The sequence below is a fragment of the Mus caroli genome, unplaced genomic scaffold, assembly GCF_978045245.1.
Source record: "Mus caroli unplaced genomic scaffold, Mus_caroli_1 scaffold_1, whole genome shotgun sequence".
In the NCBI taxonomy this organism is placed as follows: Eukaryota; Metazoa; Chordata; class Mammalia; order Rodentia; family Muridae; genus Mus; species Mus caroli.
The window spans coordinates 52,088,876-52,325,680 of record NW_028227256.1 but is presented as its reverse complement, the minus strand read 5'-3'; the positions used below and the strand labels follow the sequence as shown (position 1 = coordinate 52,325,680).

Genomic DNA, 236,805 nt, shown 5'->3' with positions numbered 1-236,805 from the left:
GGTGGCAGGCAACCCTGCGCTCCCGCTACCCTTGTGCTGATCCAGCCGGATGACCCCTGTGGTCCTACTCCGGCCGGTTTCTGCTTCCCTAACTAATGCAGTCTCAGGTCCCGCGCAATTGGATTGGAGCAGAAGCTGTGCTCCACTCACCAGAAGTCTTAGGATCCTGTGGCGAGTGTTGTGGGTAGCTGGCGAGTGTCAGCAGACCCTGCGCCCCAGCTGCCCAGGTGCTTTTCTGACCGGAAGAGGGTTGTGGCCCTATGTAGGCCGGATTTCTCTCTCCCCAACCAGAGCAGTCTCAGGTCCCGCGTGATTGGACTGGAGCAGAAGCTGTGTTCCACTCACCAGCAGTCCCAAAATCCTGCGGCGGGGGTCGTGGGTAGCTGGCGGGTGTCAGGCAACCCTGCGCTCCTGCTACCCCTGCGCTGATCCGGCCGGATGATGCCTGTGGCCCTACTCAGGCCGGTTTCTGCTTCCCTAACTAATGCAGTCTCAGGTCCCGCGCAATTGGATTGGAGCAGAAGCTGTGTTCCACTCACCAGCAGTCCCAAAATCCTGCGGCGGGGGTCGTGGGTAGCTGGCGGGTGTCAGGCAACCCTGCGCTCCTGCTACCCCAGCGCTGATCCGGCCGGATGAGGCCTGTGGCCCTACTCAGGCCGGTTTCTGTCTCCTTGTCTTTTTTGATGACTTTGGGTTGGAAGTCGATTTTATTAAATATTAGGATGGCTACTCCAGCTTGTTTCTTCCTACCATTTGCTTGGAAAATTGTTTTCCAGCCTTTCAGTCTGAGGTAGTGTCTATCTTTTTCTCTGAGATGAGTTTCCTGTAAGCAGCAAAATGTTGGGTCCTGTTTGTGTAGCCAGTCTGTTAGTCTATGTCTTTTTATTGGGGAGTTGAGTCCATTGATATTAAGAGATATTAGGGAGAAGTAATTGTTGCTTCCTTTTATTTTTGTTATTAGAGTTGGCATTCTGTTCTTGTGGCAGTCTTCTTTTAGGTTTGTTGAGGGATTACCTTCTTGCTTTTTCTAGGAGGTGGTTTTCATCCTTGTATTGGTTTTTTTTTTTCTGTTATTATCCTTTGAAGGGCTGGATTCTTGGAAAGATTATGTGTGAATTTGGTTTTGTCATGGAATACTTTGGTTTCTCCATCTATGGTAATTGAGAGTTTAGCTGGGTATAGTAGCCGGGACTGGAATTTGTGTTCTCTTAGTTTCTGTATAACATCTGTCCAGGCCCTTCTGGCTTTCATAGTCTCCGGTGAAAAATCTGGTGTAATTCTGATAGGCTTGCCTTTATATGTTTCTTGACCTTTTTCCCTTGCTGCTTTTAGTATTCTATCTTTATTTAGTGCATTTGTTGTTCTGATTATTATGTGTCAGAAGGAATTTCTTTTCTGGTCCAGTCTATTTAGAGTTCAGTAGGCTTCTTGTATGTTCATGGGCATCTCTTTCTTTAGATTTGGGAAGTTTTCTTCTATAATTTTGTTGAAGATATTTGCCGGTTCTTTGAGTTGAAAATCTTCATTCTCATCTACTCCTATTATCTGTAGATTTGGTCTTCTCATTGTGTCCTGGATTTCCTGGATGTTTTGAGTTAGGATCTTTTTGGATTTTGTATTTTCTTTGATTGTTGTGCCAATGTTCTATATGGAATCTTCTGCACCTGAGATTCTCTCTTCCATCTCTTGTATTCTGTTGCTGATGCACGCATCTATGGTTCCAGATTTCTTTCCTAGGATTTCTATCTCCAGCGTTGCCTCAATTTGGGTTTTCTTTATTGTGTCTACTTCCCTTTTTAGGTCTTGGATGGTTTTATTCAATTCCATCACCTGTTTGGTCTGGTTTTCCTGCAATTCTTTAATGGATTTTTGTGCTTCCTCTTTAATGTCTTCTACCTCTTTAGCAGTGTTCTCCTGCAATTCTTTTTTTTTAATTTTTAATATTTTTATTACATATTTTCCTCAATTACATTTCCAATGCTATCCCAAAAGTCCCCCATAGCGCCCCCCACTTCCCTACCCACCCATTCCCATTCTTTTGGCCCTGGCATTCCCCTATATTGGGGCATATAACGTTTGCAAGTCCAATGGGCCTCTCTTTCCATTGATGGCCGACTAGGTCATCTTTCGATACATATGCAGCTAGAGACAAGAGCTCCGGGGTTCTGGTTAGTACATCATGTTGGTCCAACAATAGGGTTACAGATCCCTTTAGCTCCTTGGGTACTTTCTCTAGCTTCTCCATTGGGAGCCCTGTGATACATCCAATAGCTGACTGTGAACATCCACTCCTGTGTTTGCTAGGCCCCGGCATCGTCTCACAAGAGACAGCTATATTTGGGTCCTTTCAGCAAAATCTTGCTAGTGTATGCAATGGTGTCAGCGTTTAGAAGCTGATTATGGGATGGATCCCTGGATACGGCAGTCTCTAAATGGTCCATCCTTTCATCACAGCTCCGAACTTTGTCTCTGTAACTCCTTCCCTGGGTGTTTTGTTCCCAATTCTAAAAAGGTGCACAGTGTCCACACTTTGGTCTTCATTCTTCTTGAGTTTCATGCGTTTAGCAAATTGTATCTTATATCTTGGTTTTCCTAAGTTTTGGGCTAATATCCACTTATCAGTGAATACATATTGTGTGAGTTCTTTTGTGATTGTGTTACTTCACTCAAGATGATGCCCTCCAGGTCCATCCATTTGGCTAGGAATTTCATAAATTCATTCTTTTTAATGGCTGAGTAGTACTCCATTGTGTAAATGTACCATAATTTCTGTATCCATTCCTCTGTTGAGGGACATCTGGGTTCTTTCCAGCTTCTGGCTATTATAAATAGGGCTGCTATGAACATAGTGGAGCATGTGTCCTTTTTACCGGTTGTGACATCTTCTGGATATATTCCCAGGAGAGGTATTGCTGGATCCTCCGGTAGTACTATGTCCAATTTTCTGAGGAACCGCCAGACTGATTTCCAGAGTGGTTGTACAAGCTTGCAATCCCACCAACAATGGAGGAGTGTTCCTCTTTCTCCACATCCTCGCCAGCATCTGCTGTCACCTGAATTTTTGATCTTAGCCATTCTGACTGGTGTGAGGTGGAATCTCAGGGTTGTTTTGATTTGCATTTCCCTGATGATTAAGGATGTTGAACATTTTTTCAGGTGCTTCTCTGCCATTCGGTATTCCTCAGGTGAGAATTCTTTGTTCAGTTCTGAGCCCCATTTTTTAATGGGGTTATTTGACTTTCTGGAGTCCACCTTCTTGAGTTCTTTATATATATTGGATATTAGTCCCTTATCTGATTTAGGATAGGTGAAGATCCTTTCCCAATCTGTTGGTGGTTTTTTTGTCTTATTGATGGTGTCTTTAGTCTTGCAGAAGCTTTGTAGTTTCATGAGGTCCCACTTGTCAATTCTCGATCTTACAGCACAAGCGATTACTGTTCTATTCAGGTATTTGTCCCCTATGCCCATATCTTCAAGGCTTTTCCCCACTTTCTCCTCTATAAGTTTCAGTGTCTCTGGTTTTATGTGAAGTTCCTTGATCCACTTAGACTTGACCTTAGTACAAGGAGATAGGAATGGATCGATTCGTATTCTTCTACATGTTAACAACCAGTTGTGCCAGCACCATTTGTTGAAAATGCTGTCTTTCTTCCACTGGATGTTTTTAGCTCCCTTGTCGAAGATCAAGTGACTGTAGGTGTGTGGGTTCATTTCTGGGTCTTCAATTCTATTCCATTGGTCTATTTGTCTGTCACTATACCAGTACCATGCAGTTTTTATCACAATTGCTCTGTAGTAGAGCTTTAGGTCCGGCATGGTGATTCCACCAGAGGTTCTTTTATCCTTGAGAAGAGTTTTTGCTATCCTAGGTTTTTTGTTATTCCAGATGAATTTGCAGATTGCACTTTCTAATTCGTTGAAGAATTGAGTTGGAATTTTGATGGGGATTGCATTGAATCTGTAGATTGCTTTTGGCAAGATAGCCATTTTTACAATGTTGATCCTGCCAATCTATGAGCATGGGAGATCTTTCCATCTTCTGAGATCTTCTAGAATTTCTTTCTTCAGAGACTTGAAGTTTTTATTATACAGATCTTTCACTTCCTTAGTTAGAGTCACGCCAAGATATTTTATATTATTTGTGACTATTGAGAAGGGTGTTGTTTCCCTAATTTCTTTCTCAGCCTGTTTATTCTTTGTGTAGAGAAAGGCCATTGATTTGTTTGAGTTAATTTTATATCCAGCTACTTCACCGAAGCTGTTTATCAGGCTTAGGAGTTCTCTGGTGGAATTTTTAGGGTCACTTATATATACTATCATATCATCTGCAAAAAGTGATATTTTGACTTCATCTTTTCCAATTTGTATCCCTTTGATCTCCTTTTGTTGTCGAATTGCTCTGGCTAGGACTTCAAGTACAATGTTGAATAGGTATGGAGAAAGTGGACAGCCTTGTCTAGTCCCTGATTTAGAGGGATTGCTTCAAGCTTCTCACCATTTACTTTGATGTTGGCTACTGGTTTGCTGTAGATTGCTTTTATCATGTTTAGGTATGGGCCTTGAATTCCTGATCTTTCCAAGACTTTTATCATGAATGGGTGTTGGATCTTGTCAAATGCTTTTTCCGCATCTAACGAGATGACCATGTGGTTTTTGTCTTTGAGTTTGTTTATATACTGGATTACGTTGATGGATTTCCGTATATTGAACCATCCCTGCATCCCTGGGATGAAACCTACTTGGTCAGGATGGATGATTGTTTTGATGTGTTCTTGGATTCGGTTAGCAAGAACTTTATTGAGGATTTTTGCATCAATATTCATAAGGGATATTGGTCTGAAGTTTTCTATCTTTGTTGGGTCTTTTTGTGGTTTAGGTATCAGAGTAATTGTGGCTTCATAGAATGAGTTGGGTAGAGTACCTTCTGTTTCTATTTTGTGGAATAGTTTGTGAAGAACTGGGATTAGATCTTCTTTGAAGGTCTGATAGAACTCTGCACTAAACCCATCTGGTCCTGGGCTTTTTTTAGTTGGGAGACTATTAATGACTGCTTCTATTTCTTTGGGGGATATAGGGCTGTTTAGATCATTAACCTGATCTTGATTCAACTTTGGTACCTGGTATCTGTCTAGGAACTTCTCCATTTCATCCAGGTTCTCCAGTTTTGTTCAGTATAGCCTTTGGTAGAAGGATCTGATGGTGTTTTGGATGTCTTCAGGATCTGTTGTTATGTCTCCTTTTTCATTTCTGATTTTGTTAATTAGGATGCTTTCCCTGTGCCCTCTAGTGAGTCTGGCTAAGGGTTTATCTATCTTGTTGATTTTCTCAAAGAACCAGCTCCTTGATTGGTTGATTCTTTGAATAGTTTTCCTTGTTTCCACTTGGTTGATTTCGCCCCTGAGTTTGATTATTTCCTGCTGTCTACTCCTCTTGGGTGAATTTGCTTCCTTTTGTTCTAGTGCTTTTAGGTATGTTGTCAAGCTGCTAATGTGTGCTCTCTCTAGTTTCCTTTTGGAGGCACTCAGAGCTATGAGTTTTCCTCTTAGAAATGCTTTCATTGCGTCCCATAAGTTTGGGTATGTTGTGGCTTCATTTTCATTGAACTCTAAAAAGTCCTTAATTTTTTTCTTTATTCCTTCCTTGACCAAGGTATCATTGAGAAGAGTGTTGTTCAGTTTCCACGTGAAGGTTGGCTTTCTGTTATTTATTTTGTTATTGAAGATCAGCCTTAGTCCATGGTGATCTGATAGGATGCATGGGACAATTTCAATATTTTTGTATCTGTTGAGGCCTATTTTGTGACCAATTATGTAGTCAATTTTGGAGAAGGTACCATGAGGTGCTGAGAAGAAGGTATATCCTTTTGTTTTAGGATAGAATGTTCTGTAGATATCTGCCAGATCCATTTGATTCATAATTTCTCTTAGTTTCTCTGTGTCCCTGTTTAGTTTCTGTTTCCATGATCTGTCCATTGGTGAAAGTGGTGTGTTGAAGTCTCCCACTATTATTGTATGAGGTGCAATGTGTGCTTTGAGCTTTACTAAAGTTTCTTTAATGAATGTGGCTGCCTTTGTATTTGGAGCATAGATATTCAGGATTGATAGTTCCTCTTGGAGGATTTTACCTTTGATGAGTATGAAGTGTCCCTCCCTGTCTTTTTTAATGACTTTGGGTTGGAAGTCAATCTTATCAGATATTAGAATGGCTACTCCAGCTTGTTTCTTCATGCCATTTGCTTGGAAAATTGTTTTCCAGCCTTTCATTCTGAGGTAGTGTCTATCTTTTTCTCTGAGATGAGTTTCCTGTAAGCAGCAAAATGTTGGGTCTTGTTTGTGTAGCCAGTTTGTTAGTCTATGTCTTTTTATCAGGGTTTGAGTTCATTGATATTAAGAGATATTAAGGAAAAGTAATTGTTGTTTCCTGTTATTTTTGTTGTTAAAGTTGGCATTCTGTTCTTGTGGCTGTCTTCTTTTAGGTTTGTTGAGGGATTACCTTCTTGTTGTTTCTAGGGCGTGGTTCCTGTCCTTGTATTCGTTTTTTTCTGTTATTATCCTTTGAAGGGCTGGATTCGTGGAGAGATAATGTGTGAATTTGGTTTTGTCGTGGAATACTTTGGTTTCTCCATCTATGTTAATTGAGAGTTTGGCTGGGTATAGTAGCCTGGGCTGGAATTTGTGTTCTTTTAGTGTCTGTATAACATCCGTCCAGGATCTTCTGGCTCTCATAGTTACTGGTGAAAAATCTGGTGTAATTCTGATAGGCTTGCCTTTATATGTTGTTTGGCCTTTTTCTCTTACTGCTTTTAGTATTCTATCTTTATTTAGAGCATTTGTTGTTCTGATTATTTTGTGTCGGGAGGTATTTCTTTTCTGGTCCAGTCTATTTGGAGTTCTGTAGGCTTCTTGTATGTTCATGGGCATCTCTTTCTTTAGATTTGGGAAGTTTTCTTCTATAATTTTGTTGAAGATGTTTGCTGGTCCTTTGAGTTGAAAATCTTCATCTCATCCACTCCTATTATCCGTAGGTTTGGTCTTCTCATTGTGTCCTGTATTTCTTGGATGTTTTGAGTTAGGATCTTTTTGCATTTTACATTTTCCTTGATTGTTGTGCCGATGTTCTCTATGGAATCTTCTGTACCTGAGATTCTCTCTTCCATCTCTTGTATTCTGTTGCTGATGCTCGTATCTATGGTTCCAGATTTCTTTCCTAGGATTTCTATCTCCAGTGTTGCCTCATTTTGGGTTTTCTTTATTGTGTCTACTTCCCTTTTTAGGTCTAGTATGGTTTTGTTCATTTCCATCATCTGTTTGGATGTGTTTTCCTGTTTTTCATTAAGGACTTCTACCTGTTTGATTAGGTTATCCTGTTTTTCTTTAAGGATTTGAAACTCTTTAGCTGTGTTCTCCTGCAATTCTTTAAGGGATTTTTGTGCTTCCTCTTTAATGTCTTCTACCTGTTTACCAGTGTTCCTTTGTATTTCTTTAAGTGTGTTATTAAAGTCCTTCTTGAAGTCCTCTACCATCATCAGGAGATATTCTTTTAGATCCGGGTCTAGCTTTTCCGGTGTGTTGGGGTGCCCTGGACTGCGCGAAGTGGGAGTGCTGGGTTCTGATGATGGTGAGTGGTCTTGGTTTCTGTTAGTAAGATTATTACGTTTACCTTTCGCCATCTTGTAATCTCTGGGGTTAGTTGTTGTCGTTGTCACTGTTTAAAGATTGGAGCAGAAGCTGTGTTCCACTCACCAGCAGTCTCAAAATCCTGTGGCGGGGGTCGTGGGTAGCTGGCAGTACCCCGGTGCTGGTCCAGCCGGAAGAGGCCTGTGGTCCTACTCAGGCCGGTTTTCTGCTTCCCTAACTAATGCAGTCTCAGGTCCCGCGCGCAATTGGATTGGAGCAGAAACTGTGTTCCACTCTCCAGAAGTCTTAAGATCCTGTGGCGGGTGTTGTGGGTAGCTGGCGAGTGTCAGCCGACCCTGCGCCCTAGCTACCCTGGTGCTTTTCTGACCGGAAGAGGCTTGTGTCTCCTGCAATTCTTTAAGGGATTTTTGTGCTTCCTCTTTAATGTCTTCTACCTGTTTAGCAGTGTTCTCCTGTATTTCTTTAAGTGTGTTATTAAAGTCCTTCTTGATGTCCTCTACCATCATCAGTAGATATTCTTTTAGATCCGGGTCTAGCTTTTCCGGTGTGTTGGGGTGCCCTGGACTGGGCGAAGTGGGAGTGCTGGGTTCTGATGATGGTGAGTGGTCTTGGTTTCTGTTAGTAAGATTATTACATTTACCTTGCCATCTGGAGTTAGTTGTTATAGTTGTCTCTGTTTAGAGATTGGAGCAGACACTGTGTTCCACTCACCAGAAGTCTTAAGATCCTGTGGTGGGTGTCGTGGGTAGCTGGCAGGTGTCAGCCGACTCTGCACCCTAGCTACTCCGGTGCTGGTCGGGCTCAAAGGGGCTTGATGTGAATATGGTTTTGTCATGGAATACTTTGGTTTCTCCATCTGTGGTAATTGAGAGTTAGACTGGGTATAGTAGCCTGGGCTGGCATTTGTGTTCTCTTAGTGTCTGTATAACATCTGTCCAGGATCTTCTGGCTTTCATGGTCTCTGGTGAGAAGTCTGGAGTAATTCTATAGGCCTGCCTTTATATGTTACTTGACCTTTTTCCCTTACTGCTTTTAATATTCTTTGTTTAGTGCATTTGTTGTTCTGATTATTATGTGTCGGGAGGAATTTCTTTTCTGGTCCAGTCTGTTTGGAGTTCTGTAGGCCTCTTATATGTTCATGAGCATCTCTTTCTTTAGATATGAAAAGTTTTCTTCTATAATTTTGTTGAAAATATTTGCTGGCCCTTTAAGTTGAAAATCTTCATTCTCATCTACTCCTATTATCTATAGGTTTGGTGTTCTCATTTTGTCCTGGATTTCCTGGATGTTTTGAGTTAGGATCTTTTTGCATTTTGCATTTTCTTTGATTGTTGTGTCCATGTTCCCTGTGGAATCTTCTGCACCTGAGATTCTCTGTTGCTGATGCTCGTATCTATTGTTCCTGATTTCTTTCCTAGGGTTTCTATCTCCAGATTTATCTCCCTTTGGGTTTTCTTTATTGTTTCTATTTCCCTTTTTAGATCCTGGATGGTTTTGTTCAATTCTATGTCCTGTTTGGTATTGGTTTAATGCAACTCTCTAAGGCATTTTTTGTAGCCTCTTTAAAGGCTTCTAGCTGTTTACCTGTGTTTTCCTGTATTTCCTTCTTAAAGTCCTCCATCATCATCATGAGAAGTGACTTTAGATCCATGTCTTGCTTTTCTGGTGTGATGGTGTATCCAGGACTTGTTATGGTGGGAGAGTTTGGTTCTGATGATGCTAAGTAACCTTGTTTTCTGTTGCTTCTGTTCTTAATCTTGCCTCCTGCCATCTGATTATCTCAAGTATTTGCTGTCCTCAATATATCTGATTGGAGCCTGTCCTTCCTATAATCCCAGTTGATTCAGGACTCCTCAGAGTCCAGCTTTCTCTGTGATCCTTTGCTTGTGGGCTCCTGTCAACCTGAGATTCTGGGTGTGTCAGAGTTCTTGGCAGTCAAGTTCCTCCTAGACCCTGAAATACTGGTGTGACCAAGCTCCTTTTATCCTGGGATCCTGTTGTCAAAGATCCTGGGTGTGTTACAGTGCCTGGAAGTGGTGTCTCCTTTGAGGAGGGTGGAGCTGTCTGGTCAGTGGTCCTAAGATAGCGTAGAGAGTCCTCTAGGGACTGTGGGGATGTCCACCAACTCCGCGCACAAGGTGACCAGGTACTGGCACCAACTGGAAGGGATTTGTGTCCCTGGTCAGGCCGGTTTTCTGTTTTCCTAATGCTGTCTCAGGTCCTGCGCGATTGGATTGGAACAGAAGTTGTGTTCCACTCACCAGTGGTTCTAAGATCACATGGAGAGTCCTCTAGGGACCTTGGGGGTGTCTGTCGACTCCGCACCCAAGGTGACCCGATGCTGGCGCCGACCGGAAAGGTGTCATTCAACTCTTAAAGGGGTCAAGACCCACAGGTTGATCAATGCTGATCTAGACTTATGATAAGCAGAAAAATCAAATAAACTAATTTTTACAATGGATTTTACAGTAAATCTGATACTGCTCTTGTGTCAATCATTCCTATAATATCCTCTGCAAAAGTAAGTGTAAGGAGCCGCCTTCACATTCGCCATTACAGGATGGCGCTGATGGCACTGACACCCGTGTTCTAAGTAGTAAACAAGCAAGCTGCGCATGTGCCGGGGTAGCTTTCCATGCCATGTGCTCTGCCTTTCCCGTGACGACAACTCTGGCTGATGGGCTGCAGCCAATCAGGGAGTGACACGTCCGAGGCGGAGGACAGTCCTCCATAAAAGGGAGGGGGCTCCGCCATCTCTCTCTCTCTCTGGCTCCCTTCTCCACTGGCTCCTGATGGGGTAAGCAATAAAGCTTGTGCTGCAGAAGATTCCGGTTGCCCTGAGCGTGTTCTTACCAGGGGGACACAAAAGCGCGGGCAATAAATGGTGCCGGAACCCGCGAGCTACTACATCACGGAGAAGGAGCGGTTAATGAAGTGTTCCCGGAAACAGACTGTTGAGAAGGATCCGGTGTGGGTTCAGAACTCTACAGCTGGGGAACTGTGGTAATAAAGTGTTCCCGGAAACAGACTGTTGAGAAGGATCCGACGTAGATTCAGAACTCTTCAGCTGGGGAACGGATGCGCGTTCGTTACAGCTTTACAAGGTATGTCTGGTCTTGAACTTTCTCTAGTGTTAAAAGCCCTTTTATTTCTTTTCATATGTCAACAAGCAGTTAAGACAGGGTGGAGAATTCTGGACAAAATTCAAGACAGTCTATCAGAAGTAAAGCGGGGAGAGAGAGCAGGAAAAAAGAGAAAGCATGGCGTGCGAAATAAGTATACAGGCCTTTCCACGGGTCTTGAACCCAAGGAAAAGTTAATGTCAGGGAACAATACCTGGGGAGAGATTGGAAGGAAAGAGGAGAAAAAAGATGAGTTTAAGGAGCCAGTTCTTAATAGCTGTGAATCAGATGAAGAAATTAGCCCTTCTGAGGAAACAGACTTGGAGGAGGAAGCAGCTTGTTATGAGAGAGAAATGCGAGCTTATAGGTCAAGAAAAAAGCCAAAAGCGGCTGGCAAAGGCCAGCTTGCTGCTTGGCCTCAGGGCAGTCGGCTTCAGGGTCATAGTGCACCTCCGCCCTATGCGGAGCCCCCGCCCTGCGTAGTGCGTCAGCCCTGCGCAGAGAGGCAGTGCGCAGACTCGTTCATTCCAAGAGAGGAACAAAGGAAGATGCAACAGGCATTTCCGGTCTTTGAAGGAGCCGAGGGTGGGCGTGTTCACGCTCCGGTAGATTATACACAGATTAAAGAGCTTGCTGAATCGGTCCGTAAATATGGAACCAATGCTAATTTTACCTTGGTGCAGTTAGACAGGCTTGCTGGCATGGCACTAACTCCTGCCGACTGGCAAATGATTGCAAAAGCCGCTCTCCCCAATGCGGGCAAATATACGGAATGGAGAGCTCTATGGCAAGAGGCTGCACAAACGCAGGCCCGAGCAAACGCTGCTGCTTTGACTCCAGAGCAGAGAGATTGGACTTTTGACAGGTTCAAACCTTGGCAGCCACATCTAATGATTGGGCAGTTTTAGTTACCTCCTTTTCAGGACAAATAGATAACCATTATCCAAAACATCCAATTTTACAGTTTGCCCAAAATCAATCTGTTGTGTTTCCACAAATAACAGTAAGAAACCCACTTAAAAATGGGGTTGTGGTATATACTGATGGATCAAAAACTGGCATAGGTGCCTATGTGGCTAATGGTAAAGTAGTATCCAAACAATATAATGAAAATTCACCTCAAGTGGTAGAGTGTTTAGTGGTTTTAGAAGTTTTAAAAACCTTTTTAGAACCCCTTAATTTTTTAGAAGTGGCTGGAGTGATTAAGCCTTCCAGTAAAGTTGCCAATATTTTTCAGCAGATACAATTAGTTTTGTTATCTAGAAGATTTCCTGTTTATATTACTCATGTTAGAGCCCATTCAGGCCTACCTGGCCCCATGGCTCTGGGGAATGATCTGGCAGATAAAGCCACTAAAGTGGTGGCTGCTGCCCTAACATCCCCGATAAAGGCTGCAAGAAATTTTCATAACAATTTTCATGTGACGGCTGAAACATTACGCCGCCGTTTCTCCTTGACGAGAAAAGAAGCCCGTGACATTGTTACTCAATGTCAAAGCTGCTGTGAGTTCTTGCCAGTTCCTCATGTGGGAATTAACCCACGCGGTATTCGACCTCTACAGGTCTGGCAAATGGATGTTACACATGTTTCTTCCTTTGGAAAACTTCAATATCTCCATGTGTCCATTGACACATGCTCTGGCATCATGTTTGCCTCTCCTTTAACTGGAGAAAAGGCCTCACATGTGATTCAACATTGCCTTGAGGCATGGAGTGCTTGGGGGAAACCCAAACTACTTAAGAATGATAATGGACCAGCTTATACATCTCAAAAAGTCCAACAGTTCTGCCGTCAGATGGACGTAACCCACCTGACTGGACTTCCATACAACCCCCAAGGACAGGGTATTATTGAGCGGGCGCACCGCACCCTCAAATCCTATCTAATAAAACAGAAAGGGGGAGTCGAGGAGGCTCTACCCCGAGTACCAAGAGTGTCTGTGTCTACAGCACTCTTTACACTCAATTTTTTAAATCTTGATTCTCATGGCCATACCGCGGCTGAACGACATTGTTCAGAGCCAGATAGGCCCAAAGAGATGGTTAAATGGAAAGATGTTTTAAATAACAAATGGAAAGGCCCGGATCCTATTTTGATAAGATCCAGGGGAGCTGTTTGTGTTTTTCCACAGAATGAAGACAACCCATTTTGGATACCAGAAAGACTCACCCGAAAAATCCAGACTGACCAAGGGAATACTGATGTCCCTCGTCTTGGTGATGTCCAGTGCGACAACAACAAAGGGAAAGCAGCATTGGGAGATACAGAATTGGACGGCTAAATTTGAACAGACCCTTTGAAAATTGAGACTTGCCCCACACACTTGCACCTGTCCCTGACCTAAGGACTATCTTTTCTTTTTTTTTTTTTTAATTTTTATTTGTTTTTATTTTGTGGGAAAATAACCTTCTTAACCTAAGAACTTGATGTTTTTTTTTAATATTTTTATTACATATTTTCCTCAATTACATTTCCAATGCAATCCCAAAAGTCCCCCATAGCGCCCCCCACTTCCCTACCCACCCATTCCCATTCTTTTGGCCCTGGCATTCCCCTATATTGGGGCATATAAAGTTTGCAAGTCCAATGGGCCTCTCTTTCCATTGATGGCCGAGTAGGCCATCTTTCGATACATATGCAGCTAAATACAGGACACAATGAGAAGACCAAACCTACGGATAATAGGAGTGGATGAGAATGAAGATTTTCAACTCAAAGGACCAGAAAACATCTTCAACAAAATTATAGAAGAAAACTTCCCAAATCTAAAGAAAGAGATGCCCATGAACATACAAGAAGCCTACAGAACTCCAAATAGACTGGACCAGAAAAGAAATACCTCCCGACACATAATAATCAGAACAACAAATGCTCTAAATAAAGATAGAATACTAAAAGCAGTAAGAGAAAAAGGCCAAGTAACATATAAAGGCAAGCCTATCAGAATTACACCAGATTTTTCACCAGAGACTATGAAAGCCAGAAGATCCTGGACGGATGTTATACAGACACTAAAAGAACACAAATTCCAGCCCAGGCTACTATACCCAGCCAAACTCTCAATTAACATAGATGGAGAAACCAAAGTATTCCACGACAAAACCAAATTCACACATTATCTCTCCACGAATCCAGCCCTTCAAAGGATAATAACAGAAAAAAAACCAATACAAGGACAGGAACCACGCCCTAGAATCAACAAGAAGGTAATCCCTCAACAAACCTAAAAGAAGACAGCCGCAAGAACAAAATGCCAACTTTAACAACAATAATAACAGGAAACAACAATTACTTTTCCTTAATATCTCTTAATATCAATGGACTCAACTCCCCGATAAAAAGACATAGACTAACAAACTGGCTACACAAACAAGACCCAACATTTTGCTGCTTACAGGAAACTCATCTCAGAGAAAAGGATAGACACTACCTCAGAATGAAAGGCTGGAAAACAATTTTCCAAGCAAATGGCATGAAGAAACAAGCTGGAGTAGCCATTCTAATATCTGATAAGATTGACTTCCAACCCAAAGTCATTAAAAAAGACAGGGAGGGACACTTCATACTCATCAAAGGTAAAATCCTCCAAGAGGAACTATCAATCCTGAATATCTATGCTCCAAATACAAAGGCAGCCACATTCATTAAAGAAACTTTAGTAAAGCTCAAAGCACACATTGCACCTCATACAATAATAGTGGGAGACTTCAACACACCACTTTCACCAATGGACAGATCATGGAAACAGAAACTAAACAGGGACACAGTGAAACTAACAGAAATTATGAATCAAATGGATCTGGCAGATATCTACAGAACATTCTATCCTAAAACAAAAGGATATACCTTCTTCTCAGCACCTCATGGTACCTTCTCCAAAATTGACCACATAATTGGTCACAAAGCAGGCCTCAACAGATACAAAAATATTGAAATTGTCCCATGCATCCTATCAGATCACCATGGACTAAGGCTGATCTTCAATAACAAAATAAATAATAGAAAGCCAACCTTCACGTGGAAACTGAACAACACTCTTCTCAATGATACCTTGGTCAAGGAAGGAATAAAGAAAGAAATTAAGGACTTTTTAGAGTTCAATGAAAATGAAGCCACAACATACCCAAACTTATGGGACGCAATGAAAGCATTTCTAAGAGGAAAACTCATAGCTCTGAGTGCCTCCAAAAGGAAACTAGAGAGAGCACACATTAGCAGCTTGACAACACACCTAAAAGCACTAGAACAAAAGGAAGCAAATTCACCCAAGAGGAGTAGACGGCAGGAAATAATCAAACTCAGGGGTGAAATCAACCAAGTGGAAACAAGAAAAACTATCCAAAGAATCAACCAATCAAGGAGCTGGTTCTTTGAGAAAATCAACAAGATAGATAAACCCTTAGGCAGACTCACTAGAGGGCACAGGGAAAGCATCCTAATTAACAAAATCAGAAATGAAAAAGGAGACATAACAACAGATCCTGAAGACATCCAAAGGACTATCTTTTCAACATTTTCCTTCTTTAAAGAATGGGTGGAGGTGGAATTATTTGGAGCTGTTCTTTGCTGTGGATTAGTGTTGCTTCTCTGATTGGTCTGTAAGCTTAAGGCCCAAACTAGGAGAGACATGGTTATTTCCCAGGCGCTTGCAGCACTAGAACATGGTGCTTCCCCTGATATATGGTTATCTATGCTTAAGCAATAGGTCGCTGGCCACTCAGCTCTTGCACCCCACGAGGCTAGTCTCATTGCACGGGATAGAGTGAGTGTGCTTCAGCAGCCCGAGAGAGTTGCACGGCTAAGCACTGCAGTAGAAGGGCTCTGTGGCATATATGAGCCTATTCTAGGGAGACATGTCATCTTTCAAGAAGGTTGAGTGTCCAAGTGTCCTTCCCCCAGGAAAAACGACACGGGAGCGGACCAAGACCCCTTTGGGTGATGAGCCTGGGAGGAGGTTTTGTGTAAAGCCCCTATTTTACACACTGGGGATTTGACCTCTATCTCCACTCTCATTAATATGGGTGGCCTATTGCTCTTATATAAAAGAAAAGGGGGAGATGTAAGGAGCCGCCTTCACATTCGCCATTACAAGATGGCGCTGATGGCACTGACACCCGTGTTCTAAGTAGTAAACAAGCAAGCTGCGCATGTGCCGGGGTAGCTTTCCATGCCATGTGCTCTGCCTTTCCCGTGACGACAACTCTGGCTGATGGGCTGCAGCCAATCAGGGAGTGACACGTCCGAGGCCGAGGACAGTCCTCCATAAAAGGGAGGGGGCTCCGCCATCTCTCTCTCTCTCTGGCTCCCTTCTCCACTGGCTCCTGATGGGGTAAGCAATAAAGCTTGTGCTGCAGAAGATTCCGGTTGCCCTGAGCGTGTTCTTACCAGGGGGACACAAAAGCGCGGGCAATAAGTAAGTCCTATGTTCCCTGTAGAGGAAATCTGACTTGGCCCCTCTGCTTCTGTGAAACCTTGATCTCTCATCGATTCCATTCAAACACCCAATCATTGTAGGAAAATGAGGCACCTGATAATCTCCCAAAACAAAGTTAGCACAACTGGCAACACGAAATCTTAAAAAAAAAATAATAATAAGTAAATGGAAGCAGAGACATCTTTAAAATGTGTCCTTTTATGTGGTTTTTATTTCTGCACCTGGCACCTCTCATATTGCTATGCTGGGTGTGCACGTGCACACACCAAGGCAGGGTGGGGTGGTTGCCTGCTTAGCTCTTTCTCCCACGATCATAGAAATCTACAACCTCTTACTATCAAAACAAGAACCAGGCACTTTGATCATTAACCTATCTCAGTGCCATAACACAGAGGGTAGCTCACAAGAGATATGAAATGGTCACTTAGTTCTATAAATTCAGAAAACATCTAAAGGGATATTAAGACAAGGAGAGCATGAAGTAGACACTAGGAGTTAGACTATAGAGCTAGAAACCTTACGAGGCAGTAAGGGGAAAAAATGTCAGCAAGAGAAGATGTAACTTTAATTTTTTTTCAAACCTTATTTTTTATGATGGTTCTTAAATGCTATAACCTCCCTTTTAGCCCACTACCCACCAGCAGTACTGGGAAAGAAAGAATATGGGGGTGGTGGAGTGGACCTGTTTAGAAAGGTTCTTTGGAGCAACTACCATCTGTGTTGTCAGGAAATTTAGTTCACAGGTCAAGAGCAGCTCGATGATACACTCACAAACACTTCACAGAATCACCAGCAGTCCAGTTCAGTAGAGTAGGGATAGCAGACATGAGTCAGCAGCAGTGGCACTACCTAGCAGAGACAGCCAGGCCTCAGCCTCAGCTCAAGTCAACAGGAGGGACCAGGGAAGAACACCAGGAGAAGTTCTTGACTGTGCCTCACTCAGGGAAGCATAGATCAGTGAAGACTCAAGACCCACGAGGTTGCACAGCTAGCTCTGTAAGCAAGCCAAGCTCAGCCTCTGTCACTGTCCATCGGTCCTTTTTGTATCCTCCAAACATCACAGGTCCTCCATGTGCCTTACCTCAGCACTTTTTGTGCCTTAACACATGTGTCTGTCTCAGTTGGCATCACTCTACCAATCAGCCTGAGTCCACAGAAGCGGCAAGGACTGAAGCACACCACCACAAGTTTTTTGGTGGAGGACTCTATGGAGTCCTGACAAATGCAGCCCAGCTACACAATGTAAGGCAGACTGATGCATGCATTGTTAGCAAAGAATCCTTCATCGTGTGTTCTTTCACATGCTTGCTTTAGTGGAGTATCCTCTTTTCTGTGTTTGCTTCGGTGAAATGTTCCTTCACAAGTCTGCCTTAGCCTTTCACACCTGTGTCCACTTTAACGAGATGTTCCTTCACATGTTTGCCCAAGCAAAACACCTTTCAACATAACTGACTTTCCAAAAAACCCTTAAGTTTCCACTTCAGGAAGACTAGCAAGAAAGGCAGGTTTGGGTAAGTCCTGGAGTACAGCAAAAATGTGCTACAGTTTGGATACAGTTTGTCTTTCCAAAAGGTTTATGAGTTCAAATTTACTTCCATTGTAAGAGATTGTGGTGGTCTGAATAAGAGTGGCCTCATATAATCAAATACTTAGTCACCAGGGAATGGCACTAGTTGGGATTGGGAAGTGTGGCTTTGTTGGAGTCGGGGTGAAGGAAGCATGTCACTGGAGGCAGGCTTTGAGATTTCAAAAGCCAAAGCCAAGCCCAGTGGCTCTTCCTGATGCCTGAAGATCCAAATGTAGAACTCTCAGCTCTTTCTCAAGCACCATGTCTGCCTGCGTCTCATCACGCTTCCTTCCATAATGACAATGGACTTAAGCCTCTGAAACTGTAAGCCAGCCCCAATTAAATGTTTTCCTTTGTAAGAGTTTCTGTGATCATGGTGTCTCTTCACAGCAATAGAACAGTGACTGAGATAAGAACTAAGACAGTATAAACTAGATTCAAATAGTTTTAGAGGTTGGGTTTGGGAAGGTAATTGGAATTAGATAACCATCAGGGTGGATGACCATGATTGAATATAAGTAGTTTTATGAGTGAGATTAGAAGATAGACAGGCACAGAAATACACACACACACACACACACACACACACACACAGAGCCTCTTGCTGTGTAGTGTCCTGTACCACCTCAGGATTCCCCCTGAAAGGTTGTCATCACCAGATGCAACTTTTGACCTTGAACCTCCAAATTCGACTTCTATTCTTTACAAAGTTGCCCAATCTTTGTTATTCATTGGTAACAAAAAAGCAGACCAAGACACAAGAACTATGATCTGAACAGACTGGTAGAAAAAATATGAGTAGCATTGGGATCCTATGATAAACTGAATCAAAAGACATACTTAGGTTTGTAAGATGTCATTATTATACTTGGTGTATATATGTGCATGGGTGTACATATATGTATGTTCATATACTGTGGTGGCCAGAATCCAAATTCAGATGTTTTCCCCAATTGTTCCCTACCTTATTTTGAGACAAGGTCTCTTACTTTAGCTTGTCTTGTTAGCCAGCAAGCCCCAGGGACCCTCATGGGTCTGTGTCCCTATGACTGAGATTACAACGTGTGCCTGGCTTGTTATGTGGGTGCTGGGGATCCATGCGAAATCTTTGTGTTAGAAAGGCATGCTCTTCAGTTTGGTGAAGAGCTGGCCTTTCTAGTTCTCCTTAAAGAAGTAAAGAATAAACAATACCTCTGGTATTGAAGAGGTGAACATGTTTGCAAACCAAGGAACAGTGATCCGTTTTAGCAACCCTAAAGTTCAGACATCCCTGGCAGCAAACACCTTCACGATTACAGGCCATGCTGAGACAAAGCAGCTGACAGCGATGCTTCCCAGCATTCTAAACCAGCTGGGTGCAGACGGTCTGACTAGTTTAAGAGACCAAATGAAGCTCTGCCCAAACAACCCATGGATGAAAAAGCACCTCTTGCTCCTGGAGAGGAGGAGGAGGAGCAGGAGGAGGAGGAGCAGGAGGAGCAGGAGGAGGAGGAGCAGGAGGAGGAGGAGGAGCAGGAGGAGGAGGAGCAGGAGGAGGAGGAGCAGGAGGAGGAGGAGCAGGAGGAGGAGGAGCAGGAGCAGGAGGAGCAGGAGGAGGAGGAGCAGGAGGAGGAGGAGCAGGAGCAGGAGGAGCAGGAGGAGCAGGAGGAGGAAGAGGAGCAGGAGGAGCAGGAGGAGAAGGAGCAGAAGGAGGAGGAGCAGGAGCAGGAGGAGCAGGAGCAGGAGGAGCAGGAGGAGGAGGAGGAGCAGGAGGAGCAGGAGGAGCAGGAGGAGGAGCAGGAGGAGGAGGAGCAGGAGCAGGAGGAGCAGGAGCAGGAGGAGCAGGAAGAGGAGCAGGAGGAGGAAGAGGAGCAGGAGGAGCAGGAGGATCAGGAGGAGGAGGAGGAGGAGGGGGAGGAGGAAGTTCCAGATCTGGTGGAGAATTTTGATGAGACTTCTAAGAATGAGGCAAACTGAATCGAAGCAACTTCTGAAGAAGGCGACACCTGCAGGAGTTACAGGAGCTGCTATTTTTATATCATGACTACTTTTTTAAAATTTTTTTTGTTTATTATGGATCCGATAAAATCTCTAATATTTTTAAGCCCACCCCCCCGACACTGCTGCTCTTTTCAGTTTTCACTTATACCTAATTCATTCTTTGCAGCAATTTAAGCTGAAGAAGCCTGGGAATAAAGTTTGGAAAAGATTAATAAAATTCTTTGCCAAGAAAGAAAGAAAAAAGAAAGGCAAGCTCTTTACCAACAGAGCCATGCTTGAAGTCCCTGTACACTGTACTGTTCCATGTTATCTTTGTAAAAGCCATCTACTATCTAAACTGCTATCTAAATAGATATCTAAATCTCCTTTCTCTTTTGTTGAAATACAAGTGCCCTTTTCACATGAGCTGTTCTCTTCTAATTCAACAACCTGTTTCCCGCCACTGACTCTCAGAATCTGTTCTGACTTGAGAATGTGTTAGCCTTTCCTTGCTGTGTCAGAATATCTAAAATACAGACAGTGATAGACTTACTTTGACTCAGTTTCAGATATTTCAGTTGATGGTCACTTGGCCCAATCATTTTGAGCCTATCTATCAAACCATACGATGAAAAACATGCTTGGAAGAAAGTTCTTCATCTCATAGTATCAGGAAAGCAGTGAGAAGAGTGGGCAGGCTGCCAGGATCCACTTGTGGATTAATAATTATTTTATTATTAATTATTAATCCTTAATTATCTGGCTTCTCTCAATGAGGATCCTCTGCCTAAATTTTTCTTCACCTCCTGTACTGCCACCAGCTGGGGATCAAACTGCAATACACGAGCTTTGATGGACAGTCAAAATCCAAATCCTAACCAAAAATCTTTGTAAGTTTTAGCTCTGATTAGATTAACATCTTAATTCTGGTATCTTTGATATCTCTGATTTGCAAAGGTCCCAAGAATTAATTTGTAACTGATTTGTAAGGTATGAATAACAGAGTGTATTGTGCAAAAGAGCCAAATAGAATTAAGTCTTGAAAACTACATCTAACCCTTACTAACAATGTGACAAGAGTCACTTTACCTCTCTAAGGTTCAAATTCAACTGGAGAGAGTCAGTAAGACAGAGACAAAGCAACGGCTGGCAAGATGGTTCAGAGGGTAATGGTACTTGCCACCAAGTCAGACAACCTAAGATTGATCCTGGAAAAGGAGAACTCCCAGTAGTTGTCTTCTGTATACACACACACACTCACAATAAATGCAATTACTTTTAAATTTTTAAATGAGATTTAAATAGAAAACTGAGGTATGGTAGGCCCAGTCCTGTAATTAAATGCAGTAATCAAGGGCTGAAGCAGAATGACCATGAGTTAAGTCAGTGTTCAATGTGTAGTTCTAGGTAAGCTGAGCAACACTGTGAAACTCTGTCTGACAATAATAATAATAATAATAATAATAATAATAATAATAATAAAGGAATGTATTTAGCCCAGCATTGGGTACATAGAAAGGTCTGAGACCCTTCCCTCCCATTTCCTGCCAAGACAGCATTCCCAGTCTTAATTATGGCCATTCCTGGCCCTGTAGACCGTCAATGTATATTAACATTCCCACAGTGTTTTCACCACAGTTCACATATCTTTTGTTTGTATCTTATTTTAAGCATGTTTAAGTATAATTATCGTTTGTACAAATTGGTCTTTTCTCCCTTTCTAATTTATTTATTTTGATGATATGTTACCCAGACTGGTCTCAAACTGTGGGCTCAAGTGATCTTCCTGCCTCAGCCTCACAGGCAATTGGGAATACAGTCACACATCCCTGGCTTCTGCAACATTCAGATGTCTTGAGGACTTGTTGAGATTTGGTCTGTTGCTATGTACTGTAATACTAACTACCGGCTATGGTTGACTCAGGGAGAAGAGGTGCTTTATGGCCTTACTCTTTGATTTAAAACTACTGGTTGAATAAGGATGCTGGCAGCCTATGGATAGGAAGAAGAGAGGTAGGTAGGGTTTCAGTTCTTGGGCTTGGGGTTGGAGAAGGAACATGAGTATGAAGGAGAGAGAGAGAGATAAGACAGCATGAGGTATGTGAATCATGAAAACAAATCATGAGGGCTGGCCATTTGGAGTTAAGAGCTATCCAAATGAAACATGGCAAGCTATAACTTGGGATATTTGATAGGGAAGTGGATACTAATACCATAGAGGTTATTAGAAACTGCCCAGCTCTAGTATATAAGGTTTATCATAAATGTAAAGGGTTTGCACCTTTTATCTGGGAACTGAATGATCATAGTTGGAAAAGAGACCCCAATTGAGTTTAAATATTTTGGCAACAAGGACTAGTGTCTGAACTTTGCCTTCCAGCAGCACATCCCATTATGAGCATAAGAACTGTACTGTCTACTAAGCTGATCCAATATAATTTTGTGTGATTCAGCCAAGTATTATTTAAGTTCCTTTTGGATAAGAAGTAAAAGAGGAGCTGAACAGAGGAGTGCAGCTATCTTCCCTAACACAGTCACTGTTCCCTCATTTGTTCATTATGTCAGACCAAGTATTTCCTGTGACAAGTGGCCTTTTTAGAAGATGCTCCCTTCAAAAGTAACTATTCTAGTAGGAAAGAAAAAGACTTCAGAAGAAAAGAGATGAGTATTATAATCAAATCCTTAGTTACAATTCTATCCTTTGGGATAGAATGCCCAAAAATCAATTCTAGAATATGTACTTAAATCTGAATACACATCTGTGTAGTATTCCTTTTCCACAGAAACTCAAACCTGAGAAAATGAGTTTAAATTGTATGCAGAAATGTATGCCAACTGCTAGGATGCTTCTACAATTAACAAAAATTGTTTCCCGTCTTATTTTTGGTGAATAACTAAGCTTTTGGATATTTATTCTTGATAACTAACCTTTGGACATATTAACATTAATATTGTTGCTGCTTACTCTGAGGACAAGTTATGCAACTTTTTACAGTTGCTGATCTGATGGCTTAAAACCCTTAAAAGCCAGCCCATTGAGATGAAGAATCGGGATTGCAGAGCGCTAGGGTTAAAGCTACAGCTTTAGACTTTGACCCAAGTATTTAGCCACCTATTTACAGTAGAAATGACCACAAAGCACTGTACCTGAAACAAGATGTGTGCATGACGGATAGTTGCTTATAATAATGACAGTCCTTATTACATGAATTTATCTAACAGAAATTACATACTACTTAAGAGAGAAGGTAGGCTCTCAGGCACTTTTTAAAAAGTCCTTGCAAAGGAGTCTTTGAACGGAGTTCCCAAAGCTATGGGGCCAAGTCTAATGAAGCTGGTTCCTTTCCCTTAGGCTCTCTCCTACTTTTATTTTATTTGCTTGTTTGTTCTTTTATGGGAGAGTGGGGGTGGGAGGGAGGAAGGGAGGGAGACAAGGTCTCACTGTGTAGCCCTTAAACTATCCTTGAACTCGGTATATAGACCAAGCTGACCCTGAACTCAGAAATCCTCCTACTCTGCCTTCCAAGTGCTGAGATGAAATGCATTATTAGCCTGGAGCGCGGGGCAGCTAGCCTACCAGGGGCCTGAACTGCGCTGCCCCGCCCTCCCTGGCAGGGATGAGTGACAGCGACAGAGACAGCGACAGGTGCTGAGAGCAGAGGCGCCCGCTGCTTCTGCGTGTGGCGCCCGGAAGGGGGAGCAGAGTTTGCACGTGGAAACTTGTCTTCCTGTCTTCGAGCCAGCCTTCGGAAGTCCCCGGAGGCCACGCTCCGTAGTAGACCCTAGAGGTCGGCCCTCCAGGGCAGGGACAGCTCGCCGCTCTTGGCTTCCGCGGCTGGTTCGCCTCCGCTCACGGTACTCGCCGTCCGTCCGTCCAGCCGTCCGTCCTGCCGCCGCTGGCAGTCGCGGTGCGCGCCGTCCGTGCCGTGCCGCCGCCCGGCGCCCCTGGGACTTGCGCACAGCGCCGCCACCGCCGCCGCCTCCGCTGCGCAGCCCGCCTCCCCCGCCCCCACAGGGCAGCTCGCCCGGCTCGGAGACTGCGCCGCCGCTGCAGCCGCCGCCGCCGCCGCCAGGGGGAGCAAGTCCCCGACGGGAGACGCGCCGGCTCGCTTCCTGCGAACGCGCCTTCCAACTTGAGCTTCCCGCGAACTCCGGAGATTAGAAAGATGGAGACCGAGTCCCGGGCGGTGAGTGCTGAGGGCCGGCCGGCCTCTGCGCGGCCCGGCTTCGGACGGGCTGGAAAGGGTGGGCTTTGGAGTCGAAAGCCTTGCTGTGGGGCTGGGAAGGAACGCGCCGCCGGAGGGCAGCGGGCGGCCCCGCTGAGGAGAGCGGCCCCTCGGGCTGTGTGAGAAGGGGCGCTGGCCCTCGGTGGGGCGGACGGGCAGCTCGGGGGAAACGGCCATCGGCCAAACGTGCCTAGCGAGCGGCCGCCCTCAAGTGCTCCCGCCCGGACGGCGGCGCCCTCGACGGCTCGCCCTTTTCGGGACACGTTCTCGCCCCCCGCGGGCACGAGTTGCGCGGCCGTCGTCGACGCCCCGACCCGGGGCAAGGCCTGAGCCCGGGAAGGCCTGAGCTACGCGCGCCGCCCTGTCAGGCCTGGGCCGGGCCGGGGCCTAGGGGCTCCCTCCCGCCCCACCCCACCCCACCCCACCCCACCCCCCCAGTGAAGCCTGGTAACGTGCCGCGCCCCGCCCCGTGCCCGGCCGCCAGCCAATCAGCATGCGCCCACGCAAGGCCGCGGCCCCGCCTTGCACGAGGCGGCCAGCGCGTGGTAGGTGCCGTTGAGGGTTCCCGCCACCGCTGCTGGCGGGTTTGCCTGACAAAATTTCTCGCTGGCTGGCCTTCTTTTCCCTCCCGCACTTTGGTGGGGAGGGGGGAGACCCTCGTGTCGGTGTCCCGGTCCACGATGACCCGAGAGAACCCGAGGACGTTGTCAATCCGGCCGTTTGCCCCATCGCCTCAGCCTGCTGGCCTCCGAGGGGAAGGAGCACCGAGGCGGTGACTGCGACGGTTAGCCCACCTCTTCCTTTGTCTTTGCAAAGATGATCCATCTCGAGGTCGAGGTTAAGCCCCAGAGAAGGAGGCACTGGGGCCATGTTACCTTGGAAGAGTGTCTAAATAAACTCGTTGGTGGTCGAGCTTTACAGGGAAATAGAGGGTCCAGACTAAGGATCCTAGAGCAGCCAGCCTCCTAGCTCCTTGCTTTCAAATGGTTGACAGTGGGAGGTTCCCTCTCCTCAAATTCAGTGCTAACCTCGAAGGAACTTGATGTTACCTCTGACAGAGCCTTGTTGCCACTAACCATAAAATGTGTTCTAAAATGTTATTGATTGATACTTCGGTCCTTACCCAAATGTTGAACAAATACCAAGCAGGTCTCTCCTGAAACCTCATTCATACAGTCAACAGATAGATACGCGCTGAACACTTGCTATGCGATGTTTCTGTTTTGCATGTCGCAGTGAGTTTAAAAAAAAAAAAAAAGATAGTCAAGTTTCCTATCTTCATGAATATTACAGCATAGTAATATATTACAGGTAAATATGTGGTATCTTAGAAAATAAGAAAGAAAGCCATAACATCCACACCAGAGCCTTAAAAACAGGGACTGAAGTGATTTGGTTGTTTTAAAATAATTTTCTTTTTCTCAGTGTTTGAGGTCTCTTCACTTGGGACTGATTTCATCCACCTCTCACAGAAAAATGGAGTCTTCTTATTTAAACTTGAAAACAAACTAGTACTTCCATTGAACTACTTTGTTTTTACAGAATTTTGTGAAGACTTCATTATTTAACAAATTCTATACTAGAAATAAATGGACACTGATATTGATATGTTAAGCCTTCTAAATTAGAAGTATAAACATAATGGATATATACCAATTTGTTTTAGGTTTTTTTGTTGTTTTGTTTTTTACAAGACAGGGTTTCTCTATGTAGCCTTGGCTGTCTGGGAACTCATTCTATAGACCACAGACACATCTGTAATTGAGTTGTCTGTGAAGTCATTGGTACGAGGAAGAAAGTACACCATGGGGCCTCTCAGGTGTTAAGAACACAATTTATACAAAATGGGCTTGAGACTTTTAGAATTTCAGGTAGAAGGGCTTTACCTGAAATGCAGATTGTAAGGAAATGGGAATGTTTCTGTGGTTGTCTATATTATTACTTTAAAAGTAAGATTGGTAAAGGAGAACAGTTGCTCAGAATATCCAGGATATAGCAATGTTTGCTAGTTCTTGTATTTTGGACGGTGCTTTTGTTTTTATAGGTATTTAGACACGATTAAAGAATGCTTTTTTTTTTAATCTTGCTCCATTATAATTACAGTGACCTTGTCTAATGCTGATGTTCTGTTAACAAGAGAGCACCACTGCCTGACTGATACTGTCCAGGCCAACTTAACACCTGGACAAAATGGTTGAGACAGAGCTTCTCCAGACATCTGAGTCTTTTCTCTCCCTCTTTGACTTTATGAGTTTAGTATTCTTCCTTAACAAATAGCCTATATCATAATTAATGTAAGTATAGTTGAGTAGTACATTTAATAGTAAGCACTTCTGTAGAGTGAAGTACTTTGCTTCATTTTTATTTCTCCCCAAAGCTATAAGCGCTAAAGATTTTAAATTACAATCTTTGTAATTTTAGAATAAAGTCAAGTCTAATATGTGATATTTTGCCTAAATGACAGCTTTGATGATCCTATATTAAAACTTATACCCAGTGCTAAAAGCATAAAATGACTTTATTTTACAGCAATCAACAAATCACACACAAACAGATTCATTATCTCCATCCCCTAATCCTGTGTCACCTGTGCCTTTGAATAACCCAGCAAGTGGCCCAAGATACGGAACTGTGATCCCTAACCGCATCTTTGTAGGAGGAATTGACTTTAAGGTATCTATCTGTGGGTGTAACAAGGTGGGGAACAAAAGTGTTCTGCTTCTCTTTGCAGAAGAATACTTCATTTTTCAGCAAATATTTCCTTATACAACTATAAAATTACACTTGCACATTGGTTAATATACAAATGGTTAATATACAAAATGGGTTTCACATTGCATTGGTTTAAATACAAATAACACTTCATACTTCAGTTTTACTTTCCTATACAGCACTCCAATCAACTAGATAAATATTTCAATTTTTAAATGAAAACTTAATCTAAAGATTTTAGTCTTATAAAACTCTATCTTTTTCCCAACTTTTATTCTTGCATTCCTAACTAATGTCCTAGAATTCAATTTCTTACAAATAGCTTTCTTTGATAGGGTTTATTATCTGATAATTTAAAAAGCCCTGTGGTCCAAATAGAGAATCAGTTAAAAAAAAAAGTGTGCTTAATCAACTAATCAGCTATTTCACTCTTTCAGAAAAGCATATTTGAAATGATTCACAGTATTCCATACAGGGAAGGTATACAGGAATATTTTTAATCAAATATTCTTTTTTTTTTCATGAGTCTCTTTTTTTAAATATTTTCTTCATTTACATTTCAAATGCTATCCCCAGAACCCCCTATACCCTCTGCCCGCCCTGCTCCCCAACCCATCCACTCCTGCTTCCTGGCCCTGGTATTCCTTCCCCTGTACTGGGGCATATGATCTTCGCAAGACCAAGGGCCTCTCCTCCCATTGATGGCTGACTAGACCATCCTCTGCTACATATGCAGCTAGAGACACAGCTCTAGGGGGTACTGGTTAGTTCATATTGTTGTTCCACCTATAGGGTTGCAGACCCCTTTAGCTCCTTGGGTACTTTCTCTAGTTCCTGCTTAAGGGGCCCTGTGTTCCATCCAATAGATGACTGTGAGCATCCATTTCTGTATTTGCCAGGCACTGGCATAGACTCACAAGAGAGAGCTATGTCAGGGTCCTGTCAGCAAAATCTTTCTGGCATATGCAATAGTGTCTGAGTTTGGTGGTTGTATATGGGATGGATCCCTGGGTGGGGCAGTCTCTGGATGGTCCTTCTTTCTGTCTCAGCTCCAAACTTTGTCTCTGTAACTCCTTCCATGGGTATTTTATTCTCCATTCTAAGAAGGAACAAAGTATCCACACTTTAGTTCCTTCTTCTTGAGTTTCATGTGTTTTGCAAATTGCATCTTGGATATTCTAAGTTTCTGGGCTAATAATATCCACTTATCAGTGAGTGCATATCATGTGTGTTCTTTTGTGATTGGGTTACCTCACTCAGGATGATACCCTCCAGATCCATCCATTTGCCTAAGAATTTTATGAATTCATTGTTGTTAATTGCTGACTAGTACTCCATTGTGTAAATGTACCACATTTTTTGTATCCATTCTTCTGTTGAGGGGCATCTGGGTTCTTTCCAGGTTCTGGCTATTATAAATAAGGCTGCTATGAACATAGTGGAGCATGTGTCCTTATTACAAGTTGGAACATCTTCTGGGTATATGCCCAGGAGAAGAATTGCTGTATCTTCCGGTAGTACCATGTCCTATTTTCTGAGACTGATTTCCAGAGTGGTTGTACCAGCTTGCAATCCCACCGACAATGGAGGAGTGTTCCTCTTTCTCCACATCCTCCCCAGCATCTGCTGTCACCTGAATTTTTGATCTTAGCCATTCTGACTGGTGTGAGGTGGAATCTCAGGGTTGTTTTGATTTGCATTTCCCTGATGATTAAGGATGTTGAACATTTTTCCAGGTGCTTCTCAGCCATTTGGTATTCCTCAGTTGAGAATTCTTTGTTTGTTTAGCTCTGTCCCCCCACTTCTTTTAATAGGGTTATTTGTAGAAGAATGTGAATTGATCCATTCTTATCTCTTTGCACAAAGCTCAAGTCTAAGTGGATCAAGGAACTCCACATAAAACCAGAGACACTGAAACTTATAGAAGAGAAAGTGTGGGAAAGCCTTGAAGATATGGGCACAGGGGAAAGATTCCTGAACAGAACACCAATGGCTTGTGCTGTAAGATTAAGAATCGACAAATGGTACCTTGTAAAATTGCAAAGCTTCTCTAAGGGAAAAGACACAGTCAATAAGACAAAAAGGCCGCCAACAGATTGGGAAAGGATCTTTACCAATCTAAATCTGATTAGGGGACTATTTTCCAATATATATAAAGAACTCAAGAAGGTGGACTCCAGAAAATCAAATAACCCTATTAATCAAATACTCTTACATGAGCTGAAGGTATTACTTGATGATAGAGGTTTGCTTAGCTTATAGAAGTCCTAAGTTCCATCTTCACACACACACACACACTCATGCGCGCACGCGCGTGCATACCTTTCAAATTGATTTATAAAAGCATTTCTAAGTTTACATATTAGAAATTATAGGGAGAGATATATCTTTAATAAAATGTGCCATTATGTGTGATTTTTGACACAAATCTTCTTACCATATACTCTTACCATGATTTAGGTAAAATTACTTGTTTTTTACTTAAGAAAAATGTTATGCTTATTATATTTTTAAAGTAAATATTCAATAAATACAAACATTTTCACATAAGTCACTAAAGCACATCACACTAAAAACACAATTTGGATTTTATATGCCATCTTTTCTGCACACACATGGTATTAAGGTAACAGATGTCTTTCCCATGAGATATCTTTTTCAAAACCACAAAAATAATAGCTAGTGAGGAAATAATTCCCTAAAGTAGAAAACAGTGTGAGACTTTTTAAACCTCTTGTTCTTAGAAGCCTAGAAACTATCTCTTCAAGTCCAATAATCTTGACTTGCTCCTTACTCTACAAGGCTGAGTTAGTAATTCTTCTTCCAAAGAAGCGTTTGGATGAACTTGGTTTAGAGATCTAATAGCAGTTCTTATTCTATCACTGATTTCATTTTATACTTATTAGAAAAAAAGCAATTTACTTATTCTTAGCTGTAGTATTGGTCATTGTCCAATTTAGCAGGCTTAAGGTCACCATCCAAAATAACAGATAGTGTATTAAAGTTAGTGTGGTAGCAACGGAACTCAAAGTGAGTGGCTGTGCTCTAACACATCTCTTGGTTCTTTCTTATATAACCTTAAAGTTACACTTAGAAACAAACAGTTGCAACTCAACCCAAGAAATAAAATTCTAAAGAATTGACTGTAAATTCTCTGGGAATAGCTGTTATTGTCTTATCTATTTCAGCTATTATAACCATCTTGAACAGTGTATATTATTGTTGTATCATATTATCTGCAGTTAGCTAAAATGTATGTTGAGTACAAATAAAATATCTTGTAATTTGAAATAACAAGTCAGTCTGTAACTTGTTATGGAAAAAATCAAGTATTTGGAAAATATATCTTTTCCTAAGACCTCAGTCGTCCTAAAGACTATGTTGATTACTATAAAGTGACTGGATTAGGCCACTGTGGCCTAGTTTCACTGCTATAACTGCTATCCTCCCCAAATACTAGAGTCAGTAGAATACAGCCTAACTGGGTTTAATATATGTAATCCACCTTAGCATTCTTAAAGTTGCTGAAAGATAACTTTACCCAGTTAGCGTTCTTTGTAGTTTTGGACTAATTCGGTTTAAAATGTTTTGACTTAATATATAATCATTTAGCTACCTTCTACTACATAATCAAAATACATAGATTTTTTGTAACAGTGGTTTTTACCTACATTTTATAATGATAAGTACTTTTCCACTTGTTTTCTATTTTTTTATGTCTCCATAGTAAGCGTCAGAGTTGTTTCGCCTTTTATTGCTTTAACTATTTCTTAATGTTTTCTTTTTATGTCATTAGACAAACGAAAATGATTTAAGAAAATTTTTCTCCCAATATGGGTCTGTAAAAGAAGTGAAGATTGTTAATGACAGAGCTGGAGTGTCCAAAGGGTTAGTATCATTGCACATAATATAAAGAATAATGAGTTGTATTCTGTTGGCTTAGCTTTTATATGCTAATATATTTTGTCTTCATTTTTATAGTAGAGAATTTTATGCCCTATTTTTCTCATACATTCTCTCCTCCCCTCCCCATCTTTCTCTCTGTCTCTTTGTGTTATCCTTCTCCCCTCCCCCTCCTTTCTCGTGTGTGTGTGTGTGTGTGTGTGTGTGTGTGTGTGTGTGTGTGTGTGTGTTTTGGTGGGGTAAAGGGGGACTGTAATATTTGTTAGTCTAAAACTTTACCTTTGTACGGACCAAGGAGCCATTCAGGATAATATGACAAAAATGTTGAGTGGCAAATATATATCAGCTAAAGAAGCAAATGCTTTTAGAATTGTATTTTAGTTTCAACAATAAGAGAGTTTATTTGAAAATTGCTGACCCCAAAGAATATCTGGTGTGGTTCAGAATGTAGTTGAGGAGCAAATGAGAACTGCCATTCTAATGGGGATGATTACTTATCAAGTCAACAATTGGGACGACTTTGGGGTTTAGGACTAGGAAAGCCCTTGAATGCTTTAAGCAGGGCTTAATGGGCCATACTAGGAGGACTATGGAAGAAAGACAGTGGTACTAAGAGCAATGCAGATTTTAACTCCTGACTCAAGAGATTTCAGAGGAAAAGAATATTTGTAGGTTGCCTAGAGACCATTCTTGTGATATTTTGGCAAAGAAAGTGGTTGCTTTCTGCCCTTGTCCCAAAATTTGCCTGAGGCAAAATTGAAGTTTTATATTATTGGTGTTAACAGAGGAGACTTCAAGAGAGCCTAGTATTGACTCTGTTGTTCTGTTATTAGCAGTCTGTCTTATGCATACAATCTATAATGAAAAGGAACAAGCTGAGCAAGAAAAAATACAAAATGGACAGTTTGAGAAAAAAGAGAGTGCCAGGAAACGTAATACAACTAAGACCAGTTGCTCAAAGAGATAAAAATAGTGAGATAAGAAAAGTTTTAAAAATTTTTTAGAAAGTTAAATTGAATAAAGGGAGTGGTGACCTCAGAACAAGATCCCACCCAGTTAACCTGCCAACTTATAGAAAGGAAATAAAGAGAAGGTTAAGCAGCAAAGGAAACTATGGGCAACAAAATGCTGTAAATGTACTTGAATAAGAAGACTAAGTTCAGCCTCAGCAAGCAGCAAAGCTTTGGCAAGCTTCAGCCACGTGGTTCTGGCTTTAGAGTCAAAAATACATGAAAAAGGTTATAGAATCTTCCTCGGTGGCTAAGAAAAGCTGCTGACACCAAGCATGTGTCAGGGATGTCCCTACATGTAGGCCCAGATAGGACCTGCATGAAGCTGTGATGGTAAAACCTGTATTTCATTGGAGACTAAAGATATTGGAGGTGCCAGGGACATGAGACACCTGCTGAGGAATGTTGTAGATGCAATGTGGACCCAGCCCATGAGAGAAGTGTGTTGGAGTTGGAGAGAAGTTGAAAGGAGTTGGAGATCTAAAGAGTGCTTTGACATCAGACATGGACTTGCAGAATTTGGAGTTTACCCTGCTGGTTTTCAGTCTTCCTTGGTCCAGTATTCCTTACTGTGCTCCCTCTTCCCCTTCTAGAATGATAACGTATATTCTGAGCCATTGTATATTGGAAGTATGTGTTAGCCTTTTTGATTTTGATTTTATAGGGGATTACAGTTAAGAGATTGCCTTGAATATCAAAAGAGACTTTGAACTTTGGATTTTTAAATGGTGTTGAAACTGTGATAAGCTATGGGGAATTTTTTTATTAGATATTTTCTTCATTTACTTTCAAATGCTATCCCAAAAGTCCCCTATACCCTCCCCCTGCCCTGCTCCCCTACCCACTCACTCCCACTTCTTGGCCCTGGCGTTTCCCTGTACTGGGGCATATAAAGTTTGCAAGACCAAGGGGCCTCTCTTCCCAATGTTGGCCAACTAGGCCTTCTTCTGCTACATATACAGCTAGAGACATGAGCTCTGGGGGTACTGATTAGTCCATATTGTTGTTGCTATGGGGATTTTTGAAGTTGGACTAAATGCATTTTGCATTATAATATGGAAATGAGCCTATGGGGGCCAAGAAATGGAATGTGATGGTTTGAAAGACAAGGTTTCCCCAAGGCTCATATATCTGAATGTTTGGTCACCAGGGAGAGGTGTTTTTTGAAAATATTAGGAAGTATGGCTTTATTGGAGGAAGTGTGTCACTGGGAGTAGGCTTTGAGTGCTCAAAAGCCCAAGCCAAGCCCAGTGTCTCTCTCTTCCTGCTGCTGGGTATCAAGTTGTAGAAATCTTGCCTTCTTTCCAGCACCATGTCTACCTTTGTTCCTCCATGCTCCCACCATGATGACAGTTGACTAACCCTCTGAAATTGTAACCAAGTTACAATTAAATGCTTTCCTTTATAAGAGTTGCTATGTTCATACTGATTAAGGAAAGAATTCAAGAGAAAATGTTCTAAACACATGTGCACCAAACACCGATGCAAGAATTATCAGTGTACAAAGGTACAGACTAACCCTAACACAATAATAATGGGTCATTTCAATACTCTAGTCTCACTAATAAATCATTCTAACAGAAAATAGAGCAACATCTAAGTTAAATGACATCATAGATCAAATTGACCTTGAATCTACAGAACATTCCATTGCAGAATACACATTCTTCTGATTGGCTCATACAACTTTTCCTAAAATAGATCATGAAATAGGATGCAAAGCAAAGCTTATCAAATGAAAAACTGAATTTTTTTGTATTCTGAGCACAGTGAGATAAAGTTAGAAATAAACAGTTTAGAACATGGAGACGTTTTATAGAATGATGATTTGGATCATCAAAAATTTCGTAAATTTATAAATTTTGAGAATTAAAAATGTAAAAATCATAACATATGCAATGTTGGGGCCGGCCAGCAGCTTACATGTCCGAGTTCGAGCCTGGAAGGCATCTTGGAACTGAAAGAAAAGAGGGAGCCTAGGTGGGTTGAGAAATACTGGAACCAAGACAACTAGTCTGCTCAAGCAGGTAGCAGTATCTTAAAGAGGAACAGTAACTTTGGCTGAACAATAGAGTGATCTAGGGAGGAAGGCTCCACCCTAGATAATCTCCTTAGTGGCAGCAAGGTCAAGTTCTGGCTCAGCCTGCTTCAGACTTATGGGAGGCTATAATGCAAACCTATGAAATTGAATGAAATCATAAAGGGGAATTTGTAGAAAATAAGAGCATTTAGAATCAGATTTCAGGTAAATAGTAATATACCTTGTGGCTTTGGGAAAGAATAAGAACAAACCAAAAAAAAAAAAAAAAGTCAATAAAAGCAAAGAATCAAGATCAAGAAGACAAAAATTAATAAAATGGAAACGGGGGTAAAGAACCAACAGTGTTTTGGAAAGAAACAAGATCCATAAGCTCTTATCCAAACTAACAAGAAAAGAGAAGACCTAAATTGACAAAATTAGATCTAAATGGAAGAGATTGCAACAGATAATGAATTTCAGAAAATTTCAGTCATTTCAGCACATTTTTAAGACATACATTCCACTAAATTGGAAAAGTGAAATGATAAATTTGTAGACAACACAACAAAGATAATATTTTAAAAACTTAAGCCAGTGTGTAACAGTAACAGTAAGATACAGAAACAAACAGCAACAAGGAAACTAAGACTAAAGTGGTTTATAAGAGATGATGAGAATGGGGCTGGCGAGATGGCTCAGTTAGAGCACTTGCTGCTCTCCCAGAGCAGCTCCTACAACACAACCATCAGTAACTCTAGTTCCAATGGACCTCACACCCTCTTCTAGCCTACTTGGACACTAAGCACAGGAGTACACAGTCAAAGCTTCATGTGCATAAATTAAAGTAAAAAAGTAACCCAAAATGATAAAGCATCTCAATGATCTAAGACCTGAAACTAAAACCAACAAAACCATTTCAAGGTATTGGCATAACAGGCACTTTCTGACTAGGACTGTAGTCACTCAGGAAAAGCACTAACAATACCACCTGGCACTTCACCAAATCCAAAAGCTTCTGCACACAAAGGAAACAATCAAGTGAAGAGATAGCTTAGAAAATAAGAGAAGATCTTTGCTAACTATACATAAGACAGAACTGTTATCTACAATATACAAAAAATTTAAACTAAACAGCCAAAACAAAGCAATCCAGTCTGTAAATGAGCTAATGAAATGAGAAGATAATATTCAAAATCAAATTATAATTGTCCAACAAATGTATAGGAAAATATTTAACCTTGTGTCATCAGAAAAATAGAAATGAAAGCTTCATTGAGATTCTATCTTATGCCAGTCTGAAGGACAATCATTGATTGATGAAACAAATCCTGGCAATGATTCAGAAAGAAGGCAATCCTTATTTACTGTGAGTAGATAAAGAAAATGCAATTTATGTACACAGCCATAAAGAAGAATGAAGCCATGTTATTTGTCGGAAAATGAATGCAACTGGAGATATGTTAAGCAAATTAAGTCAGTCTTATGCAAATAGTATATGCTTTCTTTCATGCTGGAGCCCTAGACATTACAGATAAATAAGACTCTGGTATGAGCACAAAAATAAACACAAAGACCAAAGGAATAGAAGACCCAGAAATAAGCCCACACTGCCACATGATTTTCAACAAAGATCCCAAAAATCATACACTGGAAAAAAGATTCAGTGTAAAAATAGTATTTGGACAAACAGGGAAGAGAAATTTCTTTCTTTAAAAAGAAGTTACTTTGATGTCAGTGATATAGCCAGGTAGTAGAGCACTTGCTGAGAAGGTATGAAGACCTTTCTTCCCCAGCACAAAAGTAAGCAAACATTAAACAAGAAGGAATACTTGGTACAGTAATTATGAGTTATAAAATGATAATTATGATATTTAGCATTATTAACAGGAGTTTACTGTCTAAACAGCACTCATACTTGGTAGCTATGTTTTATTTCTTTTTCCTAGAATTTAGCTTTTGGGCATAATGTACATCATACATATATCTTTTTTTCTATTTTTAACCTTTGAAAACAGTCTCTCTATGTATCCCAGGCTGAGCGAGATCTCAGTTCTTTTTCCTATGCTTCCTAATTGCTGGGGTTATTTGTGTGTCAAAATTAAATACAAGAATTTTTTTTAATCTAGTTTGTATTTTTATTGCTGTTGCTTGGAAAATATACTAGTTGTCATAGTATTAGTTTATTGTAACAATAATTAAATATTAAATGCTGAATATGTGAAGATCTATACAAGTATTAGAAATTTTATATTGAAATATTTTATTGTTTTTTTTAATGAATCTTTTCTATTTATTTATTTTATTTTTACGAATACACTGTTGCTGTCTTCAGACACACCAGAAGAGGGCATCAGATCCCATTACAGATGGTTGTGAGCCACCATGTGGTTGCTGGGGATTGAACTCAGGACCTCTATAAGAGCAGTTAGTGCTCTTAACCGCTGAGCCATCTCTCCAGCCCCGAAATATTTTATTGTTGACTTTTTTCTACTTTGATTACTCTAAGGCAAAATTTGTGGTTTTTATAAGTTGTTTGTTTTGTTTTGTTTTGTTTTGTTTTTAAGGAAATTACAGGGCTAAAGATGTACTTGGTGGTAAGCACTTGCCTTGTATGTACAAGGCCTTGGTTTTTATCCACAACCTGGAGAAGGAGGAAAAAAAGAAGGAAATTAAAGATGATTGTTTTGGTCTGAAATCTGTCTTTTCCCAATCTTTAACCCAGAACATAAATCTCTCATGTGCTTACATCTCAGTGCTAAAACTGTTTGAAGGTTCCTGAGTTCTTTATTCCTTCAGTCCCCTTCACTTTGAAAAGCAAGGATGACAGGATTAATCTATGGTTCCCATGCTGGTACAGCATACAGAAAGACTTATTTTTTACAGTGGCCAATATTTTAGAAGTAAAAATGTTAATACAGGTTTAGGCATATAGTTCAGTAGTTTAAAAAAAAAAACTTGCATACCTTAGGTTCAATCCCCAGAACTGCAAAATAAAATTTAATCTGATGTTCTAAGAAAATGGTAATAATTTAATCCATTTATTTAGATATGGTTTCATCACTTTTGAAACTCAAGAAGATGCACAAAAAATCTTACAAGAGGTAAGATCTTTCATTGTATGTAATTTGTGGTTTGGAACATATTTCTGTGAAACTAATCCTTTATGGTAGTATAATGATATAGCACAAGTACAGCGATCCATTTATATACAGGTATGTGTGAATACATGCATATATATGTGTGTGTGTGTGTGTGTGTGTGTGTTTGTACATTTGTATATATCTTAAGATTGCCATTGACCTCAAATAAGCAGTCTGAAGTCATTCCAAGTCATCCAGAGACTGCCCCACTTGGGGATCCATCCCATAAACAACCACCAAACCCAGACACTATGGCAGATGTCAAGAGCTTGCTGACAGGAGCCTGATATAGCTGTCTCCTGAGAGGCTCAGTGCCTGACAAATACAGTAGTGGATGCTCACAGTCATCCACTAGATGGAGCACAGGGTCCCCAATGAAGGAGCTAGAGAAAGGACCCAAGGAGCTGAAGGGGTCTGCAGCCCCATAGGAGGAACATCAATATGAAATAAGCAGTACCTCCAGAGCTCCCTGGGACTAAACCACCAGTCAAAGAAAACACATAGTGGGATTTGTGGCTCTAGCTGCATATGTAGCAGAGGATGGCCTAGTAGGTCATCAATGGGAGGAGAGGCCCTAGGTCCTGTGAAGGTTCTATGCCCCAGAATAGGGGAATGCCAGGGCCAGGAATGGGAGTGGGTGGGTTGGGGAGCAGGGGGAGGGAATAGGGAATTTTCAGAGAAGAAACTAGGAAAGGGTTTATTTGAAATGCAAATTAAGAAAATATCTAATTATAAAAAGATATAGTGTGTTTTGCTTTATTTGCTTAAACTGGTAATTTAAGAATATATCTCTGTGATGCATAGCTTTTTAAAATTCCTTAGACACACTACAAATGTAGACTACTAGGATAAGATTACCTGAGATTATTTCTTTCCTTTGAAATACTTTTCATAACCCAAGAACTTTCATTAATAGAATGGATAGAGCCTGTAGTTTATTTTGATACCTTTTAACTTATAGCAAGTATAACATTTAACCTTTTTAAAAGAAAGTAATTTAATTATATATTATTAAGATCATACATAGTCAATTCTTATCCATAGTAGTTTTATATTCTGTAAAGTCACCATAAATACTGAATAAGGGAATACTGAACTTCTGGTGTTCCTAGTTGAAGAAGGACCAAAAGTTCCTCTAGTCACAATATCATTGCTACCAGTAAATCAACATATAACCTGGTTTTATGTGCTTATATTTAAAGAAATTATGTTAGCAATAATTTGTATTATCATAAAGACCTGAGAGAGAGTATTTAAAAGTGTTAAGATTATTTTAGCTCATGATTTCACAGGTTTCAGCTCATAGCTGGCTGATTCTGATGCTGTGGGTCTTGCGCAAGGCATAACATTCCTCATTAGTGAGTAGTCAGGAAGCAGAGAAAGGCTAAGGAAGAGACCCAACGATAAGCTGTAGTTCTCAAGAGCATATGTCTTATGACTTTTATTTCCTCCAACTAAGCGTTACCTTTAGATTTTCCACCATTTCCCAATAATGCTATCAAATTATTGACTCCAAAGTAATCTGTTAACTCAGATCCCTTTTCATCGGATCAACCCCTATGGTTGGATCTGTCAGTTGACTTTATTGGAAGAAAGGTGGACACTTCATATCCAAGCCATAATAGACATTATTTTTAATAATTGTTGAATCATTAACATTAGATTCATGGCCAATAGCACTATATCCATACTTGAATTATAAGCATGGCAACATGTTTTCTCCATAAAGCATTTGTCAACCTTCTTGTACTTAGGAATACTAGCTAATGCTTCAACACCTGGAAGCGATTTTATTTTTTTTAAAAAAGCATATAATGTGAAAAGAATATCTAAAGGAATATGATTAAAATATCATAGCTAGAGCAAGAATAAAATCAACTTTGATCTTACCTGACTACTTGTGTGTTGGACTACTCACATTTTCTGTTCATGTCTACTAGTAACCTTGAAATAACTACAAATAGTGGTTCAGAAATTGCAAATAAATTTTAGAGAATATATAAGTTACAAATACACAATCAGCAAGTAATGATGAATACTAAATACTACATCATCTGGATTCATAGATGTAGAACCAAGATGAAGATAGATTATTTGAACCTAGGAACCATCATTTTTTAGACTGGGGATGTAGCTCAATTTGTAGCATACTAATTTCCAATACCACTTGCCACAGGCAATGTGGCAAGTGCCTATAATCACAACACTTGAGAGATAGAGGGAAAAGGATCAGAAGTTCACAGTCATAAGATAACATATCCAGTTTGAAGCCATTCTGTGATCCATAAAACTATTTTTAAAAGAAGAAGAAAAAAAAAGTCATACAATGTCTGCCAATTTCATACTGGGTTTTGTCACTGATTTTTACAAATCATTGTGTCAAAATGACTGATTTTTTCCCTTTATTTTAGGCTGAAAAACTTAATTATAAGGATAAGAAACTCAACATTGGTCCAGCAATAAGAAAACAACAAGTAGGGATTCCTCGTATGTATTGAGAACTAATGGACTTTTGTAATATTTTGCATAGTCCTTTTATGAAATATTAGACTCCTATAGACCTTTTATTAAAATATCCTCTTTCTTTTATGTAATAAATTTATTTTGGCAAATGTGGTGCTTATATAAAACTTCTTACCAAAAATTAATATTCTTTAGTTTGAGGGTGTAGGGGAAATATACCTGAACAATATTAAGTATATTCTACTAACAAAATTTTAGAAGAAAAATCTTTTAATTAGCAAAGTACTGTGTATCATGATAGCATTTTCTTTTTGTTGAAAATTCATACAGTATATTCATATAGTATATTCACTTTTTACCCTCCCCACATCCTTCCCACCCACCCAACTCCATACCTCCTCTCTCTCTCTCTCTCTCTCTCTCCCCTCCCCCATGCACACACACGCACACACACACCAGGCAATTAAAAACAATTTTAAGACTTTTTTAAAAAGTGAAAAAGCACCAGACACACAGGAATAAAACTTACTAAAACAGTCAGAAACAATAATATATAAGCAAAAGACAGTATTTTTTAATGCCCCAACAAATTAATATGAGAACAAAAAGCATCTACAAAATACCATTGAGTTCATTTTGCATTGGCTATCTACTTCTGGGCATGAGGCCTACTCAGTGAAATGCCACTAGAGAAAACAAACTTTTCCTTTATAAGCAATTGTCAATTGCAAATAGCTTCTGGTTAGGGATGGAAACTCATGTCTACTTCCTCCCTTCAGCCTTTGTGTATGCTACTACTGTCTCTCTGGATTCATATGTAGGTCAGTCTTGTTGTATCTAACACTGTTTCCTTGGTGTCAGTCCATCCCACCTGTTTCTTTGAATCATATGCCTCCTCTTCCACATAGCTCCTTGAGCCCTGATGTCAGCAGAAGGGGTGTTGATGAAGACATCCCATTTAAGATGTTCCAAAAGTATTCCAAAGTTTGTCACTCTCTGTTCATCACCCAGTTGTGGGTCTCTGAATTATTATCCATCTCCTTCAGGAGGAATGGACACTTCTGATGATGACTGAGTGAGGAACTGAATCTAGGGGTATAGGAGAGTGTCATTAGGAATCATTTTATTGCTATGTTACATTACCAGAACAGTAGTAGCATTTGATTTTTCCCTAGGCCCATGTCCTATTTAGCCACTACCTCAGCAATGTCAGGCATAGGCTCCATCTTGTGGAGTGGCCCTTAAATATTGTCAGATAGTGGGTGATTACTCTCACAGCATTTGTGCCACTATTATACTAGTGTATCATGCAGACAGTTTACTCTTGTAGATGGCAGGATTTCTAGCTGGGTTAGCATAGAGTACCTTCCAGTACTACAAACACCAGTCAATACTGGTGAAGGTTCTGGTTAGGCACCAGCTCAATTTTTCCATGTTCAATAAAATATTTAAATATTGTATTCAGAACTAGGACCTTACCATCAATTTTCAAGAGCAACCAATCACCTTGGCAATAGCTTGGGTTGTTCGAAGGTCTCCATGGGGCTCCTTTGGCCAACAACTCAATTAGATGTAACCCATTTCTGGCCCTGTAGATTTTATTTGATGGCTAGAGATCTCTAGTTGGGACATCATCTCTCCATTTATCTGGTTACTCCATTTAGATTTCTTGTATAAATGTATTTTAAGAAGCTTCTATAGTAGTAGGTTTACATAGGACCCCTCAAATGACCATTAGTGTTGCTGTCCCCCTACATACTCTTTTCCTTACTACACTCTTCCCTATACCCTCTCTATTTAATCTTTCCATTTCAGTCTTTCCCCAGACCCCCACCCCTCTCTATAACTATATAGTCTATCTTTCTAGGAGGATCTTCCAAGCCCCCGATTCCCTGTACCTTACTCTAAACCTAAGGGTGATTATAGAGACTGTATCATACCTATTTAAAGTCGTAAAGCTACCCTCCATACACAAGAGAATACATACTATGTTTCTCTTTGGCAGTCTTGGTTGCCTTACTCAGGATGATTTTTTTTTAACCTGCAAATGTCATGATTTTTTTTTAACCTGCAAATCTCATGATTTATTTTAACATGTATAAATAACCCATTATGTTCTTGTAACCACATTTTCTTTATCCATTTATTGTTTGGTAGAAAACTAGGCTCTATCCAATTTTTGGCTATTATGAATATAGCAGCCATGAGCATGGATGAAGTAGTGTCTCTGTAGCAGGATGTAGGGTCCTTTGTGTATAGCGAACAGTAGTGTAATGGAATCATAAGATAGATCTATGCCCAACTTCCTTGGAACCCACCATTCTGATTTTCTATATAACTTTGCATTCCCACTAGCAACGAATGACTGTTCCCTTATCACATCCTCACAGCAGAGCTATCAGCTATTTATCTTAGCCATTCTAATAGGTGTAAAATGAAATCCCAAAGTAATTTTTATTTGCATTTCCCTTATGACTGAGGATGTTGAACATTTCTTTAAGTGTTTTTCAATCATTTGTGTTTTATCTTTTGAAAATTCTATTTAGTTCTGAACCCCATTTATTTATTTATTTATTTTAATTAGGTATTTTCTTCATTTACATTTCAAATGCTCTCCCCAAAGTCCCCCCAGGCCCTCCCCCCCCCACTCCCTTACCCACCCACTCCCACTTCTTGGCCCTGGCGTTCCCCCGTACTGAGGCATACAAAGTTTGCAAGACCAAGGGGCCTCTCTTCCCAATGATGGCCGACTGGGCCATCTTCTTCTACATATGCAGCTAGAGACACAAGCTCCGAGGGTACTGGTTAGTTCTTATTGTTGTTCCATCTATAGTGTTGCAGACCCCTTTAGCTCCTTGGGTACTTTCTCTAGCTCCTCCATTGGGGACCCTGTGATCCATCCAATAGATAACTGTGAGTATCCACTTTTGTGTTTGCCAAGCCCCGGCATAGCCTCATAAAAGACACCTATATCAGGGTCACATGCTCCACTATGTTCATAGCAGCCCTATTTATAATAGCCAGAAGCTGGAAAGAACCCAGATGCCCCTCAACAGAGGAATGGATACAGAAAATGTGGTACATTTACACAATGGAGTACTATTCAGCTATTTAAAAAATGAATTTATGAAATTCCTAGGCAAATGGATGGACCTGGAGGGTATCATCCTGAGTGAGGTAACCCAATCAAAAAAGAACTCACATGATATGTACTCACTTATAAGTGGATATTATCCCAGAAACTTAGAATACCCAAGATACAATTTGCAAAACACATGAAACTCAAGAAGAACAATGACCAAAGTGTGGACACTTTGCCCCTTCTTAGAATTGTGAACAAAACACCCATGGAAGGAGTTACAGAGACAAAGTTTGGAGCTGTGATGAAAGGATGGACCATCTAGAGCCTGCCATATCCAGGGATCCATCCCATAATCAGCCTCCAAACGCTGCCACCATTGCATACACCAGCAAAATTTTGCTGAACCCCTTTTTTTAATTGAATGTTTTCTTGGTATCCAGTTTTTTTTAGTTCTTTCTATATTTTAGATATCAACCCTCTATGTGATAACATTTTCAGATATAATGTTTACTTCTCTGAACCTTCTATTTCTCCCACATTTCTCTGCCATCTCCCCCATTTTACCCCAGTAGCATCTTAGCTGTTTTCATGTCATATGTTCCTGTTCCTCAGTTCTCAGCACCTCTTCTTCCCTTCTCACAGACCCCTTTCTGTTTATATGTCCCACATGCACACCCCCCCCATATCTAAACATTTAAAGCTGGAATAACTGTAAGAGAGGGGACAACCATTATTTGTCTTTCTGAATCTGGTTTATCTAATGTATAGCATTTTCCATATTTCATATATTTTCCTGAATTTTCCATAATTTCATTTTCTTTATAGCTGAATAAGATTCTTCTATGTATTTGTACCCACATTTCACTATCCATTCATCTGTTGATGGATATCTTGGCTGATTACTTTTCCTTGCTGTTGTAAGTAGAACAGCAATAAAAACCCAGCTATTTCACCTTGAAAAAAAATCACTTAAAATAGCTAAAGAAATTTAGAATTACCAAATTAAAAGGTTTGTGATCTCCTGAGAGGCTCTGTCAGATCCTGACCAATACAGATGCGGATTCTTGCAGCCAACCATTGGACTGAGCACAGGAATCCCAATGGGGGAGTTAGGTGTAGGACTGAAGGAGCTGAAGAGGCCTTACCTGGAATCAGTGGGAGGGGAGACCCTTGGTCCTGTGAAGGCTTGATGCCCCAGTATAGGGAAATGCTAGGGCAGTGAGGCAGGAGTATAGGAGGCATGGGGGAGAGCACCCTCATAGAAGCAGGGGGTAAGGGGGGATGGGATAGGGGGTTTGCAGAGGGGAAACTAGGAAAGGGGATAACATTTGAAATGTAAACACATAAAATATCCAATAAAAAATTAAAATAAAATAAAGGGTTTGTGATTATAAAATCATTTTAAATTAATCAAAGTAGAAGTATAGAAAGTAAAAATATAGAACTAATAACAAAAAACTAACTGCATGATATGTTTTTTAATCAAACAAATGTGTCCTAGTTATCAGAGGAAACAAAGCTTTGGTATTAGATAAATTATGTGTATGCCTTCCTCAGATTTCTATAATCCTTTGACTTTTTAAAAAAACTTTTTATATTAAGCACCTCTGTAGTTTTGCTTATTAAAGAAAATTTTCACATTTGTTGCTAATTTTATCTTTCCTTAACCATATCATATGTCTACTGGGATGATAAAATATTAATTTTGACCTTGACTCAGCATTTATTAACGTAGTTATTACAAAATGTATTATTGACTGAAAAGATATCTCAGTAAAGTGCTTGCCAAAAGAATGAGGACTTGAATCGGGTCCTTTATAATCCACGTAAAAACCAAGGCCTGGCAGTGTGTGCCTGGAATCTCAGAGCCATGGGGCTTGCTGGCAGGCCGTCTCACTGAATCAGTGAGCTCCATGGTGTTGAGAGACCATCCCTAAAATTCAGTAGAGAATGATTGGCTGCTCTTCCAGAGGAACTGTGTTCAACTACCAGCTCTCACAGGGCAGCTCACAACTGCCTGCGACTCTAGTTCTAGGGGCTCTGACGCCCTTGCACAGACACACATCAAGGCAAAAACACCAATCAGTGCTCAAAAAAATTAAAGTGTTTCAATTTTATAATTTATATTTCTAAAAATATAATTAATAATGATATAGTTAATAAGAATAATATGAATTGTTTCATTAGACTGCTATTAGAATCTGAATTGGAGCTGGGCGGTGATGGCACATGCCTTTAATCCCAGCACTTGGGAGGCAGAGGCAGGCGGATTTCTGAGTTGGAGGCCAGCCTGGTCTACAAAGTAGAACTGGACATCCAGGGCTACACAGAAAAACCCTGTCTCGAAAAACCAAAAAAAAAAAGAATCTGAATTGGAGAGCTTTTAATATTTACTTACCTTGATTTTTACTTAATCCTTATAATCTAATAAAAGTTCTGAGGTATTAATTTTAAAAATGTATTCTTCAAAGGTGTTGTAATACATCGAGTTTAAATATTCTACTTTTTACTGAACCCATGTTGAAACCTTAAAATAGTTTTCCAAAATGTGTTCAGAAATTACACGTTCATAAAATTAAATTAAACATTTCCGTCCTTATCCTTTATTATTTGCCTTAGGTTCTAGTCTCATGCCAGCGGCTGGAACAATGTATCTGACCACTTCAACTGGGTACCCTTACACTTACCATAATGGCGTTGCTTATTTTCATACTCCAGAAGTAACTTCTGTCCCACCATCTTGGCCTGTAAGTGATTCTCAGTTTAGAAGAGTTACTACCAAATATTTTTAAGATACTTTTATTCTTATGTATTTGATGAACTTTTTCACATTTACTTATTGTGTGTGTCACCACTGACTGTGGAGGGCAGAGTACAATTTGCAAGCATTGGTTCTCTCCGTCCACCATTGGGCCTGTGAACCTTTATCCACTAAGCCATCTCACAGGCCCTGACTCTGAAATATTTAAAACACAAGCAAATAAATATATCTATATCACTGCTATCCACATTTAACAAATGTTAATACTTTGCCATATTAATTGAAGTTATTTAAAAAGAAGAAATAAAATATGGCAAATCCATGTAAAATCTCCTAATTTCCATTCTTTTACCCTTCCTTCCTTCAGAATTTCTTCTTCCTTTGTATGTTCTTACTACAAATATATCTGCCAGTAAGCAATATAGGTAACCCCTTGGGTAGTCTTTAAACACTGTATAAATAATCTGTATTTTAACTAGGATATTATATCTTGAGAGTTAAACTATTGGTCCTTTAAATAATACTCTATGATACATAATCATTTTTATATTCCAATATTCATAGACATTTTTAACTTTTTCTACAGTCAAGGCTATATGGAATAGCCAGATCTTGTATGTAAGCTCTTTTAGGACAATGGTTTTCAAGGATTTTGCTTACATCCCTCTAGATTACTTATGGAAAGTTATGAATATATTCACTTATATTTAGATGTCACAGATATGTCATATATTTTAGATTTGCTATAAGTATATCTTTATAAATACTTTGTACCTGTATATTTGCCTTTATTTCAATAACTGAAAATATCCACTTAAAAGTTTAGTTAGTTGACTAAGTAAACAAAATTAGTTGCCTAATGAACTCAATGAAGCACTACTAGAATATTCTGACTTTATTGTTAAACTGAAATACATAAATTAATATGTACCCATATTAATGGGATCCACATATTAATTTGTTTGTTCATTGGATGAAATAAGGTACTATTTTACCTTTAATATTTGTTATACACATTCCTTTTGCTTTGTTTGTTCTTATTTTTTCATGACATTGACTTCTTTTTTTTTTACTTTTTTTAAATTTTTTTTCACAATTTTTTATTATGTATTTTCCTCAATTACATTTCCAATGCTATCCCAAAAGTACCCCATACTCCCCCCACCCACTTCCCTACCCACCCATTCCCATTCTTTTGGCCCTGGGATTCCCCTGTATTGGGGCATATAAAGTTTGCAAGTCCAATGGGCCTCTATTTCCAGTGATGGCCGACTAGGTAATCTTTCGATACATATGCAGCTAGAGACAAGAGCTCCGGGATACTGGTTAGTTCATCATGTTGTTCCCCCTATAGGAATGCATATCCCTTTAACTCCTTGGGTACTTTCTCTAGCTTCTCCATTGGGAGCCCTGGGATCCATCCAATAGCTGACGGTGAGCATCCACTTCTGTGTTTGCTAGGCCCCGGCATAGTCTCACAAGAGACAGCTATATCTGGGTCCTTTCAGCAAAATCTTGCTAGTGTATGCAATGGTGTCAGCATTTGGAAGTTTGGAAGCTGATTATGGGATGGATCCCTGGATATGGCAGTCTCTAGATGGTCCATCCTTTCATCACAGCTCCAAACTTTGTCTGTGTAACTCCTTCCATGGGTGTTTTGTTCCCAATTCTAAGAAGGGGCATAGTGTCCACACTTTGGTCTTCATTCTTCTTGAGTTTCATGCGCTTAGCAAATTGTATCTTATATCTTGGGTATCCTAAGTTTTGGGCTAATATCCACTTATCAGTGAATACATATTGTGTGAGTTCCTTTGTGATTGTGTTACCTCACTCAGGATGATGCCCTCCAGGTCCATCCATTTGCCTAGGAATTTCATAAATTCGTTCTTTTTAATAGCTGAGTAGTACTCCATTGTGTAAATGTACCATAATTTCTGTATCCATTCCTCTGTTGAGGGGCATCTGGGTTCTTTCCAGCTTCTGGCTATTATAAATAGGGCTGCTATGAACATAGTGGAGCATGTGTCCTTCTTACCGGTTGGGACATCTTCTGGATATATGCCCAGGAGAGGTATTGCTGGATCCTCCGGTAGTACTATGTCCAATTTTCTGAGGAACCGCCAGACTGATTTCCAGAGTGGTTGTACAAGCTTGCAATCCCACCAACAATGGAGGAGTGTTCCTCTTTCTCCACATCCTCGCCAGCATCTGCTGTCACCTGAATTTTTGATCTTAGCCATTCTGACTGGTGTGAGGTGGAATCTCAGGGTTGTTTTGATTTGCATTTCCCTGATGAATAAGGATGTTGAACATTTTTTCAGGTGCTTCTCTGCCATTCAGTATTCCTCAGGTGAGAATTCTTTGTTCAGTTCTGAGCCCCATTTTTTAATGGGGTTATTTGATTTTCTGGAGTCCACCTTCTTGAGTTCTTTATATATATTGGATATTAGTCCCTTATCTGATTTAGGATAGGTGAAGATCCTTTCCCAATCTGTTGGTGGTTTTTTTGTCTTATTGATGGTGTCTTTTGCCTTGCAGAAGCTCTGCAGTTTCATGAGGTCCCACTTGTCAATTCTCGATCTTACAGCACAAGCCATTGCTGTTCTATTCAAGAATTTTTCTCCTGTGCCCATATCTTCAAGGCTTTTCCCCACTTTCTCCTCTATAAGTTTCAGTGTCTCTGGTTTTATGTGAAGTTCCTTGATCCACTTAGATTTGACCTTAGTACAAGGAGGTAGGAATGGATCAATTCGCATTCTTCTACATGATAACAACCAGTTGTGCCAGCACCATTTGTTGAAAATGCTGTCTTTCTTCCACTGGATGGTTTTAGCTCCCTTGTCGAAGATCAAGTGACCTTAGGTGTGTGGCTTCATTTCTGGGTCTTCAATTCTATTCCATTTGTCTACTTGTCTGTCACTATACCAGTACCATGCAGTGACATTGACTTCTTTAATTGTTTATTTCATGCCTGGATTTTTTTTCACCCCAAAGCAAAGCATTACAGCAAGGTCTCTAGTGAGTAAGAGGCATGCCCTTTTAAGAAAAGAATGATGACACCCGCCACAGGATCTTAAGACTTCTGGTGAGTGGAACACAGCTTCTGCTCCAATCCAATTGCGCGCAGGAACTTAGACTGCATTAGTTAGGGAAGCAGAAACCGGCCTGAGTAGGGCCACAGGCCTCATCCGACCGGACCAGCACCGGGGTAGCCAGAGCGCAGGGTCGGCTGACACCCGCCAGCTACCCACGACCCCCGCCACAGGATTTTGAGACTGCTGGTGAGTGGAACACAGCTTCTGCTCCAGTCCAATCACGCGGGACCTGAGACTGCTCTGGTTGGGGAGGCAGAAACCCGGACTGAGTAGGGTCACAAGCCTCTTCCGGTCAGAAAAGCACCGGTGTAGCTAGGGCGCAGGGTCGGCTGACACTCGCCAGCTACCCACAACACCCGCCACAGGATCTTAAGACTTCTGGTGAGTGGAACACAGCTTCTGCTCCAAACCAATTGCGCGCAGGACCTGAGACTGCATTAGTTAGGGAAGCAGAAACCGGCCTGAGTAGGGCCACAGGCCTCATCCAGCCGGACCAGCACAGGGGTAGCTAGAGCGCAGGATCGGCTGACACCCGCCAGCTACCCACGACCCCCGCCACAGGATTTTGAGACTGCTGGTGAGTGGAACACAGCTTCTGCTCCAGTCCAATTGTGCGCGGGACCTCAGACTGCATTAGTTAGGGAAGCAGAAAACCGGCCTGAGTAGGACCACAGGCCTCTTCCAGCTGGACCAGCACCGGGGTACCGCCAGCTACCCATGACCCCCGCCACAGGATTTTGAGACTGCTGGTGAGTGGAACACAGCTTCTGCTCCAATCTTTAAACAGTGACAACGACAACAACTAACCCCAGAGATTACCAGATGGCGAAAGGTAAACGTAATAATCTTACTAACAGAAACCAAGACCACTCACCATCATCAGAACCAACCCAGCACTCCCACTTCACCCAGTGCAGGGCACCCCAACACACCGGAAAAGCTAGACACGGATCTAAAAGCATATCTCCTGATGATGGTAGAGGACTTCAAGAAGGAATTTAATAACACACTTAAAGAAATACAGGAGAACACTGCTAAACAGGTAGAAGACATTAAAGAGGAAGCACAAAAATCCCTTAAAGAATTGCAGGAGAACACTGCTAAAGAGTTACAAATCCTTAAAGAAAAACAGGATAACCTAATCAAACAGGTAGAAGTCCTTAATGAAAAACAGGAAAACACATCCAAACAGATGATGGAAATGAACAAAACCATACTAGACCTAAAAAGGGAAGTAGACACAATAAAGAAAACCCAAAATGAGGCAACACTGGAGATAGAAACCCTAGGAAAGAAATCTGGAACCATAGATACGAGCATCAGCAACAGAATACAAGAGATGGAAGAGAGAATCTCAGGTGCAGAAGATCCATAGAGAACATCGGCACAACAATCAAGGAAAATGTAAAATGCAAAAAGATCATAACTCAAAACATCCAAGAAATGCAGGACACAATGAGAAGACCAAACCTATGGATAATAGGAGTGGATGAGAATGAAGATTTTCAACTCAAAGGACCAGCAAACATCGTCAACAAAATTATAGAAGAAAACTTCCCAAATCTAAAGAAAGAGATGCCCATGAACATACAAGAAGCCTACAGAACTCCAAATAGATTGGACCAGAAAAGAAATACCTCCCGACACATAATAATCAGAACAACAAATGCTCTAAATAAAGATAGAATACTAAAAGCAGTAAGAGAAAAAGGCCAAGTAACATATAAAGGCAAGCCTATCAGAATTACACCAGATTTTTCACCAGAGACTATGAAAGCCAAAAGATCCTGGACGGATGTTATACAGACACTAAAAGAACACAAATTCCAGGCCAGGCTACTATACCCAGCCAAACTCTCAATTAACATAGATGGAGAAACCAAAGTATTCCACGACAAAACCAAATTCACACACTATCTCTCCACGAATCCAGCCCTTCAAAGGATAATAACAGAAAAAAACCAATACAAGGACAGGAACCACGCCCTAGAAACAACAAGAAGGTAATCCCTCAACAAACCTAAAAGAAGACAGCCACAAGAACAGAATGCCAACTTTAACAACAAAAATAACAGGAAACAACAATTACTTTTCCTTAATATCTCTTAATATCAATGGACTCAACTCACCGATAAAAAGACATAGACTAACAAACTGGCTACACAAACAAGACCCAACATTTTGCTGCTTACAGGAAACTCATCTCAGAGAAAAAGATAGACACTACCTCAGAATGAAAGGATGGAAAACAATTTTCCAAGCAAATGGTATGAAGAAACAAGCTGGAGTAGCCATTCTAATATCTGATAAGATTGACTTCCAACCCAAAGTCATTAAAAAAGACAGGGAGGGATACTTCATACTCATCAAAGGTAAAATCCTCCAAGAGGAACTATCAATCCTGAATATCTATGCTCCAAATACAAAGGCAGCCACATTCATTAAAGAAACTTTAGTAAATCTCAAAGCACACATTGCACCTCATACAATAATAGTGGGAGACTTCAACACACCACTTTCACCAATGGACATATCGTGGAAACAGAAACTAAACAGGGACACAGTGAAACTAACAGAAGTTATGAATCAAATGGATCTGGCAGATATCTACAGAACATTCTATCCTAAAACAAAAGGATATACCTTCTTCTCAGCACCTCATGGTACCTTCTCCAAAATTGACCACATAATTGGTCACAAAACAGGCCTCAACAGATACAAAAATATTGAAATTGTCCCATGCATCCTATCAGATCACCATGGACTAAGGCTGATCTTCAATAACAAAATAAATAATAGAAAGCCAACATTCACATGGAAACTGAACAACACTCTTCTCAATGATACCTTGGTCAAGGAAGGAATAAAGAAAGAAATTAAGGACTTTTTAGAGTTCAATGAAAATGAAGCCACAACATACCCAAACTTATGGGACACAATGAAAGCATTTCTAAGAGGAAAACTCATAGCTCTGAGTGCCTCCAAAAGGAAACTAGAGAGAGCACACATTAGCAGCTTGACAACATACCTAAAAGCACTAGAACAAAAGGAAGCAAATTCACCCAAGAGGAGTAGACAGCAGGAAATAATCAAACTCAGGGGCGAAATCAACCAACTGGAAACAAGAAGAACTATTCAAAGAATCAACCAATCAAGGAGCTGGTTCTTTGAGAAAATCAACAAGATAGATAAACCCTTAGCCAGACTCACTAGAGGGCACAGGGAAAGCATCTTAATTAACAAAATCAGAAATAAAAAAGGAGACATAAAAACAGATCCTGAAGAAATCCAAAACACCATCAGATCCTTCTACCAAAGGCTATACTCAACAAAACTGGAGAACCTGGATGAAATGGAGAAGTTCCTAGACAGATACCAGGTACCAAAGTTGAATCAAGATCAGGTTAATGATCTAAACAGCCCTATATCCCCCAAAGAAATAGAAGCAGTCATTAATAGTTTCCCAACCAAAAAAAGCCCAGGACCAGATGGGTTTAGTGCAGAGTTTTATCAGACCTTCAAAGAAGATCTAATCCCAGTTCTTCACAAACTATTCCACAAAATAGAAACAGAAGGTACTCTATCCAACTCATTCTATGAAGCCACAGTTACTCTGATACCTAAACCACAAAAAGACCCAACAAAGATAGAAAACTTCAGACCAATATCCCTTATGAATATTGATGCAAAAATCCTCAATAAAGTTCTTGCTAACCGAATCCAAGAACACATCAAAACAATCATCCATCCTGACCAAGTAGGTTTCATCCCAGGGATGCAGGGATGGTTCAATATACGGAAATCCATCAACGTAATCCAGTATATAAACAAACTCAAAGACAAAAACCACATGGTCATCTCGTTAGATGCGGAAAAAGCATTTGACAAGATCCAACACCCATTCATGATAAAAGTCTTGGAAAGATCAGGAATTCAAGGCCCATACCTAAACATGATAAAAGCAATCTACAGCAAACCAGTAGCCAACGTCAAAGTAAATGGTGAGAAGCTTGAAGCAATCCCTCTAAAATCAGGGACTAGACAAGGCTGTCCACTTTCTCCATACCTATTCAACATTGTACTTGAAGTCCTAGCCAGAGCAATTCGACAACAAAAGGAGATCAAAGGGATACAAATTGGAAAAGATGAAGTCAAAATATCACTTTTTGCAGATGATATGATAGTATATATAAGTGACCCTAAAAATTCCACCAGAGAACTCCTAAGCCTGATAAACAGCTTCGGTGAAGTAGCTGGATATAAAATTAACTCAAACAAATCAATGGCCTTTCTCTACACAAAGAATAAACAGGCTGAGAAAGAAATTAGGGAAACAACACCCTTCTCAATAGTCACAAATAATATAAAATATCTTGGCGTGACTCTAACTAAGGAAGTGAAAGATCTGTATAATAAAAACTTCAAGTCTCTGAAGAAAGAAATTATAGAAGATCTCAGAAGATGGAAAGATCTCCCATGCTCATGGATTGGCAGGATCAACATTGTAAAAATGGCTATCTTGCCAAAAGCAATCTACAGATTCAATGCAATCCCCATCAAAATTCCAAATCAATTCTTCAACGAATTAGAAAGTGCAATCTGCAAATTCATCTGGAATAACAAAAAACCTAGGATAGCAAAAACTCTTCTCAAGGATAAAAGAACCTCTGGTGGAATCACCATGCCGGACCTAAAGCTTTACTATAGAGCAATTGTGATAAAAACTGCATGGTACTGGTATAGTGACAGACAAATAGACCAATGGAATAGAATTGAAGACCCAGAAATGAACCCACACACCTACGGTCACTTGATCTTCAACAAGGGAGCTAAAAACATCCAGTGGAAGTAAGACAGCTTTTTCAACAAATGGTGCTGGCACAACTGGTTGTTAACATGTAGAAGAATGCGAATCGATCCATTCCTATCTCCTTGTACTAAGGTCAAGTCTAAGAGGATCAAAGAACTACACATAAAACCAGAGACACTGAAACTTATAGAGGAGAAAGTGGGGAAAAGCCTTGAAGATATGGGCACAGGGGAAAAATTCCTGAATAGAACAGCAATGGCTTGTGCTGTAAGATCAAGAATTGACAAGTGGGACCTCATGAAACTGCAAAGCTTCTGCAAGGCTAAAGACACCATCAATAAGACAAAAAAAACCACCAACAGATTGGGAAAGGATCTTCACCTATCCTAAATCAGATAAGGGAGTAATATCCAATATATATAAAGAACTCAAGAAGGTGGACTCCAGAAAGTCAAATAACCCCATTAAAAAATGGGGCTCAGAACTGAACAAAGAATTCTCACCTGAGGAATACCGAATGGCAGAGAAGCACCTGAAAAAATGTTCAACATCCTTAATCATCAGGGAAATGCAAATCAAAACAACCCTGAGATTCCACCTCACACCAGTCAGAATGGCTAAGATCAAAAATTCAGGTGACAGCAGATGCTGGCGAGGATGTGGAGAAAGAGGAACACTCCTCCATTGTTGGTGGGATTGCAAGCTTGTACAACCACTCTGGAAATCAGTCTGGCGGTTCCTCAGAAAATTGGACATAGTACTACCGGAGGATCCAGCAATACCTCTCCTGGGAATATATCCAGAAGATGTCCCAACCGGTAAAAAGGACACATGCTCCACTATGTTCATAGCAGCCCTATTTATAATAGCCAGAAGCTGGAAAGAACCCAGATGTCCCTCAACAGAGGAATGGATACAGAAATTATGGTACATTTACACAATGGAGTACTACTCAGCTATTAAAAAGAATGAATTTATGAAATTATTAGCCAAATGGATGGACCTGGAGGGCATCATCCTGAGTGAAGTAACACAATCACAAAGGAACTCACACAATATGTATTCACTGATAAGTGGATATTAGCCCAAAACTTAGGATACCCAAGATATAAGATACAATTTGCTAAACGCATGAAACTCAAGAAGAATGAAGACCAAAGTGTGGACACTGTGCCCCTTCTTAGAATTGGGAACAAAATACCCAGGGAAGGAGTTACAGAGACAAAGTTCGTAGCTGTGATGAAAGGATGGACCATTTAGAGACTGCTGTATCCAGGGATCCATCCCATAAGCAGCTTCTAAACGCTGACACCATTGCATACACTAGCAAGATTTTGCTGAAAGGACCCAAATATAGCTGTCTCTTGTGAGACTAGGCCGGGGGCTAGCAAACACAGGAGTGGATGTTCACAGTCAGCTATTGGATGTATCACAGGGCTCCCAATGGAGAAGCTAGAGAAAGTACCCAAGGAGCTAAAGGGAACTGCAACCCTATTGTTGGAACAACATGATGTACTAACCAGAACCCCGGAGCTCTTGTCTCTAGCTGCATATGTATCGAAAGATGGCCTAGCCAGCCATCACTGGAAAGAGAGGCCCATTGGACTTGCAAACTTTATATGCCCCAATATAGGGGAATGCTAGGTCCAAAAGAATGGAAATGGGTGGGTAGGGAAGTGGGGGCGCTATGGGGGACTTTTGGGATAGCATTGGAAATGTAATTGAGGAAAATATGTAATAAAAATATTAAAAATTTAAAAAAAAACTGGAAAAAAAGAAAAGAATGATATATTGTAGAAATTATTTAATCTCAATCGGGGAGTTCTAGCTGCCTTTGGTCTTCATTTTGTATGTTCTTATTACAAATCTATCTACCAGTTAGCAGCCCAGACAAAAGACACAAATCAAAATTTTTAAATTTAATTTTTTTTTTACTTATTCACTTTATATCCCACTTAATGCCACCCCTGTCACCCCCCTCCCACACTCCTTCCCCCATCCCCTTCTCCTCTGAGCAGGTGCACACACCCCACCCCCATATCCCCTACCCACCCAGGTACTTAGGTCTCTGTGAGGCTAGGCACTTCCTCTCCCACAGGCCAGACAAGGTAGCCCAGCTAGTAGAATATATCCCATGTACAGGCAGCAGCTTTTGAGATAGCCCCTTTTGCCGTTGTTCAGGGCCCACATGAAGGCCAAGCTTCACATCTGCTACATATGTGTAGGAAGGCCTAGGTCCAGCCTGTGTGTGTTCTTTGGTTGGTGGTTCAGATTCTAACCCCAAGAGTCCAGGTAGGTTGACTACTGGTCTTCTTGTGGAGTTCCTAACTCTTTCAGAGCCCACAATCCTTCCTCCTAGCTCCATCCACTGTTTGCTGTAGGTGTCTGTATCTGAGTCAGCTGCTGGGTGGTGCCTCAAACAGAACAACATGCCCCTGTCTGCAAGCATAACAGAGTATGATTAATGCTTGCCCATGAGATGAGTCTCAAGTTGGGCCTGTTATCGGTTGGCCATTTCTTCAGTCTCTGCTCATTTCCCCATGCCTGCATTACTTTTGTAGACAGAATTATTTTGGGTTGAAAGTTTTGTGGGTAGCTTGGTGTCTCTATTGTTCCACTGGGGTTTCTGTTTGGCTACAGGAGGCAGTATCTTCAGGTTCCATATCCCCAGTGTAGTGAGTCACAGCTAAGGTCATCTCCATTGACTCTTGGGAGCTTCCCTTATCCCAGGTCTCTGTCTTGTCCTGGAAATGCACCCCCCACACACACATCTCCTTACCCCTGTCAGTTCAGATTTCCATTCATTTTCATGGCCATTTAGCTATCCTTTCTGTCCTTCCCCTCACCTGATCCTGAATCCTCCTACTTCCGCCCCCATATCCCGTCCCTCCCAGTTCCCTTTCTCCATCTGCCTCTTATGACTATTTTATTCTCCCTTCTAAGTAAGACTCAAGCTTCCTTACTTAGGCCTTCCTTCCTGTTTAGCTTCTTTGGGTCTGTGGAGTGTAATATGGGAATCCATATTTTATGACTAATATCCACTTATAAGTGAGTGCATACTATGTATGTACTCAGGATGATATTATCAAGTTCCATCCATTTGCCTGCAAAATTAATACCTGAATAGTATTCTATTGTGTAGATGTACTACATTTTCTTTATCCATTCTTCAGTTGAAGGACATCTAGGTTGTTTCAGTTTCTGGCTATTATGAATAATACACAACTTTTATATGTATAATAAGCTTTTAAAGCATTAGACCTGGGCAGATACCTACCCTCTCTGTTATGTCTGCTTCCCTGTCAACAACCCCAAAATATGACCTACAGTGTTCTGCCTAGGTCACTCTTACTCTGACTGGCCCTCATGGCCAGTTCTCACAATCCCATACTCCATACTATCTTCTCCTCTCTCTTCTCTCTGTTTTCCCTCTTGGTCCTATCTTCATCCCCAAGCCCAGGAACCAAAACCTTGTCTACTTCTTTTCTGTACAGCTATAGGCTGTAGACATCTTTATTCAACCAATAGTTTTAAATTAAGGAGAAACGTTACATAGCATCACTTGGTATATGTGAGGATTTCCTTGTCCCTGGGGTCAGTCAGACCTTGGGGGCCAGTATTTAACATTACAATACATAGCAACAGACCAAACCTCAACAATGATAAGAGTTTTGTTAAGAATAATATATAATATAGATACATTCAGTCAAACAATGAAAATTTGTAGTCTTACCCATTAGTTATGCCCATATATTACTAGAAAATGTATTCCTCTTAGTACTTTGTTAGAAGATATACATAGATTCAGAGTCTTACATTGATTACACACACACACACACACACACACACACACACACACACATCTTGACTACATGTTGACTGGTAGCTTTCAAACAAAAAGAAAAATACTACTTTATGCTTTATTCAAGCTCTAAGTTTTCCATTGTGTGCCAGTTCTTAAAATGACTAGTCTTGGCTACATAGAGAGAAGCCCTGTCTCAAAAGAAAAAGACCAATCTTTTGAGTTAGAGGGATGACTCAGTGGGGTTAGAGTGTGTACCACTCTAGCAGAAGGACCCAAGCTTGATTCCCAGCATACCCATGTGCCAGGTTACAACCACATACAATTCCAACTCTAGGGATCCAACACCACTGGCCTCCATACCACTCACATGCATATACTCACAAATAAGTACACAAAAACACAGAATTTAAAAATAATAAAACAATCCTTTAAAAAATAATCAGTTTTTTACAACTTTGTCAGTTTTACAATATAGTAGTAGTATTGGTTTTCTATTGAGTTTATCTACTTACTGTTAAAACTAAACACAATTGAACTTATTTTTTAAACATTTTCAGAATTTATTTTTACTATGCTTTAAAATTATAGTACAGTTATTTCATTTCCTCCTTCCCTTTCTTTCCTCTAAACCTTGTCATATACCTCTCCTTGCTTTCTTTCAAATTCATGGCCTCTTTTTTCATTAATTATTGTTATATGCATTTGTATATGTATGTTCCTAAATACATAAATAAAATATGTTCAATTGTACAGTCTTACGTGTATGTCTATGTTTTCAAGGCTGACTATTTGGTATAAACAACAATTGGTGAGCTCTTCCCTGGGGAAGATTGATCTCTCCTGCTCCCAGCATTCTTCAGCTGCCCGTAGTTCTTTGTGTAAACTTCAGGCTTACAAGCTTGCTCTGTTCATGTTAACATGTCTTTCGGTATTATCCTTGTTCAAATCCTGTTTAGACAACCATGTTGGTGAGTCTTCATCAGTGTTTCTGAAATTTTTAGGAGACATAGTCTCACAGAAAACTTCCTATTTTTCTGGCTCTTTCCACTCTATTTTCTACAGTGATCCCTGATCCTTGGGTCAAGGAGTTGTCTTGTAAATATATGAGTTGGGGCTGGGCTCCACAACTGAATTTTGATTGGCTATGGTTTTCTGTAATGGTTTCTGTCCACTGTAAAAAAGATGTTTTCTTGATAAGGGGTGACAACTGCACAGATCTATGGGTGTTAGGAGAAATATTTAGTATTTAGTTATGAATTGTGCTGTTTAGTAACATGGTAGTTGAATTTTCTCTTCCAAGATTCATGACTTCACAGGCCCTAAATAGTTACTAAATTTCCAGTACTAGACATGACTTCCCTTTTTTTTTTTTTTTGGTAGAAGCTTTTTAGTTTATTTGTCCTCTCAGAAATCTGCACATCACAGCAAAACATCGAGTCACAAATCTACTCCTTTGGCTGTATCCAGTCTCCACTCACTTTTTGCCAGCACCAACATTGGCCTTCGCCGTGCCCCTGACCTTCTTCATTCTGTTCTTGCTTTCCTTTCCCTGTTTTCGGGAGGTCTTTTTCTTCTCATAAAGGCCATGTCTTGCGAGTCTGTGTTTAGGCTCACTCTTCTTTGCATAATCTAAAGAATCATAGATCATGCCAAAGCCAGTGTCTTGCCATCACCAAAGTGGGTTCTGAATCCAAATACAAAGATGATATCTGGTGTGGTTTTGTACATTTTGGCCAGCTTTTCCCGAATTTCTGTCTTTGGTACTGTTGCCTTCCCAGGATGAAGGACATCAATGACCATCTGTTTCCTCTGAAGCAGACGGTTGGTCATGAACTTTCTGGTCCGGATGGTTACTGTGTCATTCATGATGGCTACGGCGGTGGAGCTGGAGAGGAGGAAAAGCATGACTTCCCTCTTGTTGAGTATATCTTATGTCCAATTAGAAAGTTATGCCTGCCACTACTACACCTTTGAGTTTTTTATGCCATGCTGGCCATTGCTGTGGTTCAGAAGTGTCATATCTTGGTAGGACTCTGTTGTTTTCTTCCATTGAAAGCATGCATGGCAACTTCTGGTACCATGAAAGCTTTTACTCAGGAAGAAAGGTGGCTTTCGGGTCAGTTCCACCTCATGACTGTGTCTACAGTGTTTATTATCTATCTTCAGCAATAGGGACTTACCTCACACCTCTAGGGGACAGTCAAGGGCATTATCAATAGCCCAAATGTTCTCGGAGTTTCTTAGACAACCTTGACCAATAACTCAGAAGAGGGCTTTTCATGTCTGGTATTTGGGTTTCTGTTAGGTGGTCTTTGGCTCCTGAACATTATCAGCCCAAATGGGAATATATCATTGATACACATGCATCTGTGCATGTGTGTACTGCTTTACATGTGTTATATTTTTACGTACTTACGAGGATGATTTCTTAGAGCTTTTTCAGACATCCTTACTGTAATTTTACCCTTCTTCTGTATTTATTTTTCTCCCACATCCTTAATTCGAGGTCGTCCCCCCCCCCCATTTAACATTTTCCCCTTCAGATAACTTGTACCTGCTATTCTATGCTCTATTGTTACCGCTCACCTCCAGCAATCGACCCGGTTTACATTGCTGGCTTCTGCAGTTACTCTGGGCTATATACTAACATTGAAGATTTGAAGCTAGGAGCCTTAGATGAAGGAGAACATGCTAATTTTTTTTCTGGGTCTAGATTGTCTCACTCAACAGGATCCGTTTATAGTTCCATTTCTTTGCCTGCAATATTTATGGTTTTATTTCTTTACACCTAAATAATATTCCATAGTACTACATTTCATTATCAGTTTGTCTGGGAAAGGACAGTTAGGTTACTCCCACTTGCTAGTTGTTATGAATAGAGCAGCAATGAACATGTCTAAGTATCTATGAAGTATGGTGTTGAGTCCTTTGGACATATGACAATGAGTGGTATAGCTGAGTCATGTGGTAGATTTATGTTAGCTTTTTGAGAATTCTCCACACTGATTTCTATACTGGCTACACCATTTTGCAGTCAAACCAACAGTGAACGAGGATTCCCTGCTCCCCATATCCTCTCCAGAATTTGCTATAGGTCATTTTGTTGAACTTTACCATTCTGACTGGGGTAAGATAAAATCTCCCAAGTTGTTTTGATTTGCATTTCTGTATTTATTAGGGATGACGAACATTTTTTGAGATGTGTTTAGCTTGTTGTTGTTGTTGTTGTTCTTCTTCTTCTTCTTCTTCTTCTTCCTCCTCCTCTTCCTCTTCCTCCTCTCTTCCTCCTCCTCCTCCTTCCTCCTCCTCCTTCCTCTTCCTCCTGCTCTTCCTCCTCCTCCTCCTCTTCCTCCTCCTTCTTCTTCTAGCTCTCCATTCAAGTCCCAGGCTCATTTTTTAAGTGGATGACTTTGTTTGTTTCTTTCTTTGTTTGTTTGTTTGTTTGTTTGTTTGTTTTATATACATTGGTGTTTTCCTGAATATATGTCTATGTGAAAGTATCTGATCCCTTGAAACTTGTGTTATATACACTTGTAAGCTGCCATGTGGGAGCTAGAATTGAACTCAGATCCTCTGGAAGAACAGCCAGTATGCTTAACTCTTTCCAGCCCCTAATATATAATCTTGAAATCTGGAATGGTAGTCCCTCCCAGTGTCATTCTTTTTGCTGAGGAGAATTTTGGCTATCTGGAACTTTTAGGTTCCATGTGAATTTTAGGATAATTTTTTTCTATTTTTGTGAGAAATGAAATGTGAATTTTGATTTGGATTCCATTTACTCATAATGGATTTTGGTAAAATTGTTACTTTCACAATATTAATTTTGCAAATCCATAAGTTTGATATCTTTTAATTTTCTAGTGTCTTTATCTCTTTCTTCAGAGGTTTAAAGTTCTCATTGTAGAGTTTCTTTACTTCCTTGAATAGGTTTATTCCTATATACTTTTTCTTTAATAAGTCTTTTGTGAATGGGAATGTGTCTGTGATCTATTTTTTGTATGTTTATTGCTTCTATATATAAAAGCTGTTGATTTATACCAGTTGATTCTATATCTTGCCACATTGCAGAATTTGTTTATTTCTAGAAATTTTCCAGCAGAATTTTTGTGATTTCTTAAGGCACCCACAAACAAAGGTAGTTTCTCCAACTGGTGCTTACAGCACCATCTTGGAAGGAGCAAAAACAATGGCCAGCTTTATCACATTTCTGAATTTAGTGGCATTACCTCAATATTTTCTCTATGATGATTTTGGCTGTGGTTTTCTCATGTGTATATGGCTATATTAGCATCTTTCTACAAGCCTACGTCCAGTTAGACCCCGCACCATTTGTTGAAGGTGGTGTCTTTTTTCCAGGGTGTGTTTCTGGCTTATTTATCAAAAATGAGGTGTGGTTGTACAAGCTTGCAATCCCACCAACAATGGAGGAGTATTACTCTTTCTCCACATCCTCGCCAGCATCTGCTGTCACCTGAATTTTTGATCTTAGCCATTCTGACTGGTGTGAGGTGGAATCTCAGGGTTGTTTTGATTTGCATTTCCCTGGTGATTAAGGATGTTGAACATTTTTCCAGGTGCTTCTCAGCCATTTGGTATTCCTCAGATGAGAATTCTTTGATTAGCTCTGTACCACATTTTAAAAATAGGGCTATTTCGTTTTCTGGAGTCCAACTTCTTGAGTTACTCATATTTATTGGTTATAAGCCCCCTATCTGATTTAGGATGGGTAAAGATCTTTTCCCAATCTGTCGGTTGCTTTTTGCTCTTAATGACAATGTCTTTGCAATTTTATGAGGTACCATTTGTCAATTCTTGATCTTACAGCACAAGCCATTGCTGTTCTGTTCAGGAATTTTTCCGCTGTGCCCATATCTTTGAGACTCTTCTCCACTTTCTCCTCTATAAGTTTCAGTGTCTCTGATTTTATGTGGAGTTCCTTGATCCACTTAGACTTGAGCTTTGTGCAAAGAGATAAGAATGGATCAATTCACATTCTTCTACATGATAACTGCCAGTTAAACCAGCACCATTTGCTGAAAATACTGTCTTCTTTCCACTGGATGGTTTTAGCTCCCTTGTCAAAGATCAAGTGACTATAGGTGTGTGGGTTCGTTTCTGGGTCTTCAATTCTATTCCATCGATCTACCTGTCTGTCACTGTACCACTACCATGCAGTTTTTATCACAGTTGTTCTATAGTACAGCTTGAGGTTGGGGATTGTGATTCCACCAGAGGTTCTTTTATTGTTGAGAATAGTTTTTGCTATCCTAGGATTTTTGTTATTCCGGATGAATTTGCAAATTGCCCTTGCTAACTTTGTGAAGAATTGAGTTGGAATTTTGATGGGGGTTGCATTGAATCTGTAGATTGCTTTTGGCAAGATAGCCATTTTGACTATATTAATTCTGCCAATCCATGAGCATGGAAGATCTTTTCATCTTCTGAGATCTTCTTCGATTTCTTTCTTCGGAGACTTGAAATTCTTGTCATATAGATCTTTCACTTCCTTAGTTAGAATCACACCAAGGTATTTTATATTATTTGTGACTATTTTGAAAGGTGTTGTTTTCCTAATTTATTTCTCAGCCTGTTTATCCCTTGTGTAGAGAAAGGCCATTGATTTGTTTGAGTTAATTTTATACCCAGCTACTTCACTTAAGCTGTTTATCAGGTTTAGGATTTCTCTGGTGGAATTTTTAGGATCACTTATATATACTATCATATCATCTACAAATAGTGATATTTTGACTTCTTTCCAATTTGTATCCCCTTGACCTCCTTTTGTTGTCTAATTGCTCTGGCTAGGACTTTCAGTATCTAATGAGATGATTGGATTTTTATTCTTTCAGTTTCTTTATATGATGGATTACATTGACAGATTTTTGTACATTGAACCCTTCCTGCATCTCTGGAATAAAGACTACACGATAGTGATGGATTATGTGTCCTTGGATTCAGTTTGCAAGTATTTTATTGAAGCTTTTTGCTTTGTTGGTTGGTTGGTTGGCTGGCTGGGGGTTTGTGTGTGTGTGTGTGTTTGGTTGGTTGTTTTTTTGTTTGTTTGTTTGTTTTGCTTTTTAGCAATGTTCATGAGGGAAATGGTTCTGTAATTTTCTTTGCTGAGTCTTTCTGTGGTTTGGGTATCAGCGTGATTGTGGCTTCATAAAATGAATTAGGCAATGTTCCTTCTGTTACTTTTTTTGTGGAAAAGGCGTATTATTGGTATTAACTTTTTGAAAATCTATTAAAATTCTCCACTAAAACTATCTGTCCCTGAACTACTACTTCTTGTTGTTGTTGTTGTTGTTGTTGTTGCTACTTGTTGTTGTTGTTGTTGTTGTTGTTGTTGATGATGATGATGATGATGTTAGACTTTAATGACTGCTTCTATTTCCTTAGGGGTTGTAGATCTATTTAAATTGTTTGTCTGATCTTGATTTAACTTTGGTAAGTGAAATCTATCATGAACATTGTTTCTTTTAGATTTTATGGTTTTATGGAGTATAGGATTTTAAATTATGACATAATGATTCTTTGGATTTCCTCAGTGTCTGTTATGTCCCCCTTTTCATATCTGATTTTGTTAATTTGGATACTGTTTCTCTGCCTTTTAGTTAGTTTGGATTAGGGTTTGTCTACCTGGCTTATTTTCTTTTTTGTTATTTTATTTGTTTACATTTCAAATGTCCCCCTTCCCAGTCTCTCCTCCACAAACCCCCCCACTCTGTCCCCCTCCCCTGGTTTATTTTTTATTTACATTCCAGGTTTTACTACCTCCCCTCCCTGTCCCCCATCCACCCCCTGACTTCCACATCCCACACCTTCTCCCACCCCACCCCACCTGACCCCTAAACTCCACGGGGCCTCCAGTCTCTTCAGTGTAAGGTGCATCAACTCTGATTGAACACAGACCCAGAAGTCCTCTACTGTATGTGTGTTGGGGGCCTCATATTAGCTGGTGTATGCTGCCTGGTTGGTGGTCCAGTATTTGAGAGATCTTGGGGGCCCAGGTTAATTGAGTCTGCTGGTCCTCCTACAGGGTTGCCCTCCTCCTCAGCTTCTTTCAGCCTTCCCTAATTCATCCACAGGGGTCAGCAGCTTCCATCCATTGGTTGGGTGCAAATATCTGCAAATGACTCTTTCAGCTGCTTATTGAGTCTTCCGGAGTGTAGTCATGCTAGGTCCCTTTTTGTGAGTGCTCCATAGCCTCAATAATAGTGTCAGGCCTTGGAACCTCCCCATGAGCTTGATCCCACTTTGGGCCTGTCGCTGGATCTTCTTTTCCTCAGGCTCCTCTCCATTTCCATCCCTTTAGTTCTTTCAGACAGGAACAATTATGGGTCAGAGTTGTGACTGTGGGATGGCAACCCCATCCCTCACTTGATGTCCTGTCTTCCTGCTGGAGGCGTGCTCTATAAGTTCCCTCTCCCCACTGTCAGGCCATTTCATCTAAAGTTCCTCCCTTTGAGTCCTGGGAGTCTCTCACCTCCCAGGTCTCTGGTGCATTCTGGAGGGTTCCACCAACCTCCTACCTCCCAAGGTTGCCTGTTTCAATTCTTTCTGCTGGCCCTCAGGATTCAGTCCTTTTCCCTCACCCAATACCAGATCAGGTTCCCTTCTCCCTCCTCACCCTCTGCCCACTTTCCCTCCCAGGTCCCTCCCTTCATCCCCACTTATGATTGCTTTCTTCTCCCTCCCAAGTGGGACTGAGGCATCCTCACTTCGGCCCTTCAGCTTGTTGACCTCTTTGAGTTCTGTGGACTGTACCTTGGGTATTCTGAATTGGGGGAGGAGCTAATATCCCCGTATTAGTGACTACATACCATGCATGTCCTTTTGGGTCTGAGTTACCTCACTCAGGATGATATTTTCTAATTCCATCTATCCTGCAAAACTCAGGATGTCCTTGCTCTTAATAGCTGAGTAGTATCCCATTGTGTAAATGAACCACATTTTCTGTATCCATTCTTCTGTTGTGGGACATCTAGGTTGTTTCTAGCTTCTGGCTATCACAAATAAGGCTGCTATTAACATAGTGGAACACATGCTCCTGTGGCATGGTGTGGGGCATCTTTTGGGTATATTCCCAAGAGTGATATTGCTGGGTGTTCAGTTAGATCTATTTCTAATTTTCTGAGGAACCTCCAGATTGATTTCCAGAGTAGTTGTGCCAGTTTACAATCCTACCAGCAATGGAGGAATATTCCTCTTTCTCCACATACTCGCCAACATGTGTTGTCACCTGATGTTTTGAGCTTAGCCATTCTGATAGGTGTAATGTAGAATCTCAGGGTCATTTTGATTTGTTTTTCTCTGATCACCAAGGACTTTGAAGGATACTTTTTTAAAAATCATATTTCCTAGTGGGTTGTGACAGTTGGATAGTAATGCTTTTGATTTGGTATGTCTATATTGTGTTGTGGGAACTGGGACTGGGAAGTGGGCAGAAAGTAAAGACAGAGCCCATGAGTAAAGATCTAACATTATTGTTTATTACATAAGCTTATATATAGCTTTTTAGACAATTAGGGTATGTTTATTAGGCAAGAGCAAATCAGAATGCAACCTGTGTTGTTTAGCTAAATTTGACTTGCCTATCCATAAGCCTGTCCAAGAGACTGTAGGGGAGGGTCCAATCCCCTGTGGAGATTTCTGTGAGGACAGGAAGCAGCCACCACCCTTGCCTCCTGTCCTTTGTGTTGTCTCACCTATGTGCCAGGAGCCATGTCACATCATAAACTGTGTATAGTAGGTGAGAATTCTTCAAGGACTCACAGGAGCTTGTGGTGCCTCACTCTCTGTTTCACTTCTTCCTCCAAAGCCCCTACATGGTGTCATTAATCCTGGCAAACTTTCATGTATGATTCAATATACCTTTATTTCTTTCTGGGTTTTTTTTTCAGTATTTTTCCTCTTATTGTAGTGGCAGTGTCTACTAAATCTGCTACCTCAGCACTGCAGCAGACTCTGTCACATTCAACATGCTCAGTCCCCAACTCATCCCAACAAGAATCAGCTCTAAGCCATGATCTTTCCTGGATGGTGCCACCATTAACTTGGAAAAAACACTATGAACTAGAGTTACAAAATATTGACATTATTTCTACCTAGGGATAAATCATTTCCTTGTTGTAGAATATTATCCAGGGCATTTTAAAATAGTAAAAAGTGTCTATGCTTCCCCATAATTATGGCAGTCAAGCATGTCTGCTAACAGACCCAGATGTTCCTTATGAGGCAAAAATCACTCGTGGTTGAAAATTATTCTCCTATGTTCTCTATTCTGTTTGCTAAGAATTTTCTTCATGAAGGAATGACCATCCAGAGACTGCCCCACTTGGGGATCCATCCTATAAACAACCACCAAATCTAGACACTATGGCAGATGCCAACAAGAGCCTGCTGACAGGAGCCTGATATAGCTGTCTCCTCTGAGGCTCTGCCAGTGCCTGGAAAATACAGAAGTGGATGCTCACAATCATCCATTGGACGGAGCTCAAGGTCCCCAATGAAGGAGCTAGAGAAAGTACCCAAGGAGCTAAAGGGGTCTGAAGCCCCATAGGAGGAACATCAATATGAACTAACCAGTACCTCCAGACCTCCTTGGAACTAAACCACCAATCAAAGACGGTGGAACTTGTGGCTCTAGCTACGTATATAGCAGATGGCCTAGTTGGTCATCAATGGGAGGAGAGGCCCTAAGTCCTGTGAAGATTCTATACCCCAGTATAGGGGAATACCAGGATCTTCTATCCCGGGTTTCTCAGAGACCAGTCCGTGCAGGAGAGCGCGCGGGCCACAGAAGCAACAGAGCTTCTTGGACAGGGTCTCTTTGAGCCTTCATCCTCAGCCAGGAGGCAGAGCTGATCCTCAGACCTCTGTGCACCTTCCCCACTAGAGGAGAGTTGGCCTCCAGGGAGGGCTCTGACCCCGGGACTCAGGCCAGAGTTGGACTTCCAGGAATGCTGACAGAGGCTAACAGAATCACAGGAGGAACAAGATCCAGCCAGAGACAGCTAGAACATCTAACACTAGAGATTACCAGATGGTGAAAGGCAAATGTAAGAATCTTACTAACAGAAACCAAGACCACTCGGCATCATCAGAACCCAGTACTCCTGCCTCAGCAAGTCCTGGATACCCCAACACACCAAAAAAGCAGGATTCAGATTTAAAATCATATCTCATGATGCTGGTAGAAGATTTTAAGAAGGACATTAATAACTCATTTAAAGAAATACAGTAGAACACTGCTAAACAGGTAGAAGTCTTTAAAGAGGAAACAAAAATCCCTTCAAGAATTACAGGAACACATTACCAAACAGGTGATGGAATTGAACAAAACCATCCAAGATCTAAAAATGGAAGTAGAAACAATGAAGAAAACCCAAAGGGAGACAACTATAGAGATAGAAATCCTAGGAAAGAAATCAGGAATCATAGATGCGAGATATAAGAGATGGAAGAGAGAACAAAATATAAGAGATGGAAGAGAGAATCTCAGGTGCAGAAAATACCATAGAAAACATTGACACAACTATCAAAGAAAATGCGAAATGCAAAAAGATACTAACACAAAACATCCAGGAAATCCAGGACACAATGAGAAGACCAAACCTAAGGATAATAGGTATAGATGAGAATGAAGATTTTCACCTTAAAGGACCAGTAAATATCTTCAACAGAATTATAGAAGAAAACTTCCCCAACCTAAAGAAAGAGATGCCCATGAACATACAAGAAGCCTACAGAACTCCAAATAAACTGGACCAGAAAAGAAATTCCTCGCGTTGTGAAACTATGCTGAGGCCAAACAAACACAGAAGTGGATGCTCACAGTCAGCTATTGGATGGATCACAGGGCTCCCAATGGAGAAGCTAGAAAAAGTACCCAAGGAGTTAAAGGGATATGCAACCCTATAGGGGGAACAACATGATGAACTAACCAGTACCCCGGAGCTCTTGTCTCTAGCTGCATATGTATCGAAAGATGGCCTAGTCGGCCATCACTGGAAAGAGAGGCCCATTGGACTTGCAAACTTTATATGCCCCAATACAGGGGAATGCCAGGGCCAAAAGAATGGGAATGGGTGGGTAGGGAAGGGGGGGGTATGGGGGACTTTTGGGATAGCATTGGAAATGTAATTGAGGAAAATACGTAATAAAAATAAATAAATAAATAAATAAATAAATAAATAAATAAAAGAAATTCCTCCCGACACATACTAATCAGAACAACAAATGCACTAAAGAAAGAATATTAAAAGAATTAAGGGGAAAAGGTCAAGTAACATATAAAGGGGAATTTCAGGACCAGGAATGGGAGTTGGGAGGGTTGGGGACTTTCGGATAAAAGGGGAGGGGATAGGGGATTTTCGGAGGGGAAAGTAGGAAAGAGGGTAACATTTGAAATGTAAATAAAGAAAATATCCAATAAAAAATATTTTAAAAATAGAATTTTCTTCATGAAAGGCAATTTTTACATGCACTTTCTCTTTCTGCTCAGATGGTCATTTTTCCTCTTTTAGCCTATTAATAACAGAAAAATACACTATTGTTTTCTAACCTTGATCTGTGCTATAATTTTATTAGCATATCAAATCTGAATTGTGTAAAACTGTGATTTTTGACTTTGAGCATGTGAATATTAAACCAAAATAATGGTATACTACACCCCAAGTTAGAAATTAATTTTAATCACTATCAGCTTATTTTACCTATATTGAAATATAACTTGTTTTATTAATTATCTAGTCTTTGGTAATCCATTTGAAAGCTTACTCTGTCAATTTGAATAATCAAATAATACTTTGTTTTCTTCAAACACAGACATATCACAATTTTTAGATTAACTCATTTAAATATTAAATTACTAAGACAACATAATTTGACTGTGCTTCAATAACTGATATTTTACTTTACTTAAATGTATAATAGTGGAATAGAATGTTGGTTTTAAACATTAGGAAAATCAAATTTTGATTATTCATTTGATGCTAACCACATGACCTACTTCTGCTTTCTACAGTAGAAACAGGCCATGACCCTTAGTTCAGGTGCCATTTTTATCTATATATTCTCATAGACTATATTTTCATACTCTTCAGAGGTGGGAAGTTTCAAACTAAAGAAACTTTGCTTGTGGTTGTTTTAATTACAATGGAAATAAAGTCACATGGGAAAACTGGTGATTTTAAGAAGCAGATTAAAATAAAATTGGTAACAGTACTAACAAGAGGAAAAAAAACAGTAACCAAAAGTTAACTGAGCTTAGGTGATAAGTCACGATAAAAGTATTGTAATTTAAAGAGTTTTTCCTAAAGCAAATTTTGTTTTCTTCCACAGTCACGTTCCATATCTAGTTCTCCTGTGATGGTGGCTCAGCCAGTTTATCAACAGCCTGCATATCACTATCAGGTAGGCATTGAATTTATTAGAACCTCTGGGCTGAGGGACCTAGTGAAATGGCTCAGTACTCTTACTGCTCAAAGACATAACCATGTGGCTGTAACCCTGTAACCTGGTATTACAGGAACAGAGACAGCCAGATCCTTGAGCTCACTTGCTGGCCAGTCTAGCTATTAGAGATGCTCTCTCAAAAACAAAACAAAACAAAACAAAAACAACAAAAAACAAAAAGGAAGATGCCTCAACCCATAACCTCCACAAGTGAGCACATACATAACACACACAGTCTGTGCTGAGAAAGTAGCTCTAGAAAAGAGTGCTTGCTTTTAGCATGTAGGAGGAACAAGGTTTGATCCCCTAGTACAGTATTTTCAAAAGTCCAGTATTTTTAAATCCTTTTTAGGAAGATTTCATTTTTTTCTTTTATATGCAAAACTACTTTGGAAAATACAGTTAAAATCTTGAAAGAGGGTGAATTTTCTTCCTCTCATCAAATGTAATGAATTCAATTCTCATATGTTTAAAACTTATTCTAAAACTTCTTTAATAGGCTGGGATAGTGCTCAATGGTAGAATGCTTTCATCTATCATGCCCAGGGTTCCATTCCAGCACCACAAATACAAAAATCTTTACCAGTAATTCACAAAGCCATATACAGGCATTGGGTTTTGTATGTTGCTTTTAATTTGTGATTGTTACATTTAACCCAGTATACATTGAAATAAACAATGTATACTGTGATATACTGACTATTTTGTTGCCTCCTTTAGTTAACCAGCACTCATCTTCAATTCTATTTGGAGATTGGCAGTGAAAGAACTATGATATAATGTCAGATCATTTTCATTTTTTATTTTTATTAAGCTAATACAGTTTATTTTAAAATATATAACTCAGTATTGACATTTTTAAGTCATCAAAATAATTTATAATAGTTAAATGCCTCTTAAATATACATGATACGTTTTGAGCCTCTTAAATATACATGATATGTTCTGAGCTAAAAGTAATATGTACTCAACCAGTTTTTAAAATCTATTTGGAATATTAAACATGATAGAAGTGGAAGAAAATCTCTTATAAAGTCCTCTTTGAAAGGAAATTTTGACAAATTCCTGCTTAGACAGAAACTGTTCCATCTCCAAAAGAGAATACGCAGCATAACTGTGGCTTCATAGAATGGATTGGGTAGTGTTCCTTCTGTTTCTATTTTGTGGAATAGTTTTCAGAGTATTGGTATAACTTCTTCTTTGAAAATGTGATAGTATTCTGCACTAAACCCATCTATCTGGTCCTGGGATTTTTTTTTTTTTGGTTGGGGGACTTTTAATGAATGCTTCTATTTCCTTAAGGGTTATGGGACTGTTTAGATGGTTTATGTGATCCTGATTTAATTTTAGTACCCAGTATCTGTCTAGAAAACTGTCCATTTTAATCCAGGTTTTCCAGTTTTGTTGAGTATAGTATTTTGTAGTAGAATCTGATGATTTTTTTTGGATTTCCTCAGCTTCTGATGTTATGTCTCCCTTTTCATTTCTGATTTTGTTAATTTGGATACTGTCCTTGTGCCCTCTAGGTAGTTTTGGCTAAAGGTTTATCTAGCTTGTTGATTTTCTCAAAGAACCAGCTCTTGGTTTTGTTGATTTTTATATAGTTCTTTTTGTTTCTACTTCTTTGATTTCAGCCCTGAGTTTGATTATTTCCTGCCATCTACTTCTCTTGGTTGTGTTTGCTTCTTTTTGTTCTAGAGCTTTCAGATGTGCTGTCAAGCTGCTAGTGGAAGCTCACTCCAGTTACTTTATGGAGGCACTCAGAACTATTAGTTTTCCTCTTAGCACTGCTTTCATTGTGTCCCATAAATTTGGGTATGTTATGCCTTCATTTTCATTAAACTCTTAAAAGCCTTTAATTTCTTTCTTTATTTCTTCCTTGACCAAGTTATCATTGAGTAGGGAGTTGTTCAGCTTCCATGTATATTTGGGCTTTCTTTTAGTTTTCTTGCTATTAAAGACCACCCTTCCAAAAAATAAAAAAGAAGCCTGGCGTGGTGGCACATGCCTTTAATCCCAACACTCAGGAGGCAGAGGCAGGCGGATTTCTGAGTTCAAAGCCAGCCTGGTCTACAGAGTGAGTTCCAGGACAACCAGGGGTATACAGAGAAACCCTGTCTAGAATAAAAAGACCAGCCTTAGTCCGTGGTGATCTGATAGGATGCATGGGATTATTTCAGTCTCCTTGTATCTGTTGATGCCTGTTTTGTGGTCAGTTTTGGAGAAGGTACCATGAGGTACTGAGAAGAAGGTATATTCTTTTGTTTTAGGATGAAATGTTCTATAGATAGCTGTTAAATCCATTTGGTCCATTACTTCTGTTAGTTTCCATTTGTCTCTGTTTAGTTTCTATTTCCATGATCTGTCCATTGATGAGAGTGGATTGTTAAAGTGTGCCACTATTATTGTGTGGTGTGCAATGTATGCTTTGAGCTTTAGTAAAGTTTCTTTTATGAATGTGGTTGCCCTTACATTTGGAACATAGATGTTCAGAATTGAGAGTTCTTCTTGGTAGATTTTTCCTTTGACCAGTATGAAGTATCCTTCCTTATCCTTTTTTATAACATTTGGTTGAAAGTTGATTTATATTCGATATTAGCATGGCTACTCCCGCTTGTTTGTTGAGACCATTTGCTTGGAAAATTGTTTCCAGCCCTTTACTCTGAGGTAGTGGTTGCCTTTGACATTGAGGTGTGCTTCCTGTATGCAGCAAAATGCTGTAATACACTGTTTACTATCCAGTCTGTTACTCTATGCCTTTTAATTGGGGAATTAAGACCATTGATGTTAAGAGATATTAAGGAATAGTGATTGTTGTTTCATGTTATTTTTTTCTTTTTTATATATATTTTTTATTACATGTTTTCCTCAATTACATTTCCAATGCTATCCCAAAAGTCCCCCATACTCCCCCTCCTTCCCTACCCACCCATTCCCATTCTTTTAGCCCTTGCATTCCCCTGTATTGGGGCATATAAAGTTTGCAAGTCCAATGGGCCTCTCTTTCCAGTGATGGCCGACTAGGCCATCTTTCCATACATATGCAGCTAGAGACAAGAGCTCCGGGGTACTGGTTAGTTCATCATGTTGTTCCCCCTATAGGGTTGCATATCCCTTTAACTCCTTGGGTACTTTCTCTAGCTTCTCCATTGGGAGCCCTGTGATCCATCCAATAGCTGACTGTGAGCATCCACTTCTGTGTTTGCTAGGCCCCGGCATTGTCTCACAAGAGACAGCTATATCTGGGTCCTTTCAGCAAAATCTTGCTAGTGTATGCATTGGTGTCAGCGTTTGGAAGCTGATTATGGGATGGATCCCTGGATATGGCAGTCTCTAGATGGTCCATCCTTTCATTACAGCTCCAAACTTTGTCTGTGTAACTCCTTCCATGGGTGTTTTGGTCCCAATTCTAAGAAGGGGCATAGTGTCCACACTTTGGTCTTCATTCTTCTTGAGTTTCATGCGTTTAGCAAATTGTATCTTGTATCTTGGGTATCCTAAGTTTTGGGCTAATATCCACTTATCAGTGAATACATATTGTGTGAGTTCCTTTGTGATTATGTTACCTCACTCAAGATGATGCCCTCCAGGTCCATGCATTTGGCTAGGAATTTCATAAATTCATTCTTTTTAATAGCTGAGTAGTACTCCATTGTGTAAATGTACCATAATTTCTGTATCCATTCCTCTGTTGAGGGGCATCTGGGTTCTTTCCAGCTTCTGGCTATTATAAATAAAGCTGCTATGAACATAGTGGAGCATGTGTCCTTTTTACCGGTTAGGACATCTTCTGGATATATGCCCAGGAGAGGTATTGCTGGATCCTCCGGTAGTACTATGTCCAATTTTCTGAGGAACCGCCAGACTGATTTCCAGAGTGGTTGTACAAGCTTGCAATCCCACCAACAATGGAGGAGTGTTCCTCTTTCTCCACATCCTCGCCAGCATCTGCTGTCACCTGAATTTTTGATCTTAGCCATTCTGACTGGTGTGAGGTGGAATCTCAGGGTTGTTTTGATTTGCATTTCCCTGATGATTAAGGATGTTGAACATTTTTTCAGGTACTTCTCTGCCATTCGGTATTCCTCAGGTGAGAATTCTTTGTTCAGTTCTGAGCCCCATTTTTTAATGGGGTTATTTGATTTTCTGGAGTCCACCTTCTTGAGTTCTTTATATATATTGGATATGAGTCCCTTATCTGATTTAGGATAGGTAAAGATCCTTTCCCAATCTGTTGGTGGTTTTTTTGTCTTATTGATGGTATCTTTTGCCTTGCAGAAGCTTTGCAGTTTCATGAGGTCCCACTTGTCAATTCTCGATCTTACAACACAAGCCATTGCTGTTCTATTCAAGAATTTTTCCCCTGTGCCCATATCTTCAAGGCTTTTCCCCACTTTCTCCTCTATAAGTTTCAGTGTCTCTGGTTTTATGTGAAGTTCCTTGATCCACTTAGACTTGACCTTAGTACAAGGAGATAGGAATGTATCAATTCACATTCTTCTACATGATAACTACCAGTTGTGCCAGCACCATTTGTTGAAAATGCTGTCTTTCTTCCACTGGATGGTTTTAGCTCCCTTGTCGAAGATCAAGTGACCGTAGGTGTGTGGGTTCATTTCTGGGTCTTCAATTCTATTCCATTGGTCTACTTGTCTGTCACTATACCAGTACCACGCAGTTTTTATCACAATTGCTCTGTAGTAAAGCTTTAGGTCCGGCATGGTGATTCCACCAGAGGTTCTTTTATCCTTGAGAAGAGTTTTTGCTATCCTAGGTTTTTTGTTATTCCAGATGAATTTGCAGATTGCCCTTTCTAATTCGTTGAAGAATTGAGTTAGAATTTTGATGGGGATTGCATTGAATCTGTATTTTGCTTTTGACAAGATAGCCATTTTTTCAATGTTGATCCTGCCAATCCATGAGCATGGGAGATCTTTCCATCTTCTGAGATCTTCTATAATTTCTTTCTTCAGAGACTTGAAGTTTTTATTATACAGATCTTTCACTTCCTTAGTTAGAGTCATGCCAAGATATTTTATATTATTTGTGGCTATTGAGAAGGGTGTTGTTTCCCTGATTTCTTTCTCAGCCTGTTTATTCTTTGTGTAGAGAAAGGCCATTGATTTGTTTGAGTTAATTTTATATCCAGCTACTTCACCGAAGCTGTTTATCAGGTTTAGGACTTCTCTGGTGGAATTTTTAGGGTCACTTATATATACTATCATATCATCTGCAAAAGTGATATTTTGACTTCATCTTTTCCAATTTGTATCCCTTTGATCTCCTTTTGATGTCGAATTGCTCTGGCTAGGACTTCAAGTACGATGTTGAATAGGTATGGAGAAAGTGGACAGCCTTGTCTAGTCCCTGATTTTAGAGGGATTGCTTCAAGCTTCTCACCATTTACTTTGATGTTGGCTACTGGTTTGCTGTAGATTGTTTTTATCATGTTTAGGTATGGGCCTTGAATTCCTGATCTTTCCAAGACTTTTATCATGAATGGGTGTTGGATCTTGTCAAATGCTTTTTCCCCATCTAACGAGATGACCATGTGGTTTTTGTCTTTGAGTTTGTTTATATACTGGATTACGCTGATGGATTTCCGTATATTGAACCATCCCTGCATCCCTGGGATGAAACCTACTTGGTCAGGATGGATGATTGTTTTGATGTGTTCTTGGATTCGGTTAGCAAGAACTTTATTGAGGATTTTTGCATCAATATTCATAAGAGATATTGGTCTGAAGTTTTCTATCTTTGTTGGGTCTTTTTGTGGTTTAGGTATCAGAGTAATTGTGGCTTCATAGAATGAGTTAGGTAGAGTACCTTCTGTTTCTATTTTGTGGAATAGTTTGTGAAGAACTGGGATTAGATCTTCTTTGAAGGTCTGATAGAACTCTGCACTAAACCCATCTGGTCCTGGGCTTTTTTTGGTTGGGAAACTATTAATGACTGCTTCTATTTCTTTGGGGGATATAGGGCTGTTTAGATCATTAACCTGATCTTGATTCAACTTTGGTACCTGGTATCTGTCTAGGAACTTCTCCATTTCATCCAGGTTCTCAAGTTTTGTGGAGTATAGCTTTTTGTAGAAGGATCTGATGGTGTTTTGGATGTCTTCAGGATCTGTTGTTATGTCTCCTTTTTCATTTCTGATTTTGTTAATTAGAATGCTTTCCCTGTGCCCTCTAGTGAGTCTGGCTAAGGGTTTATCTATCTTGTTGATTTTCTCAAAGAACCAGCTCCTCGATTGGTTGATTCTTTGAATAGTTCTTCTTGTTTCCACTTGATTGATTTCGCCCCTGAGTTTGATTATTTCCTGCGGTCTACTCCTCTTGGGTGAATTTGCTTCCTTTTGTTCTAGTGCTTTTAGGTATGTTGTCAAGCTGCTAATGTGTGCTCTCTCTAGTTTCTTTTTGGAGGCACTCAGAGCTATGAGTTTTCCTCTTAGAAATGCTTTCATTGTGTCCCATAAGTTTGGGTATGTTGTGGCTTCATTTTCATTGAACTCTAAAAAGTCCTTAATTTCTTTCTTTATTCCTTCCTTGACCAAGGTATCATTGAGAAGAGTGTTGTTCAGTTTCCATGTGAATGTTGGCTTTCTATTATTTATTTTGTTATTGAAGATCAGCCTTAGTCCATGGTGATCTGATAGGATGCATGGGACAATTTCAATATTTTTGTATCTGTTGAGGCCTGTTTTGTGACCAATTATGTAGTCAATTTTGGAGAAGGTACCATGAGGTGCTGAGAAGAAGGTATATCCTTTTGTTTTAGGATAGAATGTTCTGTAGATATCTGCCAGATCCATTTGATTCATAACTTCTGTTAGTTTCACTGTGTCCCTGTTTAGTTTCTGTTTCCACGATCTGTCCATTGGTGAAAGTGGTGTGTTGAAGTCTCCCACTATTATTGTATGAGGTGCAATGTGTGTTTTGAGATTTATTAAAGTTTCTTTAATGAATGTGGCTGCCCTTGTATTTGGAGTATAGATATTCAGAATTGATATTTCCTCTTGGAGGATTTTACCTTTGATGAGTATGAAGTGCCCCTCCCTGTCTTTTTTGATGACTTTGGATTGGATGTCAGCTACTCCAGCTTGTTTCTTCATACCATTTGCTTGGAAAATTGTTTTCCAGCCTTTCATTCTGAGGTAGTGTCTATCTTTTTCTCTGAGATGAGTTTCCTGTAAGCAGCAAAATGTTGGGTCTTGTTTGTGTAGCCAGTTTGTTAGTCTATGTCTTTTTATTGGGGATTTGAGTCCATTGATATTAAGAGATATTAAGGAAAAGTAATTGTTGCTTCCTGTTATTTTTGTTGTTAAAGTTGGCATTCTGATCTTGTGGCTGTCTTCTTTTAGGTTTGTTGAGGGATTACCTTCTTGTTTTTTCTAGGGTCGGTTCCCGTCCTTGTATTGGTTTTTTTCTGTTATTATCCTTTGTAGGGCTGGATTCGTGGAGAGATAATGTGTGAATTTGGTTTTGTCGTGGAATACTTTGGTTTCTCCATCTATGTTAATTGAGAGTTTGGCTGGGTATAGTAGCCTGGGCTGGAATTTGTGTTCTTTTAGTGTCAGTATAACATCTGTCCAGGATCTTCTGGCTTTCATAGTCTCTGGTGAAAAATCTGGTGTAATTCTGATAAGCTTGCCTTTATATGTTACTTGGCCTTTTTCTCTTACTGCTTTCAGTATTCTATCTTTATTTAGTGCATTTGTTGTCCTGATTATTATGTGTCGGGAGGTATTTCTTTTCTGGTCCAGTCTATTTGGAGTTCTGTAGGCTTCTTGTATGTTCATGGGCATCTCTTTCTTTAGATTTGGGAAGTTTTCATCTATAATTTTGTTGAAGATTTTTGCTGGTCCTTTGAGTTGAAAATCTTCATTCTCATCCACTCCTATTATCCGTAGGTTTGGTCTTCTCATTGTGTCCTGGATTTCCTGGATGTTTTGAGTTAGGATCTTTTTGCATTTTACATTTTCTTTGATTGTTGTGCCGATGTTCTCTATGGAATCTTCTGCACCTGAGATTCTCTCTTCCATCTCTTGTATTCTGTTGCTGATGCTCGAATCTATGGTTCCAGATTTCTTTCCTAGGGTTTCTATCTCCAGTGTTGCCTCATTTTGGGTTTTCTTTATTGTGTCTACTTCCCTTTTTAGGTCTAGTATGGTTTTGTTCATTTCCATCATCTGTTTGGATGTGTTTTCCTGTTTTTCTTTAAGGACTTGTAACTCTTTAGCAATGTTCTCCTGTATTTCTTTAAGTGAGTTATTAAAGTCCTTCTTGATGTCCTCTACCATCATCATGAGATATGCTTTTAAATCCAGGTCTAGCTTTTCAGGTGTGTTGGGGTGCCCTGCACTGGGCGAAGTGGGAGTGCTGGGTTCTGATGATGGTGAGTGGTCTTGGTTTCTGTTAGTAAGATTCTTACGTTTACCTTTCGCCATCTGGTAATCTCTGGAGTCGTTATAGTTGTCTCTGTTTAGAGATTGTTCTTCTGGTGATTCTGATTCCCATCTATCAGCAGACCTGGGAGACAGGCTCTCTCCTCTGAGTTTCAGTGGTTAGAGCACTCTCTGCTGACCAGCTCTCCTCTTACAGGGAAGGTGCACAGATATCTGGTGTTTGGACCGCCTCCTGGCCGAAGAAGAAGGCCCAAAACAGGACCTTTCCCAGATGCTGTGTTGCTTTGGCAGGTCACAGAAGCTGTCAGCTTCTGTGGTGCATACTCTCACCTGTGCAGACTAAGTTCCTAAGTTCAGCGGAGTCCCAGATCCAAGATGGCGCTCCCTGCTCTTGAGGCAGAGGGCTCCCGTGCAGGGCGGGCCACTGTCCTCCGGCTGGGAGGGTGCCGGATGTCTGTGGCCCCAAAAGGGTGCTGCCTCAGCAGCTCTGTGGCTCCCGCCAGTCCCAGAAGCTGTCTGCCTCTGTGGTGCACACTCTCACCTGTGCAGACTAAGTTCCTAAGTTCAGCGGAGTCCCGGATCCAAGATGGCGCTCCCTGCTCTTCTCATGTTATTTTTATGATTGTGTGGCTATATTCTTTTGGGTTTCTTAAAAGATTACTTTCTTTTTCTTTTTTTAATTAATTAATTTTTGTATTTTTTACATTATTTTCATTAGATATTTTCTTTATTTATGTTACAAATGCTATCCCCAAAGCCCCCTATACCCTCCCCCGGCCTGCTCCCCAACTCCCCCACTCCTGCTCCTGGCCCTGGCATTCCCTGTACTGGGGCATATGATCTTCACAATACCAAGGGCCTCTCCTCCCATTGATGGCCAACTAGGCCATCCTTTGCTACATATGCAACTAGAGACACACTTCTGGAGGGTACTGGTTAGTTCATATCATTGTTCCTCTAATAGATGGCTGTGAGCATCCACTTCTGTATTTGGCAGGCATTGGCATAGACTCACAAGAGAGAGCTATATCAGGGTCCTGTCAACAAAATCTTTCTGGCATATGCAATAGTATCTGGGTTTGGTGGTTGTATAGGGGATGGATCCCAGGGTGGGGCAGTCTCTGGATGGCCTTTCCTTCTGTCTTAGGTCCGAACTTTTTCTCTGTAACTCCTTCCATGTGTATTTTGTTCCTCATTCTAAGAAGGAACAAAGTATCCACACTTTGGTCTTCCTTCTTCTTGAGTTTCATGTGTTTTGCAAATTGTATCTTGGGTAGTTTATGTTTCTGGGCTAATATCCACTTATCAGTGAGTACATATCATGTGTGTTCTTTTGTGATTGGGTTACCTCACTCAGATGATATCCTCCAGATACATCCATTTGCATAAGAATTTCATGAATTCATTGTTTTTAATTGCTGAGTAGTACTCCATTGTGTAAATGTACCACATTTTCTGTATCCACTCCTCTGTTGAGGAACATCTGGGTTCTTTCCAGCTTCTGGCTATTATAAATATGGCTGCTATGAACAGAGTGGAGCATGTGTCCTTATTACAAGTTGGAACATCTGGGTATATGCCCAGGAGAGGTATTGCTAAATATTCCAGTAGTATGTCCAGTTTTCTGAAGAACTGCCAGACTGATTTCCAGAGTGGTTGCTTGCAGTCCCACCAACAATGGAGGAGTGTCCCTCTTTCTCCACATCCTCGCCAGCACCTACTGTCACCTGAATTTTTGATCTTCGCCATTCTGACTGGTGTAAGGTGGAATCTCAGGGTTGTTTTGATTTGCATTTCCCTGATGATTAAGGATGTTGAACATTTTTTCAGGTTCTTCTCATCCATGCAGTATTCCTCAGGTGAGAATTCTTTGTTTAGGTCTGTACCCCATTTTAATAGGGTTATTTGATTTTCTGGACTCCATCTTCTTGAGTTCTTTATATATATTGGATATGAACCCCCTATCTGATTTAATATTGGTAAAGATCCTTTCCCAATCTGTTGGTGACCTTTTTGTCCTTCAAAGACCTAATTTCAGTTCTCCTCAAACTACTCCACCAAATAGAAACAGAAGGTACTCTACCCGATTCATTCTATGAAGCCAAAATTACTCTGATACCTAAACCACATAAAGACCCAACAAAGATAGAGAACTTCAGACCAATTTCCCTTATGAATATCGATGCAAAAATACTCAATAAAATTCTCACTAACCAAATCCAAGAACACATCATGATCAAGGAGGCTTCATCCAAGGGATGCAGGGATGGTTAATATATGGAAATCCATCAACGTAATTCACTATATAAACAAAATCAAAGACAAAAACCACGTGATCATCTCGTTAGATGCTGAGAAAGCATTTGACAAAATCCAACACCCATTCATGATAAAAGTCTTGCAAGATCAGGAATTCAAGGCCCATATCTAAACATAATAAAAGCAATATACACCAAACCAGTAGCCAACCCCAAACTAAATGGAGAGACTCTGGAATCAATCCCACTAAAATCAAGGACTAGACAAGGCTGCCCACTTTCTCCCTACCTATTCAATATAGTACTCGAAGTCCTAGCCAGAGCAATTAGACAACAAAAGAAGATCAAGGTGATACAAATTGGAAAGGAAGAAGTCAAAATATCACTATTTGTAGATGATATGATAGTATATATAAGTGATCCTAAAAATTCCACCAGAGAAGTCCTAAACCTGATAAACAGCTTCAATGAAGTAGCTGGATATAAAATTAACTCAAACAAATCAATGGCCTTTCTCTACACAAAGGATAAACAGGCTGAGAAAGAAATTAGGAAAACAACACTCTTCACAACAGTCACAAATAATATAAAATAACTTGGTGTGACTCTAACTAAGGAAGTGAAAGATCTGTATGATAAGAACTTTAAGTCTCTTAAGAAAGAAATCAAAGAAGATCTCAGAAGATGGAAAGATCTCCCATGCTCATGGATTGGCAGGATCAATATAGTATAAATGGCTATCTTGCCGAAAGCAATCTACAGATTCAATCCAATCCCCATCAAAATTCCAACTCAATTCTTCAACGAATTAGAAAGGGCAATTTGCAAATTCATCTGGAATAACAAAAAACCTAGGATAGCAAAAACTCTTCTCAAAGATAAAAAGAACCTCTGGTGGAATCACCATGCCTAACCTCAAGCTGTACTACAGAGCAATTGTGATTAAAGACTGCATGGCACTGGTACAGGGACAGACAGGTAGATCAATGGAATAGAACCGAAGACCCAGAAATGAACCCACACACCTATGGTCACTTGATCTTTGACAAGGGAGCTAAAACCATCCAGTAGAAAAAAGACACCATTTTCAACAAATGGTGTGGGCATAACTGGTGGTTATCATGTAGAAGAATGGGAATGGATCCATCCTTATCTCCTTGTACTAAGGTCAAGTCTAAGTGGATCAAGGAACTCCACATACAACCAGAGACACTGAAACTTATAGAGGAGAAAGTGGGGAAACGCCTCGAAGATACGGGCACAGGGGAAAAATTCCTGAAGAGAACACCAATGGCTTGTGCTGTAAGATCAAGAATTGACAAATGGGACCTCATAAAATTGCAAAGCTTCTGTAAGGCAAAAGACACTGTCAATAAGACAAATATTTATGTATTTTTTTACATGCAATACTCTATTCCCCCCTTCTTTCTCTTTTTTTAATTAATTCAATTATTGTTTTACATTCCATACCCTATACTCCCACCCACCCATCCTCCAACTACTCCACATTCCATACTTCTTCCCCACCCCCCTTCTCTACATAAATGTCCCCACCCCCAACCCCATCTAACATCCAATCTCTTAAGGGCTAGATTCATCATCCCTGAATGAACACAGACCCAGAAGTCCTCTGCTGTATGTGTGCTGGATGCTTCACATCAGCTGGTGTATGCTGCCTGTTTGGTGGTCCAGTGTCTGAAAGATCCCCGGAGTCCAGATTAATTGAGATTGCTGGTCCTCCCACATTGTCAGCCTCCTCCTCAGCCTCCTTCAGTCTCTCCATGATTCAACAACAGGGGTCAGCTGCCTCCATCCATTGGTTGGGTGTAAACATCTGCCTCTAACTCTTTCCGCTGCTTGCTGTGTCTTCTGTAGTGTCATCATGCTAGGTCCCTTTTTGTGAGCACTCCATAGCCTCAGTAATAGTGTCAGGCCTTGGGACCTGCCCTAGAGTTGAATTCCTCTTTGGGCCTGTCTCTGGACCTTCTTTTCCTCAGGCTCCTCTCCATTCCCATCCCTGTAATACTTTCAGAAAGGAACAATTATGAGTCAGAGTTGTGACTGTGGGATGCCACCCCCCTCCCTCATTTGGTGTAGTTTCCCTCCTTGTGTTGGAGTTTTCTATCTATTATCCTTTGTAGGGCTGGATTTGTGGAAAGATATTGTGTAAATTTGTTTTGTCATAGAATATCTTGGTTTCTCCATCTATGATAATTGAGAGTTTTGCTGGGTATAGTAGCCTGGCCTGGCATTTGTTTTCTCTTAGGGTCTGTATAACAACTGCTGAGGATCTTCTGGCTTTGATAGTCTCTGATGAGAAGTCTGGTGTAATTCTGATAGGTCTGCCTTTATATGTTACTTGGCCTTTTTCCCTTACTGCTTTTAATATTCTTTCTTTGTTTTGTGCATTTGATGTTTTGATTATTATGTGATGAGAGGAATTTCTTTTCTGGTCCAATCTATTTGGTGTTATGTAAGCTTCTTGTATGTACATGGGCATCTCTTTCTTTAGGGTAGGGAAGTTTTCTTCTATAATTTTGACCCTTTGAGCTAGGAATCTTCACTCTCTTCTATACCTATTGTCCTCAGGTTTGGTCTTCTCATCGTGTCCTAGATTTCCTGCATGTTTTGAGTTAGGAGCTTTTTGCATTTTGCATTTTGCATTTTCTGTTATGTGTTCACATTTGACTGTTGTGTCGATGTTTTCTTTGGTATTTTTTGCACCTGAGATTCTCTCTTCTTTTTCCTATATTCTGTTGGTGATGTTTGCATCTATGACTCCTGATCTCTTTCCTAGGTTTTCTAACTCCAGAGTTGTCTCCTTTTGTGATTCCCTTATTGTTTCTACTTCCATTTTTAGATCTTGGATGGCTTTGTTCAATTTCTTCACCTGTTTGGTTGTGTTTTCCTGAAATTCTTTAAGGGATTTCTGTGTTTCCTCTTTAAGGGCTTCTAGCTGTTTACCTGTGTTTTCCTGTATTTCTTTAAGGGAGTTATTTATGTCCTTCTTAAAGTCCTCTATCATCATCATAAGATGTCATTTTAAATCACACTCTTGCCTTTCTGGTGTGTTGGGGTATCCAGGACTTGCTGTGATGGGATAATTGGGTTCTGATGATGCCAAGTCACCTTGGTTTCTATTGATAAGGTTCTTATGCTTGCCTTTCACCATCTGGTTATCTGTGGTGTTAGTTGGTATTGCTGTCTCTGGCTGGAGCATGTCCCTCCTGTGAGCCTGTAAGCCTGTGTCAGCACTCCTGGGTGACCAGCTTTCTCCTGGCAGTGACCCGTGCACAGTGGGCTGTGGAACAGCCTCAGCTCCCAGGTGCAGATTGCAATCGGAAGCTGGGTTCTGTTCTATCACCCATATTGGGTAGTTCACCCCTACCTGTAACTCCAATTCCAGGAGATTCATTACTACCTTCTGACCTCCACAGTTAGTACCCATGTGTGTATACAAGCAAGCAGGTATATACATGTATCCACATTTTTAATGATCAATAAAATCAGAGATACAACAAACACTGAATGGATTCAAAGATTACAATTGCTGAATGAAATAAAGCTACCAATGAAGACTATAAAAGAAGAATTAAATGAAGCAAAGAGGGAAAATTAAATTAAAACTTTGAAAATCAAAGGTTCAATAATTCAAATGAAAACATACAGTAGATTGTTCAAGTGAAGATAAAATATCAGAACTTGAAGACAAGGTAGACAAAAAAATATGGACAGAATATACAGGACATTTCCAAAACCAGTGAAAGACCAAAAGTACAAACCATGGGCCATAGAAGAAGAAAGAAGGATAATTGCTATTCTTAATACAATACTTTTATTAATTCTTGAAATTTTTCATATACTGTATTTTAATTGTTATTTACCTCCTCTCCCTGACTCTTCTCATATCCAACCCCCAACCCACCTACTCCTACTGCCGCCTCTTTGTGTTCTCTCTGTGTGTCTCTGTCTGTCTCTGTCTCTCCCCCTTCCCCACTGAATCAAATTTGTGCTTTTCACTCATGGGTGTGGAACCATCCACTGACATGTGGTTGGCCTACTGGGAACCATACCCTGAAAGAAAAAAAGGTTGGCTGGCTCCCAGAAGCCATCAACTCTCTCAATAGCTCTTCAGTTGAGGATGGGAGTTCATGAGCTTCTCCCAGTTTCATGATGGAATGGTGACTGGCTTGGCCTTGTGGCAACCACAGCTGCTGTGAGTTCATAAGTGAAGTGGTCTTGTCATATCCAGGAGACACTATTTTGCTCCAGTCCTCCCTGACCTCTGGCTCTTAGAAGCTTTTACCTCTCTTCTGTAACAGTCCCTGAGCCTTGAAAGGAGATAGATACAGATGTTGCATTTGTGGCTGAGCATACTACTGAGACTTATTCTCTGAAGTTGGACCAGTTGTGAGTTTCTCTGTTAACCACTGTTCATTATGTGTGTGCACAGACACACAAATCTTTTCAGACCTGAACTAATATATATGTAGAAATAAAACCTTGGAAGGTAGTTTGATATGATGTCCATTTAGCAGAATTATAATTAGAGGTTCACCTGGAGGCTTGTGAGCTCCTCAACCATTTACTGTACCTCCAGATATACAGAAAGTGGGTGTGCTGATTCATTTTAGCTGTCAACATGACACAACCTAGAATTCCTTGAAAAGAGTCTTGATGGGGAAAGATCCAGACCATTGTGAGCCTCACTATTATCTTGGAAAGGGGATCCTGAATGGTGTAAAAGAGAAGCCTAGCTGAAAAGTGAATGAATGAAAACCTAATCACCAAGGTCAAGCTTAACAACTGAACTGTCATTTACACCTGCTGGGAGAAGGGAAAGAAGTTTTTTCCAATGGAATAATATTAGATATATATCAACCACATGTTCAGGAGTAGTTGGCTAACATAAAGTAGATTCCAAAGATTTTTTGTGGATTAGGAAAGGGAAGAGAATCTGGAAAGACTTGGGTGAGGAAAAGAATATGGTCAAAATATATTTAAAATTTTAAATTCTTTTAATAATAAAAATATAATTAAAAACTAAAAAATATTAGTTAGGTCAAATACAATATAAAAGGATTACAAAGATGGCTCAGTGGTTAAGAGCCTTAGTTTCTCTCTCAGAGGACCAAAGTTCATTGCCAGCACCCACATGACAGGTCACAACTGTCTGTAAATCCAGTCCCATAGGCTCCGATGTTGTCTTTTGACTTTTGTGAACACACACACACACGATGCATGATGCACAGATATACATAATAAATAAAATTTTTTAGTGGATAAAGCAGTGTATCTGAGATATACTGTATCCCATGAGCCATGCTGTATCCCAGTCATGGGATACTACTGCAAGCTTGCCATGCTTCTCCTCCTGATGGGCTTGGTGAAACCAGCTCAACATTGTCCCTCCTGGCCAAGAAGTAAGAGAAAGCAGTTGCTGTGCTTTCACCTTCTGTGCTTACTACTGGAGCTGACTCCCTGGTTCTGAATGCTCAGCCAAACACCATGGCTACTGTCATGACAAGTCTGAGTTGGTATCATAACCACTGTACCTCAATCAGCCACATTTAACTTCTGGAAAGCTCCTAGCATGGATGAACAATCTCTATACCTAGTATACCTTCATGTAGTAGAGAAATGCACAGTTCATGCTCTGAGATATTATTTCCTACCCCTAGAACAAGCTTGATCAATTTCACTTGTCACTCTGTGATTCATTCACCCCTTTGATGAATTGTTACTTACGTTTTAATGTCTTTCAGGAGCTCACAAGCAGTGAATTTTGCTTCTTGTTTGTGTTTTCTCACTAAGAACTATTTTGACACAGCTCTAGACATTTTTTCAGTGACTTAGACAGGTCCTATTTTCTATTTTCCTCATCCTTCCCTCCTGAATGCTTGAGCACTCTGTGAACCAGATTTATTTGCCAGTTCTGATCAGTCAGAGCCCTACTACTTCATGAAGATCATGTCCCAAATAGGGCTAAGCAATGTCACTAAAGTCCCATACTAGTCCCAAGGTACCTACTGAATTCATTTTTTTTCCTTAATACAAAACAAAAACAAAGTCCTATTGAGCCAAATGAACTGGTTTGTCAAGAAAAGTGTGAAAAGGGTAGGATGAGATCGAAGATGCTATTTCTTACTGAAAAAAGGCAGACAGACAAAGAGAGAGGAGGGAGGGACGGAGGGGGAGAAATAGAGGGGGGATTAATTGATTGATTGAGGGTGTTGTATGTAAGGCACATAGGATGTTCTATCAGACGGGCATAAGATCTAGTGAGGTAGGCCATGCTCAGACCCTGGGAATCTCAGAGATCTGAGATGGTAGGAGTGGAAGTTTAAGCTCTCAGCCTCTGATGCCTGATCTGGAACTTGTAACCACAACCACCAACTGAGAGGACCATGGGCAGTCAGTCACATAACGCAGCACCTGGAGTCCTTCCCCATGCAGACAGACCATCACCAACATCTCAAGCTCAACCAATGAGAAACATACCCCCCAACCCCATCCCACTCCCCAAGGTTCCTATAGCTCCTGTCCACGTGGAATAAGACACATGTTATTTCACCAAGGATACAGTGAGAGTGGCTTTCTCTCCCCCACCCCCACCAAAGCATTCATTGTTGATCTTGTACTTGCCTGGCTGCCCACAGAGACTCAAATTAGAGTGGTGACAGATGATACCTCCACTGCAGCTGTCATGGGATGCAAGACCCAGCTACCAGCTAGGCTGCCCAAACCTCTTTATTCCTCTTTCAAGAGCTATAAGACTCCCAGCATCCCCAGATAGACCTGTAGAACCTATCTATCTTAGGCTGTGCTTCACCCTCCTTGGTCTGGTATACAGAAACATCTGTCATACCAGAGGGACCTGGGTAGATGGCAGACTCTCTGTCCCGGACTTTGCCCTGCTGTTGTATTCATGGGCAAAATTTGATACCACAAAAAGAGAGAGAAAACACAAACACAGATTATAGATCTGTCCTTCCTGGGATCCAAAACTTGGAACTCCTGGGTAGAATCAGAGAGCAAGAAGGAAGAGAAGAAAGTAGAAGGAAGAGAAAGTATCCTTGTGATCCCAAGGGTATATTGGACCTTTCAGACAGAGAAAGGGAAAAATCCATGTTTCAGCATGAAGAAGGGCCTCAGTGGCTCAGTACTTTGTTCTATGATACTCAGTGAATACATCAGTAAAGTGAAAGAGAATCTCATAGCTTAGCTTGTGAGGTTGTGGGACAAGGGATTCTATGGGATCAATCTGGGTGCTATGGAAGTGGAGAAAGCTGAACAGCATTATCTATTCATACCTCCTAAAACAAATTTGTCACATGACAAATTCCCAATGAATTGGCTGATGAAACTTATTAGGGATACTTGGTTAATGTTGGCTGTGGTCTCTGTGAATATCATAAATGATAAAATATTGGAAGGACGGGAATTATGGAAGGAACTGGCCATGCCAGCAGTATTGAAATTGTGCAGAAAATGTCATTTACATGTTTCCTTACAGTCATAATTCCTCCCTCTGTTAGGCAAATTTTTTTCAGATATTCTTTCTTTTTTATTGGTTATTTTATTGACATTTCAAGTGTTATCCCCTTCCCAGTTTCCTCTCCACAAAGTTCCTATCCCCTCCCCTCTTTCCCTCCCCTGCTTCTATGAGGGTGTTCCCCCACCCACACCCACCCACTCCTGCCTTACCCCCTAGCATTCCCCTGCCCTGAGGCATCAAGCCTTCACAGGACCAAGGGGCCTCCTCTCCCATTGATAAGGCAAATTCTTACTACCACAGCTACTACTGCCTGCTTATTCCATTCCATACATGTTACACTGGGGGGTTGCAATAGGAACGCTACTTTATTAGCCATTTGGGAATAGCCACATATTTGTAGCAGACCCCATAGAATGCCACCTCAAACCACATGGAGGAATTTGGGAACCCTGAGATCCCCTTATGAATGACCTATTCTTGAGTGAGAGACCTTGGAACACTCAGCTCTAAATGGGATGTGTCCATCAAAAACCTCCCCTCAGAATTTAGGGAACCCCTCTGAAGAGGAGGCAGAGTGTAAGAGCCAGAGGGCATGGAGGACACCAAGAAAACAAGGCCCTCTAAATCAGCGTCAACAAAGCTCATATGATCTCAAAGACACTTAAGCACTATGCACGGGACCTCCATGAGTCTATAACACGCCCTCTGTGAATATTCACACTTCCAGTTCACTGTTTTGATGGGATTCCTGAGTTTGTAAACAAGTGGGTCTCTCACTCTTTTCTTTTTCCTTCTGTTGGTTTGTCATGTCCAACTTCAATATGATATTTTTTGTTTTATCCAATTATATTTTAAGTTGCTATATATTTTTAATTAATTAATTAATACCTAGCCACTAGAAGTAAGGTCAAAAATTAAACTGTCACTTATACCTGCCAGGAGTAACTCTAGGTATATCAAACATTTATGTTATATCAGGCTTCATGTTCAAGAATAGTTGACCAACATTTGATGAACTCCACAAGTTTTTTGTTTGTTTGTTTGTTTTTGTTTGGTGAGAAGATGCTTTTAGTTGGTTACAGATTGGTGATTTTTTTATTTTGGGGTGTGGTTTCATTTTGTTTTCTCAATTTGATAGGGGTTGTTGCATTGTTTTTCTTTGTTTTTTGAGAAAACTCAAAAGTTGGGAGAATGGGGGGGAAGATCTGGAAAAAGTTAGGGGAGGGGAAGAATATGATAAAGATATATTTAAATTTAAAAAGTATTTTAAGTAATAAAAAATATTAAAAAAAAAAAAGATTGATCTACTCTTAACTAAGTCTTATCACCAATTGGAGGGACTGTGGTACTGCAACTACAGCAAGGAGGCATACCATCCCATCCCACATGAGGAAAGATACCCATGTATCATTGCCCCTGCAGATGCCCCACCCTCAGATCAGTCACATGTCTTACCCATTGCAATGGCATGTAATTGCTTCTGTTCGATTCATCTTTATTTCTATCAGGTCCCTATTTAGGTACCAATCATGTTGTGTTACTTTTCTTGTGAAGAAATGGACAAACACCTGTTAACCCCGGGTCGGGTGCTAAGGACAAACCAAAGAAACCACCAAACCCGAGTCTGGCTTGGTGAGCCCATGAGTTTAACAGTTACTTATACAAGCATGAGTGAAGGATTACTAGCAGGAGCATGGGTGACTCAAAGGCAGCTGCATCACTAAGAAGTTCATCCCAAGATGGATGATAACACACAAAAGCTTCATTGCTACAGTTTCTTAAACAACTTGCAGGCAGCACCATCAGAAAGACTCCTCTTCTGGACCAATTTTTACTACTTCTGTGATCTTTCAGAGGAGACCTTGGATAATAACTTTCTGAGCTTCCTGATTCAGTAAGTTTTGTGAGCTTCCTAGCCTTATAAGTTTTGTTAGTGTCCTAAGTCATAAGGTCTTCCTTCTCCCACTAGGGGGGACTATTTCAATTCAGAGGGAACAACTACATAACGTTCATGAATCAGGAAAATTAATATTATTAAAATAGCTATTACCAAAAAGAGGATTTATATATTCAATGTAATTCTCATCAAATTTCCAGTGACATTTTTCACAGATCTAGAAAAGGAAATTCTAGGACCCATATGGAAATACAAAATACACCAAATAGTCAAAGCAATCCTGAGTAAGACGCGAAATGCAGGAGTCATCCAGTGCCTTACTTTATTTTATAAAACCATATTAACAGAAATAATATTATTCTGTCAGAAAAGCAACACACAGACCGACGGGATAGCCTGAGGAGGTCTAGAAATAAGCCCAAGAAGCTACTTTCACCTGAGTCTTGACATTGGAAAAACCTCTTTAATAAGTGGTGCAAAGGAAACTGAATATCCACACAGATGAAATGGATTAACTAAAAAGGGAATCAAGCAGGAGACAGATACTTAAAAAATATAAATGACCAAAAAAGCAAACAGTCTGGTAAATAAATGAGCAGTAGGAATAAACTAACACTTTTCAGGTGAAAAAAATACAAATATTCAGTAAATGCATGAAACAGAAGGTTCCGACATAGCCATCAGGAAAAATACAAATCAAAAGTACAATGAGATTCAGTTTCATCCCAGTCAGAAGAAGGTCTACTATCAAAAACCAACAACAATGCTGGAAATGATAAAGGAAAGGACTCCTTATTCGCTGCTGGTGAGGATGTATATTATCAGTGTAGCCACTATGGAAATTGGCATGGAACTTCTTCTAAAATTAAAACTACCTTATGATTCAGCTATGCCACACATACACATATATATATACACACACACATACTTACATATACATAATGGAGTTTTATTTCACCATAAAGAATGAAATTATGTCATTTGCAGGAAACTGGATGGAACAGAAGATCATCATGTTAATGAAATAATCCAGACCCACAAAAGTTAATGAAAGAAAACATGTATCTCATATACTTAGAAGAACTACTAAGTGTGTAGAACAAGGAAAAAGAATTGGTTGGGATAGACAGTATAGGGTGATGTGATAAAGTACTTTATATGCTGGTATGGAAGTATCATAATGAAACACCACATAAATATCACTTTAAAATACTGTAGGAGGAAAATCCTCATATCTTTATAGAATTAGACCAGAAAGGACATTCAGTGTCATCTTGCTCAAACAGAATTTTTTGTGGCTTTTTTTTGTTTTTTATTTAATTTTATTTGTAATTCATTTTTTACACTCCATATTCCATCCCCCACCCCTCCCCATCCACCCTCTGACTACTCCACATCCCACCCCTCCTCCCCACCCCACCCTGTTTCCACCGAGGATTCCCCCACCCCCCACCCCACCTGACCTCTAAACTCCCTGGGGCCTTCAGTCTCTTGAGGATTAGGTGCATCATCTCTGAATGAACACAGACCTCGAAGTCCTCTACTGTATGTGTGTTGGGGGCCTCATATCAGCTGGTGTATGCTGTTTGGTGGTCCAGTGTTTGAAAGATTCTCTGGGGTCCAGATTAATTAAGACTGCTGGTCGTCCTACAAAATCGCCCTTCTCCTCAGCTTCTTTCAGCCTTCCCTAATTCAACAACAGGGGTCAGCTGCTTCTGTCCATTGGTTGGGTGCAAATAACTGCATCTGACTCTTTCAGCTGCTTGCTGGGTCTTTCAGAGGGCAGTCGTGATAGAGCCCTTTTTGTGAGTGCTCCATAGCCTCAGTAATAGTGTCAGGCTATGGGACCTCCCCTTGAGCTGGATCTCACTTTAGGTCTATCGCTGGACCCTCTTTTCCTCAGGCTCCTCTCCATTTCCATCCCTGTAATTCTTTCAGAAAGAAACAATTATGGGTTAGAGTTGTGACTATGGGATGGCAACCCTTACTTGATGTCCTGTCTTTCTGCTGGAGGTGGGCTCTATAAGTTCCTCTCCCTACTGTCAGGCATTTCATCTAAGGTCCCTCCCTATGAGTCCTGGAAGTCTCTCACCTCCCAGGTCTCTGGTGCATTCTAGGGGGTCCCCCAACCTTCTATTTCCTGAGGTTGCCTGTTTTAATTCTTTATGCTGGCCCTCAGGGCTTCAGTCCCTTTCCCTCACTCAATACCAGATCTGGTTCCCCTCTAACCCCCATTGCCTCCCCACCCCATCCACTTTCCCTCCCAGGTCCCTCCCTCCCCACTTGTGATTGCTTTCTTCTCTCTCCCAAGTGGGACTGAGGTGTTCCCTTGGGCACTTCAGCTTGTTGAGCCTTTTGAATTCTGTGGACTGTATCTTGTGTATTCTGTATGTTTTTTTTTTCATTCTTTTTCTGGCTAATATCCACTTATTAATGAATACATACCATGCATGTCCTTTTGGGTCTGAGTTGCAAAGCCCTGTGTTGAATCACCAGTATTGCACACTTAAAAAAATAATAATAAAATAACGTTTTCATATATTCTTGATAAAATTCCCATATCAAATATATAATTTGTAGATATTTTCTCATATTTTGCGAGTTAAATTTCACTTCCTTGATGGTATTCTTTATAGCTTTCAAGTTTTAAGGAGTTTTAATGAGGTTCTATTTTTCAACTTTTGTTAGTATTTTTTTTCCTTTGTTAGTTGTATTTGAAAGCATAACTTTTAGAAAGGCCACCCAGAGACTTTCCCATCTGGGGATTCATCCCATATATAGTTACCAAACCCAGACGCTATTGTGGATGCCAAGAAGTGCATGCTGACAGGAGCCTGATATAGCTGTCTCCTGAGAGGCTTTGCCAAAGCCTTACAAATAGAGGCAGATGTTAGTAATCAACCATTGGACTGAGCATGGGGGAGTCCCTAACAGAGGAGTTAGAGAAAGGACTGAAGGAGTTAAAGGGGTTTGCAACCCCACAGGAAGCACAACAATATCAACCAACCAGACCTCTCAGAGCTCCCTGGGACTAAGCCATCAACGGAGTACACGTGGCTCCAGCTGCATATGTAGCAGAGGATGGCCTTGTCATGCATCAGTGGGAGAAGAGGCCCTGATCCTATGAAGGCACGATAGATGCCCCAGTGTAGGGGAGTCGAGGGCCGGGAGGTAGAAGTGCGTGGGTGGGTGGGTGGAGGAACACCCTCATAGAAGCAGGGGGAGGGGAGGATGTGATAGGGTGTGACCAGGAGGAAGGGAAACCAGGAAAGGAGATAACATTTGAAATGTAAGTAAAATATCCAATAAAAAAAAAAAGCATAACTTTTAAAGCATTGCCTAACTCAAAACCACAGAGATTTCCACCCTCATAGTCTAATTCTTGTAAGAATTGTACTACTTTAGCTTTGGTGTTTAGGGCTGCAATCCATTTTGAGTTGACTTTTGTGTGTGCCTTGAAAGTGCAACTTCATTCTTTTGTTTGGAAATGTTCTTTTTAACCTTGTTTGTAACTTATGTGAATATTGGTTGTTTTTCATTTTAGGCCCCAGCACAGTGTTTACCAGGGCAGTGGCAGTGGGGCGTTCCCCAGGTAAATATCAACCTCCAGTATCAATTTTTAAAACTTTGTTTTCACTGTATTTGTATTAAGAATCCCTGAAAACTAAAGTCAGTATAACTAGGTTCACAGCTTTCCTCCCTAACTACTACATTTTCATCTCATTTGTAAAATGGATGCAGTAATGTTATAACCTTCTAAGTTTTCTTCTGTGTTTTTTGGAAAGATGAAATGAGACCATATTTGTGGAATACATTTTATAAAGGATCACAACGTAAACATGAAAGAATTGTACTGTTGTTATTATTGGAAATGTTGGTATTTTCTAGCATAACTTCAGGATTTTCTTAGCTTATCTCATGCTCCTAAGTAAGAACCATTTAAGTATATGAAATGCTTGGATTTTAATATTAAATTATTAAATTTTATTATGATTATATATTTTATAAGTATATTTTATGTTGTATATGATTATATATTGTATATCATTTAAATTTTCATAAAATTATAATAATTAGAATAAATTGATAAGATTAAGTTATTAAATTAAAATATTTAAAACTGTCTTAACATTTTAGAATTTGCAAATATTTACATAACTATTACTGGTTGAACAATCCTAATATGAAATCCAAAATATTATAAAATCTGAAATTATTGTTTTCCAAAATTTTCTTAAAAATAGTATTCCACCAAATATTTAGTGGCATTTTCTTACACTATGTGAAGTCACAAAGTTGAAAGTAGATACTTACCACCAATTAAGTATGATAGGTCTTATTACTACAATTTGTAATGATGGTATTTGTATACCTACAACTATTGTTCCTGTTTAAGTATGAGGTTCTAAAGCACTATAAACATTCACTACTTACTATTAATAATATCTATAATAATAATTATACCTTTAGTAATATCCATACAACTGAAATGTATGACAGCTCAAATTTTCTAATCTGTTTCTAAGACAAGTTCTATACTATCCCTGAAAAATAATTGTAGGAAAATATGCAACAGATATTTTTCATTTTAGGGTAAGTCATTATTGCATATTTGAATAACAGTGATCATTTTGTGTTTTAGTCCCCTGCTTCTTCTGCTCCGTTCCTATATCTGCAACCTTCTGAGGTTATTTATCAACCAGTAGAAATTGCACAAGATGGTGGCTGTGTTCCTCCTCCACTGTCTCTGATGGAAACTTCCGTTCCAGAGGTACATGTTTATCTTTCTCGTTGTTTTTCATTTGTTCAGTGTCAGGAGTTGAACCCGGGGCACTGTAGATTCTAGAAAAAACACACTGCAACTGAGCTGCATTCCCAGCTTTGTGGTAAAGTGATTGGTTTATAACTACCTTGAATTAACATTAGTCCTTTTTAATTTGTTGAAGTTCATCATTAAAACTGCTGTGTTTTCTCAATTTATTCGTATCTACCATTTTTAGTCTAAGAGCTTCATCCTAGAGCTTTTCAGTAATGACTTGTGAATCACCTTCCAAGTTTCTTTCAAAGTTTTAATGTACCACATATTTGCATTTCTTGTTTTCTTATCAGTCTGTACTGTTGCTAATGAGTTTATCAGTTAAGAGCATATAATCTTTAAACCAATGTAAAATTTAAAAATCTCTGTATACAATATAAATTATTAACTATAAATTACAAATACTGTCTTCAGTGTCTTTAAGTTATATCCTTGGTGTGTCACTAATAGTGTCATCCATGTGCAAGAACTGTGCAGATGAGACGGTATGTTGTAAATCAGCATCTTGCTGAGTGCATTGCTCTTTTTCTCTTTCTCGTACTAAAGCTTATAACATTTTATTCTGGAAGAGTAATCTCCACACTTAGACCTTAGTGTTTTTACTCTTCATACTTTCACTAGAGTTTCTCCATCTTTGTCTCATCCTCCATTTACTTTTTTGTGTTTCCTATTTTCCAGATTTAGTGAAATGTAATTGAGTAGAAAATTGTAGTATAAATATTTATGAACTACATGATATTTTGTAATTGTATATATTCTAAGCTAATTACCACAGTCAATGTAGTTCATCTCTTCATTGGGTTATTTAGTTTTTTCTTTGTAATGAAAATATTTACAATCTCTCAGCAATTTTCAACTTTATAACCCATTCTTTTTTTTTTTTTTTTTTTTTTTTTTTTTTGGTTTTTCAAGACAGGGTTTCTCTGTATAGCCCTGGCTGTCCTGGAACTCACTTTGTAGACCAGGCTGGCCTCGAACTCAGAAATCCGCCTGCCTCTGCCTCCCGAGTGCTGGGATTAAAGGCGTGTGCCACCATGCCCGGCTTAACCCATTCTTATTACCCACAGTCACCATGCTGTACAGTGGCTCTCCAGAAAACATCTAGCCTATCAGTCTGTCACTCTACTGTTTGACCAGCACCTTCTCATCTTTCTCCCCACCCATGAAAACCACTTTCTTAATCTCTGCTTCTGTGAGTTTGATTTTTCAGATCCCACATAGAAGCATTGTAAAGCATTTATCTTCCTGTGCCTGGCTTATTTTGTGGTATAATGTCCTCCAGGTTTATCTATGATGTCACAGCTGTGACATCAGAGTTTCCTTCTTTTTTTAAGACTATATGTTATTCTGTTATTCATACCCTACATTCTCTTCACCCATTGATGAACACTAAATATCACTGCTATTATGTAAGATAAGAATACAGGTTTTTTGTTTTGTTCTTCTGGTAATGGGAAACCAATCCAAGCTTTGTATACTGTTGAGCAAGTACTTGACCACTAAGCTACATTGCCCACTTCTTTGTTATTGTGAGTAGTGCTGCAGTGTGCTTCAGAGTGCAGATAGATCTGTAACAACTTGTTTCCTTTGCCTGTGAGTGTGTGTGTGTGTGTGATACATACATATGTAGATATGTTGTATGTATGTATGTATGTGTGTATGTATATCTAGAAGCACAGATTGCTGAATCATATAATAGTATTTTTTAGAAACCTACATACTGTTTTTGCATAGTAACTACCCTAATTTTCATTCACTCTATATTGTCAAAGGGTTCTCTTTTGTCCATATCCTTGCTGGTGATCATTTTAGTTCCAGTTCAATCTCAAGTTCTTATCCTAGGTTCTCCATATTGAGATGTAACAATCAGTACTTATTCTAACCTTCGCCCTGGTTCACCTCTGGCAGTGTTACTCAGCTAAAACTCTACATAGTAGACAGAAAAAGTAATATAGACATTTCTCCTTGAGATTCCCCTCCCTTATTGTTAAGCATTATAAAATAAGATCTTTTATTTTTACCTTGAATGAACCTACAAGCCTCTAAGAATCTGAGTAGATCTTTTCATTGACATCTAGGAAAATCAATCTTGGTGAGTAAAAGCCTCAGAATCCTCCCTTATGTTTGTCCAAATTGTACAGCATGGGTACACATTGTAAATAGTTTGTGATTTGAAACCCATAAATATGTTCTAATTTAATTGGTGGTGAAATTTCAGAACTTAGTCTTTTGATGTTTTCTTGCGTTCTGATTTGCATAAAGGTGAGAGTAAAGTAAGAATGCTTTTACATCAGATATTCACCAAAATCTACTTTGGGCTTTAACCCATAATCTTAATTCCTGGTATGAGGTACTCATCACCAGTGTGTAGTCACTCCTTATTTAATCTAATAAGATTTTTTTCTAAAAAATATTGTTGTGACTATGTAGCTTATACTTAATAACATCAGTATTTTATTTTGGTGGTGTTTCGAGCAGACTATTATACTGTTATTAATTTATAATTTAATAAATAAGATGGAATGGCCTATAAGTTAAGTGGGTTTTTGCACAATTAAAACCTGCAGGGCTTTTGTTGTGAATGTTATGGACAAGTTTCCTGAAAAAGAAAACAAGCGTGTGAATGCATTCAGTCATGTACCTCAGTGACCGTTTCAAACGTCTACCATGCTTGTATTACTGCAGACTCCCCATTTCACTCTTACACTACATCTTTGCTTTCCCTTTCATAAAAATTGAAACCAGTTCATAGAAACCAATTTAGCCTCCAACTCCCAACAAAAACTTAAAGAGGTCCTAATCCAGCCTTACGTTTTTTTATATTTCTATGGTAACTTAGTCTTGTCCAAGGTTGTTTCTACCTATTGTGCTCTGAAAACCTTCACTTTATTCCTCTCAGGGATCTCAACATATTCTGTGATTTATTTTTCCATCTCCGTTGGTCCAGAGCTTCACCACTTTGCTGTGATTCTTAAGGGAATTATTTAACCTCAGCAGTCTTGTTCTCAAAGTGACCTTACTTACAAAAGTGAAAGCATCAAGAAACCATATTGCAGTATTAAAAGATTAGAACTGATTGATACAAAGTCCTTTAATATCTGTAGCACCTTTGAGAAGTAATTATGATGATCTTTTTTACTCATTCCTTCACAGATCCCTTAATTCTCTTCTATCTTTCAAAACCAAGACTCTTGAAAACATAAGCTATATTCAATATTTGTGATGTTCAGGATGATCTCATTCCACACCTGCTGAAGTCTGTTTCATTGTCTTTCTGCCTAAGCTGCCTTTGAGAAGGACCTTAATGACAACCTAACTTCTAAATACTTTCCTTCCTTACTTAACCCTTCAGGAAGAATGTCCATATTCATGTCTGTTTAAGACCTGTGTTTGCACACACAATACTGCCCTCTTCTGGAATTCCTTTACCAGCTTTTATTTTCCTTTGTAAGCTGTTCCCCATAATTTCATGTTTGGTTCTTCAATCTTTTCATCTTACATATTCAGTCTGATGTTATCCTATCCATAACTGTAATACCAACATCATGATTGCTGTTTTGTACTGCAGTATCCTAGATAATAGTCACTAGCTACATGTAGCAATTGAGCATTTGAGATGGGAAAAGAACAAATTAAGATGTCTTATATGTAAGTGGAAATATATATGAAATCAGGTTTTGAAGACAGGGTATTAAAATGTTTCAATTCAATAATTTAATAATATTTTAGATAGTTTAAATCTATTGTTTTAAATATAAACTTGTTTCACCTCTTTGTCTGTTGATGGATAACTAGGCTAGTTATATCTCCTTCCTATTATGAATAAACCAACAATAAACATGGGTATGCAAGTATTCCTGTGTAGGTTATAGAATCACTTAGATATATGTTCAGGATTGGTATAGCTGGGTCTTATAGTAATTCTTTTTTAATTTTTTGAAAAGACTTTATATTTATTTCCATGGTGACAGTACCAGTTTACACTACCACAAACAGAATAAATGGTTCCTCTTTCTCCACATCCTTGCCAGCATTTATTATCATTTAAATATACTTTTAAATTATCTGCCCTCTGTTTATTGCTCTCCAGGCTAATTTTCCCCCTTTAGCATATAAGGTTCTTTCCAGCTTCCCAAATAACTTACATAGGTCTCCCACAGAAGTGTTTACTTACTTACCTCCATTTTAATCCCACCATCCCTCACTGTGTTCCCAGTTCTTTTAAATCAAACATCAGTGCCTCTAGGAAATTTTTCATTGCCATCCTCACCAACGTTCTTAGGTATAATTGAGTGTTCGTTTTTTTCCTCATGCATCATACACATGACTCAAAGGACATGATGATTTAGAGTAATTCTGTTTCTTTATCAGACTATAACTTCATTAAACATAGTGAATGAGGTTTTGTATGTGGTAGAAAACATAAGTATTTTAATAAATGAAAGTAACACTTCTTTTTTCTCTCCCCTCCTATTTCCTCACTGCCTCTTTTGTAACAGCCTTATTCTGACCATGGAGTTCAAGCAGCATATCACCAGGTTTATGCTTCAAGTGCCATTGCTATGCCTGCACCTATGATGCAGCCTGAGCCAATTAAAGTAAGGAGTTTATTTTGACTTTTTTCTGGTTTTCTTCCATTATGACCTGGACACATTTTATCCCATCTATGATCAAAAGTAAAAAAATTAGTTAATAATTTTATATGGAGGAAATAAATTCTAAATTAACAATAATTTCTATTAACTAATTTTGAAATATTATAAATCCCCCATGGTTAAAATGTTTTATTGTGATATAGAGATACATAAACTTAAGTTTACCATTTTAACTATTTTAAGTGTCTTTAATTTTATTCAAAACACTGTAAAAATTATTGCCAGCATTCCCAACCTTTTCCATCACCTCAAATACAAATTCTGTTCTCATGATACAATAAATCCTTCTTCCCTTTTGGTCTCTTTCTTCAGTCCCTGGTAACCCTTAATCTACTTTTTATGTCTGATTTTTCTATTCTAGGTATAGTACATAGGATTATCTGTGTCAATAATACATAGTATTTGTAATGAGATGAAACAGGTAGTCATCTCCACTTTATGCTTCTTAAGAATGTATTTGTGTTGGTTAAATCAGATTCTGGTCAAAGACTACTATATCACTCAAGTACATCTAAGCTAATTAGATCCATGTGTACAGATAGTCCCTATATTTTGGTCATCTGTGGTGAAGCAGGACATTCTCTTCCTTTGTTCTGAGTTTCTTAGAGAGGCTCAGGATCATCATGTTGGAAAAATGGACTTCATCATAGTAAAGGATTGCAGATTGGTTAACTGTTTTGTTGGTGATATGAATTTTTGTCTATTTTAGTTTAGTGGAATAAGGATGTATACTCTGGTAAAATGAAGGAGAATAGCTCTTTTGTACTCATAGTTATGACTCTGATCCATCATATGTGTTAAACTCTATTCCCTCATGGCCGGCCCCATAACTACTCACTGCTATGACTACTCATTGCATCCCTTCATTTCCTTCAGTATTGGACCTTAGATAAGAAATAAAACCCCAAGTTTAATTTTACATTAAAATCTAAAATGTTAATAAGCCTCATTATGGAGGCTTCATTTTCAGTATTGTTAGAAATGTCTTCAAAAACAGACTTCCACTGATATTGGCAGTATCATCTATTTCTAGTATATCTGTACATGATGGATTGGATATATATGTCAAGAAAGAAGGGAGGAATAGATAGCTTAAATAATAATACAAATAGGAAATATAGTGCCAAGTGGTAATAAGAATTGTTCATTTAACCAGGGCCAAGAAGTGGGAGTAGGTGGGTAGGGGAGTGGGAGGAGAGGGTATGGGGGACTTTTGGGATAGCATTTGAAATGTAAATGAAGAAAATTCTTAATTAAAAAAAATCCAAAGAATTGTTCATTTAAAGTTTGATTTTTCTACTTAACTATATGCACATGTCTAAGTTGTCTTAGATCTCTAAGTAGGTAACATCAGAAATTGTACTTAGAAATTCACCTTTCTCTTTAATTTAGTGATATAGGAATTGCACTTTTGTTGAACTTGGAAAAAATTAATGAATTTTCGAAGTCAAACCTGGAATGCAGGACTATTATATAAGAAGTTTTATACTTCTTTTTGTGTTTCAATACAAGGTAGAGTTTCCTATGTGTTTTATTGAGGGAAGTGGGTGCAGCTGCATGGGCCAAGATGGCGCCCTGACCCATTGCCAGGCCCTGTGAACCCTGCATTGCCCCCTTTTTGTTTTATTAGTAGCTCTGGGATCAACATCTGTCTTAGGTTGTCCCCATCTGTGCCTCATCCTTAACCATCATGGGAGTGACAAACTCACTTTCGCCATCCTGTCTTAGGTTAATATGTGCATGTGAGGGTCTTACCTGTCATTGATTACTAATCCAGCATGTTGCGCCAACATTGGGGGGATGCTCCTCCTTCCAAGGCTGCCATAGCCTGCTCTAAGGCTCGTTTATCAGCCCTGTGCCGCCTTTGCATATGTGCCATCCACCAAAGCATTTCTCCACACACCAACAGTCAGCAGGAACGCCCAAAAGGCCATCCTTCCCCAATTTTTTAAGAATCCTACAGTTCCCTGGATGATCTCCAGCCTTTGCTTTGCAGTTGCAATCTCCACACGGGTGTTATTCACGGCAACAATCGATGCTTGCAATTCCTTCATCTTTGTGTCGAGATCATGACTCCAATTTCTTAGCAGCATCGCACCAATTGCACGCAACAGATTTGCAGCTCTGGAAAAATTCTGATACTGAACAGAGGTTACACACATTCCTGCCATATGAGTAATGCAGGAAGCAAATACTAACTGCTCCAAAATATTCATCTGTTCTTGCAACCAATCCACTCTTTGGTTAACCATAAGGATACCAGCTTTCAAATTTGTCACCTTAGACAAGCTGGCCCCAAGGTCTCCAGTGCCTGATAGCCTCTTCCAAGCTCTAAGAGCACAGTTATTAATCTGCTCATAAACCTGTATAGGATAACCTGTTTGATTGTTGGCAAAATTCCCTTGCCCCATTAACATGTCGATATTCCAGGCTGCATTGGGGAGTCCAGCAGCAGCATTAGCCACAGCCTGCTCAAAGGCATGCTCAATATAAGCAGCCTTCCATGTTAAATAACCTCCTCCCGAAAGAAAGGCCTTGCAGAGGTTCTGCCAATCAAAAGGCATCATACAGTACCACTGTAGGGACTCAACCTGAGTTACAGTAAAGGCAGCCTGGACCCCATAAGTTGAAACTAACTCCTTCAATCTTTGTACAACCTTCCAATCCAGGGGTTCATGATACCATTGCCCCTGTTGGTCCTGAAATACTGGAAAGGCCCCCACAATGGTGGGCACATTTTTTCAGACTTTTGCATGAAGACTACGCTTTCCCCTTTTGTCTCCCTCATCTTTATGGGGGGAGGAGAAGGCAACAGAGGGGCTGATGGTTCAGGTGGCCTACAGCGCCTCAAACTCCAGCGGGACATCTGACTACAGACATCACTGTCCCTATCAGTCCCCTCGCTGTCACTAGTAGACCCTTCAGAGCTAGATTCCTTCTTCTCTTTCTTATCTTTGGTTTGTTGTCTAAGCTGTTTAGGTTTTCAGCGGCTAGCCTGAGAAGCAATCTCCTTAGCCTCCTCAAGCACCGCTACTCCTTCCTCTATTTCAGCACTGTGCTCTCCACTGGTGTACCTCAAGCACGCCCTGATCAAGTTCCAGATGGCTAACATTTTTATTTTCATTTTAGTCGCAGTTGAACCCGTGTTGCTGAAATTCCCTTCGTCTCTATTCCTGAGAACCTTAGTGCTCCATCCCCTTTTTTCCGGGGAACCTTCCCTTCGTCTCTATATATGAAATCCTTAATGCTTCCTCCCTTTTTTCCTAGGAACCTTCCCTTTGTCTCTATATCTGAGATCCTTAGTGCTCTGTACCCTTTTTTCCAGGGAACCTATCAGGCCTATGCTTTCTTTAGTGCTGAAATTCCCTTCTTCTCTATTCCTGAGAACCTTAGTGCTTCGTCCTTTTTTTCCCCAGGAAGCTGACAAGCCTGTGCTCTCTTTAATTCCCTTTGTCTCTATCCTGAGAACCTTAATGCTTCATCCCTTTTTTTCCAGGAACCTGACATTACTTACCGCTGCTTAACAAAATTTCCTTACCGCTGCTTACTAAAATTTTCTTACCGCTGCTTACTAAAATTTTCTTAGGTCTGTACTTTCTTTACTTACCGTTTTACCGTTGCCAACCAACTCGATGAGTTCCCCATACAGACCACCACATGCCGCAGTCCTTTCTTCCCGTGGAAACAAGAATGACATGGACACCAAGGCGGGTTCATGCAGCAGCTTCTTTACTTGTGGCCTTTTCTCTTACAGCTCTCTTCCCCAGCAGCTTCTTCTTCCTCCTCTTGCAGCAAGTGCTCTTCTCCTATCCTCGCAGCGACTGACCTCATCTCACTCCACCCCACCTCATCCAATCAGAAATCACACTTGCTCCAGGCATGAGCTCAGGTCAGTCACAAATAGGCTGACAGATCCAGATCACGAGGAATACGCATGCAGTTTCACTGCCATGTTCGGGCAAGGCAGTAAACATGTGGGGTTCATGGGGCCTGGCAATGGGCCAGGGCACCGTCTTGGCCCATACGGCTACACCCGCTTCCCGAATTTTATACCCAAAATTTGTTGGTGGTGCCAGACATTGATCCCAAAGCCTCATACATCTTGGCAAGTACTCTACCACCAAGGTACTATAATCAAAAATTTTAATGTAGAGTGCCCTATGCATTATATAATTAATTATTCTTTGGTAAATTAGTGAATCTCAGTTTAAAAAAAAAAAAAAAACTGTGTCTGTCTCTGGGACAGAAACACTGGTACTACTTCCATAGTTGTGTAGAACACCATAGCAGTGCTTCGCTTTACAGGTTTTACTGCAGAGATTATCCACTTTTGTTTGTACTATATATATATTATAAACACAGAAATCTTAAATGCAAGTGTTGTGTTATTAGAAACCTCTTTTTTTTCTGTGTAAAGTTTTCATTTGGTTTGGTTTGGTTTGGTTTTTTAGAAACCTTTTTTCTAAGACATATTAAACCAACTTGAAAATATTAATGGGCACTTGAAATATCAGCTATTTTCTTCCTATGTAAATTTTTCCTGGTTCTAAAAGCACTAGTGTCTTTTTTAGAGTTTGAATCTTTTGATTCTTTTGTTTTCATAAGTATGAGTCACTCTTACAACTGTTGAGAAGACTGGTGTTCAAGTTTCATTTCTGTTGTTACAATAAAATACCTTGAGCAAAAAATAGTTTAGGGAAGAAATAGTTCATTTAACATATACAATTTCATGGGTTGGAAGGATGGCTCAGTGGTTAAGAGCACTGACTGATCTTCCAGATGTCCTGAGTTCAATTACCAGCAAACACATGGTGGCTCACAACCATCTGTCATGGGATCCTATGCCCTCTTCTGATGCGTTTGAGGACAGCTACAGTGTACTCATACTCATAAAATAAATAATTCATTTTAAAAACATACAATTTCAAGTTACAGTCCATTATTTTGAGGAAGACAATGCAGGAACAGCTAGTTACATGACACAGTCAAAAGCAAAGAGATAATAAGCATGTCCTTCCTTACTTGTTTCTTTGTGCTCAGCAAACTTTCTTCACTCTTGTGCAATTAAAGGATAAGCCCCTAAAGTGTGTCACCCACAATGGATTGGGTCTTCCAACATCAATATACAATCAAAGCACTCTCTCACAAATATACCCACAGTCCAGCCTGGTGTATATAATTCCCAAGCAATTCTAGGTAGTATCAAAGTGACACTTAAAACTAACCAGCACAATGATCAGTGGTTACTGGGCTAATGTTATTGCTATTGCTATGATAAAATACCCTGACAGAGGAAATTTGAAGAGAAATTGGCTTACAGTTCAAGTTATGGCCCATCATTTCAGGGAAGTCAGTTCAGGAACTCAAGCAGCTTTTCACACCACATCCACTGTGAGGAACAAGTAAAGAATAAATGCATCCTTGCATTCGATTTGCTTAGTACTCCTGACAAGGGAATGGTGCTATCCATAGTAGGCTAGGTAAGTTAACAACCAAGACATCTCCTCAAACATGCCCAAAGACCCACCTGATATAGGCAATCCATGATTGAGAATCCCTTCTCAGGTGATTTTGGGATATTTCAAGTTGACATGTAAAATCATCACAGGTACTAAGTCATACTTGGCATTAAAAGTTCTGGTGTACTGTTTCACACTTGGTAACTATCAGTCATAGTAATTAGGTTTTTTGTAAGCTAGAAGAAAACTTTGGATGCTTTCACCACTGAAAAAATGAAAATGTGAGCTAGAGAGATAGAATAGGGGGTTAAAAGCATGTACCGCCCTTGCAGAGGAACCAGTTTTGGTGACCAGTACCCACATTGGGTAGTTAATTAACTCTTTGGAAAAACAGTATAATTCAAAAGTAAATTAGAATAGGATTTGAAGTGCCACAAAGGTTTCCTTCCATGTTGGAATAGCCACACACCTTAAAAAATGCTGTTTCTACAGAAATATACTACTACTGGGTTCCTCAGCACTTTTTATTTCAATACCATTATTCTTATTAATCAACTTAGAGGCTAAAGTTGACTTATATCCAGCTAGTCCTAAGCATAAAGTGAAACAAAGAAAAAATGTTATGCTATAGGAAACAAAAGACTGAGAGAAAACCTGTGATTTGTAGCTTCTAAAACAAGAGATTTTAAAATTGTTTGTGCTCTCCATAGGTCAAACAATGTTCCTTCAATTCTGTACAATATTTTTTAAAGATTTATTTCTTTATTTAATATGAGTACACTGTAGCTGTTTTCAGATACACCAGAAGAGGGCATTCGATCACATTACAGATGGTTGTGAACTACCATATAGTTGCTGGGAATTGAGCTCAGAACCTATGGAAAAGCAGTCATGCTCTTAACCGCTGAGCCATCTCTCCTGCCTGTCTATAACATATTTTTACTCATTGAACTATACGATAGTAACCATGTAGTTAAACACTAGAAATATAGATTCCATTATGTAAAACTTCCTTGTTTATGAAAATCTAAGACAGTAAAGAGAATCATAGCCTTAAGGAAACAGTGTATTTAAATGGTCAACTGAAAGTAAACAGAAATGTTTGGTTCAAATAGAAAATTATTTACATGTAATACAGTAAAAGCAACAATACATAGATGCTTCTCATCTTACAAAGTTGTATTTATCCCAAAAAAAAATCATAAGATAAAAATATCAGAGATAGAGTGGTCACTTGCTGCTCTTGCAGAAGACCTGAGTTTGATTCTCATTGCCCACTATAGATAGTAGTTCATAACCATCTATAGGTCCAGTCCTAGGGGATTTGATACTTTTTTCTAACCTCTATGGATACCAGGAACACATGTGGTGCCCATATATACATGCAGACAGAACACTAATATGCATAAATAAAAATAAATATTTTTAAAGAGAAAAAGAAAAATCACATATAGCACAAAAATGTATTTAGTATGCCTCAAATATCACATCTCAGAGCTTAGGAACTCAATACACTGCAGAATATCAGTTATGCCTTTATGGTTGCATGGCTTACAGGAAGTTGTGCCCAACATTAAGGATATCATGATACGTATTCTGAGTCCTGGAAAAAAATCAACTTTTAAAGCTAGAACTATAATTTTCATTTAATGGGTATTATCTTTGCTCCATCTTAAGTCAACAAATCAAACCACTATAACCTAGATTCTATCAGTATATGCAATCTCTATCAGATCCTCTAAAATACCTAGGAAAATAAACTTTTAATTAAGTTCATAATATACTTGCTGCTGTTTTAAAAATGTGAACTTTCTCATTTTGTTGTCTTTGCTCTTCCATACATGTTGAAATTGAATCTAAAATGGCCTCCAAAGAGCCAATCAAAACATTACATCACTTTTTATACCTTGAAATATTAATGGTGGGCTAGAGAGATGGCTCAGTGGCTAAGAGCACTGACTGTTCTTCCCGAGGTCCTCAGTTCAATTCCCAGCAACTACATGGTGGCTCACAACCATCTGTAATGGGATCCGATGCTCTCTTCTGGTGTGTCTGAAAACCACTACAGTGTACTCAACATAAAATATATAAATTAAAATTTTACAAAAGAAATATTAATGGTGATAGATTTTTTTTAAAGGTCCATATATTGTCTTCAATATCTTTGTAACAAGAAGGAGTACTATATTGATTCTTGGTGGTGTCACTGATCCAATTATATTTGATCTCTGGGTTCAAGGAAAATAGGTACTAAGGTTCTACATTAAGGGCTATTTTTAAGATTTATTTTACATGTATGAGTGTTTTATCTGCATGTATGTATGTGCACCACCTATGTACCTGGTGCCTCAAAAATCAGAAGAGGCATTGGATCCCCTGGATCAGATGGTTGTGAACCACCATGTAGGTGCTAGGGATTGAATTCAGGTTTTTTTCAAGAGCAACGAGTGTTTTAAATCACTGAGCAAACTCTACAGCCTTGTACACTGAGTCTTATAGTGGTCCAAAGACATATACAAACCTCAAGAGTCTACAAATAAAAATACATTATAGCTTACTGTATTAGTCAGGGTTCTCTAGAGTCACAGAACTTATGGATAGTGTCTATATAGTAAAGGAATTTATTGATGACTTCCAGTCTGCAGCCCAATTCCCAACAATGGTTCAGTCGTAGCTTGAATGGAAGTCCAAGGATCTAGCAGTTACTCAGTCTCACACAGCAAGCAGGCAAAGGAGCAAGAGCAAGACTCCCTTCTTCCAATGTCCTTATATTGTCTCCAGCAGAAGGTGTAGCCCAGATTAAAGGTGTGTTCCACCACACCTTTAATCCCAGATGACCTTGAACTCAGAGATTTAATCTTCTGGAATCCATAGCCACTATGCCTCAATATCTCCATACCAAGATTCAGATCAGAAACTTCTATCTCCAAGCCTCCAGATAAGGGTCACTGGTGAGCCTTCCAATTCTGGATTGTAGTTCATTCCAAATATAGTCAAGTTGACAACCAGGAATGGCCACTACACTTACTTTGTTTCCCTTCTGATCTATCTATGTTAATCAGACTTTTCATGTGAGAAGGAATCAACAAAGACTCAAAGACTTTACAATTTTGGCTTGATACTGATTTCAGGGGGTTCTGTCCATAATCTTTGGTTCCTCTGATTCTAGACCAATGATGAAATAAGTGATGTCCATGGAGGACAGGAACTGGGGGACAAAACAAGATATAGCCCACAAAGACGCGTAGTCCCATTGACATAGTTCTTCTATCTAGACCTCACCTCCTGAAGTTTTCAGAGCCTACTGAAATAATGCTACTAGCTGAAAACCAAATCTTCTCTACTGAGCCTGTGTGGGTAGCTCAACAGTCTCCTGATAGTCAAGGCAGGTTCTGTGGATGTTGCTCAGTCAGTAGTGCTTGCCTAGCTTGTGATAGGTTTTTATCACAGCAATGAATTCCACTCCTCTGGCACCAATTTTCTTCTGTGTCATACGTTTTGCCACTGAGGGGGAAAATATGTAATATAAACAACTTAAGGGAGAAAGGACACATTTTGGCCCTGGTTTCAGAATATTCAGTCTGGCTCTGTTGATTCTGCCCAGTCTGTTCATCTCATGGTAGATGAGAAACAGAAAAAGAGAAAGGTATCCCTGTGACAAAATATAGCCCCAAAGATCCCTAATAGCCTACTTTTTCACCTAGGCCACATCTCATAAATTTTGCAGAACCTCCCAAAATAGTGTCAAAAGCTGGAAACCAGTCTTCAATAGTAAGCCTAAGAAGGATAGCTCATATTCAAACTATAACATAATCTTAGCTATTTCTTCTTTTGTATTTAAATAGTGTGAGAATAATTTTGATAGCTTCAGTGGTCTGCTGAAAGAGATCATGGCATGAATTCATTAAAATAGTTAAGAACACTCTCGTTGCTAGATATGGTCGCACACATCTCTAATCTTAGCACGTGAGAAGTCAGGCCTGGAGGATCACAAGTTGATCCTTACTAAACAAATGAACTTCTGTACTATCCTGTCACTTTATTTACTTATGGCAAATTTATCTAAGAAAGAATGTCTTTAAATATATCATCCTAATTCTCTTTTTTCTTGTTGCTTGTGGTTGTTGTTGTTGTTGTTATTGTTGTTCATAGTGCTGGGGACCAAAACAAAGGTCTTTAGCTTGCTAGACAGCATTTGGCTACTTTGCTACAGCCTCAGCCTCTCTGACTTCTGAATTCTAATTTAGTACTTTGGTCTTTCATTCAACACCAGTCAGGTTATTCAAACTAGATAAACAATGATACAACTGGTGATAAAACAAATTAACACCAAATATGAAAAATATAATTTACCACATTACATAAGTGCAGAGTTCTACAACAAACATGCTTAAAAATGTAGATTTCTGTATAAAACAGAAATAATCTTATGATTAAAATGTCAAATCTTGTATCAGGTATGATGACAGCTGGCTTGATGTCCCAAAACTCAAGAAACTGAGACAGAAGGATTGTAGGCTCAAAACTAACCCAAGTTTCTTAATTAGACAGTCTCAAAAAAAAGTCCTTAGTAGTCTTAAAAATTATTTTTAAAATAATGAAATCCTGTTACTTGTAACATGTATAGAATGTAGAAATAGTTACATTAGGTAAAATAACACAGGAACAAAAGCATAAGTAGTGCAAGATTTCATCTTACAGTCTAAGAGAGTTGATCCCACAGAAGTTGCAATGTACCATGGTACCATGCCTAGGGAAAGTAGGAGAAGGAAGAATGTAGAAATGTTGCTTAATGGCTGCTGAGTTACAGTTAAACAAGAGCAAGAAGACTGAGACCTAGCAAGAAGGAGTGAGTATCAACTGAGGAATACCGAATGGATGAGAAGCACCTGAAAAAATGTTCAACATCCTTAATCATCAGGGAAATGCAAATTAAAACAACCCTGAGATTCCACCTCACACCAGTCAGAATGGCTAAGATCAAAAATTCAGGTGACAGCAGATGCTGGCGAGGATGTGGAGAAAGAGGAACACTCCTCCATTGCTGGTGGGATGGCAAACTCGTACAACCAACTCTGGAAGTCAGCCTGGAGGTTCCTCAGAAAATTGGACATATTACTATGGGGGGATCCTGCAATACCTCTCCTGGGCATATACCCAGAAGAAGTTCCAACTGGTAATAAGAATACATGCTCCACTATGTTCATAGCAGCCTTATTTATAATAGCCAGAAGCTGGAAAGAACCCAGACGTCCCTCAACAGAAGAATGGATACAGAAAATGTGGTACATTTACACAATGGAGTACTACTCAGCTATTAAATAAAAACAATGAAATTCTTGGACAAATGGATGTATCTGGATGATATCATCCTGAGTGAGGTAACCCAATCACAAAAGAAGTCATTAGATATGCAACCACTGATAAGTGGATATTAGCCAAGAATCGTAGAACACCCAAGATACAATTTGCAAAACACAAGAAAATCAAGAAGAGGGAGGACCAACATGTGGCTACTTCATTCCTCCTTACAAGAGGGAACAAAATACCCATGAAAGGAGTTACAGAGACAAAGTTTGGAGCTAAGACTAAAGGATGGACTATCCAGAGAGTACCCCACCCGGAGATCCATCCCATAATCAGCCACCAAACCCAGATACTATTGCATATGCCAGCAAGATTTTGCTGAAGGGACCCTGGTCTAGTTGTCTCATATGAGGCTATGCCGATGTCTGGCAAATACAGAAGTGGATGCTCACAGTCATCTATAAGATGGAACACAGGGCCCCAGTGGAGGAGCTAGAGAACGTATCCAAGGAGCTGAAGAGGTCTCCAACCCTATAGGTGGAACAACAATATGAACTAACCAGTACCCCCAGAGCTCGTGTCTCTAGCTGCATATGTAGGAGAAGATGGCCTAGTCGGCCATCACTGGGAAGAGAGGCCCCTTGGTATTACAAACTTTATATGCCCCAGTACAGGGGAACGCCAGGGCCAAGAAGTGGGAGTGGGTGGTTAGGGAAGCAGGGCGAGGCGAGGGTATAGGGAACTTTCGGATAGCATTTGAAATGTATATAAGGAAAATATCAAAGAAAGAAAGAGAGAGAGAGAGAAAGAAAAGGAGAAAAAAGAAAGAAAAGAAAGAAAAGAGGAGTGAGTATGCATAACAGTAATGTACTATGATTTCAAAGACTAAAAGTAAATATTTTATGTTTTTACCCTAAAGAAATATTAAATCTTAGAGAAGATAAATATGCTTATCCTAACTTAAACCTAACACAATTACATTTCAATTACATTGAAAATCATAAGAGATTACTCCATTAATATATACAACTTTTGTTTTCCATGCATTGGTTAAAAATAAATTTTAAACTTACTTTAAAATTATTCTTTTAAAAGATTTAGATCTTTGACCTTTCTACAATAAGTCATAAAATATAAGCTGAACTAACAAAGAAAGCACTCGAGAAATGATCTTACATGTCTAAGCATATTTCTAGTTACTTCTGTTCTTTTTAATCTTGAAACACTATTAGTAATAGCTTTTTCTTTCCTCAGAGTTTCTAGTAAACTGTAATTTCTGACTTTGACTTTAACCAAGGGAAATACAACATTTTTATTACCAGTAATTATTCCCTCAACACATAGTTGCCTTAGTTCAAGCTTCTCTACCAAATGTACTGTAAGCTGAACTGCTTACACAGTATATGTTCATTTCTCAGTTTTGGAGGCTGGGAAATCAAGGTACCTGCAGATGCAGGTGTCTGTCTTCTCACTGTACCCCTACACAGTGGTTCTCAACCTTCCTAATGCTGTGACCCCTTAATAAAGTTCTTCATGTTGTGGTGACCCCCAGCTATAAAATTATTTCATTGCTACTTAACTATAATATTGCTACTGTTATGAGTCATAATAAAAATATCTGATATGTGACTGCCAAAGAGGTTGTGACCCACAGATTGAGAGCCACTGCTTATAAGAATAAAAAGAATAGAGAGAATGAAGCATGTTCCCTTTTATTTGGCATTTATGTATTTATTGTATATGCATAAACATGTGTGACTTCATACATGCTTAGATTCCAAGAGTGAGATCATGCAGTACTTACATTTTTGTATCTAGGTTATTTTCCTTAACATGATGATTTCCAGGTTCCACATATATTGATGGTAACGGGATTTTATTATTATAAAAATTAATGCCTCCAGGAATATGTTTTAAGACAGCATCTAATTATGTAGCTCAAGTTAGTCTTGAGCCTGTAATCCCCCCACACATTTTTATTATCTTTATCTACTTTGTATTGGCACACTAAATATTCTTATTCCTAGCTAACTATAAATCAGTACCCATTGGTCAATATTTATCTACCCTTCCTTCTCCTACTTCTTAGTATTCAATTTCTGTGTATTCAATTGTCTTAGTATTCAATTTCTGTGAAAGAAACACCCTAACCAAGGTATCTTATAGAAGAAGACATTTCATTGGAGGGCTTGCTTAGAGTTTTAAAGGGTTAATCCCCTCATTATCACTGAGGGGAGCATGATAGCAAGAAGGCAGGCAGGCGGTTGGAATAATACCTGAGAGCTTATGTCCTGATCCACAGACATCAGGTAGACTAGAGAGAGAGCAAGATGGATCGGGGCCTGGTGTGGGCTTTGAAACCCCAAAGCCCACCCACAGTGACACACCTACTAAAATAAGGCCACACCTTCTAATCCTTCTCAAACAGTTCCATTAACTGTAGACCAAATATTCAAATATATGAGCCTACAGGAGCCATTCTCATTCAAACCAGCCATTCTCCCAAGTCTGGTAACCTCTATTCTGCTTGCAACTTTCATGGGATGTGACCTATCGAACATGCTTGGGTGACCTTTGGACCAATTCATTTTCAGGTTAATTGATCCTCTTCAAACAGAATATGAAATATAGTATGGCCAGGCTGTGGTGGCGCATGCCTTTAATCTCAGAACTTGGGAGCCAGAGGCAGGCGGATTTCTGAATTTGAGACCAGGAGACCAGCCTGGTCTACAGAGTGAATTCCAGGACAGCCAGGGCTACACAAAGAAACCCTGTCTCAAAAAACCAAATATAGATAGATAGATAGATAGATAGATAGATAGATAGATAGATAGATAGATAGATTTCTTTTTGTAATTTTGAGTAATTTCTATTTCTTTCCAATCTGTTTTTAGTTTAACCTAGATTATTTGATCAAACACCTATAGGCTATTCTAATACTGGATTTGCCATAAGTTCTTACTAGCCAAAATAGCTGTCTGAGGTGGAAGACCACTAAAAAGGTAATCAGAATGAGTTATTAATTGGGTGCAACTTTCAGTAATCATACTGAGTAAGTTGGGCAAGTTTCTCTCATTCTCTCATTTATATTTCCTAAATTTTATGTAGATACATACAATCATATTTATATATATGATATAAAATAAAAATAAAACTGTTTAAACAGATAGGACTAACATCAGGGTACAGGAATGAGAATACAAAAGAAGTGGAGGCTATAAATGGGAATATGTTCAACATAAAATATAAACATGTGCAAAACTTAAAAAGAAATTCTTATTAATTACTGTGTGAAGTTATGTACTAGTTGACATGAGAGTCTATTTTTTAAGTACCTTTAAAGGGAAATCTAACATATAGCACATCTAATTTTTATATCAAAATTATGTTTCCATTCATGGTTTAAGCATTTTTTTTCTGCAGTCTATTATTCTTCCTAATTGGACATATCATTTCTCATTTTTTTTCTTACTATCCCTTAAACTCAGACCACTTGGATGGGCACCCTACCTTTCATAGCATAAGATTCAATTTATGAAACCATACTCCCTTACAGATTATTTTTCTAAACTTTTCTTTATATAACATCTTCCTCCACTGTGAGGATGAGAGTAAGCAGTGGAATTTTATACCATATTACATACTCTGCTAATATTGTAATTTTACCAGCTTTGGGAAAGCATAGGGATGAAAGATGGGGATTATTTTTCATTCCAAATGAATTAGTATTTCTTAGTATGATCTATTCAAAACACAATGGATGCTCCCATACATAAGATATTTATTCCTAGACACCAGTAAATGCCTCAAACCTCAGATAGTACCTAATGCTATATATACACACAAGCATTAATCTGATTACACAGCTAATATATAACTCAATCGTTTGGGAGACTCTGCAGCATGGATATGATGAACAGTATGGTAGTTCACATGCAGAACATGTTGGATTGAGACAACATAAGCAGTTTTAAAAAGATAAATTATTTCTGGACTTTTCCCATATTAATGGTTTTGGGGCCACTATAAACTACATGTAATATAAACCTTGGAAAGGGAAGCTTCAAATAAGGTAGAAACCTCAGTATGCTTCTGCATTGGTTACTTGTCTCATTGCTGCAACAAAACAGACAAAACTCTAAGAAAGAAGGGATTTATTTTGGTGCACAATTTGAAGTCACAGTTCGTCATGGCAGAGATTTCATGGAGACAGGAGCCTTGTGAGCTTGAAGCAGCCAGCCATGCTGCATTCACCGTCAGGATGGAGAGAGATTCGTGATGGTGCTCAACTTTCTTTCTCTGTTTTATTCATTCTGCGACTTCTACCTCTAGAATGGTGCCACCCAAACTGAGGGTGAGTCTTTCTATCTTCTGTTAATCTAATCTAGATTATCACAGACAACCATATCTTAGAGGCTTATCTTCTTGATGATCCTAAATCCTGTGAAATTGACAATATAAGCATAACATATTTATCACTTATCAACTTGACAGCTGTCTTTGTTGTTGGGTGTTTTATTGTCAACTTGAGACAAACTAGTGTTATCTGAGAAGAACGCACAATGGAGAAAATGACCCAGCTTGTAGAACATTTTCTTAATTAGTGATTGGTGTGGAGGATCTATCCCATTGTAGGTGGTCCTCTGAGTTGCATTAGAAAGTGGTTTTGTAAAGTGCCTTGTGTTAGATAAGAAAGTGGTCTTTGGTTATATTTTTAAACAGCAAGCTAAGCAAGCCATGAGGAGCAATTCAGTAAAAGTGTCCCTCTATGTCTCTGCATCAGTTCCTGCATCCAAGTTCTTGCCTTAATGTAATGTGACCTGTGAGTTATAAGATGAAATAAACCCTTTCTACCCCAATTTGCTTTTGGTCATGGTGTTTTATCACATAAATACAAACTAAGACAATAGCCAAGCACAGACTTAAGCCATAATCTTCTACTCATCCACATAGACTAATGGCCATCTCATAATACAAAATGTATTGACTCCAACTTTGTCCTTATTAGTTCCAAAACTGTTTAAAAGTTAAGTTCAGAGTCTCTTCTGAGACTCAGGAAATCTCATGGTTCTAAAACATATAAAGGGAACAATGGGAACATGGCAAGGGAAAGATTAAACCAAAGCAAAGTCAAATATATATATATACCTAGAAAACCCCAAATCCTTTAGTTCCATGTCCATCATCTGGAGCTCATGGTGAAATAGTATGGACACCAAAGTATGCCAATAGCTCTACCCCTCCAGCTCAGCTGGCTGCTGCACACATAAATATGCACTTGGACTGGCTCAATTTTTGTCTACTGCTTTCTTTGATAGACATCCATGGTCTCCAGCACTTTATAGTCTACATCACAACTTGGACCAAGTTTACCAAGCTCCACAAAGTATCCCCTCAGAGTCTTTGTAAGAACTGTGACCCTGACACATAGTGCCTGACCTCATTGGCACTAAAGATCTGTGGAACAAGACCCTGTACTCCCCTTCCCCCTGAATGAAACATCATTCATGTCTGCAAAACCAAGGCCTCAAAGATAATGTCAAGTCCTACTGCCGCATCAGGTTGGAACCCAGCCCCCTTGGATCACAACTGTAGCAATTTCTATATGCCTTGATGGCTAAGTCTGCAAAATCACTTTCTTTATTTTACTGGGGGAAGTGTTTAGCAGTGATCTCCTCCTGCAGCAGTCTCAGTTCAGATTATCTCCTCTCATAAATTTGCACTTTCATAAGTAGGAACATTTGATGGAGTCTTGTTTTCAGTTCTCCCTTCCTGTTATCCTACTGAAGAATAATGTTTCTTTTTTAACAATTACAGATGCTTTGCTATCCGTATTCTACAAGTCCATATTTTTTAATTTGCTCACACAACTTTTCTTGCTAAAGTTCACTTTTTGAATCTTTTTACTCTCTTACTATAGATATGAATAAGAGCATTGAAAGGTAATCATGCCACAAAATGAATGATGCCCTGCCTTGAAATTTCCTCCACCAAAGATATTAGTCTATTATTTTTTTTTAATTCAGCCTTACATAAGTTCCCAAGATACAGGCAGAAGGCAGCTAGATTCTCTACCAGAATATAAAATGAATGGCTTAAATGAAGTTCCTGGTTGGGTCTTTGTTTCCCTCTGAAACTTTATAAGCATCCATTCTGATGGCATTATGATGATCTTCCAAACCTCCACCATAATTGTCTGTTGTGCTGCAACAAGTAACTGACAAATGGTACTTAAGGATTTATTTTTTTTAAGTGTTCATTTATTTCCATAGATTTAGGGAATTTTCTCATAATACAGTTACTAAGTTTCTGCGCCTTTAGTTTTGTCATGGGTCCTTCTACCCCATGGATTCTTAGCTTTTGATCCTTGATCATTTACTATAGCTATTAAAAGTCGTAGTCATTCTCCTCTTTAATTTTTTGTATTTATGTCTGAATATTGTATTTCTTCAAACAAGTCCAGCTGGTAGTATTTCTTCTGTTTGGTATAATCTGTTGGTGATATTTTTCGTTGTGGTTTTCATTTTTAATATTTCTGTTTATTTCACTTTCTTTCCTTAACTATGTTACTGTCTTCTTCTCTAGATCCTGAGTTGATTTCCTTACTTCAGTCTCCTGCTTGCTTATATCCTCTTTTAAGTCATTGATCAGTTTTACAAGTAAACATTTGAATTCTGTCATTTTTTTCCTAGTTCAGTATCTTTGGATCTGGTAATTAAAGAGTTTCAACTTTTTGGAATCATGTTGTATTTTTTATTTCTTTTGTTTCTGTGTTGAGGTTTGTGCAGCTAATAATAGATACACATCTTCTGATTTTATTTGGGAGTCTTTTTAGTAAGCAGTCCTTACTTGGAAGTTCAACCCCAATACCACCAAGAAAGGGGAAAATGAACTAACACACTAGGAAACACCATGTCCCCAAATAACTAAATTACTTTAAAATGGTTAAAGCCAGCAGGGCAGTTAACATAGAATACTAGAAGCCTCTTCCCTGCGCCTGGGTGATAAAGGTCAGTGAAAATGGTTCACAGTGAGCCTTGCAAAGGTGGTATTGTCAGCTTTGGCCCAAAAGCTTCTTTGTGCTATAAAAAGAACTTAATGCAGAGACTCATAAGTGATCAGAATGCTCAGCCCTAAATGGGACATCTATATCAATGTGCCAGTGCTCAGGAGCCTCACAGAAGAGGAGGACAGAAAGAGTATGGATGAAGAGGGTTGCTGTGAAATGCCATCTTCTGGACATGAAGTGGTCATTGCACTCATGAGCTCGCTGCACTTAGGCCTACCTGCGTAAGCTCAAGCCAAAATGGTCAGTCAATAGTCTAACTGGCAGTGCTAATTAATTAGACTCAGTGCATTATCAAAAGCGGGGGATGCAAAGGTAGGAGATCAACCTATTTGGGAGCATCAGAAGGATTGGAGGGAGATCTTAGATATGAGCAGGGTACATTATATTATATGGATTAAATAGCCAAAGAATAAATAAAAGATGTTCTTTTTTAAAAAGACAGAGAGAGTTGTTTGTTTGTTTGTTTGTTTGTTTTTTGAGACAGGGTTTCTCTGTATAGCCTTGGCTGACCTGGAACTCACTCTGTAGACCAGGCTGGCCTCGAACTCGGAAATCCACCTGCCTCTGCCTCCCAAGTGCTGGGATTAAAGGCGTGCGCCACCATGCCTGGCTGAGAGAGCTTTTTAATAATTCGTTTTATGTGCATTGATGTTTTGCCTGCCTGTATGTGTGGTGTGTGTGGGTGTGGGTGTCAGATGGTGGAGTTACAGACAGTTGTGAGCTGCCATGTGGGTGCTGGGAATTAAATCCAGGTCTTCTGGAAAAACATTCAGTGTTCCTAACCACTGAGCAATCTCTCCAGCACCAGACAGAAAAACTTTTTACGAATCATGAAAGTAAAATAATTAAAACCAACTATCTACCAATGATCAAAGAAAATAAAATGGCAAAAATACAGTTAGATGTTTAAAGTTATGTAAGGTAAAAGTAGAAACAGTAACTGAGGGCTTGGTGGATAAGGAAAAAAATAGTGAGAATCTCGGTGGGTAAAAGCATTTGAGTTTGATCCTAAGACTCCACACCTCCAAGAAGGAGGGAACTCACATGAAGTTGTACTCTAACCTCTAAACATAGGCTGTAGCATACGCATCCTTTCATTCATACACACAATCATGTACACACACAAATAATACATAATTTATAATTTAAACTTTTTAAAAATAAATAGTAACTGAGTGAATAATGGAAATAGGGAAAGAGGAAAAAGAAAGGCTAAAGGATCAGAAGACAAAAGAATGTTAGGAAGAAGAGAAGAGAGCAAGATGGAAAAATACTGGTCACACAATAAAGAAACCTGTGTAAGCATAGGAAATGGGCTGAGCTGCCTTTTTTTAAAGTGCTTAAATATAACTCAGCTATACCACTCGTGTGAATTTACCCAAAAGGTTCACATGTCTCAGAGGTATTTGTACTCTAGTGCATAGTCAGTACTGTTCCCAGGAGCTAAGTTATGGAACCAACCTAAAATAATGAGTGGAGAAAATGTATACATATGTACATGTGCAGGCACACACACAATGAAAATTTTCAGCCATAGTGGACAGTTGATGGAACTGGAGATAATCATGGTAAGCTGATTAAGCCAGTTTCAGAAAATATCATATATTTGCTCTTATTTGTGGTTTCTAGATTTTATAGACACATAAGTTCATCTATGTATATAAGGTGTGAAAATGTCTGAAACAGGAACCAATCAGTAATAAAAATGTGGGCTTGCTCAATGTGCACTAAATACTCTTGTGTGGGAATGTCTTCATGTAACACAGTACCATGTACAATGGATATACACAATGTAAAAATCAATATTTCACTCAGAGGAATCAAATGACAGTATGCCCACATTAAAACCAAATTATGTATTAGGTACAGAGGGCATAATGGTGAACTGTGCTTCACAGTATACTTAAGGAGTCATGAAACCGTTCTACTTTATTTTAAAACTGGAAGTAAAAGGAGAGAACTAGAAGTCAAACCTACAAGTAAAAAGGACATTTAGGTCAAATAAAAGGATTCAATATATAGTGTTTTTAAAATAATAATAGAGGATATAGAACAAAAGAAAATTTAAAAAGCAATAAAATAATATTAGGAAAAACAATATACTGGAGCAGCTTTTTTTCCGGAAGTTCTCTGATATTGGATTCTGCCAGCTGAAAGAGTTTTAGTCATTTAAGGTTGGGGGTTCTTCTGTTTGTCCTGTCCGGGCTGGTGTTGTGCCTAAAGTGTTTGAGGGGCCATTGCTGAGCAGTGTTGCAAGTCACTAACCTTTGCCTGCCAGGACTCACTATGACCACCTTTAACTTCTCAGGCTGGGACTGGGTAGGTTCAGTCACTGCAAAGACTGGCTGGTGTGTGATAGCGTGGCTAAGCCTAGGCACGATGTTTCTCTGGAGTGGGGTGGAGAGGTAAATGAAGCACTAAGGTGTATTCCTGGAGGGCCTTTCCGCAGCTTCTCATCCTTGTCAGTGGTGAACACCCTGTGGACAGAGAAGATTGCTTGTAGCGGCCACAGGCCTGGGCTTTGGAATCCTCAGACCAGAAGTAAACATGTTCAAGGCTTGCCTCAGTTCTAGCCGCCTACTGGCTCGAGGATATCAGTTTCTGTTGTGGTTATCTTGAAAGATAACAAGATTGTCAGGGCTACAGACAAGAAAGCCTTCATGGCCACTGCCAAGCCAAGAGGCCAACCAGCAGCCATTTCTCACACATGAGCTGTGGCAAATTGACTCTAGGCTTTCTGAAAAATTGTTCCTTCTTCTCTGGCCTCCAAGGAAGCTTTATCTTAAAGAGCAAATGGTTTCTTCTCAAGATAGTGCCTCTTCTGGGACATGAAGAAACAACAGCTCTCCACCACTACTGACTAGTTTTATAGGAATTACTGCCCCACCAGAATCCCCTACTGGATTTGAGGCTTTCAAGAACTGTGGCTCATCTTATGGATAACTCTGCTCATCTGCACTCACCAAGGCACCAGGGTTAGCTTTTAGATGATGCTTCTGTGCCCCTGCCACAAATACATTTGCTGTTTTCCTTTTGTTCCCTCAGAGTTTCTGTATTTCAAGACATTTGCCTGTCCTTTTGTGGTCTCTAATATTCTCTCTCCCTGTGGAATGGTCTATTGTGTGCTATCCTGAGACTTCTCATTTGCCATATTAAAAAAAGGCAGCTTCTGGTCCACCATCATCCCCTGGAAGTCCGTCATTTATATCTTAATTATGGTTTAATATGATGCTGATGCTTTCATTCTCTTCCTGCTTAATCCTAAAACATTACCACATGGATGGTGGCCACAGCTTCCTCAAACTGAAAATCCTGAATAGAAAATTCCTAATCCTTTCTATTTCAGAATCATCATCATTTACATGTTAACTTGCCCATCATATTCTCAAAGATCAAAATAATGGTTTTCTGATCCCTTAATGCCATATAGTCTACTTTATATATTAGGCCCATTTTTTATGCCTCTGTAACTTACTAAGAATAAAAAAATCATTTCTCTCTCCACTGCACCAAAATCATTTTTTGTCAAAGCTCAATTGTTGTATAGTTGGGTTACTATCTATTTCTTCAATATTTCTCTACCTTCAGTTTCCATGCTCTTAATTCTGTATAAAATTAAATGTAATTTATTTAGATTTTTGTGTCACTGTGGGTTTTTGCAGTGCTTAAGGTTGAACCTAGAGCCTCATAAAAGTTAGGTGTGTTCTCAAGCCCCTAGACGTTTTTAGCTAAGTATGGTTTGCATGCCTGTAATCTCAGTCACTAGGGACACTGAGGTTAGAGCAAATTCAAGCCTATTTGGACTATATAATAAGACTCAATCTAAACATAATTGGTAAATTAATTAATTAAAATAATATATTCCCTTTTGTCACTTTCATTAACTTTTACCAACATTCTTACCAAAGTCTTTACTTTTAACTAATTTTTAGCTTTCCAATGTTTGCTATCCAAAATTATATGTATTAAGGATATAAAATAAAGCTATGTAGTACTGCTTCCTGTTTTCTCTAGATACACTGAGTCTTTAACCAAGAAATCTGATATACATCAAACCCCTTAGAGATTTATAACATATAGATGGTACAGCCAATAAGCTCTAAGTAAATTAGGTGTGACTAGAAGTATTTTATCACAATAGATAGCACTCATCTAACAAATACTTATCACCTTACACTGATGTCACAGTGCATAATACTAAGTAACAATGAGCAATATTGAATGAGCTGGTAATACCCATCTATAAAGTTTGGTTTTAGAAAAACAGATAAGTTTTAAATTAAATCAAATTAAAATTATATTTCCTCAGTTGCATCTAGCCACTTTTCAAGTGCTAAATAAATCGTGCATAACTAATAGCTACTGTGTCTTACTGTGTAGATATAGAGCGTTTCCATTAACAAAGAAAATTTTATGGGACAGTGCTGCTGTAGAAATTGCAACCTCTGGGAAATGTTCAGCCTTGGTTTCCAAAACAAGGAGTTAGCCAAGGCCCATGGTGCTAACAAGGTAGTTGCAGCTAGGTTGTTTCTAGTGGCCTAACTAGTCATTTTTGTTATTTGTTAGCTTAGAAAGACATTATTGTTGTATTAATTCTGGTCTTAGTAGAATTCATCTCATTTGTGATGGCTCCCAAAATTGCAGTCAATAGCCTACTGAGACAGAAGTCATTTAAAGACTTTCCTGGGCTGGGTGTCCAAGCAGGCACCCTATTAATAATGTTAACAGCACAGCAACAAAAATCCCAGTACAACATGGGTACATGGAAGTCCTTTGATTTTTACTGATAATTACCTATATGCCTATCCTATCAGTGCCAACTCAAACATTGCTTTTTGATTTTGTTGTTAATCTTCTAGATAGCCTTCTGCCAGACACTCATACACTTTTTTTAAAAATACATTTTTATATCCACCTAATAGAAGTTACTATTGTAGCATCACGTGTAATCATGCTGACCTACACCATGACACTAGACAAGAGAGTGTACAATGTAGACTGTAAGTTCTTGGAAAGCAAGAGCTGGATTCTGAATGTCTGCTAATAGCTAGCTTCTCACGCCTAGCAAACTGATTTCATGAGTACCGCATTCTGCAAGTCTTTAGTAACTGTTGGTTATGTTCTGCACTCATCTATTCTTACTCTTTCTTCACTTCAGTCTTCCTGATCTGTATTTTCTCTTTACTTAACAGACAGTGTGGAGCATTCATTATTAAGACAATTGGGCAGCTCTAGTCCAGCTCAACTGATTTCTTGTCCATTGATCCTTGTGTGACCAAGATCCAGCTTCAAGGAACCGGCTAGAAGCTGCCCGTTGTGAAACTTAGGGTTAGTTAATACCTCACCATACTTATTTATTCCATAATAAGCTGTCTGAATTTGGCATTTGCTTTTACTGATGTTTTACAAGTTTTAATTAGGTAGATGTGACATTTGGCTTTATATTTGTTAGTTTAATTGAAGTAACACTTCCTAGATGTTTTATCCATTACATAAATAATAACTATAGCAGTAATAGTGAGGTGTCTTTCATTTTCTCTACTTGGTGTTACTTCTTTTAATCTCAAAAGTTTTAGAAATTTTGTTTTCTATCTTTGATATTTAAACAGTTTGGATAAGAGTCATGTCTAATAGAATTTTAATTCTCCCATAACTTATAGAATGTACTAGCCTTAATGGTTTCATTTTGTCAATTTGCTTTGCTGTATTATCACTTACTATGCTTTGTTGAATTTTTTTTGTTACTGCTACTCATTTAGTGTTATTTCTGCATGGTTTTCTGAATTTAAATAGTATTTAATACCTTGTGCTAACATCTTCCAAATATTAGAAATACTACCATGATCAGTATTCTTTTTTTTCAGCTTATTAATTGAACTATATGAATTTTTTCTAATATTTCAGATAAAAGTGTAACCTCATACATCATCTATTTGATATCAAAGTTTATATAATGTTGATCCACCTCATAGAATTTTTATAAAAGAAGGGCTCACTTCTGACATTATAATATACTTTTCCAGTGTATTAGTTCTCTTAAAATGCTCTCTTCCTTTTCTCACTTTTACCAATCTATACAATTACATATGATTAATTTAGTAAGACAATTATTTTCATTAAATGCAAAATTATTTCTTATATCAAAGGAAAACTGTAGATTCTAGTTACAGGGCCAACTCACATTATAAACTTAGAAAATGGTAGAAGAGATTAATTGTTCAAAAGATGGAGGACAAGTCATATGTTTCTAATCAGGAAAATTTCTGTAGTAGGACAAGAAATACCTCTTTTTATATTTATTAGAAGTTCTTTCACTGGCTTGTTAACTTTAGAACAGAAAGAGAAAGGTCCAAATATCAACATTACCCTAATAATTCTCCCTCTCCTCACCTGTCCGAGCCCCACATGCATTCCATGCTCAGCAGCAGCAGTAAAAACAGAACTAAACCCCAGATATTTTCCCATGAGTCAAATAAGCTTTTTTCTTCTGAAACCATAATAAGTATGTTTGTCAGTCAAATGGTTTCCTGAGAATGATAGGACCCCATTTATATATACTGGCATATGAATATCTCATGCACTAATTATTCTCAGTTTTAAAATGTAATAGACTAGTAAGTCCCATAATGAAACGTCAAAAGAAGATTTTTGTTCTGTAATTTAGAAAAATTATTAACCAGTGATGTTAGAAATCTTTTTAACAGCACTATCCTTGAGAACAAAAAAGGTTACTGTTTGGTTTTTAAAGTGTTAAACATGATGCTAAACAAATCCTGGACTGTTAATAAAAATTAATGATGTATTATATTGAACAAAGAATTCTGATAATAATTAATACCTAGTGTGTTTCTTTACAGTTATATATACATTATATGCATACATATAAATATAAATATATATTATGTGTGTGCTCATATACATCATATATACACACATGCAATTCATACATGTATACAGTCTTGAAGTTAGCTTTATTTTGAGAAATTAATAAAAACTTTGGATTTACTGACAATTGAGTTATGGGTGGAATCATTTGTCTTTCTTCTTGGCTTAGCTTGGTAAGCCAAATATACTGCCTCTAAAAACAGAGTGAAAGGACAAAAATCCTCCTTATGTATTATAAGTGAATCCCACTCATTTATTTCTATGTTTAGTATACCTTCAATCAATTTTAAAGAAAGTTTTTACTTATTTAGTGCCCATTTTGAAAAACCAATCTGAAGAACACATCTGAAATTCACTGTGCTAAGATGAAATTGAAAATATAAAATCAGTGGATACAGTCAACATGAATTTGCAACTTGTTATGCCAAAATATCAGATACATTTAAGATAGAAAGGAATATTCAGAATTTAAAACTTTAACTTCATCTTGATTAGGTGATTTCTTCAGACTGGAATAAAGTCACACACAAAAATTCTTTGCATATTTCCCAAAAATCATACTTGGGTAAGGTTAAAATTCAGAATCAAAGGCCTGGAAAGAGCAATCAGGAAGTAGCCAATTCAACTCACCACACTTCAGGGTTACATTGGTACTTCTAGACCTATACTTTTGACTAAAATTTATTCTGGACTTTCCCTAGACATAAGGCAAAGGAAGTCTGGAAAGAGCCTCAGTTAGGAGAGTGCTTGTCATGAAATCAGAAGGACCTGAGTTCAATTCCCAAAACAGTGTAAAAAGGCTAGGCATTATAACTCACACCTGTAATCTCAGTGCTGGAAAGGAAGACTCCCTGGGGTCACTGGCAGTCAGTACAGCCTAACCATCAATTAACAAGTCATGCTAGAAATCCTATCTCAAAAGACAAGATAAATGCCACCTGAGTTTACCCTCCACACACAGATGCATGCACCCACACTCATGTGCAATGACTGCACACTGACACACATACAATATAGACCACATACCAGAGGCAAGATGAAAGACTTTGCCTGAAGGATGGATATCAGTGATGTTTATATTGCTGGCATAGTAGTATATTCCTTTCATCTCAGCACTCAGGAGGTAGAGAAAGGTGAATCTCTGAGTTCAAGGCCAGCCTGGTCTATATTGAGAGTTTCAGGCCAGCCAGAGCTACATGAGACCCTATCTCAAAAATAAAACCAAATTAATGATGATGGTAATGATGATGATGGTGGTGGTGGTGGTGGTGGTGATGATGATGATGGTTCTGTCTCTTTCGCTTCTGTATTTTCATCAATGTACATACATTCTTAAAGGTATGCTTTCTGCTTTCGTCTTTCCATGATAAACACTATTTTCTGATTACCATCTACAGTAGCTGCTACTTGTGGTACCTGCAACAATTTTTTGACTCTGCTTGTATGTACTGGACAAATTTTCTACCCTATACATTCTACTTATTTCTCTCAACTATCAAGTGCTACTCAAGCTCACTTACTTTATATTGCCAATTTTTACATTTTGTTTCTGTCCAACATAATTTTGTTTTTTACTGGTCTCATGGTTGTTTGTCTGGGTTCTGCAAATATGAAACAGTAGATGTAAATTTCCACATAATGAAATAAGAGATTATGGTTTCTAGTTTTATTATTTTTAGACATTCTGATTAACAAAGCATAAAATAATATAATGCCAAACTTGACTATTGTTATCTAAAAATGCATTGTAATAGACTGTATAATTAAACATTTTATGTAAGACATCATTCACTAATGAGTGGCTACATATTACATATTTCTTTTTAAAACATGTAATTTGGGGGCTGGCAAGATGGCTCAGTGGTTAAGAGCACCGACTGCTCTTCTGAAGGTCCTGAGTTCAAATCCCAGCAACCACATGGTGGCTCACAACCATCCATAACGAAATCTGATGCCCTCTTCTGGAGTGTCTGAAGACAGCTACAGTGTACTTTCATATAATAAATAAATAAGTCTAAAAAAAAAAAAAAAAACATGTAATTTGGAAACTTCCCATCTATTTATTGGTCATTTACTCAAAATAATGTACTTCTTCATAAGCAGAAGGCACAATTTCATTATTTAACAATATATGACAATGATTTTCTTAAGATAGTGTCTTAACCATAGTTTGCATTTCTATCAAAATGTATACCTATAGAAGTCATTGTCATTTGGTATTTGTGATGCTCAGTTTTGATTGTCAGCATAACAGGATCCAGAGTCACTGAAGACACGAATCTGTGGGTGTGTCTGTGTTACCTTGGTTAACTGAGATTTTCTCCATCTCCATCCATGCTGGGATGTCAACTAGTGTTGTCATTGTTCAGATCTTTTTCAAGCAACTATATTGTTGAGATGCCGTGGATACAGCTTCCCTGAAAACCTTTAAAACACAATCTTAGAGTAGTGTTATGGTAGATATTTAATCTCACATTGGGGTTTCTACCCCACCTTTGATCATTTAGTTCCCAGATAAAAGACACACAAACTTTATATTTATAATAGGCCTTAATTAGCACTACAGCTAAGCAGATATCTATTCTCTGAGCTATAGCTATTTCCCTGAATTATAACTTGCCCTGTTCCATCTGGGCAGTTCTTAAATCCAATTGACCAGCCCTCATGGACGTATTTTCATTACTCACCTTACCCATGCTGTCTTCTCTTCATACACTCTCTCTCCCCTTCTTTGTGGTCTCTGACTCCAAACCTACATCTCTCTTCTGCCCAGCTACTGGCTGTAAGCCTCTTATTTCACCAACCAGGGATACATTGTCGGGCAAAGTTATTATAGCATCACTTGTGTAAGGGCAGATTCTCTTATCCCTGGGAGCAGCCAGGCTGGTATTTAGCATTACAATACATAGCAATAGACCAAACCTTAACAGAGTAGGCTTCTTGGTTCTCTGACTTTTAATATATTTCTGCACCCTCTTCTCCAATGTTCTCTGAGCCTTAGGGATAGGAGTTATGTTGTAGATGTACCAGATAGAGTCAGGCACCTCGAAGTCACTTATTCTCTGTGGTCTGAACAGTTGTATATTGCTATAGTAATCTTCACTTCAGCCACTGCAAAAAGCAGCTTCTTTGATGAGGGATGAGAGCTCCACCTATCTGTGGGTATACATAATTAGAATACAGGTAGAAATTATACTGGTTTAGGAAAGTTTCAGTAGTAGATCATCCTTTTACTGTTCAGATCTCAGAATGAAGAGATTCCCTTGAGTCCCTAAAATACTTTGCACTTCTTCTAAATAGTGTTATGACTGTTAAAAACTGTGGAGACTTTAACTGGATGCATTTTTCATTATGAGGTGGCCCTAAGCCTATGCAGACAATCAGTGGATGTCAAGTTTACAAGGGGTAGACCTGTGAATATTGTCAGCTCGATAGCTCTAGAGTCCCTGGAAACAAGCCTCTCAGGGTGTCCAGGAGGGACTTTCTATATTAGAAGTCAGCTGAGGTGAGAAAACTCTGATGTGCACAGCAGCACAGTCTATAGACTTGTCTTCTGGAAGGAAGGAAGGGAGGAAAAGAATGCAGCAGCATTCATCTCTTGGCTCCGTGGTTGAAGGCACACGGTAACCACCTGCTTCACGGTCCTGTCACCATGTCTTCCCCACCATGACAGCAGTACCTTGTAACTGTGAACAAAAATAAACTCCTCCTGCTTTTGTCAGGTATTTTGTCAGAGCACCAAAACAACAGAAACAAAAAATAACCCAGTATTTCTTATAAAGGCAAGTGGTCAAAGACATTTCTTTAAGTAATTCTTTTTGTCCTTTTTTTATTCATTTATTTATAAACTTTACATCCTAACCACACTTTCCTCTCCCTCCTCTTCTTCCTCCCAGTCCTTCTCCCCCACCTCCACCTCTTCCTCACATCCAATACTTTTACTCACTTTCTCTTAAGAAAAGGGAAGGCGACATAGGGCCACAAGCCTCTTCCGGTCAGAAAAGCACCGGGGCAGCTAGGGCGCAGGGTCGGCTGACACTCGCCAGCTACCCACAACACCTGCCACAGGATCTTAAGACTTCTGGTGAGTGGAACACAGCTTCTGCTCCAATCCAATTGTGCGCGGGACCTGAGACTGCATTAGTTAGGGAAGCAGAAACCGGCCTGAGTAGGGCCACAGGCCTCATCCGGCCGGATCAGCACAGGGGTAGCTTGAGCGCAGGGTCGCCTGACACCCGCCAGCTACCCACGACCCCCGCCACGGGATTTTGAGACTGCTGGTGAGTGGAACACAGCTTCTGCTCCAGTCCAATCACGCGGGACCTGAGACTGCTTTGGTTGGCGAGGCAGAAATCCAGCCTACTTAGGGCCACAAGCCTCTTCCGGTCAGAAAAGCACCGGGGTAGCTAGGGCGCAGGGTCGGCTGACACTCGCCAGCTACCCACAACACCCGCCACAGGATCTTAAGACTTCTGGTGAGTGGAACACAGCTTCTGCTCCAATCCAATTGCACGCGGGACCAGAGACTGCATTAGTTGGGGAAGCAGAAAACCGGCCTGAGTAGGACCACAGGCCTCTTCCGGCTGGACCAGCACCGGGGTACCGCCAGCTACCCACGACCCCCGCCGAAGGATTTTGAGACTGCTGGTGAGTGGAACACAGCTTCTGCTCCAATCTTTAAACAGTGACAACGATAACAACTAACCCCAGAGATTACCAGATGGTGAAAGGTAAACGTAATAATCTTACTAACAGAAACCAAGACCACTCACCATCATCAGAACACAGCACCCCCACTTCGCCCAGTCCAGGGCACCCCAACACACCGGAAAAGCTAGACACGGATCTAAAAGCATATCTCATGATGATGGTAGAGGACATCAAGAAGGACTTTAATAACTCACTTAAAAAATTACAGGAGAACATGGCTAAAGAGTTACAAGTCCTTAAAGAAAAACAGGATAACACAATCAAACAGGTAGAAGTCCTTAAAGAAAAACAAGATAACACAATCAAACAGGTAGAAGTCCTTAAAGAAAAACAGGAAAACACATCCAAACAGATGATGGAAATGAACAAAACCATACTAGACCTAAAAAGGGAAGTAGACACAATGAAGAAAACCCAAAATGAGGCAACACTGGAGATAGAAACCCTAGGAAAGAAATCTGGAACCATAGATACGAGCATCAGCAACAGAATACAAGAGATGGAAGAGAGAATCTCAGGTGCAGAAGATTCCATAGAGAACATCGGCACAACAATCAAGGAAAATGTAAAATGCAAAAAGATCCTAACTCAAAACATCCAAGAAATACAGGACACAATGAGAAGACCAAACCTACGGATAATAGGAGTGGATGAGAATGAAGATTTTCAACTCAAAGGACCAGCAAACATCTTCAACAAAATTATAGATGAAAACTTCCCAAATCTAAAGAAAGAGATGCCCATGAACATACAAGAAGCCTACAGAACTCCAAATAGACTGGACCAGAAAAGAAATACCTCCCGACACATAATAATCAGAACAACAAATGCTCTAAATAAAGATAGAATACTAAAAGCAGTAAGAGAAAAAGGCCAAGTAACATATAAAGGCAAGCCTATCAGAATTACACCAGATTTTTCACCAGAGACTATGAAAGCCAGAAGATCCTGGACGGATGTTATACAGACACTAAAAGAACACAAATTCCAGCCCAGGCTACTATACCCAGCCAAACTCTCAATTAACATAGATGGAGAAACCAAAGTATTCCACGACAAAACCAAATTCACACATTATCTCTCCACGAATCCAGCCCTTCAAAGGATAATAACAGAAAAAAACCAATACAAGGACGGGAACCACGCCCTAGAAACAACAAGAAGGTAATCCCTCAACAAACCTAAAAGAAGACAGCCACAAGAACAGAATGCCAACTTTAACAACAAAAATAACAGGAAACAACAATTACTTTTCCTTAATATCTCTTAATATCAATGGACTCAACTCCCCGATAAAAAGACATAGACTAACAAACTGGCTACACAAACAAGACCCAACATTTTGCTGCTTACAGGAAACTCATCTCAGAGAAAAAGATAGACACTACCTCAGAATGAAAGGCTGGAAAACAATTTTCCAAGCAAATGGTATGAAGAAACAAGCTGGAGGTGCCATTCTAATATCTGATAAGATTGACTTCCAACCCAAAGTCATTAAAAAAGACAGGGAGGGACACTTCATACTCATCAAAGGTAAAATCCTCCAAGAGGAAATATCAATCCTGAATATCTATGCTCCAAATACAAAGGCAGCCACATTCATTAAAGAAACTTTAGTAAATCTCAAAGCACACATTGCACCTCATACAATAATAGTGGGAGACTTCAACACACCACTTTCACCAATGGACAGATCATGGAAACAGAAACTAAACAGGGACACAGAGAAACTAAGAGAAATTATGAATCAAATGGATCTGGCAGATATCTACAGAACATTCTATCCTAAAACAAAAGGATATACCTTCTTCTCAGCACCTCATGGCACCTTCTCCAAAATTGACCACATAATTGGTCACAAAACAGGCCTCAACAGATACAAAAATATTGAAATTGTCCCATGCATCCTATCAGATCACCATGGACTAAAGCTGATCTTCAATAACAAAATAAATAATAGAAAGCCAACCTTCACGTGGAAACTGAACAACACTCTTCTCAATGATACCTTGGTCAAGGAAGGAATAAAGAAAGAAATTAAGGACTTTTTAGAGTTCAATGAAAATGAAGCCACAACATACCCAAACTTATGGGACGCAATGAAAGCATTTCTAAGAGGAAAACTCATAGCTCTGAGTGCCTCCAAAAGGAAACTAGAGAGAGCACACATTAGCAGCTTGACAACACACCTAAAAGCACTAGAACAAAGGGAAGCAAATTCACCAAAGAGGAGTAGACGGCAGGAAATAATCAAACTCAGGGGTGAAATCAACCAAGTGGAAACAAGAAAAACTATTCAAAGAATCAACCAATCAAGGAGCTGGTTCTTTGAGAAAATCAACAAGATAGATAAACCCTTAGCCAGACTCACTAGAGGGCACAGGGAAAGCATCCTAATTAACAAAATCAGAAATGAAAAAGGAGACATAACAACAGATCCTGAAGACATCCAAAACACCATCAGATCCTTCTACCAAAGGCTATACTCAACAAAACTGGAGAACCTGGATGAAATGGAGAAGTTCCTAGACAGATACCAGGTACCAAAGTTGAATCAAGATCAGGTTAATGATCTAAACAGCCCTATATCCCCCAAAGAAATAGAAGCAGTCATTAATAGTCTCCCAACTAAAAAAAGCCCAGGACCAGATGGGTTTAGTGCAGAGTTCTATCAGACCTTCAAAGAAGATCTAATCCCAGTTCTTCACAAACTATTCCACAAAATAGAAACAGAAGGTACTCTACCCAACTCATTCTATGAAGCCACAATTACTCTGATACCTAAACCACAAAAAGACCCAACAAAGATAGAAAACTTCAGACCAATATCCCTTATGAATATTGATGCAAAAATCCTCAATAAAGTTCTTGCTAACCGAATCCAAGAACACATCAAAACAATCATCCATCCTGACCAAGTAGGCTTCATCCCAGGGATGCAGGGATGGTTCAATATACGGAAATCCATCAACGTAATCCAGTATATAAACAAACTCAAAGACAAAAACCACATGGTCATCTCGTTAGATGCGGAAAAAGCATTTGACAAGATCCAACACCCATTCATGATAAAAGTCTTGGAAAGATCAGGAATTCAAGGCCCATACCTAAACATGATAAAAGCAATCTACAGCAAACCAGTAGCCAACATCAAAGTAAATGGTGAGAAGCTTGAAGCAATCCCTCTAAAATCAGGGACTAGACAAGGCTGTCCACTTTCTCCATACCTATTCAACATTGTACTTGAAGTCCTAGCCAGAGCAATTCGACAACAAAAGGAGATCAAAGGGATACAAATTGGAAAAGATGAAGTCAAAATATCACTTTTTGCAGATGATATGATAGTATATATAAGTGACCCTAAAAATTCCACCAGAGAACTCCTAAGCCTGATAAACAGCTTCGGTGAAGTAGCTGGATATAAAATTAACTCAAACAAATCAATGGCCTTTCTCTACACAAAGAATAAACAGGCTGAGAAAGAAATCAGGGAAACAACACCCTTCTCAATAGTCACAAATAATATAAAATATCTTGGCGTGACTCTAACTAAGGAAGTGAAAGATCTGTATAATAAAAACTTCAAGTCTCTGAAGAAAGAAATTATAGAAGATCTCAGAAGATGGAAAGATCTCCCATGCTCATGGATTGGCAGGATCAACATTGTAAAAATGGCTATCTTGTCAAAAGCAAAATACAGATTCAATGCAATCCCCATCAAAATTCTAACTCAATTCTTCAACGAATTAGAAAGGGCAATCTGCAAATTCATCTGGAATAACAAAAAACCTAGGATAGCAAAAACTCTTCTCAAGGATAAAAGAACCTCTGGTGGAATCACCATGCCGGACCTAAAGCTCTACTACAGAGCAATTGTGATAAAAACTGCATGGTACTGGTATAGTGACAGACAAATAGACCAATGGAATAGAATTAAAGACCCAGAAATGAACCCACACACCTACGGTCACTTGATCTTCGACAAGGGAGCTAAAAACATCCAGTGGAAGAAAGACAGCATTTTCAACAAATGGTGCTGGCACAACTGGTTGTTAACATGTAGAAGAATGCGAATCGATCCATTCCTATCTCCTTGTACTAAGGTCAAGTCTAAGTGGATCAAGGAACTTCACATAAAACCAGAGACACTGAAACTTATAGAGGAGAAAGTGGGGAAAAGCCTTGAAGATATGGGCACAGGGGAAAAATTCCTGAATAGAACAGTAATGGCTTGTGCTGTAAGATTGAGAATTGACAAGTGGGACCTCATGAGACTACAAAGCTTCTGCAAGGCTAAAGACACCATCAATAAGACAAAAAAACCACCAACAGATTGGGAAAGGATCTTCACCTATCCTAAATCAGATAAGGGACTAATATCCAATATATATAAAGAACTCAAGAAGGTGGACTCCAGAAAGTCAAATAACCCCATTAAAAAATGGGGCTCAGAACTGAACAAAGAATTCTCACCTGAGGAATACCGAATGGCAGAGAAACACCTGAAAAAAATGTTCAACATCCTTAATCATCAGGGAAATGCAAATCAAAACAACCCTGAGATTCCACCTCACACCAGTCAGAATGGCTAAGATCAAAAATTCAGGTGACAGCAGATGCTGGCGAGGTTGTGGAGAAAGAGGAACACTCCTCCATTGTTGGTGGGATTGCAAGCTTGTACAACCACTCTGGAAATCAGTCTGGCGGTTCCTCAGAAAATTGGACATAGTACTACCGGAGGATCCAGCAATACCTCTCCTGGGCATATATCCAGAAGATGTCCCAACCGGTAAAAAGGACACATGCTCCACTATGTTCATAGCAGCCCTATTTATAATAGCCAGAAGCTGGAAAGAACCCAGATGTCCCTCAACAGAGGAATGGATACAGAAATTATGGTACATTTACACAATGGAGTACTACTCAGCTATTACAAAGAATGAATTTATGAAATTCCTAGCCAAATGGATGGACCTGGAGGGCATCATCTTGAGTGAAGTAACACAATCACAAAAGAACTCACACAATATGTATTCACTGATAAGTGGATATTAGCCCAAAACTTAGGATACCCAAGATATAAGATACAATTTGCTAAACGCATGAAACTCAAGAAGAATGAAGACCAAAGTGTGGACGCTGTGCACCTTCTTAGAATTGGGAACAAAACACCCAGGGAAGGAGTTACAGAGACAAAGTTCGTAGCTGTGATGAAAGGATGGACCATTTAGAGACTGCCGTATCCAGGGATCCATCCCATAATCAGCTTCTAAACGCTGACACCATTGCATACACTAGCAAGATTTTGCTGAAAGGACCCAAATATAGCTGTCTCTTGTGAGACGATGCCGGGGCCTAGCAAACACAGGAGTGGATGTTCACAGTCAGCTATTGGATGTATCACAGGGCTCCCAATGGAGAAGCTAGAGAAAGTACCCAAGGAGCTAAAGGGATCTGCAACCCTATTGTTGGAAAAACATGATGTACTAACCAGAACCCCGGAGCTCTTGTCTCTAGCTGCATATGTATCGAAAGATGGCCTAGTCGGCCATCAATGGAAAGAGAGGCCCATTGGACTTGCAAACTTTATATGCCCCAATATAGGGGAATGCCAGGGCCAAAAGAATGGGAATGGGTGGGTAGGGAAGTGGGGGGCGCTATGGGGGACTTTTGGGATAGCATTGGAAATGTAATTGAGGAAAATATGTAATAAAAATATTAAAAATCAAAAAAAAAAAAGAAAAGGGACGGCTGTAGCCAGGTTTTTGGCTTTTTATGAGTTTCTAGTTTACCACCCTTAGTCCATCCTTCGAAGTGCCTTACACTAGGTAGGAGTGAAAGAAGGCTAGACGGTAAAAGGGTGTCACTACCATTAGACTGCTTCCTGCTGATTAGAGGCATCAAGTTCCTTGGGGCAAGTTTGATCTTCACCATTAAGTTATCTAACTTCTTTTTTCATGTCCCTTTGGCACGATCACTTGACAAACAGCAACCAGCAGCCACTCGCAGGGCTCTAGTCTTTTCATACCTTCTCAAGAGTCCCCAGACTTCCAAATGTCAAACACTTGAAGAAACTATCTGCAGCTGTCAGAATCATATCCCTGCTAGAGTAAGAGGCAAATCAGTCAGCTGCTGTGGATAATCTAAAGCAGCCCCATATCTCACACCTGCTATTAAAACAAAAACATATTCCTATTACCTTTCTGTGTTTTTTTAAAGAAACCAAAATTATCACTACAGCAGGCCTCCCATGGGTATCGTCCAGCCTTGCCATATCAAGTTGTAGTAAGACAAGGTGCATCTTCTCCTATTGAGGATTACAAAGGCAGCCCAGTTAGGGGAAAGAGATCCAAAGGCAGGCATTGTAGTCTGAGACAGCACCTGCTCCTGCTATTAAGAGTCCCACATGAAGACCAAGCTACACAACTGTTGTGTAGCTTGCCTAATATGTGCAGAGGGCCTAAGTCGGTCCCATGCAAGCTCCCTGGTAGGCAGTTCAGTCTCTGTGAGCCCTTATGGGCCCAGATTAGTTGATTATGTAGGTTTTCTTATGGTGTCCTTAACCTTAAAGTTTAGGGACCTAAAATCCTTCCTCCTCCTCCTCCTCCACAGGATTCCTCGAGCTCCACCTAATGTTTGGCTGTGAACCTCTGCATCTGTTTTCACCGGTTGCTAGGTGAATGACGATTACACTAGGCTCCTGTCTGCAAGTGTAGTAGAATATCATTAATAGTGTCAGGCTTGCTCTCATAGCATGATTCTCAAGCTGGACCAGTCTTTGGTTGGCCATTCCCTCAATTTCTGCTCCATCTTACCCCTGCACATCTCTGGAATTCTTCCATTGGTCCACATACCCCATTACTAGGAGCTTTAGCTAGGTCACTCTCAGAGACTTCTGAGAGTTTCCATTGCCCTAAGTTTGTAGCTCATTCCAGACATCCCTCACCCCCCATTCCAGCTGTCTCTCCCAGTTCTCTCTCCCTCCATCTTCCCATAACCTGATTCCTCCTGTTCCCATCTCTACCCCTACCCGTACTTAGTCCCCTTCCCCTGTCGGTTTTATTGCCCTTCTCAGTAACAAGATAACAGAAAATATATATTAATTAGAACTATCATGATATTCGTAATATAATATTATTAACAAGCAATGTGCTTTAAAGATTCTATAACCAATTCTAAGTTTAGACAAAATACAAGGCTAGAGATATTCTCATTTTTGACAGGTGGGTTTTGGAGGTTTATTTCATACATTAACCTGTTCCTTTGTTGAAAGCATCAAACTGAAAATCACCTCATAGATTTTGAAGATCAGAATTTTGTGCATATATTTCTAACTGAAGGAAAGTGGCCAAAATATGATTTGTAATATACAAAATTGTAATTCCTTGTTAATATTTAGTTCTTTCTACATCAAATATTCAACTAAGATGTTACTATGTAACTAAAGTTACTATATTTCTGTCTTTGTTGATGGAGAAGTTAAGATAGGGTCTCAAGTAGCTTAGTCCAGTCAAAACCTTGCTGTTTAGCTGGAAATGACTCTGAACTCTTGATCAGTCTGCCTCCACCTCTAGAATCTTGGATTATGGGCACGTACCACCACCCCTGGCTTTTTATCTCAATGACTTTGTAAAAATAACAGTGTAGAATGCAGTCCCTCCTGTCCTCATCTGCGGTGCTGCCAGGCATCTTGGTTGGCACTAGTGTGCATGTAAGTAGTTCCATTTTCTGAGCATGCCACTATATGAAAAAGGTAGAAATGCTAAAGAGAATACAATATGTTTTGTTTTTTGACAAGACTTTGAAAGTTAAAACTTGTTTTAGAGAAAATAAATATAAAAGAGAAATGGTTTAGAGTTGCGTGGGTTGGGGAGGACCTGGAAGAGTTGGGGTTGGGAGTAGTGATCAGAATATATTGTAATAAAATGTTTTCAATCTAAAAAGATACCTTAGCCCTTAAAATAGCAATAACAATACGTAACTCAGAATATAATAGCTCTAACACCATACAACCCATTTAATGTATCCATTACTTTATAAATATTACTTTTTAAATTATGTCTTGTCTGCTTGCTTGTATTGGGTAGACCCATGACCAAGAATTCAATTTCCTTTATTGTCTTCTAAATTATTGGAGGAAACATCCCCAAATTTTTCCTATAGAACATTTTCTCTTTTTTTTCATCTTTTATTAGCTATTTTCTTCATTTACATTTCAAATGTTATCCCAACAGTCCCCTATACCCTCCCCCCACCCTGCTCCCCAACCCACCCACTCCCACTTCCTGGCCCTGGCATTCCCCTGTACTGGGGCATATGATCTTCGCAAGACCAAGGGCCTCTCCTCTCATTGATGGCCAACTAGGCCATCCTCTGCTACATATGCAACTAGAGACATAGTTCTGTGGGGTACTAGTTAGTTCATATTGTTGTTTCTCCTATAGGGTTACTGACCCCTTTAGCTCCTTGGTTACTTTCTCTAGCTCCTTCTTTAGGGGCCCTGTGTTCCATCCAATAGCTGACTGTGAGCATCCACTTCTGTATTTGCTAGGCCCTGGCATAGCCTCACAAGAGACAGCTATATCTGGGTCCTTTCAGCAAAATCTTGCTAGTGTATGCAATGGTGTCAGCGTTTGGAAGCTAATTATGGGATGGATCCCCGGGTATGGCAGTCTCTAGATGGTCCATCCTTTTGTCTCAGCTCCAAACTTTGTCTCTGTAACTCCTTCCATGGGTATTTTGTTCCCAATTCTAAGAAGGAATGAAGTATCCACATTTTGGTCTTCCTTCTTCTTGAGTTTCATGTGTTTTGCAAATTGTATCTTGGGTAGTCTAAGTTTCTGGTCTAATATCCACTTATCAGTGAGTGCATATCTTGTGTGTAGAACATTTTCATATGCACTTTCCAGTTGTTTTTTTGTTGTTGTTGTTGTTGTTAAAATTCATTTAAACCAAATACCTTTATATACTGTAGGTGAATGTAACTGAGAGTATAGTGTTTAATATTTTCTGTTATTTACAAGTAGTTTGCTCTGTTTTGTATAAAATAGAGTTGCAATTAAAGTCTGTCTAAATAGGGTCTTATGTGTCATGCTAACTGCTTGCTCAGAAATAACATCATACTTAGGAACTGTCAAGTTTTATTATGATTATTAATCTTTGAACTATCGTTGTATGAACTCAGAATTGCAAATCCTTATTTCCTCTTGAGAGTTATTGTACCTTCACTGATGAGCAGATGTGACTTGATTTTCATTATCTTCATAGAAACCAAGGCCCTGGGTTAAAGAGATGGCTCAGCAGTTAAAGGCACTTGTTACACTTACAGAGGAGCCAGCATTGTTCCCAGCATTATATTAGGCAGCTCACAACTGTTAAGTCTAGTTCCAGGAAAGCTGACCTTGTCTTCTGCTTTGTGGACACTGCATGCACATGGTGCATATAAAGACAAGCAAGAACAAATATATACATATATATGTGATGGTTTGAGGAAAATGGCGCCCATAGGCTCATAGAGAGTGACACTATTACTGTTAGGAGGTGTGGCCTTGCTGGAACAGGGTTAGCCTTGTTGAAGGAACTCTTCTTCATGCTGCCTGAGGATTCAGATGTGAACTCTAAGCTACTTCTCCAGCACCATGTCTAGCTGAATGTCACCATGCTCCTTGCCATGATGATAATGGACTAAACCTCTGAACTTTAAGCCAGCCCCAATTACATGTTTTTCTGTATAAGAGTTGCCGTGGTGATGGTATCTCTTCATAGCAATAAAAACACTAAGATAGAAGTTGGTACCAGGCATTGAGGTATTGCTGTGATAGACCTCACCATGCTCATAGAGAATTCATAGAGAGTTTATTTGGAAGAATGTGGACTTTGGGACTTTTAGATTAGAAAAGGAATTGAATGCTTAAAGTGGGCCTCAATGGATCATACTAGTAAAAACATTGAAGACAGTGGTACTGGGGGTTATTTGAACTGTGGGGACTTAGCTGGAGTAGGTTTCAGAGAAGAATATTATTGGTATGTGGCCTAGAGACTGTTCTTGTGATACTTTGCTGAAGAATGTGGTTGCTTTCTGCCCTTATCCAAAAAGTCTGCCTGAGGTTAAATTGAAGAATCATGGATTAACAGCTTTGGCAGAAGAGATTTCAAAACAGCCTAGTGTTGACTATGTTCTGTGGAGATTAGTGCCAATCTTATGCAGATTTATAATGAAAAGGAGCAAACTGAGGAAGAAAAATACAAAATGTACTGTTTGAGGAGTGAAGGCACACCAAGATGTATACACAGGCTGAGGAAAGCCTAAGGCTAAGTGGAATAAAAGAACTGGTGACCCCAGAGCCAAGTCCTACCCAGCTAAGCTTCTACCTTGTAAAAGAAATTAAGTGACCGTGGAAAGAAAGAAATGCTTAGGGCCATTTTGGTGTAGACACCTTTACTCCCAGAACTCAGGAGGCAGGCAGATCTCTGAGTTCCAGGACAGCCTGATCTACAGAGTAAGTTCCAGGACAGTCAATCTTAGACAGCAAATGAAACCACTTAAAACAGTTAGTGAAAATGTATTTGAATGAGGTGCCATGTTCCAGCTCCAGCAAACAGCAGAATTCAGCACCTTTAGCAATGAGGTTCTGGATTTAGCAACAAGGATACAAGAAAGGAGTTATAGAATCTTCCTCTGAGAGTAAGGTGAGCAACTGAGGCCAGATGTGTGTCACAGGTGTCTCTTCATGGAGATCCAGAGAGGCCATTACATGAAATTGTGAATGTGAAGCCATTGTGAAGGAGTTCATTGAAAATAGCCACAACAGGGAGTGGACCCAGCCCATGAGAGAAGTGTGTTGCAATCAACAAAGTTGAAAGGAGTTGGAGATCTAAAGAGTGCTTTGACATCAGACATGGACTTGCAGAATTTGGAGTTTACCCTGCTGGTTTTCAGTCTTCCTTGGTCCAGTATTCCTTACTGTGCTCCCTCTTCCCCTTCTAGAATGATAATGTATATTCTGTGCCATTATAGCTTTCCTATTTTGATTTTACAAGGGATTACAGTTAAAAGATTGCCTCAAAAGAGACTTTGAACTTTAGACTTTTAAACATTGTGTGTTGAAATTTTAATAGGCTATGTGTGGACTTTGAAGTTGGACTGAATGCATTTTTTTCATTATGATGTAGCAATAAGCCTATGGGGGCTGGGGGGCAGGGAGTGGATTGTGGTGGTTCAAATGGGAAAACTTCTGTATTAGTCAGAGTTCTCTAGAGTCACTGAACTTATGGGTAGTCTCTACATACTAAAGGAATTTATTGATGACTTACAGTCTGTAGTCCAACTCCCCAACAATGGTCAGCAGCAGCTGTGAATGGAAGTCCAAGGATCTAGAGTTGCTCAGTCCCACAAGGCAAGCAGGCAAAAAAGAGGATCAGGTGTGGGAGGAGACAGAGGAGTTGTACAGAGGGTCAGGAAATTGAACAGAGGGTTATAGCAATTGGGGATGGGTAACGGGGGTAGCCAACAGAAAGTCCCAGACACCAGGAAAGCAAGAGGCTCCCAAGACCCAACAAAGGGGAGAGAGAACCTGTAGAAAACATATGGAGAGGTTAGGCACGGCCCCCAGTTGAGGGATGGGGCCACCCATCCTTCTCAAAATTTTTAATTCAGAATTGCTCCTGACTAAAGGAAATACAGGGACAAAGAGTGGAGCAGAGATGGAAGGAAAGGCCATCCAGAGACTGCCTCACCTGGGGTTCCATCCCACATGCAGACACCAAACCCAGTCACTATTGCTGATGTCAAGAGGTGCTTGCTGATGGGAGCCTGATACAGCTGTCTCCTGAGAGGTTCTGCCAGTGCCTGACAAATACAGAGGCAGATGCTTGCAGCCAACCATCAGACTGAGCATGGGGGCCCCAATGGAAGAGTCAAGGGAAAGACTGAAAGAGCTGAAGGGGTTTGCAACTCCATAGGAAGAACAATAATATCAACCAATCCAGACCCCAGAGCTCCCAGGGACTAAACAACCACCAACCAAAGGATACACATGGAAGGACCCATGGCTACAGCTGCATATGTAGCAGAGGATGGCCTTGTCTGGCATCAGTGAGAGGAGAGGCCCTTGGTCCTGTGAAGGCTTGATGCCTGTACTGGCTAGTTTTGTGTCAACTTGGCACAGGCTGGAGTTATCACAGAGAAAGGAGCTTCAGTTGGGGAAATGCCTCCATGAGATCCAGCCATAAGGCATTTTCTCAATTAGTGATCAAGGTGGGAGGTACCCTTGTGGGTGGTGCCATCTCTGGGCTGGTAGTCTTGGTTCTATAAGAGAGCAGGCTGAGCAAGCCAGGGGAAGCAAGCCAGTAAAGAACATCCCTCCATGGCTTCTGCATCAGTTCCTGCTTTCTGACCTGCTTGAGTTCCAGTCCTGACTTCTTTGGTGATGAACAGCAGTATGGAAGTGTAAGCTGAATAAACCCTTTCCTCCCCAGCTTGCTTCTTGGTCATGATGTTTTGTCCAGAAATAGAAACCCTGACTAAGACAATGCCCCAGCATAGGGGAATGCTAGGGAGTGGGTGGGTGGATGGGGGAGCACCCTCATAGAAGCAAGGGGGGCAGTGAGATAGAGGATTTGCAGAGGGGAAACCAGGAAGGGGAATAACATTTGAAATGTAAATAAATAAAATAACCAATACAATTTTTTTTTAAAAAAATGGAAAGAAAATGGCCCTCATAGGCTCAAAGAGACTGGCACTATTAGGAGGTGTGGCCTTGTAGGAATAGGGTTGGCCTTGTTGGTGGAAGTATGTCACCGGGGGTAGTCTTTGAGGTTTCAGAAGCCTAAACCAAGCCCAGTGTCACTCTTTTTTCCTGCTGCCTGAAGATCCAGATGTAGAACTCTAAGCTACCTCTCCAGCACCATGTCTAGCTGCATGCCACCATGCTTCCTGCTATGATAATAATGGACTAAACCTCTGAACTGTAAGCCAACCCCAATTAAGTGTTTGCCTTTATAAGAATTGGTGTGGTCATGATGTATCATCACAGCAATAAAAACCATAAGACAGCATATATAAATAAAAATAATTTATTTTATTTTGTGTAAATGGGTGTTTTGCCTGCAAATATGTTTATATACCACATGCTTGTACTTGTAGAGGCCAAAAAAGGACATTGCATTCCCTGGAACTGTAGTTGCAGACTGTTGAGTGCTGCCATGTTGGTGCTGGGAATTGAACATGGGTCCTCTGCAAGAACAGTCTATGCCGTTAACTGCTGAGCTATCTCTCTAGCCTCAAAAGGAAGTAAATTTTAAAAACAGAAAAAAAGCAGAGGCCTTTTAGCCTCCAGACAAGATCTTGTCAAGGCTTGCTTCTCCCGTCCTTGTGGTAGTCAGCATAGTTCACTCATCCTTATTAACAAAGCTTTGGTTTGGGTTTTGGTGTACTGGGGATTTTGTTTAGATTTTTGTTTTTGAAACAATTTCTTGTAGCTTAGGTTGGCCCCAAACATAGCTAGGATTGACATTGAACTTCTGATCCTCCTGTCTCTACCTTCTGTGCCACACTCAGTTTCATGTGATGCTGGAGATGGAACCCAAAGTCTCATGCACTCTAGACACTCTACCACCTGAACTACATCCACAGACTTCCAGGTGTTGAGTGTATATGCTAATCATAAAAATGATTCAGAAGACAGGAACATGAAAGGGAGAAGCAAAAAGTAACTAAAATATTCTACGTTTTTATTTTTCATATTTATAAACTTAAATCATCTTTCAAAAACTTTATCCATGAGTTTTATATGTGCAGATTCAATCAACTTTAGATAAAAAATGTTTAATTGCATTTATATTGAACATGAACTTTTTCTTGATATTCCGTAAATAATACCATATTATTATTTATATATTATTCACATTTAACTAAGTAATCTAGAATTGGCTCAATTATATGGTATGTGTGCAAATTACATGCAAATCCTGTACCTTTTATATAAGGGACTTGATTAGTAACCAGTTGATGTTTTTCTAGGGCTCTAAAACCAGTCCTTTATGAATTCTGAGGGAGGCCTAGAAATGTAACATTAGACTCAAAAGCTGTCATCTGAAAGCAGGTTGAACTCCTTAGACTTTTCTCTGACTTAATTCATTATTTACATTCTAACAATTGATACAGTGTTGCTTCAACTGACAACATGTCTAGATGAAAGCCCTTTTCCCTGCTATAAACCTGAAATTACAGAATCATTTCATTTATGAAGTCAAATGAATCTTAGAAATCCTAGTGTCTTTTACTATGCATGAAGAAACATTGAAACAGTCTTATGTTACCCGAGTTGGTTTTGTTTTTAGAGAGTATTCCTACACAACCAGGAGTAACAAGAAGGCCCACCAGGCAGAGCTTTGTTTTGTTTATTGAAAATAGATTTTTTTTCATACAATATATTCAGATTATGGTTTCCCTCCCCTAATTCCTTCCAGATTTCCCTCTTCACCCACCCAATTCCACATCCTTCCTTGCTCTTTCTTATTAGAAAACAGACATCTAAAATAAATTAATAATGATGATGATGATGATATAAAAATCAATCAAATTTGAACAGGACAAAACAAACAGAAAAACAAAGAATCAAAGAAAAAGCACAAGAAACAGATATAGACAAAGAGACACACACACTGACAAACACAGAAGTCCCATAAAAACAGAAATCAGAAGTCATAGTATGTAGCAATTTATTAAAAACTCCTGCCATGAGGTTTCTACCCATCTTAGACCATTTATGTTCCTAAATGAAAGACACCCATAGCCTTTATATTTTATTATACCTTAAGCAACACAATAGCTGGAAACTGCCTACCCTCCATGCTGTTAGAATCTACTTTCCCAAGTTATTACTTACTATGTTTTATTTGGGCTTCTCTTAGCTCCTCCAGCCAGGCAACCCTCTGGGCCATGTTCTCTTGGTCCAGAAGCCATGATGACTCTTCCAGCTTCTCTATCCCATGACCACTCTGCCTCTCTCCCCTCTTAAATAAAACCTAAATGCTGCCTATCTCTCTTCTCCCCAACCATTAGCTGCTGGCATCTTTATTTACCAATCAGAATTAACTGGGGGCAGGTAGGTTCCCAGAAGGTACAAGCAGACTCCAGATCTTGGGGGCCAACACTTAGCATTACAATAAACTGCAAAAGAAAAAAGTTCAACAATAAATATTAGCAAAAACCCTGTGAGGTCTGAGGGGGAAAGTTTAAAAACAGACAAGCAGTTTGAGATAAAAATCCTTCCAAAAATACTTTTGTTCATGTTTCCTTAGCCATCATCTCTTGGCAGTGTCAGTGATGGGTTCCATCTCATGGATGGGTCTTAAATTCAACCAGATACTGAGTGGCTAGTACCACTAGCATAGTTTGCATGCAGCTCAAGCATTGTAGGTGAGATACTTTGTAATTGGGTTGGTATTTATCTTTCTCCTTTGGTAGTGTTCACAGTGCCTTCCAGTACCCTGAACACTAGTCAGTAGGGGTGAAGGCTCTAGGTAGGCCCCAGCTTGAGTTCTCCATGTTCACTGAGTTGTGTAGGTGTTGTCTTCAACAGTAGAGTCTTAACATCAGTTTGTGGAGAGTACCCAATAGCCTTGGCAATAGCCTGAGTTTTGTGGGAGCTCCCAGAGAGCATCTTTGGCCCAAAACTTGATTAGATATAACCCAGTCCCGGAACTGGAGTTTTTATTTGACAAGAAAAGATGTCCAGTTGGACCTCTTTACTTCCCCCAGTATTTGACAATTTCATTTAGATCATCTTCATACATGTATATATTTTAGAAAGCTTTTTTAATGAATTAGGTTCCCATATAACCCCTCAAATGGCCATGAAGTTTAGCTATCCCTCCCCATATTTCCTCTCTCACTCCCCTCTTCCCTTCTCCTTATTCCATCCTCCCATTGCAGTGCCCACATCCATCCATAACTGCTTCTCTATTAACCCCTTTCCAGGGTCATCCAGTTCTCCCCACAGCCCCTACTCTATACTTAAGCCCTGTGATATTCTGGAGTATAGCCTATTTATCTAAGACTTAACAGCTAATATCCACACATAGGCAAATATATACTATACTAGTCTTTTGAGGTCTGGGTTACTTCTCTCGGTGATTTTTCCTAGCTACATTCATTTACCTATGAATTTCATTATTTCACTTTTTGTTACGTTTTTTTTGAAACAGGGTTTCTCTGTGCAGCCCTGGATGTCCTGGAACTCACTTTGTAGACCAGTGGTTAGACTCAGATCTTCCTGCCTCTGCCTCCCAAGTTCTAGGATTAAAAGCGTGTGCTACCATGCCCAACTTATTTCACTTTTTAATGACTGAGTAATGTTCCATGGTGCAACCATACATTTTCCTTAGATCACTGACGTAGGAAGTTTACAGTTTCTGGCTATTATGAAGAGAGCAGTAATGAATGAATGTGATTGAGGAAATATCTCTGTAGTATGATGTAGTGTCCTTTGAGTATATGACCAAGTAGTATAGCCAGATCTTGAAATGAACTGAGTCCCATCTTACTAAGAAATTGCCACATTGATTTCCATGGTGTCTGTGCAAGTTTGCACCCCCACCAGCTATGGATGAGTGTTCTCATCTATAGATGGGCATCCTCAGCAGCAACAGCTGTCATTTGTTTTATTGATCTTGCCAACAGAGGTTTTATTCCTAAAGCAAAGAGGACCTTTGCCTCACTCTGAGTGGTCAAAGTTTGGCCTCACATTCTTATACAATTGGCTAACTAAAAGCAGCACATTTGATAAGCAAAATGCAACTCTTTTTAAAACTAATTTTTGTTATATATTATACAATATTTATTAATTTTATTATTTTATGTCTATGAGTATCTTGCCTGCATGTAGTCATGTGCACCATTTGTATGGTTGGTGCCAGCAGAAATCAGAAGAGGGCATCAGACTCCACTCAGACTAGAGTTACAGCTATTTGTGAGTTGCCATGTGGGTGCTGGGAATTGAACTCTGGTCCTCTGGAGGAGCAGCCAGTACTCTTGACAGCTGAGCCAGCTCTCCAGCCCTAAACATTTTTTGTTATTGTACTTTGGTTTTAGTTTTTTTGAGATAAGCCCTATCTATCCTAGAACTTACATGTAGATCAAGCTGGTCTTAAACTCATGGAGATTTGCCTGCCTCTGCCTCTGCCTCCTGAGATCTGGAATGAAAGGTGTGCCACCACCCCATCCAGCCCAGAGTGCAACGTTTGAAAACAGGATGCAACCTTAAGCACATGCTTTGATCTTAAGAAAATGATGATGGGGATGATAAAAATTTATAAATTCCTTTGTTTTACAGTTTTATTGAAAATTTCATTTATACATATAATGTGTTTTGATTAAATCCATACCCATTCCATCCCATCCAGTTTGTACCCTCTCCTAACCACCATTTTTATTCCAATTTCATATGCTGTTTTTTTAAACCCACTGAGTACACTTAGTGCTGCCTATTATGTGCATGTGTGTAGGACCATCTACTGGAACACAGATAAGCCTCTCAGGAGCCATATCCCTGAAGAAAACTTACTCTCCCTCCTACGCTTGCCATAAGGTGCTAACAGAGTCTCAGTGGGCTTGGGGTGACTTGATCTTGTCAAGGTCTCATGCGTGCAGTCACAGCCACTGTGAGTTCCCATGTGACGTGATCCTAAGCAGCAAACACAGTGTCAGTGCAGACACTTACTGCCTCTTACACTTGCTACCTTCTGCCACCTCTGTCTAAGGGACAGGGCGTGGTACACATATCCTATTAAAAACTGAGACCTTTACAGTCTTTTATTCTCTGTACAATAACCCATTGTGGGTCTCTATTAATCTCCATCCACTGCAAAAAGAATTTTCTCTGATGAAGGTTGAGAGATGCACTACTCTACAGATATAAGGATAACTTAGGAAGACAGTTTAATACTGTGTCCACTTGCCAGAATAATAGGATTATGATCTCCCCCAGGACCTGTGACACAGTCACAAGTTTATGGTCCAGTTAACAGTACTATACATGAGGAGTTTTGTGGTGTGGGGTATGTGTGTGTGTTTACATAAACACATGAGCAAGTGCACACTACAGTACACATGTGATAGTCAGAGGACAACTTGAAGGAATCAGTTCTCTCCTATCAAGTTGGTCCCAGGGATTCAACTCAAAATCATTCGCAGAACACCTTTCTCATCGAGCCATCTCTCCAACCTAAGTTACCAGTCTTAAAATCTTGGTAATGAGCTATGAAGATAGTACAGCAGTTAAAACCGTGTGAAGACTGGAGTTCAGATATGGATTTGACTGAGAGGTCTCAATGAGTGAGGTTTCAGGGGAGAGATTAAGGATGATTCCCAAGATCAACCTGAGGTCTGCTAGCATGTATTTGCACACATGTGTACCCACCCATCCACATACATACACAACATACACATGAAAATTGAAAGACAAAAAAATCCTGGTAATGTAACATGTGTTCACTAAATTTGCTGGACCATTACTATATACTTCTACTTTATTTTTTTTTAAGATTTATTATTATAAGTAAATACACTGTAGTTGTCTTCAGACACACCAGAAGGGGGCGTCAGATCTCATTACGGGTGGTTATGAGCCACCATGTGGTTGCTGGGATTTGAACTCAGGACCTTCAAAAGAGCAGTCAATGCTCTTACCCGCTTAACCATCTCACCAGCCCATACTTCTACTTTAAAAGTTCATAATACTCCATGTAAATAATTATTAACTTCATTAATGGCATACTGTAAAATCATGCTAGTTTATCACTTCAAGACAAGAAGAGGACCTCACATTTATAGCGACCCTTAAATTTATAAACACTTCATACAAATTATCCCATTTTGTCCACTCAATACTTTTGTGAGAGTTTCCTGTAAAAGAATTGAAGCTTATTCGGCTTCAGACAGTCACTCAGTATGGCATTACTAGGTGATAGAAATCCTAATTACTAAGACGTAATCACAATGAGGAGATTGATCATCTTTGGAAAATAGGGCAGAGTCAAAGGAACAATCCAGAAAGAACATAATACTTTGAGACATTCCATCCAAGAATTATGAACCATCTTTCCAGGACAGCCAGGACTATACAGAGAAACCCTGTCTCAAAAAAAAAAAAAAAATCTTTCATTTAGTAAGTAAAATCAGTCTATTCTAATTTCCTAAGGATATGGGAATCTAATCAAAAAATATTTAAATTCTAAAACAGAAGGTAAGTCATAAGAAACCCAAATCTATTGCCACATGCTTTTATCAAGCAGCCTACGAATACAACACAGTTTCGGTTACTCTAGAGCTTTCTACACTACTCACTCAAGGTAATACTGTTCAAGTTAGCATTCTGGAAAATATAAGAAACACATGGTAAGAAGCAAGAGTGTCTAGGGTATCCCAGAAAACATTTAGCCTTCAGACAACAAAAGATAGCTCTAGCCTATGCCGTCCACTCTTGGGAACATAACACATCTCAAAATGCTTCTGAAGCAAAATCCACCACCAAAACATCTGTTCCTTCTTCCTCTCTATTTATGCTATTAGCTACAATGTAGGCATTCATCAGTCTTTGTGTATAGATTTCCCTCCATTTAGTCTTGTTATCTTAGCTCTACCATTGAACTACATCCCCAGCTCTGCTAGTTGGGGAACCGTTACTCAAGCATAGTTTTGTTATATCCTGGTGATGGGTACTAGACTCAAAAGATTAGATATAATTAGATCTCATTCTTTTTCAATTTTTTATTATCTTTGTGTACTTGTGCATGCGTGTAGGTTATGTGCATGTGAGTGCAAGTACCTGCAGAGGCCAAAGGTGCCAGACCTCCTGCGGCTGGAGATGCAGGCAGTTGTGGGCCACCTAACATGGGTGCTAGGAATCAAAGCCATATCCACTAGAAGAGCAGTACGTGCTTCTAACCACTCACCTATCTCTACAGCCCCAAATTTGATCTAATTCTAAGATAACAGGCATTATCATAACTGTCTTATGGTCTCCTTAAATCAAAAATTTATAAAAAAAAATAAAGTCACTGGAGTACATTGTCTTATAATACTCATTTTGGTAAGCTTTCTTTAGCTTATGATTATTACAATGCTTTGTAACATTCTTTTTAAGTTGGGAGACTATTTTGTAAAATCACAAAGTTTCTTAAAGTGCTATTAATAAATTATAATTGCACAATTAAAGCATGTTTAATTCTGTAAGCATCCAGATCTGTTATTACACTTTAAAACTAACGCATGAACTTTCTCCTGGCAGTTCATTGTTCTAGCAGTAGCATGCTATTTCTTTCCTGGTAGACAGGCTCCAAGTTCTAGTGGATCAGAAGAGTGTCCTATGTGCCCATAGCATAAGACTTGAAACTAAACATAGTAAAATTTCCCTTTAGGGAAGTTTTGGTTTTTAATCTTAGAAATTTTATCTATTTCCTTAAATTGTACTTTATAGTCAGATGCAGTTGATTTAATTTAGGTGCCACTTCAAATGTTTTATTCAGTGTGGCACAGCCACTACCTCCTTGTTGGCTTTATTTAATTACAATATTGAACTCAATTCACTTAAAGTAGGGAGAACAATTGATAAGATTTCTAGGCAACAGGATTTGCCTCCCCTAGATGCTCTAAAGCATTTAGCATGAAAGATTTCTTAGTAAAATGTCCTATTTTCAGTGTCTTAAGCAAGAGAATATCTTTACCAATCTTTTTATTTTGCAGTAGATTAAAAGTCACTTGTTGGATTAAAACTTAGTCACTAAATGATTTGCCTAGCATAAGACAAAATGTTTATTAACATTAAGTAGTATATTAATAATCTGATTTCTCTCTTGATAGTACTTTCTTATTCATAAGATCTAATTCTAATCGTACATGTCATAAGCACATACTTTTTAAAACAAAATTAAATTTAAGCAAAGTTTTAGGGATGGCCTAATGTAAGTATAATGTAATTTAGAAATCTCACTGACTATGGCGATTCTCAGGTGCGTTATTTGTGACTTGTTTACAGCTATAGGACGCCTCCCTCCCTGTCTAGTAGCAGATCACAAAGATAGCCTACTCCTCAGGCATTTCCTGAAGAACACTTTACTCAGAATCCAGACCCTGCGCTGGGGACATATGTAGCTCAGTGGTTGACCAGACTTGACTAGCACACACAGGCTTAGGTTAGATCCCCAAGAATGTCTTTTAAAAAAAAAAGTCCAGACCCAGTCAGTCTTGTTTTTTAAATCTTTCCCGTAAGTAATTATAACATTTGAAGTGCGTGAAAACCCTAATTTTCTTTACATCTCTTACTAGGAACCAAGGTTACATTCTGTGAGAAGAAGCTTTTCTCAGCCTTCATCTGTGGGTTTGAAACCTCGATATTCTCGAAGCCCACACTTTCATCCTAGAAAAGATTTCAGAGCAGAGGATTCAGTTTCCACTCCACCTTCCTGTACTGACTTTGTTAAGTAGACTCTTGGAGAAGTGTTTTGTCTAGAAATAGAAAATAACTAGGCCCCTGTGTGGTCTAGTAACAAATGGGTTGGGGATATGCTTAAGGTTAAATGTTTTTGCTTTTTTTTTTTTTTTTTGAGAGAGAATTTCTGAAATCTTAGTAGCCAGAACATTGAAGATGCAGAGTTAAATCATGGTTTCCTTTATTAACTCCAACATTTAAGTACTACTGAGCTATAAGCCATAACAAAGAAGACAAGAATTGTCTCTGTAAGGCAACAGCTCTTACAGACCATCATCTGGCTGTCTAACCAGCATGATCATCACACATAACCACTTACAAACATCTTTGATGCTTAAATTTTCAGTTTTATTCCAGAAGGTTCATATTTTAGACAAATCTATAGCATATATAAGAAATACTTACCAGCAGACCATTTTTTGTGTATGGTGTAATTTAAGCAAACACCACCTTGTAAGGGGACGATGTATATATTCTAGTTTCCATATTATTCTGGTTTCACTACATTTGTGTTTGTGTGTATTTTACCTATATTAAGTGGTTTTAATAAAAACATTTCACACTCTTACATTACAAATTTTTACAAACATTGATATAGAACAATATTTGTGTTATAAAAAATTCATAAAACTGTCACATTAATAACCACTTATTGTATATGGTTACTGTGGCCAAAGTGAAACTATCCTTAAATGTCCTTAAAGATTATCTATTTGTGGGCCCTTTCCTGTCATTTATACATGTAGTAGAATTGCTCATAGGGCATAGCATCTTAGGGATTATAATTCATAGTTACATCATGTCAGATTTGATACTGTCAGTATTTGTATCTTTCATTCATTCGGTTCTTTGTAAAGCTTATAGGCTTTTAAAACATTACAATTTTTCCATAACACAGTTTTATTTTTAAATGCAAAGAAGCTATGATTGCCTGCTGTTATGGAATGAGAGAAGTTTCTAAAAATTAAAAAATATGCCACAATAATTAGAATTTTAACATTAAAAAATTACTATTTTTAAGTCAATGCCTTCTGTTTACCAAATGTTGTGACTTCTGTAAAAAAAAAAAAAAATGTACTCCTTTGACAGAAGCTTGGTTAGTAAAAACAATAAGGCTATGTAAATCAGCAATGTTTCAATTGACTACATGGAAGTTTATTTTAGACTTTAATGAAATTTGATAGTACAATACTTCTAGAAAATACTAGAACTTCAGTATGTTAACTTTACATCTACTCCCAAGAATACTATTAGTACAATTAACACTGTCTTATACGTCTCCTGGGAAAAGAGTAGAAATTATAAATTTTAAATGTTCTTATCAGAAAAGCAATTCCCAAATAACTTGAATTATTTTTTTATTCTGTCTCATAAAGGATGATGACTATACTCATGGATGTACATATATATTTGGGGTATGTGATCTTAATATTTTGGGGCTAAAATGCATGTCTGTGAATAAGATATAATAGTATTGTGTATTAGATAGTATCTTCATACATCCTAAGGCCATTCCATCTATTTAAAAGTATTTTCTTTTGCTAGAGTTACTTTAAAAGTAACATGCTATATGTAATCTCTTACCAGAGCCCTGGCCAAAATATCATGAAACTATATTTGATGTTCAGCTTACCTGTTTTCAGTGTACATTTTAGTCCCATATTTATTATTCAGGCTTATTCAATGAATAACAGGCATTTCTAAAACCTTTATAAATTCCAAGAGTCTGAGAGTAATTGTATTTTGCATTTAAAGAAAAACTTATAGTTTTTGCTACCCAATTTAGTTCAGGCAATTATGCTGTCTCCTAAAATATACTGTACTTCCACATTTTCATTCAATTCTGTAAAGATTATATATTACTATATTTCTCTCTATAGACTGTAAAGCATTAAGTGGAGATAACATGAAAGTATACTAAGGTAATCCCTCAAAAGACACTACTCTGCTGAAGTTGTGATGCCTTGCTTTTATTTTTACAAATGTAACAAAAGTAATTTTAACAACTATAAGACATCAGTGTCTAAGCTTTCAGTTTCTAAAGTCTTTTCATAAGCCATCTTCTACAACCTCATCCTTGGTTTCAGACAGTTCTGAAACAACCACTAGCAGTATCTAAAGGAATGTCTAGTCAGCCTAAAAATTACTGCTGAAATACATCCTCTTTCCTTGGCACTTTAGAGATAGAAAAATAACTTTAAAGTATCCGTTAACAATTTGAGATTAGACTTAATACAGTGTGTTTCTTGCTAATCAATATTAGGATCTGTGTTTTCAGCACCAAGATAAACACAGCTACAGAGTATATACCCATAACATTCTTTACAACATATAAAAGTATGCGGACAGATTTTTAAAAGATACTAGTAAACATAAATTTTTCTGCCCTTTGTAAAAAGCTAAGTGCTGACTAGTATAGTAGTGGTAGTATTCTTCTCAGACTATTGCAAACTGTGAAAACTGCTTTTAATTAAAATAACATTTACTATCCTGATGTTTAAAAAAATGAAAATAAACTCAGCAAAAATCCCATATTTACAAGGGCTTATGTGTTTAAGCCCATGCCCTGGCTACATATATAATCTTTACAGAATTTGTTTTAAATTGTTGAGCTCAGACATACACACAAAGTTACCAATGATGGTTTCTGATAATTTGATCTAACCTGACTAGCCCCCTTTTTATTACTTGGTTTTTAAGGAGCAAGTTTTCACTGACTCCTGTCTCTCCATTGGAAATCACAGTGGTTTCCTACTACATTTACACTGGACTACAGCTATACATTTATACAGTCTGTTCATGTCAGAGTTAATATTATTTCCATGAATTACCAAAAAAAAAAAAGTATGTTCTCTTAGGTTAGAAAACTAATTTATGACATCAGTTACATCCAAAAATATTTTACTCAAAATTTGGTGTGAATTAGTTATATTATAGAGGCTGATCTTATGTGGACAATAGCTTAACTAAAAAAAATTTAAAAATAGTTCCCTTAAGCACTAAGCAACCATTTTTTATATTTTATACTAGGTTAAAACAATGTCACAATGAATGTTAAAAATGTTTCCTTTGCATCCAAATAAAAATCCTTAAAGTGGCATGAAAATCCAACCAACCATCTTTCACGCAACTAACTATATACATTTTCAGTAACTAACCTAAGAACTTTCAAATTTCGTCTACAATATCAAAGTAAGCTTATTTTAATTAGATGCCAATAATGAGTTAAAAATAAACAACGGTATAGATCAATGGTAGAATGCTTGCCTAACATGCACAAGACCCTGGTTCAATCTACAGCATTTTTTTTTAAAAAGCCATTCACAATGAAACTAGAATACAACTTAATACTAAAAACATCTGCTTTTATATACAACATAGGAAGTTTCTGTAAAATTCGTTTTATAGGAATTTAAATATAAATGCCAATGTATTGATTCTAGTTTACTAAGATTGAAAGTTTGTATGTTATGAATGCTTTCACAGTTCTTCTAGCAACTGGCATATGAAGGCGTTCTGTCAGCAGGCCATTCATGACCTACTGTGCATTTTTTGAAGAACCTACTGTGCATTTTTTGAAGAACCTAACAGCATCCCTTGCTAACCAAGATCTGTCTACATTCAAATAAGACCCTAAAGAACTTCCTTTAAGCCCAAAATTAAAATGTAGATTTCCTGGCCTTCCTAGTTAACAAGGATTTTTAAACATTTGATTTCTTAAAATACATTTTACTTAAAAGCTGAGACCTATATAAAGATGGTCTCATCCCATTTCCTTGAAGTGAAACTCAAATCTAACAAAACAGCTATAAATACTCAGTATTTCTTTTTTGCAGTTCACAATAGGTAGTAGTTTAAAGAGATGAGAATGTATTGACTATGCTATGAAATAAAAATTTATCAAGAATTATCCAGTACGTGGCATTTCGATAATGGGTAATAACCATAACTAAAGGACCTGGTTTCTGCAATCTTTTTAGGAAAGATGTCATAAGAATAGATGTCATAGAATTTAAACTGTTAGTAAGTAATAAGTTTTATTAATATGTTCATTTGTATTAAACTGTATGTATGAAATAAAGTTTCACTGTTTGTGGCCTCTAGTAAATTCTCTAGCTTTGTTACTATAATAGTTAATTAAAATAAACTTGACTATTGACTAAAGATAAATATATAAAGTTTTGAGGAAATGTCATTTCAAAGATGCTTATTATTACCCTTATGAATTTATGACAAGATACTTTTCATCTTTAGCAGATTCTTAAACTCCTTCCATGTGACTCCCTTTTCAGCCAAGACATTTTTATATGACTCTAAGATATACATGAATAGTATATGCATGCCAAACATTTACACGATAAATCATACATTTAGTTTACAGCAATCCTTTTGTACACATATAATCTTACCATTTATTAAATAAAGCCTAAACCAAATATGTGTATGAAAATGAATGTGCTTATTGCTCTTTAAATAATTAACTGAACCAGTGAGATGGCTCTCCAGGCATAGGTGCTTTCTGTGTGAGTCTAGGAACCTGAGTTCAATCCCAGCACCGTGTAAAAGCAGAAGGAGAGAAGCGGCTTCACAGTTTCCCTCTGACTTTGTCTCCATGTGTGCCAGGACATAGATCAGATGCACACACCAGCAGTAAAAATACTCCACACCTGTACGAGTTAAATCTTGGCTAAATAGTTAACACCTGAAGATTTAAAGCATCTTCAACATGTTTCAGATTACAAAATCAATTTTTATTTTATAATCACCAGTGCTGAGAATGCTGCTTCATAGAAATACATGATACAAAATGGCAGTAGAAGGTTGAGGATTGTTTCAGAAGGTGTTGGAAATTCTAATCTAATCCCAAACTGCGGTTCATTTCACTTTTTTAAAAATCAAACTGAAACTCAAACAACAACTCAAACAATCAATCAGCAACTCAAGCAACAAGTTTTATTCTTAATTTTTATATGTTGTTTTACTTTTCTATTGCTCTAATAAGACACCATGACCGAGGCAACTTATGAAAGAAAGTATTTGATTGGGCTTATTAGTCCATCAGTATTGGTACATGCCTTTAATTCCAGCCCTCGGGAGACAAACCGGTGAACCTCTGTGAGTTCAAGGCCAGGCTGATCTAAATAATGAATACCAAGACAGCCAAGGCTACAAAGTGAGACCATTGAGGATGTCGAGGGAGGGACCTAATTTAAAAAAATAAAAATAAGAAATTTGTTGTTTCAACTAAATTAATTAATTAAGATCATGCTATTCCAATCTGTAACTTGGCCATAATCAAGTCTTTGAAAGTCATGTTCGTGTTCAGTATCTCAGTGATTCTCAACTGACAAAGACTGCAATCTACTCATGTGAGACGGCTGTTCCATTTCCCCACACTGTACTGAGAAGGTGGCACCTTCTAGTTCCAGGCTTCCTAGTGCTTCCCCCCAGTTACCCACTCGAGGCTTTCATGCCTCTGCAGAACTAAACATCCTTAATAACTCAGGGCAGAACTCATTTGGAGCTTCAATTTTCTACTTGCAGTTGGCAAACTTTCCTGAAATATCCTCACATCTTACAATATCCTAGATATCTAAATCCATAATATCTGCTGTAAACTGTTCAGTTTACTAGAGATGAAATGTGTATCCTATTGCCTGTTAAGTTTGACGACAATCCAGGTGGCTAAGCCTTCCAATAGCAACTTGTACACAGAGCAGCAAAGGGTTCCCAGATATCAAACCCACAGTGTAGTCCTGTCCTTCATCATGAAACTTATAACACAATCCTAAACAGTGCTTCAGTGTGGTCAGCTCTTTCCTGTAAGATTGTTCCTTGAATTCAAAGGCATAATTTTGGGTAGCCCAAAACTACAAAGAAGTTATGAAAAAGAAACAAATTTCACCTTAACATTGGTTAATCTCTTCCCTTCTGTTTAAAATAGTTATCGGCAGTTTAAGCTGGGGCTAGACCCACACACAATATAGAAGTTTAAAATGTGAGTAAACAATCTTATGTGATTGTCACTGTTCTAGCTCTTAAATATTAACCAAATCACTATGTTCCTTGGTCGAAGCTCACCACTCCTGGGGCTAAGGAGATGACTCGATAAGTGCGTACTTATTTACCCATGCTTACCCTTCGAGCTTGACAGCCCACGTTCTGATCCCCAGATCCTAGATGAAAGTGGTACAAATATCTAGAATGCCAGCAGGCTCTGAAGGAAGCAGTGGCTGGAAACAGGAGAGTCTCCAGAATATGTGAAGGCCGGCTAACCTGGCTTACTCAGTAGTCAAGAGACTTTGACTCAAACGAGGTACAAAGGTAAGGACACATACCTCACCCTACCCACCTTCTGACCTACACACGTCTGCACCCATGAATACAAACACACCCATCCATTCCTCCACTCCCCACCCGACTCTAGCTCTCGCTCTCATTCTTATACACACACAAACACACACACAAATATTTAAACTTTAAAACAAAATTTTAAGTTCCCCAGTCCCATCCAAAGCTCCAGCAGAGAGGACTGGATCAGCTGTGCATACTCAAAGTTTTAGGGGAGAATTGAAGGCTTTCTTCTATAATTTCTACTCTTGGGTACCCTAGTCTGACTTTAGTTCCTTCCCTACCCACAAACTGGTAAAACTTTGCTGCAAAAACATGTTCTGTCTCCAAATACTTGGGTAAAAGACAAGGTAAGAACTCACCAAAGTTTATAACACCCAGAGCTACCACAAGAAATGTCAAACGATGAAACTGCAGACGAAGCTGAACCACAGACGATGGGAAATTGCCATGAGAAGGCAATTATAAATTGTCATAAAACATCAGTGTTCACTAGCCACATCTTATCTAAGAGCCTTCCTCAATAACTCAAGCTAACACCAATGCGGTACATTGCCACTCTATACTGGGTAGATAGAGGCAGAGCAGCCAGCTCCGGGAAGCCATCCCTGCTATAATAATCTTCATCATCTCACTACTTCTGCTTCATGAGTCATCCTTTTGTGAAGCCTACAAGATGATCAACTAACGGCCATGCCAATATCAGAACTTCTAAGGCTAAAGAACTCTATTGAAATTACAGTTAAAACCTTCACCAAAACAAAACCCATCAAACAAGCTTGTGCTCTAGGGCCCAACTTCCAGCCAATAGACTTGACACTCTGGTATCAGCTTCATGGTCTATTAGCCTGTTTGCACTTATTAAAGCTCATAGGAGCTCTAGAAAAGTACCTATTTATAAAACGACTGAGGTTTTAAGTGCAAAGTCTGTCTACTTGCTGCTTTTACAGCCACAGGTTTTTTCCAATTTGTAAAGTGCCTAATCAGTTTTATGTAGAATATACCTCTCAGTACATACACAGTAAAACCATTTAACATGAACGTTACCTACTGCTTCTTACATGACTTTGTAGACAGAGGACAGGCATCGGAAGGCATACTGAGGACTGAACCCGGGTCCCTCCATGCTCGGTAAGTGCCCACCACTAAGCTCTTGGTCCATCCCATTCTCATAGCTTCCTAATGTGAAGCCCTTAAAAACCCGATCTGTGCTGTGCTATCACTTCCTGTAATACTACCTCCAAAAGAATCACAAAGGTATAGGGGTGGGGGAGACCTCATAGCAAAAGGTTCTAAAAGATGCCACATAAAGTACTAACATCTCTAGAATAGGGAATCTTACAAACCTCCACATTAAGCACACACACACACACACACACACACCCATTCCTCACCTTGGAAGCGCAATCCCTCCAGGTAAATGTAACTCTCTGCTTGGCAATTCTGAACTGCTGTGTCAAACCAAACACAAATGCCAAAAGACTATTTGTCTGACCTTCTTGCCTATTACAGAAATCTGTCTAACCTTATCACCACAGAAAGAGGATCCAATTTACCACACTCCTCCACTCTGAATGCCCTGGCTACTAGAATTAAGTGATCTCTTTTCTGGTCTCCCATCTCCTCATGTCTAATAGCAGCTAGTTAAATGCCTTTCACAGATAACAAGCTGCAAAAAATCCAACAGCAAGCAAATCTCCACAGGGACATGAGGCTCACCTATGGAAGACACTACGTCCATGACACAAACTAAAACACTGCAGTAAAAGCTCACCAAAGGAGAGGTTAAAATCTCACTGCTTTTCCAGATGTCTGACTTTCTGAGACACACCACCTTGCATCACTACACAGTCCCAAGACTGCCCTATACCTCAGTAGTTTACCCTACTAGTCTCAGCAGGCAAGTAGAGAATGCCACATTGAGACCTGAGATGATCTAAGGCACAAAATGATATAAGGAGTCCAAAGGAAAGCTTGTGGAAATGGTCCTTCACCTTACCATACTGTGCTCCCTAGCAACCTACAATCTATCACTTTGGTAATTAGTAGAAACTAGAGATGAATAGTGGCACTTTAGAGTAAGCCTGGAGGAACTTCCAGCACAATTGTTTACTCCATAGTGAGCTCTTTTTCCTTAATACCATACTTAAAATGTATGTTCCAAAGCAAGCTCATTTTAAAATGTGGCCTAGCTGTCCTGTTAATTTGAAACATAAGGCTGACTAATCAGTGCACTAATTGTTACTGTAACATCTTCTCTGGAGCCTTGGAGAGAGCCCTGAATCCCAGACAGTTCTGAACACTGACATTTTCTCCCTTCAACATTACTGTCAATAAGTGTAACCAAACAGATGTAAAGAAGGTACTTACAACCACACTTTAATAAGTTAAAAGGCAGGCCTGGTGGCATACCCTGTAATCCCAACACCTGAAAAGTGGAAGCAAGAGACTGATGATAACAAATTACATAGTGAAAGCTTGTCTCAAAGAGAAGTAATCAACAAAAACTATTTTGACATAAATTTACTAACTACAATATTTTATATTTCCCATACTATGTATCCTGATTGACCAAAAATAATCATGAGGTAAATTATGTATGTGGATAAGAAATAATATAAAGAATACAACCCTTTTGAGGGCTTTATAGATGAACATGTAACTGTTACTATTATCTGTAATACAGTGTACCTCAAGAGCTTTTTAGTTTTTTCATATAAACAAACCTGTCATATTTACTTATATCCTATTGTACATGTCACTTTAATAGTTTTAAAATTAGAATTCTAGTGTCCTTGTGTTGTAAAAATATCAGTTTCCAAAGTTATCCTTTAAGAACAGTACAATTCCAAAATTCTGTGAATTACACAGCTGAAAATAATTCTTCTGAAAGGACACTCTCAAGGAGCTCAATGTGTGCGAGCAGAGCCATCTGCTGGATCGAGTGTAGTATTACAAAGCACAACTGCTGGGCTGACATGGGCAAAAGTCTAGGACACTGGTTCCTAAAGTTCAGGGTACAAAAAAAAAAACTCTTTAACAGGAGACTCTGTTTAACAAAGTAGGGCTGACCTGTAAAAACAGGGCAGGGACTTCCAACCCTAGTTTTAGTTGAAGAAGGGGCTGTGTTAAATTAGCCTGGGGAGCAGAAGCCCTGCCCCTGGGTTGGGAGAAGGTGCAATGAGAAGGAAGTGTCTGCATCTTGGTCCTGCCCTCAACCATCCTTCTCTTGGAGACACTGGTGAACAAGAACAGTGGTTAATGGCACTGAGAAATGAAAAGAACTGGGTTAGGGACCTGAATCGTTCTGTTCATAAGGACATAGTTTATGTGCTCATTTGATACATACTCTTTAAACATGACTTTACTTAAAACCGCAAAAAGAATACATTTGATCTTTTACTACCGGTCAGTAAGAGCTGAGTTCCTAGGTCCTGTGGGCTTTCACTAGCCGAGTCCTGGATTGGTCCAGTCTAGGAAACAAAAGCCCAGTGTCAGGTCCCAACTTTCTCCCCTCAAAGGGGCATGGGTGTCCATAGAATCGAGGTAGGAAGTAGAGTTCTCCAAGGCCTCTCTCTGTGGTAGAGACTCCCAGTCTTGACAGCAGTTTATCTGCTAAGTTTGGAGTAACAGGCTGAAGCAAAGTTCCACACACTCGCAAGCACTCCAAGGCTACGTGAAGCACAGTACCCAGCCAGGGAGCATCCTCAGGGCTCTCCCAGTTCAATTTCCATGGTGCGTGCCTTTGGACGAAACCATTGGTTTGCCGAACACAGCTGGATACCGCCTCCAGAGCCTTATAGATCTGAAAGTCATTATAATAGCCCGCTACCAGTTTGGGTAAAGTGGCCACTGCAGTTACAAGCGCATAGTCTTCTGCCTGCACACGAACTGACGGCCCCGTTAACCCTGGCTCACTGGGAAAACAAGCAGCACAGAAAGATGGGTAGGTTCCAGAAGGATTTATTCTGTAGGCAGTGCACCGGTTTAAAAGCCCTCCTAAGGCATCTGCCAGCTCGGAGTCCAGCAATTTAACCACCTTTTCATCATAGTAATCGCAGTCCCAATTGGGAACGCCCTGCCGAAGGAGAAAGTAGCGAAAGCCATCCACAGTATAGCGATCAAGGCAAGTCCTGGGATCCACCACGTTGCCCAAGCTTTTGGACATTTTTTGGCCACTCACCGTCCAGTGCGAGTGGACATAGATGCGATGTGGTGGCCTCAATCCTGCCCCTAGGAGAAGGGCAGGCCAATAAATAGCATGAAATTTGAGAATGTCCTTACCTATGATATGAGAGGTGGCTGGCCACCAAGACTTGAAATCTGCATCTGGGTAGCCAACTACAGTGAGGTAGTTGACCAGGGCATCCAGCCACACGTAGATGGTCTGCGAGTCGTCCCCGGGAACTGGTATGCCCCAGTGCAGATGGCTACTCCTTCGAGAAACGGACAGGTCAGGCAGCTCCTCCTCCAGCCACTGAAGAACTGCCTGGTGGAACGGTTCCGGTGTGATTGCCTGAGGATTGTTTCCAAGCCACTGCTGGAGTGGTTCTCGGAACTGAGAAAGCTTGAAAATGTAATTTTCTTCCTTCGTCCAGGAGACAGGATGCCCGCTCTCGAGGGACACAGGACACGGATCCCCGGACGGACCCACCTGCCGAGTAACCTTGGCCTCGGGCAAGAAGCACTCATCCGAGGCACAATACCACCCTTCATAGATCCCTTTGTAAAGCAGACCCCGGGCCTCCAGCACACCCCAGAAGTGCTGCACCGCTACACGGTGCCGAGCCTCCGTGGTGCGGATGAAGTCCGTGGAGGAGATGTCAGCCTCCCGGAAAAGCTGCAAGAACTGGGCAGACACTCGATCGCACAGCTCGATCGGGGCCAAGCCGGCGGTGGCTGCCGCCTGCTGGATCTTCAGGCCGTGCTCATCCGTGCCGGTGGAAAACCGCGTGGACGCAGAGCCAGGAACTCGTAGACGACGGTAGCGGCACAGGGCGTCGGCCAGCAGCGCCGAGTACAGGTGCCCGATGTGCGGCGCGGCGTTCACGTAGAAGATAGGTGTGGTGAAGTAGGCCCGCGCTTCCCCGGCGTCGCCACTAGCGCTCGGCGAGCACGAACTGTAGCGGCGACAGCCGCGGCCGGCCCGGGTGCGCGTCAACACCCAGCGAGCACACTGCCGCAGCATGGTGACAGCCGGCCCCAGCACTGGCCGTGTTCCGGAGCACGGGAAAGGGCGCGTGCGCAGCTGGACGGTACCGCCGCTTCCGGCGCGGAAGCCAATGAACGGCGAGCGGTGACTCCTGCGGCCCCGCCTACAACTCCCCCGCCTCCACGGGTTTCCTGCAGCGCGCAGGGGCGGGTGGCCCGCGGGAGTTTTTGAGTAGTCGGCTAGTGGGTTCCCTGTCAGGGCAGTTGGGGAAAGAAGAGCGTATCCCGTGTGTTGTGCAGTTTTACTCTTTGAGATCTGTTCTGGATCTGAACTGAACTCATCGGTTCTGGACTGAACTTGTTGGCAAGATTTTTATATTGAGGTATTTTCCAAACTCATTAATTGTCACATAGCAAGGCACAAATCCGGCCTCTTGGTATCCTCTAGTCAACATTAGAAAAACCATTTAAGGTTTATCTCAGAATCTAAATAAATCTGAAAGAAAGGAAAATAATTTCACAAAGCGCTTTAAGGAAAGGTAAGCACTGGCAGAAAAGGAAATAACGTGTCTGAACGTGTTGCTGAGCCTTAAGGATTGATTTGAGAACCCATCCAGGGACTGGAGTGCGGAGTCACGGGTGTGCAGATAAGGAAACGTTAACTTTCAGCTTTATTGTACAAAACCAGTCACAACATTCTCCTCTAATAGTCTTGAAATTCTTCCAAGACTGAGCTTTGAGAATGAAATCCTAATTTTTAGCAGGAGAGAATTTAAAAATCCCAAATTTTTATTATTAATCCTTGGCTCACTGCATATTTTCTCATCCACAACTGGCCTCCCCACCCCCATTTAATTTAAACAGTGTATGTATGCACATACTAAAATGAGATTGGAACACCTATAAACCCTCACCCAACCTAAGTACTGTGAGTGACTCTCAAAGAATGGTCCCCAAAGCAGCATGAGACACACCAGGAACTTAGTTAGACATACATATTCTGAGGCCCGTTCCCTACCTGCTGAGGCAGAAACTGGGATCTCAGACCAGCAATCTAAGCTTTACTGAGCTCCCCAATGGACTGTGGTGCACATCAGTGTTTAAGTTAGAGATGAGCTGCAGTTTAGATCTGTGCGCTATTCTCCCCTCTCTTCCAAGAGTAATAGTGCCCTGAGGGGTTTTTTGTTTTTTGGTTTTGGTTGTTTTGTTTTGTTGTTGTTGTTGGTTTTGGTTTTTTTGTTTGTTTGTTTGTTTTTGTTTTGTTTTGTTTTGTTTTTTGAGACAGGGTTTCTCTGTATAGCCCTGGCTGTCCTGGAACTCACTTTGTAGACCAGGTTGGCCTTGAACTCAGAAATCCGCCTGCCTCTGCCTCCCAGGTGCTGGGATTAAAGGCATGCGCCATCCACTGTGTTGCCTACTTGAACCAGGTACACCTGGGAGGCAGGCTGGGGCTGAAAAAGACTTAGACAGATAGACAGACAGACAGACAGACGAGAGAGAGAGAGAGAGAGAGAGAGAGAGAGAGAGAGAGAGAGAGAGAGAGAGAGAGAGAGAGAGAGAGAGAGAGAGAATGATAATGGAGCCAAGACAAAGGTCCTGATCAAGGCCCGCAAGTTTATTAAATAGACCGTGCTTATAAGGGGGAAGGCCCATCGCCCCCACCCCCTACCCCCCACCCCCTTGCCAGGCTTCTATATGTATTGTTGCCTACTTGTTAGCACTAGTCTGCCGGCTCCACACTTGGTGCCTGGAGCCATTTCGTCAGCACTCGGTGGCCAGGCTGGCCGCTTATTCAGGAAATTCTCAGGAAAACAGGTTCAGCTTCTCAGCAGGTAGAAGAAGAGCAGGGCAGTTGTCACTTCAAAAGAAGCCAGTTGTAAGAAGCCAGCTAAGTCGGAAAGCTGCACCACAGGTGGCAGACTAGTCGGTACCAACCCGCTTCAGGCTGGGGGAGCCTACACCACTGCACGGCCTGCCCTGAGTTTTTACTTACAGGTTCACATTCCTGTATAGCACCAGTGCATTTGAGTAACATTGCTTATATTTAATTACCATTTTAAAAGACAGCAGGGCACGTAGTCTCTCTTACCTTTCTAATTCAACATTTCCTTCCTAAGATTCAACCATATTGTTCATTCCTTTTGACGTCTGCATGGTGTGTAAAGACATGTGGTGAGTTGGATGTGCTTTCTGGGATGATTTAGAAGATAGACTGATGGCGTTCTCTACAGGAACTACAGAAGGTGAAACAAACGTCCAAGGCGTAGTCAGTCTGTGTGTTCTAGTTGGTCTGCAAATGTGCAAAAGGTAAGTAGAAAGTAGATAAAACTAAAAGTTGGGGGTTGTCTGCTCACTAGCATTCATGGTCCTGGAAGGTACCCTGCACTGACTAGAGGATAAAGCTAAACACCAAGCCAGTTACAAACCTTTCCTTATGCAATGATGACCTCTCTGCATGATATGCTGGTACAACAATGCCACACAAGATGTGGAGTAACCAACCACTATCTGGTTGGATTTAGGGACCACTCCATGAAATAAAGCCAGTACCTGACACTTCTCAGTTGGCCAAGAACCTGAGACTAGACAGGCATGGACCCAGGGGCAAACCAAACACTACTGTTCTGCTAAAAGAACAATAACAATAAAATGACGCCTAACAACATTCTGCTGTATGCATAGATCAGTGTCTCACTGAGCCGGCATCAGAAAACTGTCCTCCTACAGATGAGAGCTTGTATAGATAGCCATGAGTGAACAGTGTGCAGAGAATGAGAGGCTGTGGAACACTCAGTCCTAAATGGGACATCTTCATCAAACCTCAGGGCTCAGGAAACGACGCTGAAGAGAAAGAAAGAAAAAGATGGTGAGAGGCAGTGGAGATGAGAGACACCAAGAAAACAGCACCTTCCAGACAGGATCAATGCATGTATGAACTCACGGAGACAGAGGCAGCTAACACGGGGCTCTACAAGTAGGGGCCTGATGGGTCCCAGTGCTGAGAGGGGGACATGGTCACAAGTTTACATCCCTAACCCAGAAGCTACCTCCAGTTGGCAACTACTTGCAAATGAAAACTTGTTTTCTCAGTGGAGTCTTACTAGGATATGAACCTCACTTAGGGCAGGCAGGCCCCATGCTCAGCAAGAGTTGGCTGACACAAAACTAACTCAGTACCTGTGGAGATGGTGTGTCTCATAACACTTTGTGTGCTCCGTTTTTACCTTTTGCTTATCTAGTAGTTTCCAACTTTGTGATTTTTATGATGTGTGTGTTTTTATAGTATGTGTGTCCTCTGTTTTTGTTTTCTGTTTCCTTTGTTTTATTCCAGTTTGTTTATTGGTATGTTTGTTGTCTAAAAACGAAGAAGGTGGAACTGGATGGGTGGGAGGCAGTCAGGATGTGGGAGGACTTTAAGAGGGGAAACTTGGAATGTACTTTATGAAAAGTTTATTTCCAATTTTAAAAAGAAGGAAAAAGAGCCGGGCGTGATGGCGCATGCCTTTAATCCCAGCACTCGGGAGGCAGAGGCAGGCAGATTTTTGAGTTCAAGGCCAGCCTGGTCTACAAAGTGAGTTCCAGGACAGCCAGGGCTATACAGAGAAACCCTGTCTCGAAAAACCAAAAAAAAAAAAAAAGAAGGAAAAAATTGAAAAAGGGTAGAGTTGTATAAAGCAAACGCAACTGGCAAATCAGGTTCTCCTTCAGGTCTACAGTTTCCGTTGCCAGCAAGTCAAGGCTTCCGCAGACAAGCGTGCGCTTTGTCCTGGCTTGTTTTCTGTGGCTATAATAAGCTTCATGGCAAACAACAACTTGGGAAGGAAAGAGTGTATTGTAGTTTACTTTCTATCTATCATGAAAGGAACTCAAAGCAGGAACCTGGAGGCAAGAACCGAGGCAGAATCCAAGGAGGAACCCACTGCTTGATCCTGTGACTTGCTCAGTTTGCTTCCTTATATAACGCAGGGCCACCTGATCAGGGTGACACTGCCCACAATGACCTGGGCCTCCCACAGCAATCACTAATTCAGAAAATGGCCGCAGACTTGCCTACAGACAACCGATGGAGGCATTTTCTGAATTGGCTTTCCCTCTTCCTAGATGACTCTAGCTTGTATCAAGTTGACAAAAAAACCAAGCAGAACACCTTTTTCTCCCATCTTATAAATAAAATGTTGAGAGCCCACTAGGGCTCTGCTTCTCTCCTTCCCCGTGTAACAGAACTCCCTGAAGTAAACAGCTGCTCATAGATGCAACTGGTTCAAGTTTGGGGCAATTTCAAACAGAATTGATATTTACATTCTCAGATGTCTCTCTTGGTACCTACATGCAAATGTTTCTCTAAGTCTATACCTAGGAATGAAATTGCTGGAACATTAAAAAAAAATGTTGAATGTTCAGCTTCACAGGATAATGCCAAGTTTCTTCCAACATAGTTAAAAAAATTCACACTCCTATATGCACTCTTATACATTTCCTTGGAAAAAAATCAGTACTTAGTGTCATATGTTTTCATTCTGGCCAGTCAAGTGGATACAAAGTTATATTACTGATGTTCACAACATCCAAAAAGTGAGATATGAAATGTTCTGCATCCATACAGTGCTTTCTCCACAAGGTTAGCTCTTCCAGCCCAAATCCTCAGGCCTGACTTGCTCAGTTTCTTTCTTCAGTGCTTTAAAGTTTTTACTGTAGAGCTCTATATACTTGATTCAATATAATTCAAGGTAAAATGTTGAAGCTGCAGGGCAGATTTCTGAGTTCGAGGCCAGCCTGGTCTACAGAGTGAGTTCCAGGACAGCCAGAGCTACAGAGAAACCCTGTCTTGAAAAACCAAAAAAAAAAAAAAAAAAAGTTGAAGCTGTTGTAAATCTATTTTCCTGGTTGCTTTCTCTGTCTTTGACATTGGCATAAAAGGCATGTACTGATTTTTTTTTATGTGTTGACTTTGTACCCAGCCACTTTGCTGAAAGTGTTTATCCATTCTAAAAGTTTTCTGATGCAGTCTTGTATTTTCTTGAGACAGGGTTTCTCTGTGTAGACCAGGCTGTCCTCAAACTCACAGAGATCCATCTGCCTCTGCCTCCTGAGTGCTGGGATTAAAGGCATATGCCACCATTGCTGGGCTAAAGTATTCCTTTGGGATCTCTTTGGTATTGAGTCACATCCAATCTGTAAGTAAGGATGCCTTGACTTCTTCCTTTCATATTTGCATCCTTTTTAACTTTTTGCTCTCACTCTCAGTTCAACAGCACTCAGGAGGCAGAGACAAGAAGATATCTTTGTTCAAGGCCAGCCTGGTCTACAAAGTGAATTCCAGGACAGACAAGGGATACACACACACACACACACACACACACACCTTGTCTCAAAAAAACAAAAAAAAAACAAATTAAACAAACAAAAACCCCCATATTGTTGAGTTGTCATAGGTTCAGCTTCCCTGTCACATCTAGAAGACACAATCTTGCAGCAGACATCCTGGTCCTCTGCCCCTCTGGGAGGTTGCCTGGGAGGGATTATATTGTAGATGTTATCATTTGGTGCCAGGCACCTGATGGTCAGTTGTTGTCCACATTTTGACTAGTTGTGGCTTTTTATAATGGTCTTTGTCTGATGCACAGTTTTCTTTGATGAGAGGTTAGAGCTACATTTCTGTGTGGTTATAAGGATAAGGATTTAGGAAGAAGTTAGCAATTACACTGGGTTAGGAAAGCCAGGGATAGGCTTCCTTCTTGAGACCACGCCCTCTCCAGCCACTGGTCATTTGCTATGTTTATAATAAGAGACTTGAATTCCTTCCTTTTGAGTGGGCCTTAAGTCCAAGGATTGTCCACTTACAAATAAATCACTTAAAAAGTAATAAACTATTTGTCCATGTATGAAGGAGAATATACATATTTTAGAAATAATTCAAGGGTGGGAGAATAATCCTTACAGAACTTTTCACAGTGGAAACTTAAAATAAGCAAATGTTTCTTCCCTAGTGTTGTTGTGGGAATGCAGTGAAGTGCCAGGATAAATATAACAGAATCCTCAGAGGTTGGTGTCAAGACTCCCAGACACCCAAATCCAAGGGTGTCCAGCCCTTATATAAAATGATGCAGTACTTGAATATCACGCACAACCATCCCCACTGCATCAAATCATCTCTAAGCTGTACACTAACATGTAAATTTAGAAGGTAGTAGGTACGTGCCTTGTGCTTGGCAGGCTGCTGTGTCCAGGAACAATAACAACAATGTCTGCACGTGCTCAGGGGCAGCTTTCCAAACATATCTTCGATATGCATTTGTTTGACTATCCAGATGTGAACCCTACATATCGGTAGCAATAATTGTGAAGACAGGAACACATGCCACATTAATAATGAAAATGATTTTAAAATATTGTTAAAAGTCAAACAAAATTCTGTTCTTTTGCAGTTGTAGAGAGAAATGGCCTAAGTGTTATTCAGTTATGACCTTAAGAAACTACAGTTCCTCTTGCTATAGGAGAAGTGCTTGTGAGTAGTGATGCCTTTAATCCCAGAACTCTGGATCTCTGAGTTCAAAGACAATGTATAAAACCTACTGTAGATAGTGAGTTCCAGGCCAGCCAAGGCAGTAATGTGCTTCTCTTGTAAGCATGATGATCTGTGTTCAATCTTCACAAGCAACATTTTAAATAAAGAAAGAAATAAAGAAAGAAAGAAAGCAAACTGAGCATGGTACAATCCCAGGGAGGGGGAGGGAGGGGGATGGAGACATGTGACTGCCTCAGGCTTATGTGACTGCCTCAGGCTTGTTTGCCTGCTAGCCTAGGCTACTTGGAGAGCTCCAACCAAAGAGAGACAGTCTTAAAAAATAGGGAGATGCTGTGTGGTGATGGCACACACCTTTGATGCCAGCACTTGGGAGACAAAGGCTGAAGGATCTTGGTGAGACAAAGCCAGCCTAGTTTACAGAGACAACCAGGGCTACATAGAGAAACCCTGTCTCCAAAAAAAAGAAAGAAAACTCCTAAGATATAACACCTGGAATTACCCTCTAGCCACACACACACACAAGTAATTAGAGTATGTGCACACACAATAATAATTATAATACATAATAATGCCTAATAATACATAATATATAACTACATGCATAATAATGAGAAAGAGCTGCATCCAGTCAGCATCAGCATCAGTCGAAATCAGTAGCCTTCTTTCTAGCTCCCTTCCATGTACTTAAAGCATCTTCCTCAGGCTGTACTAGTGATATATCCAATATGAAGATGGATGTCCTTTGACTTCATTTGGCTATTTGATTTCCTTTTACCCTCTGCAAAATAAGACCTAAGCATCCAAAGCCCTTAGCTTAGCTCTTTCCTCATTCCCAGGTTAGCTTCTTTTTTTTTTTTTTTTTGCTTTGCTTTGCTTTGCTTTGCTTTGCTTTGCTTTCGCATTTTATGTCCTAGCAGTCAGTTGCTTAGTGTTGCTCATTTGTGCCGTCCTGTCTCACAAGTCTGGCTTTAGTTCTGTGCTCCTCTTCTCCAGTCACATGCTCCCACCTCTCTGTGTCAGTCTCACTCACCCTCGAAACCATCCAGGATATCGTCCCATATGTTCCTGTTGAGTCATCTTTTGTATCCAGTGCTTTTTAAGTACCTGGCAATGGCAGGCACTTGATAAAGGTAGTGGATACTTAATAAACAACTCTCCAATACCGTAATTGGTGCCAGTGACCAGCAGAGACTCCATTGCTACTGTATAACAGCACAACAGTCCATTCTACAAAAAAGGACATGGAATATGGCGATCAGTAATCTTTGTAAATGGTCAGATGAGTCACTCTTTCTGTCTACTGATTCATCTAATTTACCCAGAATTCCCTTCCACTGACTATGCCCATCCTTTAACATGGAGACCATGGAATGGTCTCCTATACAAAATGCTTTTGAGAAGTAAAATACTTAAAGAAGTACGGAGCAAAAGATGACAGTGATCTACAGACTAAATAACCCACATGCTCCTTCCAGGATTTTCATGTGCACAATTTAATGGACTGAAATTTTTCTTCACCACTGGCATTCTCCAGGTTCTCAAAGGAGATCAGGATTTATTTTGTAAATAGTTGAAGTGGTGCCGAAATCACTTCCTTCCTATCCTGATGGCCAGCTCTGTCTCATAGGAGCATTGCTCTCTGCAGGCAGGGGGCTAGGGCAGAAGACCAGGTTCTCTTTAAAACCATCCTGTGGCGGATGTCCCACTAGGGACATTTTAAGAGGAAAAGAAATTGGTACTCAAAGAAGTCAAGTTAATCTACCCAAGAGCATCTCTGTGGTAAGCAGGAGGAGACTGCACTCACAAGCAGTCTGCTTCCAGGCCTCCCTCTGAGTGGCTGGAGCACACATCCTATCATGCACAGACCAACAATAAATGTGCATTGCAGTGGCTCCACGTAAATCATCCTTGACCTCAGCATGCAGCAAATTACCATTTACATTACAAACAAGATTAAATGAGTCAACTTATCTACATTTGACATTTTTTTTTAAACTAAAGCCATTTTGAGACCCATAGCACTGTGGTCAGGCAGTACTAAGTCCTCTAATAGGGGTGTTTTAAATCAAGGGCACTGGGCTGGTGAGCTGCCTAACCCAAGGACACTGGCTGCTTTGAGGTGTGGTTCCAGCACTCCAACAAGGGAGTTTATAGCCACTTGTTGCCCCAGGTCCAAAGGGTCTGACGCCCCTCCTCTGGGGGAGGATCCCTGCACCACACACAAGCACACACATAAATAAAATAACAAACCAAGAATGCTGGAGGGAACTAATTCCTCTGTAACTGTCTCTTCTTTGCAATTACATAGGATGTTTTTCCTTTTAACTGTTTTTTTTTTCTTTTTTCATTAGTGCATGATAACTGAACAAAAGAAAAATTAAAATCATAGTGACATTTCTATACATCTATTCAATGTACATTGACCACATTCACTCTTTCTTCCCCAAGTATTTATGAGATAGCTTACGTTTTTTGTGCTTTTTTTATACTTGGTGGTTTTAATCAGCACATCTTTCCAGAAAAACAAAAAAACAAAAACAAAAAACAAAAAAAACCCCCGCTGTGTGGAAAGAAGTTTTCCCCTAGGACTGAGAACTTTCTAGGTCTCTCTCTCTCTCTCTCTCTCTCTCTCTCTCTCTCTCTCTCCCTCCCTCCCTCCCTCCCTCCCTCTCCCTCCCTCCCTCCCTCTCCCTCCCTCCCTCTCCCTCTCCCTCCCCCTCCCCCTCCCCCTCCCCCTCCCCCTCCCCCTCCCCCTCCCCCTCCCCCTCCCCCTCCCCCTCCCCCTCTCCCTCCCCCTCTCCCTCTCCCTTTCCTCTCCCACTCTGTTGTTTCCTCAGAAAGCTCACTTCCTTTCTGGAATTGATATTGTTTCCAACCACGTTAAGAAGCAATCAATCTCTCTCTCTCTCTCTCTCTCTCTCTCTCTCTCTCTCTCTCTCTCTCTCTCTCTCTCCCCCCTCTCCCTCTGTCCTTTCCTCTCTTCTTCCTTTCCTCCCTCCCTTTCCTCTCCCCCTCCCTTCTGCTTCCTCGGTAGAAGCCGGGAAGCACAGGACTGACCAGAAGAAACAGAAAGAACCTCATCACTTTGACTGACTTTATCTTCTATCCGTAGATATCACACCAGAGTTGCACTTTTGTCTTTAATTCCGTTTCTGGACACTTCTTTTCCATTCAGCCAACTGGGTGAGACAAAGCCCGTCGGAGCCCTGAGCCGCAGAACTCTGGTAGGGGGCTGGCTGGCTGTAAATTGACGTGGCATGGAAATTCTCCACTAAGTTGCAGCAGCTTACGAGCTCCTCAAAGATCGAGCCCAGCCTCCCGGAGCTGGAGCTAAGGCTCAGTAACAGTAACGTTAAAGAAGAATGGATAAAAGTCCCCAGCTCCTCGCCTTGGACCCGCCGCTTTCTCTCTGGCTATCTGTCATTTCGCTGAAAACCAAATCAAAGCAGTTAAGTCTGTAACTTTGTTTTCGCAGCTTAAACGACAGAATTGACTGCGCTTGCTCCTCCGGCTCTCCCCTGCAATCTTAACTCCTTGCAGACTTTGCCATGGGGTGCGGACTTAGGAAGCTGGAAGACCCTGATGAAAGCAGCCCTGGAAAAATATTTTCTACCCTGAAGAGACCGCAAGTGGAAACAAAGACAGAATTTGCTTATGAATACGCACTGCTGGACTTTACTTTACAAGGTACTCCTTATTTCTATTGTAGTTAGTATCTGTCTCCAAAATAAGAGAAGACCTACGTTTCTGAAGGGTGGACCTGTGGAGTCTTAAGCTCTTTTCCGGAATGAAATTGGTCCATCTAACAATGACGCTTTGTTTCTTAATTATATTTGGGAAGATTTTGGGTTGTATTTTGTTTTGTGTGCTTTTTTTTTTAACATGGCTTATATATACTATACAAAATTAAGAAAACTACTTGGAAATGTTCCTTTTATTTTTAAAGCAAATGGGACAAATGTTTGATTTCTAGGCCAAATTGCTGGAGCCTTAATGACATCTTGTGTTTTGAAAAGATTTGAAAGGCAGGGACTGTGGGCTATGGGCAGTGCTACTTGTATGCAGTTGTGGAAAACTCCGCCAAGGAAATTCTGAGGTGGCCAGTGTGCTGAATTGTGTGCTGCTCATGTGATAGGTTTGACCAAACTAAAGGTTGAAAGAAATTAGTTGTTTTTGTTTTTGTTTTTGTTTTAATGGGGGAAAGTAGCCTACAGAAGGCACTCCCTCGGCTGGGTGCTCCGTCCCTAACAGAGAAACTCTGTTCCAAAAAGTTGAAAACACAAACAAACAAGCCCAGATGGCAGCTCCGGGAAGGGAAGGGGCTGAGGTGCCTCCTCTTGACCCAAGTTTGCCTCCCTCCTCTCTGGAAACCCTGAATACTGCTTCAGAGTCCCTGAGACACAGGGCATAACAGGGTTTTAAACAAACTGCGTCTGTAATTATGATGTGCTAAAAAAGAACGAAATGAAATTTAGAGAAATTTGCTTGCTGAGTTTTCCAAATACTAGTATTAAGTTCCTATTTTAATTATTTGATTCTACAGTCCATTAGTTCATTGAAAACTGCACTGCACGTACAACTAGATGCTTTTACTCTCTACCACCACTGCAGCCTTCCCCCTGAAAACAGTGCATCTTTGTGCACGAAGCAAGAGCAGCCCATTTTTCTTTGTTAAAAATTGAGCTGGCCAGCAAGCAAAATTGAGAGACACAGAAGATCTGTACCTGTGCTTCGAACATATTCACTTTTTTTGATCAAAGAATCCAAGTAAGGACAAGGCTGCCAAAAGAAGAAAAGTTAATATTCTCAATGTTCTTCTTTGTTGTGTGAATTTAAAGTGGATTGAGTTAATGCTGATGGAGAAGTAGCCAAAAAGTCATGAATTTTTATATGCCGTTTTAAAAAGTCATTCGAGAAAAATCCTTGAGACAGGGAACTTCTACCGTGTGGTTCTCGTCCTTATCAATACAGACTGGATTGGGCGGAAACGCCCAGGGTGGGAAAGCATGCCTTTCTTGCGTATCCCCGAAGCTGTAGTCTAGAACCGTTGTCATGTGCACCTTAGGATCCTGATGCACAGCTCACCTTAGGGCTATCGAGCTTTAAGAAGCTAACATTTTTTCTGATTCATGCCATTTCAAAACATTAGCACCTCCAACAAATGTCTATATATGCGATTACCTTTGAATCAAGAAGATACACAGCTTTTACTCAACAGTCATTTTGGCTTTATCAGAAACCTTTTTCTCCATGAAAGGAGCATAATTTCCACCTTCCACTCTAGATGTTGCTGCGAAAGGGTAATTTCACCGTAAAGCACAGGCATGGGTTTGATGTGCGCGTGCGCACACTAAGGCAGGCGCATGTCTTTAGGTAGCATCTGCTTCCTATTTGGTACAGGCGCCTGGTCTCCGGGGCCCATCTCTTCCTAGTTCTCCCACATGTTCTTGTTTGGGGTTTTTGTTCAACCATTTGTTTTGGTCTTGCCTTTGCGTTTGCTTCAGAAGCCAGGACTCTGTGTACCAGCCTAACCCCGCCCCCTCTTCCAGGCATAGTTAGCCTGCCTCTTTCCTCCAGTCTTTGACAGCCACCTGCCTGCCACTCCAGTGTCTATGATAGTGCGTCTGGGTGGGCTAACACATGCCAGCCTTCTGCTTGGCACTGGCCAACCCTTCCTGGGATTGCTGGGAAGAGAACTGAACGGTGGCTGCTCCTAGCTGCCAGACCACCACACAGTGAGAAACCTTGGCGGAAACAAAATGGCCTGGTGACAGCTGTGTGTATTCCTCAGTTTTGTTTTTGTTTGTTTGTTTCCCAAACAGTAGCCCTGGGACACAGAATAAGGTTTAAGGAGGGAGAGCCTTCCAAGTCCCTGTGTTGTGTTACAGTTTGTCTTGAACAAGTTGTTTCTCACTCAGTTAGTTCTACCTTTCTCCCTTCCCCAATCATTGCATCGCAAATTCTGTTGTACTAACTTTCCATGGTAGTGTATGTGTCTTAGTCAGGGTTTTACTGCTGTGAACAGACACCATGACCAAGGCAAGTCTTACAAAGGACAACGTTTAATTGGGGCTGGCTTACAGGTTCAGAGGTTCAGTCTATTATCATCAAGGCAGGGACATGGCAGCATCTAGGCAGACATGGTGCAGGAGGAACTGAGAATTCTACATCTTCATCCAAAGGCAGACAGTAGAAGACTGACTTCCAGGCAGCTAGGATGAGGGTCTTAAAACCCACACCCACAGTGACATACCTATTCCAACAGGGCCACACCTTCAAATAGTGCCACTACCTGGGTGGAGCATATTCAAAGCACCACAGCATCTACTATAGCTGAATGAAATATAGTTTTCATTCACTGCTCAATGGTTCAGAGCGGCCCCTCTGTTACGGGTACATGCTCTCGTTACTACCCTCTTTCCACCCTCTCACCAAATATCCAGTCAGATGCAGGGGAGTGCTCAGTCAGCAAATGCTTGCTGTCCAAGCATAAGGACCAGAGGAGTCTCATATAAAACCTAGGTGTGTCGAGTGACCCCTGCTCCAGGGAGGTAGGCAGGCAGATGTCTGGAGAGTGCCAGTCAGCCTCGCCAGTCTGAGTGCCAGACTGCCTGAAGCCTGCCTGTCTCAAAAAGTAAGGTACAAAGTGATCATGGGCAATGACCAGTGTCAACCTCTGCCCTCCACATGATGTACACACATGAACACATACACTCGTGCACACGCATGCATGCATGTACACACATATATGCACACACCTGATCCAACAAGAATACAAAGAACTTAAACTCCCCCATTTCTTCTCTCCTCTCCATTCTCATTACCACTCTCCAGAGCCATTCATTTCCTCTCTGCTTTCCCTGCCCTCTATCTGCAGTGGCTTCTTTGTTGTTGTTTGTTTGTGTTTAGTTTGGGTTTTTTGTTTTGTCATTTGGGGGGGGGTGTCTTCCAGTCATTCTTTACATCTCATCAAGAAGTCCAGTGATTCTCAGCCTTCCTAATGCTGAGACCCTTTAATATACTTCCTTATGCTGTGACCATAAAATCATTTTTGTTGCTACTTCCTAACTGTAATTTTGCTACTGTTGTGAATTATAATGTAAATATCTGATATGCAGGATATCTGATATGTGACCTCCCCAAAGGGGTTACAACCCACAGTTTGAGAACCAGTGTTCTTGGCGTGGGTCATGAGTCCTTTTAAGCTGCTGTGCAGATCCCTTAACTGCAAACAGGGATTCTAACAATACCTACATCAGACAGCTGCTTTAGATATTAAAGGAAATGACAGAAGATTACCCACAGGGGAGTGTTCACTAAAGCTAGCTGCTGCTCTCCCTCCTGTGAGAACAAGGCTCTATCTCCATTCCGAGGCTGGGACGGACCTCATCCCTTCCTTTAAACTCAGTTCTTACTCCTCTTTGTATTCCTAGCTAGAACTGGTAATCTGAGGGGCAACTGAAATAAAGTATTCAAAAGAGGGAGTATGTGGCCAGCCAAAGTGTGCTGGCCTGATCCGGGGCACAGCCGTAAAGAGAATAACTCAAATAACACAAATGAGCCAAGAGCACAGGTTTAATACAGAAGGAGTCAGTTATGTAAAGTATTAGAGAACATTCAAGAAGAATAGGAATGTCGCTGTGTGAGAATGTACTGAAAGTCAACAAGAGTTAATATATGGTCAGAAATAGAGGGGTTTTTTTAAATAAAAAAATCAAGTCATGATAGTGTATGCCTATAATCCCAGGTCTTAGGAGTCTAAGACAGGAAGATTGTAAGTCTGAGGCCAGCCCGAGCTACACAGCAAGACCTGTCAGAAATAAAGAAGGGGGGGGGGAGGAGCTAGAGGTGAAGGGAAAGAAAAGTCATGTTGCATTTTGTGTAACTGTATCGATCTAATAAACTCCAGGACATGCGCCCCTTGCCATCAGAGAGATTTTACATGTTACAGTGCTGCTGGGCCCGGGGAGGGCGGGGAGAACTAGTTGTAATGAAATTGACTGGATCCTCTTCAGCATTGATATAATCTCTATTCTTTCTTTTACTAAACTATATAAGTTTAAAACTATATATTTTAAACATTTCCATTATGTTTGAAATGGTGACACAGTCCACCTGAGAAATATAACAAACCTCACAAACACAGACTATTGTGGAAAAGAATTCCATTCTGAGTCTGGAGAGGAAGGGATCTCTAATAATAGCAGGCAGCTGGCCCACTTTTAAAACTGTCAAGAACTGGAAGTGTGCCTAGTTGGTAGTGTGTGCCTAGTATGAATGAGGTTTGGGTTCAGTTCTCTGCACTGGATAAAACAAAGGGTGAAGAAGACACGGGCCTGTAAGTCCAGCACTGTGCAAGTGGAGGCAGAAGGATCGGTCAGCATGCGGGTCAAAGCTGTTGTCTGCACAGCAAGTTCGAGGCCAGCCTATGCTACATGAGGCCCTGACTAAAAAAACAAACCAAGAAAACAGACAATGCCACTCTTAGTCCATCTGTGTACACTCTACAACTGCCCGGTTCTGTGTATGTGAACAGACCAACACTGCAAGAGCTCCTGTAGCAGGGTCTGGGCAGGAAACAGTAGTCACAGCATCCTTGCACATTGTGCCTGCCCTGTGTGATACAGCCTGGGACTGCAGAGGCTCTGCCGTGGACCTGAGTGGGCAGGTCCAGGAAGGCTCTTCAGAAGTGCCACTGCATCCCAGATGTAAAGGATGAGTGAGACTCAGTAAGGCCTCTGTCCTGAAAGCTTCAACCACCACTACAAGACAATAAGGAAAAGACAGCTCAATAAAGGAATAGACGGGCTGGTGAGATGGCTCAGTGGGTAAGAGCACCCGACTGCTCTTCCGAAGGTTCGGAGTTCAAATCCCAGCAACCACATGGTGGTTCACAACCATCCATAACGAGATCTGACTCCCTCTTCTGGAGTGTCTGAAGACAGCTACAATGTACTTACATATAATAAATAAATAAATCTTTAAAAAAATAAATAAAAAAATAAAGGAATAGACAAGAATCTAACAGACAAATCAGAAATCCAAGTGAAAGACATGTGAAACTGCATCCCAACCATAGGTGATCAAGAACATGCGTATTACAACCACTACTACAAAACACCCAAAGGAGATAAAATTTTGAAAGGTTGCTAATATCAGATGTCAGTATAGTGTTATAATCATTTGAAAAACAGTTGACATTTTCTACTTATAACTGAAGATATGCCCAGTGCCGACATACAGCATGTGGTGCACAAGGATGTCCAAGTCAAGCAATTGGGAATTCCCAAGCCACAGGCATGAGTGACCTTAGACTACAGATATCCACTAACAGAGGGCAGGGAGCCTGGGGGAATAAAGGGAGTGGGAGAAAACCAGCGTCCCACCAGAGTCCCGGTGCTCTGGGAGGCTGGATGCGTCAGACTGCTGCGTGCTTTCCACACGGCCCCGGGTGGGTGTCTGGCTGTGGGAAGCCATGGAATCCCAGCTTTCGGGGGGATGGGGGTGGGGGTGGACAAGGGGCAGTCTTAGGTACCAGGTTCTTGGCCTCGAGCATCCCAGACACCTGCTGGACACCATGGAAGAGCTGAGAACAGAATAGGGTCCCCCTCGGTCAGCTCTGGGGACGGAGGGTGGAGAGGGCAGGGGGGAGAGGGAGGCGCTGGGTGGTTCCCGCACAGGCGAGAGGTCCTTGGTCCAGTCCATGGCTAGAGCATAGGAAGGCCTTCTGGTGGGAGGTTAGACATGGCTCCTTAGGTCACAGCGGACCATGATGGTTTTAGAGCTTTATTTTAGAAAGGCAGGGGGAAAGAGAGAAGGTAGAAAGAGGGAGAGAGGAGGGCTAGAGAGGAAGAAAGGTGAGGGCTTAAAGAGATCAAGGAGGGGCCAAGCAGCCCTCTTATAATGGGCTGGGCTAACTTGCATACCAGGCTATAGTCAGGTAACTGTGAGGGTGGAGTCTAGCCAGAATGCCAGGAGTTTGGGACATTGTCTGCATGACTTATAGTCACAGAATCATGGAGTTGGGGGCTCTGTGGTGTCAGGCACCTGTCTCTGGGAACATGGCTCAGTGTTCTGTCCCTTGTAGAGTTTTCTACTGGGTCGCCGGAGCAAGCCTCATTCAAGCACCCCCACACACTAATGGTTTCTGTAAAGGACCAAACTATAACATGGTAGCCTCTCTGAGCCATGTGGCCTCAATCACACCTGACCAAATCTGCACACCATGCTAGAGCAGCCAAAAAGGGGTACACAGCTAAACTCCACGGCGGTCCTTTGCTGACTGCTCTTACAGTGCAATGAGAGCACAACTCAAACTGCTCACAGGCAAGTCCGACACTGTGTGGTGTAGAGTGAGATACCTAGTAACCACCGTATGATCCCATTTCATACAGCTCAAGACATCCATCAGTTGACCTGCCCAGGGGCGGGCTGCTCCTTTAGCACATAGTCTCTGCTTGACACTGGATTGTAGAACACTGGGCTGTGTTCCTGGTCTGCAGCACTAAGGGAAGAGCAAGGAGTAATTACTGGACAATCAAGGCTCAGTATGGTGGAAGGATGGAACCCAAAATTGGAAAGGATGGAAAGGGAGGTCTCAGAAGAGCAGGCCACTTTCTCGCTTTTTCATTAAATAATCGTTGCCTGGGGGTTGGTAGTTTTAAGTATGTTCTGTGCTTGTTTCCTGTATATGTTATACCCACAATCCAGAGAACAGTTGAAAGAGTGGATGGGAATATGGACGGAGATAAAGCAAACAAGGCAGAAAGTCAGGGTGACTGAAGGTGAGAAGCAGAAGGAATTCTGTGGCCTGGAGAGAAGCTTTCATCCGTGAAAGAGAAAGCAGACAAAGGCAGGTCACAAGATTCCCAAAGTGCCATGAGTCTACTGTCATGTGTCCAGTGCCAAGCAAGTTACAAGCCTCTAATTCTAGCACTCGGGAGCCTGGTGCAGAATAACTGGCCCCATGTTCAAGGCCAGCCTGGACTCCAAAGACCCTGCCTCAAAATACAAGTAGAAAGAAAAGAAAAAGAAAAACTGCCATTATGTTACTTCACTTAACAACATGAGTGGCTTCTGCGGTGGCTAGCTTCACTAATAAACAACAGTTGAAATGCTATTTACATTGTATTCTGTCTCTCGATTTCTTAAAACTTATAATCCTCTTAACAGCCACATACTAAGATACTCAGCAGTCTATCATAGTCTAAACCAGTGATTCTCAACTTGTGGGTCTTGACCCTTTCACAGAGGTCACATAGCAGATATCCTGGGTAACAGACATTTGCATTACTATTCACAACAGTAGTAAAATTGCAAGTATAATGTAGCAACGAAAATAATTTTATGGTCACCACCACCCCACGCCCACCCTGAGCATGCGAGACTGTATTAAATGACTGAAGGATCAGAAAGATTGAGAACCATGGTTTGGCTGATCTCATGTCTGGATTCACAAATGTTCAACAACTGTGGTTCAAACAATAACGTTTTCCTTCCTATGGCACTGGAGTGTCCCAGTTTCCACCTCATCCTGCCTGGGTTCCAGCTCAGCCTCAGAAATTACTAACAATAAGTCAGTGTCCTAATCTCTCTCCTTGAGTTGCCCTATCAGGCAATAATATCCACCATGCAGGGTTTGCTGGAATCAAGAACTGGACCTGGCCTGTTCACATAGGACTTGGCACTTGTAGGAATTAACTCTGTTCTACAGTTGCTGGGGGAAACATACAGGTTGCCAGGCCGTTACCCCCTTTAAACTATGGCAAAGTTGCTTGCTGGAGTTTGCACATTTTGTTTTTACTTAAGATAACAATTTTAAGATGCATTCCATAAATTCAAGCCAGTCCTCAGAGGTAAGTTGGCAGAAATGAAATATGTAGTTCTCATAGCATTATGTCATCAGGGCCGAACTTTGAGTGTTTAACAATTGCTTGACTTTATGGTGGAGTATGGCTTTGTATCTTTTTTAGTAATTGGGTTTGTTTGTTTGTTTTTTAAGGCCTCATGCTATAAGCCAGCCTAGCTTGAAACTCATTTATGTAACACGGGCAGCTTCAGAACTTGTGGTCATCTTCCTGTGTCAGCCTCCCACGTGTAGATGACAAGCATGAGGCACCATGTCCACTGACTGGCATTTAAAGGGTCACTCTTTGGAACTTTTTACCAAAGGAGTAAGAAAAGCATCACAGATACTTCGTTTTTGGAGCTTTGAGAAGAGACAATGTAGTTCAACCCTCAACATGTTTTAATTGTAGCAATAAAAGTTCCCTTGGTATTTGTATAATTTTCAAAACAATTTCAGACTGCTTCATAACAATAGCCCTGTAAGATACAGCAAGGCTTTTACAGATCATGTAACATTAATTTACCAGAAGCCAGCCACACCCACAAGGCCATAAACACCATGTGTTCCTTCTTCCCAACACCTTGTGCAGCACTCAGGCAAGCAAGAAAGCATATAGCTGCCGCTCACTGCCTGTGCCGGCAATCGACCAGAAGCCACCACCTCCTCCCCCTTAATCTTCTGTGTCTACAGCTCTGATATTACTTTCCTACATAAGGACATCAAATCAAAGGCTTGTCCTCAAAGGCTGGGCCTGTCATAGATTTGTGATTACTCCACTCTGAGTGCAGTTGAAAAGTCCTTGCTCAGTGTGTCCTGCTTTGCCCGCCTCACAGTGAGAACAATTAGGTTTGGATACCTAAAAGTCATCAACACCAACTCTGTTGAAAAGATTCAGGTGGAGGGACGACATGAAAAGAAGTTCTCCACAAAACTTTTGAATTTGAGATGGAGATTGACAACAAGACCCCTGGTCTACACACACATGCACACACACACACAGACACACATACATACACATATACACATGCATATACACACCAACATCCACATATGCATGTGTACACACACATGCATGTACATAGACACCTAAAAGTGACTCCTACCAAGCCATCCAGAGAAGCAAGGCCAGCTCAGTAGTCTTTGGATGGAAGTCACACTATTGCTCTTCACCAAATCCTGTCCTAGTTTGTCATCCTGTTGATATAGTAAACACCATGATTAAAAACAACCTCGAGCCGGGCGTGGTGGCGCACGCCTTTAATCCCAGCACTCGGGAGGCAGAGGCAGGCAGATTTCTGAGTTCGAGGCCAGCCTGGTCTACAAAGTGAGTTCCAGGACAGCCAGGGCTACACAGAGAAACCCTGTCTCGAAAAACCAAAAAAAAAAAAAAAAACAACCTCGAAAGAAGTGGGTTTATTTCATCTTATTCTTGCAGTCATGACCCATCATTGAGGGAAGTCGCAGCAGATACCCTTAGGGAGTGTCTTAGTTAGGATTTTACTGCTGTGAACAAACACCATGACCAAGGCAACTCTTATAAAAACAACATTTAATTGGGGCTGGCTTACGGGTTCAGAGGTTCAGTCCATTATCATCAAGGTTGGAGCATGGCATTGTCCAGGTAGGAAGGTGCGGGAGGAGCTGAGAGTTCTGTCTTCATCTGAAGGCTGCTAGCAGAATATTGGTTTCTAGGCAGCTAGGATGAGGGTCTTAAAGCCCACAGTGGCACACCTATTCCAACAAGGCCACACCTTCTAATAGTGCTCCTCCCTGAGCTGAACATATACAAACCATCACAGGGAGTTCCCATTGAACAGCTGTACTGGCTAGTTTTGTGTCAACTTGGCACAGCTGGAGTTATCACAGAGAAAGGAGCTTCAGTTGAGGAAATGCCTCCATGAGATCCAACTGTAAGGCATTTTCTCAATTAGTGATCAAGGGGGAAAGGCCCCTTGTGGGTGGGACCATCTCTGGGCTGGTAGTCTTGGGTTCTATAAGAGATCAGGCTGAGCAAGCCAGGGGAGGCAAGCCAGTAAAGAACATCCCTCCGTGGCTTCTGCATCAGCTCCTGCTTCCTGACCTGTTTGAGTTCCAGTCCTGACTTCCTTTGGTGATGAACAGCAGCATGGAAGTGTAAGCCAAATAAACCCTTTCCTCCCCAACTTGCTTCTTGGTCATGATGTTTGTGCAGGAATAGAAACCCTGACTAAGACAACAGCCCAGAGAAGCTTATAAACAAGTAACTGTAACACAGCAGTGTACACAGCAGAGGAAGGAATAAGTAACATGGGGTTGGGGACAAAGAAGGCTTATTGTGGTGAAACAGAGTGACAGACAGGTTCAGAACTCCAAACTGTCCCATGTCAAAGTAAAAGTGAAGTGCTCAAGAGGGAGGCTGGCAGGAGGCCTGGAGATTCTGCAGGTCACGCTAACTTCTCTGCTTCCTGCCGCATTGCCATGGGAGCCATTACCTGGCCATAGTTTTCTTTAAAATGACCTACAATTGTCACCTAGTTCTAAAGATAAGTTCCCATTACATTTCATTCTCTGGTCCTAAGAATTTGTTCCACCTTGTTGTTCCTCAGCAGCTTTCTTTAAAAAAAAAAAAAAAAAGTCAGGGTTTGTAGACCAAATGTTTAAAACAAGAGTGAAGCCAGATGGGTCAGGAAGTCTGCCACACAGACAGACAGACAGACAGACAGACAGGGCTGGGTGTGTACGCGGAGACCAGGTGCTTCTTCAGAGGTCAGGACTGACCTCTTTGTTCTCGTGTCTATTCATCATGATGAAGAAAACATTTTAGATGGTAGGATATTAGTTGACATCCAAGAGGGAATAAAACGGAAGGAAATGGATCCGCATGACTCTCTGTGGGAATGCCTCGTTTTCGTTTGAGAAGCTGGGGTGGAACTGTTCCGTCACGTGAGTGTTAGTGTGAGGGCGCGGAGACTTCCTCTGACCCTTCTTCCTCATCTGCGTCTTAACCTTCTTCCTGTGCGCAGGCAATCAGCAACAGTTCTGCGCTGGACCCCACTAGCCCGCGAAAAGCCAGCCCAGCCCTTACTTGCAATGAATTTCATGTTTTCTTACTAATCAGCGCCAGGTCTCTTTCTGGATAATTATCCTTATTGTCCTCCATAAAATGAGAAGTATTAAAACAGAGACTGGAGCTATTTAAATGAATACCTCTAGAACTGTGGAGACAGGCTCTCCAGCTGCGTACTGGCTTTGTTTGCTTTTAATCCTCTAGTCAACACAAGTACGTTCTTAGAGAGTTTTTTTTTGGGGGGGGGGTAGGAGGGGGGTGGAGATTTCAATTACATGGCAGGGTTTTTTTTAGTTTATTTGTTTTGTTTTGGGTTTTTTAGGTTTTTGGTTTTGGGGGTTTTTTTTGTTGTTGTTTTGTTTTGTTTTGTTTTTTGAGACAGGGTTTCTCTGTGTAGCCCTGGCTGTCCTGGAACTCACTCTGTAGACCAGGCTGACCTCGAACTCAGAAATCCGCCTGCCTCTGCCTCCCAAGTGCTGGGATTAAAGGCGTGCACCACCACCTACCTGGCCTACGTGGCAGTTTTGCTTTTAAATTTCATCTATGTCTAGTTCTGTTCTTTTCTTTAATGATTCCTGTCTAAGAAATAAAATTTCTCCCCTTTTTAGGTTTTAAACTTATAGAGACTGTATCTTTAAGAAATCATGCATCTCTTCCAGGCATCTCTTCCTTTAATCCCAGAACTTGGGAGGCAGAGGCAGTCAGATCTCTGTGAGTTCAAGGCCAGCCTGGTTTACAGAGCAAGTTCCTGAACATCCAGAGCTACAAAGAGAAACCCTGTCTCAAAAAAACAAAAAAAAAAGAATACTAATGCTACTAAAAATAATAAAAAGAAAGCATGCATCTCATCCTAGTCCTAAAAACTATTGGCTCTTTAAGTTATCATTTTGATGTACATCACTGGTATCTTCTAAAGGCGATATAGTCACTTAGATAAAACCCTTCAGAGTAAAGGAGCATGTGAGGCCGTCTGGTTCTGGACATATTGGCAACATTGTGTATCTATCAGCTGGATCAATCACCTTTGCTATTGTCTAAAACAGGGTTAGTCTACAGTCATACTATCCTGAACACATTTAATCTCACTTGAAATAGGAAATATAGAACACATGTTAGTGTGTCTTACTCAAAATTAAGCCATGTGGCTGTCTCTCCTATTCACTAATATTATCACATACTGATAGAAATAAGGTAGAATTCAATATTACCAATGTGAAATTTTCTCTTCATTCTTGGTATCTCAGCTTCAACAAATCCAGACGTCATCAAGATAAATTCAGTCCTGGATATAGTTGCCAAAGTGGAAGACTATTATCTTAAGGGCTATGTTGTTGGGGCCATTCACCCAGTTATACAACCTGTGGGGCAGCGGAAGCACCTTCCAGCAAGTCACCTGTACAGGGCGGTGCTGTCCCGGCTGAAGCTAAGGTAAGCAGAGCGCTTGAGAAAAGTCGCCTCAGAGACAGTTAAGAATGATGACTTTCTTTAATCTTTTTTTTTTAAGATTTATTTATTTATTATATGTAAGTACACTGTAGCTATCTTCAGACACCCAAAAGAGGGCATCAGATCACATTACAGATGGTTGTGAGCCACCACGTGGTTGCTGGGATTTGAACTCAGGACCTTCAGAAGAGCAGTCAGTGCTCTTAACAGCTGAGATTCTTGGAATTGAAGCTATGCTTTCTTTAACAAGCAAAACGGGGTCTTAAGGACCCGTTGAGTACATAGTTCAGTGGCACAGCACATGTGCAAGGCTCTACATTAGCTCCACAAGAAAACTGCTGTCTTAGTTACTGTTCTAACTTAGTTGTTGTGAAGAGACATCATGACCAAGGCAACTCTTTAAAAAAGAAACCATTTAATCAGGGAGTTGCTTACAGTTATCACGTCGTGGAGCACATACAGTGGTGGGGCTGGGGCTGGAGCTGCAGGCGGAAGGAAGGCAGAAGAAGAAACACTGCCTAGGTTTTGAAACTTTAAAGCCCTCTGGCAGTGACACACCTACTCCAACAAACCCACACCTCCTAAGCCTTCCTAGTTGATCAACTAAGCATGCAAATGTGTTAGCCTAGGAGGGCCATGGCATTCCAACCAGCACAGCTGCTTTGAGTCTCTGCAATGAAGAATGAAAATGGCCATAATGTTGCCTCAAATTAATATATTAAAGAGTTTTGCACAATTCTTCATCTTTATAAAAACCGTCTTAGGGACTTCTGGCTGGGAGAGGTACAGTGAATACAGCCTTGCAAGCTTTGAGGTTGAGTTCAATCCCAGAACACATAAAGGGTGGAAGGAGCCAGCCCCACAGAGCTGTCCTCAGACCCAACACTGTGTAGCATGTGCCCTACACACACACACACACACACACACACACACACACACACACACACTCATACAGACACACAATAAAGTGATACAATTTTTATCTCAAAATTGTGTTTCCTCTTCACAGTGGTGTGTGAACAGCAATCTTACTACGTAAAGGCTAAAGAAAATCATAAGAGGGAAAAGGGTGAGAGAACAGGAAAATGGGAAAAGGAGGGAAGAAGAGCGAGCAGGTCTTTACATTTTCCGATGGTGGACTAGGGGTGTATCAGTCAATCGAGTGCTTGCCTAGCATGTGGGAAGCATTGGGCTCATTTTCTGGTACCACAGAAACCAGATATAGGCTCACACGCCTGTCATCCCAGCATTCAGGAGGGTCAAAAGATAGAGTCATTCTCTACTACATATTAAGTTTGAAACCTGTCTGAGACACTTAAGTTATCTAAGTATTTAAAAAAAAAAAAAAAAAAAAAAGCTGGGTGATGTTGGTGTATGCCTTCGTCCCAGCACTCAGGAGGCAGAGGGAGGCAAGCAAATCTCTGAGTGTCCAGACCAGCCTGCTCTACAGAGCAAGTACCACAACAGCCAGGGCTACAAGGAAAGAGCCTGTTCTAGGGCCGGTGGTTTGGGGGGTGGAGCAGAAGTTTTGAAGGTTTTGTTGTTCACTGCTAAAGATCAAATCCAAGATCTCGCACATTCTTGGCAGGTACTCTACCACTGAGTCATGTCCCCAGCCCCTTCAGTCTGGCTTATTAGAAGCAGTAACTACCTATGCATACACACACACTCACACTCATACACACTCATTCACACACACAATTCACACACACATGCACAGGCACACAAGAGTGTGTATGGACTTCAGCCTTTACTAGAATATAAATGTTTCCATTCCAAACATTATTAAGCACTTTTATTTTTACACTTTTGACATTTTTATGCTGTAGTAATGCTATGTCCTGATTACAAATTCCATCAACTGTGTATAAATGTCCTTTCCTGCTTTTGGTATTATATAGGCTCAGCAGTGGCTACAACTTGGCAAAAGTTAGAGCTCAGTAAAGACAAAGAGGGAGAGACAGACGTGTTGATCTGCATTTAAATAGGATTGTCAGGCTCCTGTGCTTACTTGTCCTCCTGCCCAACAGCAGTCTCCTTAAATTAGGAATTTAAATCCCTGGAAGCTTAAATTAAGGAAATGTAAGGTAACAGAAATCTGTGTGTCTGCAGCACTCTGAGATAAGCATCAAGAATGAAGGAACAACGTGATAGTCTTGACCTTCCTTTGGAGCCGCTCAAGGCTTTCCTATGGACATAGCTGGAAAGCAGCAGCTTGCCTCTGACCATGCCTGTTCTCCTTGCAGCCCCAAGCATTCTGCAGCGGGCGGACAAAGGCGTGCAAGACTTGTGATGGAGGAGTGTCCACTAACTTGTGAGGCACAAGCAAACGATGCTGCAAAGGAACTCATGAACAAGGTATTGCGCCGAAGGAACTGAGAGTGCCTTCCTGGGGCAGCTAAGAAACAGTTTCCTTTCTTACCTGAAAACCACGGGGAAGCCAGCCATGGTGGCACAGGCCTGTAATCCTGGGGCTGTGCAAGGGGAGGGGCGATGAGTGCAAGGCTATCAGCTACAACACGAGTTCAAAGCCAGCCTGGGCTACATCATGAGCTCCAGGCAGTCTGGGCTACAGAGGAGGATTCAGAAGATTAAGAAACCAATATTCCACGGAATTCAAAATGTTGAGCCTGTGAGCCATTACTAAACTGCATTAGCCAGGACCCTATGGAGGAAGAGCATGAGAGTGAGTGCATTGAAGGGCTTGTCGGGTTGGTTTATGTAGCAGTCTAAGGAGGAGAGCAGTGGCCCCCTTCACACTGGGGCTGTCTTATACCCAGTAGCAGCTCCTTTCAGAGACCGGATGCCTAACCAGTCTCAGCTGGATGCTGAAGGCCTGGAAGATTCTGGAAAACCACTAGTCTTCAGTCCCTTTTTGAAGGCTGAAGAAGCTGGGCTTTAATGTCAGACAAAACTAGCAGCAGCAATTTGCTGCCAGCATGGTGGACTGAAGCAGCACAGGAGGGCAAGAGGGCAGAAGGCCAATAAAAAAAAAAAAAAAAAAAAAAAAAAGCTTTGTGTCTTTGTGTCTTCTGCTTCCTTTAGCCAGGCTGCCACCAGAAGCACCGCCCACCTTTAGGGTGGGTCTTCTCACTTGCGTTAAGCAGTGAGAAGGAAAAGGCTTCACAGGTGCGCCATCAACTTGGCTGTTAATCGGTTCCAGATCCTGTCAAACTGACAGAATAGACAGGATCATAACCAAGCGCCAGGAGAGCAGACCAGAGGGAGCAAAAGGAAGTTGGGCTGCACAGAAGTTTAATGTAGCAGCGGGGTATGGCAAGCATGCGTGTCTTTTAGTCACTGCTTAGGGGAGCAGGCAGTTGGTCTGTGGAAAGTAGATTCCAAAAGTTTCAGATGAAATAAAAAGATTTTCTTTTTTTTAAATATGGAAAAAAATATATGAAAAAAAACAAAAAAGTAGACACATTCAGTTGTGAATGGAGGTGTTAGCAAAAAAAACCAAACAAAACCCAAATTATGTTTATTTTTTTAAGAAAAAATAACTTAAAAAGAGATAGAGGGAAAATTACAATAATGTATACTTTGAAAGCTGCATACATAAAAAAATTGAACACTAAATGTAGATTGACCAAACCAAGGAAAACCTATATATGTCCATAAATATTCTAAATTGATAGAATTTTTTGTTGAAAGTTTTTAGTCACATTGGCATTCTTATAAGTCCTTTTGTTGTTGTCGTCGTCGTCGTCGTCTTTGGTTTTGTGGGGTTTTCGTTTGTTTTGTTTTTTAAAACAGTTTCACTATGTAACCTTAGCTGTTGTGGTTCTCACCCCTCCTAATGCTGCAGTTCCTTAATACAGTCCCTCATGTTACGATGCCCCCAACCAGAAAATTATTTTCATTGCTACTTCAAAACTGTAATTTTGCTACTGCTATGAATCATATTATAAATATTTTTAGAGATAGAGGTGTGCCAAAGGAGATGCACAGGTTGATTTTTTTAGACCAAACCAGCCTTGAACTCACAGGGATCAGCCTAGCAGTGCCTCTGAGTGCTGGAATTAAATCAGAGAGCAGCACACCCAGGTGGCCTTTATTTAATTTAAATATATAGTGTCAAGGACCCACTCTGCTTTTTTTCAGGTAAAGATTGTGAGGCTGGAGTGAGGCATGCAGACTCACATCTGCCGGCCTTTGAGCACTTAGGATGCTGAGGGCAGGGGGACCCTGGCTTCCAGAGCAGCCCGAGTTACAAAGAGAAAAAGGAAAGGTGGAGTCTGTTTCTGTTGCTCCCTTCAGGCGGTGACCCCACCTGTGGAGGATCACCTGTGGACTGTGACTCACACTAACAGCTGTTAACCACGTCTCTTCCAGGTTAGGTACAAGGTTACCATTCAGTTGAGGGAAGGAAAAGCCCAGGCTTTACAGAGTACACAAGCTGCTCTCTGCCACTATTCTGGTTTTTATTTGTTATTTTTCCTTTCTGGGAATAAATCCACTCCAGACAGTTTCTTTTGAAAACAAAAATGTAGCTACTAAGTGAGTCTTGATAGAGAACCATCAGGGTGCTTGTTTTGAATCTTAACTTCCTGGACACGGTTGAAGACCTACTGAAACAGGAAAGCCTGCTGTTGCAGCCCCTAGAGTAGTGGGGTTCTTCTCTAAGAGAAAAGCTTCAGGAAGCATGCATGTGAGATAGCCCATCATTGCCCCGGGCATGCACAAGAGCAATTGGTAAATGCCAAAGATTATTTTTGAACAGCCACTTTGTGTGACGACTTGATTGTTGAACAGCTAAACAGTTAAAGTCAAGCTTTAACAACATATTAATGTCTCCCCTATTTTTAGTCTGTGTCCTTGTCTGTGGTACTGAGGGCTGAACATGCACGCCTCCTGCATGCTGGCACTCTACTCTGGGCTAGATCCCACCCCTGACCATTCTGTTTAATATTCAGTTTGCATTTTTTTTTCAGGATTTTAAAGCACCCCATTAAAAAATATCAGTCCTCCAAGGCAGGCAAGACAGACCAAGATGTAAGGTGTGGCTCCCAAAGCTGATGACTAGAGTTCAATCTGTGGAACTCAGGGGTTAGTAAAAGAGAATTAACTCCTACAAGCTGTCCCTTGAACAGTACATGTGCATCACACCATGACACATACATGTGCACATGGGCATGCACAAGCACACAGAGATGGATGAATGGATGGATGATGGATGGATGGATGGATGAATAGATAGATGTAATTAAAATTATCCATCCTCCAAGTAAAAATGGAAAAGACATCAATATATTTGTTCACAGACTTCCAGGGAAAAACGAAGCATATGTCAGAGTAAGAAAGAAAGGTTTATTTGAATGTCTCCACTGAAACCAATACCTGGAGAGGACACTGACAAGAAATGTACCCTTCCTGCTTCCAGAACACCAAGCCCTCTCTTACCTCCCTCTTTTCTCCCAGTACACCTGGGAGAGGGAAACTGTGGTTACATCTAACTACCCACACAGTGTGAGCTCTCGGAATGTAACTCTTAGAGGACTGAGGCCAGGGTGGCATAGTCGGGGCGCTGGCTCCTGGCAACCTCCACTTCCGAGCTGGCTCCCAGAAGCTCCTTCAACTGCGTTGCTCTGCAGTTTGTTCAGTTCTCCCTGCCTTTGAAAACCCCATTTAATTCGGTCTGGGTTTCCATATAAGTCCGGGGTAACACTTCAAACTTTTAGTTTAGATGTCCACATCAGTGACCATGAAAAACCAACACTGCTGAGTCAGACACGGCAGTGCACGCCTCTCATCCCAGCGCTAGGGAGTTCGAGGCCAGCCTGGGGTACTGAGGGAGTTCCAGGATAGCCAGGGCTACACAGAGAAACCCTGTCCCCAAAACAAACAAAAACAAAGGCTTCTTCATTTTTGCTTATTTAATGAGTATTTACAAAGGGAGGGAAGAAGACACGGCCTTTGTCCTGGGGAGTACTGCCAGCTGAACACAGGAGAAGAATGATGCCATCCTTAGGTCCTGGGCATTGTGAGCTTAAAGGAATTGAGATGATAATATCACAGGCATGAGGATGGAGATCACTATTACTAAGGTCCCACACTGTTTCACCGCTCCGGTGCTCCCTGCTTCAGAGACTGCTGACTGACTGTCAGGATGCATCTAACTCTGTATTAGGCCAGGGCAGACTAGAAAGCTTCATTACAGATGCGATGAACTGGACTCATGCTTCGTGTGTGCATAGTTATAAGAACTGATCTTCTAACGTCTTTCAGAATCAACATCCAATAGTGCTGTTTGCTTTTTGCTTTTCAGTTAATGCCTTCTTTAATAGTGAGCTTATATTTGTTTCAGTTATTTTGGGAGTACTCTGGAATAGTCTTTAATTTTGCTCCAACTGGAAAGATCATTGTTAATAGCCTCCAAAACCCATGCTATAAAATTACTAGGTCTTGCCAAATGTGGCAGAATTTCAGGGGAAAATACAGTCCTGTTTTTATCATTTTTAAGCCAGATCAGTTCTGTTTGACAAGTCCTGCTGACACTGAGACCCGGGTTCTCAGGCGGCCTCTAGGTGTGCCTCGGTTACTAGTCGGTTTATTGTCTTCTAATGGCCTCCTCCCTCGGAGACTAAAGCTTAGTTGGCTGGGTCATACATGGGCTTACCTCCGTCCTGCCATCTCTTTAAACCCCAGATTAATGCCGCTGCTAAAAGAGGGATGAAGTTTGTTGGGCTGGTCTCCCAATGCCACTTGCCATCTATGCACTGTAATGGAGCCAGCCACGATGGAGTTGCAGAGTCGGGGCTACATATGAGACAAGGTTCACAAGACAACTGCAAAGGCTGGAACGAAGGAGCCCTTGGTGGACACTTGTCGGAAAGTGGAGTGGAGGAGGAGCCTCAACATGAAAGTGGACAGCATCAGACAGAGAGGAACAGCAGCCCCAGCTATGCTAACCCAAAACGGGGAGAAGGTAACTGCGAGAGGGCGAGGGAGGAGAATGCATGCTTACATCCCCAACTACACAGTTATTTTAAAGAACTACAGGACAAAGTTAGTGTCAGAGGATCATAAGGACAGTGAACTGATCTAAACTTGTCTGTTGTTAAGTTAATATAGCCAGAAGTAGGGCAGGCCAATGTTTCAGGCATTGGGTCTCCCAGTGGCCCAGCCAGCCGGTCGCCTTCGCCCTCTTCTCCAATGAAAGCAGTGACCAATGAAAGCAGTGACATGACCAAGGAAGCAGCTTGGTAAACAGCCTGTGGGAATTTCAGGGCAGGCCTTTCCCCCTTGGAAACCAAGGGACTCGCTTTGATCCTCATTAGAATCTATGACAAAGGGACATGACAATGAGCCAGTTAGTGTAACAATAGTGCCCACAGCCAGGAATAACTGCAGACAATAGTCTTGTTCTTCTCGGCCAAGTCTCAAGTTTTCCCAAGTAATTGAGTATTTTGCTCTTTTATTTTTGACTGTGTAAAAGTTTCCTGACATCTTTGCAGGATTTTTTTTTTTTTAATCAACATCAAAAAAAAAAAAAAAAAAACCTAAAGACTGTGTAAACTGTAAGTTACCATGAGCTCTGGAGACAAACGCCTCAATTTCTTTCTATAAAGGAGACAGTTGCAGAGCCTCTCTCACGGGTTGTACAAAGGGAAACAGCCCACCCAGTGCCTGGCACAAACTCCAGCAAGTTGACAGATGTTCCCAACCTTTGATCAGCATTGGCCCAGTGTGCAGTAGAGTCTGGGCTTTCTGGTTCTGAGACACGTTCGGTTCCCATGCATCCATTTGAGCACCATCTTCTAGAGAAAGATCAGGAGATGAATTTGCAGCAGTATACTGTTCTCTTTGGCTTCTCTTTGACTTTTGATTGTTTGTTTGTTGTTATTGTTGCTGTTAAGCTGAGGACCAAACCCAGGGCCTTGTGCTTGAAAGGCAAGTACTCTACCACTGAGCTAAATCCTCAATCCCCGTTAAAGCATTCTTTTTTTTTTTTTTTTTTTTTTTTTGGTTTTTCGAGACAGGGTTTCTCTGTGTAGCCCTGGCTGTCCTGGCACTCACTTTGTAGACCAGGCTGGCCTCGAACTCAGAAATCCGCCTGCCTCTGCCTCCCGAGTGCTGGGATTAAAGGCGTGCGCCACCACGCCCGGCTTAAAGCATTCTTTTAAATGGTAAAATATTTATACAGTAAATAACTGTACACCTAAAAACTAAAAGCTTTCTTGAGAACAATAAATACCAAGTTCATCCTAGCAGTTATTTTTAGAGTTTGGAATTGGAGACTATATACTGCTAAATGCTACACAGTAGGCTCCACACTGTGTTCATTGTCTTATTTCTGTGAAGAAATAGTCCAAGGCCAGTGTATTGTAATGCTAACATTTGATTAAACTGTGTTGGGGTGGGGAGGGCATAGAGATGGCGTAGGCAGTAAAGCACTTGTCCCACAAACACCAAGTCTCGAGTTTGGTGTCCATTTACCCATCAAAGTCAGATCAGAAGGGCATGCTTACACCCTCAGTGCTGGACAGACGGACACGACGGCCACATCAGAAGCTCTGAGTCAGTTAGAGACCCTAACTCAAAACCGAAGGTACGGAAGAGCTGAAGCGGCTGCAGCGTTAACCTCTGGCCTCTGCATGTGTAGTTGCACCCAGACACAGGACACACACAAGCATGCACACAGAGAGACACACATGTTTTCAATTGAGCGTGGCTATTTTTATGATTGTCTATATTCATTTGTATGTTTGTAATGGCTAAGGAAGAACAGTGTTTAAGAATTTCAAACAGTAAGGTTATGTTTGTTCTTCCCTTTTCCCTGACCGCCTAGCCCCAGATGGTAAGCTGTACATGGTCTTCAATGCTTTTGAGGAGGATGCAGCCAGCTGGGCCTATCAGGAAGGTGTTCTGTCCATGAAAGTGACGCGGAAGGGAGCTGTCATCAGCGCGCTGGATGCCAACTGGCTAGAACTAACGACATTTTACTATAAGCAAGGCTTCTCTTTAATTGACTCTTTTGTGTGCTGGGAGACACCTAAAGGTGAGTTTTACATTAGTAATATATTTATATGTAAATAATCTGGATTTGGATCAACACTGCTGAAAATATTTTTCCTTTCAAGTTCTATCACTGTAAGGATGTGGTATAATTCTTTTTTAAAAAAATATATTCTTATCATTGCATAACTTTAATTGAAAAGCTTTGTCCAGTGAGATGGCTCAGCAGGTGAAGGAAGTTACAGCTCAGCCTCGAGACCCAGGCCCCACGATAGAAGGACAAACCCAGTGTCCCAAGTAGAGCTCAGACCCCAACATGGATACAAGGCACACACATGACATGCCTGTGCCCCCATGTTCATGCAGCAGACACACAGAGACAAAATGCGTTTGGTTTGGTTTGGCTTGGTTTGGTTTTCTGAGACAGGGTTTCTCTGTGTAGCCCTGGCCTCCTGGAACTCACTTTGTAGACCAGGCTGTCCTCAAACTCACAGAGATCCTCCTGCTTCTGTCTCCCACTGCCTGGCTAATTTTTTAAAAATTTTAAGAAAAGCTTTTCTATTGCTGGATGGTGGTGGCTAGCCAGTTATAATAGTGAGATCCTGTCTTTTAAAACATTAGTAAGGGGGCTGGAGAGATGGCTCAGCGGTTAAGAGCACTGACTGCTCTTCCAGAGGTCCTGAGTTCAATTCTCTACAACCACATGGTGGCTCACAACCACCCGTAATGAAATCTGACTCCCTCCTCTGGTGCATCTGAAGACAGCTACAGTATACATATAATACATATAATAAATAAATAAATAAATCTTTAAAAAAAATTAGTTGTTGCGGCCGACCAGCAGCTCGCAACAAACGGTTTAACTGAGATGGCAACTGGGGCTGCTAGAGAGGAACTAGACGGGGCAGAAGAAAGAACGGAGCCAAGTCAAAATTACTCTGATCAAAGCTCAATTTTACTTGTTCTGACACTCAGTTATGAAGGAAGGGGGAGGAGACCCGATTCCCGCCAAATAATCTCGGGGTTAGTAAAACAAGCCTGGTGTGGTGGTGCACAGCTTTAATCCCAGCACTCCACAGGCAAAGACAGGAGGACCTCTGAGTTCCAGGCCAGTCTGTTCTACAGAGCTAGTTCCAGGACAGCCAGGACTACACAGAGACGCATTGTCACAGGAAAGAGAGAGACAGAGACAGAGCGCTTTAACATCCTTAAGAACAACCCTGAGCAGGCTTAGAATTGTAATGTTGTAATGTAATGTTTGCTATTGCATAGGAACCATTAAGAATCGGCACACAATGGGGGGATCGGCCAGCAGAAATTCCCAGGTACAGTGTACTACAACAGCCCAGTCAGGAAGCTTGGGGTGGCATCCTCTAGTTAGTATACATATTTGGTGTATTCGCCCAATAGTTAGTGAATTTCTAGCTCTCTATAATTTGTGTGGAGAATAATTCAGACATATAGGCCCATTCTTTTGTTTGTCTTTCTCTGTAGTTAAAGTGTGGTACAAACCAGTCTTATCTATCCCAAAAACAAAGAGTTCCCCAAAATGACTTTAACAAAGATTAGTGTTCAAAGAAATGAAAAACAAATAGTGGGCAACCTGGGGAGAACGCACCCCAGGCCGGGATGGCTGCGACCTTACACTCAGTGAGACTGGAGCAAAGGCTGAAGGAGAAATCAGGCCCAGTGTCATGAGACCACTCTGCTCTTAAACCAGCCTTCTGATGCCTTCCCTGGTGGCAACAGATGGCGGGATGGAACCTAGTATGTCCAGGAGTCATGTTCTACAAGATCCTTTTAACTAAAGCCAATGCTAAAAGCCACGCCCGAGGAGAGGCACAGCGCCGCGCCCTGCAGAGACGCCGGGCACACAGCAGGTGCTCAATAAATACTCTCCGTGTTTTCTGATTACTGGAAGTTTGAGTGGGCAGACAGAGGCTGTTTCCTAGTGGGGGCTGGGGGAAGGAGTGTGAAACTCACTTTCTGCAGCTTCGAGACATTAGTGAGAACATTGGTGTGGCACCGAGGCTCCAAGGCAGCTTATTTTCTGGTGACTCGTCCTTCTTGGCATGCATTATGTGTCACACTTTCAGTGCGGATCATCTTTTTGGAGACTGGTTTTGACCCCTCACGCTGTTTCTCTCCCTCTCTTCTTCTCCATCTTCTCTTTGCAGTGGCTAAGTTGGAGACATTCCAACTTTCGGTTAGTGACAAACTGCCTAAGGGAAAGCAAAAATATTCTTTTCAGTCTCTCTCAGGCATTCCTGCCTCGGGCCTGGCCTGATAAAAATAAAATTAGCTACAGCAGCTGCTTAGCCAGAAACCGTCTGGGGCTTTAGTTCTTAGAGCCCCAGGGCGGCGCTCCCACTTTGTGCAGCTGGAATGTCTTTTCAGACATTCTTCCACGCCATCTTTGCCAAGCCTCTACTCACCCCCCTCAGCCTGCGGTCTGGACACTGGTGTGTGTGTCATTAGGACTTTCCGAGGACACTGCAGAGGGGAGGCTGACCAGTGTCCCAGTCTGTGAGAAGGCAGTGTGAAGAAGGAGGTCGGAATTGTTTTGAATGGTTGATGCCTGCCATCCCGGGCACACCAGGAAACAATGCAGATTTGCTCCGTCTTGCTTCTGCCATCATCACAAATATTGTCAGAAATCAGACGACTATGGAGAAATGGAAGTACAAAACTCAACACTGCCCAGAAGCTTAAAATACATTGGCTCACAAATCACACAGGAGAAAATGCTTTACAAGCAGTGGTGGAGGGGAAGGGATACACTGAAAAGTCACCTACCTCGCTGGGCATGTCAGAGCTGATACTACCACTGTCAGATCCGCCCCTGCAGTGGCCTTCCACACACACTCAGCCTTTTCTGTTGTGAATGCTCCCCCGGAGAATCATGATCAGATATAGTCTGCCTCTTCTTTATGTGCCACTTCTTAGGGCTCCCCTTTGATTGTGTGTGGATTCTCTTCCTTTCAAGATACTTAAAGAAGTACAGACGGTTGATAAAGTCAAAAGGTATCTATCTTTGTTTATGCTCAAAATCTATGTATGTGCTTAGGTGTGTTATCATGTTTGCAATATCATGTTTCAAGCAGGCTGTGGACGTAACAAAATATGCACACACACACACACATTCAAAAGTAAGAAAAATATTCAGTGTATCCCCAACAGAATACTGTGACAGGAGAACCAGGGAAGAGTCTACAGGAAAGATGACTGGAGACTATTGAGATAGCTCAAAGGTCAAGGTGCTCGCCTCCACCTGACCACCTGAGTTCAGTTATCCAGGGCCCACATGACAGAAGGAGAAAACTGACTCCTACAAATTACCCCCAGAATCCACACATGTGGAACATGCACACACCCACATATATATGCACACACACATATAACACACATACAGGAAGGTAATAACCAAGTGCAACTAAGAGGCCATAGGGATCTATAGAGGGCAGGCATGTAAGAGCCAGGATAGACTGTTCAAGGCAGAGCACGGAGCTAGTGAGGAGGACCTGGAAGGTCTGAGTGCCTGGAGCAGGGCATGTAGGGAAAGGTGGCTCTAGACAAGGTGAGAGGTGGGCAGGGTCCTGTTTGTCAGGAAAGCTGTGGCAGGAGCTGGCATGTGTGCTTTCCATGCTCTATGCTGATGCTATTCTATAATGCATGGAATAACTCGTTATTACCTACACAAGCAATCCTGTGTGAAAACTGATACATGCAGCCACTAAATAATGTGCCCACATTTGCACAACTAGGAAACAGAATGGCTAGCAAGGTGCTGTTAAATAATAATAAACCATTTTTCCTTTTCTAGTTCTTCCCCCCAGAATGACAACTCTGAGACTAAATATTGGCTATTAAATGCCTAGACCATAAGCTTTGGCTCATTCCCTAACTACCTGGTAACTTCTTTAACCCATGTAAACTATTCTGTGTCTGTCACTTGGTTAGTTACCTCTCCTTCAGTCCTGGCCCTCTCATCTCCTCAGTGTGTCCCTTAGCATCGCTCTGAGTTCATCTCCTTAGCCATCTCCTCTCTCATCTCCCTCAGCTCTCCCCAGTCTCTTTTTTATCTCTTATTATTTCCCAGAATCCTCTCTCTTCCTGCCAGTGTCCCACCTTCTAATTCCTGCCTCAGCTCATTGGCCAATAGCTTGTTTATTGCTAGGTGATTGTTATAAGAGATTCTCTCTACAAGGTAGAATGTATGCTCACTTTTCATTAATTAATTAACTAATCAATCCAATTCACTAGTTAATTTTGTGGAAGTGTGTGGTGTGTGCTTGCCACTGTACACATGTGGCAGTCAAAGGACAGCACGAGAGACGCTGATCAGTTCTCTCCTTCCACAATGTGAGTTTTAGGGATTAAAATCAGATCCCAGGCTTGTCTGCTAGTCTCCCTAAACAGAGTATGTGATCTTAACCATCATGCAGAATAGTTATTTCAGTTCCTTAGTTGGAGATTTTAATAAGGAGTCATTGATCTGACTTGCATTTTTAAAGGACCTCTCTGGCTAGCCCCATTTTGGGACATGGACCATAAATGGCAAGGGTAGAGAGGCTGATGTTTAGTTACTTTCTGTTGCGATGACAAAACACCATAATCAAGGAAACTCATTTAAAAAAAAAAACTATTTTTACCAGGTGGTGGTGACAGTAGTGCACACACCTTAATCTCAGCACTCAGGAGGCGGGGGCATGTAGATCTCAGCACTCAGGAGGCGGGGCATGTAGATCTCAGCACTCAGGAGGCGGGGCATGTAGATCTCAGCACTCAGGAGGCGGGGCATGTAGATCTCAGCACTCAGGAGGCGGGGCATGTAGATCTCAGCACTCAGGAGGCAAAGCTACTTCCAAGACAACCAGGGCTTCACAAAGAAATCTTTTTTTTTTTTTTTTTTTAAGATTTATTTATTATTATATCTAAGTACACTGTAGCTGTCTTCAGATGCACCAGAAGAGGGCATCAGGTCTCATTACGGATGGTTGTGGGCCACCATGTGGTTGCTGGGATTTGAACTTCGGACCTTCGGAAGAGCAGTCGGTGCTCTTAACCACTGAGCCATCTCTCCAGCCCCCCCCTTTTTTTTTTTAAGATTTATTTATTATAATATCTAAGTACACTGTAGCTGTCTTCAGATGCACCAGAAGAGGGCGTCAGATCTCATTATGGTGAGCCACCATGTGGTTGCTGGGATTTGAACTCAGGACCTTCGGAAGAGCAGTCGGTGCTCTCAACCACTGAGCCATCTCTCCAGCCCACAAAGAAATCTTATATGGGAAAACAAAACAAACAAACAAAAAACAAAACATTTACATTAAAGAAACCTATGCTTGCTAAGACTTTCCTACACAGAAGTAGGGAACAAATGCATTTGGCTAGTGTTAGTATCCAGGAAAAGAGGTGGGTGGGGAGGGAGGAGGGGAACGGAGAGGGGCTAGGAGAGGGGGAGAGGGAGAGAAAGAACAGTGTGTCACGCCAGAGCTTCTGATCATGTGCAGCACCATGAATTTTGACACACTTGAAACCTGGTCATCCTGCCTCCATCCATGCCCACCCCCACCCCCATAGTGGGCATGGGCTCATTGGCTGGGAAGCTCTGGGGTTTGCCATATGAAGGGCCAACGCTGCAAGCCCAGCAGTGGGGGGGAGGGGGGACGAATGTCTGCAGTGACTCCTCCCCCATTATCTGGAGGTAATTACCCATTTATCACAGTCCCACAGCCTTCCCTGCAGCTCTTCCTTGCTACTCCCAGAGCTGTGGCCCTAGTGTGAGCACTGAGAGAGCCACCTGGAGTCTTATTCTATAGCCCAGATTAGCCTTGAACTCAGCAAAGTCCTTCCTCCTTAGCCACACAGGCTTTAGCTACCCCCCACAGCCAGATTGTTTGTAGTCTTTTGTATCTGGCTTCCTTTGTACAACATAGTTTCTTTGAAATTCACTAACAATATTACATTACAATGAGCCTCCTGTCATCTCTGTGTTGTTTGGGTTGTACTTGCTTTCTTTTAAACCCCAGGGTTTAGAAATGGGTCAGTGGGGTGGTTCCCTGAGTTAAGGTGATCCCAGCCATGCCTGACGGCTGGGATCCACACAAGGCAAGAGAACTGGCTTCCCGGAGTTGTCTTATAACCTCCACAACACACACACTGGTAGGTAGATAGATGGGTAGATAGGTAGATGGATAGATAAATAGATACATGTAATTTTTTTAAATGTAAAGCTTATATTTATGCTAGGTAGCACATGCCTTTCATCCCAGAGACAGAGCTCTGCTTCTGAGCCAGCATAGGTTAGGACGCTCCAGGTTACTTTGTCTCCAAAGAAAGGAAAGTTACAAGCACTTACCTTCCAGCATTGACGTCAGGAAAAGCGGTTTTCACACGGTTTTCACACTGTAACGTTCCGAAGGAAACAGAGGGGCAGGCTGGAACTATGTAATTACTGCAGTGTAAAGTTAGTTTCAAGTCCACATCCCCATTCTTAAAAAAGTCTTGAAATAAGCAGCTCTATTTCTCAGCTCTAATTAACTAGTGTCTGTGGTGCTCTGGTGGGACCCAGTCAAAGATAATGGACAGATAATACAAATAGAAACCAGCTCCAACTGTAAATTATACTTTACTGGGTTTCTATGAACTATTTTTATTTTTTAAAGGTTTATTTATTTATTTTATGTATGTGAGTACACTGTAGCTGTACAGATAGATGGTTGTGAGCCTTTATGTGGTTGTTGGGAATTGAATTTTTAGGACCTCTGCTTGCTCCGGTCGGCCCCACTTGCTCAGTCCCTGCTCGCTCCAGCCCAAAGATTTATTTATTATTATACATAAATACACTGTAGCTGTCATCAGATCTCATTACAGGTGGTTGTAAGCCACCATGTGGTTGCTGGGATTTGAACTCAGGACCTTTAGAAGAACAGTCAGTGCTCTTACACGCTGAACCATCTCACCAGCCCCAAACTATCTTTTTTTTTTTTTTAAGTGCATTCTGTGCTGCATTCTGCCCTAAATGGAAGTTTAAAAAAAAAAAAAAAAAGAAGCAAGCTAGGTGCCAGGTGGCACAAACCTTTAATCTCAGTACTTGGGAGGCAAAGGCAAGTAGACCTTTGAATTCCAGTCCACCCTGGTCCACAGAGTGAGTTCCAGGACAGCGAGGGCTACACAGAGAAACCCTGTCTCAAAAAAAAAAAAAATCTACTCCCTCCAAAATAAAGCAAAAATCAATTTGCTTTCAAATTTCAGCCTCTTAAAAAAATTAAAACTATGACACTAAAATTAGTTTTTTCTGTACCTTTAAACTTAAAATATCATCTGAAAACTGTCAGCCTTTATTATTCAGAAAACTATTAAACAGGAATTTTCTTAGTACAACAAATTATTTTTAATGGAGGTGGTGACAATAAAATAAAAATTATTGTGATGGTAAAGTAGATGATTAGATAAATAAATTCTTGTTTGATAAATTAGAAAATATGTTCCTTAATAAAATATAAACATAAGGTGGAGATGATACTTGGAGCACATTAAGCAATATTCATCACCCAGCCAGGGTGGACAGGCTGAGGATGATGTAAGTTAATTGGAATATTTGGGGAAGATGGGAGACGGCTTGTTTGGTTGGTTTGGTTGGTTTGGTTTGGTTTGGTTTGGTTTTTTCAAGTTGCAACAAAACGATTCTGTTTCCTATGACCGTCAGGGAAACTTGGATGCGACAAGTGCTACATAAAACCCACAGTGTTTACCTAACACAGGACCATGAGAAAAATGCCTTCTATTGCAAAATAAGAGGCAAAAGATTTTCCATTAAATCCTTTAGTTAAGGCCAGGTGGCTATTGTCAACTATTCAAGAAAAATGCAGAGGGGACTTCCCTTAAAACTTCCTTCCCAGCAGGAGTTCTGGGACAATGATTTCTGTTAGCCGCTTCCTGTCGCTGTTGTGGGGACTTGGGAATTGTTCAGTGTTTATAGCATGTGTGTTACATGTGTGCACTTGCCCAGGCATGTGTATGTGGAGACTAGAGGTCAACGTCCAGTTATCTTTCTCTGTCACTCTCCACCTTATTTTGGGGAGCAGAGCCTCTCCCTGAACCTGGAGATTGTCATTTTGTCTAGGCTGTCAAGGTCAGCCGAATTTATTTATCTAATCATCTGCCTGTCGCTGCCTCCTGAGGGCTCTGCTTTTATGTGGTGTTGGCCTTAGTTCCCTGCCTATGCTTGCACGGCAGGCAGGCGCTGTACCCTCTGAGTCATCTCCTACCCTGAGCTTAGAGTTTTTAAAACTCTGCTTTTAATATTATACCTGCAAGTTCAAGAATGGACATTTTTCATGTTCCTACTGGTTTGTATGAGACACAGCAGAAGCCAACCTTCTGTCTCAAGGTGAAGGTCATCCCAGACGATTCTTGAATAGACATTCCATCCTTGCTCACATTATCTAGCTTTGTTTCTGCTGTGGTCGTTCCATGTGTGTGTTTAATTTTAGTGCAGTGAACTGTAAACCTGTCTTTACCTATGGAGAAAAGGCAAATCTTAAAACAGAAGGGCTCAACCAAAGCACTGTTGGCTAAGTGAGTCTTCTCTATAGAGATTTTTATGTACGTGTCTGTGTCTGTGCGTGTGCACACATGCCCACTCATGTCTGTATATGTGCAAGTCCACATGGAATCCAAACGAGGGAACAGGATTCCCTGAAGCTCAAGCTACGGGCAATTGTGAGCTACCCAGTGTGGGTTCTGGGAACCGACTCCATCCTCTGGAAGCAGCAAGCACACTTAACTGCTAAGCCATCTCTCCAGCCCATCTTAATGTTTCAGAATAGCATTTCATGTGTCCTAGGCTGGCCTGCAACGTGGTGTATGGCTGAGGATGACTTCAAGCTCCATAGCCTCCCGTCTCGGCTTCATAAATCCTGGGATTACAGGTGTGAGCCGCTTTGCTCAGCTTCTGTCACTGATGCTGGGACACACATCATGTTACCTGGGGCAACACACATGAGGAACGGCTTCCAGTCGACAAGATTTTCTTCCAGCTTGCCACCACGACCCTTAGAAGCAGCTGTAAAGTACATATGACTCCTCTGAATGTATCCTTTCCCCACAGGGGACCAGTTACCTAAATCTTTGGAAGGCTTTTTTATCTACGAAGAAGAAGGATCTGGAGTCCCAGGTTCTAACAGGAGAGGAAACGACGCCATTGTGGTGGAGCAGTGGACAGTCATTGAGGTGAGCTGCAGATTCCAACAGTCTGCTTTCCTTTTGTGTGTGAGTTGATGGAAGCCCCTTGTCTTAGTCAGGGTTTCTATTCCTGCACAAACATCATGACCAAGAAGCAAGTTGGGGAGGAAAGGGTTTATTCAGCTTACACTTCCATACTGCTGTTCATCACCAAAGGAAGTCAGGACTGGAACTCAAGCAGGTCAGGAAGCAAGAGCTGATGCAGAAGCCATGGAGGGATGTTCCTTACTGGCTTGCTTCCCCTGGCTTGCTCAGCCTGCTCTCTTATAGAACCAAGATTACCAGCCCAGAGATGGTCCCACCCACAAGGGGCCTTTCCCCCTTGATCACTAATTGAGAAAATGCCTTACAGTTGTATCTCATGGAGGCATTTCCTCAGCTGAAGCTCCTTTCTCTGTGATAACTCAGCTGTGTCAAGTTGACACAAACGAGCCAGTGCAGCCCTCATGGCCAAGTCCACGCACATGCTCAGACACAGATGGCCCACTCTCCCAGAATCCTCAGCGGAGAACCGACAGACTAAGTAACTGTCTGCACCTAGACAAAAGCAGGTCCCCAGTCTGAGACTCGTCCAGCCTTTCACCTCTGAGCAACCAGGATGATGGGCTTGGTTTCAACCTTATGAATTGTTTTGTTTTGTTTTAAGTAAAAACATCAAAGGTTTTTCTCTTACATACCAGGCCAGATGTGTACACACAGCACTGTCATAATCAGGGGTGTCACTGTGGCTGGAGTTGTGCATTTACAAATTCAGATGTCATCAACTACTGCCCTTGAAGTAGACAAATCCCTTTGGATACCTCTGTTGAGTGTACAGGGTCCTTACAGAGAACATCTTTCAAGGAAACATTTTGACTTTCTGGCCTTACAAAGACCATAAAGGACAGAAGTCATTTTCAGAGAAATTGTAAAGCCCACCGAGAGAGCTGGGGAAGGTGGGTGGTGAGTAAAGCTTCGAAAGAAAACCTTGTACAGTGCAGCGGAGCAAGAAGAGCAGCCAAATGGCCAGCCTGGCAGCTTCCCTCCCGCCCCCAGCCTCCCATCCCAGGCCCAAGGCCACTGCTGAACCTACTTAGTAAGCCTCATGGATCTCACGCCCTAGGGAGCTTTTAAAATGCAGATCCCCAGCTCCGTGCACTGGAGAATCTGAGAACTGTGGCTTTCCCAGGACCAAAGAAAGGCCAATGGCCACTGTCCACTCACTTGGTTTTAAGAAGGCAACAGTTGCAGAAGGTGACATTCTGGGGGCCACATGGGCGCCATGACACTGTTCCACTGGACACAGGACCCCCCCCCCCACACACACACACACTACCACATTCATCAGCCCCTCATCCTCGCTACTGTGTGGCCAGCTGTCTTTGCTATTAGACTGTAAGCTCTTTTGCTTATTCACACAGGGCTGTGAAATTAAAACAGATTACGGCCCCCTGCTGCACACCCTGGCAGAGTTTGGATGGCTTCTGACAAGTGTGTTGCCTACCCCGATATTGAGACATGACAGGTAATGCCCGAGCATCCCCTCCTGCACAGCTCTTTCTACAACCTGCTCATTCGTGAGTAAATTAACCAAGGCTGACTTAAGCCTACGAGAAATGCTTCCAGTATGGTTTTATGGGATTTGGAGGTCAGCAGATCCAGAGGGTGGGTCCCTGTCATTGGTGTTGTCCCAAGTGCCTCCAATACACAGACATTTGAGAAATCTGCAGGGGCTTCTGAAAAACAAGAGTTCTCTGTCTGAGCCCTGGGTCTGTATACCCCAGTCGACACACCCCTCCTCAACAACCTGTGTGTCTGTGCCTTCAAATTGTTTTCTGGTTGTTCTGCTTGTGTTTGAGTCAAGGTCTCTCTCTCTCTCTCTCTGTAGCCCTGGCTATCCTGGAACTTACTTTGTAGAGCAGGCTGGCCTTGAACTCACAGCTATCCACCTGCCTCTGTGTCCTGAGTGCTGGGATTAAAAGTGTCTGCCACGACCATGTCCATTTTCTCCATCTCTTGGATGTTCTCCTAGGTGCATCTGGCCTGATACAGCTAGGCACAGACCTTCTGAAGTGTGGAAATCCTGAGCCTCTCCTTCCTCTTCCCCTAAGGAAAAGTATACTCATTCCTTGCCATTCATTTGGGGATCCCAGCTGGGCTCACTTCTAAGTATTTCCCACAGTGCTCTGAATGAATGGGCAGGACATCTGGCAGCCAGCCCACTTCTGCTGAGCTCCAGTGGTATTTCCTGTATCCGGTCAGGACCAGTTTAGGAATGACGTGACTAAGCCTAAGGCTGGAACTAAAATATATTGTGACGGATCCTATGGGCACTATGGAACCATGGAAGTGTTCCTCCTACTGTCTGAGGACTTATCTTTATATGCTATCAGAATGGCAAGGGGCTCATGGCTCACTAAATATGCATTGGGATGGCCCAGTGGCTATGAGTCCTGCTACTCTTCCAGAGGACCCAGGTTTGAATCCTAGCTTCCATATGGTAGCTCAGTTTCAGAGGATCTGACGCCCTCTTCTGGCTTCCACAGGTACTGCATGCATGCGGTATATTTACCTTGCAGACAAAACACCCGTACACAAAAAATAATTTTTAAATCTTTAACTTGCTAAGGGATTTTAAAGGTAAGTTTTAGGACAGTGTTAGAGAATAATACTGTGTATATCCCAAGTGGATAGGTGTCAAATGTGTCTAGCAACCCTTGGAGATATATATATATATATATATATATATATATATATATATATATTCAGTTCTGGAGACTATATGCTAGGGAAAGGGGGAGGGGGCTTCTTTGCTTCTATTCAGTTTCTTTCTTTTTTTTTTTTTTTTTTTTTTGGTTTTTCGAGACAGGGTTTTTCTGTATAGCCCTGGCTGTCCTGGAACTCACTTTGTAGACCAGGCTGGCCTCGAACTCAGAAATCCGCCTGCCTCTGCCTCCCGAGTGCTGGGATTAAAGGCGTGCGCCACCACGCCCGGCTTCAGTTTCTTATTATTTAATGATTTATAATAAACTGACACTCTCCAGAGATTTTTAGCAAAAGTCTATCGACCAGTGAAAAGCATCTGTGGCGTGCGTCTGCTGCTGAAGTCATTTACGAGAGAGAGAGAGAGAGAGAGAGAGAGAGAGAGAGAGAGAGAGTCGTGTTTACATTTCATGTGGTGCTAACACATAGCCAGGAGCTTGCATTCTGGCTGGGGCGGGCCAAGCTCATGAATTCAGTAATTTAATACAGTAATTAAGCAACGAGGAACTTTAGTCCATAGGTTCCAAGGAAGTATTAAAGAGAAAAGATATTATGACTATAAAAATAAAGCTTGATGCTCGAGTCCTGAGGAGATTAAAGAGCAGCTTCACTGTTCAGTAAATCCTTTCCCAGGAGTCGTAGGCTGCTGCCGCTGCTGTGCAGAAGAGAGTAGGAAACGTTCCTGCGCAGCAGCCGCCCTGTGCAGGAAGGCAGAGAGTAGCCTTATCCTGCACCTCTCAGACGTTGGGAGCTTTGGATAATTTGTTTATTTTGTTCCTTGGGTCCTTCTGAGTTGTCACTGTGACAGGACGCCCAGGAAAGTGACTTAAAGGACAGACTTGCTCTGGCTCCTCATCACTGCGCTGGCGTGAAGGCAGAACAGTGCTCACCAGGAAGCCACGCCCTGCTTCCTCCAGCTATGCCCCTCCTCCCTGAGAACCCATTCAGCCATGAACTTATAAGTTGAGGGAGTTAGAACCCATAAGATCCAGTCAGCCTCTGCTGGACCACCACCTGGAGAAGCTTCACATATGAGCCTTTTCGGGAGAGACTTCATATCCAAGACACAACAAATATAGAACGAAGATGAAGTGTAATGCCGTTCACTGGTCAGGAGGATTGTTGAGGAAAATCCTCACCTGAACACATGTGGCTAATAAATGAGGGGACTTTTTGATATACTAATATATGTATTATAATATAATTATATAATAAGAACTATTATTTGGGGAGCTAACCCTTTAGCAGAACCAAATTCCTAAGAGGATGAAATCAGTTGTCCAATCAGGATAGGATGGCCTGTCCCAAATCAAAAGGTTCCAGAAGACATAAGGTAGACAGTCCCCTGTGTGCAAGATCCGCACTGGGGATCTTGAGCGGTAAGGCAGCAGAAGGAAGTAATACCATAAAGATGCATGTTTACATCCAGAAACACATGGCACACTTTCTTAGAGGCCCTGTGCCTGAAAAATCCATCACGAAGAGCCACAGTCTGTTAACGGTCCCCTCCTTGGAGACAGTATTTCAACTGTCTCTGCCCTTCTGTTGTCTAAGCTGTACCTGAATGGCTCACAGGGGATAGTCCCCTCATGACACCACAGCGTAGGCACACACTCTCAGCGCTCTCTAGGTTGACATCCCATGATGTTCCGTTTCCTAGGCAGTGGTACACCCCCAAGATTTATAACAGAACTCTCAAGAAAGATCATGAGATCGTGCACATGGTACAGCACGAGGCTGTAAGGTGCCATGCCTACACCCTTTCAAGGTTGTTGCAGCCAGCCTGGGAACGAGGCAGATTCCTTTGTTATTGTTGGCATAACACTATCGTCCCAGGAGCCCAATCCTTTTTCTACTAGAGAAGTCAACGTGAGAGTTACCAGGAAGTTCTTCAAGAAAAATAAACAGTTAAGGACCACATCAGCTGAGCTTGCTAAGCTAATATTACAGCCTAAAGGGGGGAGGGACCTATAGAAACAGTTCAGTGGTTACAAGCACTTAATGCCCCTAGAGAGAACCTGGGTTCAGTTCCAAGTACCCACTGTAACTCCAGCTCTAAGGGATCTGATGCCCTCTCTGACCTGCACTGGGACCAGGTGTGCAGGTCGCACACACACATAAGTGCAGGCGGAGAACTCCCAGGAGCCTGTAATCTCAAGTGAAAGTCATCCTCACCTACATAGAGAGTTCAAGACCAGCCTGGGCTCCATGGAGCCCTGTCTGAAAACAAACAGAAACCAGCAGCCTGGCTCTGCTCCACCCTAACAGCTGTAGCCTCCCCACCGGACCAGTGACCACCTCATCCAGAGGCATTCACTTGGTTTACAGAACCAGGAGTAAATTCACTATTAATCTGTGCCCTTAAAACAATTGCTGTGGGTACTGGAGAGGACTCTGTGGTTAAGAGTACTGACCACTCTTCAAGAGGACCAGGGTTCAGCTCCCAGCACCCACATGGAGGCATATGACCGCCAAAACACCCATACACATAAAGTAGAATGAATAACAAAATCTCAGAAAAAATTGCTGTGAATACAACACATGGGAAGTGCATTAAACACAAGTACATAGACTGCACCTGTGCACTCACGCCGGCCAACAAGCAGGGTTGGCATCGTGGAGTGCCTCCTGTGTTGCTTCACTGATGACTTTTGTCTGTGTGTAGCAATGTGGGTGTGCATCTGCCTGCTGTAGTGTGCTCACCTTGTGATGGTGCTCCTGACCAGTCCCTCTTAGCTCAAGTAGAAACCCTGGTGTGCACCCACTGGGCTTTCTGTAAGTGCAAGTGCTGGGCTGGGCATTTGTTTCACTTGGCTACATAAATGTGAAGCCAACCCAAATAGGTGGCTTCTGGTTTCCTTTGCAGCCCAGAGGTGGTGGGGTAGGGTATTCCTTTTGCTCAAGCATGAAATACTGCTGTACTCCAAAATGGCGCCATTCTGGGAAGTATGTAGTGATCTGTGTGGTTTTCGGGTGAGTTTTGTTTGTTTTGGTTTGTTTGTGTTTTTAGATTGTTGCTGTTGTGTTTGTATGCACCCACCTGAATATGCATCTATGTCCATTTGCATGCAGGATCACCTGGAACTGAAGTTAGGCAGTTGTCACCCACCATCTGGGTGCTGGGAGTCAAACCCAAGTGCTCTGGATGAGCCACAAGTGCTCTTAACGACTGACCCATCTCTCCAGCCTCTTTTATTTATAGTTTTAATTGTGACTGAGGCTAAGAACATTTTGGATCACCTGGGTTCTATAGTCAAGTACCTGTTAGAATCTTTTGCTCACATTTAAGTTTATATTTATAAATTATTTAAACTTAGATGAGAGCCTTTTATCAGATATATATTCCAACTTTCAATATGTCTGTAACTTGTCTTTTTGTTTGTTTGGTTTTGGTTTTGGTTTTTGGTTTTTGGTTTTTGGTTTTTGATTTTTGGAGACAGGGTTTCTCTGTGTAGCCCTGGCTGTCCTGGAACTCACTTTGTAGACAAGGCTGGCCTCGAACTCAGAAATCCACCTGCCTGTGCCTCCCAAGTGCTGGGATTAAAGGCGTGCGCCACCACTGCCCGGCATAACTTGTCTTTTTACTCCCTGCTCTCTTTATGGTCTGTAGCTGTCTGTGTCTGTGTCTCTGTCTCTGTCTGTGTCTCTGTCTCTGTCTGTGTCTGTCTGGTTCTGTGTCTGTGTGTATGCCTGTGTGTGTGTATGTGTGTCTGTGTCTGTGTGTGTGTGTGTCTGTCTGTGTCTGAGTCTGTGTCTGAGTCTGTGTCTGTGTGTGTGTCTGTGTCTGTGTCTGTGTCTGAGTCTGTGTCTGTGTCTGTGTCTGTGTCTGTGTCTGTGTCTGTAACTGTGTCTGTGTCTGTGTCTGTGTCTGTGTGTGTGTCTGTGTCTGTGCCTGTGTCTGTGTCTGTGTCTGTGTCTGTGTCTGTCTGTGTCTGTGTCTGTGTCTGTGTGTCTGTCTGTGTCTGTGTCTGTGTCTGTGTCTGTGTCTGTGTCTGTGTGTGTGTGTGTGTCTGTGTCTGTGTCTGAGTCTGTGTCTGTGTCTGTGTCTGTGTCTGTGTCTGTGTCTGTGTCTGTGTCTGTGTCTGTAACTGTGTCTGTGTCTGTGTCTGTGTCTGTGTCTGTGTCTGTGCCTGTGCCTAGGCCTGTCTGTGTCTGTGTCTGTGTCTGAGTCTGTGTCTGTGTCTGTGTCTGTGTCTGTGTCTGTGTCTGTGTCTGTGTCTGTGTCTGTGCCTGTGCCTAGGCCTGTCTGTGTCTGTGTCTGTGTCTGTGTCTGTGTCTGTGCCTGTGCCTAGGCCTGTCTGTGTCTGTGTCTGTGTCTGTGTCTGTGTCTGTGTCTGTGTCTGTGTCTGTGTCTGTGTCTGTAACTGTGTCTGTGTCTGTGTCTGTGTCTGTGTCTGTGTCTGTGTCTGTGTCTGTGTCTGTGTCTGTGCCTGTGCCTAGGCCTGTCTGTGTCTGTGTCTGTGTCTGTGTCTGTGTCTGTGTCTGTGTCTGTGACTGTGTCTGTGTCTGTGTCTGTGTCTGTCTGTGTCTGTCTGTGTCTGTGTCTGTGTGTCTGTGTCTGTGTCTGTGTCTGTGTCTGTGTCTGTCTGTGTCTGTAACTGTGTCTGTGTCTGTGTCTGTGTCTGTGTCTGTGTCTGTGTCTGTGTCTGTGCCTGTGCCTAGGCCTGTCTGTGTCTGTGTCTGTGTCTGTGTCTGTGTCTGTGCCTGTGCCTAGGCCTGTCTGTGTCTGTGTCTGTGTCTGTGTCTGTGTCTGAGTCTGAGTCTGTGTCTGAGTCTGTGTCTGTGTCTGTGTCTGTGTCTGTGTCTGTGTCTGTGTCTGTGTCTGTGTCTGTGTCTGTGTCTGTGTCTGTGTCTGTGTCTCTGTCTGTGTCTGTGTCTGTGTCTGTGTCTCTGTCTGTGTCTGTGTCTGTGTCTGTGTCTGTGTCTGTGTCCCAGGCCCTCAGGCATGCTTAGGAAGAACTGCAGCACCCAGCTCCATGATATCCCACAAAAATAATTTCAAATTTTAAGTATCCCCGAAGGCAATATCAAGATATATTTAGGACTTTTCAGTTTGAAAGTTTTTGATGGTAATGTTATTTTGCTTTCTTATGTTTATATTAAACATGCCGTTTACCTTTGTGCATCCCTGAATTCATTGGAGTTTGTTTTAAGACTTTGCTGTCCTAAAACTCACTATGGTGAGATGGCTCAGTGGGTAAGAGCACCCGACTGCTCTTCCAAAGGTTCGGAGTTCAAATCCCAGCAACCACATGGTGGCTCACAACCATCCGTAACGAGATCTGACTCCCTCTTCTGGAGTGTCTGAAGACAGCTACAGTGTACTTACATATAATCAATAAATAAATCTTTAAAAAAAAACAAACTCACTATGCAGACCAGACTAGCCTTGAACTCACAGAAATTTGCCTGCCTCTGCCTCCCAAGTGCTAGAGTTAAGGCTTATGCCAGTTTCACTGGAATGTCAGAGCAAAGCTTTAGTGGCTCATTTTTGATATGGTATTTAAATGCCACAGGTCATGGATTTTCTTTGCCTCTTCTCCTGACATACTTACATCAGAACCTTTAAGTTCAAGCATCTAATTGCCTTGTGGTGACAGGGTAGAAACTTGTTTTTATCTTCCTCATCATTCTCCATTACAATGTACTCTGCATATTATAAAGTAAAATCATAACTAAATGAGAATACAGACTTTTTCAAAACAGCCTAAACGTATTATAAAGCATTAGGATCAAAGAGTCTCTCACTTCTGCAGCCAGAGCCTCTCTGGGGTCATTCAGCCTTGGCCGGAAGGGTTCGGGTATTGGGGAAAGAGTTAGAAGTAGAAGGTCAACAGACTGTTTTCATTCTGACCTGGATTCAGACTGGCCCCATCCTCTAATTGGTTGGAGAGAACCCACTGTGAGCCCACCTCCCTGCCTTGGCCCATGCTTCTCATCCAGGCCTGGTTCTCTCCTGTATTTGTCTACCCACAGCACTGCCCAGAAATCTTTCTTCTTTCTCCTATGAACTCTCTCCCTTGAATTTTCTCTCTGAAAGATATTCTTGATTGATATTTTTTCTTTTTATAAAAATTATTTTGCACTCCACCCTACATTGTACTAAGTGGATAGAGAACTAAGTGTTTATCTATCTATTTGTTCATGTTATGTATATGAGTACTTTACCTGCATATCTGTCTGCACACCAGACCCACAAATCCTCCACAGAAACAAGAGGTTGTGAGCCACCATGTGGGCTCTGGGAATTGAACCCAGGTCCTCTGCAAGAACAGCAGGTACTCTTAAGCACCGAGCTACCTCTCCAGATCCAAGTTACACACTTGTATCTCTTTTAGTGGTTGCACAGAGAAAGACTCTGGCTTATCTCTCCCAGGTCCTTAAACAGTGGCGAGCATAAAGACCATAGGTGTTGGCGCTGTAACAGGGCTTGGATTTGAACCCAGGAACTATGTGGTTCCCAAGTCAAGTCTTTTTCCAGTGTAGCCTGTGACTCCCAAACACTGACCCAGTCTAGTCTCCATGCTGATCCCTTCTTACAGTCCCTCACAATTTGTCCCCAAAAGTTACACCATCCAAAGCATTTTGTTCTGACAGAAGATACGTTAAAACTGAAATGAAACTGGACTGTAAGAAGTCTTTTAACAACAAAACTGTAGCCATCGTTTTCTAGCATCCTAGGGGAAGATTTCTAATTTCCAAGTTCGTGGCACCCATACGTTTGGAACGCTCTGCTAAATGTCCTGCTGACCGTTCCCTCTCCTTGTAGGACCAGAAGAGCTTCACTCCCATTCAGCTTCCAGAGACCAAGCACAGAATCCACTGCAGCCAATAGGAAGGGTTTGTCGGGCTTCTTTGCATGATAAAAGTTGTTAGTGAGCAGCTTTAGCTACTACCCCCCTCCTCCCCGCAAGCCCTAGGAGGCAGGGAAGCTCTTGAGAGGCTCGCCATCCAGATGACAGCTAAATAAGGCGAATACTGAGTGGAGTGGCCAGTCACAAAGCGGCCTGTCAATGGAACTGGCTGTGGCTGAACCATCCCTCTCAGTGGAAAATATAAGAAAAGTCCCCATGCGTGGCTCCCCAAACTGCTTTCTAGTTTGATAATGCATACCAAGAGGTTTAAGTCATCCTTTCTGACCTAATAATTTCATTCCTGATAATTCATCTCAAGGAAATAACCCATAAGAGGAAGTATATATGCGTGTGTGGACATATTCTTACATATAAACATAATTGTGTGTGTGTGTGTGTGTGTGCATACATATAAAATAGCATGATTTAGAACTAGTAAAATATTTATTCTCTAAAACATAAGGGAAGACAATACCTTCTGGTGTCTTTGTTCTCTGATGATCCTGGACCTGCACTAAAACTGTCATCACACACAAGGAATAAAGGAAATATAAATACGTGGTGGTCACAGGTCACACAGGAAAAAGGCCGGCTGGTGCTGAGAAGAACCAGAAAGGAAGCAAAACCATAAAGATCATTTTCTGAAACTGGTTTCATGAAATTATATATTTTGATATATTTTTGAGGTTTGGGGGTTTTCCGGGAGGGGGGAGTTATAATAACTATATTGTTTTATGAGAGTTTTGAATCACCTTAAACTTTTTTATTATATTTATGTGTACATATATGTCTGTGTGAATGAATGCCACATATGTGCAGGTGCCCATGGAGGAGAGAAGACGTCAGACCCCTCAGGCTGGAGGCACAGGCAATTTTTAGGCAGCTGATATGGGTGCTGGGAGATGAACTCAGGTCCTCTGCGAGACGACCTCCCCTTTTTAAAAGGTCTTTAGGTTTATTTTAAGATGTGTGAGTGTTTCCCCTGCACGTATGTGTATCGTGTACATGTATCATGTACATGTATGCCCTCAGAGCCCAGAAGGGGGCATCAGATCCTCTAGAACTGAAGGTACAGGCAGTTGTAAGATGTCATGTCTGGGTTGGGAATTGAACCCCACCCTCTGGAAGAGCAACCGGTGCTTCTAACTGCTCCGCCTCTCTCTGTCCGCAGCAGTATCCACACTTAATCTCTGAGTTAACCCTCCATCTTATTGTTTAGTTCATTTTTGTGTGTCTGGATATTTAGTCTGCATATTTGTCTGTGCACCATGTGAGTGCCTGATGCCAATGGGAATCAAAAGATGGCATTGGGCCCCTGGAACTGACGTTACAGCCACAGTGAGCCACCATGTGGGTGCCGAGAATCAAACCCAGGTCCTCTAGAAGAACCACAAGGGCTCTAAACCACTGAGTGATCTCTCCAACACCCCTTCCCCACACCCATTATTTTTTAAATAAGCTTTGTTTGTTTGTTTGTTTGTTTGTTTTTTCGAGACAGGGTTTCTCTGTGTAGCTCTAGCTGTCCTGGAACTCACTTTATAGACCAGACTGGCCTCGAACTCAGAAATCCGCCTGCCTCTGCCTCTGCCTCCCGAGTGCTGGGATTAAAGACACGCACCACCATGCCCGGCATTTTAATAAGCTTTCTTGTTTTTGGTTTTTCCAATGCAATTTATAGAGCTGTACTTCATAATTAGTTTGGGATCAGAAGGTTACCCCACAAAGGATATATGTGGGCCAACCTAGTTAAATATGGAAAAAATTACAAATTCACCGGGACAAAGTATAGTGACGCATGTATATGAAAATGCTATAATGAAATCCATTTGCTGGTCTCCTAACTTTGGAAAGTAATTAACATTTCTGTAGGATTAAAAGAGCATTCCTGATTCACAAATACTAACGTTACTATTCTAACTTTCAGTGAAGGGAATTTGGCTACCAAGCAAGTCGTGTTTCTCCAAAGGCCAGTTACGTGGAATTCAGCTGCTCAAACCCCAGAAGTGAGTACAAATCACCAACGTTCACGTTCTGAATAAGACACGATAGTAAAGTATCTAACCCTCGCGCTCTCTCCAGCCATCTAAAAGTGAGTTCAGGACAGGACACTCAGACTCAGCGTGGAAACAGTCTCCTGCAGAAGGGTGCAAGAAAGACGTTGACTGGTGTCTTAGTCAGGGTTTCTATTCCTGCACAAACATCATGACCAAGAAGCAAGTTGGGGAGGAAAGGGTTTATTAGGCTTACACTTCCATGCTGCTATTCATCACCAAAGGAAGTCAGGACTGGAACTCAGACAGGTCAGGGAGCAGGAGCTGATGCAGAGGCCATGGAGGGATGTTCTTTACTGGCTTGCCTCCCCTGGCTTGCTCAGCCTACTCTCTTATAGAACCCAAGACTACCAGCCCAGGGATGGTCCCACCCACAAGGGGCCTTTCCCCCTTGATCACTAATTGAGAAAATGCCTTACAGTTGGATCTCATGGAGGCATTTCCTCAACTGAAGCTCCTTTCTCTGTGATAACTCCAGCTGTGTCAAGTTGACACAAAAATAGCCAGTACAACTGGTTCCCCCAAAACCCATTGCAAGAGGAGGAAACTGACCCCCTAAATTGTCTTCTGGCCCACGCACATGCCACTGGCCTGCGTGAACCCGCACTCGCACACACACATACTACATACACCAATTAGTAATAAAATAAAAATTGTAATCGTTTTTTAAAAGAAAGGATGACACAGTTCCAAAGACTATTACAATATGCTGTCCCAACACACAGTACGTTGACATAAGGACCATTTTGAGCTTCAGGCAACTAAGAAAGAACAGACCCAGGAAGTTTCTTGGTCTGCCCCCTTTCCGACAAAGAATGGCCTATATGCCACCATGTAGAGGTAGCAGGTTCCCAGTCCACTTATGCATCTGCTCTCCCTGGCGGAAAGAGACTGACAATTGGAAAGGATTTTCTCTGACTTGAATCTGCAAAGACAAACCTTAGTGAAATAGCCTGCTCGTCATTATCCCCTGGAGGCTCTGACGCTGCCTTCCTTGCCAGTCCCTTGCTCCCAGCCTCTCAGCCTCTCACACGGCTGTGCCGAGTTCAGATTTCCACACCGCGCCATCTCCTTGACTTTTTCTTCTTTTCTACAAAGTCTCTGAGTGCATACAAAATAAATCTGTGCTGCTCACCTGTCCTCTGCCACTGTAGTCCCCAGCCTCAGCTACCGATCCTACGGTAGAGGGAAAGGGGGCGTCCTCCATTATTCTTCTAAGTTTTGTGAGTCCCAAGTTTCTGAGTTTTTAAAAATACACACATTTTTGGTTATCTTGACCTCTAACAACATGCAACACATCGATATTATCTCAATACAGCCTCAAGCTGACACTGACAAGGCTTTTTTTTTTATGGGGAAGGGAGTTAGACAGGGTGTTTCTGTGTAGCCCTGTAGCCATGGCTGTCCTGGGACTCACTCTGTAGACAGGCTGGCCTTAAACTCACTTTGTAGACCATGCTGGACTTGAACTCAGGGAGACTGACCTGCCTCTGCTTCCTGAGTTCTGGGATTAAAGGCGTGCGCCCCCATGCCTGCATGTCCTGCTTTTTACTGAAGTGGGGCACTGAGCATGGGGCTCCTTACTCTTGTGGTTTTGAGTAGAACAATGTTCTTTGACTGGAGGAAAACTGTATTGATAATGCCTAATCACAGGACCCTCACACACCCATAGTGTATGCAATTTAGCTGTGCTATGTTAATTTTGGAGTTGACTGGCTGCATACATAAGTAGATTGAGAGGTAGGGACGTGGACTGGAAGGTAGGAGTTAGGGGAGGAGTGTCACCACTTGTGAGCAGTGTGCCCCTCACCTCACGGAGGACGACCCTGGCTCGTGAGTTTATTATGGAGTATTCTGTCAAGAATTTTAACATTCTCCAAATGGTCCTCAAGTTTTTCGGAAGGGCCATGCTCATTTGCTCCCCAGAATGGTCAAGCTGTCAGTCTCAAACTTTGAAATGTTCGCCCTCTTGTCCCTCCCGAGAGAATACTGGGAGCACCTGCCTCTGCAGCAACACACATCTGTGAAGTGAGCTGCACCCCAGCCCCATTTTCTTTAAGGCATCAAAAATTATTTATATTAGTAAAACTAGAAGACATTTAGGATAGACATTCAGGGGAACTGTCCACAAAGTTAGGACCGATCTCAGATATAATAGCAAAGCCATGATCTATTAGAAGTGGATAAGTTAGCCAGGCGGTGGTGGCACACATCTTTAATCCCATGCACTCAGGAGCTAGCAGCAAGCAGATCTCTGTGAGCTTGAGGACAGCTTGGTATACAGAAAGTGAGTTCCAGGACAGCCAGAGCTACAAAGAGAAACCCTGTCTCCGAAAAAAAACAAAGTTGGTAAAATTAGATTTCATCAAAATTAAAAGCCTGTGCCACGTGACTTACACCACTAAAAGACTGAAAAGATAAGCCACAGACCACAGAAACCTTAGCTATCACATCAGTAACAATGGGCTGTATCGAGAATACATCAAGAATCTCAAATATCAACAGTAAGAAAACACCACAGATATCAATGAGGATATGTTCACAAAAAATAAATACACAAAAAGATGCTTTAATTATTAGTTATGCCACCATGCACATAGTACAAAAGTAAACTCTTAAATCAGACAGTAACCAAGAGCTGGCAAGCAAAGCAGTCATCTCTGGGAGGGATGTGAGCAACCAGCAGTCTAGAAGATGCTCAGGCCACTTCTTAGGACTGTAACTGCACACACATGGCTCAGCAATCCCTCCTGGGTGTTTATGTTAGGAAAACACACATGTGTGTGCACAAATGTGTGTGCACACAGTGTATACACAAATATTTATAGTTATCCTGGTCATAATTGTCCAAAGCAGAAGAAAGCTGATGTCTTCAATATGTGGATGGATAAACAATGATGGTACATTCTTGCAATTAAGTACTACTCAGAATAAGAAATGAGCTGCAGATGTGAACAGTAACTTAGATGGATCTCATCTGTTAGGCTGAGTTAAAGGAGCCAGTATCCAAAGGCTACACTGTATCATTCCATTTACATCACAGCCTGCATTAGGTGAACCCTGCAACAGGAGGATGTACAGGAAAGACCAGGAGATGATGGAACTGCTGTAGTGTTTGTTAAGTCTCTGTTAGTTAAAGCCCATAAAAACGTATACCCAAATGTCAGTTTTACAGTTCAGGCACTTTAAAATGAAATCGCAGGCCTAGTGAAATGGTTTAGCAAGTAAAGGTGCTTGCTTCCAAGCCTGACAGGCCATCTGTGTTTGATTTCCCAGGACACACATGGCCTGAGAAGGAAACTGACTCCCAAAAGCTGTCCTCTGACCTTTACTCAACTGCTGTGACATATACGCAAGGGTGCAGGCACATACATGTGCACACACATACACACACACACACACACACACACACACACGAGGAAAATGAAATCCCACACCGGGCATTGTGGCACGTGCCTATAGTCCTAGTGTCCTGCCTTGCTTTCTGTTTCTGTGGGGAAAGACTACTAACCAAAACCAGCTTAGAGTTAGAGGAGGGAAGTGTTTATTTGGCTTACACTTCCATAACAGCCCATCACTGGGAGAAGTTCCTGCCAGAGCTCAAAGAGGAGCTAGGAACTAGGGTCTGAAGTAGAGACCACCGACAAACACTGACTGGCTCCCTCTGGCTTGCTCAGCTGCCTTCCTTATATGATGCACGCCCTCATGCCCAGTAATGGCACCTCCCACATGGACTGGTCCTCCCACATTAATTAACAACTAAGGAAATTCCCTCTCAGACCACCTACAGACCAACCCCATGAAGGCAGTTCCTCAGTTGAGGGTCCCTCTTCCCAGTTGTCTCAAGTTGACAATTGAAGCTACCCATGACACCCAACTCCTTGTCAATTTTGACACACAAACACGTCACTTTAAACCATAACCTTTCCCTTCTTGTTTGTCCTCCAGATCATGTTAATAGTAATATCACAATATAAAATACAACACAACTTTGAAAATCCCACAGTATAAGAAAATTCCAGCTGGGTGTGGTGGCACACGCCTTTAATCCCAGCACTTGGGCAGCAGAGGCAGGCGGATTTCTGAGTTCGAGGCCAGCCTGGTCTACAAAGTGAGTTCCAGGTCAGCCGGGTCTACATAGAGAAACCCTGTCTTGAAAAACAAAACAAAACAAAAAACAAACAAAAAAACAAACAAACAAAAAAAGAAAAAAAAAAAAGAAAATTTCACCATTTAGCCAGGTGTGATGGCATACATATGCCTTTAATCCCAGCACTCAGGATGCAGATGGGTAAATCTCTGAGCTTGAGGCCAGCCTGGGCTACAAATTGAATTCCAGGACAGTCAAGGCTATATAGTGAGACCTTGTCTTAAAACAAATAAACAAAAACAAAAAACAAATGATCTAACTTAAAAGTTCAATGTTTCTGGGGCTAGAGAGATGGCTCAGCACCTAAGAGCACTTGCTGTTCTTCCAGAGGACCCAGGTTCAATTCCCAGCACCCACATGGTTGTTAGCCATTTGTAACTCCAGTACTAGGGAATCTGACTCTCTTCTGACTCCTCAGGCCCCAGGTCTGCACATGATACACAGACATACAAAACACCTACACACATAAAATCTCTCTCTCTCTCTCTCGTAGAAACTCACTACATACTACTGGCTGTCCACAGAATCACTATGTAGACCAGGCTGACCTCAAACTCAGAGATTCACCTGCCTCTGCTTCCTGAGAACTGGGACTGAAGGCCTACACCACACATCTGGCTTCACTGTCTCTTTAAAATATCCAGTCTCTTAACTTGAACTCCAGTAACATAAAATTGAGTTAAATACTTTTAGTCCAAAAGAGAACCAGGGCACAGTTACTATCACATCAGAGCAAAAACAAAACCCAACATATAAGGTTCAACATCTCCCAGCTACTCCAAGAGACGGAGACAGGAGAATCATTTTGAGCCTTGGAGCTTGAGACTAGCCTAAGAAACAGAATGAGATCCCCATCTTTAATGAATAAGAGAGGGGCTAGAGAGATGGTTAGAAGGGTAAGAATGCTAGCTGCTCTTAGAGAAGACCTGGGTTCAATTCCAGTTCCCAGCACCCACATGGCAGCTCACATCCATCTGTAACTCCTGTCCCAGGGGAATTTGACGCCATCTTCTGGCCTCCCTGGGTACTGCACACACATAGTAAACAAACACACATGCAGACAACACACACACATATATAAGTTTAAAAAATTAACTAAAAGAAAGAAAATTTCAGAACGTTTGCTTTATAAATTGCACAGATTACATTTCCCATGCTGTATTCTTCATGAAGCTGACTTTTCCTTGGGCATGGGATCCTTGGGAAGCTGGGTGCAATGATTAGCCTCTCTTCTGTGCGTGAGACTCCACTAAGCTCAGTTCTTCTTTCTGTTTCTCAATCCTATTCTTATTGTCGTATTTTGGACAGATGCTTTCAAATATATTCCAGGAAATGATAGCTCTGCTGGAGGCAGGGAGGGATTCTGATGGAGGGCAGGCCTATAATCCTAGACCTTGGAGGGTGGAGGCAGGAAGATCAGGAGTTCAAGGCTGCTCAAAACCCCAGTTCAAAAGCAAAACAAAATAAGACAAACAAAAAAGCATTTTTGACCTCCATCAGCTAAATTTTACTTTAATATTCTTTCTAAAATTTTTCTTCTTAAATTTTTGTTTCTTTTGAAAAGTTAAATAAAACTCATACTTTTTAAAAAATTATCTAAAAATGTCTATTTCAGTTTTTAAAAAGTTCTGCCCATATCATTTATAAGAAACAAGGGGCCACTTAAAAGTATTTGCCTTCTGGGCCTGAGGAGATGCCTCGGTGGCTAAGAGCACTGGCTGAGAACTCTAGAGAACTCAGGTTCAGACTCCAGCTCATGACCACCTGTCACCTCCAGTCCATGTCTGCAACATGGACTCTGCAACGCCTGCACATAGATGCGCAGAAACATAGTCCTAACATAATGGTTTTTAAGGCAGGTTTATTGAGAAGCTGCTCTCAGGCAAGTTCATTGGCCCCAAGGATAGAGGCCAGGGAAGTCACCGTGAGGATTGTGAGTTGGGAGAGAATGAGATAAAGGGCATGCTAGAAGAGAGAGAAGGAGGGGATGAAGGAGAGGGAGAGAGAAGGGAGAAGAGGGGAGAAAGAGAGAGAGACAGAGACACAGAGACACAGAGACAGAGCGCACTCTGGATTACATAGGGAAGAGTCCTAAAATATTTTTTTTATTATTTTTTTAAAATATTTTTATTAGGTATTTTCAAAATTACCTTTTTTCTTTTTCTTTTTCTTTTTCTTTCTTTATTTTTTTAAGACAAGGTTTCTCTGTATTGCTTTGACTGTCCTGGAACTCACTTTGTAGACCAGGCTGGCCTTGAACTCAGAAATCCACCTGCCTCTGCTGCCCAAGTGCTGGGATTAAAGGTGTGCACCACCACTGCGGGCAATAATTTTTTAAAAAAATCTTTAAAAGCATTTTGTCTCCACAAACTCAGAGAGCATCGGATCCCCATTCATAGAAGGCTCAGAGGTTGACAGCAAACTGGAAAGGACTCTGAGGGGCTTGAAGCAGGAGGGACACAGACAGTGCCTGGGGCCCCTCCAGGACCCCATTCCTTTATAAAATATGGATATTAGCGCAGGCCACAGGGCTCTCAGGCTTTGCTTTGAGAACCTATCTAAACGTGTCTGGCACCGTGACTGGCAGTATGAGAGGTTGTAATCGCTTTCCCAGAATGCTTTTCTTTCAACCGCAGATTCTGCTAACTGTATAAAGAGACAGAAGAAAAGCCCAGGAACACCAAGTGGTCCAGTCCTGTATCTCCTCTGACTAAAACGCCCAGCAGCTGTAATACAGAAATGTGGTTTGCTGATGTTCCAGAGCATACATATACCTAGGGAGAAACGATTATCTAATTAAGTGGAGGGCATTGGGCACCTATTTGCTTTTAAATTTTCTACATGTTTGGAACTTTTCATAATCATAAAGTTGGGGGAAATTAAGGGAAAAGCATTAGCTATCAGGAACATTTTCCATGTTGACTGATAGTAAATAACTACTTACGAAGCCGTTCCAACAACAGACAGTCTAGATGGCCAGCACAGTGGCTTAGAGGTAAAGCCGTTTGCTGCCAAATCTGTCAGCTTGAGCTCTGTCCCTGAAATCCATGGAGTAAAGAGAAAGGGCCATGCCTACATGTCTTCCACATGGATGCCATGGCACACACAACATAAATAAACAAACCGACCCCATAAGCATCGAATTCCACACAGGAGATAACTCCCGTAATACTTAAAGGTGGGCAGGCACTCAGGATGGGGTGGGGATGGGGCCATCAGAATCGGGCTCTCCCCTCAGGAGCCTATGCTCCTCAGCCAGTTGGCGCAATGTTCAACCACTGAGATACAGGAAATTAGAATTCCCAGTTTGTACCTCGGGCAATGACTTTCTCCCGAAGTCACATCTTCTGTTGCTTTGATCTGAACTGTTCTATCTGTCCACATCCACTTCCAAAGGAGGCTGGAGATGTGGTCTGTGTCGATACCACATGCTTGAACACTGCCGGAGGTTGGCAGGAGAAAGTTCTGTTGTTTAAGAGAAAAACAAAGAGAGGCTGGAAGACAGGCAGTGTTTTGTTTTGGTTTGGTTTGGTATTTGCAGTGTGGATAGATTTTTATTTGAATTAATTTTTAAGTGGTACATACAAGTTTTAAAGATTTATTTATTTATTTTATGTGTGTGAGTATTTTGCTTGCCTGTATGTATGTGCATGCCTCGTGCCAGGAAAGCCAGCAGAGGGCATCCTTGGAACTAGAGTTACAGACAGTTGGGTGCTACCACATGGGACCAACCACATAGGAACCAACCCCTGGTCCTCTACAAAAGCAGCAGGTGCTCTTAACTGCTGAGTCATCTCTCCAGCCTCGGGTACATGAAAATTTTAAAGTGTGTGTGTATGTGTGTGTGTGTGTGTGTGTGTGTGTGTGTGTGTGTATGTGTGTGTGTGTGTGTACAGTGTGATGTTTCAATGCACATATATATGATGTAATTTCACAGTCACCCAACAGGGCCACAACAGCCCAGAACTTCCTACCCTAACTTAGCTTGTGTCCATTAGTCAACCCTCCCCTATCCTTTCCCCACCCCACCCCACCCACCCCCACTCTCTCAAGCTTCTGGTAGACACCGTTCTTCCTGTAATTCCTATGAGATGAACTCCCCACGATCTATGTGTCCTGTCGTTCTGAGCCTGGCTTGTTTCCCTGAGCACAGTGGCAGGTGGAAGAGTGTCGTCTCCTGAGTGGATAACTCAGCAGGTGATATTTCTACTCAGAGCATGGAGTGCAGATATTCATTGACATCCTGACTTCATTCCTCCAGCCCTACCCAGGAGTGCGATGGCTGGTTCACAGGGTAGCTGCCTTTCAGTGCTGCATATTATTTTCCATGATGGCCACACTAGCTGTGGTGGTTTGAATAAGAATATGGACTCCCCACACCCCCATAGAGTCATGTTAAACGCTTGTGGAGTAGCACTAGGAGGTGTGGCCTTGTTGGAGCAGGTGTGGCCTTGTTGGAGGAAGTGTGTCATTGGGGGTGGGCTTTGGGGGTTTCAATTGCTTAGGCCAGGCCCTGTGTCTGTCTCTCTCTCTGTTGCCTGTCAATCTGGATGTAGAACTCTCAACTATGTCTCCAGCACCTTGTGTACCTGAGTGCTACCATGCTTCCCACCATGAGGATAACGGACTAAGCCTCTGAACTGTAAGCTAGCCCCAAGTAAATGTTGTCCTTTATAAGAATTATTGTGATCATGGTGTCTCTTTACAGCAATGGAAACCCTGACTAAGACACTAACCTACATTCCTAACGTAATTCTTTTGTTTATATTAAAACACTGGCAATGGAAAGGGACAATGCTGAGATGTCCTAAAGTCAACAGGCCTGTCACTTGAGATACCTATGTATCTTAATGGGTGCAGCATGATTTAGAATAATCTAGGAGGCAAGCTTCCAGACATGCCATGAGAAATTAGCTAGGTTAGGTTACCTCTGCGCAAGCCCATGAGAAATCACCTACATTAGATTAACTGGGGTGGAAAGACAGACTGTGCTTTCAAAGGTATGACCCCCATAGGCTCACGTGTTTGAATGCTTGGCCTATAGGCGTGGCACTAGAAGGCGGTGGGGCCTTGGAGTTGGTGTGGTCCTGTCAGAGGAAGTGTGTCACTGTGGAGGCAGGCTTTGAGGTCATATATGCTCAAGCTGTGCCTAGTGTGGGCACAGTCTCCTTCTGCTGCTTGTGGGTCAAGGTGCAGAACTCTCTGCTCCTCTAGCACCTGCATGCTGTCGTGTTTCCTACCATCATGGACTGAGCCTCTGAAACTGTAAGACAGCCCCAGTTAAATGCTTTCTTTCATAAGAGTGGCCATGGTCATGGTGTCTGTTCACAGCAGGGAAACCCTAAGGCACAGCCCCACCCTGAAAGTGGGTCCTGAACTGAAGAGAAGGCAGAAAGAGAGCTGACCATAGCATTCATGATTCTGTTTCCTAACTGTGGACTCTGATCTTTTCCTCATCATGACAAACTGTACCCTCAAACGCGAGACAAAAGAAACCAGGCCGGAGCTGCTTTTGTCTGGTATTTTGACACTGCATCAAGAAAGACACTAATAGGATGGGCCAGTCCCTTTTCTTTTAAACAAGAGTGACACATTAGGTATTTGTTAGGGTGGCACTGGGTCTGCATCCAAGCCAGCATCATTCCCTCCCACCTTGTAGAGAAAGTGTCAGAAAGAAGCAGGGAAAGCCATGGGTGAGCCTGGGAAGTCACAAGGAACTGCAGGGTAGGGCTAGGTGGGAAATGAGCTACACACAAACTTCTGCTGTGCTTTGTGAGCCACTTGTATGCAGAAAGAGAGAAAGACAGAGAGGGGGAGGAAGGGGAGAGGGGAGGGAGGGAGGGAGGGAGGGAGGAAGGGAGGGAGAGTGGGGGGGAGGAGACAAAATATGTCAAGGTTCCAACAGTAGCGTTTTGTGGAGGTAGGATGGGCTTTCTTTTCTTCTTTGTTCTACCAGGCTCTCTAGAGTGTGTGTACATGTGTATGTATGTGTGTGTGTGCATGTGTATGTATGTGTGTGTGTGCATGTGTGTGTACGTGTGTGTGTGTGTGTACTATTCTGTAACAGAGTTTATTTATTTATCAAGCCTTGCTTCACTGATCTACTCTTGTTTTTGTAAATGTAATGAGTATATTGTGAAAAACACAAGACAGATGGCACCAGTGCCCATGGGGCAGGACACTCCGTGGCCTCTCCCCTTCACAGGGACCCCTGAAGAATGGGGGACTGAAGTGAATGGTCTCCCGGGATTGGGTGGGCTTCAGACTCCAACGTTTTGAGTTTTTAGGAAATCACAAATTGGCTGTAAATTGATTGTAAAAAACATTTCACATGGGTGAGGTTGTATGAGAGGCAATATCATTGTGAAAGGCATATTAATCAAACCCCTAGTCTTCTGACAAGCAACGGTGCGTGTTCTGAAGTGTTTTAGGATAGAGTGCTGACTGTTTTATCAGGTAGCTGTAAAGTTTAACGTTACAACTGATAGCCGTTTACTTATTAACAGTTATCTAAAAGTAAATTACTATGAATAGCATATGTTAAAGAATATTCCGTTGTTTTTTTTTTTTAAAGGAAATTCTCATGGCCGTGAGAGCTGGCCTCTGTTATCTGACACACAATAGTGTATTGCAAAAGTCACCTTTGTCCCTGTTGCAACTGAGGGCTCCAGGGCTCCCTGTGTGAGTCAGACTGGAAGATTGAGGACAAGCTCAGGGGATCTTTGTGCCCATGGGAAAGGCTCCCACTAGCCAGGCTTGAGGAAGTCTGCCCAGTAGTGCTGCCCAGACCTGTCACTGATCAGGGCATCGCTCACAAGCCTGGCACCTATCTGAGAGGGCCTCTCAGGCCCCACTTTGAGAACTCAGCTCAATGCATTTTTAGCTGAAATAAAGAAGAAGGGTCAAAGGTCCAGTGTTTACATTTGGTGCAGCAAGGGTGTGCCAAATGGAGATGGGGGCAAGAAACTTTTGCCAACAAGGGTAGTACTTTCTAAGAGTTTCCTAACTTCAGCTTTGCCGCCCAGGAAAGTGGAATCTTAGTTCCTGACCAACACTAAAGCGAATGTGGGTAATTTGAAAGAATTCTGTGACTCTTAGTTTGGTTTTTGAATCCTTGCTCAGCCTTACAGAGCTGGGGTTCTGTGATCGGATCCCGAGACACTGGCAGTGATAGTTCAGCAATCCCGCAGCAGCCTGGATGCCCACATGCTGGCCTTGAGGCCTCCTCGAGGGTCCAGTCCCTTCTGTCACTTAGAGATCTTTAGACCTAAGTTCACATGGCAGAGATATGTACTGTACAGCAACTGTGCTGTCGCAGTCACTGGTCTATTGCTGTGAAGAGACGACGTGTAAAAAAGAACATTAAATTGGGGCTTGCTCACAGTCTCAGAGCCTTAGTTCATTATCAACTTGGGCAACAGAGAGACAGGGCAAGGGAGAGAGAGAGGAACGACAGGGAAGAAGGGAGAGAGCCTGGGCCTGGCATGGGCTTTTGAAACTTCACCCATAGTGACACACGTTCTCCAACAAGGCCACACCTCCTAATCCTTCTAATCTTTTCAAAGAGTTCTACTCCTAAGAATTCAAATATCTAGGAGTGGATGTTCACAGTCAGCTATTGGATGTATCACAGGGCTCCCAATGGAGAAGCTAGAGTAAGTACCCAAGGAGCTAAAGGGATCTGCAACCCTATTGTTGGAACAACATGATGTACTAACTAGAACCCCGGAGCTCTTGTCTCTAGCTGCATATGTATCGAAAGATGGCCTAGCCAGCCATCAATGGAAAGAGAGGCCCATTGGACTTGCAAACTTTATATGCCCCAATATAGGGGAATGCCAGGGCCAAAAGAATGGGAATGGGTGGATAGGGAAGTGGGGGGGCGCTATGGGGGACTTTTGGGATAGCATTGGAAACGTAATTGAGGAAAATATGTAATAAAAATATTAAAAAAAAAAAAAAGAACCAGGGGAATGCCAGGACCAAGAAGTGGGAGTGGGTGGGTAGGGGAGTGGGAGGGGGGTCTGGGGGACTTTGGGGATAGCATTTGAAATGTAAATGAAAAAAATACCTAATTAAAAAAAATAAATTGGAAAAAAAAAAAAGAATTCAAATATCTGAGCCTATGGGCACCGTTCTTACTCAAAAACCACATGAACCAAGGACACTGCTAGCCAGCCTTTAAATCTTTATCAGCAGAACACCCCCAGCTTCTTGTGGCACAGATGTGGATGAGCTGGGAAAGGCTGCAGAACAGCAATCCTGTTTGTCGCAGCACAAGGAAGGGGGTCTGCTGTGACCCTTAGTTCCTCTGTTATGGTGCCTCCCAACCATAACATTATTTTCATTTCTACTTCATAGCTATAATTTGGCTACCATTTTGAATGCAAATGGACGTATCTGTGTTTTCTGATGGTCTTGGGCGACCCCTGAGAAAGGACCTGAAGAGTTACCAATCCACAGGTTGAGAGCTGCTGTCCTACAGCAACACTTAGAATGCGTTTTTCTCTAGGACATACTGGTGCCTCATGACACAGACAAGAAACCCACTAAAGTTGATTTTCTACAGTTTAGTCACCATTACACCACCAACAACAACAAAATGCATTCCCTTGATTCTCGCTCACTTTGTTTCCCAAGTACAATTGAATTCATTTCTCTCCTGAGAAATGTCCACACAACCCATGTACCACTGAGAAGGGCAAGCCAAGAGCAGATTTTCAAGCCAGGCAGAGAGGAGCAGGCCCTGGTGCTGAGGAAGGTCCGGCTCTGAGGGTGGCTCAGCTCTGAGGGTGGATCAACTCTGAGCTACACCCCAGCTCCTATAGTCAGGAGTGGGAAAGAAAGACAAGTTTCAGGTTGAGAAGCGGTGGGCAGAGCAGAGGTGCGCATGCTCCACGCCCTGATTGACAATCTCCTGTGTTTCAGAGGAAAGGCAGCCGGCTGCTGAAGGGTGAAGACAGAAACAAGGTCAGCAACAGGAGCCTAGGCCTGGACACAAATGCATCCCAAGCCGCAGGAGGCCAAGCTCCTCTTGAGGAGAGCTCGCTCTCTCCATCCAGAGAGTGCTGGACCAAGGAAGAGCAGCCCGCACAGAGCGACAGCTTCTCTGGGTTCAGTAGCAGCGACAGTGTCCTCCGGGAACTCGATGACGGACAGTTTGACCAAGAAGAGGGCGTGACACAAGTCACTTGCATGTGAGTTGCCAGGTGACCCCATAGGAGGCCTTGTAAATAGTAATTAAATGACCGCCATCTGACTTTATTTTGCTACTACTATCTTCATTTATGTAATGTTTTTAATTTCCAGGCTCAGCCTTCCCCTAATCTATGTAAACTTTGGCTTAACCTCTGAGACAAGGAAGAATAACCAACTATTTATCAGTCTAAAAGCTTTCTTACATTTCACTCAGCTAACACATCTGTATAAACAGATGTCTCCTCTGGCCATCAAGGAACAACCTGGATCACTTCCCCACAAAGGGACAAAAGTCAGTATTTCTCATCAGGCCTATTAAAAAGGCCGACTGTCGGGCTGGTGAGATGGCTCAGTGGGTAAGAGCACCCGACTGCTCTTCCGAAGGTCCAGAGTTCAAATCCCAGCAACCACATGGTGGCTAACAACCATCCGTAACGAGATCTGGCGCCCTCTTCTGGAGTGTCTGAAGACAGCTACAGTGTACTTACATATAATAATAAATAAATCTTTAAAAAAAAAAAAAAAAAAAAAAAAGGCCGACTGTCAAAAATTAGATTAACTGCTATAGGCAGGGAATGGAGTCTGTGTCCATGGGAGAGAGGGACAGAGATAAGGAGGAAAGAATATTGCTCAGTTTAATTGAGGCTGTAGCTTCCTGAGAAGGCGCTAATTGGTTGAAATGATTTGGACAGTCTTTACTGTTGTATGTCCACACAAAGCAAGCCCCATTTGTCAAAAGTCTTTTAAAATTTTTGTTTTTTCTTTCCTATGTCTTTTCTTTCAATAGGCCACCAGGTGGCCTGTCCTTCAGTGAGCCATTAACTTTGGCATGATTGGTCCAGATAGCCTACCAGTGGTGTTAAACAGAATCTCTTAAGTCAGTTAAGGCTGACAGGATGGCTCAGTCAGTAAAGGCGCTCGCCACAGGAGCCTTGTGACCTGAGTTCAGTCTCTGGAACCCATAGAAATGTAGAGAGAACCAGTTCTACAAAGTTGTGCTCTGACCGCCACAAGCAAGTACTTGTTCCTCTCTGCCCTTGTGCACATGTGTACCTCGCAGTAAAACTAATATTTTTTAAAGTCCCTGAAGAGGGGTCACTATGGAGGGCACTGCATGGCTGTGCATAACCACCTGCCCTGCTCCAATCTAGGAAGAATTCAATTGGCTGAACCTTCATACCCTGACTGAGAACCAGTGTCCAATAAAAGGTGACTGACTGGTTCATGAGAAAAAAAAAAAGTCATTAAAAGGAGAGCCCATAATCTCAATGTATAAAAGCCATGGTATATGAAAATATTTCATCTATGCCAAGCAAGCTGGCACACCTCTAATCTCAGTATTTGGCAGGCAGATGTAGGTAGATCTCTGTGAGTTCTAGGACAGCCAGGGCTACACAGTGAGACCATGTCTCAAACAACAACCAACAAAATCTAACTTTCTTCCTTTAAAATTTTAAACACCATTGAAGAGAACAAGTATTGATCTCAAATGGAAGTGTGCTGGCTACCACTGTTAGGTTCAAATCCTGTTAAAACATGTTAAACCTGGAAAAATGTTACAGCCCAGACTTCCCAGTCCTGCAGGAGTGGAGGGGGCTCACAGCCCATGTGATGTCTACAACACTGACCCACTCCACACACACACACCCCCTGCTGCCAGGGGCCTTCCATCTTGTCAGGCTCTACTCGGGAAAGACTCGTCTTGTACAGAACAGGGGCCTTCATTTAGGTATGAAAGGCTGACCTCCAAAAGAACTACAGTAGACTCTGCCATTAAGTAATTCACATATTTCATATATTTTATTGGCTTGTCGTTGACATTGTGAGTCATTTGAATAATAAACTCTTATTTGTTGTTAGGCTACTGTCTGACTGAACACAAATATGCCCATGTTTTGTTTTCTATACCTGGTTTTGTTTTCTTTTTCTTTTTTTTTTTTTAAGATTTATTTATTTATTTATTTATTTATTTATTTATTTATTTATTTTTATTGTATATGGGTACACTGTAGCTGTACAGATGGTTGTGAGCCATCATGTGGTTGCTGGGAACTGAACTCTGGACCTCTGCTCACTCCAGCCCCACTTGCTCTGGCCCTGCTCTCTCTGGCCCCAAGATTTATTTATTATTATACATAAGTACACTGTCGCTGTCTTCAGACATACCAGAAGAGGGTGCCAGATCTCATTAAGGATGGTTGTGAGCCACCATGTGGTTGCTAGGATTTGAACTCAGGACCTCTGGAAGAGCAGTCAGTGCTCTTAACTACTGAGCCATCTCTCTAGCCCTTGTTCTTTTCTTTTCTTGTTTTGTTTTGTTTTATTTTGTTTGTTTTTTGGGAGGTGTTGGTTGGTTGGTTGGTTGATTGGTTGATTGGTTGGTTTTATGAAATAGGGTTTCCCTGTGAAGCCCTGACTTGCTGCAGGCTGGCTCAGCCGGAGTCCCTCAACCCGAGGGAGAAATCAGGGTCCTGGTACTCAGATAGGCAAGGAGTCAGCGAGTGACAAACAGACATGAACACAAGGGTGTGTTGAATCTGAATGTAATTTCTCAAAGCGAGCATCAGACTTATGATACAGAAGAAAAACAAGGAAGTTAGGTGGTACATTAGCCAAGGTACATTGAGGTTATCTGATGTATAAGTACTATTTACAGAGAAATGCATGCATAAAATATTACAGGAACCAGGCAGTGTTTACAACTGAGATAAGATCAGCCCTATCTAAAGTTAGCTATTCACAGGAGCCAGGTGAAGAGGCTAACACACCCAGATGTAATTTTAGTCTATTGTTAAACCCACCACCAGGGGTCCCTTAGTAAATACATAATTATGCTATTCCTCTGGGCCTAGTGAAAAACATGAACCAGGAGAGTTCCCTTCTACTAGCCCTTTCATGAATAATACAATACTCCAATTCCTCCTAAAACCACAACCCACCTTATTTCTACTATTATACAATGTAGTTTGCCATACATGACTGTAGTGAGAATTTTAAGTTTACTTTGTTGAACTTGCCCTGAGATTTCTAGCTCTTACCCAGTAATCTGCAATGCCTGATTTCTTTCACTATGTCTCTAGAGGCATTTTGTCTGAATAAGTAACATTCTTACGAAATTCCAAGCCCAGGGTTGGCTCAGCGACTGCCTAGGACATTGGGACACCGATGAAGGCCAGGAAGCAATGTTCAATCTAACTTAGTTATTTGTCAAATCATTCCTTGGGGGTACCTATAATAAAGCAATACTGAAAGAAAGCATGCAAGACCCTCCACACTGTCACAGGGACAAATCTGGACCATTTTCGTGTTACGGGATGCCAGAGACTCTCCAGGAGACCAGTTTCTGTGAAACTTTGTGCCTCAGGACTGCAGCCAAGCTTTTGGACTTGTCGTGCAGACTCCACTGGAGTGGGTGTGGCACCGGCTGGCCTCAAACTCAGAAATCTGCCTGCCTCTGCCTCCCCACTCCTCCTGACTCTTCCTCACCCCTCCCTGCCCCTCTCTGTCCCCAAGTGCTGAGTGTGCCACACCACCTGGCCCTTCATTTTGTTTTTTGAGGCAAGGTCTTGCTACATATAGCTCTGAAACTCTTAGCAATCCTCCTGCCCCAGTTTCTAGAGTGCTGGGAGTACAGGTGCTTTGCTACCATCTATCTGGCTTTGATATGTTCTATATGTATCCTGTGTTATCAAATACTTAAATGTACCCAAACTAAGCCACTTTCCATGAGTTTCTGGTAAAGACACAAGGAAGCCCTTGCCTGCTACGCTGAAGCCTCGCTGTACATGCAGCATGCTGCTCTGTAGACTGCTCTGTCATGCTGGTGGGCAGGATGGTGGGGGGGCCTTGGTTTCTAGAAGAACCTGGGTTATATATTCAAGTAGGTAGGTAGGTAGGTAGGTAGGTAGGGCATAGTGATACACACCTGCAACCCCAGGACTCATGAAGCTGACATAGCACAAAGTCTGAGGCTAGCCTATGCTATAATAAACAATTGGTGGACTCCTGAGGAAAACAGAAAATTACTTTAAAACTCTGCAACATGTCCTGAAGCTCTGAAAAAAACATGGGGACATGTTCAGGAAAGTGGGGCAGTTCCACTGACAGGGGTGAGAAGGTGGGGGAAAGAGGCTTTTATATTTCTGTTGTTGCACAGGGAGAATCTGAACCATTAAGAACAGAGTGTGGAGGGAGCAGTGTGAGCCGGAAGGATGGGGGAGGGGAGGGGGAGGCCAAAACGAGATGGAGGGTGTGGATGGACAGATAGATGGATGTATAGGAGACAGAGATAGACAGACACACATACAGAGAGAGAGAGAGAGAGAGAGGGAGGGAGGGAGGGAGATGGAGAGGAGGAGGGGGAGGAGAGAGGGAGAGGAGGAGGGGGAGGAGAGAGGGAGAGGGAGGGGGAGAGGGAGGGAGGAGGGAGAGGTGGCTCAGCAATTAAGAGCAACCTCTGCTCTTGTGGGGACCAGTGTTCTATTCCGGCACCCACATCAGGCGGCTCCCAAGCACCTGTAACTCAGGGCAGGGAAGGGAATCAGGCCCCTCTGACTCGGTACATGCATACACCTTGACCCTGACACATCCTAAAAAGGTGTTGTAACTTTAAGTAGAGGGCTGGGGGTGTGGCTCAGTCAGCAGAGTGCTTACCTAGCATTCCTAAAGACCTGGATCCAACCCCTGGCACCACATAGAAGTAGAAGTAGGCATTCCTGCAGCAGAATTCTAGATTTAAGGCCATTCTTGGCTACATAGCAAGTTAGATGACAGCCGAATCCACATGGAACTCTGTGGTGGTCCGTGTCTATAACTCCAGCTCTCCAGAGGCGGAAACAGAGTCCAAGGGTATCTTTAACAAGTTACTAAATTTGAGGTTGGCCACCCTGGGCTACATGAGGTCTTGTCTTTAAAAAATTACACGAGAAAAGAATAAATAAAAAGGGAACTGAGATAGAAATATACATGTAACTGAGAGAAAGCTTAGGAATATATCAATTACTTTTAATTTTTTTTTTAAATGTATACAAGCAGCCAGCATGGTGGCTCACACATTCAGTCCCAGTACTCATGAAACCAAGGCAAGGAGATCTTTGAGTTAGTGGTTAGCCTGGTCTACCTGAGACCCTATCTCAAAACAAAACAAACAAACAAAAAACCTATGCAAGCATAATTTTTGTTGTTGTTGTTTTTAAATTAAACTCAGGGTCTTGCTTCATAGCTCAGGCTGGCCTTAAACTTAACAATTCTCAGGCCTTAACCTCTGGAGTTCTGGCACTACAGGAGTGTTCCATCATACCAAACCTGCATACTTATGACTTGTTTTTAGGGACAGCAAGATGGCTCAACAGGTAAAGGTGCTTGCTGGCACACTGGGCAGCCCGAGCTCAGCTCACAGAACCCAGTGGGCAGAAGCAGAGAATTGACTCTTTGCAAGCTATTCTCTGACTTCCATACATGTGCAGTGACGTGTGTGTACACACACAAACACATGAAATAAATAAAAGTATAAAAACATTGCTTTTAATTTAAGGATTATTCCCTCCCATTGAGGGAATTTTAAACACAAGCACCTATAGAATTTTCAGAGTGCCCCAGATAGTTTTTTAGACATGGAAAAATATTTCTGTTGGCTTTAAAATATGATGACCGTAAAGTAAACACTTCATTTATAGAGCTTCAAAACATACAGCTTTAGTCAGACAGTGGTGGCACACGCCTTTAGTCACAAGGCTTAGGAGACAGAGGCAAACAAATAAATAAAAACATACAGCTTTAAAACTAGACATAGTGGTTCACACCTGTCATTCCAGTACTCAGGACACTGAGGCAGGAGGATCAGCATGAGTTTAACACCAGCATGGGCTACATAGTAAGTTCTAGGCTAACCTGGACTATCGAGACTCTACCTAAATAAATAAATAAACAAACAAGTAAGCGAATAAAGCTGGGCACGATGACTCATACCTGCTATCCAAGAAATCTGACAATAGAAGCAGAAGGATCGGAGTTCGAGATTGACCTTCAATACGCAGAGAGTTCGAGGCCAGACTCTGCTACTTGGCTTGCTCTCTGACAAAACTAGACAGAAGTCCACCATGTGTCAAGTGTTCTTGAACTGGACATAGTGGCACAGGGCTGTAATCCCAGCTCAAAGGAGACAGAAGCAGAGGAATAATGAATTGCAGGGTAGTCTGGGCTACAAAGTAAAACCTCAATTTAAAAAATAAATCTGCTGGGCTGGTGAGATGGCTCAGTGGGTAAGAGCACCCGACTGCTCTTCCAAAGGTCCGAAGTTCAAATCCCAGCAACCACATGGTGGCTCACAACCACTCGTAATGAGATCTGATGCCCTCTTCTGGTGTGTCTGAAGACAGCTACAGTGTACTTACATATAATAAATAAATAAATAAATCTTTATAAATAAATAAATAAATAAATCTGCCATATCCATTAGACTGCCATAAATTTTGAAAACAATTTGTTTAGCTTTTCTCATTCCGAAAGAACTTCAAAGAATATATGATAATCAGTATCTGTAAATGGAGTCCAGTTTTTGTGTTTGTTTTGGGTTTTGTCCTGTTTTGGCATAGGGTCTCACTATGTAGCCCTGGGTGGCCTAGAACTCACTGTGTGGATGAGGCAAGCATCCAATGCACACAGACCTGCCTGCCGCTGCCTGTTGAATGCTGGGATTAAAGATGCGAGCCGCCACATCTCCTAGGAGTCCAAACCTTAAAACTGAATTTCAAAGAAAGCTTTACTTTAAGAAAGATGGACATTGTTGAAGCCCGCTCCCCCGGCATAGCTGTAGCCATTTTGTTCTATGCCTGCCAGTCCTTTCATATTATTACTGACACAGAAAGACAGTTTGACTCAGAGCAGGGTCATGTTGACCACTGATATGTTCTGTATATTCTGAGGTTTGCTAATCTTAAGAAATTCTACAACCATAGCAGCCAGGACCGATCACATAAAGATCAGTTAGAACTGTTCTGCCCAGGTGTCCAGAATGGCTTGAGTCAGAGATGACCACCGGGCAGCACTTCCTGCACCTGCATATGAGCTCACTATGGGTTTTGCCTGTGTAGACTGGCCCTGGGGAACATTTGAGGACAAAGTCTAGCTCTCAGTCTAGGCTGTGTCCCTAATTGATCAGTCTTGGGGTGTGTGATCAATAAACCAGCTCTGCTTAACTGAGATTGGTGTCTGAGAGGTTTATGTGGAGATTGCTAGACCTCAAGAAATATACTTGAACGTGAACTGGGCTACATTTTTATATGGCTGCTCTGGAGAAGAACCTGGGGCCTACAAATGTCTTAAGATCATCTGATTTGGGGCCAGTGAAATGGTTCGGTACTTGCCACCAAGTCTGATCATCTGAGTTCAAATCCTGGTACTGACGTGGTGAAAATAAGAAACTCACACACACACACACCTAAATGTAAAAGATTTGGGTTTTTTTTTTTTTAATGATTGGGTCAGCACTCAGGAGACAGATGGTTCTCTGAGTTTGAGCCCAGCCTACACTACAGAGTGAGTTCTAGGACAGCTAGGGCTACACAGGGAAACCCTGTTGTGATGTTTTGTATATGGTCGGTCCAGGGACTGGCAGGATTAGAAGGTGTGGCCCTGTTGGAGTAGATGTGTCATTGTGGGTGTGGGTTATAAGACCATCATCCTAGCTGCTTGAAAGTCAGTCTTCTCTTAGCAGCCTTCAGATGAAGGTAGAGAACTCTGATTCTCCTGGAACCGTGCCTGCCTGGGCGCTGCCATGTTCCCACCTTGATGATAATGGACTGAACCTCTGAACCTGTAAGCCAACCCCAATTAAATGTTGTCCTTATAAGAGTTGCTTTAGTCATGGTGTCTCTTCATAGCAGTAAAACCCTAAGACACCTGTCTCCAAAAAAAAAAAATGTATAATCTAAAGTGTTGGGAAGCTTAGGGGCGAGGGTCTCAGGTACCTGGTGGTGGAGACCTGAGACTGGAGGACAGATGGCTTCTTAACAGATACGGAGAGCCACCAGCACTGAAGAGAACAGGTAACTGGGAACTTGGAAAGCAAGTTCTTCCGCAGGCTGAGAAACATTGTGTAAGGAGAACCCATCCCCCATTGCTGTCCTTGGCGCTCACTTCACCAAACCACAGAGCTCCATGAATTCCTGAGCGACCCCTTCCCATGCCGTTTCTACCCAAGGAATGCTTTCCTGGTCCAGCTAGCACGTCCAGGGCCCTTGCACCCATGCAGCCTGAGGGCTGGTGAGGGCTGTGATGCTTTGAGCTTAGAGGGCCTGAAGATAGGCTCTCCTGACACCTGATGTCACAGGCTGTGGCCTCTCCAAAGGTCTCAGAAAGTGACAAAAGTCTCATCCCACTTAGTGCCATCCTGCTGTGCTCCAGACTGCCAGCCAGCTCCTTGCCTCAGTGTTTCTCCATATCTGACAACTGGTGTTTTGTTAAAATAATAAGGACTTAGTCTCTATCTGCCCTAAAAGTTGACATTTTATTCAGAAACAGTAAACCCTGTAAATTCTATGAAAAATCCCAGACCAATAACAACTGCATTCCCCATGCTTCAAAGCAATGCTTGAAAAACCTCTTCACTCTGGTGGTGAGGCAGGAATCTCTCTGACATTCAAAGCTAGCCTCGACTACATGCCAAAAACGCTGCCTCAGAAAAAAGAAGGAAATGGGGGGGGGGGAGAGAAGAAACAAAGGGAAAAAATCCCTCCTCCTGATTCCTTCAATCCTGCTCACTGCTTGGAATCATATTATACTAATATATTTAACTATGTTCAGTTATGCAAAATAGCCACACATAAATACAATGTTAAGCCAAGTGTAGTAGTGCTAGTCTCTAAACCCAGTATTTAAGAGGTCAAGGAAGATTGTCTCAAATTCAAGGCTAGCCTGGGCTGCAGTGGGAGACTGTCTTAAACAAACACATACACACACACACACACACACACACACACACACACACCCCAAAGTCAGGCATGGCTGGCACACACTTTTTATCCCAACGCTCAGAGGGAGAAGCATGCGGATCTTTGAGTTTAAGGCCAGCCTGCTCTGCACATTGAGCTCCAGGACAGCCAGGGTTACCTAGTAACCTTGCCAAAAAACAAACAAACAAACAAACAACAACAACAAAAAAAAACCTATTTAAAAGAAAGTCCTCATTGACTTCTCAATAGCCAAGTTGTAAATGCATCCATGGAAAACCTTATGTTTGAGTCTGTCTCACTGTGTGGCTGGCTTACCTAATCTCCTCCATGGTTCAGCCTCCCAAGGAGCAAGAGCTACAGACACCACAGGCAGAAGCAGCCCCAGGCTTGAAAACCGTTGTTTTCCTTATAAGGACAGGGTCTCACTATTTAGCCAGGCTGGGTTCAGACACAATCCTCTTGCTAGGATTCCAACAAGGGCTTTTTGTAGAGCAAAGGGTCACACCCAGGGTGTTGTCTGTGCCAGGTAAACACGGCTTTGAGACAGCCCCAGCCCTGAAAAGGCTTTAATACAGATTATTGCCAAGGGTTACAGCCTTTTTATCTCATAGCATAAGAGAGCAACATAAG

At 41.2% G+C, this 236,805-nt stretch overlaps 3 protein-coding genes and 2 pseudogenes across 9 annotated transcripts; 3 read left to right on the top strand and 2 right to left on the bottom strand.

The window, feature by feature from the left end:
• The first annotated feature begins 18,973 nt into the window (after positions 1-18,973).
• On the top strand, positions 18,974-19,716 carry LOC110289152 (transcription factor BTF3-like; annotated as a pseudogene).
• Positions 19,717-23,822: 4,106 nt separating this feature from the next.
• Positions 23,823-149,650, top strand: Boll (boule RNA binding protein). Of its 3 annotated transcripts, XR_015047024.1 has the most exons (12): positions 23,823-23,906; positions 26,475-26,618; positions 30,454-30,545; positions 36,637-36,691; positions 39,142-39,217; positions 44,895-45,022; positions 69,092-69,163; positions 92,807-92,854; positions 93,905-94,033; positions 98,578-98,676; positions 121,761-121,896; positions 149,492-149,555. XR_015047024.1 is itself a non-coding variant. In XM_085837405.1 (11 exons), exons 1-11 carry the CDS (start codon positions 23,886-23,888, stop codon positions 149,648-149,650), a joined length of 1,023 nt encoding a protein of 340 aa, XP_085693531.1. In that variant the 5' UTR covers positions 23,823-23,885. The 3 variants fall into 3 exon arrangements, 2 of the variants coding, with proteins under 2 accessions (XP_085693531.1, XP_085693534.1); XM_085837405.1 differs by lacking the exon at positions 121,761-121,896 and having other exon boundaries at positions 149,492-149,650; XM_085837408.1 differs by lacking the exon at positions 149,492-149,555 and having other exon boundaries at positions 121,761-122,022.
• LOC110287985 (small ribosomal subunit protein eS24 pseudogene) lies at positions 58,166-58,642 on the bottom strand (annotated as a pseudogene).
• Positions 149,651-154,593: 4,943 nt separating the features above from the next.
• On the bottom strand, positions 154,594-161,227 carry Mars2 (methionyl-tRNA synthetase 2, mitochondrial). Its single transcript, XM_021163046.2, has one exon. The coding sequence runs from the start codon at positions 161,191-161,193 to the stop codon at positions 159,433-159,435; it is 1,761 nt and encodes a 586-aa protein (XP_021018705.1). The 5' UTR covers positions 161,194-161,227; the 3' UTR covers positions 154,594-159,432.
• A 2,133-nt stretch (positions 161,228-163,360) lies between these two features.
• Rftn2 (raftlin family member 2) lies at positions 163,361-228,715 on the top strand. Of its 5 annotated transcripts, none has more exons than XM_029483125.2 (12): positions 163,361-163,463; positions 171,158-171,369; positions 183,821-184,004; positions 186,269-186,380; positions 190,671-190,950; positions 192,814-193,023; positions 195,927-196,004; positions 202,096-202,217; positions 203,630-203,733; positions 213,750-213,828; positions 226,955-227,223; positions 227,336-228,715. In XM_029483125.2, exons 2-12 carry the CDS (start codon positions 171,231-171,233, stop codon positions 227,541-227,543), a joined length of 1,785 nt encoding a protein of 594 aa, XP_029338985.1. In that variant the 5' UTR covers positions 163,361-163,463; positions 171,158-171,230; the 3' UTR covers positions 227,544-228,715. The 5 variants fall into 5 exon arrangements, with proteins under 5 accessions (XP_029338985.1, XP_029338995.1, XP_029338998.1 ...); XM_029483134.2 differs by lacking the exon at positions 163,361-163,463 and adding an exon at positions 170,608-170,906; XM_029483135.2 differs by lacking the exon at positions 195,927-196,004 and having other exon boundaries at positions 163,362-163,463.
• The last annotated feature ends 8,090 nt before the right edge of the window (positions 228,716-236,805 follow it).

Bases quoted from the DNA above. Each gene is read 5' to 3' on its own strand.
- Rftn2 (XM_029483125.2), top strand. From the start codon at position 171,231: ATGGGGTGCGGACTTAGGAAGCTGGAAGACCCTGATGAAAGCAGCCCT. The intron at 203,734-213,749 runs GTAATGCCCGAG...TCTAACTTTCAG, and splicing joins CCGATATTGAGACATGACAG to TGAAGGGAATTTGGCTACCA. The intron at 213,829-226,954 runs GTGAGTACAAAT...CCTGTGTTTCAG, and splicing joins CAGCTGCTCAAACCCCAGAA to AGGAAAGGCAGCCGGCTGCT.
- Boll (XM_085837405.1), top strand. From the start codon at position 23,886: ATGGAGACCGAGTCCCGGGCG. The intron at 45,023-69,091 runs GTAAGTGATTCT...TTTCTTCCACAG, and splicing joins CTGTCCCACCATCTTGGCCT to TCACGTTCCATATCTAGTTC. The intron at 69,164-92,806 runs GTAGGCATTGAA...TTTTCATTTTAG, and splicing joins AGCCTGCATATCACTATCAG to GCCCCAGCACAGTGTTTACC.
- Mars2 (XM_021163046.2), bottom strand. From the start codon at position 161,193: ATGCTGCGGCAGTGTGCTCGCTGGGTGTTGACGCGCACCCGGGCCGGC.